Genomic DNA, 244,480 nt, shown 5'->3' with positions numbered 1-244,480 from the left:
CTCTGTGCCGACTCGCCACACGGTGAGGGTCGGCTGCCGTTGTCCACTGATGCCTCTGGTCTACTGTAGCAACTCGACCTCGGATGTCCCGCGTCGCACCGCGATTACTTCAATTTCCTGCGTCCCTCCGCAATTCCTTTTTCCGCGTCCCTCCGCAATTCCTTTTTACAGTCTATACCCTGCGTGCTCCGCTTTTCTAAAAAGCACTTGAGCAGATCATACGTCACTTGTCTCTCCATACCTTTGTTTACGTCAGCGCTGTTGCAGCCTTTGCAAGACCTCGGCGACGCGTGGCCGGCGGGACCCTCTATAGGTGCTCCCGGGTGCGAGGATTCAGCATTTTCGTCCCTTCCACCTCCTGAGCTGCATTGCATGACCTGTTTCCTTCCCTTATTCCGTCGATCCATGGCTCGCAGGTTCACCGCCAGCGGAGTCCCTGTTCGGGCGCCATTTGTTGTCGACGGAAGGAAGACAGCGACACTCAATGAGTGATCAGCAAGCTTCGATTTATTGGATAGCTCAGATGCCTTTTATTCCTTAACATATAATTAGCTCATACATATTACAAAAGTTAAGCTCATGATTGGTCCCCCTACATCCTTATCTTATCAGCTTCTTCCTCATCCTTTCGACCGAAATAACACAGTCAGTAGTTTCCCAAACCGCCAACAGATATTGTGTCCTTGTGTCTGATTGGCTCAGACAAGTTGTGTGCAATGATTGTCCAACTCGTGAAGATTCAGCTGTTTTATGTCTATGTGACCTATCTCAGTTAATCATCCCTCTACACCAGATCTAATACCCACCACCTGCACAACACTCGCTACTACTAACGCAACATACAGTTGTGCAATACCTCTCTGTTCCCAACTCCTTTATCTCACCTGCTCAGTAGCTCCACCTGAGAAATGTGCCCGGGCGGCGCCGCGCCGAAATGTGCCCGGGCGGCGCCGCGCCGAAATGTGCCCGGGCGGCGCCGCGCCGAAATGTGCCCGGGCGGCGCCGCGCCGAAATGTGCCCGGGCGGCGCCGCGCCGAAATGTGCCCGGGCGGCGCCGCGCCGAAATGTGCCCGGGCGGCGCCGCGCCGAAATGTGCCCGGGCGGCGCCGCGCCGAAATGTGCCCGGGCGGCGCCGCGCCGAAATGTGCCCGGGCGGCGCCGCGCCGAAATGTGCCCGGGCGGCGCCGCGCCGAAATGTGCCCGGGCGGCGCCGCGCCGAAATGTGCCCGGGCGGCGCCGCGCCGAAATGTGCCCGGGCGGCGCCGCGCCGAAATGTGCCCGGGCGGCGCCGCGCCGAAATGTGCCCGGGCGGCGCCGCGCCGAAATGTGCCCGGGCGGCGCCGCGCCGAAATGTGCCCGGGCGGCGCCGCGCCGAAATGTGCCCGAACAGACTTATTCTTCAGTGATGAAGAAGGTGACCCTGCTCAGTCTCTTGGCAGTACTGCACTTACGCGGTCAAGAAACCGTACCCCACGGTTTCCCAAAAACAACGTACCTGGCAACCCCTCATAAACATACCTCAAATATGTGAATTCCATGCACATAAAGCCTAGAAGGCTTTATGGTCTAACGACTCGACAGACAGCAAACACACAGGCAAAAGCTCCAGAAATATAACAAACCGCCCCTAAACCTGAAACAGAATACCCCTTACATGCCCACTGCTGCCATTTTCAGATACATGCTCACACAGGGAGCCTCCATCATACATTTCTCCTAAACCCTGCTCCATCACTTTGCCACCAAGGTTGTGACTTTGATAAGATCTGACATATAGGCAAAGACTCACAGAAAGCCCTGTAATTCTGCAAAAATCATAAGGGACCCAGAAACACAAAGCAAACACACAAAGTAACATCGCCATACTATCCTTAAAACTGATATAACAACTACTCACCTGAGGAAGAGCTGCATGCAATACAGGCACCTACTACTAGATTGCTTTACTATGACAGATCCTGCCAGTTACCACCTCAAAAACGATATGCGTACCGGTTTCTACTTGAAAACGCATCAGTCCATAGACTCTGACCCACCTAAAGAACCCTGCAACTGACTGAAGGAAAAACAAAGCACTTACCCCATAGAGCAGCCCAGGCAGAAGTAGCTCTCTCATGGCATACCTGCAACTCAATTACTATTAGGTCCAACCTGGAACCTGAAGCCAATCAACTGGGAAAGTGCAGGGGGAAAGCACAAAAACAGAAGAAAGAGGAGGAGCAGCAGCTGTGGTTTTATTAACTTACTTTTAAGGCTTAGCTCAACAGCATGCAGAGGGCACACAGGAGAACTGGGGTGTTTCTAGAAGCAACAATCCCCATGCTTTCGCTGCAGCTTTGAATGTTAGAAGGACATTACCACCAAGCAAGTAACTGAAGCTTTTCCTGCTGGAATTACCTCAAACTTTTATTTATGCAGAAAGAAAAATCTAGGAGCAAAACAGATTTCACGCCAAAAAAAAAGTCAATTCAATTCCACTCACAGGAAAAATCACTTACTTCAGCAGGCTATCTGAGAACTAAAAGGCTATGCTGATGGGTCAAAACACACTACAGGACACTGGGGCCTGGCACTCCGCTTCACCCACTTAAAACCCATCCCTACACTCACCAAGGTGCAACCCAAACCCAAACACAAACACAGCATTTCAGCTTCAACACAGTTTTGGGAACTGATAGAAAGGACACCTCATCCTCAGCAAGGTGTGCTCAAGCTACACAGGACAGGGCTTACGGGCAACTCTTTGCCTACCAAAGACAACCACCATCAGCACCTGCTTTGTTCCGATTCTAAAGACTAACATCACAGCCCACATTGCCTGGGACACCTGATAAACAGAAGAGAAAGCAGCCATACCCTTTTCAAGCCATCCCTGCACATGTCACTCCTCGATGATCTGCAACCTCTTCTCAAATCCTCAACTGCTTCTGTGGAGAGCCTGCCATGGCACCTGCAAAGCAAGATGGATACCCTTCGCAGTCACCTCGTGCTACTTGGCAGTTCTGCTCCAATCCAGCTCACAACCAGCCCGCCCTTCTCGTGCTGCTCTTCAGAGTGCAGCTTGGCCCCACTCAGCCTGTGCGACACACCTGTGAAACAAAAAGAAAAGCATAGGCTGAAGCAGCATCCAAAGACACAGCACAGCTAGGACAGTTACTCTCATCTGCTCCCTTACCTCTGCTCCCTCACCTGCCCTCGAAGCAGGTGCTTCCACCTGCTCTCTTAGGCCAGCTACAACACCCCTGAAATATAAACAGGATTTCTACTGTATTTTGTGCAGTTAAGTAACTGCAGTGACAACTGCACCCCTACAGTACCTTCTACATCTGCTCATCGCTCACCTTGCCAAAAGCAGCTCTGGTCAAGTCCTGTGTTGTACACTGTTTCACCTTAAACACATGAGAACAGTCACAAGATAACAATTCAGCTACCAGCATTAGCACCCATCCCTCAACAACACAAAGGGACCCCATTTACAATATTATCATTTCTAAACAGCAGCCCCCATACCTCGGCAACTCAGAAGTAGATCAAGCCAGTCACCGAGCTGCCTACCGAGTGCTGGACAGTTCCAGAAGGAGCTCTTTCCTATGACAGGTTCCTCGTAAATTTTACGCTGTACTGGGGGACAGGAAAGAAATAAAAATAAAAATTTCAAAACCCCATATCTGCAAGCTTTCACGATTCGACAGACCTCCTCATGCACACAATTCAAGCACTATGCGAGCAGCTGCTCGCAAGCAGCTCAACTCTCCCCCCCACACACACATCTGACAAACACCACAGAGATGACTGTGCCAGCTGCCCTTCAGTACGTGCCCAGAGGCAGACCGGATGTCTTTGCCAAAACAGTCCAGAAAATGTATTAGTACACCCATGCACTGCCACATTAGCTGTCATCACTAACTGCCAGGCAGGACAGCTCCAGACCAAACACATACACACACAGGCACACTACAAACATTACAAACAAAACACACAACACAAGGCGCAAGAAAAAGCGACCCCCAGAGGGAAGCCCTATGGCAACAGCAAGTCACAACAGGTGCTCTGCACCAGACCCAAGGAGAGACTCAAATGTCACGACACGCAACTGGAAGCAACTGCCAGAACTGGGATGATGGAGGCCTAAAAAGCCTGCCTTCAAGACAACAGACCAGAAGGATAGGGACTGAAAACCCCATAAGACGACGCTTAGGAAATCAATTCCCAAGCAAGAGCTCCTGATGCGGCCCCAATGTCTTCTGCAAGAGTGAGGATGGAAACAGACGCGATCTCAAACCGAATATGATGCACAAGACCTGAAACAGATCTGCACTTCAAGCAGCGACTGCAAGACAAGCGCTTGCATCAGCCCTACGATGATGAAATAAGCATTTAGGAACTTTGGTGTGGCTACCAAGTTGCCCATCTAATCTGTCCAGTGGAAGAAGGAAGTGTGGATATCAAGACCTGAGGAGCATGTAACATACGTTGATCATATCAAGAAACGTTTGATACAAACAAGTATTACACACACAGAAGGGATTCCTTTAAGCTCCCACTGCAAGACAAGCGTTGCACAGCTCCCAGTTGAACATCAGCAATATTCCAATGATGTCAAGTGTTCAGTACCCTCAGGATGACTTACCCAGGGCCTGCCGAGCACCAAGAGCAACAGCACAGTACAGCACAGACAACACAGAACACAGATGACAAGCTGGGACTGCCCTGCCTGCCATGTGTTCACACTGTATGTGACAGAACTCCCCACACATAATCTCTCTGCCTGACCTGATCAATCCTGAAAGGCCCGATCCGAAGCAATGACTTAAAAGCACAGACCCTCGCCCTATGGGTGCATTCACAACCCCAACTCAAACATAGCACTTGCCCCTCCCCCCAGCTTAGCTTGGAAATGCTGGGAGGCAGGTTCCACCCTCACCAAGGAACACAAAGGCTAGCCAGGACATTGCTTCAGGCACAAGGCTCCTCTTCACCTGCAGAAATGAAGTGCCATCACGCACCAGCACACCAGCCAAATTTCTTCCAGTGAAACACCCTGCTCAGAAACAAAGTAGTAGTCAACTGACCTGCTCCGCTACTGAAATCAGATAGACACCCTCTAGAAAACTCCCCATCTCCCCCTGCCAAACGCTCCCCAACACACAGTATTTGCCCCTGGACTTAATTCTCAGGGCTCAGAAACCATCCTCAGTGTGGACCACAGAGGCCAGCTAGGATGTTCCCAGGACCTTCTTCGTCCCTGAAAGAGAGGAGTCACCCAGAGGTGCATCAAGAGACTTCTACACCAATAACAATACCCGTTTTCCAACTTTTCTCCACTCACCTTCCCGATCCAGGCTTAGCACTTCCATTCAGTGTGCCGAACCAAGGTCATGGGGCTTAGACCAGGGAGAAAGAACAGACAAACATGACAATCCACAAAACAGTCTATACCCACTCCTTTCCTCCCCTGCTGCAACAGCCAAGAAGCCCCAGAGCCACGTGCTCCAACCCAGTACCACCGCTTCACTCACCTAACATCCCAAGGAGATGCATCATGCTCCCAGCTCCTCTTGTGCTCTGAGCATCTCCAGCATTTCAGGAACAGGAACCGCTGACGTCTGGCACGTGTCAGAAACGTGGCAGGAGACGTACTCTGCTGTCGCAAGGCACTTGCAAAGCCGGCCCGACAGCTGAAGCAGACTCACACAGTCCACTGACCAACTCGGGGCCCCCACTGCTGTCCACTCACCCTCATGCTTCGTTCAAGCTTCCGTGCCTACGCCCTGAGCTACAAGAAACAAAGAGAGAAGGTCACATCAACAGTGTATACGCAAACAGTGCAGCACATGCAGAGGACTCAAACACAGAGACCAGAGCTAGACAAATAAAAAAAAAAAAAAAACAAACTCAAGTCCACAAATGCCACAAGGCCATGAATGCATAGCAGCCCCAGCAGGGGTAATGACAGACATACCCTTTGCAGATGAAAAAGGTGACCCTGCTCAGTCTCTTGGTAATACTGCACCAACGCGGTCAAGCCTCTTCTAGCATGTCATCAAGCTGGTTTTAGTCCTCTGGAGAGTTACACAAGTGGGTTGATTCATCTAGAGATTAAAATACAGATCAAACACAGGAGCGTATCCCACCATCCCAAAAACAGTGAGCCAGCAGCCTCTACTAAATATCCCTCTGTTAAGTGAATTCCAAGCACTTAGAATTCCAGAAATCCATAGACTCCAGCCTGCCTAGAGAACCCTGCAACTGACTGAGGGAAAAACAAAGCATTTACCCCAAAGAGCAGCCCAGGCAGAATGAACTCTGATGGCATACCTGGGCTCATATACCTTTTGGTCCCACCCAGCACCCAAACCAAATCACCTGGAAAGGGGAGGGGCAAAGCACAAGAAAGCAGAAAGAAGAGGAGCAGCAGCTGTTGTTTATTTACTTATTTATAAGGCTTAGCTCAACAGCATGCAGAGTGCAAACAAGAGAACTGGGGTGTTTCTAGAAGCAAGAATCCCCATGCTTTTGCTGCAGCTTTGAATATTAAAAGGAAAATACGACCCAGCAAGTAACTGGAACTTTCTTACCTGGAATTAGCTCAAACTTTTCTTTACGCAGAAAGAAAAATCTAGGAGCAGAACAGATTATACACCAACAAAATTAATTCCGTTCCAAGCCAGTCACCGAGTTGCCTACGGAGTGCTGAACAGTTCCAGAAGGAGTTCTTTCCTGTGACAGGTTCCTCCTAGGTTTTACACTCTACTGGGGACAGGAAAGAAATAAGAATAAACATTTCAAAACCCCATATCTGTAAGCTTTCAAGATTCAACAGGCCTCCTCAAGAACACCATTCAAGCACTATGCGAACAGCTACTCACAAGCAGATATACTCTCCTCTCCCAAATCCACATCTGCCAACCACCACAGATGACTGTGACAGCTGCCCTTCAGTACATGCCCAGAGGCAGACCAGATGTCTTCGCCAAAACAGTCCAGATAATGTATTAGTACACCCATGCACTGCCACATTAATCACTAACTGCCAGGCAGGACAGCTCCAGACCAAACACATACACACACAGCCACGCCACAAACACTACAAGAAAAACACACAACACAAGGCGCAAGAAAAAGTGACCCCCGGAGGAAAGCCCTATGGCAACAGCAAGTCACAACAGGTGCTCTGCACCAGACCCAAGGAGAGACTCAAATGTCACAACATGCAACTGGAAGCAACTGCCAGAACTGGGATGATGGAGGCCTAAAAAGCCTGCCTTCAAGAGAAGAGACCAAAAGGATGGGGACTGAAAACCCCATAAGACGACGCTTAGGAATTCCATTCTCAAGCAAGAGCTCCTGATGCGGCCCAGATGTCTTCTGCAAGAGTGAGGATGGAAACAGACGCGATCTCAAACAGAATATGATGCACAAGACCTGAAACAGACCTGCTCTTTAAGCAGTGACTGCAACACAAGAAGTGCTCAGATCAGAGTCATGATGACAAAACAAGCATTGAGGCCCTTCTGCACCGCTACCAAGTCGCCTGTCTAGTCAGTCCAGTCTAAAAAGCTAGGAGGATATCAAGACCCGAGAAGCACAGAACAGACGCTGCAGAAGCAACACAAGACAGACGAACTGAAGAAAACTGTCCTGCCTGGCGCACGCACTCACGCTACAAAATAATCCCGCTTCTTCTATTAGCCTGGTGACCCAGCCACAAGCAGCCTGAACGTGACCCAGCCTGAACCACCCTCACAGTGGCACCAAGTCTATTCAGCCAGCTGGTTCCACGCTGCTCTGACTCCCAGCTCCCATTAGCCACCCCAGATATGCAAATACCAGGTGCCCCCCAACTTAGCTCTCAGGTTGCTGGATGGTAAATTCCCTCCGCCTCAAGAAATGCACAGGCACTGATTGTCATCTTAGGCAACTGCCAGGCTCATCATCAGCTGCAAAAACAGAGTACCAGCATTCACTAACACGCCAGCCATGATGCCCACCTGCTCCACAATGCTGACTAGTACTGATGCAACATACAATTGTGCTCACCTCTTCCTCTCCGAATCCAAGCTCCAACAGTGCAGCCAGTATCATCCACACCACCTGGGAAAACAAAGGGATTAAATGATCATCGCATTCACAACAAATCACCCAATGCTGGTTTTTTGTTGTTGTTGTTTGTGTGTGGTTTTGTTTGTTTTTGATATCTGCTTTAGCTCAAAAGCATGCAGAGTGCAAACAAGAGAACTGGGGTGTATCTAGAAGCAACAATCCCCATGCTTTTACTGCAGCTTTGAATATTAAAAGGACAATACGACCCAGCAAGTAACTGGAAATTGCTTAACTGGAAATAGCTCAAACTTTTTTTTTTTTTTTACGTAGAAAGAAAAATCCAGGTGCAGAACAGATTATACGCCAAAACAATCAAACACCAAACAATCTTCCCTTCACTTCGGATAAGGGATGACCAGGTTGACAACACAAACCTTCCCTCAGTGCTTCGTGACATGAGGATTTCCCTTCCCTGTCCATGACTGCACAAAGCACTTGCAAAGACAGGAGAAAAGCACACTCTGAGGCACCTCACAGCCACAGCTTACCTGTTTGTGGTGGTTTTACCATGCTGGGCAGCTAAACCCCACAACCGCTCTCTCGCTCCCCATCTTTTAGATGAGGAGGGGGAGAAGTAAAGCAAAGAACAACTCACGGGTTGAGATAAGGATAATTTAATTAAAGGGAAATAATAATAATAATTAAAGATTATTATGAACTAAATTTAACTAAAGGAAAATAAAAAGGGAAAGGGGAAAAGGGAGGAGGAAAGGAAAAAAAATAAAAAGAAGGGAGGAAAACAAACAAATAAAATAAAATGAAGGCTACATGGAAGTGCAGAGGAAAGAAATTACTCTCTACTTCCCACAAATGAGCGATGATTGACCACGTCCTTGAAGCAGGGCCTCAATGCACGTAGCCAGGGTTCGAGAGGAGGACCGATGTTTTCCCAACGAGAGCCCACCCCTCCCCTCCTCTTCCTGTCTCCACTTTTATTGCTGAGTATGACATTACAAGGTATGGAATATCCCTTTGATTGGTTTAGGTCAGCTGCCCTAGTGATGTTTCTCTCCTCACTTTTTGCCCACCCCCTAGGAGGGTTAGAGAAAGGCCCAATGCTGTGCCACTGCAGCTCAGCAGTAGACACAACACTGGTGTAATACCACTGCTGTTCCAGCTATAAGCGCAGAGTACGGCACTGTAAAGGCTGCTGCCGGGAAAGTTAACATTCCAGCCAGACCCAGTACACTGCTGCAATACCTCTCTCTTCCCAGCTCCTTTACTTCAGTTGCTCAACAGCTCTAACTGAGACTCTGCTCACAGCGCCACAGCAAACTCTGCCCGGGCCACACAACACACACTACACAAGCTACATTGCTTAGGACACACAAGCTAGAATGTTCCCGCCCAACAATCAGTCACATCGCACAGGAAGGCTGCCGCACACTCCGAGAAACCAAACCTACCAGTCCTGAGCAGCTCCCAACCTCCTCCTGCCTACCACGTTCAGCACACACACTATTTACAGCTCAGAAAACCAAGAAGTTAGAACATACGCACACAAAAAAAAACAACTGAGTTCCACAAATGCCAAAAAGACATGCACACACAGCAGCCCCGGCAGGAGTAATCACAGACTTACCCTTTGCAGAGGAAAAAGGGGACTCTGATACAACCCTGCTCAGTCTCTTGGTAATGCTGCATCTACGCTGCCAAGCCATACGTAGCATGTAATCAAGCTGGTGTAACTCTCCAGGGAACTAAAACAAGTGGTTTTATACCTCTAGAGATTAAATAATATCTCAAAAACAGGAGCGTATCCCACCATCCCAAAAACAGTGAGCCAGCAGCCTCTACTAAATATCCCTCTATTTGAAGCACTTAGAGATCTAGAATTCCAACCACTTAGAAATCCAGAAATTCATAGACACCAGCCTGCCTAAAGAACCCTGCAACTGACTGAAGGAAAAACAAAGCACTGACCCCAAAGAGCAGCCCAGGCAGAAGGAGCACCCTGATGCCATGCCTAGGGCTCATATACCTTTTGGCCCCGCCCAGCACCCAAACCAAATCACCTGGGAAAGGGGAGGGGCAAAGCACAACAAAGTAGGAAGAGAGCAAGAAAAGCAGCTTGTTTTTTTTCTTTTTTAAAATCAACTTTATCTCAAAAGCAGAGAGCAGACAAGATATCTCTGGTGAATCTAGAAGCAAAAATCCCCTTTGCTTTTTCTGCAGGTTTTAATATTGAATTGACAATATCACCAAGCTAATAACTGAAACTTTCTCAACTGGAATTAGTTTAAACAGGCTCATCCCCATCTGTAAACACAGAGAACCAGCATTCACTACCATGCCAGCCCTAATACCCACCTACTCCACAACGCTGACTACTACTGATGCAACATATAGTTATGCAATACCTCTCTGTTCCCAGCTCCTTTATCTCACCTGCTCAGTAGCTCCACCTGAGAAAATGTGCCCGGGCGGCGCCGCGCCGAAATGTGCCCGGGCGGCGCCGCGCCGAAATGTGCCCGGGCGGCGCCGCGCCGAAATGTGCCCGGGCGGCGCCGCGCCGAAATGTGCCCGGGCGGCGCCGCGCCGAAATGTGCCCGGGCGGCGCCGCGCCGAAATGTGCCCGGGCGGCGCCGCGCCGAAATGTGCCCGGGCGGCGCCGCGCCGAAATGTGCCCGGGCGGCGCCGCGCCGAAATGTGCCCGGGCGGCGCCGCGCCGAAATGTGCCCGGGCGGCGCCGCGCCGAAATGTGCCCGGGCGGCGCCGCGCCGAAATGTGCCCGGGCGGCGCCGCGCCGAAATGTGCCCGGGCGGCGCCGCGCCGAAATGTGCCCGGGCGGCGCCGCGCCGAAATGTGCCCGAACAGACTTATTCTTCAGTGATGAAGAAGGTGACCCTGCTCAGTCTCTTGGCAGTACTGCACTTACGCGGTCAAGAAACCGTACCCCACGGTTTCCCAAAAACAATGTACCTGGCAACCCCTCATAAAAAGACTTCTAATATGTGAATTCCAAGCACTTAAAGCTTAGAAGGCTGCAAGATACAAAGACTTAACAGACAGCAAACACACAGGCAAAAGCTCCAGAAATATAACAAACTGTCCCTAAACCTGAAACAGAATACCCCTTACATGCCCACTGCTGCCATTTTCAGATACATGCTCACACAGGAAGCCTCTATCATACATTTCTCCTAAACCCTGCTCCATCACTTTGCCACCAAGGTTGTGACTTTGATAAGATTTGACATATAGGCAAAGACTCACAGAAAGCCCTGTAATTCTGCAAAAATCATAAGGGACCCAAAAACACAAAGCAAACACACAAAATAACATCGCCATACTATCTGTAAAACTGCTGTAGTAACTACTCACCTGAGGAAGAGCTGCGTGCAATACAGGCACCTACTACTTAGATTGCTTTACTATGACAGATCCTACCAGTTACCACCTCAAAAAAGATATGCGTACCGGTTTCTACTTGAAAACGCATCAGTCCATAGACTCTGACCCACCTAAAGAACCCTGCAACTGACTGAAGGAAAAACAAAGCACCTACCCCAAAGAGCAGCCCAGGCAGAAGGAGCTCTCTGTTGGCACACCTGCAACTCAGTTACCATTAGGTCCCACCTGGAACCTGAAGCCAATCAACTGGGAAAGTGCAGGGGGAAAGCACAAAAACAGAAGAAAGAGGAGGAGCAGCAGCTGTGGTTTTATTAACTTACTTTTAAGGCTTAGCTCAACAGCATGCAGAGGGCACACAGGAGAACTGGGGTGTTTCTAGAAGCAACAATCCCCATGCTTTCGCTGCAGCTTTGAATGTTAGAAGGACATTACCACCAAGCAAGTAACTGAAGCTTTTCCTGCTGGAATTACCTCAAACTTTTATTTATGCAGAAAGAAAAATCTAGGAGCAGAATAGATTACATGCCAAAAAAAAAAGTCAATTCCATTCCACTCACAGGAAAAATAACTTACTTCAGCAGGCTATCTGGGAACTAAAAGGCTATGCTGATGGGTCAAAACACACTACAGGACACTGGGGCCAGGCCCTCCGCTGCACCCACTTAAAACCCATCCCTACACTCACCAAGGTGCAACCCCAACCCAATCACAGACACAGCATTTCAGCCGCAACACAGTTTCCAGAACTGCTGGAAAGCAGGCTTCATCCTCAGCAAGGTGTGCTCAGGCTACACAGGACAGGGCTTTGGGCACCTCTTTGCCTACCAAAGAAGACCGCCATCAGCACCTGCTTTGTTCAGATTCTAAAGACTAACATCACAGCCCACATTGCCTGGGACACCTGATAAACAGAAGAGAAAGCAGCCATACCCTTTTCAAGCCATCCCTGCATGTGATGCTCCTCGATGATCTGCAACCTCTTCTCAAATCCTCAACTGCTTCTGTGGAGAGCCTGCCATGGCACCTGCAAAGCAAGATGGATACCCTTCGCAGTCACCTCGTGCTACTTGGCAGTTCTGCTCCAATCCAGCTCACAACCAGCCCGCCCTTCTCGTGCTGCTCTTCAGAGTGCAGCTTGGCCCCACTCAGCCTGTGCGACACACCTGTGAAACGAAAAGAAAAGCATAGGCTAAAGAAGCATCCAAAGACACAGCACAGCTAGGACAGTTACTCTCATCTGCTCCCTTACCTCGGCCCCCTCACCTGCCCTCGAGGAAGATGCTTCCATCTGCTCTCTTAAGCCAGATACAACACACCCCTGAAATATAAACAGGATTTTTACTGTACTTTGTGCAGTTAAGTAACTGCAGTGACAACTGCACCGCTAAAGTACCTGCTAGATCTGCTCATCGCTCACCTTGCTAAAAGAAGCTGTGGTCAAGTCCTGTGTTGTACACTGTGTTTCAGCGTTACCAAATGAAAACGGTCACAAGATAATCATTCAGCTGCCAGCATTAGCACCCATCCCTCAACAACTGAAGGGACCCCATTTACAAATTATCATTTCAAAACAGCAGCCCCCTTGTGAGAAACACTCCGTAGCCAATAACTTAGGCTCAGGCGAGGATCACAGTGAAGTAGTAATTTATTCGCGATTGCAATGGCGGGCGCCCCACAAGCAGGACAGAGCGCATCTACTAGTTCCAAAACACAGTTTATATACCTTTTGATGGCAGGACCCTCCCCTGTTTCCCCACTGAGTGGGTAATCCAGATTCACAATCTATCTGATGCTTCACAAACAATGCATGGCCTTCAGTCACCGGCCTGTTAAATTTCAAATTTCTTTTGACATTTTTACTGCTTGAAGTGGTAATGTTTCTTCACTTATCTGACTTGACACCGTGATTTTCACCTAATTGTCCTAAGGAGTCTGATTGTCTGCATTTTACAAGGTCGCCTGCTAAACTTTCTTATCACTGTAAGCATATCTCAGTACCACATTCCCTCCTTCTAAACAATGTAACTCTGCAAAAACAACATTTCTATTCCCACACCCTTACCTCAGCACCTCAGAAGTAGATCAAGCCAGTCACCGAGCTGCCTACGGAGCGCTGAACAGTTCCAGAAGGAGCTCTTTCCTGTGAGCATTTCCTACTAAGGTACACACTCTACTGGGGACAGGAAAGATATAAAAATAAAAGTTTCAAAATCCCATATCTGTAAGCTTTCAAGATTCAACAGTGCACCGTTCAAGCATTATGGGAGCAGCTGCTCACAACCAGATCAACTCTGCCAAATCCACATCTCCCAACCTCCAGAGATGACTGTGCCAGCTGCCCTTCAGTATGCGCCCAGAGGCAGACCAGATGTCTTTGCCAAAACAGTCCGGACAATGTATTAGTACACCCATGCACTGCCACGTTAGCTGTCATCACTAACTGCCAGGCAGGACAGCTCCAGACCAAACACATACACACACAGCCACGCCACAAACACTACAAACAAAACACACAACATGGCGCAAGAAAAAGCGACCCCCAGAGGGAAGCCCTATGGCAACAGCAAGTCACAACAGGTGCTCTGCAGCAAACCCAAGGAGAGACTCAAATGTCACGACATGTGACTGGAAGCAACTACCAAACCTGGGATGATGGAGGCCTAAAAAGCCTGCCTTCAAGAGAAGAGACCAAAAGGATGGGGACTGAAAACCCCATAAGAAGATGCTTAGGAAATCAATTCCCAAGCAAGAGCTCCTGATGCGGCCCACATGACTTCCGCAAGAGTGAGGATGGAAACAGACGCGATCTCAAACCAAATATGATGCACGAGACCTGAAACAGAACTGCACTTCAGGCAGTGACTGCAAGACAAGAAGTGCTCAGATCAGAGTCAGGATGACAAAACAAGCATTGAGGCCCTTCAGCACTGCTACCAAGTCCCCTGTCTGGTCAGTCCAGTGTCAAAAGCTAGAAGGATATCAAGACCTAAGAAGCACAGAACAGACATTGCAGAAGCAACACTACAGGACAGATGAACAGAAGGAAACTGTCCTGCCTGGCGCACACACTCACGCTACAAAATAATCCCGCTGCTTCTATTAGCCTGGTGACCCAGCCACAAGCAGCCTGAACGTGACCCAGCCTGAACCACCCTCACAGTGGCACCAAGTCTAGTCAGCCAGCAGGCACCATGCTCCTCTGGCTCCCAGCTCCCATTAGCCACCCCAGATATGCAAATACCAGGTGCCCCCCAACTTAGCTCTCAGGTTGCTGCATGGTAAATTCCCTCCGCCTCAAGAAATGCACAGGCACTGATCGTCATCTTAGTCAATTGCCAGGCTCATCATCAGCTGCAAAAACAGAGTACCAGCATTCACTAGCATGCCGGTCATGATGCCCACTTTCTCCACAATGCTGACTACTGCTGATGCAACATACGGTTCTGCTCACCTCTTCCTCTCCAAATCCAAGCTCCAACAGTGCAACCAGTATCATCCACACCACCTGGGAAAACAAAGGGATTAAATGATCGTTGCGTTCACAACAAGTCAGCCAATTTTTTTGTTGTTGTTGTTTTTGTTATTGTTGTTTTTTGTGTGTCTGTTTCCTGTATTTATTTATTTTTTAGTCTGCTTTAGCTCAACAGCATGCAGAGTACAGACAAGAAAACTGGGGTGCTTCTAGAAACAACAATCCCCACGCTTTTGCTGCAGCTTTGAATATTAAAAGGACAATATGACCCAGCAAGTAACTGGAACTTTCTTAACTGGAATTAGCTCAAACTTTTATTTACATTGAAAGAAAAATCTAGGAGCAGAACACATTATACACCAACAAAATTAATTCCATTTCATCCCCAGAAAAAAATCACATACTCTCATCCCCTCCTGTACCTCAGCCGCTTGCCTGCCCCACGTGGCACATGCTTCCATCAGTTCCCTTTACCCACTTATAGCACCTCTAAAAGGGAAACTGGAATTTTACTCTATTGGATGTAGGAAAATAACTGCAGTGACAACCGCGCCCCAAAACCAACAGTTACCTCTGCTCATCACGCACCACAGTCGCTGCAGAGGCAGCTCGGGTCAAGACGTCCTGCACTGTGCACTGCGTTTCAGCCTGAACCAAAGGAAAAACACAGGCAGAAGATAAACATTCAGCTGACAGCAGTAGCACCCATCCCTCAACAACAAAAGGGACCCCATCTTTAGTTTTAACCTTTCAAAACAGCAGGCCACTTGCCTCTGTACCTGCAAATTAGGTCCAAGCTTGAAAGGAGCGGCCAGCATCACCCACGCCACCTGGGAACACAAAAGGACACACTGACCACTGTGCTTGCAAGCACACACCTGCCACACTGCTCCTCTATCCCAAACAGCCTCACCTCGGACCCTCACAGGGAAACACCTGAGCGTCTTCCCTTCGCTTCGGATAAGGGATGACCAGGCTGACAACACTCACCTTCCCTAAGTGCTTCGCGACATGAGAATTTCCCTTCCCTGTCCACAACTGCACAAAGCACCTGTAGAGACAAGAGAAAAGCACACTCTGAGGCACCTCACAGCCACAGCGTACTTGCTGCAATACCTCTCTCTTCCCAGCTCCTGTACTTCAGCTGCTCACCAGCTCTAACTCAGATTCTTCGCTCACAGCGCCACAGCAAACTCTGCCCGGGCCACACAAAACACGCTACACAAGCTACATTGCTTAGGACACACAAGCTGGAACATTCCCGCCCAACAATCAGTCGCATCGCACAGGAAGGATGCCGCATACTCCTAGAAACCAAACCTACCAGTCCTGAGCAGCTCCCAACCTCCTCCTGCCTACCACGTTCAGCACACTAACTGTTTACCCCTCAGAAAACCAGAAACTTAGAACATACACACACACAAACAAAAAAAAAAAAAAACAGAGCTCCACAAATGCCAAAAAGACATGCACACACAGCAGCCCCGGCAGGAGTAATCACAGACTTACCCTTTGCAGATGAAAAAGGTGACTCTGATACAACCCTGCTCAGTTTCTTGGTAATGCTGCATCTATGCTGCCAAGCCATATGTAGCATGTAATCAAGCTGGTGTAACTCTCCAGGGGACTAAAACAAGTGGTTTTAAACATGTAGAGATTAAAATATAGCTCAAAAACAGGAGAATATGCGGCCATCCCAAAAAAAAGTGAGCCAGCAGCCTCTACTAAATATCCCTCTATTTGAAGCACTTAGAGATCTAGAATTCCAACCACTTAGAAATCCAGAAATCCATAGACTCCAGCCTGCCTAGAGAACCCTGCAACTGAATGAAGGAAAACAAAACACTTACCCCAAAGAGCACCCCGGCAGAAGGAGCACTCTGATGCCATGCCGGGGGCTCATATACCTTTTGGCCCCGCCCAGCACCCAAACCAAATCACCTGGGAAATGGGAGGGGCAAAGCACAACAAAGTAGAAATAGAGCAAGAGAAGTAGCTGTTTTTCTTTTTCTTTCTTTTTTAAAATCAACTTTATCTCAAAAGCATGCAGAGAGCAGACCAAATATTTGCAGTGATTCTAGAAGCAAAAACCGCCTTTGGCTTTTTCTGCAGGTTTTAATATTGAATTGACAATATCACCAAGCTAATAACTGAAACTTTCTCAACTGGAATTAGTTTAAACAGGCTCATCCCCATCTGTAAACACAGAAAACCAGCAATCACTAGCATGCCAGCCCTGATACCCACCTCCTGCACAACGCTGACTACTACTGATGCAACATACAGTTGTGCAATACCTCTCTGTTCCCAGCTCCTTTATCTCACCTGCTCAGTAGTTCCACCTGAGAAAATGTGCCCGGGCGGCGCCGCGCCGAAATGTGCCCGGGCGGCGCCGCGCCGAAATGTGCCCGGGCGGCGCCGCGCCGAAATGTGCCCCAACAGACATTCTTTAGCCATGAAGCAGGTGACCCTGCTCACTCTCTAGGCAATACTGCACTTATGCGGTAAAGGAACCCTACCCCACTGTTTCCCAAAAGCAACTACAGATAGACAGCAAGCCCACAGGCAAAAGATCCAGAAATATAACAAACTGTCCCTAAACCTGAAACAGACTACCCCTTACATACCCATTGCTGCCATTTTCAGATACATGCTCACACAGGGAGCCTCCATCATACATTTCTCCTAAACCCTGCTCCATCACTTTGCCACCAAGGTTGTGACTTTGATAAGATTTGACATATATGCAAAGACTCACAAAAAGCCCTGTAATTCTGCAAAAATCATAAGGGACCCAGAAACACAAAGCAAACACACAAAGTAACATCACCATACTATCCGTAAAACTGCTATAATAACTACTCACCTGAGGAAGAGCTGCGTGCAATACAGACACCCACTACTAGATTGCTTTACTATGACAGATCCTACCAGTTGCCACCTCACAAAGATGTGCGTACCAGTTTCTACTTGAAAACATACCAGTCCATAGACTCTGACCCACCTAAAGAACCCTGCAACTGACTGAAGGAAAAACAAAGCACCTACCCCAAAGAGCAGCCCAGGCAGAAGGAGCTCTCTGATGGCATACCTGCAACTCAGTTACCATTAGGTCCCACCTGGAACCTGAAGCCAATCACCTGGGAAAGTGCAGGGGGAAAGCACAAAAAAAGCAGAAAGAGAAGGAGCAGTAGCTGTGGTGTTATTAACTTATTTGTATGGCTTAGCTCAACAGCATGAAGAGTGCAGACATGAGAACTGGGGTCTTTCTAGAAACAAAAATCCCCATGCTTTTGCTGCAGCTTTGAATATTGAAAGGACAATACAAACAAGCAAGTAACTCATTTTTTTTTTTTCCATTTGGAATTAGCTCAATCATTCGTAGACAAAGAAAAATCTAGGAGCAGAACAGATTATACACCAAAGAAGAATTCAATTCTATTCCACTCACAGGAAAAATCACTTACTTCAGTAGGCTGAGAACCAAAGGCTATGCTGATGGGTCAAAACACACTACAGGACACTGGGGCCAGGCCCTCCGCTGAACCCACTTAAAACCCATCCCTACACTCACCAAGGTGCAACCCCAACCCAATCACAGACACAGCATTTCAGCCGCAACACAGTTTCCAGAACTGCAGGAAAGCAGGCTTCATCCTCAGCAAGGTGTGCTCAGGCTACACAGGACAGGGCTTTAGGCAACTCTTTGCCTACCAAAGAAGACCGCCATCAGCACCTGCTTTGTTCAGATTCTAAAGACTAACATCACAGCCCACATTGCCTGGGACACCTGATTAACAGAAGAGAAAGCAGCCATACTGTTTTCAAGCCATCCCTGCACGTGTCGCTCCTCGATGATCTGCAACCTCTTCTCAAATCCTCAACCGCTTCTGTGGAGAGCCTGCCATGGCACCTGTGATTCAAAGATCGAAGCCGAAATTCCTTTAAGTGGTATATTCTTTATTGCAGCGCTGGATGCACGGGGGATCTCTCCACCTATCGTGCATACCTAAAGCGGAAAGCAGTCTTGAATTTATACAATCAATCTATCAATATTCTACAAGCACCTATACATATGCATTACCTATCCCCGCCTTCCCTCGCTTCTCATGCTAATTAGCCTTTTGGCACCTTGCGCCTGCGTAGAGCCTTCCAAGAATTGTGGGCAGGGGTCTTTGGGACGTGGGCAGGGGTCTCTGGGAGGAAGACCCCGAGTCTTCCTCACAGTGTACTTTTCACCTTTGGTCAGGAATCTGCTGAAATGGCATGTTTCTTAATTGCGAGAGCTGGTTGTTGCCAATTCTTCCGTTTGTTGTATCTTTATAATGAATTCCAATGTCCAGTTTTGAGATTTATAGTCCTTACGTTTGTTTCTCTGTCCGTCTGCCGCTTCCTTATCATGAGTTTCAGTGTCTTGTTTCGAGATATACAGTCCATGTCTGGGGATTGTCCTTGCCTCCCCAGTGCCTCCCCAATACCTCCTTAATCAATCCCCCCTTTTCTTTTCCCATGCAAATTCTTTTGCATCAGATACTTTCATTATTTACAGTAACACAACAAAGCAGGCATCTAAACAACATGCACACAAATATTCCTAATACTACTAATACGATTAGAGCAATGAATACTTGTTTCAACCATTGAAAATTGGGCAACCAGGAGGTTAACTTATTCCATATTTCACTAAAACTCCACGAAAGATCATCTTTACTGATATCATGTAGGACCCTTGTCTGCTTCCATATTTCTTCCAGGTCGGTAGAGATCCTTCCACTCTGATCTACATACACACAACAACTTGTGTTTATTACTGTACAGACTCCCCCTTGAGTGGCCAGTAACAAGTCTAGGGTCATCTGCTTTTGTAATACTACCTGTGATAAACTAGATATCTCTTCTTGTTGAGCCTTTATAGCATCCAGAATTTTGTTTTCTAACTTCTCTATAATTGCAGAAATATTAACTATTGCCTTTTCCAATTCACTCACTCCTAACCATGGGATAAACCATCAAACAAAACTATGAAAAGGGGTGTGTCTCTCTACCATTGTATTGTTAATTTTTCATCTGATTCTCCAGATATGATTTCTCAAGTAACCTCGAGGCACTACATCATGTACTGTCATATTGGGGACTACCGCTCCAAGAGTGCAAGTTCCCTTCCAATTCTCAGGCAAGACCTTACAGGCTGTATCATTGAATAGCCAATACCACCCTTTTCCTTCTGGAACCGTCCAGCTGGTTGAATTTGCCCAGCCGCTAGTCGTACTAATATCAATTGTTCGATTACAAGATGTCTGATTTCCCACATAAGTAGTATCCATACTTATACAATCCTATTTCCCCATACCCCTAGGTGGGTTACACCTTTGTACACATACATAGTAAGATTCCAACAGCACAAAGCTATTCACTTCTAGTTCCAAAACTTCTTCATATTTTCGACCCCAAGATGTGTTTTCCCACAAATTAGTCCAAGATAAGTTTGCAGGCAACGGAATCCCGATTAACGATACACCCTTATTCCCATGCTGTGGCAGATGGGTGCATACCCAACAGTTCGTCTTATTAGTTACTTGAGAAATTGTTTGTATTAAGGTCAGGTGTAAGTTCTCATCCCAAGTTGCCCACCCCGAATCCGAGAACCGCACCCCTGCAATCATTAGGATCTGGAAAACCGTAATTTTGTTGGTCCAATTGGAGTGGTGGTCTATATCCTCGCCGGGACCTTCTTCACCCTTGAATTGTGGATCCAAGCTGCTTGCTTCTTAATCTTAATGGCGGTGTGTGTTGTCAGTAATACTTGGTATGGTCCCATCCACTTTCCTTCCATTTTTCCTGTAGGGGTTGTCCTGAAAAAGTCTTTATATATATATATAATTCCCGAGCTTAAAGGGGTGGATTGGTTGATCCAACCCTCTAGCCCTGGTCCCTAAAACAAATTTATGTACTTTATTTAATTGTTTCTGAAGTTCAGTTATATAAGCATATAAATATTCTGATCCTAACTGCGTTAGGTCCTCTCCACTAAATAGAAATTGCTATGGCCTTCCATATAAGATTTTGAAGGGACTCAAATTCCCTTTTATTCTAGGTTTAACTCTAATTCCAAGTAATGCTAAAGGGAGTGATTGAGGCCATGACAAATTAGCTTCTTATCCAATTTTAGCTATTTATTGTTTAATTAAATGGTTAATTTTTTCTACCTGTCCACTTGCCTGTGGTCTATAAGGGGTATGCAGTTGCCAATCTATCTTTAGAATCTTACTTATCTGTTGTACCACTTGTGCACAAAAATGTGAACCTCTATCAGAAGACATTGCTACTAGAATCCCAAAGCATGGTATTATTTCATTTAACAAGACTTTAACCACTTCTCTTGCTTTGTTTGTTCGACAGGGAAAGGCTTCAGGCCTTCCTGAAAATGTGTCAGTCAGAACCAGTAATAATGATACCCCCTTTTCTAGGGAGTTCTGAAAAATCAATTTGCCACTGTTGCCCCGAATAATTTCCTTTACCGATTATTCCAAATTTTATTCTATTCTTGGTATTGGGGTTATTGTGTAAGCAAATGCTACATTGTTGAGTTACTTGTTTTATCATATCGTCCCACTAATGTCTGACTCAGGCTCTTATGCAGTGTGCCAGCTCCCCAATGCGTTTTATTGTGTTCTGTAAGAACTATGGGCCATGTCAAACTAGAGGGTATTACTATGTGGTTATCTTTTAAATATACTCATCCATCTGGTTTCATTTTACCTTTCAAATCTTCAATTAATTTTAAGTCTTCTTTTGTATAATTTGGATATAGTTTGGATTTTACCGTCTGGTATCAAAGACAATGCCTTCACCTCAGTTATTTCAGTTGCCTGCTTAGCCTCTGCCAATCGATTTTCCAATTTCAAAATCGGTGTTCCCCTTTTGGTGTCCCTGACAATGCATGATAGCTACCTTTTCTGGTTGTTTTACAGCCTCTAACAATTTTAAAATTTCTTCAGCATACTTTGTGTTTTCACTGAGCGGTCAGCAATCCATGTTCTTTCCAAATTGCTCCATGAGCATGTACCACGCCGAATGTATATTTAGAATCTGTCCAAATATTTACCCTTTTTCCCGCTGCCAGTTCCAATGCTCTTGTGAGAGCAACTATCTCCGCCTTTTGAGCTTATGTTCCAGGGGGTAAAGGCTTAGACTCGACTACCTGCTGAGTAGTTGTTATAGCATATCCAGCTTTACGTTGTCTTTGCGTAACAAAACTGCTCCCATCCGTGAACCAAGTTTCTTCCGCATCTTCCATGGGCTCCTCCTTAAGGTCTGGTCGGCTGGAATACACAGTCTCTATAGTTTCTAAACAATCATGAATCACAGGTTGTGCCGGAGCATCACTAAGAAAAGAGGCTAGATTCACAATATTAGTTATCACAATTTCCACGTTGTCCTGTTCTACCAATATTGCTTGATATTTCAAAATCATCAATTCTTGTTTAAGTTGTTTAAAGACTTTTTGTGCTTCTCCAGTCCAGACTAACTTTGACTGGTTAATCTTTATCAATTCACATAGAGGCTTTACCAATAGTCCATAATTATAAATCCAAAGGCGACACCAACCTGTCATTCCTAAAAAGGTTTGTAGCTCCTTTACCATTTGAGGTTCTGGAGTCTGGCAAATGACTTCCTTATGTTCAGTTCCTAGTTCTCGTTGTCCTTCTGAAATTTCAAATCCCAGATAGGTCACACTTTGTTGAGCCAGCTGGACTTTCTGTCAAGAGACTTGATATCCATTTAAACCCAGAAAATTAAGACGACTTATAGTCCATTGAATACAACTCCCTTTAGTCTCAGTAGCTATTAAGAGATCATCTACATATTGTAACAAAGCACCTTCAGTGTCCGGAGGCATCCATGTTTCGAGTTCCCTTGCTAATTGGTTTCCAAAAATAGTGGGGCTATTCTTGAATCCTTGAGGTAGTAATGTCCACGTAAGCTGCGTCTTTCTGCCTGAATCGGGATTTTCCCATTCAAAGGCAAATAGGTTTTGGCTTTCTGTGGCTAAGCCTAGGCAGAAGAAGGCATCGTTTAAATCCAGTACGGTAAACCAGACTTGACTATTCTTTAATTTAGTCAGCAAAGTATAAGGGTTTGCCACTACTGGATGTATATCCTCAGTGATTTTATTTATGGCCCTCAAATCCTGAACTAGCCTATAGCTTTTTCATCTGCCTTTTAATTGGCAATATGGGTGTATTGTATTCTGATTCGCATTCAATCGATAATCCATACTGTAAAAATTTATTAATTATCTCTTTAATTCCTTTCCTATCTTCTATCCTCAAAGGATATTACTTAACCTTAACGGGTTTCTGTCCTGGCTTTAATTTAATAATTATTAAGGTCACATTTTTAGCTCTTTCAGGGGTTTCAGTAGCCCAAACTCCTGGACATACTTGATCTGTGATCTCTAAAGGTATTTCACTTTTAGGGTCAGTTTGTATTAGTGCCAAGCTTAACACATTTGTTAGTTGTTCTTCTCCTATTCTTAATTCCATTTTCCCTTTTTCAAAGACAATTTCTGCTCCTACTTGCTCTAATAAATCTCTACCTAAGAGTGCCCATGAGGAGCTAGGCATATATAAAAATCTGTGTATGCCCCATTGTTTCCCTAACTTGTACTTCAAAGGTTCACAAAAATAAGTCTTTTCGGTTACACCTTGTCCTGGTTTCAGTTAGAACAGAGTTAATTTTCTTCCTAGTAGCTGGTAGAATGCTGTGTTTTGGCTTAGGATGAGAAGAGTGCTGATAACACCCTGATGTTTTAATTGTTGCAGAGCAGTGCTTATACCAAGCCAAAGACATCTCAGCTTCTTGCTCTGTCCTGCCAACAGGCAGGCTGGGGGTGCAGTAAGAGCTGGCAAGGGACAGACCCAGGACAGGTGACCCAAACTAGCCAAAGGGGTATTCCATAGCATCTGACGTCAGGCTAAACAACATATAGGGGTGGCTAGCCAGGGGGAGGGGGCCGGACTGCTCGGGGTTAGGCTGGGCATCGGTCAGCGGGTGGTGAGCAATTGCATTGTGCATCACTTGTTTGTACACATTATTAGTAGTAGTACTATTATCATCATTGTATTATTATTATTATTATTATTATTTTCCTGTCTTATTAAACTGTCTTTATCTCAACTCACAGGCTTCACTTTCCATTTCTCTCCCCCGTCCCAGAGAGGGAGGGGGAGGGTGAGCACACGGCTGTGTGGTGTTTAGCTGCCGGCCGGGTTAAACCACGACACACCTTTTACCCTAACATAATAATTCTGTGAAGGCATTAATGCTTGATTTAGAACTGAATACGTTGCCCCATAGCAATAAGAAATTTCACTTCCATTCCTCCCCTAGCTTCATTATAACCAGTGGAGGATCCGCTAGGGTAGATTCCCCAGGTCCCCATTATTCCTGTTGAAATCAGGGGTCAATTACCCTAGGAAAAGGCTAGTCAATTTGTCCTCCGAAGCCAGGTCCAAACCGTTTTGTTTTATTTATTTATTTATTTATTTTCATTACATTTCAGAGTTGGTCTAAAAATTCCATAGTGGTTTCTTTTAGACCTTGTTGGAAGCATATTCTCAATTCCCAATTCATCCAGGTTTTAGTATTTACTTAACCGTTCATAATTTTCGGGATGATTAGGGTCTTAGTGGGGGTCGGTCAGGGGAATGCAATTGTCCACAGTTCCCTGAGCGGTCCCATCGGCAATCTGAGCTCGCACATGAACTCAGGTTGTTTTAAGAATTAACTGCTTTTCTGTTTCTGTGACAACTCTCTCGGACCCATCATGGTCCCTTTGCCCTAAAGGGCTAACACCCGTGATTTTAAGATCTCTGCCTCGGGCAGAGGCAGAACTATTAACATTCCTACATCCTCTTTCCCTGCTCATTCAACTTCAAACACCTTTAACACTTTCAACAACCCTTTTAACACTTCCTTTATCTTTCTCCAGCCTGTACTTCTCTAATGCCATCATCAAAGGCTCAGTCAGGGGCCAACTTAATTCCGTACCTTTTCCCACCAAGATGCTGAAACATCAGTATACAACATTTCATCCTGTTCTGCTTCTCAAAAAACAACATTAACTGTAGCAAAATATTATAGTTTAAAGTTCCATTTAGGGGCCACTCTTCTCCACATTCCAGCTTATAAAGCAGCCACCACTGATTACGATATTTTATCAATGTTTTCCTGTTCACACTTCCACCGGCAGATCCTCCAATATCCTTCCAGTGACTTAAAACACATCCTAACACACTTTTCTTTAAAATTTCACTGCTTGTTTGCCCCCCCATTTTCCAGTTTACACTTTCAGAATACACATGTTACTTGCAAAAGCGTATCACAAAACGTATCACTCACAAAATACGGGCACGCATTATCTTTCAGTAGCGATGTCACAAAACTACTATTACCAGCAATATTGCCAAAATCACAATAACAATAGTCAGAGTCAAATTCCACATGCGATAAGTCAGAAAACCGAACTGTGTAACACCGTAACGATATCTTTCTTATAACAATGCCACGAACCTACTATTACCACCAGAAAAATAGCCAAAATCACAGTAACAATAACCAAAGTTAAATACCATACTCCATGAGTCAGAAAACCGAAATAGACAACACAATTCCAGATGGACCTTAAAGCGAGCTCTTTCCTTAAGGTCCCCAAATATACTTATGGTGCTTACCACAAAGTATATACCAAACACTGCCTCGCAGAAGATCACCTTCTGACTTACAGACAGTTCCAGATACAGATGGACCCCAAGGTCCCCAGATATACTTGTGGCACTAACCACAAAGTATATACCAAATACTGTCCTGCAGAAGTCACCTTCCGACTTACTGGACAGTCCCAGATGACCGGTCTACCAGAAAACCAAACCAGAATAAAGAATATACTCACTTACAATGATGGGGTCCTTGTCTGCCTCCGCAGTGATCCGGTGAGTCGAGGAGTCCCTCCGGGAAATCCCGGGGGTACCCTAGGGAGTCCTGTCCCCAGCGGGTCCTGCGGTCCGGCAGAGAGGTCGTCCCATCTGGGGTGCCAGATTGATTCAAAGATCGAAGCCGAAATTCCTTTAAGTGGTATATTCTTTATTGCAGCGCTGGATGCACGGGGGATCTCTCCACCTATCGTGCATACCTAAAGCGGAAAGCAGTCTTGAATTTATACAATCAATCTATCAATATTCTACAAGCACCTATACATATGCATTACCTATCCCCGCCTTCCCTCGCTTCTCATGCTAATTAGCCTTTTGGCACCTTGCGCCTGCGTAGAGCCTTCCAAGAATTGTGGGCAGGGGTCTTTGGGACGTGGGCAGGGGTCTCTGGGAGGAAGACCCCGAGTCTTCCTCACAGTGTACTTTTCACCTTTGGTCAGGAATCTGCTGAAATGGCATGTTTCTTAATTGCGAGAGCTGGTTGTTGCCAATTCTTCCGTTTGTTGTATCTTTATAATGAATTCCAATGTCCAGTTTTGAGATTTATAGTCCTTACGTTTGTTTCTCTGTCCGTCTGCCGCTTCCTTATCATGAGTTTCAGTGTCTTGTTTCGAGATATACAGTCCATGTCTGGGGATTGTCCTTGCCTCCCCAGTGCCTCCCCAATACCTCCTTAATCACCTGCAAAGTTAGACCCTTCACAGTCACCTCGTGCTACTTGACCGTTCTGCTCCAATCCAGCTCACAAACAGCCCGTCCTTCTCATGCTGCTCTTCAGAGTGCAGCTTGGCCCCACTCAGCCTGTGCGACACACCTGTGAAACAAAAAGAAAAGCATAGGCTGAAGCAACATCCAAAGACACAGCACAGCTAGGACAGTTACTCTCATCTGCTCCCTTACCTCAGCCCCCTCACCTGCCCTCAAGGAAGATGCTTCCATCTGTTGCGAGGACATTTGTTGTCGACGGAAGGAAGACACAGACGCTCAATATGAGTGATCAGTGAACTTTGATTTATTGGATAGCTCAGTCGTCTTTTATCTAATTCAATATAATTAGCTCATACATATTGCAAAAGCTAAGCTCATGATTGGTTAGTGCATTTCTCTATTCTATCAGCTAGTTTCCCACCAAAATAACACAGTTAGTACTTTCCCAGCATACCAACAGATATCATGTTCTTGTACCTGAAACCTCCCTGAACTTATATTCCTTCCCAGGCCGCATTTACGTATTTTCTCAGGCTTATTTATGTACTTTCTCAGGCTCATTTGAGCTGTGTTCGATACTTTGTTAGCTCGCGGCCTCCTAGCTGTGCAATGTTCACATGGCCTACTTCGCTTAACCATTCCTCCACAATTCCCCCGTTTTTATTTTGGGCTACAAACACCTTCTCTGTGAGTTGTTCTAGTTTCCTAGATAAGCAGCTAAAGACTACCCGTGCAGCAACTATAATCAATACAATTATAAGCAAAAGGCGAAGTTCCTCTTTGATTAAGTAAAAAACCCATCCCCCTACATTTCCAAAGACAGATTTAAGCCAATCATCAAACCAATTATTTTGTATCATAATTTTTTGTGTATGATCCCTTAACCATTTTAATTGATTGTGAATTGATTGCCCATGATCAGAGAGATTAAAGCAACACATTCCTTCTACATCTTCACACCCATGTCCTTGAGCTAATAATAAGAAATCAATAGCGGCCCTATTTTGTAATACAGCATGTCTTATGCTCTCCATATCTTGCGACATTTCAGAAAGAACTTGTGTTTTTACATTTGATTGTTTAACAACCCAACAAGCAAGCTTATTAATGTTAGTCAAAGCATGTGCAGTTCCCACACCAGGTACCAAAGAAGCAAAGAATCTTCCTGCTGGACCCCACAATTGTACGCCATCATTACAGTCAGAACCCAAAGTTTTTAGTTCTCGTTTAATTCTTCTGCTCCCTGTCGAGTTCTGCCACGAGTGCAAATCTGGAGCGAAAAGTGTAAGTCGTCCTAGGTAACACGGACCCCCAAAAGCACTAGCTGGTATTCCTTGCCATGCACGGTCCCCACAGATTAAAAACATGCCAGGTGGCAAAGCTTTGGCCTGACTTTGAAACCAGATCGAATTGGTGTCACCTATTCCATACGCCCCAAATGGTACACTAATGTTCCCGGTGTTGTTCCATCCACAGTAATGTCCATTGGCCTCAAATCCAAGGGTCTTCGATGTTATGTTGGTCCAGTGCGTTTTATTTTGTTTCCCTTCATGGAGTACAAAGCATGTTTGTGTCCAGTTACTACTGCTATTCCCTACTACCACAGACCCCAGGAGATCCAGTTCTTGAGGGTCCCATGGCAATGAGTTATTAAGAGCTTGCAGGGCAGCAACTACTCCATCCGAGACGTTAGCAAAAAGGGATCTACTAAGTAGAGTAACACTGACAGAATATGGTGCTAACATTTCACTCAGTTCCTTTGGATCCCCTATTGGGACCCCAAATAAGCATGTTCTAAAAGGATCAGATGCAGAAGCAAGAAACAGACAAAATGAACTCTATCTGGTTTCATTAGCCCAGGTGACCCACATATTCTGCTGAGGGTCAATCTTCCCTAAGATGGCATTACCATGTCCAGCCATTATTATAACTGATAGCATAATCAAAGTCCCTTGTTCTGTCACTTCAGCCATGATCGTTGTCATCCTCTTCTTTCTTCGATGGCTGGCTTTACACACCGACTAGGCACCCAGGTCGGACCTGTAGGGGAAGAGACACATACATAACCTCGTCCCACATAAATCACATCAGCAGGCCCTAACCATTGCCCTGTTTTCATATCTCTGTACAATACTCTCATAGCACATTTATTATCATTTTCAGATTTGGTATAATGACGTGCTACAGGTGGTTCGTCATGTTCCCCAAAAACACACAAATGATTCAGAACAAATAGAGTCTTGTCTACCCTTTCTCTAACATCAATAATGTCTTTAAACCTTTCTAAATATTGTTTAACTGTTCCATTAGCCCTTTCCACAATAGCCTGACCAGTTGGTGAATGTGGAATACCAGTAATATGTTTAATGTCCCATAGTTCCATGAATCGCTTGAATGGCCCACTAACATAGGCTGGACCATTATCAGTCTTTATAGTCTGTGGTACTCCCATTACTGCAAAACAACTGGCAAGATGACGTCATACATCCCGAACTTTTTCCCCAGGCTGCGGTGTAGCCCAGATCATGTGACTATAAGTGTCTATTGTTACATGCAGATATTTCAATCGTCCAAATGCTGGAACATGAGTGACATCCATTTGCCACACTTCATTGGCTTTAAGCCCTCTTGGGTTTGTCCCGAGTCCGAGTCCCACCCCTGAGTTATAATTACTACATATTGGGCAAGCTTTTACTATCGCTTGCGCATCAGCTCTAGACAGTTTGCAAGCCCGCGCAAGTCCCTTAGCATTCTGGTGAAAAATAGCATGAGCCTCCCGAGCTCTACAGAAGGGAGATAATGGCGCTTCAGTGGCTGGAGCGGCAACTAATTTATCCGCCCGAGCATTGCCTTCTCCCAGTCCTTCCACCCATTGGTGACTTCGTATATGTATCACCGCATAGGATTTGCTTCTCTGTGCTATAGCAAGCTGTAAGCTAGTTAATAGTTCTGCAAGGCGTTCATTTTTTACATCTCTTAAAGCAGAGTCCTCTATACGATTAGCTATACCTACTACATACAGAGAATCAGATACTACATTTAAAGGGGCATCTTTCCATTTTATAAATGTCCATACAACCGCATAGAGCTCTAATGTCTGTAATGAATCATTGTCCTGGCCCTTTAAAATTTGGTGTTGCCAGCCTTGTTCATCTTTCCATGTTATTGCAGCAGACTTGGAGCGCTTCCCAGCGTCCGTGAAAACAGTTACTGCATCTGCTAACGGAGAATCTGACCGCTTGGGCTGGGTTATCCATGCTTGGTTTTCCATCCATGACAATATAGTTGATTGTAATGTCTTTGCCACTATTGTGGCGCCATCCTGTAATAACGCAGCTTGTAGTTTTTCAGAATTCTGTATGTACCATTCCAAATCACCTGGCTTTATTGGTACCCAGATTGTACTTGGCGGAACTCCGTCTATTTGTAGTATCCGATTTCTTCCTTTCTTTATTAATTCTGACAGCGTGTCAATTTTTTCTTGAATTGTTCTTCGGGGTTGCAATGGGGGAGCTATCCACTCCAATACCACAGTTTCCATTTCCTTTTCCCCCGTTTTTATTTTTTGCTGTGTGATAGCACCCATCAAGTGTTGTGGACCACACAAAACAGTAAAATCCAGTGGCCTGTCAGGTATGCGTCGATGTGTGACACGCGTTGTGATCAATGATGCAATTTGTTGTAATATTTCCGACTGTTGTTCTGATAATGTCACCCTTGCGGCAGGATCAGTTCCTTTTAATAAAGGTCGAAGGGAATTCAACAGTTCATTTGGAATTCCGACCACTGGCCTAATCCACTGTAAATCTCCCAGCAGTTTTTGAGCATCATTGAGAGTTGTGATGTTCGATTGGATAGTAAGTTTCTGAGGCTGAATAGTAGAATCTGTGATTTTCCACCCTAAGTACTTCCAAGGGCTTGTCTCCTGAATTTTTTCTGGTGCAATTACCAGTCCCATTTGTTTAAGAGCAATTGCCAGGGCATTTTTCTGTTGTAAGGAAAATATCTCCTTCTGGGCTAGCAAAATATCGTCCATGTAATGGTAAATAATCGTTTTTGGCCATGCGCGGCGAATTGGTTGAAGTGCTGCATCAACATAGAGCTGACATAAGGTAGGTGAATTACGCATGCCCTGAGGTAACACAGTCCATTCAAATCTCTGATATGGTCCTTCACGATTTATAGCAGGAAGTGTAAAAGCAAACCTCTGTTTATCATTGTCATGTAATGCAATTGTAAAAAAGCAGTCTTTGAGATCCACAATTAGTAATTTCCACCCTTCTGGTATCATAGCAGGATTAGGTAATCCAGGTTGCAGTGCTCCCACTGGTGGCTGGTCGGAGAAAAAAGGATTCGTCGCAGTTGGTGCTGGTGCTGTTGCCGTCGCTGCCGTTGTCGTAAAAGCCACTTTTTGTGTCGTCGCGGGGCGGCTCCTCCCGCTGCTCCGGCCGTTTCCCGATGCATTTCGGCGGCATGCTGAAGTGCTGTGAGTATTTGTTTGACAATTCTGGCACCACACAGATTCTATTTTGCAGTTCCGTCTAATGTGTCCCGCAACACCACATCGAAAACAACGATATCGCGGCGTCGATACTCGGCTAATAGGACGTCCACCGGGGGTTTGCAAAGGAGCAAGGGCTGCAAACACTTTTGACTGTTCTTTCATATTATCACCTAATTGTTTTACTGCTTCTACTAACATAGTCTGTGGACCTACAGGTACCTGAGACATTCTTTCCAATCCTTCCTCTATTGTCCAAGTACTCGGTAACGTAGCTAATATACTACGAGTTGAAGGGTTACAATTTTGGAGTGCACATTGCTTTAGTATAGTGCCTTTAAGATAATCAGGAACTCCCGCTGCTTGTATCGCATTTGCTACCCGATCGATAAACAACCCGAATGGTTCCTCTCTGCCCTGTTTAATTCCCATGTAGGACGGCATTCCCCCTGGCTCTCTAATTTGTTCTAATGCCCTTCTGGCTAGATTCATTGATACCTTAGCTTTGTCTGGTCCCAAGAGTGCCTGCGCCTCTGTTCTAAAATATGGTCCCATGCCCAGTAATTCGTCTAATGTAACACCATACAAGGGATCCCCAGGCGCGTGTATTATCGCTACCTCTTCTTGACAGATACCGTGCCAATATGCATTAAACAAAAGTTGTTGATGCTGTGCCAAGATTAGTTTCATTATGCTACGAATATCTCCTGGGAGCAGAATATTTGTCCCCCAAATATAATCTAACATTTGACGAGTAGGTTCTCCCTTTAATCCAGACTCATTTACTGTAGATCGTAATTGTGTTAATAATTTCCAATCTAAATTAGTCAACTGAGCCTGTACATTTCCCTGTGCATCTGGAGGTGAATACACCACCGGATAGGCTGTTGTTATTTGTGCTGCTACTTCAAGATTCCCTTCCTTCATTGCTTCATGCGCTATTTTTTTCCATGTCTCCTCCCTGTCCTGTACATTGATTTTAAATGGACTTGTTGAAAATGAATTTGTACCTGATTCCTCACCCACCCTTTCTTTATTCTCTGATTGTACGGGTGGGGGTACAGGCGGGGCTGTCGGTGGCTGTGACTGTGAAGGTTCTTCTTCCCCTGATATGGGTACCGAAGTCCCTTGTGGAATTATAACTGTTCTATATGATGGTGGAGAGGGGTAAGCTTGTTCCTCAGCTCTTTGCTGAGTAGAGGAAGAAGCAGAAGCCCCCCCCTTCTGACTGGATGATCCTAATCGTTCTGTTGCAGCAGCAGCTATTTTTTGTTCAGCTTGATGTGTTGCTAATGCATTAGTTACCGCCCTCCATGGCTTCATCAATTTTTTCGCTATTTTATTATCACTAATTACTTCATCAAATAATTTGTCCCCTAACTTCCTCCACTCTGCTTGTTCAAACACAGTATCAGGATTTAAAAAACAACCCGTAACTACCCCATAAGCTAATAACTTTGGCAATTCTTTTTTACAACATATATCCTGTGTGCCCCGCTTTTCTAAAAAGCATTTGAGCAAATCATACGCCGCTTGTCTCTCCATACCTTTATATACGTCGGTACCGTTGCAGCCTTTGCAAAGACCTCGGCGACGCTTTCCGGCGGGACCCTCTATAGGCTCATCCCGGGTGCGAGGACTCCCTTTCCGAGCTGCGGGTGCGGGTGTGGGTATTCCAGGTTTCTTTTCCATTCACCTTTCAGGCCTCGGGTGCGGGGATTCAGCAATTTGTAATCCTTTTCACCTCCTGAGCTGCGTTGCAGGACCGGTCCTCGTATTCCGTCCAACCGTGGCTCGCAGGTACAATTCCAGCGCAGGTTCAACTCCAGCGAAGTCCCTGTTCCTGTATTGCAGGTCCCTGTTCGGGCGCCATTTGTTGCGAGGACATTTGTTGTCGACGGAAGGAAGACACAGACGCTCAATATGAGTGATCAGTGAACTTCGATTTATTGGATAGCTCAGTCGTCTTTTATCTAATTCAATATAATTAGCTCATACATATTGCAAAAGCTAAGCTCATGATTGGTTAGTGCATTTCTCTATTCTATCAGCTAGTTTCCCACCAAAATAACACAGTTAGTACTTTCCCAGCATACCAACAGATATCATGTTCTTGTACCTGAAACCTCCCTGAAACCTCCCTGAACTTATATTCCTTCCCAGGCCGCATTTACGTATTTTCTCAGGCTTATTTATGTACTTTCTCAGGCTCATTTGAGCTGTGTTCGATACTTTGTTAGCTCACGGCCTCCTAGCTGTGCAATGTTCACATGGCCTACTTCGCTTAACCATTCCTCCACATCCATCTGCTCTCTTAAGCCAGCTACAACACACCCCTGAAATATAAACAGGATTTTTACTGTATTTTGTGTAGTTAAGTAACTACAGTGACAACTGCACCACTAAAGTACCTGCTAGATCTGCTCATCGCTCACCTCGCTAAAAGAAGCTGTGCTCTAGTCCCGTGTTGTACACTGTGTTTCAGCTTTAACAAATGAAAATGGTCACAAGATAATCATTCAGCGGCCAGCATTAGCACCCATCCCTCAACAACACACAGAACCCCATTTACAATATTATCATTTCAAATCAGCAGCCCCCTTGCCTCAGCACCTCAGAAGTAGATCAAGCCAGTCACCGAGTTGCCTACCCAGTGCTGAACAGTTCCAGAAGGAGCTCTTTCCTGTGACACGTTCCTCTAAAGGTTTACACTCTACTGGGGACATGATAGAAATAAACATTTCAAAACCCCATATCTGTAAGCTTTCAAGATTCAACAGACCTCCTCAAGCACATCATTCAACCGCTATGCGAGCAGCTGCTCACAACCAGATCAACTCTCCCCCCCCCCCCCAACATCTGCCAAACACCACTGAGATGACTGTGCCAGCTGCCCTTCAGTATGTGCCCAGAGGCAGACCGGATGTCTTTGCCAAAACTCTCCAGACAATGTATTAGTACACCCATGCACTGCCACATCAGCTGTCCTCACTAACTGCCAGGCAGGACAGCTCCAGACCAAACACACACACAGGCACACTACAAACAAAACACACAACACAAGGCACAAGAAGAAGTGACCCCCAGAGGAAAGCCCTACGGCAACAGCAAGTCAGAACAAGTGCTCTGCAGCAGACCCAAGGAGTGACTCAAATGTCACGACACGCGACTGGAAGCAACTGCCAGAACTGGGATGATGGAGGCCTAAAAAGCCTGCCTTCAAGACAAGAAGACCAGAAGGATGGGGAGTGAAAACCCCATAAGAAGACACCTAGGAAATCAATTCCCAAGCAAGAGCTCCTGATGCAGCCCAGATGACTTCTGCAAGAGTGAGGATGGAAACAGACGCGATCTCAAACCGAATATGATGCACAAGACCTGAAACAGATCTGCACTTCAAGCAGCGACTGCAAGACAAGAAGTGCTCGCATCAGCCCTACGATGACGAAACAAGCATTTAGGGCCTTCGGTGTGGCTACAAAGTTGCACATCTTTTCTGTCCAGTGGAAGAAGGCAATGAGAATATCAAGACCTGAGGAGTGCGTAACATATGATGATCATATCAGGAAATGTTTGATACAAAAAACTATTAATAGCACAGTAGAAGTGATCCCCTTAAGCTCCCACTGCAACACAAGCGTTGCTCAGCTCCCAGTTCAACATCAGCATTATTCTGAGGAGATCAAGTGTTCAATACCATCAGGATGGCTTCCCCAGGGCCTGCCGAGCACCAAGAGGAACAGTACAGTACAGCACAGACAACACAGAACACAGATGACAAACTGGGACTGCCCTGCCTGGCACACGCTCACGCTGTACGTGACAGAACTCCCCACACATAATCTCTCTGCCTGACCTGATCAATCCTGAAAGGCCCCATCCAAAGCAATGACTTAAAAGCACAGACCCTCACCCTATGGGTCCATTCACAACCCCAACTCAAACATAGCACTTGCCCCCCTACTTAGCTTGGGAATGCTGGGAGGCAGGTTCCATCCTCACCAAGGAACACAAAGCCTAGCCAGGACATTGCTTCAGGCACAAGGCTCCTCTTCACCTGCAGAAATAAAGTGCCATCACGCACCAGCACACCAGCCAAATTTCTTCCAGTGAAACGACCTCCTCAGAAACAAAGTCATAGTCAACTGACATGCTCCTCTACTGAAATCAGACAGACACCCTCTAGACAAATCCCTGTCTCCCCCTGCCAACCACTCCCAAACACACAATATTTGCCCCGGACTTCATTCTCAGGGCTCAGAATCCACTATCAATGTGGACCACAGAGGCCAGCTAGGATGTTCCCAGTACCTTCTTCGTAACAGGAAAAGAGGAGTCACCCAGAGGTGCAACAAGAGACTACTACACCAAAAACAATACCCGTTTTCCAGCTTTTCTCCACTCACCTTCCCGATCCAGGCTGAGCACTTCCATTCACTGTGCTGAGCCAAAGTCACAGGGCTTAGTCCAAGCAGAAAGAACAGACAAACGTGACAATCCACAAAACAGTCTATACCCACTACTCTTCTTTCCTCCTGTAAAACAAGAGCCCAGAAGCCCCAGAGCCACGTGCTCCAACCCAGTACCACTGCTATGCTCACCTAACATCCCAAGGAGATGCATCGCACTTCCAGCTCCTCTTGCACTCCGAGCAGCTCCAGCATTTCAGGAGCCGCTGACGTCTGGCACGTCTCAGAAACATGGCAGGAGACGTACTCTGCTGTCGCAAGGTGCTTACAAAGCTGGCCCAACAGGTGAAGTAGTCCACCGAACAACTCAGGGCCCCCACTGCTGAACAGGTGAAGTAGTCCACAGAACAACTCAGGGCCCCCACTGCTGTCCACTCACCCTCATGCTTCATTCAAGTTTCCGTGCCTATGCCCTGGGCTACAAGAAACAAAGAGAGAAGGTCACATCCACAATGGACATGCAAACAGTGCAGCTCCTTGCAGAAAACTCAAACAGAGACCAGAGCCAGACAAATAAAAAAAACACCCTGAAGTCCACAAATGCTTAAAGTCCATGAATGCACAGCAGCCCCAACAGAGGTAGCCACAGACTTACCCTTTGCAGATGAAAAAGGTGAACCTGCTCAGTCTCTTGGTAATACTGCAACTACGTGGTTGAGCCTCTTGTAACATGTGATCAAGCTGGTTTTAGTCCTCTGGTAGTCCTCAGGAGAGTTACACAAGTGGGTTGATTCATCTAGAGATTAAAATAAAGCTCAAAAACAAGAGTGTATCCCACCATCCCAAAGAACAGTGAGCCAGCAACCTTCACTAAATATTCCTCTATTAAGTGAATTCCAAGCACTTAAAATCCTGAAATCCATAGACTTCAGCCTGCCTAAACAACCCTGCAACTGACTGACGGAAAAACAAAGCACTTACTCCAAGGAGCAGCCCAGGCAGAATAAGCTCTCTAATGCCATGCCTGAGGCTCATATACCTTTTGGCCCCACCCAGCACCCAAACCCAATCACATGGTAAAGAGGAGGGGCAAAGCTCAAGAAAGTAGGAAGAGAGCAGACACAGCAACAGCTGTGATTTTTTTTGCTGTTGTTTCTTTCTTTTTTAAAATCTGCTTTACCTGAACAACATGCAGAGAGCAGACAAGAGACCTGGGGTGTTTCTAGAAGCAAAAATCCCTGTGTTTTTGCTGCAGCTTTTAATATTGAACTGACAGTATCACCAAGCAAGTAACTGAAACTTTCTGAACTGGAATTAGTTTAAACACGCTCATTCCCATCTGTAAACACAGAACCAGCATTCACTAGCATGCTAGCCCATACATTTCTCCTAAACTCTGCTCCATCACTTTGCCACCAAGGTTGTGACTTTGATAAGATTTGACATATATGCAAAGACTCTCTAAAAGCCCCGTAATTCTGAAAAAATCATAAGGGACCCAGAACCACAAAGCAAACACACAAAGTAACATCACCATACTATCCGTAAAACTGCTATAATAACTACTCACCTGAGGAAGAGCTGCGTGCAATACAGACACCCACTACTAGATTGCTTTACTATGACAGATCCTACCAGTTACCACCTCACAAAGATGTGCGTACCAGTTTCTACTTGAAAACATACCAGTCCATAGACTCTGACCCACCTAAAGAACCGTGCAACTGACTGAAGGAAAAACAAAGCACCTACCCAAAAGTGCAACCCAGGTAGAAGGAGCTCTCTGATGGCATACCTGCAATTGAGTTACCATTTGGTCCCACCTGGAAACTGAAGACAATCACCTGGGAAAGTACAAAAAAAAAAAAAAGAAAGATGAGGAGCAGTAGCTGTGGTTTCTTTACTTATTTGTATGGCTTAGCTCAACAGCATGCAGAGTGCAGACAAGAGAACTGGGGTGTTTCTAGAAGCAGACTAACACAGTCCACCAAAAAACTCCGAGTCCCCACTGACATCCACTCTCCCTCGTGCCTCATTCAAGTTTCCGTGCCCAAGCCCTGAGCAACAAGAAACAAAGAGAGAAGGTCACATCCACAATGGACATGCAAACAGTGCAGCTCCTTGCAGAAAACTCAAACACAGAGACCAGAGCTAGAAAAAAAAAATAAACAAACACCCTGAAGTCAACAAAAGCCAAAAGGCCATGAATGCACAGGAGCCCCAACATAGGTAGTCACAGACTTACCCTTTGAAGATGAAAAAGGTGAACCTGCTCAGTCTCTTGGTAATACCGCACCTACGTGGTTGAGCCTCTTGTACCATGCAATCAAGCTGGTTTTAGTCCTCGGGAGAGTTACATATGTGATGGTTTTTTGTTTGTTTCTTTCTTTCTTTTTTGTTTGTGTTTTTTTTTTTTTTTTTAATCTGCTTTATCTCAAAAACATGCAGAGAGCAGACAAAGCAAAAATCCCTGTGCTTTTGCTGCAGCTTTTAATATTGAACTGACAGTATCACCAAGCAAGTCACTGAAACTTCTTCAACTGGAATTAGTTTAAGCACGCTCATTCCCATCTGTAAACACAGAACCAGCATTCACTAGCCCTCACCATAAACCCTAACCCTAGCCCCAGCCCTAGCCCCTAACCCCAACCCTAGTTTCTGAGAACTACATTTCCCGGCATGCTCTGGGCATTCAACATGGCCTCCCGGAGGTCCGGAGTCCCAGAACTACGTTTCCCGGTATGCTCTGGGCATTCAACATGGCCTCCCGGAAGTCCGGAGTCCAAGAACTACACCTCCCGGCATGCTCTGGGCATTCAACATGGCCTCCCGGAAGCCCAGAGTCCGAGAACTACATCTCCCGGCATGCTCTGGGCATTCAACATGGCCTCCCGGAAGTCCGGAGTCCGAGAACTACATCTCCCGGCATGCTCTGGGCATTCAACATGGCCTCCCGGAAGCCCAGAGTCCGAGAACTACATCTCCCGGCATGCTCTGGGCATTCAACATGGCCTCCCGGAAGCCCAGAGTCCGAGAACTACATCTCCCGGCATGCTCTGGGCATTCAACATGGCCTCCCGGAAGTCCGGAGTCCGAGAACTACATCTCCCGGCATGCTCTGGGCATTCAACATGGCCTCCCGGAAGTCCGGAGTCCGAGAACTACATCTCCCGGCATGCTCTGGGCACTCAACATGGCCTCCCGGAAGCCCAGAGTCCGAGAACTACATCTCCCGGCATACTCTGGACACTCAACATGGCCTCCCGGAAGTCCGGAGTCCGAGAACTACATCTCCCGGCATGCTCTGGGCACTCAACATGGCCTCCCGGAAGCCAAGAGTCCGAGAACTACATCTCCCGGCATGCTCTGGGCACTCAACATGGCCTCCCGGAAGTCTAGAGTCCGAGAACTACATCTCCCGGCATGCTCTGGGCACCAAGCATGGCCTCCCGGAAGTCCATTTTTCGTCATCGTTGTTATGGCGTTGCTAGGGGCCGCACTTCCGCCTCTCGCCGTCCAATCACCGCCCCTCCCGCGTCACGTGCCGCGTCGCTGGCATATTTAAGGCCCGCCCCCACTTCTGGCCTGCACAAAATAGCGACCGCCGCGGTGAGGCCGAGGCGCTTCAAGTGGGCGCTGGAGCTGGGTACGCCCCCGGGGGGGCGGTGAGGGCCTGGGCGTGCTTTTTGGGGGGGATTTTGAGGGAATTTCGGGGGAATTGGGTGGTTTGAGCAGGTATTCGGGGGTCCTGTGTTGTTCTGGGGGGGGTTGGGGCGTCCTGAGGGGTTTTGGGGCGTCCTGGGGGGTTTTGAGGGGATTGGGGGGGGCTGAGGGGGTCGTGAGGTGTTTTTGGGGGGGTTATGAGGGGTTTTAGGGGCGATTTGGGGGGCTTGGGGAGGTCCTGGGGGGTCGTGAGGGGGGCTGGGGGGGATTTGGGGTGGTCTTGTGGGGATTTGTGGGGGTCCTGAGGTGTTTTGGGGGGTTTGGAGGGTCTGAGGGGGCCTGGGGGGAATTGGGGGGGTCCTGAGGGGATTTAGGAGGGTTTTGGGGGGGTCCTGGGGGGTTTTGGGGGAGTCCTGGGGGGTTTTGAGGTGTTTTTGGGGCGATTTGGGGGGCTGAGGGAGGTCCTGGGGGGTCGTGAAGGGGGCTGGGGGGGAGTTGGGGGTGTCCTGATGTGGTTTGGGGGGGTTCTGAGGGGGTTTGCGGGGTCTTGAGGGGGTTTGGGGGGGTCCTGAGGTGTTTCAGGGGGGCTGGGGGGAACTGGGGACATCCTGAGGGGTCTTGGGGGTGAAGCCTGGTGCCGGAAAACTATACCTACCAGCATTCCTTGGACAGCCGCACAGCCAATCACAGGCCGAGTTTTCGAGAACTACATTTACAGCACACGCTGTAACCCTAGCCCTTACCGCCCTTACAAATAAGCCTCAAGCCCTAACCCTAAAAAACCTCGAAACCCCTACAGACATAACCCAAACTATTTACCACACTAAATCCCTGAAGACCTATGCCTAAAACTCCTAACCCAATAAATTAAGACGTTCAAATCCCAAACCCACAAAATTTAGGTGCTCAAATCCCAAACCCAAAAAATAGGACTCTCAAAACCTAAACCCAAAAATTGAAGACGCTCCAAACACTAACCCAAAAAAAATAAGACACTCAAAGCACTAACCCAAAAACGTAAGACGCTCAAAGCACTAGCCCAAAATATTAAGATGCTCAAAACCCAACCCAAAACATTAAGACGCTCCAAACCCTAACCCAAAAAATTAGGACACTCAAAACCCTAACCCTGGAGAACCTAACCTGAATAAATAAATAAATAAATAAATAAAATTTTAAAACCCTAACCCTAAATAACTGACCTAAAAGAAAATCCTAAGACCCTAACCCTAAAAAAAACTATCAACACTACAACCCAAAAACTCTAAAACCCTAACACGCTAACCCTGAAAACCTTAAAACCTTAACCCCCAAATCCCTAAAATCCTAACCGTTAAAAATCAAAAAAATCTAAAAAACTTAAAATCCTAAACATAAACCCTGAGAACTCTTACCCTGAAACCCAACCCTAGTGCCCTACCCCTGAAACCTTAAAACCATTAATCAATCTTTGGAAAATAACATAGGCTCAGGAGAGGATCTCAGTAAAGTAGCATTTTTATTTGAGATTACAATGGTGGGCGTCCACAAGCAGGAGGGTGCCTACTAATTCCATACACAGTTTATATACTTTTTTTTTTTTCCTCCCAAGGACCTTGACCCTCCCCTGTTTCCCCATTAACTGTGCAATCCAGGTTCATACTCTACCTCGTGCTTCACAGAAAATACACAGCTGCTGGCCTGTTACAAGTCACATTTCTTTTGAGGCTTTTACTCTTTGAGGTGGTAATGTTTCTTACACCGTGATTTCCACCTAATGGCAGTAAGGATTCTGGTTATCTGCATTTTACAAGGTTGTCTGTTGTAATAAATCCCTAAGTCCCAAATAGGATTACAATCAAAGTTTACAATTTATTAAATGAATAGAGGTAAGCAAACAGCACTGGGTGCACCAGGAGTCTTTGCTCCACCAAGACGCACACAAGTTACATCAGGCGGCTTGTTTTTATGCTCCTAGGCTAATACATATTCATTACTACTCCTAGAAAAGGCAGGGTTATTATAATTAGTTCCTGGAATCTGAGCCCTCCCACTGGCGCATGCGTATCAGTCTCCGGTGGTCCCTCTGGGGGTCTCTCGTACTGAAGGCTTCTAGTCTTCCTCCCAGGCTTTTCCCTTGTCCTTCTCCTTTGTTCATCTTGTCTGGATGTCAGAGACTTGCATAGTGCCCCATGAAATAGTCATAACAGTTAGCACTTATTCTGAAACCCCTTTGTTCTCTTATCCCCTATTGACACGAATTGCTGGACCATTCCTTTGCAAGATACAAGAACTATATACATTAACCGCTCTGTTTTTCTTAGACTTGTGGTTATACAAGAGTATGTAAGACAGAAGGTCACATTTCATCATATCATGCAGCCCTAGTCCAGTTCCATATTGACACGAATCAGATGAACACATTTCACAATCCCCCATCTCCTTTTTCATGGTATTGATTCGTGTTTTCCTTTCCAATCGAGTCAATACTTGTCGAATTGATACCAATTTTGGATCTTCATTTGTTTTTATTATCATCAGGGAATGGGTTTTCTCTTTCCCTGGTTCTGGGTCAACAGGTACCGCAGATATTTGCATTTTTTGTATAACCGAGTGTATTAGTCTGGTAATACAAGGTATTAAACATGGAATTATTAACAATCCTCCACATACCCCCAGTAAAACCATCCTTATTTTAGCAAACCAATCACCGCCCATAAAGTCCCCCCATAATCCTCCTAGATTGATTCCATTTCAAGTTTGAACTGGGACATATGCAATGTTCTTCATGTCTTTTACAAGTTCACTTACAGCTTTTCCTTCTGTTGTGGTTTAACCCGGCCAGCAGCTAAACACCACACAGCCATTCACTCACCCTCCCCCCTCCCTCTCTGGGATGGGGGAGAGAAATAGGAAAGTGAAGCCTGTGAGTTGAGATAAAGACAGGTAAATAATAATAACAGTAATAATAAAGACAATAATGATGATAATAGTACTACTACTGTTGTGTATGAAAACAAGTGATGCACAATGCAATTGCTCACCACCCGCTGCCCGATGCCCAGCCTAACCCCGAGCAGTCTGGCCCTCCTCCCCCTTTGGCCAGTTTGCTGCACTCCCAGCCTGCCCGCTGGCAGGACAGAGTGAGAAGCTGAAACAACCTTGGCTTGGTGTAAGCACTGCTCTGCAACAATTAAAACATCAGCATGTTATCAGCACTCTTCTCATCCTAAGCCAGAACATAGCATTCTACCAGCTACTAGGAAGAAACACCATCATCAATCTCTAAACAGCAATTACTAAGGTTAAATTTTCCACAGACAACTCCTTCCTGTGCTAGTAAATAATCCAAGGCTAAGTGATTTTGATACAAAGCAGTTCTCATCTTGGTATTTTGCTTTGCAATTAATCCAAGTGCATCTCCGGTTTTATTTACAACTACTTCTATTACAGCTTGTAACCTAATTATTCTATTAAGCATATATATTGGGGTCCTATAGCCCCAGGATCCATCTTCTGCCCACGTGGCTGGATCATAATAGGCAAACACCTTCAATCAAGGGGCTGGGCCTGCTTTCAGGGTCAATTCGGGCTTGTGTTACCGTTCAGCCTGTCGGGGTGATCCAGCTCCTGGAAAACGAATCACAATTTTCTATGGGTTTAAAAAAATAGGTTCTTTTGTTATTTTCTTGGGACAACCTGACCTTAGTGCGGGAGAAGTCCGGTCAAGGCCCTCTCACTCGGCAGTCAATATCCATAGGGGTTGCCTCCCTCGGTAGACCATACACACTGCAGTGGAGGGTCCTGCCCCGTGTCTTGCCTTCTCCCTTTCCTCCCTTCAGGCTTGTCCCCTTTATCTGGTGCCCTTAATTCATGCAGAGCCTCGTTGCCAGAATACTATTCCGTCTTTACCCTTAGTTTCAGTTCCCTAGGAGTGGACTCAACCCTCCAAGCTTCGGTAGTTATTGGTCCCTTTACTCTAGATGCGTGGGTCCAACCCCTTTCTGCTGTTCTCACAGCTGTTTCAGGAGTAAGTAAAACAAGGTACAGTGCCTCCCATCAGAGGTTCAATGATTCTTCCCTCCAGGTTTTTATTAAGACCTTGTCTCCTGGTTGTATCTTATGAATAGCAAATCCTAAAGGTGGTGTTTGAGCCATCATTCCAATTTCTCTTAGCTCTTGTAATCTCCTTCCAATAGTAATTACGTATTTCTGGATGATACAATCCTCAACTACATTGTTCCCTAGAGGCATCCCTTCAGAATAAGGCATACCATAAAACATTTCATATGGTGATAATCCAGTCCCACTGTGTGGTTTAGTTCTTATGCTTAAAAGTGCCAATGGTAAGTGCATTTTGTCCAGTGCATTTGTGTCTCCATCATTAACTTAGCCAATTGTTGTTTTATCATTTGATTCATTCTTTCTACTTTCCCTGAGCTTTGTGGGTGCCACAGAGTATGGTATTCCCACTGAATACCTAATGATTGACATAATAATTTTATTATTTTAGAAGTAAAGTGTGTGCCCTGACCAGAATCAATGTACTGGATAGTATACTACGTAGCATATGCCCTATAATTCTGCAAAAATCGTAAGGGACCTGGAACCACAAACACACAAAGTAACATCATCATCCTATCCATAAACATGCTATAACAATTACTCACCTGAAGAAGAGCTGCATGCAATACAGGCACCTACTACTAGATTGCTTTACTATCACAGATCCTACTCGTTACCACCTCAAAAAGATGGGCTTACGGGTCTCTACTTGGAAACACATCAGTCCATAGGCTCTGACCCACCTAAAGAACCTCTTTAGCAACCTGTGCTAAATATCCCTCTATTAAGTGAATTCCAAGCACTTAAAAAACTAGAAATCCATAGACTCCAGCCTGCCTAGAGAACCCTGCAACTGACTGAAGGAAAAACAAGGCACTTACCCCAAAGAGCAGCCCAGGCAGAATGAGCTCTCTGATGGCATGCCTGGGGCTCATAACCCTTTTGGTCCCACCCAGCACCCAAACCCAATCACCTGGGAAAGGAGAGGGGCAAAGCACAAGAAAGTAGGAAGAGAGCGGGAGAAGCACCTGTGTTTTTTACTGTTTGTTCTTTCGTTTATTTTTTTTCCCTAGGTTATGTGAACAACATGCAGAGTGCAGACAAAAGAACTGGGGTTTCTCTAGAAGCAACAATCACCATGCTTTTGCTGCAGCTTTTAATATTGAAAGGACAATATGACCAAGCAAGTAACTGAATTATTTTTAACTGGAATTAGCTCAAACACTTTCTTAACATAGGAAGAAAAATCTAGGAGCATAGGATATTACACATCAAAAAAAAAAAAAATGTAATAAGCAGGTGGAATCAGAGGGCTCCCGCGGACGCCACAGCGCATGTGCGGCGCCGCTCCGCCTGCAGTACGCACTTCCCACCAGCAGGCGGCGGCAGAGGGCGACCGCGGGCGTCACTGCGCATGCGTAGCGCCGCATCGCCTGCAGTACCCAATTCCCAGCAGCAGGTGGCGGCAGACGGCACCCGTGGCGCCACTGCGCATGCGCGGAACAGCGCCGCTTGCAGTATACAAATCCCAGCACTAGATGACGCCCGCGTGCACCACCGCGCATGCGCAGCACAGCCCCGCCTGCAGTACGCAATTCCAACCACGAGACGGCGGCAGAGTGCGCCCGCGTGCATTATTTCGCATGCGCGGAGCCACCTGCAGTACCCACTCTCCAGCTGCTGGTGGCGGCAGAGGGCGGGTGCCAAGGTGCATGAGCGGCGCTGCCTGTAGTACCCAATTTCCACCAGTAGGTGGCGTCCCGAGTATGGCAGGCATGGCTTCCCAGACCGTTTTCCCGGAGAAAGCACAAAGGAAAGCAGCAGAAATTTGCATCCCACGACGCGTCGGGGAAGAAGTATCTGCCCTGAGCAACATGCGGCTCAAAGCTGGGAAGCTGCACGACAGTAACCTGAAACAATACTTTTTCTACCAGGACAAAAAGGCAGGGAGATAATAGCAAACCCAATGTGACCAATGGGATGTTCAGAGCCCGCCGACCACAACTCCCAGCTTGCTCCGGGAGAAGCAAGCAGCGGCTTGAACACTGCAGAGCCAGCCTCAGGCTTCCCGTCCTGCAGCCCAGCGCCCACAGACCCGTGCCTGCCACCCCCTGCCATCCCCGCGTGGACTTTCCCTGGCTTGGCTGCCAATTCCGCAGCACCCGGCCTCCCCAACACCCTCCCCTGCCCTGGGGGTCCTGTCAGAAACCCCCAGCCTCCACACACACTTGCGCCTCCACAAGCAGTCCCCACCCCACAGAGCAGTCCCTGGGGAGCCTGGGGAGCAAAGACAGCAGGGGGCTGTGACCGACACGAGGCCAACCCCCCAGCCCCTGCCCCCTCCACACCCACCCCACTACCGAACCTGCACCCACACACACTGCGACAGCCACTTCCTGGAGCTGCCACCAGCAAAGGGGGCACGGGCCAGAAAGCAAACTTTATTAAACTGCTGTCAGGATTCCCAGGAGAGAGGGGGGGCTGCGGTGGAGCTCCCTGCCCAGTCATTCTCCCCTTCCCCTGGTGGGCAAGGCATCAAGCAGTGTCCATCCATCCTTGCATCCATCCCTGCGTTGGGAACGGCTGCTGGAAGTGGGCTTCTCACTATCACTGCTTTGGGCAGTTGTGGAGTAACTGCACATTAAACTAATATTCACCTTTTAAAGAAAACATACAGCATTGAAGAAGCTTTCTTCAATGGGAGTCATTACACAAAGCCACACTCTGTGAATTAACTACTACAGTTAAGATCGTTTTAATTAAAAATACCTTGGCAGCAACGCTATCACTGCAAACATAGCGCTGCAAAAAATAAATCAACTCAATATAAAAGAAAGGGCGAGCTAACAGCACAAATAACATGACCGAAGGTGTCTGCAACAACTACCTGGTAGATGGTTGTCCACAGCCCTCGGATTTCATGGTCGTCTTTCCTGACAGATGAATACTGGAAGAACAGAAAAGATACACAATGTGTCCACAAAAGCCTTTGGGGAGACTACTGAAAGGAAAATCAAACCAAAAAACTAGAAACAGCAAGTGGTGTGTATGTCAGTTTTGTTAACAGAGCACCACTGATGTACCAGGAATTTCCACATTCTTCGCCCTCCTCTACCTTGAAAATGTCACCCAATTCTGTCAGTGCTCTCCATCAGCATTTTTTTAATTTTTAATTTTCACGTGAACATCTGAGGAAAACATTTCAAGTCCCTGTCATCGAGGGAGAAGAGGAGAGAAAACAAAAAAAAAATTTAAAAAAAGAGGGATGAGAGGGGAAGAAGCACAGCCATTCCTTTCCTCAGTAACAAGAGCAAAAAGCTCAGTCGCTCAGCAACAACGTGCTTTGAAAGATAAAACAAAGAAGAAACTGCATGTTATTTTATCTCAGCTATAGAGTCATATGTATTTGTACCTGCTCATTTATTCATCTGCCAGTGTACTTTGCTACAGACGCTACAGAACATAGAAACTGCAAGGTTACTACTACCTTTTGTGACCGATGCAATCTTCGGCAGGAACAGCTATCTAAAAGAGCCAACAAAATCCCCTTCGTCAACAGCCATCTGAACTTTTATCGTCTAACAATAGTCCTACAAACATCCCCCGGGATGCTCGACTTCTCAAACTTTCCGTTCAACTTGAGTCAGAACAAGCCCTTACCCTGGACACCTTCACCTGGCTCTACACTGCTAGCAGAGTACCACTCTGATACTGTCCAGTACGCGCTGCAGCCTACTCACGTGTATTTACTGCAGCCTGATTAGAAACGCTCACAGAGAGACGAATGAAAATCCCCCCCTTTCTTTCAGAATAAAAAAAAATAAAATAAATAAATACGACATGGTAAGGAAGAAAAGCTGAACACATGGGATGTGTTCCTTTACCAAGGGGCAGATCCAACATCAGCACAAGGAGTCTTTGGGCACGTGAGCCATTATCCACAACAGCTATTGGGACAAGCCAAACGCATGCACACGAGCCTCAATTTAAAAGACACATTAAGTTCATTTACAGCTTATGGAAATAACAATCTACAGCTTAGATTCATTTAGATTGCATCAGATTAGAGACTGCCTTCTTCAAAATGCACAGGGGGGTGGGGAAACCAGCCTTTCAAACCTGTTGCCTAACAAGAGACGGCCCTTCTCCTCCACAGGTTAAGTTCTTCTAAGCATCGTACTGTTTCTGGATTTTCAGAATCGCAGAATCATCTAGGTTGGAAGAGACCTCCAAGATCACGTAGTCCAACCTCTGACCTAACACTAACAAGTCCTCCACGAAACCATATCACTAAGCTCTACATCTAGATGTCTTTTTAAGACCTCCAGGGACGGTGACTCAACCACTTCCCTGGGCAGCCCATTCCAATGCCTAACAACCCTTTTGGTAAAGAAGTTTTTCCTAATATCCAGCCTAAACCTCCCCTGGTGCAACTTTAGCCCATTCCTCCTCATCCTATCTCCCGTCACGTGGGAGAACAGACCAACCTCCACCTTGCTACAGCCTCCTTTAAGGTATCTATAGAGTGCGATAAAGTCACCCCTGAGCCTCTTCTTTTCCAGACTGAATCCCAGCTCTTTCAGCCCCTCCTTGTAAGACTTATTCTCCAGACCCCTCACCAGGTTCGTTGTCCTTCTCTGGACACGCTCGAGCACCTGGATCTTCTTGTAGGCCCAAAACTGAACATAGTACTCGAGGTGTGGCCTCACCAGAGCCAAGTACAGGGACAGCCACAACGGGATAGTCCTACCGGCATGAGTCGGGGATGCTTCAGTGGGGGTTTATTTGACGCTGAAGTAGGTTTCCTGCGGGCACAAGATGGAAGGTAAGTGAAGGTACTTTCTGAACCACAACACTCGTGCGATATTGGACCCAAGGGGACCACTCAAAGCCTGCAATCACTGAACAAGTATGTAGGGAACCCTACAGGAAACAGAGCTTTTGTTCTGTGAAGCTCTTCTCCTATTGAGAAGAGGACCTTTTCTATTCAGTGTCTTTACTGAAATTTAGTCTACTTCCTAGTTGTTTTGACATGTTAGCCTTCGTAGAAGCCAAGAGATTTTAAACTGACAAGCACCACGTAAAATTCTTGTTCTCAGACTACAGGAAATTTCAATCAGGATGCTAGTTACTAGAAATGTCTGTGTCTCTTTCATGCAAATCAAGTAGCTAAACCACGAACAGTAGTCTGCAGGAAGAATACTTTAAAAGGTGAATTTAAATAGAAGAATAATACTCGCTTTGTTTTAGCTTTGCTTCTGGTAAACTAGACCGAACCTAGTAAGACATGCTATCTAAATTTGAAATCGTGATGCTCTTGGAAAGCTCTGCTTTAGTAAAAGCAGTAACCATATCAGAGGTGGCACTTAACAGCTGCTTGTCTGTGTCCTCCTGCCCCATCTATGCTTGTAAAATTCACAAAAATTATTTTTCCACAGACCTGTACAACTTGTACTAGCAGATCCAGCTGCCAGAGCCTCACTGAGAAGTCTCCTTCTAGCAAGCCCACAGTAAAAAGGAAAAGATTCCAGAGTTGAGAATGGTAAACGACAAGAGAACATGTGTGCCCCACTGGTATCTATCAAGAAAACGAGTATTAGCCCATGTCCAAGTATTTATCTACATGTCATAGAAACACTCATCTACAGAAACTCCTTGGTTTTAAGTTACATACAGATATGTACAGCCGTTACACAGCCACGCATGCTTCAGTTCTTAGTCTACTGAGAATCAAGCCAGTTCTCATGGGAATTTTATTTACTCAGTATTTTCTTAAGAGTCATCTGTATTGTGTCTATGTAATGCAAGTAAAATGCATTTGCTGTGCATCCAGATGGGTGGGCTCTAAGTGCTGTAAGGACAGAAAAAATTTCTCGCATTAGAAAGGTGAAATGGAAACTGCTATTAACCATCACACATTTGTTACTTCATAAAATATATTTAATTAAAAATAAAGTATCAAACACTAGGTTGATGGAATATTATTAAACTACTTTGCTTTCAATTATTTATAGACTAAATGAAGCTTGTCTACTTCTCTAAAAGACCTTACATTTTTATCTCCAAAACCATAATACATGGGGGGGGGACAGGGAACAAAACACAAGAGTTGCCCTTTAGATCACTATCTCAGAAAAAAAAAAGAACACTTACATATCAGGCATTTCATGCTGTGGAAGTTTTGCTTCTGTCCTGGATGTACCACACACCTGTCTGCATGAGGTGAACACACTGCACTTCTGGAAACCAGTAAGATTATAATGCTCTCAAAACTCAAAATCTAAGCTCTCACCAGACATATCTAAACAATTTGGTACACAAGAAAGTGCAATCCATTTCCTTCAGGTTTATGAAGTCACAGTGGCAGATAACCAAATATACAGTCATTTGGATATAAAACCTTCTACTCATATGACCAACAGTTACTGCAGGAAGAAAGATAGATACAGTCTCAATGTATCACAGGGAGCTGTTCATAGAGGTAAGACTTCATGCATGGTTCCATTCAAGTTTCTTTATGCTGTTTCTTTACTGTTAATTCCATTTCAATGCATTCCAAACCCTTTATTTCTGAGGGTCTCATTCATTCTGATTGCTTCTTCTCTGGTATTTCATCCGTGTCTCTTGCATAAAATTTCTGAAGGCTGGTTCTTCATGACTCTCCTCAGTAACTGAGAGAAAACAAACAAACAAACAAACAACACAGTTCACTATTTCAGCATTCATTCTACTTCTGTTCCTAAAGAAAGCTACAATCAGGCTAGTCGGAGTGACACAAAGTCTACTTGGTCTCCAATTTCATTACAAGCGAGAGGAAAGAGGTGATCCTAAATATGAATGTAACAGGGTAAGTACGAAGATAGTCTGTGAGCTATCTAAACACAGTATCACACTCTGTTAAGAACTTAAAAGATTGTTTTAAGAACAGAGTGACAGGAATAGGGAAGAAAGACAGGGATGGGAACAGGAGGACCATAAAGAAGATGAAACGTGCATTGAACAGGTTCAGGGGGTCACTGCATGCATGGTCCAAACATAACAAGTTCTCTGGTAAAAACATATTGTTTTATGCATTGTTGTATTAAAAATAATTACTTGAATACACAATTTACAATTGAACTTTCACAAAGAATACAGTGTGGAATCACTGGACTGAGCAGTGCGGGTGGGCTACTGCTATAAATTCATACACTTATATTTAGGTGACCAAACGTTTGCTCGTCTCCTAGGCTCTTGTTACAGCTAATACAGCTATTGAAATACAGATAATATTTCATGCCTAGACAAGCAGCTTTTAGATCAGAACAGATCTCTCCTTCCCTTACCTTCATGGTCAATGTCATCAGTATCACTCTCCCTCTCTTCTTCTTCTTCATCAAGAGTTCCTCGTGTTAGGATCAGCTCAGAGGGACCCATTGCTGAAGCATCATCAGACCCTTGGAAGGAACAGAAATGGCTATACACAAAACAGCACACTAACAGTAAGTTAGCTCCCTCCCTGACAACTTCTATTTACATACAACAAAAACGAGTACCTACTCTAAAGGGACAGAAAGCTACTTATAGGTTCCAAAGATACAGGACAGGCTGTATCAACACCATACTGAACAACTCATATAAGGTAACAGCTCAGCCAAGAGCAGAGCTTTCTCATTGTCCATTTTGACTATTTCACCTTTTCTAAAATACTTGATTATTCACAGTATGCCCATTGTTTTACCTACACACTAGGGTTTCCTCTTCTCATGTGTGTGATTAACACATGGGAGAGCTAAGTCTGACCCATCCCCAGGAACTGACATCCCACTCCACTAAGATGAAGTTGCTATTATGCTTTTACAGTGAAGACAGAAAAGCACCATGCTACTTTTCAAGGCAGGCTCTTCAGAGAACTTCTGCAATAAACGTAATATTGCTAGTTAAAATACCTGCAAGTGTGTTGCCCTGCATATACACGGTGCCCATGTCCTTCCACAAGTGTTCCAGCTGATCTCTCTTTTGTTTATTTTGAACTTTCTCCTGTGGGTACAAAGTTACATTTGGCTTATGAACATTTTCAAAACTTATTTCTCCCAATACTTGCAGTCTGTCCTCTGGGGTGGGGTGGTGAAGTCAACAAGCATGTCTTATATTACAACTAAATCACAGAATCATTAAGGTTGGGAAAGACCTCCAAGATCATCTGGTCCAACCATCACCCTACCACCAATATCACCCACTAAACCATGTTCCTAGGCACCACGTCCAACCTTTCTTTAAACACCGCCAGGGATGGTGATGCCACCACCTCCCCAGCCAACCTGTTCCGATGCCTGACTGCACTTTCTGACAATAAATTTCTCCTAATTTCCAACCTAAGCCTTCCCTGGCACAACTTGAGGCCGCTCCTTCTTGTCCTATCACTAGTTATCTGTGAGAAGAGATGCTGACCCCCAGCTCCCCATACCTTCCTTTCAGGGAGTTGGAGAGAGCAATAAGGTCTCCCCAAGCTTCTACTTCTCCAGACTAAACAACCACAGTTCCCTCAGCCACTCCTCATAGGACTTGGGTTCCAGGCCCTTCACCAGCTTCATAGCCCTTCTCTGGACACACTCCAGGGCTTGGATGTCCTTCTTAAAGTGAGGGGCCCAAAACTGAACACAGTACTTGAGGTGCAGCCTCCCCAGAGCAGAGTATAGGGGGATGATCACCTCCCTTGTCCTGCTGGCTGCAGTATTCCTCATACAAGCCATCCTGTGACATAGAATGCTATTGGCCTTCTTGGCCACCTGGGTACACTGCAGGCTCATGTTCAGGCAAGCAATGACCAACACCCCCAGATCCTTTTCCTCCGCACAGCTTTCGAGCCACTCTGCCCCAAGCCTGTAGCGTTGCATGGGGTTGTTGTGGCCAAAGTGCAGGACCCAGCACTGAGCCATATTGAACCTCATCCCATTGGCCTCTACCCATCAACCCATCCTGTCCAGGTCCCTCTGCAGTGCCTTTCTACCCAGCAGCTTGACACTTTCCCCCACCTTGGTGTCATCTGCAAACTTACTGAGGGTGCTCTCAATTCCCTCATCCAAGTCATCAATAAAGATATTAAAGAGGATGAGCCCCAACACCGACCCCCAGGGAACACCACTGGTGACTGGTCACCAGATGGATTTCACTCCGTTCGCCGCTACTCTCTGGGCCTGGCCAGTTTTTAACCTACCAAAGAGTGCACCTGTCCAAGCCATGGGCTGCCAGCTTCTCCGGGAGAATACTGTGGGACAATGTGTCAAAAGCTTTGCCGAAATCTAGGCAGGCTATGTCAACAGCCTTTCTGTCATTCACCAGGTGGGTCACCCAGTCATAGAAGGAGATGAGGATGGTCAGGCAGCACTTGCCATTCATGAACCCATGCTGACTGGGCTTGATCCCCCAGTTGTCCCACATATGCTGTAGGATTGCATTCAAGATGACCCGTTCTGTCATCTTTCCTGGCACTATGGTCAGGCTGACAGGCCTGTAGTTCCCCAGGTCCTCCTTACGACCCTTCTTATAGATGGGTGTCACATTAGCAAGTCTCTGGTCATCCGGGACCTTTCCAGATGACCAGGACCGCTGACAGATGAAGAAAAGCAGCCCAGCAATCACATCTGCCAACTCCCTCAGCACACTCGGGTGGATCCCATCTGGCCCCATGGGCTTGTGACAGTCCAGGTGGAGCAGCAGGTCTCTAACTGTTTCCATCTGAACTGTGGGTGGTTTCTTCTTCTCCCCGTCCCAGACTTCCAGCTCAGGAGGCTGAGTACCCTGAGAATAAGTGGTCTGACTAGTAAAGACAGGTGTAAAGAAGACATTAAGAACCTCAGCCTTCTCATCCTCAGTAGTCATGTTCCCCCATGTCCAGTAAAGGATGGAGATTCTCCTTGGCCCTCTTTTTACTGCCAATATATTTTTAAAAACATTTTTTGTTATCCTTAACCATAGTGACCAGATTGAGCTTGAGTTGGGCTTTAGATTTCCTGTTTTTTTCTCTGCATAAACTGGCAACTTCCTTGTACTCTCCCCGAGTTGCCCGTCCCTTCTTCCACTGGACATAAACACTGAAAGTTACAAAGAACTTTTGTTTAAGCATGGAAAACAACCTCCAGCATGAACTTAATGAAAATTTTCAGCAGCATCTGGAAAACAAACTTGGTGAAGTTGTGCCTGCAGAGAACTACCCTTGCACAATCAGAACTCAAGATAAGCAAAGCTACTCATTTTGGTACTCCAGTCTTCATTATTAATTGTCTCAGTCAAAACAGCAAACTTGACTGGTGCAGAAAGATGCAGCGATATTCTTAACAAACCACCTTGGAAAGTTTTTTTTTTTTTGTTTTGTTTTTTTTTTAAAAATCACCACCACCACCACCACCAAAATATCCTTCTGAACAGAAAATACCACAATCATTTTCTCACAATCTGCCCTAATAAACTTGAATTATTTAGCACTAGAACATTGATCAACATCTATTTTACAAAACATCTGCATTTTTGCAAAGATATGCTCCACCAAGCCCGGGGAAAAAGACTGACTGTGAGCTTCCGGAACACTTTTTCCACACTATGTATGAATAGTAAATGAAATGTTAGATCCTCCAAATGCAGAGGCAATTGTACGTATAAAATTGATCCTCAAGATACACTGCCTCAGTATACAATAGTTAAAAATGCTTACCAATGTTTTCCTCAGACGCTCATATTCTGGGCGATATTCCCTGCAAAGATAAATACACAGAATGCATTCACTCTCAATTAATACATCATTCATATTAAGTATGGACCATTTTGGAGGTTTATTGCTATCCCAAACAATTTTTTTTTTAGGCTTTCATGCTTGAGAGAGGTTTTGAAAAGACAAATCATACTTTTACCTGCATTTGGATTTTGAAACTAGAGGATGCATAATAAGGAAAACCAAACAAACATACTTCATTAAAATGCCAAACCTTTCTCACACATTTTTGTTGGATAAAATAATAATAATAATAAAATAATAATTTAAAAAAACAGCCCAATAGAGGTAGCTGTTTCACTACCATACCTAAACAGCAGATCACTTACTCTCCTCTAACTACAGACATAGCTTTCTCTGCCAGCACCTGTGCATCCTGAGACAGTTCAGTGGGAACTCTTAGAGGAAGACAACACATATCCTGCTCACCTACTCCCGAGCACATCACAGGAGGGCCGTCAACCCCCATGGTCCAGGCATGAAATCCATTATCATTAGTCATAAGGAATAGCTATCTGGATCACCTTATGAGGATGGGGGTGGCTGCCTAAGTGTGTGGGACACATTATGGGGTTCCGGAAAAGAGCATCTGGGGATTGCATGGGATTTATTATGCAATGTTTAGAGAAGGAATCAAAGGCAGGAAAAGGGAGGGATTGAGACTGGGGGAGAAACAAGCATGAGATATAGAGGGATAAGGGAATAACAGGCTCTGTTCATAGGTAAGCAGTAATTAATCAGCATGCTTGTCTGGTCATGCCCTGCACCTGATAAAAACAGTCTGTCCTACCACCTTATTAAACTCCACCTTCCAATACTTTCTAATAAGAGAAGACTCTTGCTCTGTGTACATGTGTGTATAGGAGTCTGTGGTATCAGTGACTATGCAAGCGGAGGTTCATCAGTGAGTGTGTGATTGTTAGCGAAGATCAAACTTAACTAGCTGAAGAGCAGGACAGATCAAGCCAGAGCAGCTGGAAGGTAGGTGAAGTGGTCTGGGAGCCAGTGCAACAGGGAGTTGGACACCTATGGGTGTTAGAGTGCCTGTGTATCTCTAGGGGCAAGAGCACATGGGAGTCAGCTACTGGAACCAGGGGAATCCCAGAAAGTGCATGGGAGATAGTCTGTATCATCAACCAGAGATGGGCTAGGGTCTCAAAGACTCATATATCCAGGTGGCAGCAACTGCGAGAAAGGGATCCGGAGGAAGCTACTCAGAGCCTAGCTGCTGGAGGGATCCACGTTGTACATATGTACATAAATTCCCACTAACAGACATTCTTCCTGCTCAGAGATGGGGACAGAATAAGGCCACTGAAGCTATGCTCATGTGAGTGCTCTTTGTATCCATCCGATCTGCACGGCTTGATGTATACATTTATGTGGTGTATACATATGCCTTATGTGCATATACCTACTGGGAGTACACCTCCAGCCTCACTACTGGTTGGATCTGGGGACATGAAGTTGTAGCAGCCTTGCTCAGGCTGTCTGAACCAGCATGATATATTTTCCTCTGACAGTGATCTATGGTCTGTCTTAGCTATTTCCATGCAACCCAAGTTAATGGATTTGCTTTCTAATTTTATAGAGCAGTCTGGCAGTATTTCATGAGGAGGAATCCAGTAACAGCACATTCTCAAAGAATTCTTGAATTTCAACTAGCTTGCCTTCTTTATCTACTTCTTTCCAAGGGCAATACAAAGCTGATCATCATACGGAACCAGATCAAAAACCTAACTTCACAAGTTTGCTGGCATAGCTGGCTTTTAGTTTTTATCACTGAATAGCACAAAAATTCACCACTGCATAGGTTATTTTAATTGCTTCATTTCATGCTGACTCTTAGATTTAAGAGTATTATAAACATTATGTTACCTTGACTTGAAAAGTGAACATTCCTTCAAATCAAAGGAGCGTGTTCATGAATCAGTAACTTCAGCAAGTATTCAGAGGGTCAGGAACCAAAGCATCACCTTACCTCTCATATTCATCTACAGCTTTGGAAAGCTGAACAAAAAAGTCATCCAGTCCTGTGCCTAGCACAGCAGAAACACCAACCACCTGTAAAAGAAAGCCATATTCCAGAACTGAACAGTAACTGAACCAAATTTTTAGGTAACTGATGGATGATGAGAGCTGGGAAGACTAAACAGTGCCTTGGAAAAAAATACCTAAGGGAATCTAGTGATAACCATTAATCAGCAGCATGAGAGTAAGAAGTAATACTGTACTTCTGTCACTCCTCCTTTCAACCTCATTCTCCACTTAGTTGTTAATGTTTGCTACCCGCTGCTCCCCGCCCCCCCCCCCCTTTACCTAAGCTCTTATTTAACCAAGGAAGCTGGGCCTTATTGTCTCTTATAAAGTTTATTGCAGGAAAAGGGGAAACAAACAAAACACAACAATGCAACAGTTAAGAAAAAGAAAGCCTGGTTTTACAGACCACTCCTGTGCCTCCAGTCTCAATACCCCCACAAACAGAGTTAAGACAATACAGCACCTAAACATAATGAACAAGATGGGGAAACTGTGGTGGTTTCACACTGATAGACAGCTAAGCTTCACCAATCTCTCAAACCCCTCCCTCTTCAAGGGAACAGAGGGAGAAAATATGATTAAAAAAAAAGGGCTCAACTGATGAGAAGGACAGGGAGATTGCTCACCAGTTACTGTCACAGGCAAAACAGTCTCAGCATATGGAGATTAATGTAATTTATTGCCAACTACTAACAGAGTAGAATAGTGATACACTAAAAACACCTTTCCCCTAATCAATCCTTTTCTACTTACACACACACACACCACCAAGCAGCAGAGGGGAACAGGGGTTGTGGTCAGTCCACAATGGCTTCATCATCTACTGCTCCTTCATCTTCACCCTCTTCCCCTGCTCTAGCTTGGGCTCTCAGCATGGATATCTGCTCTGCCACGGTACACCACAAGCTGCATGGGACAGCCTGCTCCACCATTGTTCTCTCCACAGGCTGCAGGGAAACTTCTGTTCTGGCACCTTCTTCACTGATCTTGGTGTCTGTAGGGTTTTTTCCTACATTTTCTCACTTCTCTCTCCCAACTGCTGTTGTGCAACATGTTTTTCCTTTCGTAAATATATACCCTCAAAAGAGATGCTACCAGTGTCACTCATTGGCTCAGCTTTGGCCAGCAGTGGGGCCCTGTTGCAACCAGCTGGAACTGATTCTTCCCTAACATGTGGCAGCTTCTAGACCCTTCTCACAGCAACCAATCCTGAAGTTCTGCCACCCCATAAACAAAATCTTGCCACATAAACCCAATACAGGCAATAAACAACAATAATAACAATAATAATAATCAAGCCTGTCTTCTATTTACTTGGTTACTGTTAGCAACCCAAGTTGTCATTCAGAACATAGTATTTTAAGTTGTTAGTATAACTGCTGCAGTATCAGTGTACTAAAAATAAGCAACAAAACAGACCACAAGAACTGACCTTTTGTCTCTGAAATTCTGTCTCTGTATTTAGCTGAAGCACATTTAAAAATGTATGCAATCTAATTGCAAATAAGGATTGGGAAGTACTTTAGTCACGCATATGGCACCATTTCAGTCATTTTTGAAATACTGTATATTGTTCTCTACAGACATTTAAAATATTCTTGTTTTAGCTCTATTCTGTCTATTTAAATGTAATCATTTATTTCGTCTTTCTTGTAATATCCATAAAAAATACAATTGTTTGCTCTTTCTTAAGTAAAAGCTAATGCAAAGCACAACTGTCTGAACGCATCTGGCACAGGCTATGGAATTATTATCATATTCCAAATTACGGTGTTTTCAGAGAAACTTAATGGATTTGTCCTCTCAACACCTGATAAATGTAAAAAACTTTCACTTGTCTCAGCAAATATACAGTTTTTTGGCTTGCTTTTGAGATTATTTCCCTTCTTTCTACATAGAAAATTGCCCAATTGTACTTGAGACTTCCAGAACAAGGAACATTATCTAAGATGGGAGACTTTACAACACAGAACATTACCTTTTAGCAGCCCATCTTACCTTTTTTCCAATGATTAATCGCTATTTAAATGCTACTCAGCATGACAAGGAACTGCAGTTATTTTATGTTCAAATCAGCAAATCATCTCCCTAAAGAAAGGTTCGGGAACAAATTCCAATTCAAAAGGGTGGTACAAAGCTCTTTTACATGATAGAATGCTTGAGGCTGGAATATACCTCTGGAGATCACCTAGCCCAACCTCTTCTGCTCAAAAAAGCAGGATTAATTAGAACAGGCTGCTTAAGATCTTGTCCAAGCAAGCTTTGAGTATCTCCAAAGGCAGAGATTCCACAACATCTCTGGACAACTGTACTGGGTCTGGCTGGAACGTTAACTTTCCCGGCAGCAGCCCATACAGTGCTGTACTCTGTACTTGTAGCTGGAACAGCAGTGTTATCACACCAGTGTTGTGTCTACTGCTGAGCAGCAGTGGCACAGCATTGGGCCTTTCTCTAACCCTCCTAGGGGGTGGGCAAAAAGTGAGGAGAGAAACATCACTAGGGCAGCTGACCTAAACCAATCAAAGGGATATTCCATACCATGTGGTGTCACACTCAGCAATAAAAGGTGGAAACAGGAAGAAGAGGGGGGGGGTGGGCTCTCGTTGGGAAACGTCGGTCCTCCTCTCGAACACCGGCTGCGTGCGTTGAGGCCTTGCTTCAAGGACGTGGTCAATCATCGCTCATTTGTGGGAAGTAGAGAGTAATTTCTTTCCTCTGCACTTCCATATAGCCTTCATTTATTTTGTTTGTTTTCCTCCCTTCTTTTTATTTTTCCTTTTCCCCTCCCTTTTCCCCTTTCCCTTTTTATTTCCCCTTAGTTAAATTGTTTAGTTCATGGTAGTCTTTATTTAATTATTATAATTATTTCCCTTTAATTAAATTATCCTTATCTCAACCCGTGAGTTGTTCTTTGCTTTACTTCTCCCCCTCCTCATCTAAAGGAGGGGGAGTGAGAGAGCGGTTGTGGGGTTTAGCTGCCCAGCATGGTAAAACCACCACCACAACCTTCTTCCAGTGCTCAATCACAACTTATGTTTATACAACTTCCTGAATGTCTGTTGCTTCTTGTTCTTCACCACTGAAAAGAGTCTGCCTCTGTCACCTTTACTTCTTTGCATCATGTATTTATATACATAGGTGATGTCCTCCTTGAGCTCCTTCTCTTCTCCAAGCTTTTGTGAAAGTTAGTTAAAAAAAGGAGGAATCTTACCTTCAATGAACTGTAAAATTCATCCAACACTAAACTCATAGAACGAGTCAGGTTACTGACATAGGATGTCTCTTGATTCAGGGCATCTTGAAAAGTCTCAAAGTCCTGCATCCATTCTACCGCAAAGCTGTGATCAATAATGTCAGTCTGGAAGGAGAAGACACAGCTTTCAGAAGTAATAATGATTCATTCTTTGTTCCCAGCCTAAGGGTAATCAAAAAAGAAATAATTTGTTTTAAACTTCCTCTCATAATGCTGATCTTTTCAAAATATTCAGCCCTGGTCTGAAGTTTTCCAAGGTCTGTTTTTAGTCAAACCAACTACTTCAATACAGGAAGAGGAAAAAAAAAAAGAAAAAAAAAAAAAAAAAAAAAAAAAAAAGCACTATCTCAGTTTGAAGGAGTGTTTAATAAAAAAACTGAGTCTGTTTATAAAAGTTTCTATGGTTTAGTGGAATGGGGCATTCAAAAATTGCTGTACAAAACAGCTTAATTTGTAAATACTACATGTTATGATTAATGCCAGACAAGAACTGTCTTTGCTGAAGATGCCGTCCTTTCTTGATTGGCTGGGAGGCTGGGGGGCATTTCCTTGCTGGGTAACAGGCTACAGGACCTTTATAAATGGAACTGTGCTCTGACCTCAAGAAGCTATTATCTAAACTCAGAGCATGACCATGGTCACAAAACAGGTGAGATGGCTCCATAATTTTACACAGATTAGTAAGTGAACAGTCAGTCTATTAAAGAATTTCACAAACAAATCACAGTTCATGCAAATCCCCAGTTATTACAACATAAGCATCTAAAACAGATATATTTAATTTCTCAGCACCAGTAGGAAGGAGTATTTCCTACTATTATTTAAAAGATTTGTGATGGAACTGAATCCATCAAGGGTCCAAAGCCTAATTTGAGACAACTTGATTAAATTCTATAAAGAAAATTGAACCTATTCTATAATTTGGTGCCTTTTTTATTTTCATCTGCAAATCTAACATCCTGTAAATCTATGTCATAGAATCATACAATGGCTTGGGTTGGAAGGGACTTTAAAGATCATCATGTTCCAACCCCCCTGCCATGGGCAGGAACACCTTCTACTAGACCAAAGCCCCATCCATGTTGGCCTTGAACACTTCAGGGGACGGGGCATCCACAGCTTCTCTGGGCAACCTGTTCCAGTGCCTCACCACCCTCATAGTGAAGAATTTCTTCCTAATATCTAATTTAAACCTACCTTCTTTTAGCTTAAAAGCATTACCCTTGTTTTATCCCAGATAGAGTCTCTCCCCATCTTTCCTACAGGCCCTTAAAATACTGGAAGGCCACTATAAGGTCTCCCCAAAACCTTCTCTTCTTTAGGCTAAATAACCCAAGCTTTCTCAGCCTTTCTTCATAGGAGGTGCACCATGAAGTTATGAATCCTAAACCTTGGGCCTACCTGTCTTTTCACATATTAAAGAAGTCACATATTTTTTTAGTCTTTCCAGAAATCCATTTTGTTAGGATTGATTTTCCTACCTCATGCCTTTCTCTATAAAAAAATGCTTAACAGCTTATTCTACAATAACTGTCTAGAGTTAGAAAGAAAACAGCACACAAAAACTTGCTAAGTAAGCACACAGGTATTAAAGACATGCATGGTAGGGATCACTGGGAACATGAGCATAATTGGAGCACATCACTGAGTAAGAAGGGGTGAAGTAAAATTTCGCATTCAAAGCATTGGCCTTCTAGAGGAAGCATGCAAGATACACATGCACACACAAAAATTGCTATGTTAGGGAACATCTAATTGAATATGAAGGATGGAAGGATGCCTGTGGGAAGAAGAAAGAACGCTCACAACAGAAATCTAATGAGAGTCTTCTAACACTTGAAATTATGTTAAAGGAGCTGGCTAACTGTCAAGTTTAAAAGCATTCATTTTAGGCTCCAGAACAGTACTTTACACAGCAATGGAGGCATAGCCTCAGCCTAGTAAATACCTGCTTTCCATCAGATCCTGGTACATTTTAAATGTAAGCAATTACAACCATACACATTTTGTTGTTTTGCCTGCTAAAAAACATGGGACTCCTTCCTGAAAACAGGCAGGTGTTACACAATTTCTACTGTAAGTCATCAACTTAGTGCTGAGAACCCAGGAATAAGGTAATTGTTTTGAGAAAGCAGTGGAAAGTAAGGGCAGATTCAGTAATGAACTTGCATTACAAAATTAAGTTTCCTTATAGCATAGGGTTAAGCTTTTAGGAAGGGAGGCCCATCCATGGATAGCATACTTAAAACTGAGTGTAGACAAAACACATAAAACCATCAAAGGAATACTGAAGCAGTGGGGATTTCTCTTGGCCAGGGTCCCAACATTATACGTGCAAAGATTAAGAACAGGACTGGTATCAGTCACCCAGCCAGCTTCAAAGCAGGGAAAATCTACACCTATAATATGGACATTTAGTGTTTCATAAGCACTAGAAATAGATTTGAAACATGTATTTTACAAAATTCAAATACACACAAAAAGATTTAGGAATAATCCGAAAACCTCAAGAAATCAAACATGTAACAGATATTGCAAAACATTTTTCAAATTTTTAGTATCATGTCTGATTTCAATTTTTCAGTGTAACTGCTTGTCCCTGATTTTTCTTTTGCCTTTCTTTGCCAAGACCTCTTCTAGATTCAGTTTTCAGCCTGCAGCTCCTTCTCAGCCTTTTTCCTTTATTTTTCCAGGAAAAAAAAAACATAGTATTAGTAGTAAGTATTGTAGTAAGATGAACACACTATGTTAAAGCAAGATAAGCAGAACAACGTTCTACTGGAACACAGGAACCACAGCTTTAATTTACCTTGTTCATGACAACAATGAAAGGTAGTTTCGTCTTGTATAGGATACTAGAAGGAAAATTAAAAATAATAATAAAAAAAAGCCATTAAAAATTAATTTAATACTCATTAAAATAGAAAAAAATATTAAGCATAAGGCAGATAAGACTTGTGCAAAACTGCATACGTGAGGCTTTGTAAAGAAAATATTTTTCTCTGCATCAATTATAAATGATGGATGATAATTTTCAACCAGATCTTGCGTACTGAAGTTGAACAGTCTGTCTATAAAATATACATAAAATATACAATCTCCTTCTACATACCCAGCTGATTTTGATTACTGTTTTCTGATTCTCAGATCCCAGTTCTTATTATCCTTGCAGTTTCTAAGTATTTTGACTTAAGTTGAAATCAGTTTTGAGAAATTATTCCTGATCAATGAATTCAAATAACTCAAAATATCTGTAAAGCAAGACTACCTTGAAACATGACTTTACATTGTCATGTCACTGTATGTATTCTAATATCCTCTGCTCAACTCTAATTTCAGAAAATGCAATGTCACGTGACATATTTGCATACTCCTATCACAATGATACAGCAATTGACCTTGGTAGAAGGACTAATAGTTGTGTTTTTTTTTAAACCATTTACCAACATTTCATTTACCATAAATTAAGACAGCTCTAAATATGATTTTTACATAGGTATTCAGTCCCTGGTTTAACGTAATAGACAGCAGAGAAATCCATGTATGAGGAGGAAGTCAATAAATCAGGAGACAGTATGTGTTCACATGACCTCACACCATGCTGAGCTCAAGACAAATCTAGAAGAGTCACTGAAAACCTCAAGAATAACAAAAAAGGAGTGATGTCATATTATGGGTTTACAAGAAGGGGCTCAAACTAGCCTATATTTATACATCTTTAGATAAATGATTTTATAAGCAACAGGCAATTAGATGTAATCTACCTATCCATCATCAAGCTGAAGTCTCATGGATTATTTAATGTTTTCAGTGGCAGCTTTGACCAGATGACCTCCAGGCCTCCTTTGGTACCTAAATTATTTTGTTTACCCAAAGGGGAAACCACCAAGACAGGCAATAACCAAAACAGCAGATTAAATATCTCAATCTGAGGAACCTGCTTTGGCAGGGGGGTTGGATCTGATGATCTTTCAAGGTCCCTTCCGACCCCTACAGTTCAGTTCTGTGATTCTGTGAATAGGAGGTACCGTAACGCTAAAAAGGGAATGAGTACATTTTTTGTTTGTTTGGTTTGTTTGTTTTGTTTTAATTCCCAGTAACAGCTTAGTCTAATTAGGAAAAAGAAAAAAAAAAAAAAACTAGCATATAAGTACTATTGCAACAAAGTAGCTTTTAAGACAAAGATGCTAAACAAAGACAAATCCCAAACTTAAGCAAGATTTATCCACAATGGTGCCTAGAATCAACAACTAAATTCAGTCTTGACTGAGAAAGTTGAATGGTTTCAAATCTAGTATGCCTGAGGAGTCTAGTAACATTGCCAGAAAGAGCAAACAAAAGTCACAGATTTTAAGAAGCGAGAGCAAAGACAGAGCTTTCTCATCAACAAACTGCTATGTATTAAAAGAGACAAGCTACAGTAAGCTGTAAACTCAAACAACTGCTGCTAATGTGTGTTCAGGAGATGCTATACTGTTACACTATTGTCTGATTGGCTTAACAGTTGAGGGACAAAGGAAAAAAAAAAAACAACAAAGAGCTTATCAATAATCACATAATCTAAAAATGACACATTTTTCTTACTTCTGTTCTCTGTTTTCGTTTTTTTTGGGATGTGACCCCACCTGCATATTCTTCACTGGGGTGAACAGGACAACACAGCAAAACACAAGAGTGCTCACACAAGTACAAATCACAGTGTGAAAAGCATCAGAAGGATTTGTAGGTGTAGACAGCCCTTCACATTGTCATAGCTGTAACTGTAAAGATGTGTATCACCTTTAAATCTCTTTAGAGACTTTGCAAATTAAAAGATTACAGGCAGAAATTCTGTATGCTAAATCTCTACTTGTCAAAAATTTAAGTTTGAATCATCATTTCTCAAACTTAACTACAGTCAATACCTGAAAGAACTGTGGTAAAAAGAGTTAACATTGGAATTCACATATTAAATAATATATGCTCCATTTTTACTTTTACAAAAGAAATCTATTATTCAAGTCAGAAAACAAATTGGATATAGCCATTGTAACATTCTGACTATGCCTTTACCATGGCCAAAAAGACATGGTCCTTCTTCTCAGCCACGTTTCCAAGAAATTAAGTGGACATATTCTCCTTAACTGAAAAGCTACTCACATGAAGTCTAAACAAATGGTCGTGTGTCGTTCCTCCCCCCCCCCTCCCTCCCTGATAAATAGCAAGGAGACAAAGCAATCAAAAAAGATGCATTGCATTTTCAGCTTTTCTTACCTACAGGCATACAGCATGTTGGACATAAAGGTGATAGGATTAGTACTGCGAGAGGTGTCCATCACGTAAACAACAACAGAAGGAAAAGAGGAAGCCTGGAAATATGTGGAAAAATACAATTTAATTAGAAGTACACGCTGTTCAATAGGCACTTTTTCCACATAGCCTCAATGTCAAGTTACATAGAATACACTTACCAAAGCTTCAGTTATAATGGTTCCTGATGCTGACCATGTGAACACTTCAATTTGACCTGGTGTGTCAATAATGACATACCTGTTAAGAAGTCACCCGCAACAAACAAAAAGGGAAAAAATTAGTCAAGCACAAGGTCCTGTCATGACTAGACTAACACAGGCACAGAAGAGCAAATCACATGATTATTCTGCTCAGAACAGAAAAGCTTTTCCCAAACAGTGACAAGATTTAAGGACACACCTGAAAATCTCTGAGTGAATTTTGTGACTAAGAAGCATTTATTCTCCTAAGATTCTGTTAAAGACATCAATTTGGCTTTTTTTTTTTTTTTTTTTTTTACTGTTACAAACTTTTCAGAACAAAAATTAATTGTTGTCCATTGGAGCAGTACATATTAAAAAAAAAAAGAAGGTTAAAGGAAGACAAGAAAAGCAGATGTGGAATCAGACATTTCTTTGATGCAAACAAGGCTAGTACCCTGTAATAATTCTATGCCCTTTTACAGATAAAATTTATACCAAGGCTGAAAGACAACTACAAAACACATAGAGAACCTTTTATAGGATTAGGATAAAATTAGGATATTTAAAACATGCAGAGATTTTTTTTTTTAGGATTAGGATTAAATTAAGATATTTAAACCATTTCACATATTTTTTCCACATTGATTCCAGAATAGTAAAACTTGGTAGAATATACTTACTTGGATGCATTTTGTCTTTTTTCAATAAACTTCATCACCTGATTGAAAAAGAAGCAGTATGCATTGTATTTAGACTCAGAACAGGAAACACAAATAGTCATTTCATAACAGAAACATTAAATTGAATAGCCACACATGTACGTATCAAAAAAGCTGGAAGTCTAAGCCTTTCATTGTGTGAAAATAGATGGCTTGAAAATACTCAGACAATGCATATGCCAAAAATGACCCTAATTTTACCCATAATCTAGTACCTGGTGAAAGAAATGGCATAATAAATGCAGTTGTTCCCTAACTATTTCCTAAGAGATTGGGCATTGCTTTAATATTGTGAATAAGGATCACATCTCAGTGCCGATTTAGCATTAAGATTTATGAGAATAGTCAATTATCAAATAACCCTAGGAAAACTTAGCTGGTTTCCAGAAGTGAGCTTCCCTACTTCAAAATCTGAGCAATCATATAAAAGAAAATGTTATCCTGAACATCATGCAACAGAACAGTTATACACAAAGACTTAGAAATCGACATTCTGTACTTCCAAATACATAACTTCCAAATACATAACTTCCAAATTTTACATAAAAAAAAAAAGAGTTGGGAAAAAAAAATTATATATCTCCCTTAAATGAGACCTATTGAAATTTGGCTGCTTTTCAAAATAGGGAGAATACTATTAACTCTCAAAAAAATATTTAAAGGTTAAACAACAGTGATTTCTGAAGCTCCAGCTACGCAAAAAATCCAGTCCCCAGCACAGTATCCATAGCCCAGTATCACATAAGAACAACCTCATACCTGATCAAATCTTGTAGCAAAAAGATTGAGAGAGGTCACTATTCCACCATTTGGGCCCAGCCCATATCTAGACACTCCATTTAGGAAAGCTGATGACTATACAGACCTCAGAGGGCTTATTTTTAAATTCTGATAGTAGTTGGCCATTGACAATGTACCTTGGATGCCTTGCAGCAAAAGACAATTCTCCCCATATACAATTAAGCCTTTTAAGTGATGCAGTACCTGGGCAAGAGAAAGACTACTTGCTATTTGTTAAAACACATGTGATTGACAAAAGGAAAAGAAGCTACACCGTGGCTTCCTCTTACCATTATTCAAGCATTACCATCTCTGGCAAAGAAAAAAAGAAAAAAAAAAAGTGCACTTATATACTAAAGCCATCACTGTCTTTCCAAAAAAGATTAACACAGCCAGTAACTCAGAGTTTAACAATGTCCTGAATGCAGTTCATTTTTAAGATTATGTACTTCAAAAATACAATTAAAAGATTTCTCACACAAATCATTCACAGAAGAATTTAAATGGAAAGAATTAGACTTAACTTTGTAGAGACACTCAAAATGTCTTGAAGATTTCAAAATTATTTTTCACACATACGGGTCTATACTAATTATGTTCATGGAAACAAAGACTCTTTTAATTGCATCCTGTAATTTCCTTACTGCACAAGAACCAGCACTGATTCATTAGTACATACAGTCTTCTGGGGGTACTGCTCTAAATGTCCAAACATGCTAACAGACACACCCCTTAAGCGCTATTTGATGAGATACTTCAACTCCAATGATGGCTAACAGAGACAGCAAAGCAAGTAATGCATCTACATGCCAAATTCAAACTTATGTTTGAATGTTTTGCTAGCAACTCCTAATCAAATAACAGCCAAAATCATAATCCTAACCTCCATCATCCCTTCTTTTTCCCTAAGAGTAAATGTAAGAGCCATGCTAGTATGTCAAATCCAAACACTGTATATTAACTCCACCTGCAAAGGCTGTTACTTGAGAAACAAAGGACCTCCATACCTCTTTGGAACTGCAGTCCTTTTAGTGTAATGTTACTGAACTACAGTTACCAAATTACTGTACCGTGTAAGCCATCAGTCCAGTGTCTTAGAGATTCAGAGAGACAACAGTGCTTTGATTACCGTCAATGTGTAAATAGTTTTCTTCACTTACTACAAGCAAACAGTAATTTGAATATTTTTAATAATAAATAACATGAGATTTGTAAATACATGGGGAGAAAGCTGCTGGCTTCCCCCATGAAAAATAAAAGCTCATTGAAAAAAAAAAAAAAAAAAAAAAAAAAAAAAACAAGAGAAGTGGATGGAGTGCATGCTATTTATAAAAAGGCACTACTAGGCAGAAACACTTTTAGCGCACTTTTTACACCTAAGTATCAAATCTTATTTAACATGTATTTCTAATCTCTCATGTAAGAAGTACAGTGAAAAATCATGCACTAGTCTGCATTGTTGCAATCCCCAATGCCTCCTGTCCCCTTTATCTTGATGTGCAGAAGTGACAGGCAACTTTTACAAAATCCAAGATTTCAAAGATTGCTGTAAGACTAAAAAAAAAAGGATACTGTTTCATGACTTCTTTGTACTTCACAGTGTCCCGGATATCTAAAGTGGGAATACACATGAATAGTTTCAATACATTTCTTTTAAAACAGTCTTATTGATTTGCTGACTAGTGAAAGCCTTTCCCTTTCTAGCGAGTCTCCTTTTTCCTCACTAATAGATCTAGAACCAACAGAAAAAATCTCACAAGCAGAACAAGTAAGATTTAACAGATTGTCATCATATACATGAAATTCACTGTTACTCCTCTGAAACAGCACCAGGTTAAGTTTTTGAGCAGTAACTACTTCAACTGAATTTTATTCTCAGCTCATCAACAACAGTTAGTAAAGCATATATATTTAACCATCTTATGCGAGATCCAGCACTACAATGCATTATGGAATCCTTCATCTGACATCAATAAAAACACTTTGGTACCACCAGTTTTCTTATTTTCTACAGAGACAGACTGACAAACGTTAGAAAGTTTGAAAGAGAGAACCCTCACAAACCTAAGGATTGGTATGGTAAGCTTTTAGGAACAGCAAACCTTTTGGAATGGCCAGACATAAAGCCTGTTTGTTGTTATTTTCTCTACAATCAACATTTTCAAAAGAGCTTTAGAAAGTTATTTGGTTGCACTTACAGCTACCACAGCTCCGAAAATAGGAAACCTAATCGAATCTGCTAAAATGCTCATTGCAAATGAAAGGAAAAAAGGTGTACATTAAACCATACAAAATAGTACAAAGTATGTACAAATGCAATAGTAAAACGGTTTCGGTCCTAAAAATTCATAATCAAGGGGAAAAAAAAAAAAAGTTCTCCTCGCGGTAGGACTTCGTATCTCTTAAAGAGAAGATAAATAGCCTAATCAAATGCCTTACATAACACAGCCTCCCTCCCTTTCTGCGAAACATCAGAAAAACAGTATACCAAAAAAAGGGTTAACTTCCTTATGGCAAAAGATATTTTTCTGTTCTTGCGGACTCGACAAATACGCGCCAGCTCTGATCCCGGACCACCCCTACAACTTTCACCAACCTCAAGCTGCCGACCACCCGGCAAAGCACCAGCGAGCCGGGCTCGCGTCGGCGCGGCGGGACTCACCGATGTTGGCAGGGAAGGGCAGGCTGTGCACGGCGGGGTCCAGGTTGATCACGTACGGAGGGCAGCGCTGGCCGTGCAAGTGAGCCGCGAGTCGCTAAGGGGACACGAGAAGGCGTCAGGCCCCGCCCGGCGTGGAGACAGGGGCGGGCAAACCGACAGCTCCCCGCTGCCGTCTCTCACCTGCACAAAGGTGGTCTTCCCGGAGCCCGCCATGCCCAGCACCAGAACGCACACCGGCGCTGCCGCCGCCGCCGCCATCTTCCCAGCAGCCGCTTGTTCTTCCGGGGCGCGGTGGGGAGGCGGGGACCAGCCTCGCAGCTTCCCGCGCGTCGTTGCTCCGCCGCCGGCCGGTTACGTACCGCAGGCTCGCGCGGCCTCCCCGCACGGGACGGCCCGATCGCGGCCTGGAGGCAGCCGGCGGCGCGGCGCCGCGGCGTTCGGGGCCGGCGGCCGCCGTGAGGAGGCGACCGGAAGCGGACAGGAAGGAGCGACCTCGCGGTCGTGCGCGTGCGTGCGGGCCGCGTGCTGACGTGGCGGCGGCACCATGAGGGGTGGCGGCGGCTCGGTGAGTCCGCGGGGGCCTCGCCAGCAGCGCCGTCGGCCGCTGCCCGGGGGGCGTGCGGCCGGGCTGTGGGGAGCGCGCACGGCGCCCGGAGCCGCCGCGAGATGGAGCCCGGAGGTGGGAGCGAGCCGGCGGCGCCGGAACGGGGCGCGGGGGCGCCTCCTCTTCGCCCCGAGGGTCCTGCTGGGCCCCGGGCTGTAAAGAGAGGGGGCCCGGCGCGGTGCGCCCCGGCCCGGTGAGCGGGCACGGTCCCTCTATCGCCGCCCGCCGGTTGGGGCTGCGTCCTAGAGCGGGCGTTGGGGCGGGCAGCAGGCGGGACCCGCTCTGGGCCGCTGGGAGAGCCGCCCGCGACGCGCAGCCGCGAGCTTTCTGTTTGAAGGCCTGGAGCCCGGCAGCAGCGGGACGGCTGTGTGCAGCGCTGTCCGGCCGAGAGAGGGACCGGCAGCAGCGCGCTGCTGGCTCATCTGGCGCTGATCGTGCGTTTTGTCTGAAAGGCCTTTGTTGTAGGAGACCGTTACGTGTGAAGTACAGAGGAAAAGATGAAAATGGGGAACTGAAACAGGGAGTCCTTTAAAAGGTGCTAAGCTTGTATTACCTGTCCCAGGGGTTTTCCATTGGGGATAGGGACAGTCAGGGTAGCATGGGTCACTTCCTGCTTTTACTAATGCCTCCTTGATAACTCTGAAACTGGAAAGCTGGGGAAGGTTTCTTTGTCAGGGAGCGTAGGGATAGGACAAGAAGTCACGGCTTTAAACAAAAAAAGTGTAGGTTTAGTTTGGATATAAGGAAGAAATTCTTTACTCTGAGGGTAGTGAAGTACTGGAACAGGTTGCCCAGAGAACTTGTGGATGTCTCATTCCTGGAAGTATTTAAGGCCATGTTGGACGGGGCTTTGAGCAACCTAGTCTAGCAAGAGGTGTCCCAGCCCGTGGCAGGGGGTTTAGAATGAGATGATCTTAAGGTCCCTTCCACCCCAAACCATTCTATGAGCATAAGAAGTAGCAATGAGTAAATGACAAAATAAAAGTCTTTGTTAAATAAAAAAGGTTTCTGTGATGTGGATAAAGGAAGCAGCAACTGATGGAATATTCCAAAATGATTAAGATAAAACTGGAAAGAGAACTTAAAAGAGACTGGAGGCAACATCCTTGAATGGAAAATGCAAGAATAATTAAGGAAAAAAATGCTAGAAAAAACAGCAATTTACAATCTAAAGTATTTGTCATGATGTGATAAGTCATAGGCAGAAAGTAGGTACCACTGAATTAACTGGAGACCAAGAAGACTCCTTCATGCCCCAGTCCAAAGGGTATAATTGGATTTCGTATGGAAAGTAGAGAGAAGCTCATCCCTGTTTTGATTACAGTTCTAATTTATCTGGAAATGAAAGGGTTCCTTGCTACAGAACAAGTTTCTGGTTGCCAAAGACAACAGGTTGCAGAAGGATGGTATGCACATCCTTAAAATTCAGGTGATTGTGTTTTGTTGGAAAACAAGCACTCAGGAAGAAAAATTATATTGCTAATGTGAATTGTTCTACTTTGTTAGGATACCAGGCCTGTACATCACGGACAACAGAAAGCCAAGAGGTCTCTGGGAAATAGAAAGTATGTGAATATTTCATGTCAAATTTCACTGGGGGGGTTGGGGGAACTGAGAAGATTCCTGTTGAAAACCTATACCTGGTCTTTACATAGTTGTCTAAATTTAAGAGCTACAACATTTTTTGTTTTATTTGTTTGATGAGGATCTTGTGAGATCCACACTGGTTGCTTAAATGTTTATTTTTAAACTGTGATGAGCCTGTGCCTAATCCGTAAGTTGAAATGCTGAGGTAGGATGAATATTTTTTTTTCCTGTGCTCCCGGGTAGCTTTCTAATGTCAAACTCTAAAATATATGGTATTAAATAATACCGTGTGTTACATTTTGCCTTGCTAGTACTTTTCAGTGTACAAAACTCAAGAGATTTGGTGATGTAAGCTGAATTTTTAGAGTGCTTGGGAGGATGAAAGGAATGTTGTCTGTCAAGCTGTTATGGTTGTATATGTGTGTGTGTGTTTATATATATATACAAATAATTTCAAGTTGATCTTTTCCAGGTCTAAGCAATTTGAGGAGGTGGAAACTACTGTCCTAGGACTGAACAGTAATTATGATGAGGCAACCAGCAACGTTTCTTCTGGCTCACCAAAGACTCAAGTGAATGGAAGTGGAGAGTCCAGAAGCAAGCGGACCATTCGCAGGCCTGCTTACTGGTTGGAAATGAGAGGCATAAAAAACAGCATTAACAAATCTTCACCAAAAAAAGGTACTCATCACTCTTTGCTCAATGCGAAATTGGTTTTCTCTTCAGTTCTTTTGTGAGAGATTTGATGATTTCTGAAAGACATGCTGCAGTTCAACCACAAATTACAAGCTTGGTAATGATGCTTATGTGTTAGGAGAGACAAACTTCCTCTGTTGCAGAAACACAGGTAAAATTCTCTGCTGTTATGCAATTCCTTTTGAGTGACTTGTCTCTTAAAAGTAATGATTCTGTGACTGATCTCAGTTTTATCTGTAGAAGAGAGAATGTGTAGGGGTTCTGTCAATTGTTTCAGGAATATGCTGTGAGAACTTTAATAATAGAACAAAGCAACACTAAAATGTACAGAAGTGGACCATTCAGCAGTATTCTGAGTTAAACATGGCTTTTGTGGCTGTTAGATTTTTTTTTCTTATTTAGATGTTTTTCTTTGGTTTGTTTTCCCACTTTTGTTACTTAAGATTTTTCTGATGCGGATTGGATGGGATCTTATGTTGTTCTAGGGATATTCAGATTTCCTGGCTTCAGAACCGTATCTCAAACTTCCCATGTGGCTTTTCATTCTGTAATGCATCTTTTTCCTTTATCTAAATCAAAATCTGTATTCCATCCCATTGCAGAGAGGGCCAAATTTGGTAGCTTGATAGAGGTGGCGTCGCTGCAGCTCCATGCCCTCAGGCCCAACCAGTAACAAGACAGCATATAATCCCATAGGTACAAACACATATATGCAACATATGTATGTATGTACAGCCAGCCACACAGATCAATACAAACATACATGCTCAAACACTCTTGCAAACAGCAGCAATGGCATCCATCCTGTTTCCCTCTCTGGCTGATCAGGATGAAGATATGTTAATGAGGGGGGAAAAAACGTTTATATGTACATATATGTATAAAACATATTATCTCTGTGTATCCCTCCTGTAGCTGGACTTAGGCATTCTGTTTCATAGAATCATAGAACGGCTTGGATTGGAAGGGACCTTAAAGATCACCTTGTTCCAACCTCCCTGCCATGGACAGGGATGCTTTCCACTAGACCATGTTTCCCAAAGTTCCATCCACACTGGCCTTAAACACTTCTGGGTAGGGGGCATCCACAACTTCTCTGGGCAACCTGTTCCAGTGCCTCACCACCCTCAGAGTAAAGAATTCCTTCCTTATATCTGACCTAAATCTACCCTCTTTTAGTTTAAAGCCTTGATTCCTTGTCCTATCACTGCACTGCCTGATAAAGAGTCCCTCCCCAGCTTTCCTGTAGCCCCCCTTTAGGTACTGGAAGACTGCTGCTTCTGGTCTCCCTATTACCTTCTCTTCTCCAGGCTGAACAACCCCAACTCCCTCAGCCTGTCTTTTTAGGAGAGGTGCTCCATCCCCTTGATAAACTTTGTGGCCCTCCTCTGCACTTGTTCCAATAGCTGTATGTCATTCTACTGAGGGCTCCAGAGCTGAACACATTATTTCAGGTGTGGTCTCACAAGAGCAGAATAGAAGGGGAGAATCACGTCCCTTGCCCTGCTGGCCATACTTCTTTTTGGTGCAGCCCAGGATACGGTTGGCTTTCTGGGCTGCAAGTGCACATTGCTGCCTCATGTTGAGCTTCTTGTCAACCAACACCCCCTAAGTCCTACTCAGAGCTGCTCTCAATCCATTCTTCATCCAGACTTGTATTTCTGCTTGGGATTGCCTCAGTCCAGATGCTGGACCCTGCCCTTGACCTTGTTGAACCTCCTGAGGTTTGCATAGGCCCACCTCTCAAGCCTGTCCAGGTCCCACTGGATGGCATCCCTTCCCTCCAGCATGTTGACCGTGCCACACAGCTTGATGTTATCAGCGAACTTGGTGAGGGCCCACTCAACTTCACTGTCCATGTCACCGACAAAGATGTTAAAATAGTTTTGGTACCAATACTGACCACTGAGGAACACCACATGTTACTGATCTCCACTTGGACATTGAGCTGTAGGCCACAACTCTTTGAGTCAGACCTTCCAGCCAATTCCTTACCTACCGAGTGGGCCATCCGTCAAATCCATCTTTCCAATTTAGAGACAATGATGTTGTGTGGGACAGCGTCAAGTGGTTTACACAAATCCAGTTAAATGACATCAGTTTCTTTCTGTTTATCTACCAGTGCTGTGACCCCATCTTAGATTTGTCAAGTGAGATCTGCCCTTAGTGAAGCCATGTTGGCTGTCACCAACCACCTCCTTATTTCTGATGTGCTTTAACAGAGTTTCCAGGAGGATTTGCTCCATGACCTTGCCAGGCACAAAGGTGAGACTGGCCTGCAGTTCCCCAGGTCTTCCTTTTTTCCATTTTAAAAAATGGGGGTTATGTTTCCCTTCTTCCAGTCAGTGGAACTTCACTGGACTACCATGACTTCTCAAATATGATGGACAGTGGCTTAGCAACTACATCTGCCAGTTCCTTCAGGACCAATGGATATATCTCATCAGGTCCCATGGACTTCTTTGCCTTCAGGTTCATTAGTTGGTCTCAAACCTGACCTTCTCCTACATTGGGCATTATTCTTCCAGTCCCTGCTTTTGCCTTCTGGGGCATGGACTATGTGGCTGGAGCTCTTGCAGGTGAAGACTGAGGCCAAAAAAGTCATTGAGCACCTCAGCCTTCTTCACATTCCAGGTGACCGGGTCATCTGGGGGCGTTCAAGGAAAGGTTGGACCTGGTGCCTTTTCCATCCTTAATGGCTCTATGACCTGTTTCCTTTTGAAGAGGGCCCACAATTTCCATAGTCTTCCTTTTATCACCAATGTACCTATAGAACCCTTTCTTGTTGCCTTTGATGTCCCTGGACAAATATAAATCTAACAGGGCTTTGGCTTTCCTAACCTGATCTCTGTCTCCTTGGACAATGTCTCTGTATTCCTCCCAGGCTATCTTTCCTTGCTTCCACTCTCTGTAGTCCTTCCTTTTCTGTTTAAGTTTGGCCAGTTTATCCATGCAGACCTCCTGGCATTTTTCATGGAATCACAGAATGGCTTGGGTTGGAAGGGAGCTTAAAGATCGCCTAGTTCCAACCCCCCTGCCATGGGCAGTGAGGCCCATGACCTCACTGAGGAATGGGGCATCCACAACCTCTCTGGGCAAATTGTTCCAGTGCGTCATCACTCCGAGTGAAAAATTTCCTGCTAACGTCTAGTCTAAATCTCTTCTCTTGTATTTTAAACCATCCCCCGCCTTGTCCTGTCATTATCTGACTGAGCAAAATGTTGCTCCCCATCTTTTTTATAAGCCCCAATTAAGTATTGAAAAGTTGCAGCGAGGTCTCCCCAGAGTCTTCTCCGGGCTGAACATCTGCACTCTCTCAGCCTTTTCCTCATAGGAGAGGTGCTCCAGCCCCCTGATAATGTTGTGGCCCTCCTCCAGACCCACCTCCTTCTTGTGCTGGGTGTCCCAGACCTGGACGCAGTACTCCAAGTGAGGCCTCACAAGGGCAGACTAGATGGGGACAATCACTTCCTTTGACCTGCTGGCCATTCCTCTGTTGATGCAGCCCAAGATGCAGTTGGCCTTTTGGGCTGTAAGCGCATGATGCTGGCTCATGTCAGGCTTTTTGTCCTTCAGAACCCCCAGTTTTTGGCCCAACTAATTCTCTGTTGGAATGCATCACTCCTGAGCTTTGAGGGGGTGATCCTTGAATATTAACCAGCTTTCTTGGGCCCTTCTTCCCTCCAGGGCCTTGTCACATGGTACCCTACCAAGCAGATCCCTGGAGAGGCCAAAATCTGCTCTCCTGAAGTCCAGGGTAGTGAGCTTGCTGTGCTCCCTCCTTACTACCTCTGAATCCAAAACTGCACCATTTCATGGTCATTGCATCTAAAGCTGCCCTTGAGCTTCATATTCCCCACCACTTCCTCCTTGGTGAGAATGAGATCCAGCATAGCACCTCTGCCTATTGGCTCCTCTATCGCTTGGAGAAGGAAGTTATCACCAGTGCATTGCAGGAACCTGCTGGATTGCCTATGCCCTACTGTGTTGTCCCTCCAACAGATATCGAGGTGTTTAAAGACCCCCATGAGAACCAGGGCTTGTGAATGTGGGGCTGCTTCTATCTGTCTATAAAGGACCTCATCTGCTTGGTCTTCTTGATCATGTGATCTGTAGCACACTCCCACTACAATGTCTTCCATTCCTGCTTGCCCTGTAATCCTTACCCATAAACTGTCAGCTCCTCATTTGCCCCCAGGTGGAGCTCCATACACTCCAGCTGCTGATTGACATAGAGGGCTGCACCTCCTCCTCACCTCCCCTGCCTGTCCTTCCTAAACAGTCTGTATCTTTCTATTCCAGCATTCCAGTCACAGGAGCCATCTCACCACTTCTCCATAATGCCAGTGAGATTATAGCTCTGCAGGCATGTATACATCTCTATTTTGTCATGCTTATTCCCCATGCTGCGTGTGTTAATGTAGAGATACTTAAGTTTACTCAGTAGCTGGCCTCTGCATCTTGGTCTTCTCAGTACATGAACACACCATTTCCTGAAGCCCACAGAGCCACTCCAGTTGCTGGTGTAGACCTCCTTACAGACAGGATCAGATTCTACTGTCTGCCAGTTGTCTGGGATTTCCCTCGTCCCTTTGGTAGCCTATTTCCACTGTGATCTTGCACTTCTGCCCTGCCACACACGCTCACAAACTCTCACCAACTCTCTCTCCAGTTGGTGCCACCACAGACACACTGGCCCCTGTGACCTGTGGTGTCACTTTAGTTGCTGCCATGTAGACCTCTCTGCAGACACTTAGGAACACATGCATACAGAATACAGAGTCCCTCAGAGTCTAGCACCCAGAAACTGCTCGTTCACTGCAAGGCATGGACAGATTTATACGCTGACCAACCGCATGTTTACAAGCAGGTGCCCCTTTTTAACCTCTTATTCCTGTTTTCCCACATCATTCCCTCCCTTTCCCTGTCTTTGATAATGCCCCTAAACATCCTTCGATGTCATGTGTAATACTTATATGGTCTTCCTTTGCATTCCATGTGTCCCATAATCCTAGGCATTAAAACCACACTCACCACCATCCCAGTCTACCTCATCTTGGTAGTTTTCATACCTCAGCAGTGGGGCTGGTGGATCTCCTGGGATAAACCTGGGAGGAAGTTGTCTGTTTCTCTGAATCCCCAGTTTGGTTTCCCCTGCTTGCCATTGTGCTTTTGTACTTACCTGTGCTCAGGGAGAGATGTGGGACTCTGTATTCTGTGTGCATAGGGAGGTCTGAGTGACGCCAATGTTTCAGGTATTCGGTAGCCTAGGAAATAGTGAGGGTAGACAGGACATTATTCACATTTCCCCACTCACTATTGTCTCTCCGTTCACCTTTTTATATGTGTAGTTAAGCTTTTTATGATATAACCTAGCACCTTCTGTTTCTCTCTTCCTGAGGAGTACAATTTCCCCAAACCATGCTATGGCACCATTTCTTCCATGTCCTCTGTATTGGAGGATTGCAGGTCATGCAGTGCCTAACGTTCTTCAGTTGGAAGGCTATATCTAGCTCACTGATGTCCAAGTGCCTCACAAAAACTATTTTTTTCTTCAGAAGTATTGAATATGAGGAGAAACTAAGGCAACAGACAGACACAAAACTGTTATCCAGGCTGAGTCTTAATAAGACTGAAGCATTTCTATTCTTGCTTGTTAGCAGGAGAAGTACTTTTGAAAGGCAAGAGGAAATCTGAGCAAGGGGAAGGTGAAGATCTTAAAGACTCTCCTAAGAAGAAGCAGAAGATTTCTGGTAATATAAATAACTGTAATTCTTAGTAACAGACCTTCAGGTACTTCAGACTTCCTTTCTGCCCAAATGCTATCCTCTGATATCCTCCAACTCTATTTCTGATTCTGTGTATATTGTAGGATACTGATGAGTAGTGTCTGTTTTACGATGGTTGATGATTATTCTGATTTCAGTCTCTTAAAGTCCATCAGAGGGTGGAAAAAAGTAGGAAGTAGGGGAAGAACAGTCTAGGGATGTTAATCAGTGGTTAATTGCAAAAGGAAGTGTACAAGAGGTGGAAGTAGGAGTATGTAACACAAGATAAGTATAGGGTTACTGTCTAATCTTTCAGGGATGATATTGTGAAAGCCAAGGCCAACCTTGAATGTGGGAAAGGATGTGAAAGGAAAAAAAATAGTTTCTACAAGTAAAGTAGGTAAAACGTGGGTGCGCTGCTGAATATATCTGGTTATATGTACAGAATGGGGGTGAGAGTCTGGAGAGTAGCCCCATGGAAAGGGATCTGGGAGTTCTGATCAATGGCAAATTGTCAACAGTGTGCCCTGTAGCCAAAAGGGCCAACTGGATCCTGGGGTGCATCAAGCACAGCACTGCAAGCCAGTCAAGGGAAGTGATAGTCCCCCTCTAGTCTGTGCTGATGTAGTCTCACCTCGAGTACTGTCTGTAGTTTTTGGCACTATAATATAAAGATATCTAGCTATTAGAGCATGTCCAAATGAGGGCAACAGAGATGGTGAAAGGTCTAGAGAAGACACATGAGGAGCAGCTGAAATCACTTGATGTGTTCAGCCTACAGAAGAGACTGAGGAGAGAACTCAGCATGGTCTATAGCTTCCTCAAGGGTGGGGGGAGTAGTGGTGTAGGTGCTGGGCACCAGCAATAGGACCCAAAGGAACAACACAAAGCTGTGTCAGGGGAGGTTCAGGTTGGTTATCAGGAAAAGATTCTTCACTGAGAGGGTGGTTGGGCTCTGGAACAGGCTCCCCAGGGAAGTGGTTGTAGCATCAAGGCTGATGGAGTTCAAGAAGAATTTGAACAACACGCAAACATATGATTTGATTTTGAGGTGGTCCTTTCTGGAGCCGGAGTTGGACTTGATGGTCCTTCCAACTTGGGTATTATTTGAATAGAGCCATAGAACTGGTGGCAAATGACATGAAAGAGGCATAGGTACTCAGTGACTCCTCTGCTTCAGGCTTTATCTGTTAAACTATACTTCAGGAATCCCCGGCAACTGAGACCAGATGCAAAGTCTGGAGCTAGGAACCCTTGTCCTCATGGTGGAGGAAGATGAGGTTAGAACACTTAAACTGGATGTACCTAAGTCCCATGGGGCCTGATTGGTTGTGCTGAGAGATGGCTGATGTCATGCATAGAATTGTAAAGGTTGGAAAAGACCTCCAAGATCATCTGGTCCAACCATCACCCTACCACCAATGTTACCCACTAAACCATGTCCCTAAACACCACGTCCAACCTTTCCTTAAACACCCCCAGGATGGTGACTCCACCACCTCCTTGTGCAACCTGTTCCAATGCCTAACTAGTCTTTCTGAGAAGAAATGTCTCCTATTTTCCATCCTAAACCTCCCCTGGCGCAACTTGAGGCCATTCCCTCTAGTTCTATCACTAGTTATCTGTGAGAAGAGATGCTGACACCCAGTTCCCCACAGCTTCCTTTCAGGAAGTTGGAGAGAGCAATAAGGTCTTCCCTGAGCCTCCTCCAGACTAAACAACCCCAGTTTCCTCAGCCACTCCTCATAGGACTTGGGTTCCAGGCCCTTCTCTGGACATGCTTCAGGGCCTTGATGTCCTTCTTAAAGTGAGGGGCCCAAAACTGAACACAGTATTCGAGGTATGGCCTCCCCTGAGCTGAGTGTAGGGGGACCTCCCTGGTCCTGCTGGCTACACTATTCCCAATACAAGGCAAGGTGCTATAGGCCTTCTTGGCCACCTGGGCACACTGCAGGCTCATGTTCAGGCAAGCATTGACCAACGTCCCCAGATCCTTTTCCTCTATGCAGCTTTGTGAGGCCACTCTTGATTGTCTTTGTAAAGTCATGGTGACTGTAAAAGGTTCCTCAAGACTGGAAGAGAGCAAGTATCATTCCTGTCATCAAGGTCAGAAAGAAGGAAGATCTGGAGAATTGCAGGCCAGTCAGGCTCATCTCAGTTACTGGGAATGTTAAGGAGAGAATCCTTTGGGAAAGCATTGCTAATTGCTTGAAGGATGAGATTGTGATTGGGAGTTATCAGCATGGATTTACAAATTGGAAATCACGATTGATCAATTTGGTAGCCTTCTGTGATGAGAGCACTAAATTAGTGGATGAAGGGAGAGCAGAGGATCTTGTTTACCTTGACTTTAGTAAGACTTTTGTTGCTGTTTCCTACAGCATTCTCATAGGCAAACTAACAAAGCACAGGTTAGGTAAGTGAATAGTGAAGTGGACAGAAAAACAGCTCAAAATCTGGGCCCAAAGAATTGTGATCAGTTACTACTGTTGTACCACAGGATAAATACTGGGGCCAGTGCTGTTTAACACTTCAGTTAATTAACTGGACAATGGCACATTTTGCACCCTCTGTGAGTTTGCCACTGATACAAAACTGGGAGGAGTGGCTCATATGCCATCATTCACAGTGACCTGGACATACCGGAGAATTAAGTAGAGGGGAATCTCATGAGGTTCCACAAGAGGAAGTGCATAGTCCTGCACCGGGGGCGGGAATAAGGTTGTGTATGAGCACGTGCCAGGGGCTAAGTGGCTGGAAAGCAGCTCTTTTGAGAGGCACCTTGACATCTTGGTGGACAGTAAACTTGTCTGTGAGCCAGCATATGAGGAGACGCTTAGAGAGCTGGGATTCTGGAGAAGAGAAGGGTCGGTGGTATCTTATCAGTGTGTATAAATACCTGATGGGAGGGAATGAAGAAAAGGGAACCAGACTCTTTTCAGTAGTGCTCACTGAGAGGGCAAGAGTTAATGGACACAAATTAAAACAAAATTTTATTTGAACACAATGAATGTACTTTTTTTACTATGAGGCTGTTCAAATCCTTGTACAGGTTGCCCATAGAGGTTGTAAGGACTTCACCTGTGAAGATACTGAAAATCTGACTGAACATAGTTTTGGGCAACCTATTCTAGCTGAGCCTGCTTGAACATGGGGGTTGGACTGGATGGTCTCATGAGGTCCCTTTCAACTTGAACAATCCTGTATTCTGTAAAATAGAAGAATTGAATGATGGGACACAATGTGTTCTAGGTTCAATTCTATTGATTTTGTCACCAGTATAAAGAATGTGAAATATGTAGACAACAAAAAACGGAGAGAAGATTAAAATTGAAAGTGGTCGTGACATTACAGAAACGTTTTAAAAGTGAATCAAATGTAGTGTGTAAAAGATACTATAGTTAGAAATATTAGCACAGATGACAGGCAAAGAAAAATCTAGATATTGGTTCTTCAGAAAAGAATTCGGGATTTATAAGAGATCAAAAAATGAATAGGGACCAACAGTGTCATACTTTTGAAAAATACAAGTGTTATATTGCAGTGTTTGAGCAGGAATTTTGACTTTCAGAAAAATGAAGTAATTCTTTTGCTGTACTGCAGGGTCTCACTTGGGGTGTACTGTTTCCAGCACTGGGCACTTCAGTTCAGGAAATGTGTGGACCAAATGAAGAGAACATAGAAGAGAGCAAAAAAACATAACCTATGAAAAAATATAGAAACAATAAGTTATTTAGTTTAAAGAAAACAATGAATAGAGGAATGGGACTGTCTGTTTTGTTGCCAACAACTCAGTAGATTGGCTTAGCCGTACTCCAGACAGAGGGTATGCTTCAGTCTGAAGAGTTCCCATCCTGTAAACTTTGGATATCAACAGCCACAGATCCCAAATATCTGGATTAGACTAATGCCTGCAGATGTAAATAGCTATGGGTTTTGTGAGGGAGAAGAGTTTATAATATTTAAATTCCTTTATGGATTTTCAAAAAAAAAAAAAAAAAAAGCATTGAACATGTCTGAGTTGTCTGAACATGTAAGTTTGAGACAGCAGACTGAATAGCAAACTCCTAGTCAAGCTCTCCTTTTTTGAAACATGGCTCATAGAATTTAAGTCTCTTGGTCTTGTTTGTTATAGCAGGAAAAAAACAGCAAGCTGGAGCACAACAAAACTCCAAGACAAAAGGCCACTGTGTTCAGAAAGAACCAGAAGCCTATGGCACAGGTAAGAAGGAGTGGTTGCTCGGAATTGTTTATAAAGTGGGTAAGAGATAAGTGTAATTCTATCAGTTGAGTCTGTGTAACATCTGTGTTTCTGATGTTTCCATTTTGGTGTTCAATGTGCTGTTGATATGAAAGAAGTTGCTGCTATCTTGCTGAAATATTGCACAGTGGTATTGGAGGGACTGCCTGCGGCCTGATAAAATAGTTTTATATGGCTTAACCCTTAAAAACATGGGATAATGGGATAGTAATGGAGGAATCATTTTTGAACTAAGAATTTTGTTTAAATAATTTCAGTGCAAAACTCATAAAAAATATTTGCACTTTTTTATTCAGCAGAATGTGTTTGCAGGAAAAACTTCAGCTGTTGCTGCCATATCACTTCTTCTGGTAGCCAGAGACAGAAGAAGTCTGTCCTAGAAAAATAACACTAACATTTACTCATCAAGTGTATGTGTAGCTCACAGCACTCATTAACTACGCAGTTTTCTGTCAAGTACTGTTTGACTTGCAGACTTTTCTGCTAACCACTGAGGAGAGACAAACCCTTCCTGTTTATTCCTGGGCAAACAGAAAAGCTTTTAGATATTTTTATGGTAAGAATTCAAGTAAGTGTCTTATAGGGCACTTTTTTCCCAGAACACATTTCAGTAATTTGTAATCCCTTTGGCTGAAATGAGTGCTTGACATTTCAAAAAGAGAGCAGGAACTGAAAGCCATATCTCACAGGGTACTTTCCCCTGGCCATTGAGTGTGGTGGTGCAGCTCTGTTCACTTTTAGTGCCAAAACCATAATCTAATGCAAGTGAAGTTCTAAACATTTATTTAGTGGAATTGAACCATGGATTTTGTCCCAGAATGGTTCAGTCACATCTGTGCCTACTTTTGTCAAAAGCCTTTTGCCAAAGGATGAGTTTACCATGCATGTGAAAGTAATTGTGTAATAAAAATAAATGAAGGAAAAATCTCTGCTGAACAAACAAGTCTCTTCATAAGTGGGTGATAGCATTAGGAGTTTTTATCAATTGATATTCCAAAAAGAGAGATGTATGCCTTGTCACATGACACGTTTAAAGCTGTAAATGAGCTAAAACTATTGAAGTGTAGGACGCAAGTTTGGTAGCATGTGATTCATTTCGTTCTCGGATACATTGTGCATACTGACGAAAAAATGATTTTGCATTTGCTGTTTTATTGTAAATCCTTTGTTTTGACAGGTAGTATGGAAGAACAGTGGTCCTTGGAAATTCAGGACAAAGGTCGAGTTACCTGTCCAACATGCCGGGCTGTGGTTAGAAAGACTGTAGAAGGACTGAAGAAGCATATGTTAAATTGCAGGCAGGTGAGGACAAGAGAAATGTTTTCTGTATTCTCTTCATATTACTGGTAGAAATGCCTGTGCATTGTTTTGTGTTGCATTTAAAACCAGTTTAATCCTAAGCAAGAGCCTTTTATACATCTCTAAGAAGCTGCAGGTGGTGCTTCTTGCTCACCATGTTGGAGTTTTATGGTAGTGAATAGAGGCATACCTATTTCGTTGTTCCCCTAAATTTTAGTTTCTGTAAAATCTGTTCTATTCATAATGGGCAATTACCAGGCCCGAATAAAATGTTCCGCTCTTGTGCGCCTTTCTCTCAGAGACTTTCCCACTGCTTTGGTTAATTTGCAGTTACACGTACCATGTCCTTGTTTATTTGTAGGAAATGTTCACGTGTCATCACTGTGGGAAGCAGCTGAAGTCTTTAGGAGGGATGAAATACCATGTCATGGCAGACCATAATAATCAGGTAACGCAACTGCTGTGCATATGAAGGTCTTACAGGCAAGATAGTCTTTTATTCCTTCCCTGCTGCACACAGAAATAGAATATTTTGTGTTTTTGCAAATGTTGTGGGTGCTCAATTCTCATTTACCTGTTACCATTCTTTTAAGATTGGAGATCTGGAAAAACTGTAGTGTTACCAGAAAAGATAAGATAGTAATGCTGCATCTTAGAAAGAAGAGATTAATTTCCGTCTAGGCTGGTTATATGTCACACACAAAAGGTATTCTAAATCAGAAAAAGTTCATTGCTCATTATACTGCACTTTTCAGTCTTTTGCTAGAAAGTGACAGTTTTTCTGCATCCAGAGCAGACCAGACCAGATTTTAGTTCTTTTCCAAGTTCAAAGGTAAAAAAGCAGAAAAAGCTACTTAGTTCTTGCCTATTTGCTGTGAAGTTGCAAATGCTGCAGTCTGGTTTTCTTCTTTGCTCTTACTTTAAAGAAACATTATAACTTTTGGAAAAGTTATTCAGAAGTTTGGGTAAGATTTAGAAAATTCATTACAGTTATATTTACATAGTTACCAGTACTGTGGTTTCTGAAGCTACAGCTGTACTAGTAAATGAAAGACGCCAAGTATCGTGTTCTGGTCCTGAGGAATAGGTCTGTCACCAGTTTTAACTTTTTTAGTTTTTAACTTTTTTAGTCAATCTAGATGTAATATTTAGTATAAGGTAAAATAGGAACTAATATGTAATAACCACTGAAGAAAGAATAGAGAAGAACTTTAGCTGTAGTTTATCATAGATGAATTACTATTACAGCAGGTAGTCTGCTTAGCTATAACCTAAGTGGAAATGGTAGAATGAGTAAACATTAAAGATGCAGGCTAGAGATGAGTAAATATTTTCCACAGGCAGAAGGGGAGAAAAGTAATTATAGAAATACAAGACCGTGTCCTTACCAGCAACTCTAGTTTGAGACCATGTCTTTTCAAGGCTTTGTTCATACATAGCTATCTGCAAAGTGGTTTTCAGACAGTTTACTCCTCTTAAAGATAATTCACACTTTCTGGGTTATAGACAGGGATCATGGTATTAAATACACTTTTGTAAAATCACAAGTTGCAGGGATTTAAGTATTTTAAAAGCTTTCCTTCACTATAAATGCTGAGCATCCTGTATTTTTCGTTCATCCTTCTGCTGTGCTTTAGCCAGTTGTGAAGGAGGGAGGAGAACTGGATGAACAGCTTGAACGAGACCGTCTTCGGAAGGTTTTGAAGCGTATGGGAAAACTAAAGTGTACAAGGGAGGTAAGCTGCATTGTCAAAATATCTTAAGTTGGACAGCATCAGATGCGTGAACATACAATATTATGAAAGTTCTGCCGGATAAGATTTTGATGATGGTAAAAGATGTCTTTGTTTCAAGATCCTAGTTAATGTTTTTAAGACACAAGAGACTTTGGAGGGATGATGCATTACCAGGAAAGCAACAGGAAGGAATTTGCTCCATGTGTTTCTCCTTCTACGTTGACAGGGCTGCACAGGCAGCTTCACAAGCATAATGGGATACCTATATCATGTTAAAAAATGTGGGAAGGCTGCTTCTGAGCTGGAGAAAATGGCGATGAAGTGCCATCATTGTGGGAAAGCATACAAATCAAAGGCAGGTCTTGTCTACCATCTCCGATCTAAGCATGGGCCGGTAAGTACAAATTACCGTAGCTATGAGGATAGCATTGTGGTAATTCTGACCATTCATACTTCAGACTCATGTAGGCTTCTGTCTGCTTCTTGGGTGGATAATTAGAGATAGCAAATCTCCACATTTTCCTGCATCTCCGTAGTATTCTGTCCTTGTTCCCTTGTAACTGGGATGAAGTTTTTAATAGTAAGTCTCTATGTCAGCAGTAAACTTGGCAGCCTGACTTTTGCTCCATGGAAGAACGATGCTAACGTGTTGTTGTGGGTTAACCCATATAGCTGCTCACTCACCCACCCCTGCCGGGTTGGGGAAGAAAATCAGAACAGTAAAAGTGAGAAAACTCATGGATTGAGATAAAGACAATTTAATAGGTAATGTGCACATATGTGCGCATTATATGACATAACCTATATATATTATATATATATAATGTCATATAATGTGCACATAGGTTATGTCAATGCCATAGCTCTAAATGTTCCCCCCACCCACCCTTTCTTCCTTCTCTCCCCAGCTTTTTTTGCTGAGCATGACATCACATGGTACAGAATATCTCTTTGTTTAGTTGGGGTCAGCTGCCCTGGCTGTTTCCCCCCCATGCTGCTTGTGTGCCCCCAGCCTACTCACTGGTGGGGTAGTGTGAGAAACAAAATATCTTAATGCTGTGTAAGTACAGTTTAGCAATATCTAAAACATTAGTGTGTTATCAACACACTAATGCTTTAGTCACAAATCCAAAATAGAGTATCATATAAGCTACTCTGAATATAATTATATCTATCCCAACCAAAACCAATGCACATGTAACTTTTGATAGCTTCCTATTATGCTGTTCTTTGCTCTTAGAAGACCCATTACTGAAGCAGAACAGGCAATACCATGCTTATCCATACAAATTTTACAGTGAAAGATGTGTTACCCTTTCAAGACCACTGGCTGCATGAAACTTTCTACTTCAACCTTACTGCTGTGTCCCTGTGTAGATCTTGGGGTCTGTCTTGGCAGTGGGATGCACTCCTGTCAATGAACCACAGCTGCTTCAGCATAGTTTTTTTTGTTTTGTTTTTTTTGTTTTTTTTTTTGTTTGTTTGTTTGTTTGTTTGTTTTTTGTTGTTTTTTGTTTTTGTTGTTTTTTGTTTTTTTGAGGGATTTGGCAGAGTAATTCACAATACTTACTGAAGTTGAAATAGGAACTGGTGAATGAGGCTCACCTTTTTTGGCCCTCATTGCAGGTCACTTTCTTCCATGAGGAGAGAAGAACAGAAAGCCTGAAGGAAATAAAACGGGAGCCAAATAATACAGGGAGAGTTCAGAGGAGATCTGCAAAGGTGGCGATCTACTATCTCCACGAGCTAGCTGGAGAAGAGCTGGCCAAAGAGTGGCCCAAGAGAAAAGTGCTGCAGGACTTGATTCCAGATGATCGGAAGGTACAGGGCCTTAAAAACACTGCAGCGTTTGAGTCTTTCTGCCTATCAGATGAGTCTTGCACTGGTATCTACCCAGAGTTGCCAGTGTTTAATGGCCCATAGAAATTAACATTGAAGAAGTAATTTCTTGTGGAAGAGGTCAGGTTTTGCCCTCTCTGATCTTAGGTTATGGTATTGCTACTTTAGCAATTGTGGTGTAGGTATTTTATCCAGGTAGGTTATAATGACTTTAAAGTTCTATTGCTATAGGAGCTGTAATTTGCAATGGGCACAAGCAGTGAAAGCAGTTGTAGGCAGCATGTTGCTCACAAATCAGAGGCTGCAAATTGCTGCCACCATGCAGTGGCATTTCATAGCTTGTCAGGCTTCACGCAGTCTCCAGGAGCAACCCTTAGGCTGTAAGGGGAACCCAAGGGGAAAGGATGATTCATAATTTTAATGGGGTAAGTACATTTGGAGGAATTGTAGTCAAAGGTGTGGGAAGTTTTGCGTTCTGGTATCATAGGGGATTTCCAGATTCATTTATGCTTTTAGAAGCAGTAGGATGGGAAAAGATTGGTTATTGAGAACTTGTTAGAATAGGAAGAGAAATAGCACTCCTGTCGGAAAAACTGGGAGAAAAAGGAATGTGCTTGTCACAATGCGTAACAAGCATTGCTTCCAGCTTTTGATTCCATTTCTTCATCTCAGCTGAAATATACTCGTCCTGGACTGCCCACATTTAGTCAAGATGTGCTGTGCAAATGGAAAACAGAGATAAAGATGTACCGAAGAGTCCACTGTCCAAATCAGGTAATCCTTAAGTCTTTCTGAAGTCACATCTGCCCTCTTTGACAGGTCTGTATGAGCCAGCAGCTTTCCACAGCAGTTTGTCTCTCTGTGGGAGACAACTTCTGCTTCATCTCAGTATGGTCAGTTAGTGTTTATACTATTGCCCTAGGGATGAACCCTTTGGGGATGTTTGTCCCCTTCAGACCTGGTACCTTTGTGTCAGACTGATGCAGCTTGCACATCCAGCTAGGTGCTGGTCCATTTGAAGGTGTGACTAAGCAGTGGAAAAATGACAAGCTCCTGCTGTCGAGTAGATGTGCTAAATCTTAATTATAAAGGAATGGATGGAGAAGTAGAGAGAAAAATTTGAGAATAAAGGAACTTTGGCACAGCACTTTAGTTTTACTTTAAAAGCTTGAAATGGGCTATGAAGGACTCATGCATGGCATCCTGGTCTAGGGTTGCTTATGCATGTGCACATAGTTTCTTACAATCCTGTGCAGCAGTCACCAGTCAGATTCAGTGAGAAGAAATGGCCACATTGGTAGAAACTAGTAGTGCACATGATGCATACTGCTAGATAGTCAAGGGTCAGTAATGGCTTTCATCTGGGTTTGATATAGAGACAAGGACTTATCCCGTCCTTATCCCACTCTCAGATCTCCCTCCCCAGTTTTCAGGCTTGTGCCATTTCCAAGTATAAGAATTGCAGCATGATGTTTTATATGGAGCTGACCCCAGAAAGCAGCTGTTCTAGTTTACTGACCAGTAACCCAGAAGCATGTCTTGCACCTAACCTTCTGTTTCAGATTGTGTGCTGCTGGCTGCGCAAGTTCTAGTACCCTGAGACCGGTACCTAACCCACATGGGTTAGGCCCTTAAAGTTGCCCTTTAACTGGGACTATTGATGTTAGATACAGTACTTCTGTTTTATGCCACTAGATACAAGATCAGGGCAGGAGAGATTGTAGAGTCTTGCACTTGCCCCTGTACTTTGTTCAAATGAATCTTTGCTGCCTTTTAGGCAAAATGCAAACTCTATGATTTTACTCAGGCATTAGATAGAGAGTGATTGTAACTGGTACAGAAGTCAGTTTATTATGTCTGAACGTGCTCAAACTGGAAACATTTAACTTACTGAAATCTCAAGTCCCTTTTGAAGATCTTATTTACGAGAAGCTTTCTTCTCTTTACGACTTGTCTTCCTTCCTCTACTTCTCTCAGCTCTTTGGGAATTTTGTTCCAGAGAGTCTTTTTTTTTTTTTTTTTTTTTTTTTTTTAAACAGGAAAAAGTGATTTCTAAATAGATTTTTGCTGATGCTGATACAGGCATCTAATTTTTTTTTTTTTTCCATTTCAGGGTTGTGAATCTGTATATGGCAGTGTCTCAGGACTCAAATCTCATCTTGGCACATGTACCTTGGTTGGTAGCATTCCTGTACTTGTCTTTTTTTAACATCCTGACTGTCTCTGTCCATCAGATAATCTCCTTGTTCGAGCTGTTGTCCTGCCATCTAATCTGAATTCCTTACAATTTCAGTGCTTCCATATGTGCTAATAGGGTTGCCATTGCAAACACTGTTTGAAGGAAGGAGGGAGCATCTTAATGGCATGCATTTTAGTGAAGTTGCAGCCCTACCTGTGCTTTCATAGCTATAAGAGCATTTTTCCAAATACAGTGCTCGAGACCTTATAATATCTCACAGGGCAGTTCTATGTTTTGTGAGTATAACTGGTCAATAATGTCAGTACTCCTGTAGATAAAACATAGTCTAGTACGAATAAGAGACTTTACTTCTTACTGCTGAGCAAAACTGAAGCACAATATATAGGTGTATCAGCCTCCTAAGCAGCAATTGGTGATGTATTCTTTTTTTTTTTGTTGTTGTTTTGTTGCCAGGGAGATTTTGTGGCTGGCAAATACAAGTGTCTCCTGTGTGAGAAAGAATTCGTTTCAGAGAGTGGGGTCAAGTATCACATCAACTCTGTGCATGCTGAGGTAAGGCAGGCAGAATTGAAGTCCTCAAACCTGTTTGTTGAAGGTGAAGAGGGTGTCTTGGGAAGGAAATGCTAGGTGCCTGCTCTATTACATTCTTTCCTTGTTTACTGTTGGAAACAGGGTCTTGGGTTCAAGTGTCATTTAATATGCTTAAACATAGCTGTTATGCACTGGTCTGGGGAGCAAATGCGGTGTCATATCACAGGTCTCGTCCCAAGCTGCTGCTTTCAATTCAGCCTTTCAGCATTTTCCCTGCCTTTAGTCAGCCAATTGCTAAATCAAATCTGACACCTCAGGAAGAACTTAAAAGAACAGAGACTTGTCTTAGTTGTTTGCTTTTCCAGATCTCACATTTCAACAAACCCTTGTCCCACAGAGGCACCTTTATTACAAACTCTGATAGTCTTGGTATGTTGTTTCCACCATCAGTACCAACTTGTTGCCTTCTAACCCTCCAGGATTGGTTTGATGTGAACACAAGTACCACCAAAAGCTTTGAGAAGCTAATGAAAATCCGCCAAAGAGAAGAGCAGAGGAAGCAACGGAAAAAACATCCTTTGACCCGGGGCAAAAAGAAGAGAACTGGGTCCCTGGCTGCCAAGAAGCTCTCCAGCGCTGGAGCTGAGAAAACGAGGAGAAGTAAGAGAGGTCGTCCACAGCGGGTAGACAACGAGAGCGAGAGTAGCGAGGAGGGGGAGCCCCAAGTTGCACAGAGATCCAAATTTCCAAAATCCAGCCACAAGCGAGGCCGGAAATAAATCCCTGGAAGAAGGGAAGGAGTAATCCTAAAGCTTTTCAGTTACAAGCCCCACTTCTGTCAGTCTCATAACCCACAGCACTAATATAAGCAACTGAATGCCTTTGGAACTGTGATTTCATTCCACTCTGTGACCTAGATTTTGAAACTGTTGAATCTGGTCAGTTGTGAGAAACTATGAACCAAAGCTGTGGTACAGAGGCAACCTCTCCTGGTGTAGTTCCCGTAAACAGTGGGACTAGCAGTGTACCCAGTGTGGATTTTGCTCTGGTTGCAGTCTCAGTTTGGGTCACATTAGTTAATTGTTTAATGGTTTCCAGCACAGCAGCTCTGTTTTTTCTTCTTCCTGATTGGTGAGACCAGGGTTCTTTCTAAGCAATTCTCCCTATAAGAGTCTGACTAGCACAGTGTTTAGGTCCCTTTAAGGGAGGAACCTTTCTTGCACAGTATGCACAAAAAACTAAGCAGCACCATGCAGAACACAAAGGCTTCAGTTTGCCCTTTAGCTGTCCTATCTGTTGTCAGCAAGGATACCACAGAAGAGCAAATACCTTACTGCTCCAGTCTGTCGCGCACAGCACTGTCTGTAATTCATACACTGATGTCTAGGCTTGGCACCAAACAGTAGCATATGAGCTTTGATCTGCTTGGAAGTGATGGGACATCATTATCTCCCTTGTCAGGAACCTGATATTCCCCTGGTATCTGTCTTCTTTAGTACTGTACATTGAATGTATAAGGAAGGTCTTCCCACCCAGTGCAGAATAAATACTCTCCAGCCTTTTGGAGATACACTGGCCTTCTGGAGACCACCTGACAGTGTAAAATGATGGCCTATGTGGGTCTTCTGAAGACAGCTTGTTTCAGGCTCAACTGGGAAACAAACTTGCTGCAAGATGGTGCATATCTACAGTTGCAGTGTCGGTAATGCTGCAGCCTGGAATCCACTTGAACTGCCTTGCCCCAGTGTGTTGTTCTTTGTCATGCCCACACTCCCATAGCATCCTTTTCTCTGCAAGTGAGCACTGTAGATGTCTTCTTTATCTTACATCACCTGTTTCTTTTCAATACTGCTTCCTTTATATGGATAAGGTATATTAGCAGTGTCTTTCCAGTGCGGAAAAGGTCAAAAGAGGGTTCATTTTTTGTAAAGTCACATGATGGTATGATCTCTGAGTCATAGGGAATATCTTCCTGTGCTCCAGAGATGAAACAGGTGTTACAGAAATAGTAAGAAGCAGCACAAGCAATGCTACTCCATCTTTTGACAGAATATGTTCTCCAGAATCTGTTATCCAAAGATCCACTATCCCAGAAAGCTGTAAAACCTTTTCCTTGTAGTTTTGCAGGCAAGAAAATAGGCTACATGTTGTCTCCCTTTGAATTTTTCCTGTTTACCAAAATCTGACACTGAAATTCACAGGGAAGCTGTTGCAGTGCCTGGTGAACAGGCAGGTTTATATGTATGTGTTATTACCAGAATCATATCAGCCCTGATGATGGGAAACACTGTAATGCCAGGGTGTTTTCAAGAGCTGCCTCTTCCATGTAATAAGCAAAGCGGTCAGGAAGTAGTAAGACAGCATGCAGTGCTCTACTGTGATTTACATACAGTAGTTACACACTGCCTTTTGGAAACAGTTATCAGTCACCATGTGTGCAGTGCTGCACTCAAAAGTATAAATATGTGGACTTCTGTACAGGGTGTACAAGGCTTGGAGCAAGAGGGGCAAGATCAGAAGATGACGAAATAAAACATTACCAGTGTGAGAAAGTGTTTTCTTGTTTGGTTTGTGGTGTTCTTGGCACCATCCCTACTTACACAACACACCCCAGCCTGCCCACTTGGTTGTCATGCATGCTCACTGGTGCTGTTCAGTTCTGTACCCCATTTCTCCTCTGTACTCCATTCTATAGAACTGTACTTTGGCCACAGGTTTACTACATTACTGCCCAATAAATGGGCAACAAGATATACCCATGAATTAAAGGAGGTTTTTCTTAGTGGCTGTCAGTCTAGAGTCCTGTTTACTGTCACGGATGAGTTACTAACCAGCCCTACTTTCTAGATGTGTATACTTCTTCACAAGCTTATGGATTTTGTAGAGTTGCCTCAACAATGCATTCCCTCACATAACATAGCATGTGGGGAAAAAAATAATTCTCCAACAGCCCATACATGATCTATCCATACTCAGCTCCATCAGTGCTACAGCCCTTCATTTGCTGGATTGGCTCAAGCTGGTAATAGTTGGTGGCTCTCTGCACCAGCATAATTCCCTATTTCTGAGGAGTGTGATCTGTGTAGGAGCACTTGCTTCCTACTGCATGTGGACTAAAGCAGGCTACCCTATATGAGTACAACAGTGCCCTACAGCCTACTATGCTAACATTTACTTCTTAAGCACTCATGAATCTACTGTTCACTCCTTTGTTAACAGTTCAGTTAGCCTAGCTTTCTGCAAATCCAGGTCAAAAATTCAACACTAGCAAACTTGGCTTTCCTTTTACAAATTCTATTTGAGCAAGTACGTGTTTAGAAAGAGATCTAGTTTTAAAGGTACAAAAAAAGTGATAAAAGAGACCAGCTAGTCATTAGATAGTTGTTGCTGTGATTCATTACTCTAAAAATTGTGTGCCTTACTTTATTTGGAATTATTTTTAATTTCAGCCTCTGCATCTCACATTGCTTAATCATTGTAACTCAAATAGCCTTGCAGTATTGGAATTAACTCCACAAAATTTTCTATATGAGCTGAAGAGATTTCTAGTTTCATTTAAAATAGTTTTTTTTCTCTTTTTTGTTGGTCTTGTCTGTTCTTTGCTGACATTTTATGTATTGAACAGTGTATTTTGGGCTTTTGAAGTTCACAAACAGGAAAGAGAAACCAAGAGATGTAAGTAGTCTGTTTTAAATAGAATACAATAACATTGCTCTGTTCTTAGCTACTTCCTTCCCCCCCCAACTTCTTCATTACACTGTTTACATTCAGTTGCAATCTGCTCTGCTAAGCATATTTTCAGTTCTAAAATTGGGATTGATTGTTTGTAGAAATATAGGTTAGCAGGGTTTGTGTTCAAGCAGCACATGATGAACTCATCTGTCTTCTGTAAAACACTGATGTGTCTCACTGAATTACTCTAACAGAGACTGTCTTTTTGGTTGAGCCACTCTTGCAGAAAACTTTGTTTTATAATTTATCTTTTCATTGCTTTCATTTGCGATCAGCTTTTTTAACCCACATATTTTATTTGTAATTGTTTTATATTTTCACTAGCATTGTCAATAAAGCTACAACCCCATGCAGCACTACAGGCTTGGGGCAGAGTGGCTCGAAAGCTGTGCGGAGGAAAAGGATCTGGGGGTGTTGGTCATTGCTTGCCTGAACATAAGCCAGCGGTGCGCCCAGGTGGCCAAGAAGGCCAATAGCATTCTATGTCACAGGATGGCTTGTATGAGGAATACTGCAGCCAGCAGGACAAGGGAGGTGATCATCCCCCTATACTCTGCTCTGGGGAGGCTGCACCTCAAGTACTGTGTTCAGTTTTGGGCCCCTCACTTTAAGAAGGACATCCAAGCCCTGGAGTGTGTCCAGAGAAGGGCTATGAAGCTGGTGAAGGGCCTGGAACCCAAATCCTATGAGGAGTGGCTGAGGGAACTGTGGTTGTTTAGTCTGGAAAAGAGGAGGCTCAGGGGAGACCTTATTGCTCTCTCCAACTCCCTGAACAGAAGGTATGGGGAGCTGGGGGTCAGATTCTTCTCACAGGTAACTAGTGATAGGACAAGAAGGAGTGGCCTCAAGTTGTGCCAGGGAAGCTTTAGGTTGAAAATTAGTAGTCAGGCATTGGAATGGGTTGCCTGGGGGCTGGGGGGGGGGCGGGGGTCACCGTCGCTGGGGATGTTTAAGGAAAGGTTGGAGGTGGTGCTTAGGGACATGGTTTACTGGGTGATATTGGTGGTAGGGTGATGGTTGGACCAGATGATCTTGGAGGTCTTGTCCAGCCTTTATGATGCTATGAAATAGCTGCAGACTCTGGCAATCAGTAGAACAAATCTATATTTACAATTATTTAGTAACTAACATTTAATATGCTCATCTGATACTTGTGGGGAATACGGGGCCAAAACAATGCCTTGCAGAAATTTAACATGTCAGTAGCTACTTTTACCAACCCAGACTTGTAATTTAATTTAAAAATAATGTTTACAGTAAGCTATCCTATGTGAAACTTTTATCAGTTGGTTTTACTTATGATCTCCTTTAATGTCAACTATTCTGTTGGTTTGCCTCAGAGATTTCAAACTGATAAGCTGTACTGACACCGACCCCTTGGCTTGCCATTTTTTAAATATTGGCATAATACTGGAATTCTGTTTCATTCCTTTTCCAGAAAAGGGAGAGAATATCTTGTCGTGTGTTTTTGTGTGTTTTTTGTTTGTTTGTTTTGTGTGTTTTTTTGTGTGTGTGTGTGTGATTTTTTGTTGTTGTTGTTTGATTGGTTTGGTTGTTGTTCTATTTCATTTGTTTTCCTTAATCCTAAAGTATTTCTTCAGTCTTCCCAGGATTATTAACAGCTATTAATAACAAATCAAAGAACTTTTCAGGAGATTTTTTTTATCATTCTCCTTCATCAGTTTTCTAATGCCATCTATTTAGACGTTTTTTAAGCTGTTTTAATGATGCCAGAATGTCCAAAAAACAAGGATGCACCATTCACAGAGATGACAGGAGCAATTTGTCATTCTTGTCTGCTTGGAACAGCCCAGCTTTGGTGTGTGGCAAATGAGAGTGAAATCACTGTAGCACATATTATACACTCAATTATATGGAACATCTTTAAGGAATAACTACAACTTGTGTGCTTTATTTTTACTCTCCAGTGGTGAGGACCAGTTGACCAGGTCAGCTCTTACACTGCTTCACATTCCTTGCAGTAGCATTGTGTCATAGAATCCTAGAATGGCTTGGATTGGAAGGAACCTTAAAGATCATCTAGTTCCAAGGCCCCTACCATGGTCAGGGATGGCACCCACCTGATCAGGTTGCTCAGGGCCTCATCCAATCTGATCTTGAACACCTCCAGGGATGTGGCATCCACAGCTTTCCTGGGCAACCTGTCAGTGCCTCACCATCCTCCAAGTAAAAATTTCCTCCTAACCTCTAATCTAAATCTCCCCTCTTGTATTTTACACCATTCCCCCTTGTACCTGTCATCTGACTGAGCAAAAGCTTGCTCTCCATCTTTTTTATAAGCCCCCATTAAATATTAAAAGTTGCAGTGAGGTCTCCCCAGAATCTTCTCCAGACTGAACATCCCCAACTCTCTCAGCCTTTCTTCATAGGACAGGTGCTCCAGCTCTCTGATAACTTTGTGGCCCTCCTTCAGACCCACTCTAACAGACCCACCTCCTTCTTGTGCCGGGTGTCCCAGACCTGGACGCAGTACTCCAAGTGAGGCCTCACAAGGGCAGACTAGAGGGGGACAATCACTTCCCTTGACCTGCTGGCCATTCCTCTGTTGATGCAGCCCAAGATGCAGTTGGCCTTTTGGGCTGTAAGCGCATGATGCTGGCTCATGTCAAGCTTTTTGTCAACCAGAACCCCCAAGTCCCTCTCAACAGGGCTGCTCTCACTTAGTTCCCCTCAGTCTGTACTCACGTCTGGGATTGACCCAAACCCAGGTGCAGAACCTTCCACTTAGACTTGTTGAAGCTTAAGCTTCAGCCTACTTTTGCATACAGCCACTTAAGCCCACTTTTTTTAGCCTGTCCAGGTCCCTTTGGATGTCTAACCATACAGCTGCATTGTTGCTGGGAACAGAATCAGGGCCTGGGATCAGATCCTGAAGCAATTTGGACCGCAGTGATTGCAGTGACCTGCATAGTAATTATATGTCTCTAAGGCTGATGTCAGCCTAGGATAGTGCTTGGTTGTGATCATAGGAATGAAACTGGCACTAAGCGTGATACTGTCTATTTCTCAGTGTTGCTTGATCCTGAAGGCCAGCTTTCTTCAAAATTAAGTAGGTCAATTTCATAATTCAAATACAGCAGGATTAAGGGAGATTCGGGGTGGAGAGTATACTCAGCAGCTCTGCTTAGACATTAATTAGTACAGTGTCTCTTTTTTTTGCATGTTGTATTAGTTCCAAGAACCCATCTGAATTATGCTCAAAAGTTTCCTTAGTCAGAGGCTTTTATTTTTAAAAAGTCATCACACCTCAGAAGCGAGCCCCTTTGCCTTTCTTCAGATGCAGATAAAAACCAGTTAGTTGTTCAGATAAAGGCTTTATTTAACAATGGACTAACCATAAACAGAAAGCCAAGCCTCCTGATTGAGGTGAGACAGGAACAAAAGATTGCAAAATTATGGGCAATGCTGTCAAGTGTCTTTCCAGCCCCTGCTTGTCATAACCAGGCAGGGCTTTTGGCCCCCTTACACCCCTTTTGGTTCCCCTAAGTACCAACATGTGATGGATTTTTAAGAGAGAGTTAAATTGTCTTTTTGTGACATTTTTCTGGACTGCAGGGGCTTCTGGCATGAAGTGACTGGGGGGGGGCGGGGGGGGTAGATATGAACAACCACTTTGCCAACATCCTGCACTGGCACTGTCTGGAGACATACAGCACTGGGAGGTGTCTAAGTGCCTAGGCATGGCCCTGCCTGCAGATCAGAGCAGGAGCAGATGTTGGGCAGTTCAGGGCAGAGACGACAGATGGTGCACCATGTCATGCAGCCAGCCCAATTCCTACAATTCCTGCATGCACTCCTCCAGTTTGTGTTTGGGCAACCTGCAGCACGTGTCCAGGAGCTGCCCCAATTCCTGCTGCAGTGCTGCATTCACCCCATGCACAAGGCCAAGGTGCTCCTGTGTGCACTGTAGCTGCCACAGGGGCTTCTTCCATCAGGCATGCCTGATGCTCCCACACCTGCTGCATCAGGGCTGTGGCCTCCTGCCACATGTACCCCAACTGCTGGGCATGCTGTCCCTGGGTGGCCACCAGTGCCTGATGCAGTGTTCCAAAGCAGGCAGCCTATTCCTTCCACAGCACCAGCACCCCCACAGCCTCTATACTGCAGTGGTTGAGCTTGTCCTACCTGAGTGGGAGCTGTTCCCACAGGATGGCCTTTCCTGCATAAACCATACAAGTAGTTCCTGACACTATGCCTGCAGCCATGACAGTACCTCCTAGTTTGGTTACTGAGTCAGCCCAAGGTGGTTTTGGAAACAGCAGGATGAAGTAGCCCATGAAGGTTGGTCTGGCTCTTGGCCTGGAGGTGAAAGACCTCCTTAAAAAGGCAAGTGTTTTCCTCCTGCATTCAAGCCTGTGTGTCCTGCTTGCCTTTCAGCTCCAGGAAACAGTAGCCAAGCCCTCTAGGTAGTAATGCTTCTCTGCAACCTGCACAACACCTGCTGCCGTGCTGCCCTGTGACTGTTGTCTCATGGCATCTTCTGCCTGCCTTGTCCTACTCATTGGTCATGAGGGCCTCAGTTGCCCAGGTACAGGGGGAAGAGTCACCTTAGGGCTAGGCAGGGTTGCACCCACCTGCTGTGCTGTATTCCTAGCAGTGCAACACTAGGACTGCTGTGGCAAGTGGCAAATATCATTTCTGTGTCAGTCAGGCTGTGTCACCACAGAGCTGTCACACAGACTCCCTGCAGTGACCTGTGCTTAACACATTGCTAAGGTGCTAGGTCTGCCCTAGAGGCACTGTCTACTTCCCACAGCCACCACCTGTTGAACTTCTTCATCCTTTCTCTCCCCTTGCTGCCGTGTTGCTCACAATTTTTCTGTCTCTACTTGTCCTTCCTGTCCAGCTGGCCTTGGTGCACAACGCTTCCTGGGCCTGCCACAATCCCCCTCCTGACCTGAGGGCATCAGGGGGCATCTGAGAGCAGGGAACACACCCTGCAGCCGATGGACTCCAAGGCTGGCTACCACTGTGGGAGAGGCTCAAACCACCCCATGGCTGTATCACAGCAGTGGTGGGCCTTTTGATAGGGTCTGCAGCCCATGCAGGTCACTGGCCAGGCCCTGGGCTCTCTCTCAAATGCACAGGAAAGGAATGGTGCTTGGGCACAAGGTGCCCAGTTGTTATAGCAGCACCCAAGGCCAACATTAATGACTATCCCTTTCTGTGATTTCTGGGCTATCTCCCCACAAAACTGCTCCAGAGCTTCCTGCCACTGACTGAGCTGGCTCTGTTTAGATGGCACATGAATTGTTACAAAGATGGTGAAGGATCTAAAGGGGAAGATGTATAAGGAGCAGCTGAAGTAATTTGGCTTGTTCAGCCTAGAGAAGGGGAAAATGAGTGGGATAGATACACTGAGGAAGACAAGCTGAGTGGGATTGTAGGAACAGGACATCATGTGCTCCACCACAGCACAAATGTGAATGACATACTAATATCGTGCAGGGGGCAGAGAACATACCATCATTAAGCCACTTTTGTCCTCCATGAGAACCCAAGCCAAAATGGGCAGAGCAGCCACAAAGATATGGTACCTGGGACCAGAATCTCTTTCTGCCTCTCACTTCAAGGCAATGTCGATATAAAAGCATCTATCCAGACATGGTACTTGGGCAACATCCTCCAGCTGACCCTCCCTAAGCAGGGGATCTGGATTAGATGATCTCAAGAGGTCCCTTCCAACTTCAATGATTCTGTGATCTTGCACAACCCTCGCTCCAGCATAAGCTTTAGACAGCTCCCACCAAGGGGAAAAAAAAAAAAAAAAAAAAAAAAAAGACAGGTAGTTGCCATAGGACACTCCCTTCTGAAGGGAACATAAGGCCCAATATGCAGACTGAACCCACTTCATAGGGAAGTCTGCTGCCTCCCTGGGGCCCAGGTTAGAGGTGTGAAGAGACAGCTTCCTTCCCTGGTGCAGCCCTCAGATTATCACCCATTATTGATTTTCAGGTAAGCAGCAAAGAAGTTTCAACAGGAAGTCTGAGGGCAATGAAGAGAGTCTTCGGGGTCTTTTGTGATTCCTTGTGTTGCTCTGGAGTACAAGGGATCATTCCTGATGATAGTGGGCCTGACTTCCTTGTGCATTAGCATTCCCACACAACATTTCCTTCCAAGTCTCTGCTTAGAGAGCCCACCACCCTTGTTAAAGCTAGTTGAGTCCAACCATGAAACACATTTACTGTGGCTACAATTTACCATTGGGATCACTGGTGGGGCATAGGGATGTTCTGTCTCTGGCTTTTTTTTTTTTTAATGGCAAGATTAAACAGACATTTTCTCTGACCTACAAGACTGTTCTTATGTTCTTAAGAACTCAGGGCAATGACCTCAGCTAATAGTCACAACTGCTGGACATGATAATGTCTTTGGGGCTGTGCCCTACGCATTGCTCAGACACTGAGACACAGGGAAGGCACATCCTGGCAATACCTGCAGCTGCTCAGAAGTGTCTGTCCTCCTGCAGCTCATTTTTCCCATTTGCCTCAGGTAGAAATGGAGCTTGAGGGTGGCAATGCCAGAAGAAGAGTAGCTGGCAAGTTCAGCTTGGTATGGAGCTGCAATAAATGGCAAAATTCACCTGGATGGTCCTGGCACCAGCTCCTGGCATTGCACATTCTGAGTACTGCTCCTGAGTACACCGGTAGGAAGGTGATATTTTGTACAAAGAAGGTGCGTGCTGTGGAGAAATGCCTTTGGCAAGGCCTATCACAGGGTTGGGCTGGAAAATGCAAATGAGAGCTGGTGGTTGGGGTACACCCCAAAGCTAGAGGTGCATCTTGTGTCATCGCACCCAGACTAGAACTCTGGAGTTCAGACTAGAACTCCGGAGTTCTCCTAGCCTCTCTGTTACCCATCTCAGTGCCAGAAATCCTCAGTGAAGACAAACATAACAAATGGAAGAAATATGGCTACCTGCAGTTTTGCTTTGAGCGGTTTGGTATGATGCCGCAGTTCTCCTTGCATGGGCACAAGCCTTCCATGCGGGAATGAAAGTTCAGGGAGGGCTGCAACCATAAAAGAAAAGCATAAAGAAATAAAAGACAAACTCAAAATATATCCAAGCTTGAGCTCTTTGAGCTGCCATTAGATTTTTCCAGAGGATTGTCATTCATGCCAGGAAAGGCCTAGGCACCAAGAGCTCTACTGCCAAAACTGTTCTGAAAACACAAAAGTGTTGAGAAAATTCATTCTAAGATACAGGGAGATCTAATGTTTTCATAAAAGCTTCCCCAGGCATGCACCCACACTGCATTTACTAATTTGGTATACATTATTCTTCATGCAGATAATTTGTATCCTTAACAGTTTTTGTCAGATTCATTTTTCCAGTGATATATATGATCTCTTATCAAGTGAATATTTTTTCTTCAGATCAGTTGCCTGAATCTGGATTTTTTTCTCTGCTTTGCCATTGTACTTTCAAATAAATATTGCAATAAAAGAGATTTTTATTTATTCTCTGTTGCGGTTTTGCTTTTGATGAAGGCATTACATCATACATTTTGGTACATATGTGATTTTCTTTTTTTAAATTTTAAAATGCAATTATAAAAAAATTGCATATCTTAAAAGGGACTTGGTAGCCATTAAAAGCGTTTGGACATCTCCGTCTTTGTAGTTTTCAAGCACTTAAAAGTGCAGTGGAATAATCCTCCTATTTTATAAAATTACTTTCTAGTATCAGGGAAACACTTTAAAATGCATTTGACTGAAGATATAATTTGCATGTAAGCACTTACATTTGCATTTGCAGGAGATGTCTTCTATAATTCTGAAACTTAGTAGATGTCAGAGATGAAGTTATGCACTTCACTCAGAGAAGCAGTACTATTTTACTGTTAAAATGTAGAGATGTAACAAAGCTTAATCATAAATAAGATAGTGACTTTACAAAAATTGATATGGCAAGGTACACTTAATTATTTACTGCATAGATGACAGGGTAAATCAGATGCATGAGGGAGATCCTCCCATTGAGTCACAAGGTTCAGAATGGACCCCCCTGCTTTCAAAACTCTTTGAACCAAAGAGGTAATGAGCCTAGTTGCAGCTAAATCCATTCCTAGTCCCAGACTCTGTGAATGGTTTACGTCTAAGGATTATATATGCACAATCAATCTAAGATATAACCTTAGTAAAATGTACAAAGTTTAGCAAGATATTAATCACTTACCAAGAATCTTCATGGCACAGAAGCTCACCTCACAAATATTAAGGGATCTCTGTAGCAGGCATGACCTTGAAATGGAGGGAAAGGGAGATTTTATCATACAGTCAGAGAAAACTCCAAAGGCTTTTGCCCTGATCTCTATTTATAGAAGATGGACCAATAGAATTTTTATTTATTTATTTATTTATTTATTTGGTGCATGCTCAAGTGGCCCTCAGCCACTGAGCAAGACATCTGTCTGTCAGTTTCTCCAGCACCCAATTTGAACCAATATAGTGGTCACTATCTGCATGAGCAAGGCCTTGGGTGTAACCAGCACACTGATCACTACCTGCCCAAGTAGGGCCTCAGGTGTAGCCAATAATGTAGTCACTATGCACCTGAGCAAGGCCTTAGGTGCAACAGCCAGTGTTTGAGCAAGGCAACTGGCCAGACTGAAGATGAGGAGAGAGGCCAGTACCAGGGGTTCCCAGCCTTCAGGCCCAGTCTTCTTGTACATGACACAATTGTGGTTTTTTTTTAGTAAAAACATGGTGGTTTTTTGTTTTGTTTTGTTTTGTTTTGTTTTGTTTTGTTTTGTTTTCCCAAGGTTAATTTGAGTTAAAAATCTGACAAGAAGTAACAAGTAACATTCAATGACTTGACAGGAGGGGCTCTGGTACATGTCACCTGCAGGACATTATTCTGCATCCATGCCCAGGAGTAGGCACAAACCACATTCCTTGTGCAGTGCCACAATCCCAGCCTTGCTGCAACATCCATCCACAGTTTGGGGTGGGGATGCAGGTGTGTAGATGGTCTCAGCTGTGGCTTGAATCTGGCAATGTGCATCTCTGAGCACACCATGTCCCATGATGACCCCAGCCAGCACATCTCACACTGCTCTGAATGACTGTGGAGCAATGGGGAGAAGAGATACTAGCATGACCCTGCATTTGGCACTGTTTCCCAGGTCTTACTCTGGCTTGATGCAGGCTGGCTCTGATAGCTGCCCTGCAGTGGAGCAGTGTCTGGCCTTGCAAAAGCATTGCAAAGGGCAGACAGGGATGGTGGCTGAGATTGATGATCCTTATGGGTCCCTTCCAACTTGGGATATTCTATGATTCTGTGAGTAGGGAAAGGTGTGGCAGCCAGCCATGGTGCTCAATTCAAGCTAGCAAAGTCTGAGATGGGATGGAACACACCAGGAGGAGAAAGAGAATGACCCAGGCATGAAAATAGGTATTTCCTGCCCACCAAAACTGTGCCTGAGCATCACTGCCTCTAACATAGAGACTCACATAGAGACTGGGGGCTGAGAAGTAATGGTTGTCAAAGGCAATCAGATGATGCATTTTGTGGATGGAAAAGGTGGATGTGCAGGAATCCCCACGCCTTTGTTTCGGCTGACAAGGATGTTCACACCGTGTGTCTGGGTCTAATGCAATGCAACAGCTCTCTGCTGCTCCAAGGCATAGAATCATAGAATCATTAAGGTTGGAAAAGACCTCCAAGATCATCTGGTCCAACCATCACCCTACTATCAGTATTACCCACTAAACTATGTCCCTAAGCACCACATCCAACCTTTCCTTGAACACCTCCAGGGATGGTGATTCCACCACCTCCCTGGGCAACCCGTTCCAATGCCTGACTGCTCTTTCTGAGAAGAAATGTGTTCTCATTTCCAACATGAACCTCCCCTGGCAGAACTTGAGGCTACTCCCTCTAGTCCTATCACAGTTACCCACGAGAAGAGGCTGACCCCCAGCTCCCCATGCCTTCCTTTCAGGGAGTTGGAGAGAGCAATAAGGTCTCCCCTGAGCCTCCTCTTCTCCAGACTAAACAACCACAGTTCCTTCAGCTGCTCTTCATAGGACTTGGGTTCCAGACCCTTCACCAGCTTCGTAGCCCTTCTCTGGACACACTCCAGGGCCTCGATGTCCTTGAAGTGAAGGGCCCAAAACTGAACACAGTATTGGGGTGCAACCTCCCCAGAGCAGCATATAGGGGGATGATCACCTTCCTGGTCCTGCTGGCTACACTACTCCTGATACAAGGCAGGATACTGACCAGGATCCCCAGTCTCTGCTGTCACTGGCCACCCCGGTCCCAAGCCACTTCAGTGCAAGGGGTCATCCCAGGACAATCCCTGTGCAAGGAAGGGAGGTCCCACGCCACCATGTGACTGCCATTCCTGGTGCATGTAACTGGCCCAGTCACATGAAGCTCTCCTTTGCATGGGCTGTCCACTCAGTACTCTGTCTCTTTGTCCCATGTCCCTTACAGCTGCATGCCCCCATGCTAATGATGTGAAGACTTCGTGCAGGTTTGTCCTCCTTCACATGCCACCCTGCCTCTTCACCTGGCCTTGCAGAGCGCTGCTTATCTAGTGCAGGTTGATATACCACCTCAAAATGGAGGCATGTGGAGAAGCCAGGCTGGCTGGCAAGCACATTGTCTCTTCTTCATCTGTGCAATTTCAGCTTTGCTCCCAAATAATGAGAACAATTGCACAGTCAGCACAAGCAAACACAGTGAGCAGATGCTAGTCAGTTTTGCAGATGACAAATTACTGTGGCCCTGCCAGAAGCAACATCACAGAGGAGGTACCAGAGGAAAGGCAGCAAGACAGCAGTCTTGTTGGGAGGGCTGGAACCAGATTGGCATCCCTCAGTCTCATGCTGAGAGAAGCAACTGGCACAAGTTCCTGTGCAGGCCAGGCCATCATGGTTGAGTCCTACCTATACATAACAGGCCATTCCTATCTCTGTAGCAGTCTTGTATATACTTGGAAGCTACCAAGCTAAAGAGAAGCTGTTAGAACATCCCTCTCATTTTCATACCTTCTAGGCTAAACAACCCAGGCTAACTCAGGCTTTCACCATAAGCTGATTTGCCTAAACCTCGCTCTCAGCACTCTCCTGAAGATCAAATTCCTGACTGGACACCAAACCCCAGAAGAGGAACCAGCACTACCCAGCAGCAGATCAGGCATCTGAACTAGATCAGGCATCTTGAAGACTTTGTGCCCATTTACACATCAGTGCATGACACTTGCTTTTATATGGCAGCTGGTCACTGCAGAGCAGTGTTCTGTTTTGGATGCAGCATTTGCCCAGTGCTCCTCATACTGTTCTCACTAGGATTAGCTTTCCTGCCCCAGGTTCCACGCTTTGTACATTTTTCTTAAACAAAGAGGGTCAATAACTTCCAGCATTCATGGGCTTGATGCCCATTGTACTACTGGATTCTTTTGCTATCAATACACTTGTCAAATCCTTTTTTCACTTTACCAGGCTCTTAGCTTCAATGCCTTCACATGTTATACATGATCTAAAAAACAAAATAAAACCACAAAACCTATACACAGAAAGGTGTGAGCAGTAACTTTATTAATCAGGGATTGTCATACTGTATCAATACACAGGACACCCACATCTCAAACACCATATACTGGTTATTCCATCTTAAAGTAGTATAAAAAAACTGAGCAGCTGCAAAAGATAATAAGGATTTACAGTGACACAAACGATGCAGTGCATATGCATAGCAGCAAACAATTATTAACTGTCTCTTACAATAGAAAGTGGGAAGGACCAAAAGAAATAATTGGGCAGCTGGTCTAAAACCAACAGAATAAATTACTTTTCACATTGCACATAATTATATAACTAAACTCTTAACTTCACAATACCCTGTGATAATCAGAAGTATTAATGTCTTTTCTTGGACATCAGTGAACTACCCCCAGACCAATTATGGTAAAAAATACCATCACCAAATGAACAAAAAAGAAAAAGGAGGATCAGGAGTTATTAGTGACTAGCTTAGGAACTTTCCATATTTCATAAAGATTATAGTCTCAAAGAGTTAGCACCTACAACCTGGTGAAGAATCTAGGCCAATTCCTTGGCTGAAGACAAGGGGGGACATAGAGGGCTACACCTCTTCCTCGCCTCCCCTGCCTGTCCTTCCTAAACAGTCTGTATCCTTCCATTCCAACATTCCAGTCACAGGAGCCATCCCACCACTTCTCCATAATGCCAGTGAGGCCATAGCCCTGCAGGCATGCATATATCTCTAACTCTTGTTTGTTCTCCATGCTATGTGCATTAGCATTGAGACATGTTGGGCCCCTGATGAGGCTGACTTACTGGCTGGGCTGGTTTCAATTCCTTTGTGCTGATCTTCAGGTGCTCTCCTGCTGGCCCATGACCCTTCTTCAGGCTCTGGGCATCTGTGACTGACACTGGGATCAAACTGGTAGAAGTGGGATGGATTGAGGTTCCCCGCCTGCCCCAGCAACTTTAGTTTAAAGCCCTCTTCACCAGCTTGTCAAGTCTATGATCAAAGATGCTCTTCCCCTTCCTTCTCTAACAGGTGGACCCCATCAGACCCTCATCAGATAGGTCAGTGATTCAGAGTACGCAAGGAAGGACCTGACTTAAGTTTTTTGGGTTAGAGCTGCAGTATGACCTGAAGCAGTTTGATACCAATACATTGATTTGTGCTTGCTGCCTACTGGGCTGCCTGAACAGACTAACCTGTACCAAAGTACAGTCAGTGGTAAAGAGCCTAAATCCTTGGCTGGTGGCAAAGACAAGAAGTGGAGCAGTTAATATTAATGCCAACCATCAGGTTAACAGTCAGCTTTGCAATAACCAAGTGTGGATCAGACCTCAGTTACAGTGACCAAGAAGGAACATGTCTTGCAAGATAAGAGACAACTAGGAATCTGTTTGTTCCTCTAAATCCTCTTGCATTCACATTCTGCAGTTGCCAGCTTTATCCTTTACTTTCCTTGTCAGTTCCCTCTCTAGCATGCAGATAGAGGGAGGGGTAGCTTTCCAGCATGACTCTTCTGGGAAAGCAAGATCAGACTCTCCATCCTTCTAACCACTGCTGATTGCAGCTACAAGAAAGCTCAGCATAGGAAGGACATATTCCACGAATCCACCAAGAGCGTCTAAAAAGTAGCACTGAACAGCCTAGACAGGACCGAAAGACCATCATACCTGCCTTACACCTGCAAAGTTTTTTTTATCCTTCTCCTTTATCCTTTACTTCTCTGGGCAACCTGCTCCAGTGTCTCACCACCCTTTACTCAGAGAGTGGTGAGGCACTGGAACAGGTTTCCCAGAGAAGTTGTGGATGCCCCACCCCCAGAGGTGTTCAAGGCCAGGCTGGATGGGGTCCTGGCAAACCTGATCTAGTAGGTGGCATCCCTGCCTATGGCAGGAGGGTTGGAACTAGATGATCTTTAAGGTTCTGTAATAAATGGCTAAGTCCCAAATAAGATTACAATCAAAGTTTACAATTTATTAAACAAATAGAGGTAAGCAAACAGCGCTGGGTGCGCCGGGAGTCTCCGCTCCACGAAGACGCACACAAGTTACATCAGGTGGCTGGTTTTTATGCTCCTAGGCTAATACATATTTATCACCACTTTTGGAAAAGGCAGGGTTATTATAATTAGTTTCCCAGGACCCGAACCATCCCATGGACACATGTGTATCACTCTCCGGTGGTCCCTCTGGGGGTCGCTTGTACTGAAGGCTCGTAGTCTTCCTCCCAAGCTTTGTCCTTCGGTCATTCTTCAGCTTCCCCCCTCTCCTTATTTAGTAGTCTCTGGGCCACATGTCAGAAAGTTGTGTCTCGTGCAATAGTCAGCAGTTATCTCAAAAAACTCCCCCCTATTCTCTTATCTCCCAGACCTCTGTCGACATGAACTGCTAGACCATTCTTTTGCAAGATACAAGAACTATATACACTAACCACTCTGTATCTCTTGGACTTGTGGTTATTTATACATCATATTTCACAGTTCTTTTCAACCCAAGCCATTCGGTGATTCTATGATTCTAAAATTCACCTAGGTTCTGTGAGACTTCCTTTTTCACCTGGCTGGAACTTGTCCCTTGTGCAGACACTGCAGATTACATCCCTCCCGTAGCAACAGCACTACCCTGGTCTTCCACAGCTCTCCTCCAAAGCACAAACCAGTTCTCCTGTAACTCAAAAAGGCCTCCTGAAGTGACCATAGGAGAATTTGAGGAGCCCTAGTGCACTGAACTATGCATGCATGTGTCCACACTTGCATGTGTGCACACACTAATGTATTGTTGCTGCAGCTCGACCACAACCAGGGCATGGTCTAGCCGCTATTTAGCTCTTGATGTGCTACATGGTCAGGACAACACAGGATGCAGAAAAGGACATCATCTAGACAGCCAGGAGCCCCAGGAGCCCCTGAGTCTGCCCTAAGTTGTAGGTAAGCTGAACCACTTCAGCAGTCCCTTAGAGCCAAAGGAACTCACAGGTTTCTGCTTGGTTTCACTCCTGCTTCCAGTTTCCCTGGCTCCACTCAGGTCTTTACAAAAATTCAGACTGAGAGTATAGTCCAAATGTTTCTTAAACTCCAATAGGCTTGGTGCCGTGACTATGTTGCTGGGGAGTCCGTTCCAGCATGTGACAACCCTCTCGGTGTAGAACCTTTTCTTGATATCCAGCCTGAACCTCCCCTGTCTCAGCTTGACACCATTCCCTGGGGTCCTATCACTGGTCACCAGAAAGAATAGATCAGCACCTACCCTTCCACTCCCCCTCATGAGGAAGCTGTAGGCTGTGATGAGGTCTCCCCTCTGCTTCCTCTTTTCCAGGCTGAACAGGCCAAGTAACCTCAGCCGCTCATATATGCACCTGAGGCCCTCTAGGCCCTTCACCATCTTTATAGCCCTTCTCTGGACACTTCAACAGTTTCATGTCCTTTTTGCACTGAGGTACCCAAAACTGCACACAGTACTCAAGGTGAAGCCGCACCAGCGCAGAGTAGAGCGGGACAATCACTTTCCTCGACTGACTAGCAATCCCGTGCTTGATGCACCCCAGGATATGGTTGGCCCTCCTGGCTACCAGGGCACACTGCTGGCTCATATTCAACTCGCTATGAACCAAAACCCCCAGATCCCTCTCTGCAGGGCTGTTCTCCAGCATCTCACCCCCAAGTCTGTACATAAGACATATTAGACTGGTGCTGCCTCCCCTGGGGGTAGGACACAATCCATGGCCATTGCCATGCCCTCAAGCTCATGTGGAACAGCACCTCAGAGGGGCAAGAGCATTCCCAGCTCCAGAGGAGCCAGTGAGACTGTGCTGGGGGCACCAGCCTGGATGCCTGCAATCTGCCAGTGACCTAACAACTGTGACCCTAATGGGTGATGCTATGATGGTATTCACAAGTGTAGTGGCTCTGCAGCTGGGCGTAGCCATGGCCTCACTACCCAGTATGCATGCCTATATGTGGAGCCTCCCTACACTGACCTCCACACACACACACACACACCTTGGATGCAGGCCCCTCACAGCATCCGTATGCTCATGGATGAACCCTCCAGACCAGCTACAGCCAGTGCTCAGTAGCCGTAGAGGCTGTACCATTGTGGTACACAGGGCTGTGCCACTGGGGAATGGAAGCAATGGTAGTCACAGGGAAGAGGAGGACACAGCACCATGGGCCACAGCACATGGTAAGAGGGCAGCACGTATACCAGGAGATAGGCCTAGGCTGGGAGGCAGCCTGGAAAAGGGGATGCTAGCAATGGGTCCATGTGACAACACTTGAAAACAGTGGTGTGTAATAGGGGCAGCCAGAGAGCACCCCTGCAAGAAAGGCATGTGTGTACCAGAGTGCCCATGCATTATGGGCACGTTAGAGGGTGGTGCAGACTGGTAACACATATGAATTTAGTATGGGCACATGTGTGAGAGCACCAGTGCAGTGCAACACACATGCAAGACAGCCCAGGCCACACAGACATGCATGTGCTCACGGAAGAGGTGCCTGGTCTCTGGGGCACTGCCAGCAGTGCCAGGAGGGCAGGGTGAAGATGCTATGGAGAGGGTGCACCAGTGCCAGTTACCGGTGGGTGTCGTACTGGGGAGGGTTGGCACTGGGTATTACTGGGGGGACAGCACAGGGAGGGCTGGAAGTGGTGATTACTAGGGGTATGGCATGAGGGGCCGGCACTGGTGGCTGCTGGGGAACGACGCAGGCGGCGCCGCCGGTGGTTATGAGGGAGGCGGCACTGGCGGGCATGGGGACACAGCGCAGGGGCGCGCGGCCGTTTCGGGGGCGGCGCCGGCGGTTTCGGGGTACGGCTCGGGGCGGCGCCGGCGGTCGCTGCGGTGCCGCGCGGGGGCGGGGGCGCTGGGCGGAGCCGGGCCGGGGGAGGACCGGGCGGCCGTCCCGCCCCCCCGCGCTGCGGCCGGGGCTCGGCCCCGCTCGGTCCCCCGGCGCAGGGAGCCGGGCCGGTGCCAGGGCTGGTGCCCGGGCCAGGGCCGCAGACCCGGGCGCTCCTGCGTCGGCCCCGCCGCCATGGCCCATTTCTCGGCGTACCTGAACCCCGTCCTCGTGCTCTTTAGCTGCGACCTCTGCTTGGTGCGAGCCAGTAAGTGCCGCCGGGGCGCACGGACGGGCGGCGGGGGACGGGTCGGGCCGGGCCGCGCAGAACAGCGCTCGCTGCCGCGGTGCCCGGGCGGCGGGCGGGGGCTGGCGCTCGCCAGTGCCGGGCGCCGTCCCGTGTGTCCGCCCTGCCCCTCTCCCGGCCCCGGCCCGGGACGCCGGGCGCCAGCCCCCTCCCGCCGGCCTCCCCCCCCTCGGGACTGGCGTTCCCTGTCCAGCCCGGCACGGGGCGCGCGTGGCGGGGCGGCCCCGCATGGCCTTGGCCGCGGCCCGAGGGGCCTGGCCCGGGCAGCCCGTGCTCCCCGGGACAGCCCCGCAGCGGCTGCGCCCTGCCCCGGGGTGTCGTGGTCTCTAAGCCATCCGTGCCTTCAGTCGTGTTGCATCCCCGTGGGACCGGGATGAGCTTGTGTGGCGGTGCTGCCCTCCCTTAACGTGACACTAGGCTCTGCCGTACCCCAGGCGCCTGGAGTTGCCGGCTGTGGCTTCGGCTTGTGAAGCCTGCCACTTCTGGGCTGGGCTGTCGGGGAACGCAGCCCCTCCTTGTTCCCCAGTAGAGGAGAGCGTCCATGTTTCCCATCTGTGCTGCTCACCAATGAGCTCTGGGTCCTGAGAGAATGAACGCGCAAGGGCAGAGATGCTCCAGTACTGTAAAATGGTCCACAAGCTGGCCTCTGATTGATAGACATCCCGGTGTTTCACATTGCAGCATGCCTTCATGCCTTGCTGACTTGCTTTCTCTAGGCTGGTGTTTGCTCAGAGGCCGAGGTATGTCTGTACCCCAGGTACCTCTGTCCTTTCTTCCCTTGACTCATCTGAATAACCTGTGCCAGTGGCAGCCTTCTGATATCTATTCACCTCTTGTCACATTAGTGATGCAGTAAATTGCCAGTATCAGGCATGTTCTGATAACCTGCCATGGCAGAACTGGACTGCTTTATTATGTGCTTGGCCTTGTGTCCCTTGGCAGTCTCCTTGCACAATATGAACTACGTGGCCTGCTGGATTCAGGTAGAAATGCAGTCAGGGTTGTTTAGAAGGGAGCACTTATTTTTAGTTGTGCAGTCTGATGCTTACTTCCCTGCTGCACAGATAAGTTGGACAAACATCTGTGTGCCCTTGAGCAGCAGTCCCAAGGGCAGTGGCCCAGGTGCATGTGAGTTCCTCCTCTCTGGAGTCAGAGCAAGATGGGAAAATGCCAGTGGGCCTGTGCCCCATCCCTGTGCAGAGCCACATCTGTTAATGCCACTCTTACAGGGCATCTGTCCAACCCTTTCTCTGACCTACAGAGGCAAGCTGTGTGGGAGAGCTAGTCAAGTGCCCAGCTGTCTACAGGTCATCCCTCACTGCTTCCCAACCTCAGTCTTCAGTGCTGCCAACTCCAGTGCACAGGAGCAATTCTTCCCACCTCTTCAGCAGGCCTGAAAGGAATGCACTGCTGTACTGTCAGTAGAAAAGAGTGCACCAGGCCATAAGGTAGTGATTATTCTTTCTGTGGTGGTGCCCGATTCTGAATATGACTTTAATCAAAAGTGAAGCTGAATAACTTATAAATGATGCAGAATCATTAGCAATTAATGTATTGTTCAGGGCTTAACTGTGGCATGCTTGTTCCTAAAGAACCCAGCAGAGAGCTGGAGGATCATGGCTTTACAGAAATGTTTTTAATAGTTGGTATCAGAATATATATATTTTTAGAGCCCTTGTACTCGCAGATCTTTATGGCAGCAGCTCTGGTATGAGACTGCTCTAACCTCAGCTGTAGAGCAGACAGGAAAACATAGGCTTCATGTGGGGATCGCATGCAAACTTCTTGTGGTGCAGGCTGTCCTTTGGAGGTCTTGTCCTAATGACTGTCATTGAGTTATCTTGTATCTCCTTGGGGTTAATCATTGTCCTCTATTTCCAGGGTGACTTTCTGTAGTTTCAGCTTCTGAAACTTCTTGTCCTCTCTCTTTCTGCTAGATGTACAAATCCCACATGCTTATAATGTCTTCTCTGCAGTTTGCTGAACTGTGAAATGACTAAGTGACGTGGATTTTTCCAATGAAGAACTGCAGCCTGGATGCCTTCAGATCTCATTGTCACACAGGTTCTCAGGTCCACTTGCCTGGAGCCTGCACTAACTGTGTTTGCAATGCACGAGGTCTGAAGCACTGACTAGCCATGTGCACTGTGGCTCTTCCATGCCTGTATGTCCTCTTGCTATCCCCTCTCTCCCTTTTGGCCATATGGGGACTGGTTCTGGGAATTACAGCAGGACGTTCTGGCTTCGGGTGTACTCCCTTTGTAGTTTGACACAAGGGTGGTATCCCCCTGGGACACTCTGCTGCTACCAGTAAGAGTCCCAACAAAGGGCCTGTTTAAGCTCTGTCTAGGTAGAACTTCATAGAATCATAGAATGTCCTGAGCTGGAAGGTACCCAGAAGGATCATTGAGTCCAACTCCTGGATCTACATAAGTCTGAGTAATAATTAAACCATATGTCTGAGAGCTTCCAAATGCTTCTTGAACTTCAACAGGTTTGACTCCATGGCCACTTCCCTGGGGGATCTGTTCCAGTGCCCAATCACCCTGTCATTGAAGAACCATTTCCTGATCTGTACCTCCCTTGACACAGCTTCATGCTGTTCTGTCAGTGGTCACTAGAAAGAAGAGATTGGCACCTGTCCCTCCACTCCCCCTCATGAGCCTTGCTGGCTGACAGGGTGCTATCTACAAACAGCATTGTAATTTAAAATTGTAATTTTGCTTTTTGTTGTATGACACTTGCACAGTGGTCATGGCTGGACCAGAAAACAGAGCCCATCTGTGGTGAGCTCAGCCCTTGTGTGCACAGGATACACATTCCTCAGTCAGTGGGCTATGTATGTCTCAGGACTGCAGCTCTATTCAGCCTGTTTTGCTTTTGGCTTCTGGGAGATCAGAGTGTGCAGACAAAGACATGGCTCAGTGATTCCCTCTCACAGGGTGGAGTGATGAACAGGATCCCCACTGACAAAACTCTAAGGAGACACACTTTCATGGGATAAAGGATATTCAAGGGAGTCTTTAAAGCCTTTCCTGTTTGTCAGCCTTCTGTTCTGATGAGATGACACGGAATACTATGATGTCCTCATTTGCATTGTCTCCTGTGATTATACCTCCTGGTATAATGCAGCAGGCTTTTGCTAGGGAGGCACTTGCTCCCAGTGTCTCTCTGGGAAATTGTTTTCTGGGATCTGTGTGTGACTGTCCTGGCTGTCTTAGTTGTCCTTGACAGACCATAATCCTGCATGTTTCAGAGTGGTAATCGCAATTTTCCTGGTTTGATCTGCCCAGGAGCCAGATATATTCAAATGTGAATGAATGCATTTCAGTGGTTGAACTATAAAAAATGACCTTTCCTAGTCACTCCTACGTTTTTTTGTTGGTGTTGTTATGGTGGTCTTTTTCTCCTGTTTCCAAATCCCCCCTGCGGCTCTTTGTTTACCTGTGTAAGTCACAGCATTGAACCTGTACTACACAAGCAGCTTGTAGAAGGACACTGTCGTGTTTACAGGGAGAGAAGACACAGGAACAGCAACTTCACTGTCTTCCTTACACACTCATGTATTTAATTTCTAGACAGAATTTGTCTATGTGTGCAAGTCTGCCGACCTTTGAAGAATTCTGCCATGTTCTTCTTAGTGCTATGAAATCTCAAATTAGCAATGGTGCAGGCCATGGGTCAATCAGACCACCTTTCTGAAGAACAGCAATAGTTAAGTGTTGTTATCGGCTTTACAGCTGATGGCATTGCATTGCTGGGAAAGTTAGCTCTGCCCTCTATGCTGGGCTCTCCTCCCCAGCTTAGAGCAGGGGGTAATACCAGGCAGACGAGATGGCCAGATTGAGTTCCATAGTGTGTTTATTCCAAGCTGTCCCATTTTTCTGTCACAGTTGATATATAAATACTGTGTCTGTGCTGCTTCCTACGCAGTTCTGGATGGTGTGCCAGGCATTGGCGATGTGCACATCCACAGAGCAGCCCCAGAGCTTGGAGAAACCTCATTTCACTATTACAGTCTTGGTTCAGGAATTGCATTAATGTAAGATTTGTTTGAACTCTGAACCCTACAAAAACATGAGACTTAACTGCCAAGAAACTACTCTGTCTGGGCTGAGCAGCAGCATGTTGTGTCAGGCAGCCCTGCTGTTTGCTGCTGCTGAAGCTGAATGCAGTAAGCTTTCTAACAGATGAAAAATTGAGCAGCAGTGTCCTGCTCAGCCCTGAAGGTACCTCAGATCTGCAAGCAGCTGCCCTCATGAAAAGCTGATGTGAATGCCATTGTTCCCTCTGATGGCAGGATGTCTGCAGTGCTCTGCGACAGCCTACAGAGGCTTTTCCTTTCATTTAATTTTGAGCTGCGGGATCTGGTTAAATTGCAATAAGAGTCTCCTAACCTATTCTGTAATAATTTTTTGCTCAGGACAGGCCTTCATGCATTTCCCATCATGATGTCTGCAAGGTGGAAGGAGCCTACCAGAGTCCCTTCATGTCCTGTGCTGAGTCTGGCAGCACAAGCATGTGGTCAGCACTGCTAATTTCTTTTACATGGAACATGTAATACAAGCAATGGGCTGTGTCTGCCACTGCAAGAAAGCCCTTTATAGAAGAGCCAGTCAAATGCCTCATGAGCTTGTCCTCTTTTCCCACTGTAGTGCAGTGCAGAGGGTGGGGTGAGCACATTTCTCACCAACAGCCAGGTAGAGAGGAGACCTGGACAGTGAGCAATGACTAACAAAGCCAGTAGGTGCCATACAGGGGTAGCTGCACAGGAGTGGCTCTGTGCTGCACCCGCTGCACAGCGGGCAGCTGCCCACTAACCCAGGGAGCACTGTGCAGTGTGTGTGTTGTGGGACTCAGTCTTGTTGACCTGACATGACCCTCCTGTCCTGGGGAAAGATTCAAGGGAGGAACTGCTCCCTGTAGCCCTGGTCAGCATGCTGCAATGGGCAGCTGTTGAATAAGACCCCCATGATGGTGTGCGGGGGTAGGTGCCTTTTCTGAGAGATCTTCTTTTGCCTCTTTCATGTGCTTTGCCTCGGTCCCTCCCTGGCTCACCCAGACAGGCCACCGTCCCCTGTCAACGTGACTGTGACGCAGCTGAAGGCAAACTCTGCCACAGTCTCCTGGGATGTTCCAGAAGGAGATGTGGTCATCGGCTACGCCATCTTACAGCAGGTATCCAGGCTTTGTTCCCAGTAGTCTGGGGACTACTCTCAGTGATTTACCAACATGCTCCTGTCAGCCCTTTTGCTGCAGCTTGGAGCTCCTTTGGCACATGCCTGAGGACACCTCCACTGTTGAGCAACCTTTGCTGGGGTTCCCTGTCTAAGCCATCTATGCTGAGGGTGGTGGGGAGGGGCACAGCAGACTGTGGGCTGTATTGTGGAGTGGCTATCCCTCCAGTGGCTTCTCTGCGATTTCTTTGGATGAGGACAGTGCTCCAGCCACAAGATAACCCTTCCTTGCTTGCCTTGCTCCACCTCCACATCCCCAGGTAGTGGTGAGTTCTCCAGGGAGGCACTTGGCTCTTTGGCCATGCAGGGATGCTGTGTAGCAAGGTGCTAGCCAGTCTGGCCCATCCCAGGGGTGTATGATTGGAAGGAAGGAGCAAGAGCACTGTGCCCAGCACAGCCTTGCAGATGGGGGCCTGTGTGTGGTGCAGCTGGGAACAGCCTCCTGGGGATGACAGCTCTTCACTCTGGCAGCGGCAAGATGGACAGATGCAGCGCTTCATCCGGGAGGTGAACACCACCAACCGGGCCTGCGTGCTGTGGGACTTGGCAGAAGATGCTGATTACATCATCCAAGTGCAGAGTATCGGCCTGTATGGGGAAAGTCAGGCCAGTAAGCGTGTCCACTTCCGGACCCTGAAGGAGACCGACCGCCTCCCCTCCAACAGCTCCAACCAAGGTGAGGCAGCTCCTTCCAGTTTGCCCAAGTGCCACTGGTGGGGGCAGACCTGGAGGACTCCACAGCACACAGGCAGGGATTCAGCAACCAGTGAGCAAAGTTCTGACCTCGGTAGCCAGCTGCCTGGGATGCACAGGGTCATACGGGCTGCTGTTGTGTTTACCATGACCATGGTGAAAGCCCAAACAGTGCTTTATAGCCCTCCTGTCCTAGATCTTGGCAACCTGTTCAGCTGAGCAAGCTAGTACATCCAAACTGCTGCCCATAGGAAGTAAATATTGAATTGTCTCTCAGATCTACCAGCCTGCAAGCTACCAAAGGACAAATATGAGAACCCCATAGTCTTCTTTCCTCTTCATACCCATGTTGTGCCTTTTGCCTTGGGATTGCCTAAATGTTGGCCATTAATCCGAGAGAGATGACGCACAGGGTGGGTCCATCAGGCCTGGACTCTCTCCAGCGCTAGCAATGAGTGGATAACAGGGCAAGCAGATGAGATGCTTTCCTCAGGACTTTTTTTCAGCTCAGGGCCTTCCTAAGCAGCCCTGGTCCCTACATAGAGAGTAACCTTAGTGGGCTTCTCTCACATGCATTTTGTAGTCCCTGTTTGAACCCACACAAGCTTTTAGACTCCCTGACCGTATTTGGCAGCAAGAATGGTTTGTCTGACACAGGAAAACCACAGGTTGCATGTCTTCTCCCCAGTCAAGATATCATCCCATGCCTGTTTGTGAGAGGGATGTGGGCCTCTCTTTGTTGCTCCTTCTCAGATCCTTAACTGTTGATGGTCCTGAGATAGGGTCTGGTAGGAGGGTGACTGCTGCATGCTGCCTGGGTGCTCTTCTCCACAGGTGACATCACCATGGAAGGGCTGGACAAAGACAGGCAACTGCAGACAGGCGAAATTATCATCATCGTGGCTGTGCTTCTCATGTGGGCAGGTAAGTGCTGCAAGCAATGTTCTGGCAGGCTGTAACAGAGGCATAGTCTAGGGTGTACAGAGAGGATGGGGATTGGAGAGTGCAGAGGAATAATGGCAATGTTTCAGGCATCCTCCTTCCTAACAAGTCCATTGAACCTCTGTAGGAGCTTGAGCCAATGAGGTGAAAGAAGGAACAACAGCCACTGCTGACCAGTGATGGCCTGAAGCATGTGTGCAGGCTAGCCTGCCTGCTGTCCTGCAAGAGCAGGAGACGATGTGGGATCCAAGCAATACATAATTATGGTGTAGGAGCATCACAGTTGACATTAACTATTGTGTAACTTGGGTCTTATCTATCTTGTTTGATATCGTGATAATATTGCTCCATTGGCTGGTAGTAGCTGTGCCTCAGTCTACTAAAACTGTAACATTTGTGAGCTATTTCTGTACAGCAACCAATTAAAGCCAGTGCCCCAGGAAAGAGCAGGCTGCCCTGGGAGCAAGGAAGCCTCAGATGAAACAGGAGGCTTCTGACACACTACATGGAGCTGTTGTGAATGGGAAATCATTTGTCCCCTACCTTCTTCCCAGTAAGTGAGGATTTTCAAGTGGCATCTTGCAGAAATCTCTCCTCATCCTGGCCTTGAACACTCTTCTAGTGCACTGGAAGAAAATACAAGATGGCTGCTGCTAACTGCACACCTCATGCAGATTGTTGTATCAGAGCACCAACAGTGAGAAATCAGATCCAGGTGGCTGTGATAACACCCTGTAGTTTGAATGGGTCCAACACATTTAATGATTACAGTTTAAAGCATTGCTCCAAAGTCCTGTGCTGATGGTCATAAGATGTGAGGCATGCAGTGCACAAGGTGCTGTAGAATCCTGACAGAGTGATCCACAGTTTGCAGGACAAGAAAAAAACAAGGGTTGGCTTTTGTGAGGACTGCAAGCATCAGGCCAGTAACATCAGTGCCTTGCTGGAGGCACTCAGCACACTCAGCTGCTCACTGACCTAAGGGGCTGTCCCTCTCAGAGTGCCTCAACATCTGCTTTTGGCCACAGAGCACTGAGCCATGCTTATGGTTGAGCACTGAACACCTCACATACCTCATGTGTGCCCTGATAGCTTCAGCTGCATCTTTGCCTTGTCTGCCCAAGGAGATTGGCCTGGCCACACTTGCTGAGTTTTCTGGAATAGCAGTCCAAGCTGGAACAGGTGGCGGTTGTGGGTGACCAGCACCCTGGGTGCCTTGGTCCTGACTGCTCTCTAGCTGTAATGTCATGGGGAGGGGAGGCAGAGGGCAGCCAATGTGAGGGAGTCTTTCATCCCTCCTCTTTCTGCAGCGGTGATCGCCCTCTTCTGCAGACAGTATGACATCATCAAGGACAATGATTCCAACAACAACAAGGAGAAGACAAAGCCATCCTCAGAGCATAGCACGCCAGAGAGACCAACTGGAGGGCTGCTGCGGAGCAAGGTGAGTGGGGAGGGCTGGCATTTGACATCTGCTGTGTCTTAGTGCCTGGACAGGTTCTCACTCTCTCCAGGAATAGAAAGACCCCAACTTATGCTCTCACCCTAAAAACTGAGGACTGCATTGAGCCCTGGCCTCTCTGGGACAGTCTGTATGCCCCCTGGGTGACTGCAGGAGAAACACCAGTAGAGATGGCAGGATATATCCGTTGGGATGGCTCCCATATGGCAGAATGTTATCTGTCCTCTTGCTGTAACAGCCAATGCCTTGGCCCATCACCATGCCTCTCTGAAGCTACACCTCTTCTGCATCCCATAGAGAGGTCCAGGTCCTGCCTATTCAAGCAAAAGGCAGCTGAATTGATCAGCGTTCTTAATATTCCGACATTAGTCTCTCTCTGCTAGCTTTCAGCCTTCTCCAGGGCCTGCTCCAGGCCATCACCACACAGGTCATTCATGAGAAAGACTCCAGAGCTCTTTCCTCACCCTGATGGAGGTACTGTGCCAGGCTGTGGATGGGGATGGACCAGTACTTTCATGTGGCTGTTCCCTTAGCACCTGACACTTCTTTGTTACTCAACAAAGACTGATTTATAACCCTGATACTTGTGTTCTAATGGGACCTTGCATTAGGTTTTTCCTATGGGTCTCATTTGCATTCTCTGTCCATGGTGTGAACTCCATTCAACATGGTGCCTACCGGCCCCTCTGCTTTTATATATCATTGGTTTCCAGGTGATGCCAGGGCAGAAACTTCCTGTTTGGATTTCAAGGGCCCAGTTTTCTCTCCTCCTTCAGGTTTACCAGCTTCCTGATTACTCCTTGCCAAAAATACCCTTCCTCTTGGATTCTCCTGCTCCAGACTCACCCTACTTCAAAAGTGGGTGCACAAGCCCATTCTTGTTTGCTAATTTCATCACCTATACAGGGCTGAAGCACCTCATGGTGTCTTTTTGAATTCACTAGATTCTTGGGATGCTTGCAAGTGATAACACTGCAAGTTTATCCTCACAATCCTTAATTACAAAGCTGGGAACAATACACAGGAAAGAAAAAGCAGTGACATCATTATGCTCTGCATTTGCTTCCACTCCTGGCTTCATGGTCAAGCTGCCGTAAAGTAGCAGACAGTCACAGAATTGTAGGGGTTAAAAGGGACCTCAAGAGATCATTGGGTCCAACCCCCCTGCCAAAGCAGGTTCCCTAGAGCGGGTTGCCCAGGTAGGTATCCAGACAGACCTTGAATATCTCCAGAGAAGGAGACTCCACAACCTCCCTGGGCAGCCTGTCCCAGTGCTCCATCACGCTCACCGTGAAGAAGTTCCTTCGCATGTTGGTGTGGAACTGCCTGGGCTTCATTTTGTGGCCATTACCCCTTGTCCCGTCCCCGCAAACCACTGAAAAGAGGCCGGCCACATCCCCCTGTCTCCCACACCTCACGTATTTATACACATTGATGAGATCCCCTCTCGGTCTTCTCTTCTCCAGGCTGAACAGACCCAGGTCTCTCAGCCTTTCCTCACAGGGAAGATGCTCCAGGCCCTGTATCATCTTTGTGGCCCTCTGCTGGACTCTTTCCAGGAGATCCCTGTCTTTTTCGTACTGGGGAGCCCAGAACTGGACACAGTACTCCAGGTGAGGCCTGACCAGGGCAGAATAGAGGGGGAGGATCACCTCCCTTGACCTGCTGGCCACACTCCTTTTTATGCATGCCAGGATCCCCTTGGCCTTCTTGGCCACCAGGACACACTGCTGGCTCATGGTCAACTTGTCATCCACCAGGACCCCCAGGTCTTTCCCACAGAGCTCCTCTCCAGCAGGTCATCCCCCAGCCTGTACTGATACATGTGGTTGTTCCTTCCCAGGTGCAGGACTCTACACTTGCTCTTGTTAAACCTCATTTGGTTTCTTCCTGCCCAGGTCTCCAGCTTGTCCAGGTCTCGCTGAATGGCAGCACAGCCTTCTGGTGTGTCGGCCACTCCTTCCAGCTTTGTGTCATCGGCATACTTGCTGAGGGTTAACATTATTCCCTCATCAAGGTTGTCGATGAAGATGTTGAACAGGACTGGACCCAGCATCGACCCCTGGGGAACACTGCTAGTCACAGGTCTGCACAACAATGCAGTTCTTGATGTCCCTGTTACAAAGTATAGTGATGGGGACATTCACCTTCTTCCCCTTAATTCGGTGGGTAAGGGCTGCCCTACAAATCACATACAAGTATGACTCCATCCCTTCCCAGTGGTTTCTCTCAATGCATATATCTGCTGTGCTATTCAGTGAGCACGGTCCTTTCAGTGTAAAGGACTGTTCATGCTTGCAACAGTTTTTGAAAAAAATCCACCTCACTACAGGTAGCCTTTAGTTCCTTTGTCACTCTCCAGAGCTGTTGCAGGGCATAACAGTGAGACAGCTTGACATAAGCTGGCCGTATCTGTTCCTCCATTCATCATGCCATGCTTTGTGGATTCTCTGCCCATGGCAGGTGTCCTCCCACACCCTCATGTACCTTTTCTCCTCTGAGCCCTGTATCTACCTTCTCTCCAAGGGCCACAGTTGTAGCATGGGGTGGTGGTTCAACAGTGACCTGCTAAGAACCTCTACACCATATTGGATTGGATGTACTGAAATTTACATGGCAAGGTTTTGGTAGTGGGGGTGGCTTCTTGTGAGAAGTGTCCAGAGGCTGCCTCATGTTAGGTAAGAGCCGGTTCTAGTCAGCTCAAAATGGGACCTGCTGCTGGCCAAAGGTGAGACCAGGTAAATCTAATACACATGACTAGGAACCAGACAGAAGTCACCAAATATCTGCAAGCCCTGGAGGCTGAGGAGTGTGAGGCTGGGTCCCTGGTTCTCCTAGGGGTACTAGGGCACAGCAGTGATCAGAAAGGCTTCCTGGGGAGGCAAGTGTGGTGTGGCTGATGAGACTGACTTGGAGTGAGGCAGCAGCTAATGCAGCTGAGCTACCTGATCCTTCTGTCAGGAGAGATTAATGCAAATAGGTGGGGCTTAAGGGTTAGTTCCATTGGTCTCCTTAGGGAGACACTGAAAGCAGGTCTTTGCTGCAGCACACCCACACCTCAGCCCACATCAGACAGCTCAGCTGCAGCTGGCACCCCTTTTGCAGAAGAGGTGTGCCTGCCGTGGGAGGGTGGGGGCTCTGCCATAGGGTCTGCATCTCAGGTTCTTAGCAAAGCATTTTTTTCTCCCATAGAAGTCTCCCTCTGTCAATATAATCGAGGTATAAGTGCAACACCAGCTCTGCGTCGGGGGTCCTGGGCATCCTGCCAGAGCCGATACAGGCCTTGGAAGAAGAGGCAGCACCAGGCACCCAGCCTGGAACTCTGCATGCGAAGATCTGCGTATCCGAACTTACGCTTTCCCGAGGGCACCTGTCCAGGGACATGCATGGAGCTGGCTCCCAGCTGTGCATGCAGCACACGGCCCTGCCCGTCCCGCATGCCAGGCCCCACTTCCCTGCCACTGTGGAGTGCGGAGCTGAGCAATGGAGTGGGGGGGCACACCCTTACCCCAGGGGGGGCAAGCCTGGGAGAGTAGAGGGGCTGGTGTCCCCTCCTGCTTACAGCCCTGAGGAGAGGCAGCACCCCTGTACTTTGGCGTGGCCAATGGCCTGGGTGCAGCCAGGTGGCACCAGACTCCTGCTCAGGAGATATCCTGGGGCAGACCTTGCTCTCAGCCACTGTGTCAGCCTGGGGGTGGGGTGGGGGGGGTGCAGGAGCTACTCCCCCTTTGGCCCCAAGACAGGGGATGGGGCAGTGCAGGTGGCCCCAGTGCTGCCAGGGAAGTCATAGAGAGGTGGAAGCAGGGTTTGGGAAATCATGGAGAGGTGGCGGGAGGGTCTGTCTGTGGGGCTGGGCACACCTAGTACAGCTGACGAGGGGATCCCTGATGGAAGACAGGCTTCACTGCACCCCATCACTGCAGTGCAGGGGCTTCCTATGCCTCTCCCTGCTGCAGTGCATGAAAACTCAATTGAGAGCATGAGGAGCTAGTGCTGCCACAGTGTCCGATTGGGCTGCAGAATGTGCAGCCAGGGCAGTGCCAGTTGGAGCAATCCTGTGGGGTGCAGTGAGCCTCACAAACCTATGGGAGCAGGCAGGGCCAGTGCACGGCTGTGGCTTTGCCATTTCCCTAGTAGGGCTCACTGTGAGCAATGCCGTGTGCACTCCATGGATAACGTGGAGAGCCCTAGCCTGGTCGCAGCTGTTTTGGCAGGCTGTGTGCTGCAGAGCTCATCACCACTCTGGGGACAACCTTAGCTTCAACAGTGTCATGTCCCGCTCCTGGCTTCTGTCCTGCAAGTGTGTGGTCACTGCTGATACTCCCTCTTCTGGAGCTAGCCCCATGGCCTGCACCAGACTGGCTGATGCCACACAGACCTGTTGGGAAGGTTTGGCCATGAATACCCACAGCTGTTAGATCTCTCATTCAACTGAAGATGGTGTGAGTTGTTAACCATCTTAGGGCTGGTTAACAGTATCTGGATTATTTGTTTCCTGGTGCCTGCAAGCAGAAGTCTATTACTGGGTATCTATATTACTTTGTGTCCGAGGGTGAGGCCTGGCCCAGCTATGCCCTCTTGCCAGAAGCAGGGGAAACAGAGTGACACGATGAGCCACACTGCTACATGGGTAGCTGGTGCCCTGGCTGCTGCACTTCCCTCCATGCTCTGTTCTGTGGCTGGTCACTGAGCTGGGGTGCTGGCTCTGCAGCCCTGGACTCAAGCATCACAGGATCCAGCGTCTTCCAGGAATAAACCTTCCAACAAAGCACTTTCAGGACTCTTCCTTCCAGGTGCTGCTCAGCTCCTGCTGCAGGACTAGACTGGGAAGGGACAGGGTAAGCAACTTCCTGTGGCAGGGTCTTTTCAATAAAAGCATCCTGGCTCAAACGTTGCAGCATTGTCCCTGCAGCATTTCAGGTCTATGCATGTGTGTATGTGCATACATGTACCATTACTTGCACTTATGCATGTGGCCTTTAGGAGACCTGTTCTTGCCAGCTGCATAGAGGGGTTATCATATGTTCTGCAGCAGGTCCTCATCTTGCACTTCTCTCTGGCCTTTGAGGGAGTGCCAATGTTGTAGGCTGGCTCTTGTCATGCTTCTGGACAAGTTGCAGGTAGGTGCAGGGCAGTTACGCATTTTCTGACTGAGGATGGCACCACAGCTACTTCCTCTTCACAAAATGGGCTGCAGAATGCAGGCATCCTGGAAGAAGGGCCAGGAAAAGGAAGATGATGCCAGATCCCAGCAGGCTACTGGCAGGAGAGGACTGTGCTGTTCCCCAGGCAGGTGAGGAGAGGGATACCTGAAGAGCAAAAGCACCATAGTCGTGAGGGCCAAGTGCTGCTGTGCTGGACAAGCCATACTGCTTTGCCAACTACCTTTTCGTTAGAGAAATACATTTAAAAAAAAAAAAAAAAAAAGTACATTAGGAAAACTCAAATGTTTTTTAAATCTCTGATGCACTGGAAAATGTTTATGCAATTCTGGAGGCTCAGAACGGACACACACCTACTAACTTGAGTTCTTTAAACAGATGAGGTGCACAGAAAGAAACAAAGCAGCATGACTGCAGCAGAGTCAAGGAGGTGGGGGGATCCTCTTCCCACTCCCCCCCAAAAAAAAAAAAAAATTACCTGACAGCAGGGTAGAGCCTGCTACCCCCCCCCAGGTGGCAGGAGATGGTGAAGAAAAATTATTCACAGGGTGAGCAGAGGGTCACTGAAACAATCAGCATGTTCTAGCATTAGCTGTGGCACTCCACTACAGGATTGTGTAGATGCCAAGCAAAGGTTCAGTACAGGGCAGGAAGCCACTTCAAGGGCTGTTAAATCCACAATACCCACAGGTCAGCCATCCCTCGGTGCAGAAAGATAAGGACCTGACAACAACTCACTCACCCTAATGACCCCAATAATAGCTACAAATTGCCCCGTAGTCTCAGCTGTGGGAAGAAAGGCATGAGACTAGGACTCAAACATGCAAGACTAGAAGTGGGGAAAAAAAATGTGCATGGACTCAATCTTCCCCAGTGCACCACTATAAACATTCCCCACAGCACCTGCTTAAAGCACATGCTGGGAAAACAGCTCTGCCACCTCAGGCTGCAGGCAGTAAGTCCCTGCTCAGTCTGCCAGTGTCACCAGCCTTAGAAGGGGACATGCACTGTGATGTGACAGTAGTCCAGCAGCAAAGTCCTCAGCTGGGAAGCAGCTGCAAACCTGGTGCTTGCCAGAGAAACCAGGCATCCTGCTGGCTGCAGCCTCCCCTACTCTATCTGGGGAAGGAAACAAGAGTGTGTGACTTGCCCATTTCTCCAGACCATAGACAAGTGTGCAGCAGGGCAAGAGCACCCCGAAACAGAGCAAGCACAGAGGTGGGAGAGGTTGAGACCTGCTAGCACACATGGAGCTTGTATCCTCCTTGGCCTCAGGCAGGATCAGCTGTGAACTCCTGTTGTGCAGATGACATTCACTGGTGTCCAAGATTCTCCAATCCAGCGCAGCCTGGACCAGATTCTTCCCAGATAGCAAGGTTAAGGCCGCCCCAGGCCCTTGAAGCCCTTGGCACAGGGGAGATAGCTCCCTCAGGGCAAGCAGCTAAGAAAACAGGAAACCCAGTGCAGCTGCAGGCTCCCAGACAGATAGCACAGGCCCTTGCCACCAGACAGGAAGCTTCGCTGTAGGTAGCATAGGGGACATGGTACTTCACGTGCTTGCACAAAGCCTCCATCCAGCACTCAAACCCAAATGACAACAGTTTAAAAAAAAAAAAAAAAACAAAAAACAAAAAACACCACACCTCAGTTTATTTCCCTACAAATGCAGAGCTTTCCTTTAAAAGCCAGCCAATTTCACTTATGGGATGGTGTAGGGCTGAACTGCAGGGAAGAGCTCTTCTGGCCAAGAGCTATAGCTTCCTGAGGTTCATATACAAGTTCAATTTGCTGAGTAAGAACCCCCCCCTCCACAGACAGAGCAGGCTGCTCAGCCTCAACTGGTCCCCAGTTGTTACTATGAGGAGCAGTTGGATACACAGCTCTGGGTGCATTGGCTACATTCTACAGGCCCAGGGCAGGTGGGGAGTGGGCAGAGTGGGGAACACTGGTCCAACAGCCTTAAAGGGGAACAAGGAGCAACTGCAGTTCAAGGTGGTTTATGCAGGTGGACAGCACAACAAGGAGCGGGTGTTGCAGTCTGCGCACCACATGGCAGTTGTGTCAGTAGCCCCTGTGCCTGGGGACAGTGCAGGGAGCAGGGGCAGGCACTGGCTTGCCTGGGTGCAGGCACAGGGTGAATCCTGAGTGGCTGGTCCATTGCTGCAGAGACTTGGCTTAGCCCAGGGTAGCCTTGGGGCCATCAGTCCCAAGGCCAGCTGTGGGTGGGACTCCAACCCCTCCCAGCCCCTTCCAGCAGCCTGGGGGTTGCCCCAAACAGGGCCAGCTCAGCGGTAGCTGCACAGTAGGCAAGTTCGGTCTGGGCACAAGAGGTGTCAACTCTGAAAAGCAAGAAGGAGGAAGACCTGGTCCATGAGGTTTGCAGTTGGGAACCCAGCCAGGGAGGGGAAGCAGACTTACCCAGGTGAATTGTTATCCCCCTCCCTCTGCAGAGGACGTGGTGGGGAATGTGGCAAAGCAACACAGAGGGAAGGAGCTTACCTGCTGGGCTGTGGACTCCCCTCCCCAGCTCCTCCATGCAGCTTTGGAAGAGAACAGAACACCCATCACCGCCAAGCACCTGCTGAGAGACCCATGCTCATGACCTTCAGCAGAATAGGCATGGCATGGAACAGCAGTTACCAGGTACTCAGACTGCAGAAGGCCCTAGGTTCCTTGCTACCAAACCCTTTCTGCAGGCTAGCCCATCCTGAGACTGCACAGCTGTATCTCCTTCCTATCAAGAATCCCCCCCAGACAACAGGTGGCAATATCACAGGAACACATAAAGAGGTTCAGCCTGTGCACGTGCTGTTTCCAAGATGACACCTGCTCAGCACAGTTCCAGCCTGACAGTACTGCCAGACCCATCAGGCACTGGTTTGACAGCTGCGTGAGAACAGCCGTAACAGGAAAGGCTGATCAAATCCACCACCACAAGCACCTCTGCAAAAGACCACTGGGTTAATCCTATGTTTATGTACCATCAGCTATTCTCAAGCTCAGTCACAGGCCCTAGTCCACGGAGTCCACATAACCAGGCCTCCATCTTGGTCCAAGCCCCAGGGAAATCAGTGGAAGGAGAGAGACAACTCTGAGTCCCACCTGAGAAGTATATCTGAATAGGATGGCCTTAGCAGAGTGGCAGAAACAGAACAGAAGACATGTCTGGGTACATCCTGAGGGTATGCATCTAACTCCCACTACAAGAGCTGTACTGCCAGATCTGTCCCTTCACAGCTCAGCCCCCTGTACATTCAACATCTCAGCTGATAGAGGCAGAGAAAGCAGCAGATAACTCCCCCTTGCTCCCATGCAGATCTCCTCCAAGCTCCCACAGTGCTCATGGCTTCAGCAGCTCCCCTTGCATGGGACACAGAGAAGGAAATAAGACAGGGTTCATCAGTGTGCTCCCTGTGCAGTAGCAGCAGCTCACCACCTACCCAGATAAAGTTTCATCAAGGTTTTCATCTTCCTCCTCCTCTTCCTCCTCCTTGCAAACAAATAAACAAACAGGTAGGTCTCTACCAGGAGCCAGGCTGGGCTGCCCACAGCCTGTTCCAGAGCAGCAGGACTTTCCCCATTACCTTCTTCATAAGACACAGTCACCCACCAGGCATGACATGGATAAGATGTGTCTATAAGCAGTAGGGGGGGGGAATGGTGCCTGCAGTGCTGGGCTGCTGCAATCTTTGGGGCTCATACACACAGCCACACAAAGGGGAGAGACAGACCAAGGTTCTTCTCATGCTCCCCCAGCCAACAGGGCACCAAACACAGGCTGTGAGTTGGGAATGAACCACCAAACTGAGACAGCTGCATCACACAGCTCGCCTTTACCCAGAGACAAGAGCAGGGTTAGCACATCTCCCAGCCGGAGGGCCAGGAGCAAGCCGCAAGCAAGGATGACCCCAACCACTACCAGGCTGTGCCAATGCTGGAAGCATGAGGTAAAGGAGCAAGCATCCAGAGGCTCCTGGACAAGGCCACAATGAGAGAGACTTACAACACTGGGAATGCTTTGGCTGGCTCTGGACATGTAGTGGGTGCTTTGCAGATGAGCAGGGCTGAGCCTTATCCCAGACTGGCAAGATAATGACCAGAAAAAGGCTCCTCATCTCCTTGAGAGAGGTTGTGTCACCTCAAGCTATAGCACCAAGAGTACAGAGCAGGTTACAGCTCCCTGTTTGACAGGGCCAGCAGAGAAGGGCTGAGGGTTGCTGCAAAGCTGGACCTGATAGGGGAGTTCCTGGAGCAAAGACCAGCTGAGGTTCCTGCCTTGTGAGCCAGACAGAGTACAGAGTGCCCCTTGTCATGTCAGGCCCCCATGTGCAAGGGAGGCTGTGCAAATAACAACAGGGTCCTGAAAGCCCAGGAGGAGTGAGTTGTGTAAGGGTTACTCTTTTTCTTGCCCTAATGCAAGACAGGCCTGGGCACAGGCCAGACTTGCACATACTGTACCCCGAATTGGTGTCTGAAGGGAGGGCTCCCCGGGGGGGCTGGCTCACTTGCTCTGCCGGGTTCACTGTGCTCCAAGACACATGGAAGGTGAAGGGGCTGTTCCTGCCTAGAGCCTGGGACAGGGCAAAAGCAGCAGTTAGTGCCTGGAACCTGAAGAGGGTCTAGCAGGGAATGCAAAGACAGGACTGTGGACAAGGGACAGATAACCCTGCTGTGCTTATGGGACGATGCAGAGAAAAGTGGGGGAACACCACTCAAGGCAATTCCCACAGGGCCCTAAGATGTGCTATAGCTCAGCAATGCAGAGTTCAGCATGGACAGCAAGGATATCCCCAGCCAGAGATAGGGCAGGCTCCCCACACAAGACAGTGGCAGAGAGCACAACAGCACGGATAATGATCTTCCTGGCTGGTGCATTTCACCAGCCAGGCAGCAAGCCATCTCTCCCCCACACAGCACAAGACAGGGTCCCACACTAAAGACCCCAATCCCAAGGCTAGGCCGAGGGAAGTGTCTGAGAAATTCCTTCCTACCTGCATTTGCTGCTTCCCAGAGATCCAGTGCCATCTGGAAGGCCTGGGCCACCGTCAGAGTCACAGCCTGGGCCTGTGTACAAGAAAGAAGGAAAACATCTACTTCCATCTCTGCCGTCAAACAAAGACAACACTGCTGCCCAAGATCTGAGAGCCTCAAGCTCTTCCTTGCTGCTTTTCCCTATGGAGCACGTATTTGGAAGGCCAGAGTTCAATGCTTTGTGGGCCAGCCATTCCCAAGAGGAGATCCCAGAGGAACTGGGACTGAAGAACTTTCTATTGCTCACCACCCACTTCTGCAGAATGTGAGGAAACATGCATTCCCTGTCTATTTCCAGCTAAGATGCACAGAGATAAGGGTCTCCTCCCTCTGAAGGGGAAGAAGAAAGGGCCTTTTACCTCAAAGAACCAAGGGCAGAGGAGAAGTGCTTACAATCTTCTTCTTGGGTGAGAGGAAGGCATGGCACTCCAGTGCCCCACTCTCCTGGCTCTGTGCAACGTAAGCAAAGATTTTGTTCTGCAGCTTGTCTGTTGTGCAGTAGGAGATCCTGTGGACAGAGAGTAGCTGCTCAGAGTAACAGGGGAACACGGCACAAGTCTTCTGCTCTTCTCCCAGAACACAAACAAGCATTGCTGACAGCCTGAGACTTCCACCTGTCCTGGATAACAGGCAGCCCAGCACCCCAGCAAGGATCAAAGGCTGCCTGGCACCTAGAACTCATAAGAGATCACTGCATCCACAGGTATTCCTCTCTCGTGTTGCCCCAGTGTGCTCTTTGGTCCTCTGATGCCCAATTCAAGTTGAGGTGCAAACTCAAACACTAAGACAAAAAGAAAAACAGGTGATCACCTCCAAAAACACAACTGAAGGCCAGGCAGCATCTGCCTTAGCACATCAGCTCCTGTGCCGAGACCCAAATTTTGCACCAAGAATTTGTCCTGACCCTGCTTCACTTCTTGCCACCAGCCTTCAGACATCCTCTCCTCACACACAGCACCCACCAACATCCAGTCCAGCTAAAGCACAATAGGCAGCAGTTAAAAATAATAATAATAATAATAATAATAATAATAATAATAATAATAATAATAATAATAATAATAATAATAATAATAATAATAAAAACAACCAGCTCTCCCAGAAACTGCCTTTAGCCAACCCACGTGAGCTGCAGGCCAAGGCACCCTCATTCCACTGCAGCCAGAAGGGCAGTCCTCTGGTCCTGTGTCAACAAAAAAAGGTAGACATGCAGTCCTGCCCTTGTGGTGGTGGCTTCCCAGCCACCAGCCCTGATCTGACATCCTGTTGAATGCAGGATGCAGAAGAGACAAGCAGGGCCTGCAGAAAAGGCCAGACAGACTGACCCAGAACACAAAGCAATCCAGGCCCCTGCCTGCATTTAGACCCAAGCAGTGCTGTGGGGTGCAGCAGGGAGAGGGAGCTGGTCTCAGAGAGCCAAAAGAAGACCTAAGGCACACAGTATTACTAACAGAAGGCCCATCCCACCCTAGCTCCTCAGGATCCCATCAGTCTCCTTCTGGCTGCTAGGGAACATCCAGGCCCTCCTACACACTATGCCCACCTGTAGATGGAGATGTTTTCAACAATCTCCTTTGTGTCTGCGTCTTGCAGCGAGATGCCCCTCGGAGACACTGTCAGAATCACCTTCTGGAACTTGCGAGCTCCCACCTGTGCCTGGCAGTGGGGAAACACCAGACACCTCTGCAAACCCAGTGAGGGCCTTCACCCCACCTTGTTGAGTCCCCCAGACTCTGTACAGAAAGCCACCCACTTGGACCCTCACTATAAAAGCAGGATCCTGCCTTTGGGGTAAGAAAGGAAAAAAATGGAGAGCAGGCACAATCTTGTGTAGAACACCCCTGGAGTCCCTTCATGCTATTGCCATGCACATGGGATAGGACAGATCCCACCTCCCCCAGCCCTCATCCTCCTCTCCATGAAGAGAGGGGCACAGCCCTGCTCCCAGCTGTATTCCCAGTGTGGAAGCAGGTAACAGCAGCTGTCCTGCAGGAAGACAGCTTCCTTCGCAGCACAGAGATGCGGGACAGACAGCCTTGCACACCACCCTCCCTTGGGAACAGTGCAGTCCCTAGCCGGAGTTCAGTGCTGAGACATGGATGCTTTTTTTTTTTTTTTTTGGGGGGGTGGGGGGGAGGGAAGGGCTGGGGGCTCCAAATGGGCTCTTCTCTACCCCAGCACAGCAGGGCCCAGGGCTGGCTCTCACCATGGCAATGATCCGGCGGATGGCAGCAGCTGCCATGTCTTCTCCTTTGGGTTTCTCTACCAGTGTCATGCCCAGATACTTCAGTGTGAAGCACATCCCCTCCAGCAGTGGCTCCTGCATATCAGCCCAGCTCTCAGGAAGCTCTGTAAAGAAAAAAATGACTCAGCAGTAGAAGCCATGTACCATCAGCCACATGGCTAGTCCCAGCAGAGCCACCCCACCTCACTGCAGCTTCAGTGCTCTGGGCAGCAGTGCTTCTATCTGCACTCACCAGGGTACTCTCCTCCTGGCTCTGTGACATTCTTGCAATAAGAACAGAATGAAAGGAGAGTTCACCCCTGAAGCTTTTAGTCCCCATTCCTGGAGGTACAAGCTCTGCCAGCAAAATAGTAAGCTCCTGCATATCTACATAGAGCCTCAGATGCTGCAGTGTTAAATGCTATCTGCCAAAACCTATCATTCACAGGTCTCTCTCGCTACAAGCAGCATGTGCTCTGTACTGTATTCATCTCATCATCTAGGCTTCACGCACACCTCAGAAACAGCAACATTTGCTGCCCTACTTAATCAGATCAAAATCCCCAAATAGTCCTAGTGTAACCAAAGCCAAACTTCTGGTAGCTATTATCTACAGCAGCAGGCTGTCAGGAGAGGAGTAGTTTGTCCAGCACTCACAGTTGAAGCAGAGCTGGTTGGGAAACAATCACCCTATAAAGGCTCTGTGATAAGGAAGAACTTAGACTGGCATTTCAAGGGTGCAAACTAGCTTCCCAAAAACATGTTTTATGGATGAAGTCCAAGACACTGAGGGAAGAGATCTCCCACGTGCATTTCTGTGGAGGTCACAGAATGGAAGGGGCACTCGTCTCTGTTTTCTGTGCTCTTTGTTTTGAAATCTTATTGCTGCAGTCAGAAATAAATAAAATAAAAAATAATAATTTAAAAATACTCTGACAGGTCCATGTCTTTCTTATGCTAGGGGCCTCAGAGATGAACACAACATTCCAGGTGGGATCTCACGAGAGTGGAGTAGAGGGGGAGAATCGCCTCCCTCAACTTCCCTAGATTCCCTCTAGACAATCCTCAGCATGTCCAGTTTCCTTCAGAAACCAGTCTATTTCACAAGACAGGTAGTAGAAAGAGCCCTGACCCTACAGTCAGTCCTGATAACACTATTACTGGTAGAAGACACACAAAATAAGTGCTGTTTTCAAGCTCTGAACCCATAAGACAAAGCCATTGTCTTCAACAGAAAGTTCACTCTCAAAGAGTCAAAGGCAAAAGCTGTATTTATCATGCTAGTACCATACACAAAGGAATGCTTCTCTCATACCGAGTACTTCCTTGTGATGCTTTCAAAGACAGCTGAAGCAGAAATCAGTTCATATTTACCTCCTCAAATCCTAAACAGCAAAAGTATGGTAAGAGAAGAGACAAGAAGGACTAAGATGCAGGGAGCCATAGACTCCATCTTGTTCTCAGGGATTCATCCCACGAGGAGCAGGCAGCGAGCCTGGAACAGGACCAGAGAAGTTATGTGCGCGTTAGAAAAACTGGATTTGAATGCTGCCCTGGGAATTGCCTAGGTATCTACTGTTCACGCTAAGATAATACTTTTCAGGTTATTTTTCACCTCTTTCTTGGGATTAGCTCCCAGAAGATTACTGACATGCTTGAAAAAGCTCTGACTCATAATTGGAATAACCTGAGCCCACAGGGAAATCACGAGACCTTATTTTTGCAGCACTCCTAAAATTACCAGGGAACCCACCTCGATACCATACAAGTGTCAGGGACCTCTCTCTCCCCTGGGTAAAAATCACTCTGTCTCACTGCAAGCTTTGAGAACAGCTCAAACATGCTGCCAGAGCAAGCACTGCTGCCCCACTAAAGTGGCTGGGTAGCCGTGAAGGAGGAAGCCCATGCACTGCCCTCCTGCTGGGCCTGTGGGGTCAGCCTACCCAGCGGGCAGTCACCCCATGGCGAGCTACGTACAGACCTGTCCCTCACTGGGCATTTCCACACCTGCACAGGACCAGATGCAGCGGTTCAGGAAGACCAAACCTCACCCAGGCAGGAAACGGTGCCTGCAGATGGGGCACACCATGCCCCGGCAGCACCGGTGCCACTGTCCGGGACAGCCACCCGGGGCCTTCCAACCCACCGGCACGCACGATCTCAATGACACCGCGGGGCAAGAGCCTGCCCGACGGGGACAGCGCTGCCAGGTCACGCGAACAGCCCGGCCCGGCCCGGCTGCAGCCCCACAGCCCCCGCGAACCCCACAGCCTGGCTCCCGGCTCCCCGGCCTCCGCCCCGCCCGGCGGCCGCGTCCCGGGCCCGGCCGGACCGAGAACAGCGCTCAGCGCTCCCCGCCCGCGCACCGGCACCGAGGAGGGCCCGGACCCAGGCGCCGCAGCCCAGCCCGATGCCCGGACCCCGCCCGGACCCCGCCCGCTCCCGGCACCCGTGGCCCGCACTCACTGCGCCGCCGGCAGAGCCCCAGGCCGTGTCGGGCGAGGCGCGGACTCCGCAGCACGGCGCGCCCCGCCGCCCGCAGCGCCTCCATGGCGGTGCCGAGGCCGAGCCCTGCCGGTACCGAGACGGCGGGGGCCGGGCCGGGCGGGGCGGGGCGGGCCGGTAGCGGGGGGGCGCCGTCCGCCGCCGGGCTCGGCGCGTTGACGTCAGCAGCGGCGGAGGCCCTGGGGTTGCCGGGGCAACGGGGGCGAGTTCGGGGGGGCCCGGCGGCGGCGCGGTCCCGGCCCGGCCCGTCCCGGTCCCGCTCTCGGCGCGATGCAGCTGCGGCACGTGCGGACGCTGCTAGCCCCGCAGGTCGGGCCGGGCCGGGTTGGGCCGGGGGAGGCCGGGGGGGTCGGGGTGCGGCGGCGCCTGAGGCTGTGTGTGTCCCGCAGGACGGCTCTGCGCGGGTGACCTGCATGGCCTGGTCGGCCAACAGCGGCCGCTTCGCCGTGTGCACCGCAGACCGGGTGGTGCTGCTGTACGACGAGCACGGCGAGCGGCGTGACAAGTTCTCCACCAAGCCCGCCGACGCCAAGGTGAGCGCCCCGGGTCCGGGCTGCTGCCAGCAGGGCCTGCCGTAGCTGGGCTGCGGTCGTGGGCTGGGGGCTGGTTGGTGCACGTGCAGCCGGGGCGTGCCAGCCTTCCCCCGTGTCTCAAGCTGCCTTCCTCCACAGTATGGGAGGAAGAGCTACGTGGTCAAAGGCATGGCATTCTCCCCGGACTCCACCAAAATCGCCATTGGCCAAACGGACAACATTGTCTATGTCTACAGGATCGGAGAGGAGTGGTGAGTCTGGTGGCAGAGTGACCATTGCTGCGCCTGTGAGAAGGGAGCGGTGCTCTCCCTCCTTTCCATGTAGTACGCTTTCTGGGTGCTGGTGCGGGTGTGCATCCAGGCCTGGTCCTCAGTGTAGTATGTGCTATGGTGCATATCATCTAACCTGCAATTAATCGCTCAGATAGCAACAGATAGGGTTTCCTTGAACAGTCTTTGTGGACCGAGGTGGGAGCATGTGCCAGCTTCTGTGGGGCTATGGCTGCAAAATGAAAGTGCTGTTTCACAGATGTGGATATGAGGCACATGGCTGCGTCACTTCAGCGTCATTTGCTTGTATATGTTGTTCTTAAGCTGCTCAGAAAGGTATGTCACCAAAATTTTGTAAGCTCAGATAATTCCCATATTTTCCAATATCGTTAGTCTTGGAAAATGTAGAACTTTTTTTTTTTTTTTTTTTTTTTAATATTCTGCCTAAAGTTGGCTTGTGGTAGACCACCAGCATATAAAACTTAACTCACTTGTGTTTGACAATATTAAAATGAACTGAATACAAACAGTAGGGTATCTAGAATGGGCAGTTTTACCAGGTTCACCAATAGTCATTTTTGTCTGCTTTTGTCTGCCTTTTTCTGCAGGGGTGACAAGAAGGTGATATGCAACAAGTTCATCCAAATGGTGAGACTTAGACTCCTGTTTAACTCCATTTTCTAAAGTAGCTGTAGGATAAAAATAATTGTATGTCACTTTGCGCATACTCAGAGACATGCTCATAGGAGGGCCATCCACCATCTCTGGTGGATGGCCATCCACCATCTCAGTGCTGGCTGCAGAAGGGGAATGAATATAATTCTATTGCACTGACAGTAAGGGAAGAAAGCTGTTGGTCAGCCTTTGTTTCTCTGTGGTTGACCTGCTGCACTGAGTGATCATGACACTGGAAGAGTGTTAAGAATGAGGAAAACAGAGCAAGAAGGGCTTGGTATCCACTTGTCCCTTTCTTGAACATTACAGTTATACCAGATATTAGTAGTCTCACTGGAGAGTCCTTTCATTGTTCATTACTTGCTGCTTCAGTATGCTGGCAATGACTAGCGCTGCTTCCTGTCCCTCTGACTCTCCTTTGCTGCAGCACCTAGCTAGCAGCCTGATGGGAGGCTGCTTGTCTCTTGCAAGGCTTAGATGTTGCACACAGCATATGTACATTTTTTGTATTTTAATTTAGTTGTTCATTTCTATTTTCTCTCTCTCTCTCATTTATCCTATGCCTTTTTTTACCATTTCTATCATAATGAATCTTTTATTTTTCTAGTGCTATCTGTGTGGTTTCTTATAATTCTTTCCTTGATGGGGGTAGATTTTCCACTGTAGATGAATTCTCCACTGTAGATTCTCCACTGTAGCTGAATATTTCTATTTACATTTTTTTGGTACATTCAGTCAATATGGGAGATCATCTATTTGGCCCTTTCCCTCACCTGCAATTTGCAAAACCTACTGGGCATTCTTGTGCATATTGTGAATACAGTGACACTGTTCTGCTCTGCTGACAAGCAAGGCATCCTGCTAGAGGGTCAGGATCTCAAGAGTACCTGCAAGTTTGACTTCCTTACACTAGTAGCTGAGCTTGTTACCACTTTGTAAGGCTTGTTTCTAAGTTTCAGCTAGGCTGCTTGTGACTGTGTTAGACTGAAAATAATGGTTGGGAAATGATGAGGGAAATAAGTGGATGTCTGGGAAACAGGAAGAGTAAAAGATGCATCTTGTTGATTGGTTGGACATGTAAGCTATGAGCAGCTTGGGCATCCAGGGACATTTAGGTATCTGATAGTTGTTGTGTTTGCTGACATGAATGGTAAGAGTGGGGAAGAGTAAGTGAGATGAATAAGTGAGAGTGTATATATATATCTAAAGCAGGCTCGGATTCTTAAAATGGAACAGATACGCCTATGAAGCTGGTGCTAGTGGCACAATGCCAAACTTTGACTGAAATTTTTCAATTTAAATGTAAAATGGCTTCATTAACTCTTTTGGCTCTCTCTTACAGGTAGGTTTCACGCTGACCCCCATACCTCCGATTTTAAAATTCCCTTTGATATAGATTTAATGAATCTTTCTGCCTGACCTATGTGGTAGCATTGGATAGTCATCTTGCTTGTAAATGAAAAGATATACGTAAGCACTACTTGTGATTCAGCAAATGAAGGTCCAAAGTACAGATATTCTCATATCTGTTATGAAATTAGCAGAGTAAAATTATTTTTCTGATTTATATTTGTTGTTGCAAAAAAGTATTTTAAAATAGCTGTGATTTTATACATTCGAACATAACATCTGGAAAACCACACATAATCAAAGAGCAGTCCCCTCAGAAGAGCACTGATACTGAACAACATCAGGTATAAATTTGATGCCCTGTTTAAGCTCTTCTCAGCCTCTTACTCTACCCTAGCTCACTGTTACCTAGTTCAAGTTTCAGTATAGAGGGCCTTAATCCCACTTTAAAGTCCATCACAGTGCTCCCATCTCTTCTCTTTCTTGGACTTGAGAGGTCTCATTCCTGAGCTGTCTTATGTAGCAAGCAATGGGGCAAGAAGCTTTGTAAGTATAGTGGAGCTCTTATCTCTCTTTTTAATTTCTCCTTGGCAGAGTGCTGTGACCTGCTTATTGTGGCCAGCGGAGAATATCATTGTCTTCGGTCTTGCTGAAGGAAAGGTAGAGAAACTTATTTTCCTGATACTCTTTTCCATGTAGGGGCTATGAGAGCCTGCCTGCACCTAGGGTGCAGGGGAAGAAACATTATTCTGTGGTCTTAGGGCACCCCTAAGCAACAGGGGGATTACTCCAGAGGCTCAAATTTTCTGGTTTTGGTTCCCAGTTCTTGGAGGTTCTATTGGATCCTTTGGTCCTTTTCCTGAGCCTTCCTAAAAATGTGGAAGTCTGACACCTTCCACTCCCTTCTAGTTGAAGGTGTTCCTGCCAATGTCAGGGTGGTTGGAATTAGATGATCTTTAAGGTCCCTTTCAACCCAAACCATTCTATGATTCTATGACTGCAGCTCCAAGTTTCCCATTTGCTCTCCAACCTACCAGAAAGCAATGAGCTTTCTATTTCTGTTGCTGGTTATAGACTGGAAAACATACGGGGACATTACACTGCAGGATATCCGCAATTCTGTTTGGGAACAGAAGCAATATTGATCAGATTCTCTTTCTCAGGTTCGTTTAGCAAATACAAAGAACAACAAGTCTTCCACCATTTATGGGACAGATTCCTATGTGGTCTCTCTAACTTCCAAGTGAGTATGGCATTGCTTTAGGCTACACTGCTTTACCTCAGCCTCCTACCTAGCCATTGGCCCTGGCAGAACTTGTGGCAGTATGGGAGGTTGTTAGAATGTCTTTCTGCTGTCAGTTCTTGTCAAGATGATAACATTCAGTGCTTTCCAAAAGTAATTTCTTCCTAAAATCTGACACCTGGCCACTCCACACTAGCCCATCCAGTTTGACTGTCCCCAAACACATTTCAGGATGTAAGTTCCTGTAAGATACGTATGTTGATTTATTTGAATTCATGACTTGATAAAGATTAAAGTTGTCAACTTCATTAGCTAATTACTAATAGCAGTCAGGTTTAAGAACTAAAAAATAGAAAATGTTCTGTCAGATTAAATTGTGACAAGTCTATAATTAGAAAAATAATCATAAAGTACCGTTCTGAATTATTTTGATTAATTTTCATTTTAAGTACTGTAGTATCATTTACCTAAAATATTTAAGATATGTCATCATCCTAGCAGTAGGATTTTTGATAAATGGTGTTATTCTGTTTTCTGAGTGCTGAACAATAAAGCTCGTCTCTGACTTCCCACTGCTGACAGATCCTTCCAGAACCTGTCTTGCATCCATTTCAAAGGCTTTCTGTTTTTTTGTTCTCTCTCCTTTGCTCTCGTTTCTCCTCCCTTTCTTTCTTTACCCCTCTCCCCTTCCTTCACATCTCTTCCCCCTCTTTCCTCCTCCCCTTTTCTCGCTCTCCTCAGTCTCCCTCCACTATCTCTCTTTTCCTGTTATTTCTAAACACAGCACATGCTATTATTGATATGATGTTAATGACGAATCTGGGATTGCAATAGACAGAAGGCAGCATCATAGAAAATGTATTCTTTATATGAATTATCATTAAAAGTGTTCATTCTGTGTGCCTTACATTAAGCCTGCTTCTTCTTCCTTTCTCTCTTCTCCCTGCTTGTGTAGAGAAGTACACAAGATATTAATGCTACAGATAATGGACTTAGTCCCGGAGTGTTTGTCTAGATGTCTTATGTTTTTTTCTTCAACTTTTGTTGCTTTTATTGATTACTGGTGTCACAATATTCAGCCTCACTTCTGGAGGAGTTCGAAATGAAAGGATTGTTTGAAACACCTTGCTATAAGAAATTGTGTACATAGTCTTTATTCCAGTTCCTTACCCTCTCTGTGTTTTAGTAGTATAGTAAGTTGTTTATTGTGATTTTACATGATGAAAATATTTAAGTGGCCGCTCTTGTCTCTCCATACGTTTGTCTGCTGTAGCTTTTATGGACACTTATACAGGTACTCGATCCTCTTCTGTTCACCATCCAACTGATCTTTGGTGAAGGTTCCTTTGATGAGCAACATCAACAATGTCCCTGGAACTGGCTCTTCTGGTCAGGGATAGAAAAATAAAGGTACAAATCTTATTGCAACTTTGCTCTGTTTATTTGCAGTGTGTCGGGGAAAGGAATCCTGTCTGGCCATGCGGATGGAACCATAGTACGCTTCTTCTTTGATGATGAGGGCTCAGGTGAATCACAGGTATCAAAGATCTTTCTTCAGTGAGCGAAATTCCTGTTTGCACGGTGAACTTACTGGCTCAAGAGCTCTGTAAAGTGATGAGGTTGTGAAGAGAGTGCAGATCTGGAGAGGATCTGCAGTCTGTTCTTGCTAGCAGAGGTTTTATGAAATGTTGAAGACAATGGAGCAGTGACTGGATGCTTTGAATTACACTGAGTGTGGTAATAAGAAAGGACGTTACCGTTTTGTGTATGAGACATGAGGCTTTTCAGATGTCTGGAAAGATCTGATGTTAGAATGTCCAGGAGAATGATACTCGAATGGGTAGGGTTCCAGAGAACAAGTATTATCTTCTTCTCATTAAGCGAGGTATAGTTACTCCAGTTAACCCTGAATCCCAAGTTCACATTGTGTCTGTGGATAGGGCACCCAACATTTCTCTTGAGCCTCCTGCTGCTCCCCAAAAGGAGTAATCTCTGTGCTTTAAAATGTGATGAAGAAATGTTATTCCCACTCAGATCTGTTCTCTCTCACTGAAGCAATTTGAGCGTGTCTGCCATCTAGCATAAGCTGAAGGCTGCATCTATACTTTGCTAGTTTAAGAATGCATTCTGGTCTAGTTAATGGTACTGGTACTGACATTCTCTCTTAGCTAAATGAATGGAATAATTCTTACATCTTTCAGTTCTGGTTTCTGTCTGCCTTCCTACAGCCTAAGGCATGCAGACAAAGCAACACCCATGAAAAGGACTTTACAGAAAGGGCATCATACTGGTCTCATTGTGGTAGAATACAGAGGCCAGTTGAGGGCTAAAGCCAATGATGTTTTCAAGATGTTCTCTCATGTCTAATGTAGGGTAAGTTGGTGACGCATCCCTGTCCTCCTTATGCCCTTGCCTGGGCTTTGAACAGCATTGTGGCTGCAGGATGTGATAAGAAGATTGTAGCTTATAGCAAGGAGGGAAATGTGATTCAAACCTTTGACTATAGTCGGGACTCCTCAGAGAAGGAATTCACCACAGCAGCTGCCAGTCCCGGTGGCCAGGCTGTTGTCATTGGAAGCTATGATAGGTATGGTGCCTGTTGGAAGTCTCCCTTTTATAGAGCTTTCTTTTTCAACCATGCACATTTCTTCATGTTTTTCATCTGTTCTCACAGGCTAAGGGTTTTGAACTGGACCCCACGCCGTGGTGTCTGGGAAGAAGCCAAACCCAAAGAAATAGCTCACCTCTACACCATCACAGCTCTAGCATGGAAGAGGGATGGTTCAAGGATCTGTGTGGTTTGTATAATCAGTTAGCAGCCCATGAGTCACACACCAGGCATAGTCTCATGCATTCTCCTGAGAATAAAATGATGTGGTACAGAGAGGGCACATGAGAGAAGGCATACTGTCACCTAGGAATGTGATGCAAGATGCCTAGGCTGAGACGTTGTGCAAGGGACACTGCTGAATTCAGATGTGCAGTGTACCCAGTGCCAGGACAAGAGTCAGTGGGCACAAAACAAAACACAAAGAGTTTTCATCTGAACATCAGGAAACACTGAGCAATGGAATAGGTTGCCCAGAGGGGCTGTGGAATCTTCCTCCTTGGAGATCTTCAACAGCCATCTGGACATGGTCCTAGGAAACCTGCTCTAGAAGTTCCTTGCTTGAGCAGGGGGGTTGGACCAGATGACCTCAGAGGTTCCTTCCAGCCTTAACCATTCTGTGATTCTGATACGTACAGTACACCTGGAAAACATCATCAATGTTTGTGTAATGGCTCATTGGCTGCAACAGTCCCCGTTTTTTGACAGAAGCATAATAAGGTCAGCATAGCTTCTCTAGAGCAGTCTCATGAGCATCCTTTCCATCCAGAAAAACTGAACTGTTTCTTATACTTTATGTGCTACATTTTCTGTTTAGAGTTGTCTTTTTTTCTACTTCCAGCCTATGGACCTTGGTCTGTCTTTCTCTATTAAGTTAATTAAATCTTTAAAGCTCTTTAAATTAATCTTTCTTTAAATGTTTCTGTATTAAGCGAAATAGCTCCCTACATAATTTAAAGAGTTTTAAAGAGATTGCTATTTACAACTTTTTTTTGATAGTTTTTGCATCTTTTTATGTTCAACAAAATCAAGAATTCTTAAAATATTTTCAGAGAATTAATTGAACAGGAACAAATACTTGCAGAGAAGGGGAAGAGGGTAAGGGATAGATGAGTAGTGAAAGGAGTGTGGATGTTTTAAAGTGAGAAATTGAGAGGGATAATGGGGAAGATGAGGACAGAGGTGATTTTTAACCCCTCCTCTTCCTCTACCATGTATTTGCCAGGATTTGTTAAGCTCACTTTCTCTAAGAACTTTTAAGTTTTCCTAGTCTCTCAAGAAAGTCAAGATAGGGCTGGTCCTTATGTACCTGGGGACTTGAACCACATTCTTCAGAGGGTCCAGGACCTGTGGGTTTCTGTCACACCTCTGATCCTGTTCATGTGAGTAGGGTCTGGAATACCTCTCCTTAAAAGAATTCACTGACTGTGTACAGTGTGTTTGTTTCCCCAGGGTACTCTGTGTGGAGGAGTTGAACAATTTGACTGCTGTCTTCGCAGAAGCATTTACAAAAATAAATTTGAAATGACGTATGTGGGACCAAGCCAGGTAAGAGGATATACAATAAGGTAATGTCTTTTGGTGAAAATGAGATGTTCACTAAAACTAGACGTGTTTGGGGTTCTTGGTTCTATCATCTTCTTTCCTGTTCATAATCTGTGTCCAGTCCTTGTTCCAGCCATTCAGATTTTCTCAGCCAATCAGCTAAGAATATACACTGTGTATTCTGTAGTAGTTAGCTTCAGCCTCGATACAACTTGATGTATTGTACTTGAGAGAGTTAAGAGCGATGGTGAATTTCTCTAAGTCTGTTTACCTCATTGCCTCCCTCCCTCAAAACAGTTATACACCTCCTTGAAAAATATGTACCAAAATCAGCACAGCAAGTTACAAAAGTATTTTATGTACACATTTGCACCTATGGTTTGTCTGTAGGAATTTGTTGGGAGGGTCTTAGGGACAGGGTCAAGGTCCAGGGACAGGGTCAAGTCTGGATGGTAATTTGATAGAATGAAAGACAATTGAGTTTATTTCCTAGTTTGTGAATTTGTGTGGGGTACAGTGTGAAATACAGACTCCCTAAGTGGTTTAATTTCAGTCAGCTTTACCTGGTTCAAGTCAGGTAGTAAGGGTGCAGTAGTGGTCTGGGTGCCCCTCTGTAGTCAGTGGCAAGAGAGCAGAACTCCTAAATGATGAGTCATCCTTGGGAGCCTGAGGAGACCTACAAGTAGGCTAGAAACTTCTAAATGGTAGAAGTGAGTCCCACACTTCTACTACAGTGGTTGTCCACTACAAAAGTAACGGTAAGGTTTCTTTAAAAAACAGAGTGAAATGATGTGAAGGAATATCTAAATACCCAAATATCATCTGTTACATAATCTTTCGTAGGACAATAAGTCTGTGTTCTTCCTCTGTGCGTGGAAAGAGGGCCTCATATTTTTCTCACATTCTGCAGGTCATTGTGAAGAACCTCTCAACAGGAACTCGTGTTGTGTTAAAATCCCACTATGGTTATGAGATTGATGAGGTGAAGATCTTAGGGAAAGACAGATATCTGGTGGCCCATACCTCAGACACATTACTGCTGGGTGATATCAGCTCCAACAAGCTCAGTGAGGTAATGGAAAATCTATGACATGTCATGAGTATCAAATGCTTAGCTTTGCAACTCACAGAATATGTTTTCTGCATAGGAACAATACATTTTTTTTCAAAGAATCATAGAATAATTCAGATTGGAAGGGATCTTGGGATGTCTTTTATCAAAACCTCTTACCCAAAAGAGGGTCAACATTAAATTCAGGTGTGATGTCTCAGGCTTTATCCAGGCAGGTATTGAAAACCTTCAAGGATGGAGATACCACAGTTCCTCTGGTCAATGCTTTACTGTCCTTGGGGGGGGAAAGCTTTTTTTCCTTTTTATTTTTATTTTTTATTTATTCTATGTTATGCTGGAATCTCATCTGTTGTAATTTATGACCATTCTTCACCTTTCCATTGTGTATCTGCAAAAACAAACAAACAAACAAACAAAAATGTCTCCTAAGGTCTGCCTTCTCTAAGCTGAGGAAGCACAATTCCTTCAGCCTCAGAGTGCAAGTGCTCCAGCCCCCAACACCTCGATGGGCCTCCACTGAGTTTCCTCCAGTTTATCAACATCTTCAGTGTTTTGTACTGAGGATGGGGTGAGAGGAGGGTAGAGGGGTGGAGGACAAAACTGTATGATGTACACCTGCACATTTGCAAATTCCAGATGTGAATGTGTGGATTCACACAAGGATTCAAAAGAGAACGATTTCAGCCACGTGGTGTGGAGATTCTATCCCCACAAATGGTAGCACTGATTCTGTGCAGAAGATTTACTGAGGCAAAGTTGTTTTGGGGATACTTTTTATATTAAAGTTAGTCTGGAGGAAGGTGAAGAGATGCTGTGAAAAAATAGGCTAGAGGTTCATGTACGTTGGTCATACATATAGCTTTTGTTTAGAGGCCAAACAAATGCTACACAAAGAGAAGAGCACTCTGAAGTAGAGGTAGTCAAAAAAAGGAGAGATAAGTTGGGAACTTGCAGGCTGGTAATGATAGTGTTGATAGCTGGGCTGCTGGTATATGATCCCCTGTGCAGTGTAGTTCTTGCTATCTGTCCTGGGAGTTGAGAGCTGAACCACAGACCACAATGCCTACAACCTAGTCCCCTGCAAAAGCTGTCAACCTTGACTGCTCACTCCATGCTATTGCATCTTAGGTAGCCTGGCAAGGGTCTGGAGGGAATGAGAAGTTCTTCTTCGACAATGAAAATGTAAGTTGGATGGGATAGGATGCTACTCATGAATGGTGAGTAAAGCAGTGTGTGCACTGGCAGAAAAAGTATTAACCACATTTCTGGAAAGTCCTGTTTTTCATTTGTTTCCTGCACTTAACTTCTCAATATACATCCTGATTTGCTTCCTCCCCATACTTGCCTTTTCCATATGCCAAGGTAAAAAGCAAATCCAATGTGAGCACTGTGTAAGTCAAAACCATGCAGGGGAGAGGAGCAATAAAAGAGCAACAGCCAGAGAAGATGTTGGAGGTACAGAAAACAGGATGTGTTAACTACCTGGAATACTTCACTTTCTGGCAAGGCAGGGAGATTTGGAGAAGCCTATGTGTCGGCTATGAGAACTATATATGTCGGCAATGAGAACTATATAGCTTTCCAGGTGACAGCTTGGCTCTTCCTGCAAGACTGATACAGCCAGGACTAAAATTCCCAGTCATCAGGAAAAGCTGGCAGTCAAAACAGGAAGACAAGAACAGATCCTTGCTCATCCCATTAGGTTTAAATTTAGACTTGTGTGCAGTAGAGTCCTTTCTGCTCACCTCAGTGGTAGATATTCATGCTTTCCTGGCTTTTCTGTAAGAGTGCGTTCCCCTTTCTCCTACAGGTCTGCATGATCTTTAATGCAGGGGAGTTGACACTGGTGGAATATGGAAATAATGACATCTTGGGGTCTGTCCGCACAGAGTTCATGAGCCCTCATCTTGTCAGGTGAGTGTCACACCCACATGGGTGGCCAGTACAGGCATTTTGTGGAACTGATCTCAGATACATATACTTGGAAGCATACCACTCTGTAAAACACGGCTCCCAGACTCTTGGACCTGATGGCACATTGCTGAATGTTTCCTGAGTTATCTTATTCTGGCAGTAACCAATGATGGGGTTTAATTGATCAGTTATAATTGATGGTTCTAAAATTTTAGAAGCACAAGAGCCCATTTTCCTCTGATATGTGCTTATTGAAGCCTGACTTGACTATTGCCTGAAGAAGAACCTATTTATCTGCTCAGGCATCTCTGTATCCAGCTGATCCTATTCCAGCATTACTGGCAACTCCAGATGTGAGTGGGACCTCCTCTGTCTTTCTGAAAAACCATACTCCCTTTTCTAATTGAAGAGGAGAGAAGGGAAGATAATGGGCTGCTCAAGGGTGGAATTATCGTAACTAATTTGTTATTGGAAACCCTGATTCCAAAGGGGCAGCTTCTGGAATGAAGCCGTGAATCAGAAGCTTTGTTCCCATCTGAAGCAGCCATAGGTATTGTGCAAGGGTCACAGGCCAGAAAACTACAAGAGGCTCCATGTGCTTAGGGAAATTGCACGTAAGTCTGGCAAGGGGAAGATGTTATTCAGTCCTGTGAATTTAGAGAGCATTAAAGGTAACAGTAATCATTCCTTTCAAATTACAGCGTCCGTATCAATGAGAGGCGGCAGAGGGGCGTGGAGGAGAACAAGAGACTGGCTTATTTGATAGACATCAAGACCATAGCAACAGGTGAATGTAAACACCCCTCCCCTGTATTTCGTAGCTTGACTGATCCCTTTGCACTTACTGTGCCAAGCACATCCATGAAGGCCTTCTTTGTATTCACTCTACTAGGTAGCAGATTGCTGGAGGCCCCCTTCACATTCATTCTGTCTGTCAGCAGGTTACTAGACACCAGGCTGCCCTGCTTTTGGCAGGTTAGCTGCCTTGTGTGGGCACAGCTGTGGGGCAGCTTTGACTGCATCCCAAATCCAATGTTCTGTGCAGTTCAGCATGATGATATTGCTGCTTGCATTGTCTGTCATCTGTACATACTCACAGGAGGGTGGAGAGAGTTACTGCTGTTGATAAGGCACCAAGATAAAATTTCACTGCAGTCTGCTTTTCATGTCACAGTGTGTTTGCCTGTGGGTCCTGCTCTATTTAGGTCCCAAGTACCTGATCCCCATGGGAGAGCATTGAATGTTCAGCACCTTTAAGTACTGTTTCTTCTTTTTCCTTCCCAAGTGGACCTTGTAGGTAGCTACAATGCAGGCACTGTTAGCCATGACAGCAAGATTGATTGGCTGGAGCTGAATGAAACAGGCCACAAACTACTCTTCAGGGACAAGAAGATGAGGGTAAGGCCAGGCACATCTTGGGGGGGAGGGTGGCAATGTGGGAGAAGTAAAGACAAATATTTATGAGTGCAGGGATGGAGATGAGAAACACATGTGAATTACTCGTGATATTTTGACTATTCCTTTAAGAAAGACAGACCATGTACAAATTGCATGAGTTGGCAGCATTTCCTGCTTGGTTTTCAGTCATAGCTAACTCTGAAGTTACTTGACATCTTCCTCCTTGTCATCAATCCTTAAAATACAGGTCATAGTGTGCAAAAACACTTTCTATTGCAAAAACATAACTTTGTTTTTCACAATAGACTGTTAGACTATAAACTGTTATAGAATAGCATGTCAATTTAAAAAAGGTGTTCTCTGCAACAGCTTGGCTTATGTCTGTAAGATGAACTCTAATTCTCTAAAACAGTCTGGTCACAACCAAATGGCATGTCCAGTGTGGCCCTTGGCTTGTGATTGAATGTTGTCTGGGAGAGTATTAGTAAACCCAGGACAAAACTATGCCCAAAATCATAACAGTTTCACACTACAGATTCTAATGTGCAGATACTCACATAATGTTCTAGGTGTGTTTAGTTTAGTTGTACAGATACAGATGAAAAAGCTCACCACAGCAGGCAAGAAGATGTATTTATCAATTGTGTTACAGTTCTACCCAGCTCACAGTGAAGCCTTCTTCATTGTTACAAATGTAAGGCTTTCTGACTGCTTCACGTCATTTGTTCGTCTTGTAACAAGTGTCCTGAGAAGAACACATGACCTTATTGACAATTATGTAATTCATGTCTAGAATTTCTATGCAGATATCCCAGATGCTGTGGCAGGCCCCAGCCAGAGCACTGCAGCTCATCCCAAGATGATTTTGATTTCTTCAGAGTTCATGTTCACATCCCTGGAGACTGTCAGTCTGCAGTAGAATATTTCCAGGTTGGCCGTACCTCTCTCCTTAGTCCAAGGATGGATGAGGTACTATGTTCATACATGAATAGGTGTTGTAATCCTTCATCTCAGATGAAACTCTTGAATTCACCCCTCGTTTCAGACAGGAGCCCCTGGCTTCTTCACTGAGCTGCTCCTGCTTTGTTATTTTTGGCACCCTAAGACTGCATCATAGATTTTAGGGGGTGCAAATATACTTTCTTGCCTGGGAACCACAGATCTCCACTTAATTACCTGTCTGCTTGTTATCGCTCACATACAGTCTGATTCATTGCTGCCAAGCTTATCAGACCAGAGTGCTCAACTTTGTAGCCAAAGTTTCCAGTGCATACATCTGGCACTTCACAATCCGAAAGATCATCTAGTTTCAACCCCCCTGCTCTGGGCAGGGTTGCCAACCACTAGAGCAGGCTGCCCAGAGCCACATCCAGCCTTGCCTTGAACACCTCCAGGGATGGGGCCTCCCACAACCTCTCTGGGCCCTCTCAACAGGCTACATACTGCCACCAGCCTAAATCAGACAGTACCATGATTCTCCTAAACTATATCCCTGTATATCTCTCCAATCAGTTTAGTACAGACTGAAAAAGCTTCTTTCTTGTTCTCTTCTACTGGTATGTCATAAGGCTCAACACAATTCTCTTTTCTTTTTTGCATCTTTACCATGTGAAGCCAATTATGAGAAAGAGCAAACACAGCCCAAGACTTCTAAGTTACAAGGGCATTATACACCTTTGTTATGCCATGTGTCAGGTTATACCTTCCAAATTGCCAAGTTTGTTTCAGGGCAATATTTCAGCTTATTGGCAACAGTTCTTAGAATAAGACTTCACCTAGGATGGACAGTTCAGCTCAGAGCTGCAGAGGAAGGCCCTTCTTGGTCCTTCGGTCTGATTGCATGAAGGACTTAAGAGACCATTCTCCTATTGCAACTGTACAACCAAGAGGGTGCTGAAGTAGCACAGAATATATTCTGTTTTATATATCTATGAACTTAGCAATAAGGAGGTCAGGATCTGAGCATGCTGCCTAAAATATAGCAAGAGTTAAAAAAGATCTTAAGTCTTTGATAGTAACATATGTAAATAATAACAGTGTGGAAGTTTGAGCTACATATCTTGGAAAATGTTTGATTCGAGGTTGGTAATACCTGTTTACAAGATGCTTGCTCAGATGTTCCTACCATGCTCATATGAGCTAGTAGCCCAGACATGAGCCATGCTGAGCCTTTTTCTCCTCTTTCTTCATGTAGTTGCAGCTCTATGATGTTGAAAGCAGCACCAAGACTACCATTTTGAACTATTGCTCCTATGTGCAGTGGGTTCCAGGCAGTGATGTGGTGGTGGCACAGAGCAGAAACAATCTCTGCATTTGGTATAACATTGATGCTCCAGAGCGAGTCACCATGTTTCCTCTGAAGGTAAAACTCTGAAGACTTTGATTTCCTCCATGAATTTCTATACTAATTGTTCACATATGTGGGAATATGCAGAATGGCAGATTTCAGAAGAGAAAACAGAAGGGAACTGCCAGTTTCTCCTGGACAAAATATGAGCTCACCTGTTTCATATTGCACTGCTGGAAATGCTCTGTGGCAGGCATTTCTGGCAGAATCTGGAGATAGGAGGAGCTGCTCAGTGGCTTTTCCATTCTCTCTAGTGTGATAGTGACAGTGTCTGCTACGTGTGAGCTCATCCACCAGAACTTTAGTCATGCAGAGTTGCCACAGTGCTGTCTTCACATCTGTACTACCCCTACATACTGTAGAAGAACATGGGAGTATTGATAACTGGTACTCTTTTTAGGGAGATATTGTAGACTTGGAACGGAACGATGGAAAGACTGAAGTGATCGTATCCGAAGGGGTGAACACTGTGTCCTACACCCTAGATGAAGGTCTCATAGAGTTTGGAACTGCCATTGATGATGGGGATTATCACAGGTAAGTGCTAGGTAAGCTATATGGTTATGGCAGGTGCCCCAGTTGACTTTGCATGCACCTGAGGGTCAGCAGTCTATGACTTAACACCAGCGTGACTTTCTGTGCTGAGCTGAAGCTTAAGCACTGAGCATCAATGTTGGTGCCAGGTATTCAGGAATTAGTACTCCCCTTTGTCATCCTCACAGCTCTGCAGTTTCAGACTGCGTGGCAGAAAATGCTGGCCAGTCTGGTGCCATTGACACCCATGAATTCAGTGAATGGAGTTTGCATTTAACTGCAGTAAATGTCTTCCATAGGAGCCAGATGTGAAGTAGTAATTCAGAGCTCTTGCTGCTGCCCCTCCAGTGACAGTGACACTGTTTCATGGAAACTTTCAGGAGCTATGCGGAGTAAAAACTGACTGTCCAAAGCAGTCATGATGGCCACCTGGGCAGGGCTGATATTGTTACCTGTATTTAAAATTGACAAGGGAAGAAAATTTCACAAACTGATCCCACTTGAGAATTTTTCTCTGATATGTCAGGCCTTGTTTTTATACAGTCTTCAAAACTTGTCACAACTATGTGTTTTCAGTGCAACCCTTGGGAACTCTTAGGAAACTCTGGTCTCAGACTAGGATTTTCATCAGAGAGCTCTTCTGTTCTGTTACTGAAAGTCTGCATATCTCTTTGCCTCAAGGGCCACTGCATTTTTGGAGACACTAGAAATGTCAACAGAGACGGAAGCCATGTGGAAGACCCTAAGCAGACTGGCTTTGGAAGCCAGACAGCTGCACATTGCAGAGAGGTACAGAAAAAAGCTATAATGTCTTTCTGGCCTAAACACTCTCTTTGCTGGATCCCTCACAGAAACCAGAATTTAACTGAAGATGTGACTTTTTGTGTGGCCTGGAAAATTCACTGCATTGGAGAATGAAGTGTTCTTTATTCCAGGCAATGACTTTAGGGTAATAATAATCTTTAATGTTCCTTCCAAACTGAGCCATTCTATGGTTCTGTGTCTATCAGATCATAGAATCGCAGAATGGCTCAGTTTGGAAGGGACCTTAAAGATCATCTAGTTCCAACCCTCCTACCATGGTCAGGGATGGCGCCCACCAGATCAGGTTACTCAGGGCTTCATCCATCCTAGCCTTGAACACCTCCAGGGATGTGGCATCCACAGCCTCTCTGAGCAACCTGTTCCAGTGCCTCACCACAATCTGAGTGAAGAATTTCCTCCTAACATCTAATCTAAATCTCCCTTACTGTAGTTTAAAACCATTCCCCCTTGGCCTGCCATTCTCTGATTGAGCAAAAAGTTGCTCTCTTTTTTTATAAGCCCCCTTTAAGTACTGAAAAGCTGCAATGAGGTCAGCCCGGAGCCTTCCCTTTAGGCTGAACATCCCCAGCTCTCTCAGGCTTTCTTCATAGGAGAGGTGCTTAAGCCCTCTGATAATCTTTGTGGCCCTCCTCTGGACCTGTTCTAAGAGATCAACATCCATCTTGTGCTGGGAGCCCCAGACCTGGATGCAGTACTCCAAGTGGGGGCTCAGAAATGCAGAGTAGAGGGGGACAATCAGTTTCCTAGTCCTGCTGCCCACTTCTCTGTTGATGCAGCCCCGGATGCAGTTGGGCTTCTGGGCTGCCAGCACACACTGCTGGCTTTTCATCCACCAGAACCCTGAAGACCTTCTCAACAAGGCTGATCTCAATGAACTCTTCCCCCGTGGACTCATGTCCAGGATTGCTCTGACCCAGGTGGAGCACCTTGCACTTAGACTTATTGAACCTCATTAGGTTCACATGGGCCCACTTTTCTAGCCTGTCCAGGTCCCTTTGGATGGCATCCCTTCCTTCTATTGTATCAACTGCTCCACTCACCTTGGTGTTGTCTGCAAACTTGCTGAGGGTGCACTCAATCCCACTGTCTATGTCATTGATAAAGATATTAAACTTTACTGACAAACTCAGAGGATCTGTGAAGTGTAGGGAAGTGAAGCGTGGACTATGGTCATGCCTATGGCTTTTTCCATGGAGCTGGACTAGAGGGCACATCTGAACATGGGTCTTAACAAAATCCTTCTCTTGAAGCAGGGCTACCCACCTTTCCAGTTTGCACTGCGTGGTCTGCTGCCCAGGTTCTGATTTTATTGTCTTGAACCAAAGGTGCCAACAAACCCGTTAGTGACTAATTGCTTTGTTCTTCCCATCTTCCCAGGTGCTTTGCAGCTCTGGGCAATATGGCAAAGGCTCGATTTCTGCATGAAACCAATGCTATTGCTGACCAGGCAGCTCAAGAGCATGTGAGTTAAACCTTTTCTGCTGTTCAGGGCAGTCACTTCCCTGTAAACACTTGCATACACATTATCTTCTGTGTCCATGCCCCCCATTATGCTGCTACAGACTAGGACATGATCATGTAGAATCTGCTGACCTAACCCTTCATCCAGGCCTGTCAGATCCCTCTTCTGGCTAAACATTGTATACTGTACTACTCCCTTCTTCTCACTTCTGTCTTCTTAGTTTCTGTAATGACAAAGACCCCCACCTGCAATCACCTCCCTTATACCATATCCAGAGCCTGTTCTTTCACCCAAGAAACCAACTGAGCTAACTATGACTGTCTGCAGGGTGGGGATGGTACAGACCATTACCTGGTGCGTGCCCGCTTGGCCATGCTAGACAAGAACTACAAGCTGGCAGAGATGATCTTCCTGGAACAGGTGAGTACAGGAACCAGGAGCAGAAAAGGTTTCACTTATTTCTGAGCAGGGAGATTTGTGCCCTGGTATGAAAGAGAGAAAGAAGATATTTTTTTTCCTGGGAGAAAAGTTTTTACCCTGGAATAGAGGGAGATACTCCTCATTCCAAAGTGTAGGATTTATCAGGAAATATAGTGATAGGACAGGGAGTAATGCCTTTAAACAAAAAGAGGGTAGATTTAGATTAGATATAAGGACGAAATTCTTAATTCTGAGGGTGGTGAGGCACTGGAACAGGTAGCCCAGAAAAGCTGTGTATGCCTGTTGTGGTTTAACCCGGTCGGCAGCTAAACACCACACAGCTGTTCGCTCACCCTCCCCCCTCCCTCTCTGGAATGGGAGAGAGAAATGGGAAAGTGAACCCTGTGAGTTGAGATAAAGACAGTTTATTAAGACAGGAAAATAATAATAACAATAATAATAATAATAATGATAATAGTACTACTAATAATAATGTGTACAAACAAGTGATGCACAATGCTGTTGCTCACCACCCGCTGACCAATGCCCAGCCTATCCCCGAGCAGCTGGCCCCCCACCTCGGCTAGCCACCCCTATGTATTGTTCAGCGTGACGTCAGATGGGATGGAATACCCCTTTGGCCACTTTGGGTCAGCTGTCCTGGGTCTGTTCCCTTCCAGCTCCTGCTGCACCCCCAGCCTGCCCGCTGGCAGGACAGAGCAAGAAGCTGAAAAGTCCTTGGCTTGGTGTAAGCGCTGCTCTGCAACAATTAAAACATCAGCACGTTATCAGCACTCTTCTCATCCTAATCCAAAACATAGCACCCTACCACCTACTAGGAGGAAAATTAACTCTGTCCTAACTGAAACCAGGACAATGCCCCATCCCTGGAAGTGTACAAGGTCAGGTTAGATGGGGCTGTGAGCAACCTGGTCTAGTGGAATGCGTTCCTGCCCATGGCAAGGGGGTTGGAATTAGATGATTTTTAAGGTCCCTTCCAACCCAAACCATTCTATGATTCTGTGATTGCCCTGAGGTGCAGAAAGAGGATGAGGGAAGTTCAGTGTTCCTGTAAAAGGGATGGTTCACTTGTGCACGTGGTTTCTGCACATCTAACCTGCATCTGTTGTGAGACCTCAATGGCAATGTGTCTGCTAATAGACCCTTCAGGTTCACACTTTGCTCTTTAACACAGAATGCTACAGAGGAGGCCATGGACATGTACCAGGAGCTGCACATGTGGGATGAGTGCATTGTAGTCGCGGAGGCCAAGGTATAGAACATAGCTTCACCAAACTGTGGTTTGGGCTTGCTTGGTAAGTCTCCTGGTTTGGAATCCAATGATGATCTAGGTGCTCTTCACCTGGCTAATCAGGACTTAATATCTTCTTGGAGAGGCTCCCAAAGAGACTCTGAGCCTGCCCTGAAGGTCCACCATCTGATTCGTTTCACTAAAAAGGGGAAGGTGCCATGCCATCAGAGAGTCTAGAGCACATCATAGAATCAGGAGGACAAGGCACAAGAATGGAGTTTTGGGTGTGGAGAGACTTAATTGCAGTGCTAAATAAGAAGGAATGCCCCTAAGAAATAGCAAGTTCAGAGATCAGCAAGGCAGTTGTTAAAAATGGCAGAAAACATAGTTTGGGGGTAAGTAGATCTTTGGTCCAACACCAAATAGGTGCTTTTATTTTCTAGAGTGCAGCGTAATACGGCTAGAGGGCCAGTGTGCATCAGAGATGCAGTTCAGGAAGGATTATGGTAGCCCGACTTGCCCACAAGACAAGGCACAGGAATAAAACTAGTGTGTTCTTCATGATCATGCAACTGACAGTCAAGGAATAAAATAGCAGGGAATGTCTTAAGATGATAAAAGAGAAATGTAAAGGGAGGTTGCAGTGATGGAATTACAGACCTCAGTGAATAGTAAGGGAGAAAAGCTACTTTGGTTTAGGAACAGCCAGGGCTTCAGAAAAGAATGGTTGATGCAGAGGTATACAGGACTCACATTGTGGTTCCTGCTAACTGCAGTTGCGTAGTATAACTGAGCAGGGAGAAGTCTGGTGTCATAAGCTGTTCAGAACCTACAGGAGGAATAGAACAATATTTTGCCTTTGCCCAGGTCAACCAGTGATCTCAATCAGTGATCAATTTCTCAACAGGGACACCCAATGCTGGATAAGCTACGTCGGGGTTACTATCAATGGCTGCTGGACACCCAGCAAGAAGAGAAGGCTGGGGAGGTCCAAGAGGGACAGGGAGACTACCTGGCAGCCATCAGCTTATACCTGCGGGCAGGGCTGCCAGCTAAGGCAGCACGGCTGGCCATGAGCAGGGATGAGCTCATGACCAATGGGGATGTCATCAATAGGATCTCAACAGCACTGATCAGAGGAGAACTGTATGAACAGGTGAGTGGTCCACCCCATCAGGCCTTCTTCCTTAGTAGCGTCAAAGCTCTTATCCTCTCCTTTGCTTCTCTGAGATACACGAGCATTGAGCAGGAATGTAGCAGGTATAATTCTTTGTCTCTATATCTAGTAACACAAGAAATTGGTAACTACTTACCATTAGGTGACTCTTTTAGAACAGTTTTCCATATAATACATAACTATGCTAATACAAGAAGGCAATGCTGACTCTGAGACCAGTATACAGTATGGTATCATGGCCAACAGTCGCCCCTGCAGATGCTTGAGAAAGACGTATAAAGAACAAAGAAGGCAAATATATGCTGATACTTCCCACAGTGTACTTTCATGGCTTCTAGCAGTTTGCAGACTATACTTTACCTGAACTCAGATTTTTATTTTTATGTTTAATCTTGGTGGATTTTGCTTCCATGAGCTTGTCAAATTATAATTTAAAACATCTGTACTTTTGGATCTACAGTGTCGACTATGAGTTATCCAGTTCCACCTATGTGTTGTGTGAAAAAAGCACTTATTTTGATTGCCTATTTTATGTGCTTTGCTTCAATTACATTTCTTCAGTCTTATTTAACCTTGGGCGTTTTCTGACCATTTCATTTTTACCCTAGAGAAATTTGTGCTTTTCCAAACCTGTTACCTTTTCTTAAGCCTTCAGGTGAAAACGTAACTGTGAAACTCAGCTGCAAGGTGTTTTTTGTTATTTTTTGTTTGTTTGTTTTACCAGAAGTATGAATGGTCCAAAAGTGATTAGACAATTCATGAAGGTAGAATCTGTAAAAAGCCATTAAATATGATGATATGGTGGCGTCATGACCTGAACTCAGGAAGCCTCTGCAATGCAGATTGGAGATTTCTTCAAGACTTGCTCCAATATGGGTCATAGAAAAAGCTGTTGCTGCATCAGCTGCCTTGCAGAGAGGAGAAGCTGTCTCAAAAATAGATCTTGTTAGTAGGTGGTACCCCAGATAAACCCTTAGGGTGTGGGGTTCAGCAGTGAGAACAATGATCTCAGCACATGCACTCTCCTGGATGTCCCCTTTATTCCCATGGTCTTGGTTAGTGGGGAGGGCATAGCTGATGTAGAAATCTGTGTGGCAAGGTCTGTTCTGGCAAGACTGACAGCTCTGTACATGGGAGTGGTAGAGAGGATGCTGTGGGGAGACAGTGGCTCTGGAAACTGGCAGCTTGTGTTTGTCGTTAGGCTGGAGACCTGTTCGAGAAGGTTGGGAACCCACGGAAGGCTCTGGACTGCTACTGCAAGGGCAGTGCCTTTCTGAAAGGTACTGTGCTAAATATGTTTCCAACACACACACCTTTTTCCCAGCAAAAGCCTCGGTATTCTGGCCTGGTGGCAGAACAAGCTATTGCCCTGGAGCTCAGAGTTGCACATACCACCTCATTCAATGTATGTATTGTCACATAGTTGCATCTGCACACACAGCCCCACAACAGGATCCTCTTCCCCAAGGCATTGATCATGCATGGGTTCCCCAAGGCATTGTACCAGCATGGGTTTGATCCATATTGCTGGGTAGCCCATTGAAGCTGAAGCAGATTAGATGGGTCGCCACCCCCCTCCTCCACACATTCCCCCATCCAAGGCCCATGTTGAACACAGTTCTGCTTTCTTGATGGATGCAGCATAACAGCTATCATGTCCCCTTACAGCAGTGGAGTTGGCTCGCCTGGCATTTCCCGCAGAAGTTGTGAAGCTGGAGGAGGCATGGGGAGACCATCTGGTGCAGCAGAAACAGCTGGATGCTGCCATTAACCATTATATCGAAGCCAGGTGGGGGCATGTGGTGGCTGTATAACCAGCAGCAGTATAACCTAGCGGGCTATGAAGTTAATACTGTTTGCTTAAGTCATCAGGGTAAAAAGCCTGATTAAGCCCCTTTGACCCCATTTTGCCATTTTACCATTATTGGTGCTTATATGCAGTCTCTGCTGGCTCAGCCATGGATTTCTCACCATATTTCTCCCAGGGTCTGTCAGCCCTGATTACTCTTCCCCACTGTCCTAGTTCTTCACTCTTTCCCCTAGCTTTGCTGGTGTTCCAGACCTTTGCTCTCATGCATCCTGTGGGCTGCTTTTCTCTCTGCTGTGAAGCTATTCAGGTCCTTCTTGCTCTACCCTGGCAAGAAGAATCAAGCAGCAGACCACTTTGGTCTCCTTGGCTTAGCTCAGCTGGAGGAGATGACTGATGGCTGTCTGTAACGAGTTATATTTCTGATGCTAGGTGCTCCATTAAGGCCATTGAGGCAGCCTTGGGAGCCCGTCAGTGGAAGAAGGCCATTTACATTTTGGACTTGCAGGACAAACAAACAGCAGCCAAATATTATCCCAAGATTGCCCAGCACTATGCAGCGCTACAGGAGTATCAGGTGAGGCCACATCGTGCAGTCATTGCTGCTCTATATCCCTTGGGACTGCTGATCATGGTCATCACTCCCACAGGTTGCAGAGGAATTGTACATCAAAGGAGACCAAACCAAGGATGCCATTGACATGTACACACAGGCTGGGCTCTGGGAACAAGCTCATAAGGTAAAGTCAGAAGCCAAAGCTTCTGGGGACCTCACCCTACTTTGTGAATTGTAATTTGTCAGGAAGTGGCCTTGTGTGCCAACACTTGATCAACAAGCACTCATCCTAAATGATCAGTGTAGGGGCACCTGGCAGCTATTAGGAAATGAGTCCCTGGTATTCACAACCTATGTGTGTGCCCCACTTTACATCAGCAGTCCTATATGATTCCATCTGTGACACAAATAGTACTCTCCAAGAGGCTTGGTCCTGTGTACTTTGATCACAGTGACAAATGACAAACAATTCTCTACAGAGTATATAGCATATACACCTGTTCACAGTGAGAATAAGGTTCATTTTCTCCTTATCTACTCTGTGTCAAGAAATTACTATGCAGTGTGCTGTAGTTCATCCAATGTGTGTTTCTTTTGGCAGCTGGCAATCAAGTGTATGAGCCAGGAAGATGTATCTGTTCTCTACATAACCCAGGCCCAAGAGATGGAGAAGCAGGGCAAGTTCAAAGAAGCAGAGAGGTGAGCATCAGCTCCCAGATCCCTTTCTATAGAGCTGCTCTCCAGCCTTTAGTTTCCCGTTTTGTACATATATCCAGGGTTGTCCTGTCCCAGGTGCAGAATCCAGCACTTGCTCTTGTTAAACTTCATGCAGTTGGTGATTGCTCAGCCCTCTAATTTGTCAAGATCTCTCTGCAAGGCCTCTCAACCCTCATAGGAGAAAACAGCTCCTCCCAATGTAGGGAAATATGCAAACATACTTAGTATACATTTGAGTCCTGCATCCAAGTCATTAAAAAGAACTGGCCTAAAACGGAGCTAGTGACAGGCTGCCAGCCTGATGTAACATTTGAGCCTGACCAGTCAGCCAATTGTTCACTCATCATATTATGTATTTGTCTTGCTGTATGCTGGACATTTTGTCCAGAAGGAAACTGTGAGAGACAGTATCAAAATCTATGCTGAAATCCAGAAAGTTTACATCAGCTGGCTTCCCTTGGTCAACTAGGCAAATAACATTGTCATAAAAGGAAATTAAAGTTTTGTTGAATAGTACTTTCCACTCCTGAACCCATGTTGGCCATGACCAGTTACTGCATTTCATTTCAAGTGTTTTCAGTAACTCCCAGAATAATCTTCTCCAGAATTTCACAATTGAGACTGACAGACTTGTGATTACCAAGTTCTTCTTTCTTGCCCTTCTTGAAAACTGGGACATTTGCCATCTTTCAAACAACTAGGACCTCTCAGATTCCCAAGACCATTGAAAAATAATTATCTTGTGATGACATCAGCCAGCTCTTTGAGTAGCCTGGGCTGAATTCCATCAGGCCCCCCGTAGTGCACAAGTTTAGAGTTGTCTGGGAGTTTATCATTCCCGCATTCACAGTCCTCCAATCATACCTTCTGATATTGTGCCTAGGATGTAGTCCTAACTGGGAAAGATGCAAAGAGAATGTAGACAGTGGTCATGCCATCAGCTGAGTCATTTGAATGTGCTTGCATTTCCAGGCTGTATATCACTGTGGATGAACCTGATTTGGCCATCACTATGTACAAGAAGTGTAAGATGTATGATGAGATGGTTTGCTTGGTAGCCAAGTACCACAAGGACTTACTCAGTGATACACACCTACATCTGGGCAAGGTGAGTGTATCTCATGGCAGAGGATCAGCTAGGCCAAGTAGAAACAAGAGCGTCACTAATTTATTTCCTCAATTTGCAGGAGCTGGAGGCAGAGGGACGTTTACAGGAGGCTGAGTACCATTACCTAGAAGCTAAGGACTGGAAGGCCACAGTAAACATGTACAGAGTGAATGACATGTGGGAGGAAGCCTACAGGGTAATAAACACTTCACAGCTATCCCACCACAAAGAGATCAGACTTTGCCCGCAGGGTCCCCGTAGGAACTGCCCTGTCTATATTCATCACAAAATGTGAAGTATTGGCATACACTATCTAGCTTCATAATGTAGCGCAATGCTGGATGCCCTTGTGCCACTGCTCTGCCTTTAACTGCTCTGCAGCATTGTACCCCAAAAGCAGGCCTTGACCAGAAGCCTCTTCTTCCTTTCTTACCACGTAAGCTTTTGTCTCACTCTCTCCAGTCCAGTGGGGCTACAAAAGGGAGGGAGCAATTGGTTTTGGTGCTCCCTCAAGAGAACAGGCTTCATGTAAAAGGGGAGTCCTGGCTCAGCCTGCTGAAACAGAAATGGATGCATTGGGTTTTTCCACTTTCTTTGCTTTTGATAGGTGGCCAAGGCACATGGTGGGACAAACTCCTATAAGCATGTGGCCTATATGTGGGCAAAGAGCCTGGGTGGAGAGGCAGCTGTGAAACTCCTCAGTAAATTTGGACTTCTGGAGATGGCCATTGACCATGCAGCGGACAGCGGGTAAGCAGGTCTATCAACCCAGTGTTTCTCTCCCACCTGCTTAAGCCAAGAAAGATGGAATGGCCCAAAATAAATAATGTTATGCATGTGATAGCTGCAGGTCCAGGATATGGCATGTCTTCCCCCTGCTCTCCTCCTTGCCCCTGCCCTGCAAGTCCTCACACTCTGTCCTTGGCACAGAAGAGTTAACAGAGAAGTCTTGTCCACCTGTTAGTCTCATGAATGTCAGGTCTGAGCAGGACAGGCAAAAGCAGTTTTCCTTTTAACTTGAGCAGAGATTTCTTGTTAGAGCTTCTGAACGCAGGTGGAGATATTCTTCATGTCACCGTAACTAACTGCTTGTCAGAATTGATTTGGACCCACTCTGCATCTGCCCAGCCATCTGTCTGCACTGCCATTCATGCTGCTGCTCTCCCCCAGCTCTCCCACTTTACTGGGCTACTGGGAACCTCGCGACCACCCTTTAGAGTTGAACCAAAGGGCTCTGGCACTAGTAGCAAGTGTGAAGGAGCTGAATTTCCGTAATGGGGGATGTAAAAGCTCCTAGTCTCTGGTCAGGAACAGGAATAATGGGTAGTGCCTATTCACTTGGGACCCTCCATCTTCACCTTTCTGCTCTCCCGATGTCTTGTGCTCTACTTGTTATCTTGCTCTTGATGAAGGCATGCCCTCATAGCACACAGTCCTGCTATCACTCCATTTTCTCTTTCATTTTAGCGTCTTTGATTTTGCTTTTGAACTGGCCCGTCTCTCCATGAAGCAGAAGATGCCAGAGATACACTTAAAGTATGCCATGTTCCTAGAAGATGAGGTAATTTTACCCCTTGGAATAGGTGGAAATTCCTTGGTCACTCAGATAATTGAACGGTTCTCCTTAAGGACTGCTGCAAAAGACACTTGTGGCTGCAGTCACTGCCTGCCTCCACAATTACAGCCCCAAGCTTCCACACATCTCTCTGTTTCATAAATTCACTCTGCCTCATGGTAAGTAGAGGAGCTCATGCGCTGGTATCAGGGGAGGCTAGCATGCAAGCAAACTCCTTTCTCTCTCCTAGGGCAAATTTGAGGAGGCTGAAGCAGAATTCATTAAAGCTGGAAAACCCAAAGAGGCAGTGCTGATGTATGTAGCCTTCTCCATTCTGGACTGCTGCATTTGCGCTCCCTATATGGTGCTAGTAAGGTTGCTTCTCTAGCACTAGTCTGCTCCTTGCTGTCTCTTATTACATCTCATGTTGATTCACCTAGGTTTGTGCATAACCAGAACTGGGATGCTGCACAACGTGTGGCTGAAGCTCATGACCCAGACAGTGTGGCTGATGTGCTTGTGGGACAGGCACGATTTGCCTTTGAGCAGAGAGAATTCCAGAAAGCAGAGGCCTTCCTCCTGCGAGCACAGAAACCTGAGCTGGCAATAAAGTACTACAAGGTGAGTGTTGACTGTGGTAATATCCCTGTCTTCCTCACTGGTTGAGAGCCCAATTTGTATGGAGGAGGAGTAAAATCCAGCTCCCAGTTCTCACTATCAGCTTAGTAGCCAAAGAGGAACATTTACTCAAGTAGTTACTAGTAAAAAATAAATCTGACCTGCTCTTATAAGACTAAACTGGTAAGAATTTCACAGCATAACTTAACTCTCAGAGGAAGTATCCTGCCAGAAGGCCATGAGCAGGCTTCAAGGATCATAGAATCATAGAATGGCTTGGGTTGGAAGGGATATTAAAGATCATCCAGTTCCAACCTTCCTTCCATAGGGAGTAATGCCACCCACCATATCAGGTTACTCAGGGCTTCATCCATCCTAGCCTTGAACACTTCCAGGAGTGGGACATCTGCAGTCACTACATCACATAAGGCCACCAGATTGGTTGGGCATAAATAATATAGCATGAGAGAGCGTTTTTGGGAACTGTAAGTGTCCATTCCATAGAGGTAGCTAGAATGAATGCAAACTTTCCCCTGAGGTTGCCTGGGTGCATGAAAAGACATAGGTACCATTTTGGCTGAGAATTTGGCTGAGATGGTTCTGCTGTAGTTGTTTCCCCTAGTGGATCCTCTGGCAAGATGATGTGAGAGGCCAGATGTGTGGTGACGCTAGAAGTGTGATGTGAACTGGTGAAAGTTTCTTCTCTATGGCGTGCTTCTGCAGGAGGCTGACATGTGGAGTGAAGCCCTGCGGATCTGCAAGGAATATGTGCCTAGTCGACTAGAGGAGTTACAAGAAGAGTGTGGCAGGGAGGCTGCCAAGAAGGGCTCCGGGTAAGTAATGTTGTGCTCAGGCTGCACATAACAGATGGGTTGCTCTTTCGCTAAGCCATTGATTTGATGCCTTACAGAGATAGCCTGACTGCATCCCTGTCATACAGCTTTTACCTTCTTGAGGACCTTAGGCTTCTTCCTCCATTGGTTTGCTAACATCTTTCTTCCCTGTTCTGAGAGACTTCAGGGTTATTCTTATCATGCAAGGTCTCTTGGGTGTCTTCTTGCCATTTACAGATCTCACAGGTGTTCTGTGCTGCCAGTTCATCTCCCCATGATCCTTACTCAACTCTCTCCTCAGCATTAAGCTGTGTGCATTCCTTGGCACAGCCCCCTCTCCTCTCTGAGGTCTCTGACTTAGCTCTGCTCTGCAGCTTCCTGCCCATGCATTACACACTCTTTACAGGATGTGCATGGCAGTATCACAGTCTTGCTCACAGCCTGCATTCCTCCTTACAGAGGAACAGAAGGACTGCTGGAGCAAGCACGGGAGTGGGAGCAGGCTGGGGAATATGCCAGGGCAGTGGACTGCTACCTGAAAGTGCGGATTTCCAACAACAGCATCCTGATGGAGAAGTGTTTGCTGAAGGTATGGTTTCCTTCATCAGATCTACTATCTGGGAGGACTCCCACAACCTGCAGGGCTCAAGAGACGATCTGCATGCCCCAGTGACTGTAGGGACTGAAAGCATTTAATGACCATTCTCTTAAGCCTGTAATGGACTGTCCACTTTTCCTGTGCTGTGCTGACATCCTTGCTCTGGCACCACTTCCAGCAGCATGCCAATATCTTTATGCCCATATCTCCCTGCACTGAAAAACTAGACTTTATGACTTAGGGCACTTGTCTAGCCAATATCTATCTTCTCATGGACCATGTCCATCAACCTTTGAGTTGTGTTCTTGCTCATACTTTTCATTATTAACTTGTCCTTTTACCAACCTCAGTAATGATTATGTTCTTGTCTAATCATCTCCCATGTGTAAAAGTAGCTGGACTTTGCTTCTCCGAGTTGCTGAAGCAGACTGTCTTTTTTCCTTCTCTTCTCCACATAGTTCAAGTGTTCCTGACAGTCAGTCTTTTAGCTGGAAATGAGCTCTTTCCAGATCCATCCCTCTCTCAAATTGCTCTTATCATTCATGTTCTTGACAATTTCTCTTCACAGGCTGCTGAGTTGGCCATTAAGTTCTTGAGTCAGTCACAGAGCATGGAGGTCACACGGACTGTGGCTCCTCAGCTGGTGGCCATGAAGAAATACAGTTCGGTGAGAGCTGGCACTTGCTCCTAAGGAAGAAATAGGAAGGGAGAGCTGTATCCAAGGGGAGGAGGCCTAGTCACATCCTGGGGTGATGGGTGGGTGGCCTGATCCATCATTAGGCAGTGCTGAGTCCTCAGAGAATAGGAAGCAGGGGAAGGGATCAAGTCCTGGAATGGTGTGAGAGACCTGGGCCTTGGAAGGAGGCAGGAAAAAGAAGGGGAGTATCTTTTCACAGAATCACAGAATTGTGGGGTTGGAAGGGACCTCAGGAGATCATCGGGTCCAACCCCTCTGCCAAAGCAGGTTCCCTAGAGCAGGTTGCCTAGGTAGGCGTCCAGACAGACCTTGAATATCTCCAGAGAAGGAGACCCCACAATCTCCCTGGGCAGTCTGTTCAAAAAGGCTTTTGGGAAGAGACTTTCAGTTGCTGCTATGTGCTGAGAATTTCCAACAGCTACAGCTCCAGCCTGGGCTACAAGGTGCCTTTGGGGTTTTGTTCCACATGGGACTGTCTCTGGCCTTGCAGGCAGCCGAGCTCTACCTCAACTTGGACCTCATCCGAGAGGCTATTGATGCCTTCATTGAAGGAGAAGAATGGAGTAAAGCCAAGCGCGTGGCCAAGGAGTTGGACCCCAGGTATGCGCTGAACTCCTCGAATGAGACTCTTCCATCTCCCTCTCTCATCCCAAGATAATCCCTTGTCCTGTCTTGTCCTGCTTTCCCCAGGTTTTCTGGATTTTCCCCACAGTGATCTTCCCAGACTTGATAGGGGACATTCACCACAGCTGCCCTTCCCAATATCCCCCATCTGGTGTACCCATGACACTCTTCTATTGCCCCATTGCCATTCATCCCATGTATATCTTAATCCCCTTTTGTCGTACCCCTATCTCTCATTTCCTTGTTACATTCCTTTGCATACGCTTCTTCATGAAAAGGCCTGTGATACCTTTCTCTCCTCACACGTATTTCTGCCCAGACTCTTTCTTCACCCTTCTACCTAAGCACCCAGCAGTAAGACATGAAAAATGTGGCACAGCTGTAAGTCCTCTTTAGCCCAAAGAAGACAAAGTTGAATCTGCACTTCTGCACTGATGCAGGGAACTATTAATCTGCTGTGTATTAAGATTATTTCTGCCCAGTAGGTCAGAGGAGTATGTGGACCAGCGTTACAAGGAGTATTTAAAGAACCAAGGAAAGGTAGATTCGGTATGTATTTGGGATGTTCCACAGGTTATGGAGTCATGTCAGGATGCTGGGACATAGGTCCTTGGGGCCTTCCTCATGGGGCTTTTACCTGAAAATGTCTATAGGTGAGGATTCTATATATGCCTGAGTCGAGGTTTCTGCATACCAGATGGGTCACATTGGATCTTTGAGAGTGGTGAGGCACTGGAACAGGTTGCCCACAGAAGCTGTGGATGCCCCATCCCTGGAAGTGTCTAAGACTGGGTTGGGTGGGGCTTTGAGCAACCTGGTCAAGATGAAGGTGTCCCTGCCTGGGGGGGGGGGGGGGGGGGGGCGTTGAGGGGTTGGAATTAGATTATCTGTAAGATCCCTTCCAATCCAAACCATTCTATGATTTTATGATTCTGTGATTCTATGATCTTTGCTTCCAAAGAGAGGGAGGGACTGTGGGTATTTGAAGAAAAGATGTAGGTGGTTAGGAAGCCTTGCCTGCACAGTGAGTTTATAGTTGTTTCCATCCTCAGCTGGTGGGAATAGATGTCATGGCTGCTTTGGATATGTATGCAGAGCAGGAGCAATGGGAGAAGTGTCTGGAGGTTGCAGCTAAGCAGGTGAGTACCTGTGCAAGCCCTCAGTAGATGGATTTGGGGCCCTGGTTCTCTGAAGCAGGGTCATCAGGAATGGGTGAGCAGGGGCAAAGCAGCCTGTTTTGTGAGGACCATGGGGAGACACCGCAGCAGCTGAAAGAACACCTCTCTGCTGTCTCCATCATAGCCAAGCACACCTATTAATGAAGCATTAGAAATCAGAAGCACATTGTGTTTCAATTTTGTGATTGATAGAACATTGAAAAAAAGCTAAGCAAGTTGTTCAGGCTCAAAGTAATAGGTATTAAGGAAACAGAGATATGTAAAAGATAGCCTTTTTTCTACATATTCTTTAGAGGCCTAGCGTCAGTTGAAATTAAATTTATTGATCATGAAAGCAAATTTGACATTTTTGCATTTTTACTGACAGAAAGCCAAAAAATGACCCCAGCAGATTGATAAAAACAGAAAACCAAAATGAAGCTGTTCTACATTGCTATTCCAATACAGTACCAGGATCTAATTTGTCTGGCAAACATTGATAACTTGGGCAAGCACTGATAATGCATTGTGCTGTATTTTTATGTTCCTAATGCAATGAGCAGTAAGCTGAGTTTAGGTCCTTGATGAAATCAAGTTCATTCAACAATGAACTTGATTTATTTTTGACTCAGACTTCTCTGATGATGTGAATGTTTTTTGTTGTAGTTATTATCTACGATGTTCTAATTATTTGGGAGATACCAGTGTTGACCTTCAAACTCAGTTTTATAGTATAAGGCTTAATCAGCTTTATTGTCAACAAAGCACAACGAATACTAGTATACTTACTCCAGGAACATGTTAGCCTGTATGTGTCTTTAAAGAAGTGTTAGCACAACCTTGTTCCACAGCAAGTGCAAAACTTAATGACTTTTGACTCAGCTGTTATACAACAATTATATGCGGGGGGGAAAGTTAGGTTTATCAAAACAGGTTACATACCAGACTTAATATGCATCCCTAACACCTAGCGTTTCATGAGCATCCAGATCTGGGTGTTCAAGTTGTAGACATGTCATAGTGGCACTGTCCTCTCTTGTGTTTAATAAACTTGTTTCCATTGCTCATTTTTTTTACAAGATTGCACATCTTGTGCCATCTTCCTCATTAGTATATTTTAAGCCTGTGCAAAACAGGTACTATCTCACTTAAAGTTTCTGTAGGCCTACTACAGTCAGTCCTTAGCAAAGTAGGATCAGCATATGTATGAACAGTTCTCCAAGAAGGCCTATAGCCTCAGCAATCTGAGTAATTTGAGTAATGGACTAGAGCAGCCTTGCATATTACGAACGTCTTCAGTCCACAAAAGTGCTTGGATTCATTCTTTCATTAGACTAAGGACCAGTTTACAACTAGTATCTGTGGTGCCGCATTGTAGAGATACCGCTTCTGTTAGATATTTGGGAGAATTCATTTGGCAAGTGGTGGACAGCAGAAAGACAACTTTATTTTTCAGGTATGAAGGATCAGCACAGCATCAGCTAGCCAGGATTAGAGGCGTCACATGGGGCCCAAGTCAAAGACATGCAGTCTGTATCTGTCATTAGCTGCCCTTACCCTTTGGGACTCAGGTGCACGGATGTGTGCACACAAATCTGAAACTGTCACTACCAACTGACAAACATTCATCTCATGACTCTCATGCTACCGTTTTCTGTGTGCCTTCTCCAGAACTATAAGGTCTTGCACAAGTATGTAGCTCTCTTTGCAACCCACCTCATCCGGGAGGGCAGCTGGGACAAAGCCCTGAGCCTATATGTACACCATGGAGCACCTGCCAACCCACAGGTAATGAAGACAGCATTACATCCCAGAGTGAGCTTCCAGAGAGTGCTATGATCTGCTAAATGAGTCAGGCTTCCAGTCCAGAGCTGGGGCTGCCAGGTGTTGTCCAAGCCACTTCAACACCGTTGTAGATTCTTTAATAGGTTCCTAAGGTAGAGGACTAAATGCAGCCCCCTAGCATATCACACATAGGGACAGAGGAGAGGGGTGTTGAGTATTTATGTTGATTTTGAACACCTTAGCTACCAAGTCCAGAATAAAAGCAACCATGTTTGCCTCTTTGAGAGAGATGGCTGGAGGAAACATTCTTTCCCATTTCCCTGTCTTGTCCTGTTGCATTCCTTGCAACCAGCATTCTGCAGTAGCACTGCTTTGTGAGCCTGTGAGCAGAGCTGCCATTCCCTTAAGCCTGTGCTAAACAGTAGAAGGACTCAAAACTTCTGACTCACCAGCTGTGTCCCTCAAGATTTCTCTCATTTTTGTTGCAGAACTTCAACATTTACAAGCGTCTCTTTGTGGAAATGGTGAATGCATCTGGCATGAACTGTGCTGAGGCCTACTCCAGCTGGGCTGACCTACGTGATGTTCTCTTCAGTCTGGTGAGTATGGGCCATGGCCACCATTGCCTGTTAAAGTCCAACATTCTGGTGGCTCCTAGCAGGGAAAAAGAACTAGGCTCTGGACAGATGACACAGGAAATAGAACACAAACCAAGGGGAGAGAGGTGACAGTGGAGACAGTAGAACAACAGGATCCTGTGAGGTGGACATGGCTGGGCAAGAGAAGTCAGGGAAAAAGATGACCCTGCACTTAAGACCAAATTCTAGAAGCACATCTGAATGTTGGCTCTTGCAGAGTTCCCCGTGTCACTGCTACATGGGAGCCTATCACAACAGTCCCACTTTACATCTTATATTTGGCAACATAAGTGGGGCAAGAACCTGGGAAAAGCAAAGGACTACTGAGACTGCAAAATAATAGGCCTCCCCATCTCCCCAGAGATTCTTACAGCCCTGTGCTCCTTTTTACCTGCCCCCAAATTCCTCAGCCCATGATTGCCTTTGCTCTGTTTCTGTTCCACAAATACCCACCTCTGACACAAACTATATCCAGAAACCCCCTTGTTGATCCAATCTCCACTGCTCCCAGTGTTGTCAGTTGCTGCAGTATTACTGGCTCTCCCCTTCTCTCACAAACTCCTCACTTCAGCACTTTGCAGGACCCAGAGCACTCAAGATACAGCCCTTTTCCAATCCCTCAAGGTGCCTGGGTATTTTAGATATTCGTCTTTCTCCCAGCTTCTTCCCAGACTCAAGTGGGTGAAGAGTGCCCCTCTGCTCACATGCTCCTTTATTATTTATTATTCTCTCTTTATCTTTTTTAGTGTGAAAATTTAGTAAAGTCAAGTGAGGCAAACACTCCAGCACATGAAGAGTTTGAGACTATGCTGCTGATATCTCACTACTATGCAACCCGCTCCGCTGCTCAGGGTGTGAAGCAACTGGTAAGGTTCTTGAAGTTCCTTTGTCAAATCAACACCATGAGTGCAGAGCCCTGCGGGATCATGCAGGTTTAGGGCTCTTCATAGTTCACTCTTCCACTTCATGGATCACTTTCACATCATGGATGGATGAGAATTAGACTATAGTGATCTGTAAGCCCACCACTAGTACGTGGAACTAGAGGCAGTCTTCTCTGACTGACTCCTTATATTGGGAGCTGTCCCCAGCCACTGAGGCTGAGATATAAACCAGGGGAAAGGGGATCCATATGGTCAGAGTGACCTGTGAGAGCAGAGGCACCTATAGAAATACAGGGATCATACAAAAACCTGTTCTTCCCAGGAGAGACATTGCTTCCTCTTCAGTTGTCCTAGGCCATGACAGCCACTGGGTTTCACACATAGTCTTGAGAACAGATTGGCCTTGCACAAAGTTTTAGAAGCTCATGGGCCTGTGTACTGGGCCTCACAAGGTGCTGTATTGTTGAGTCTTTTGTGCACTGGGATTTGTTTTGGACCATGATATAAAGCAGAGTTCCTGCTGAAGTCTGGATCCACGTGGATTATGGATGGAACTGTGATAGAGACCTATATGAATGTGGGACTGGAGCTGTGACAGTACAGGCTGAACAAGAGAAAAGTTCCCAGAGTTAGGATTCTAGTGAAAATCATAGAGCAGACTGGTGGTTTCCCATAGCTGAGTGTGTTGGGGATCCAGACAGAGGTCTATCAGATAGAAAGAGATAAGCCTGACATCTTGAAGACCTATACAGACACACAGTTGTGGAATGTTGAGGTGTTGGGTAGTCTAATTGGAACCATGAAGGAGGGGTGGCCTTCCCAGTTCTAGCAAGATGAGAACCTATCTAGCAAGCAGAAAAGTGAAATTCATCTTGTATTCCTTCTTACCCCTCACTGTCCCAAAAGTCTTATGTTATGAAGAAAAAGAATATTTACTGTGAGTGTAGCTGAGCACTGGAACCAGTTGCTTAGAGAGGCTGGAGAGTTTCCATTCCTTGCACTATTCAAAACCTGACTAGACATGGACTTGAACAACCTACTGTAGCTGAACCTGCTTTAAGCAGGATAGGGCGCTGTGCTGGTCTAGATGATCACCAGAGAGACCTTCCAACCTCAGCTATTCCATGATTCTGTGACTTAGATGATGGGAGGGGAGTTTGGGCATGGCTTCTAGTAAAAATAAAAAGATTTATAAGGCAGAACATAAGACTGAAGGAAGAGATGGTAACAGAAAATAACTACTGAAACAGGAAAGAAATAATCTGTTTTCAAGCTCTTTGTATGTCTTGGATAAGTAAGGAATCTAGTTACCACAAGGGAGATGAATGTTAAAAGAAAAAACTTTCTAGCAGGAGACCTCCAACCTGGAATGGCCATGAACAAAGTTTCTAAAAGCTCTTTCAGTGAAGTCTCTTAAGTTAGATAAACACATCAGGAATATGTGGCTGCAGGGTCTCTGCTCTAAGGTAGTGGTTTTATGATCTCGTGAGATCCCTTCCAACCTATTTTTTTCTGAGATGACTGTTATGGCTTTACTGTCCCCTTTGTCTGCAGGACACTGTGGCTGCTAAGCTGTCCATTTCCCTGCTGCGCCACACTGAACTCATCCCTGCAGACAAGGCTTTCTATGAAGCTGGTATAGCTGCCAAGGTGAGAACTATCTGCCACCAGAGCAGCTCAGGAGGTGGAGGACCTTGGGCTCAGGGCTTCTCAACTTTATCTTCCACAGTCTTCCCCGAGCTGCATTGGTACAACAGCAGCCAGACACTGTCTTATGGAGTTCTTTCCTCAAACATCTTGACAGCCTCTGTATTTTGTCACGGATTGGCAGTAGGTAGTGGGAGGGCAAATCTCAACTAGCAAGAGTACATGAACTGTGGACCTATGTGGTAGACCAGAGGCCACATTATATTGTATGGCTCTGTAGATGCAGGACTTCAACTGGTTCACCTTGCTCTGGGTCATCTGTTATCTACTGACAATCCTGATGCTACAGACTGACCACCTACCCAGACATAATGACATATGGCAAGCATAGCAGCTTGTTCTTACTGTCTGATGCTGGCTTTCTAGCCCATCACTAAAGTGGGAGAGTTGTGGCTGTGGAGATAAGCTATCAGCTGTGTGATCTCACTTGGGGTTTCTCTCTACACTAGGCAGTCAACTGGGAGAACATGGCATTCATCTTCCTGAACCGTTTCCTGGACCTCTCAGATGTGCGTATGGTCTGCTGGGGGAGAAGACTATCACACTTAAAAATGATAGTGGTCTGTAGGGCCCACACAGACCCTTAGCCTGGCCATGAGACTCCTGAGGTTTCAATGTGGCAGCACATTTGTGAGCTGGTATTGATGGAGAATGCAGAGGCCCTGCACTTTGCTCTCTCTGCATGTGTGCACCAAGTGCTGGGTACCCCAGCATTAGCTGTGGAAGGACTTGCCATGCAGAGCACCTGAACAACCCTGACCATGTCACCATGCATGTGCCAGAGTCACCATGCATGTGTGTTGCAGCAAAGAGCAAGTTGGCCTAACAGTTTAGGCCTGTAGTCTTCATGGCTGCAGGTGCTCTTGCAGCCTTCAGGATGATCTCACCTGAGCTGTTCAAACAGAAGGAAAATTATTGGGGGGGAGGGGGAGAGAAGGGGAGTGGCAGTTGGCAGTGGAAGAAGACATGGCTTGATGCTGTAGCAACGGTGATGCAAGAATCAGGCACTGAGTCCCCATGCTCAATTCCTTCCTTGAATAGCCGGTTGGTTACCATAAAACACCAAAAATCCTTGGAAGCTGACAGACCCTACTATACCAGTCTTCCACATGCAGTCAGCAGCTGCTGGAAAAAAATGCTCCCTATTTCATCTTTCCTTCCTTTGAGGCTAACTGGCAAGCTTGAGTAGTACAGCGTTTAAGGAGCATACATCCTCTGGCACTGCTGAGGATGGCTATAAATTGCCACCTCCCAGGAGGGCCAAGTCATCACACTGATAGATAGGGGCATAGGTAATACCACCATTAGAATACAGATTGTAATGCGAATGCCAAGGATAGTATTGCCTATTGTTCCATCACTTCTCCTTTCACAGGCCATTGAAGAAGGGAACCTGGATTCTCTGGACCACTCAGATTTCCAGAACACAGACATTCCCTTTGAAGTGCCTCTTCCAGCCCATCAACATGTGCCTGTGAGTATCATCTACCTTCTTCAGCTCCCTTGAACAGTGATTATACCTTAGGTCCCTTCTGAACAGGGACTGGAGCAAGGGTGACAGTACAGAAGATGGAAATGCAGTTAGCTCTCTCCCCCATCCTCCCCACCACAAACACACGTGCAGCACCAGTATACACACACACATGCTTTCTCATGCTCCCTCTGCAATATACAATTACTTCTGCACACATCCATGCACTCATTCCCCACCATCAACCCCCATACACACAAGAGTGTGTATGTGCATACACACATCCTGCATGCATGCTCATGTCCTGCTCTCCCCAGTGTGCTCCCTAGTGTTGAGGAGCAGCAGCTAGGCAGTGGCACAGCATGCAGTATCAGGAGTTGCCCAGGCCTCTGTCCTGCAGGAAGAGAACCGGGAGGAAGCCAGGGACTGGGTGCTTACCATGTCCATGGACCAGCGTCTGGAGCAGGCGCTGCCACAGGATGACCGTGACACATATGAAGCTTCATTGGTGGCAGCAAATACAGGGGTGCGCTCCCTGCCCTGTGTGCTTACAGGTATGTATGCTCCAGGCCACCTCACACATATGTAGGGAGTGGGGACCATCGTGCAGGTAGGTCTGAGAGAGAGTCAGGCAATGCTGTAAAAGGAGTAGGGAGGTTGTGTGGCTATAGGGAACGGTTCAGCTGGATGAGATAGATTGGCCCGTTTTTTAACTGTGAGGATAACTGAGCACTGGAACAGGTTGCTCAGAAGTTGTGGCATTTCCATGCCTGGAGATTTTCAAAAGCCATTTGGATATCATACTGGGCAACCAGCTCTATGTGGCCCTGCTTGAGCAGGGAGGTTGGACCAGATGACTCTTTCAAACATAACTATTATTTTTCTATGACTGCTCAGCCTTGCACAGCACTGCCTAGGACATGCTGCCCAGGCTGGCCAGAGCGGGCACACACATGCACATGTAGCACCTGTCCCCACTTTGCTGCCTTCTACAAAAGCTATCTGCACTGGCAAGGACTGTCCCCCACACAGTGCACACCTCACAGTGGGGACAGTGTTGGAGGAGTGGGTTGGAGAAGGAGGTGGCACAGGGATGGGCCTTCAGGAACAGGGTTCTGGCTCCAAAGCTCAGGAGGGAAGGAGGGAGGTGCTGTCATTTTATATTCACTGGATTGCCTTGCTGAGAGCAGATCAGCCTTCATCTTCCTTTGATGCCACCATTGTGGGCACTTCGTTCCTTGTTCTAATCTGCCAGAGGCAGCATTATTCCTCTACAGTGCCTATTGGGAGTTGCCCTAGCCAGGTGGCCATAGCAAGGAAGGATGGAGTGCACAGGGGAGGGGTCCATTGTGGGTCTCACCTTGTTTGTGAGGTTGTTACTGTATGGCCAGGGTATCCTGTGCTAAGGAACAAGATAGAGTTCAAGCGTCCAGGCCGAGAAGCCAGCAAAGACACATGGAACAAGTTCCTGATGGCTGTCAAGGTGAGCCAGGCATTCCGTGGGGCAGGGAGACAAGCTGCAGGGTGTTTAATGCTGTCATTCTTGCTGATTATAAAACATTGTCCCACTTGGTGGAGCTACACCAAACCAGGGCCATTTTAGTGCACCACCCTCTCTGCATGCTGCTGGGCTGGAATGGTGCTGGGGCATACCTGTGCAGCTGTCAGTTCCCTGGGGTGCCCTTGGGCAGAGGGTGTCTGCAGTGCCACACTGCCAATACCAAGGACATCTCTTTTATTTTGCAGACATCTCACAGCCCTGCATGCCAAGATGTGCTCAAGTTCCTCAGCCAGTGGTGTGGGGGACTCCCGAGCACCGGCTTCTCTTTCCAGTGAGTGGGACAGGGAGGAACAATTGCAGCTTTCTATCCTGTTTTTCAGCTCCCTCCACTTCTGTCCCCAATAAACATGTGTCTCAGCACTGCTGTGCTTCTCTTTGTCAGGGGCTGCAGAGTCCTGGAGCGCACACAGCTCCCAGGCTGTGCTTCCTTGGCCTCAACCTGATTACTAAACATGCAGACTCCACCATGATGGATGACTGTCACAATGAAGCCTTGTGTCAAGAGGGGAGTGCATACCAGGCAGGAAGATAGGCTAACACACCAGCTGCACTGTCCTTCGATCAGTGGACCCAGCTCCCAGCCACCCTGGGGAAACACTGCAGCCAATGTGAAAATTAAAACTTTATTTACTCAGAGAAACAACAGTTGTTCACAACAAAGAGGTTCTTCACCTGCTGCTTGGCCTGCTTCTGAGCACAAGCACAGCAAGCTGGCCTTGCCTGCTCTGCAGATGGACCAGGCCAACCTTTACTGTTGCCAGGCCATAGCCCCCCCCCAACCCCTCTACTCTGGTTGAGCATGTGAGAGACTGACGGAGCTTTTAGTGCACCAGGAAGGGGCTCATGGCCTGGGGGGGCATGGAGAGCATGTTCAGGGAACATGGCACCTGCGAGGCAAAGGGTGCCTGATGGCTATGGGCACCTTGTGTTTGGGACCTTCAGGGTTTGTCCCAGTTGGAGGGGAGGGAGGGGGGCAGAAGGGACACAGGTGAGCATATCTCTCCACCCCCCCCCCCGCAGCCCACCCTGTCCATGCCTACACCTGTGGCAGGTGCAGGGTACAGCTTCACCCCCACTGTATGAGAGCACTCATGCAGCACCACCTGCAGGGAAAGAGTGGGTATCAGTCCAGAGCTGTGCTGCAGGGCCAGGGACTATGCAGACACCTCTGGCCAATATTTGTAGTAGTGCTTGGAAAGAGAAGTCTTAGGAAGCTGATGAGAGAAGGCTCTTTTGACGGCACAGCCCTCCCCCGTGCCCCCCCCCGACCTCCCCAGCCCCTTTACAGCCCACACTGCAACACTGCACTCACCTCCCACTAGGCACAAGTCTCAGCCACCCCAAACAGGTGTTGCCCCTCCTTCAGCGTACCTGGCTTGACCAGCTATAAAAAAAGAGAGGTAGAGGTTTGCAGGGCCCTACAAAAGATGTGAGAAGGGTTGGGGCAGGAGAGTCCTCAGGCCAGCCAGGACAGAACAGGCTTGGCTATCAGCAGGACTGGTTCCACCTGCAGCAACCCAAGATGAAAGGGTAGCAGTCCATCACCAGTGTTGGCTAGTAGTCCAAATTTATTTCACACACTGTACTTATTGCCTGTTTGGATGAAAACAAAACCCAGCACTTTCAAAATGCAGGGACAGGCACAGAAACCTGTCTGTACTGATGGGGGGGGCATACCTGGTCTTTACGATAGGTGTGTCCACAGGGGCCAATGCCCTGTAGGATCAGGGCCACCAAACAGCACCTGCCAGATAGCACAGCTTCTGCAGCCACCAGCACCATGGAGGGGAACCAGAGCGCCAGAGCTGTGTCCTGCAGAAGGTCAGAAGTCTCTCAGGGACTGTGGATGCACTGCACCCAGCGTACTTGCATACAGCTGAGAGGAGAGCCCATGCAGGCAAAGGGGTTGGGGAGGGGAGGAGCAGGAAAGGGCTGGGAAAAAAAGGAAGCAGGAAAGAGAACCAGGAAAGAGAAATGAAACAAAAGGAAACCGCGGGGGGGGGGTTGGGGGGGGGGAGGAGGGAACACAACAGACAGGTACAAGGGGCACTGGCCCCACATACTCACATAGATGCGCGTGGTGTTGAAGGGACAGTCGTTGGTCGCTATGGCTGCACGGGCATCAGCTGGCAGTGCAGAGCTGTTGCAGCCGGTGACAAGGCGCATGCCACGGCTGTGAACTGTGAGGGCAATGGCTAGCGCCAGGCCCACGCTGCATGCTGTGGACAGCAGGCAGTTCAACAGGGACACACTCAGTAAGGTCCAATGCTGCTGGCAGCAAGGAAAGCATGTGAGAGTGGTGCTGGCCAGAGCCAGGGGAAACACCAGGGCTAGACACTGCCACTGCACGGGCCAAGCACACACCTCTGTGTGGTCCCTGTGCAGGGTAATGAAGGCACTGGTAACCCTGCAGAAGTTTGTGCCAAATACATACAATCCCTTGCTTCTTCTCATGTGGCTCAGTCCTCTACTTTGACAAAACTTTTGTACTGCTCACATCCTTCATCTTGCTCATGAACCAAGAGCCTGCTCCCACAGTCTCCTGCAGCCCGAAGCCCATTTTGCCCCATCTCCACAAACAGCTGAGGCTATCAGCAGCAGCCCTGCCTCATGCAGACCCACACTGTGTGAGCCCACAGTGAGATGCCTGACTCCAGCTGCAGCTTTTATGCTTTAGCTGAAACTTTTCTACCCCAAGATGATGCCTGGTGCCCAGCCTGCTGCCCATCCTCCCAGTGCTGCCAAGGAGGTGGAGGCAGCAGCACAGCAGGCAACACCTGCAACTCTGCAAGCTATCAAGGCACCCGCAGCAGAAGCGGAAGGAACTGCTGAGGACAAGGTCCAGAGGAGTGGCTGGTGGTAGGGCCCAGGCTGCATGGAGGCCCCCAACCTGCCCTTTCCCTGGGTGGCTTAGCTCTCGGTCTCGCAGCCCCACACTCACCAGGACTGCCCGGGACAGGTTGTGTGACACCAGGATGGCAACGATGCCCGCAGTGATGCTCTGCAGGGAGAGATCCTCATTCAGCAGGCGCCTCGGATGGGGCCAGGTTCCCCCCCCCCCCCCCCGCCCCCGAGGCCCAACCTTCGTCCCCGTCCCAGCCCCACCGCTCTCACCAGCAACCCGGAGACCACGGACACGACGTTGGCCACCGCGTACTCAGGGGTGACAGCGCGGCTGGCGCGGGCCACGTGCCGCAGGACGGAGCCGTGCACGATGGCACCGAGCACCAGGCTGCCGTGGCCAAGCACGATGAGCCCCAGCCCCGCGCGCATCAGCCGCCGCGGCTCCGCCAGCGCCGCCAGCCCCCGCCGCGCCGCGCGCCCGCCCGCCATGGCCGCCGCTGCCCCGAGAGGCCGCCCCCAGGCGGAGCCGCCCCCGGGCCCAGCCCCGCCCCGCCCCGCCCCAGCCCGGAAAGAGGCAGCACTCAGGTATTTACAAAACAGTTTATTAAAAATAGGAAATGATAGAAATGAGATGCGGGGGCAGCGCTGCGCCCAGCCCTGGAGAGGCATGTGGGACTATAGGTTCAGCCCCTTCAAGCACCCCGAGGCAGAAGGGGGGGCCCTACGGGAGCCTAGGCAGAATTGCTGCCCCAGCAGCCCCCATGCCAGCACCACTGGGCTCCACGCTGCCTGCGGAGGTCCAAAGTGCACACAGGACCCGTGGCAGCATAGAGCAGGGCAGGTAGGGCTAAGCTAGGCTCCAGGATGCTGCTGTAGGGGACACAGCCCAGGTCAGCATACACCACAGCCTTGCACCTACGGTGCACGCTGAAGTGCAGGACAGAGGCTGTGCAAAACAAGTAAACAAAGTGCAGCCAAAGGGGAGCAGAAGAGGCAGGCAAAGCGCCAGGCTGGTGCTATGGGAACCTGGCCACCCCTGGCTCCCTCTGCCCAGGAAGGAGGGTAGTGACTATTGCCAGAGGCAGTTGCAGAGGGGTACAAAGTGGGAGCAGGACTTAAGGGCTCGCCCCTGCTTACCTTTAAATTAAAAAAAAAAAAAAAGGAAAGAAAGAAAGAAGAAAAAACCGTTTCTGTGCTGTGCAAAAGACACTTTGTACAATTCAAACAGAACAAACTCCATGCACATGAATGGGGCTATAGAACACCCCAAGCCAGGACCCGGCTCCCCGGCACCACCTGGCAAAATCCCAACAAAATCAGGGCTGGAAATAATACTGATGCACAAAGTCCCCTTTAATAGGCGGGCAGGGAGGATTGTCACTGGGCCCAGCCACGGCACATGCAGGACGAGCTTCCAAGCACTGCAGCTGGGGTCTTGCTGATGCCCTACGGTGATGGACAGACACAGAAGGGGTCGGTCACAGGCAACAAAGCCGCACTGGCCGCCTGGGAGTCAAGGGGTGCTAAGATGACACAGTCACTGCCGTCAGGGCTCCGTTCCGGGTGTAGTAGAACTTGCTAAATGCCTCTTCAAGTAAACAGGTAAGTCTGCTCTGGTCAGCCTGGGAAGAACAAGCTACAGTGAAGCATGGGCCCAGGGGTGGACACAAACACAAAAGCTTGGCCAAAGACTGCCACAGAATGTGGGCAGGGACATATTCTTTTTCTCCTACCTCCCCAGGAAGACAAGGACATTTAAGTCTGAGAAAGGCAATGCAGAGCTACATCCCTGCCTGAAAGTCAAGCCTGCTCACCTCACTGATGAATCCAAGCTGGACCAGTTCGGCTGCCAGTTCCTGGATATTGTCATCTGCAAGACAGGGAAGGGCTTACATCCCAGGTCTAGACTACACTGTTGATCCCAGTGCACAGGAGTACAGGAAGAAAGGTACTTACTGGGCTGCAGGTCACAGCTCAAGTGTCGATTCAACTTGTCTTCCAGTTTCAGCAGCAGTGTTAACTGCATGGTAGAGAAGTTCTTATGAGGAGCTGCAGTTTTACAGGCTGTCACTGGCAGTAGTCACCAGAGCCAGGAATATCCCCCCAAAAAAACATTGAGATAGGAATCACCCCCCTGCAGAACCCCACAGGAGTCTAACAGAAAAAACACATCCAGTGCCATTCCCAAAACACTGATAGCAGCACCATCCTCTGGGGGAAGTGCCTCAAGGCTGCACCAGAAGGGTAACCTCTAAGTGTTAGCTGACTGGAATGTTGTCTACAAGCATATCTGATCTGACTTTGGGCTCCACAAACTGCAACTCTGGTAGCAGAAGGTCACACTAGGCACCAGCAGCAAATCAGCATACTTAGTACCAGATACTCTGCACAGTTGCCTTACTATACCCCCACACAGCATGGTCAGTGAGAAGATGGGAACGTACATGGTGTTTCACTCCCTCCTCTACTGATTCAATGTTGCACTGCATCAGCACCACCTGAAACAGAAGCAGAGATACACCATGACTTACTGCTTCTGCAGAGCACACCTGCCTGGGGAAGAACAGAGTTCCCATTTCTCACCTTGCGGGTTTCTACCTCAGCTGGCTCTGGAGTTGGAGTTTTCACTGATGGTGGAGCAATGGGAGACTTCACCACCACCTGCTGGGGCTGCTGGGGTCGTGGCATCCCAAAAGCTGTAAGTGGGTAGATACCATTCCTGCAAGAAAGGATCAGGGCCTGAGGTTATGGCTCTCCTAAATGACTCCAGTCTCTCACACAATTAAAGATGCACTTTAAAAAAAAAAAACATAGAAAAAAAAAAAAAACACCTCTTACCTTACATCCTCCAGGAATTTGTCCAGCTCCAATGCTGGAGATTGTGAAAAGCTGGAGGGAAAGAAGTACTGAAGTGAGAAGTCATCTAACACTCAAGTCTCTTTAGATGCAGTTTCAAATCCCCATATCCTAGACTACACCTGTGTAAGGAGGCAGAATGAGTACAGCCAGTCAAAGGCAAGATGTACTCACCTCTGCCAGTACATCTTTCTGTGCCAGAAGCAACTGTTCACAGAAGCTAAGGATGAGGCAATATTAATGACAGAAAACAGTTATCACCTCCTTGTAGAGAGCTGTCCAAGCTAGAGCTGTGGAAGCTAGCCCAGTAACACTGTTCCCAGCATGGTTTTTTGTTTGTTTGTTTGTTTGTTTTGTAGATATCTGTTCTGCAAGACCCATAAAGTCTGGGTCCCATCTCCAAACAAACAAAGGCACTAAGCTGCTAAGGCAAGAACCGCTGCAGGAGGTGATGGCACAGTATGACTTGCCATATCACTCCAGACCAGCAGCTAGAAACTACACCTCAGGATTTAAGGCCCTACCCAAATATTCCTCACTACAGTTCTAGAGACTTTTGTTCTCTGTGTATCTTTTCAACGATATTCATCATTCATCCTTGGTATCTTTTTAATGTAGTGTTCCAAAGGAAGTCTTCCTATCAATTTGTTTTGAACTCCCCAGCCCTTATTTCCACTGAACATCTCACCTGCTGTCAGCTTAGAGATCATAAACACTGACAACCCCTTTCCTTTGTGCATGTCTATTTTTCCCTCTCTCATCCTCAACAATCTACAAAACCTATCAGTCCTTAACCCTGCTCCACACACAAGCCTCTAGCCCAGGACTGACCCAGCAACTTTCTGCCGTCCCTTTCTGGAGAGGTGTTGACAATTATTCCTACCTAGTCACTTGGTAAAGTCAGCTATCTGATCTGCTCCAGCACAAAGGCTGTCACATTGTGCATGCATGATGTACACAATATCTTCAGACGTTTCATCCAGTTAGTGTAACCTTCTCTCCTGTTATTTAGCATCCTGGTATCATATTAGCTCTCAGCTAGTTATGCAGCAGCGTGTTTTCATCAAGCTGTCAATGATCTTTTCCTGTGGCTTTAACTCACAGCCTACTCAGACAGAAACATTTTTTTTTCCTCTCTGAAGCACATTATTGTTCTTTTGCACAGTACAGGGAATTAGTAACACCAGAAGAGTCCACCCTTCTGGTTCTGGTAAGTTATGAGACACAGGTTCTCCTATTTCACTATTTCCCCAGTAAAATATTTTCCTCATCACTACTGTCAATTCAGCTTTTTAGCATACACTTGACCACAACTTTTTAGATTGGTTTAGATTTAGAATTGCAGCAGCCAGTGTTCCCCTTTACTACAGTAAAGTAAGACTATGAAACCGCTTTTGATGAATTTGAGAGATCAGTAAGAAACTGCAAGCTGCTTAAATTCTGCCATGATCATCCAAGTGCTTTGCTGCTCCTACAGTGCTGGTCTGGACTTCACATCTGCCTTGGTTCCTCAAACCACTCTGCAACCCTTTCCAATACACCTGTTATTTTCCCATCTCATCTTCTAGTACAGTAGAAAAATAATACTTTTTTTTTTCCTAGCAGCACAGCTTATGTGGCATTCTGATAAATCATCTGGAAAAGATACTCTCCAACATTTCAAATCATTATTCTGCTTTATTTTACTTTTTCCCAGCACCTGTGATATACTGTGCAACAAAAAAGCACATCCCAGCTAAGTGTATGCCAAATAACCAATTCTCTGCAGAATGAAGTCCAATATACAGAATTCCTCTTGCACAGCCTTGGCTATTAGTTCTTTGTCCTCTATTCTGACACTTAAAATAAAAATAAAAAGATTCTAAATATAATAAATAAGTACCAGTCCCAGGACAGACCCCTGAGGGACACCACTCATCACCGGCCTCCACCTGGACATGGAGCCGTTGGCCACCACTCTCTGGGTGCAGCCTTCAAGCCAATTCCTTATCCACTAAGTGGTCCACCCATCAAACCCATCTCTCTCCAATTTGGAGATCAGGATGTCATGAGGGACCATGTCAGAGCCCTTACAGAAGTCCATGTAGGTGACATCCATCAGTCTGCCCTTGTCAGTTGATGCAGTTGCTCCATCACAGAAAGCCACCAGTCAGGCACAATGTGCCCTCGGTGACGCTGTGGTGGCTTCAGATCACTTCTTGTCTTGCATGTGCATTAACATTGCTTCCAGGAGGATCTGTTCCATGATCTTCCCAGGCACAGAATCACAGAATTGTAGGGGTTGGAAGGGACCTCAAGAGATCATCGGGTCCAACCCCCCTGCCAAAGCAGTTCCCTAGAGCAGGCTGCCCAGGTAGGTATCCAGATGGGCCTTGAATATCTCCAGAGAAGGAGACTCCACAACCTCCCTGGGCAGCCTGTCCCAGTGCTCCGTCACCCTCACCGTGAAGAAGTTCTTCCGTGTGTTGGTGTGGAACTGCCTGGGCTCCATTTTGTGGCCACTGCCCCTGGTCCTGAACCACTGAAAAGAGGTTGGCCAAATCCCCGTCTCCCGCACTTAAGATATTTGTAAACATTAAGATCCCCTCTTGGTCTTCTCAAGGCTGAACAGACCCAGGTCTCTGGGACTACTTGCTGAGAGCAGACACTATTTCCTCGTCAAGGTGATCAACGAAGATATTCAACAAGACCAGACCCAGCACCGACCCCTGGGGAACACCGCTAGTCACAGGTCTTCAGTCGGACTCTGTGCCGCCAAGCACCACCCTCTGAGCTCAGCCAGTTCTCAGCCCAGCTTACTGCCCACTCATCCACCCCACACTTTCTCAGCTTTGCCAGCAGGATATCATGGGAGACAGCATCAAAAGCCTTGCTAAAGTCAAGGTAGATGATATCCACCGCTCTCCCACCCCCCATCTCCCCAGCTGGTGATGCCATCATAGAAGGCAATGAGTTTGGTCGAGCACGACTTCCCCTTGGTGAATCCACGCTGACTACTCCCCATAACCTTCTTCTCTTCCAAATGCTTGGAGATGGCCTCCAGAACAAGCTGTTCCAACACCTTTCCAGGGACTGGCTATCCTCCAGTCCTCAGGCACCTCTCCTCTTCTCCAGGACCTTTCAAAGATGATAGAGAGTGGTTTGGCGATCACCTCTGCCAGCTCCCTCAGCACACGTGGATGCATCCCATCAGAACCCATGGACTTGTGTGCATTGAGCCCACTGAGACGCTCCCGAACCACCCCCTCATCAATGAGGGGGGAGATCTACACTTCCCAGACCCCTTCTCCTCCGTCCAGGGTCCAGGGGTCCCGGGGGGGAGTCTTTGAAGCAAAGACCATAGCAAAGAAGGCATTCAGCATCGCCTGTTACCAGGACACCCCCCTCATTCAGCAAACAGAGGTGAGGCTCACCGGTCTCTAGTTCCCCAGGTCTTCCTTTCAACCCTTTTTAAAAGTGGGAGTGATGTTTCCTTTTTTCCAGTCACCAGGAACTTCACCTGACTGCCAGGACTTTTCAAACGGGCTAGAGAGAGGCTCGGCAACTCTATCAGCCAGTTCCTTCAGGACCCTGGGACCCATGGCATCAGGCCCCATAGACTTGTACTCGTTCAGCTTCATCAGGTGGTCTCCAACCTGCTCTTTGCTTACAGTGGGAGGGACTCGGCTCCTCAAGCCCTCATCTTCAGGTTCAGGGAAACAGAGACGTGTGAGGCCTGACTGGTGGTGAAGGGGGAGGCAAAGAAGTTGAGTACCTCAGCCTTCTCCATGTCCCTCATTACCAGTTCTCTCCTCTGCCGTTTATCAGCAGGGGGTACATTCTCCTTGGCCTTTCTTTGCTGGCCAATGTACCTAGAGAATCCCTTATTTATGTGAGTTTGTTTGTTTGTTTTGTTTGTTTTGTTTTGTTTGTTTGTTTTTGTGTGTCCCTTGCCACACTCAGTTCCATCCATGTTTTGACTTTCCTGATTCCATCCCTGCACATCTGGACAGCTTCCCTGTACTCATCCCTGGCCACATGTCCCTGCTTCCACTGCCTGTGCATTTCCTTCTCACATCTCAGTTTGACCAGCAGGTCCCAGTATTCCCTAGAGCAGGCTCCCTGTGCTCCCTAGAGCACAATGTGCCCCTCATTGTGCTCCCTAGAGCACAGCCATCCCAGTTTTCTGCCCTCCCTGCCCTCCTTCTTACTCAGGGGGATGTAAAGTTCCTGTGCTCTAAGGAAAACATCATTAAAGAGTTGCCAGCTGTGTTCAGCTCCTTTTTCCCTGAGGAGAGTGTTCCAGGGGATCCCATCCACCTTATCTTTAAATAGCTTAAGTTCACTCTTTGGAAGCTCAGGGTCCTGACTTTGCTCTTTTCCAGGCCCATACTCCTCAAGATGACAAACTCAACCAGGGTGTGGTCACTGCAGTCTAGACTGCCTCCAATCTTAACCTCTTTAATGAGTTCATTTGCATTGGTAAGCACCAAATCCTGTAATGCTTCTTCTCTGGTTGGTTTGTCTAACACCTGGACCAGGAAGTTATCCTCAACACACGCTGGGAGTCTCCTGGATTGCTTACAGCCTGCTGTGAAGGTTTTTTTCAGCTAACATCTGGGTGTTGAAGTCCCCCATCAAGATGAGAGCATGCAAGTGTGACATTTCTTGTAGTTGAAGCAAGAAGCCCTCATCAACAGGCTCCCCTTGATTAGGCGACCTGTAGTAGACCCAACCACAAGGTGACCTTTATTGGCCCCATCCTTAATTTTTACTCACAAGCTCTCAACTTGTCCATTGCTGTTCCTCAGCAGCATCTCTTCGCAATCAAAATGAGCTGCTCCGTTATGCAAACACTGAGGAACCATTTCTCCAACACATTGGACTCCATTCAACAAGTCTGTGAGGAGTCTGAGTCACTTCCCCAAACTATTCTGCCAGGTTTAGCTAAAGATTGCTTCAACTACAGTGTGCTAATTTCCTTCTCCTCAGTCTGGGGCACAAGTCACATCTCACACCAGTGTTGCATGAACATATTCCACACAGCTAAATTCTTCCACTCAGCAGCTACCCTCCACCACATGTTCATGTTTAGATAAAGTGCACACTTCATCAACAGCTCCCTTTTGTTTACCAGTTATTGATGAAATGACAATGCTAACTTGAAGGCAAGAGTCCCAGGCAGTTCATTCATTGCCCAGCCTAGTGCCATGGAGCATGTTCCACGTACACCTGAGCAGAACCCCTCCAAACACAGCAATGGGTACTCACATCATCTTGACTCCTTCCCTATCTGCATGATTAATTTCTGCCAACACTGCACTCATGTCAAGGTTTTTGGTCATTTCTTCTAAAGCATTTTCAGGAATCATATCTATTAAAAGAGAACAAAGTTAGACCTGAACAAGTGCAATTCCCTTCCACCCTAAGAACAACAATAAAAACAGGCTTTGTGATGAAAAACTCCTGTGCCACTCTGAGCAGGCAGAGCACCATATTTCTTCAGGCTCTGCAGCAACTACAGTTCTGTTTCACAAGGCCCTGGTCCCTGCCTGTTAAGATCAGCACAAAGGTCTTGCTTTCCAGAATATCAGCTGCAGTGACAACTTAGTAAAGCTTTTCATACACAAGATGCAGCAGCCTGGGACTCCATACTCACGTTGATGCCCAACGATACAGTGAGCAGCTAGTAGCTTTAGTGATGGCACCTCAAACAATGCCTGATGAAAAAGGAGCTCCCGAGCAGTAGGACGCTTGCTAGGGTCCTGTTCTAGACACTTCTGAATGAACTCCTGAAAGATAAAAATTGCATGAGGTGATGATGTGCAATGCCAAGAGGTCTACATGGGTGCTGAACCTCCTTCACTCACCCTCTGCAAGGGGTCCTCCAGCAGCTGGATGGCACTGTTAATGGCCTCCTGGGGCACATACGATGACTCTCCATTACCCTGTATTTCCAGTACTGCCATCTGCAAACACAAAGTAGCATATTAGACTTCACCAAGAAATGCTTACTATACATTGAACAGACCTCATGACCACCACTGCCAAGTGTGAGATCTTAACAGCCAAGGGTTTTTTTTTGTGCTATTTAAGGTCACAGTTTGTAGAGGCAGAGAGAGAATAACTGCTTCATTATGATAGCTTGTTTCTAGCACCTCAACAGATTGCCAGAGAGGCCTGAAAACTATGCCAGCATCACCTTAGACAACCAGTATTCTATTTTGAATCTCACGATCCATTGGCCTACACTTCTTTGATAATTACCAACCTCTAATGAAGCAGTAGCTGGATCACTGACAGAATCTGACAGTGTCCCTCTTAGCTGTATGAATTGCTCTATATTACAGGCAGAAAAGCAAGCACATGATGCCACCCAGAACCAGCTGCAACCAACACATACACAAGTTCCCAGCCAGGAAAGGCTGGCATAAGATCCCAGAGGATGTCTGAAGATTCAGCTCCAGTTTACTTTCCTAAAAGTTGTGTGTTTTCACAGGTCTTTTCTTGCTTCACTTATGGGATGTACAGCATAGGTTCAGAATTGTGTGTGCTGGCTCTTGCTGACAATTGTCCCCAGATAACTTATAGTAACTTGTATTTGCTAGTCTTGGGCCTACTGATTGCAGGGACAGAAAGTTCTACAATTCTGTGAACCAATAAGCTGCTACGACCAGGTAAGTCAGACTCACACTTGACAATAACTAAAATCTGTATCAGGTGTGGCCACAAAGTAATGTCCTCTCCTCCAGATACTACAAGAGAACAAATACTCCAAAGAAGGGGAGTTTTCTTCCCCCCTCTGTACATATTAAGTACATTTTGTAGTAGTGACTGTTCCCACAGCAGGTGGGTCGGTCTCCAGAACTGTCCAGTTATTCACTACCCAGAGTAATAAATTACATGCCAGAAATTCCAGAAAGAACCACACATTACCAAGTTCTTTACTGCTTAGTAAAGCATTTGGGAGAACTTTGATAGCATCCCTACAAGGCAAACTGCGTTTGGCTCAGAGAACGAAATGCACCTGCTACGAAAACCACCCGTGCCCACAGCAACTCCATAGAGTCATCTCCTTCCCTTGCTTTTATTCTCTGTCCCATAACCACAGTGTTCCACACTCACCTCCAGGGCACACATCCCAAAGGAATAAATGTCCACAGCAGTGGTAACATTGGCAACTTCTGTAACACAGAAACAATGCTCTGTTATCAGTCTCTCCCTGCACTCAGCAACAGGACCACCTCTGTATCAGGCTATGATAATCCTACAGCCTTCTCTCCCTCCTCTGTTATCAAAAGACAAAGGAGTTGAAGCAATAAAACAGGCAAATAAACAAAGCTGATAATGTGACATCTCTCATGAGACTATAGCTGAAAACAATATGCACAATAGCGTGGAAGTGTTAGTGAGACAGGCCAACAAAACTCAGGCTTGAAGCTGTTGCCACAACATACCTCCATATTCTGGGGCAAAGAAGTGCAGGTTCTTCTGCTCCTCCCGACATGTCTTCACATGGTTATTAATTGTGTCTGGCGCCACTAGAAGAAAGTCATGAATGCTTAGTATACAGGAAACCTTAGCCCATCCCCAACTAGATCCTACAGAATACATGCAACTCCAGGGCCAATTGGCTGCCCAAATGGGCACCACAGTGCAGTTCAGTTGGCCCGTCATCACTCCCTTCATCTCAGGTCACTTGCCCTAGAACATTTCGCCATTGCTTCCTTGGCTGCATATTGACTGAGGCAACTTAGCATTAGCTCTCTAAGAAAACCCTGGAGTCCACACCTCACAGCTTCTGCTGAATGACAAGATGAATTGGAAAGAATTTCCCTGTTAAAGTGCAAGTCCTAAAAACACCACACTTAGATCAGATTTATAGCATTTGTCACAAGCAACCCGAATATAACAGAATCCCTAGGAACAGCTAGAAATGCCAAGATCACTGCAGTTACAGTCACCACCTTAGGGCTCCAGGAGAAGAACAAGTCTACCAGGTAATTTTCCCTAACAAGATTCTTCCACATGTCAACAGGACATTGGTGCCAAACTGACTCAACACAAAAGTCAAGCAAAGCTGCCAAATGAGACCTGACAGCACAGGCTTTCCAGCAGCCAGCACCTGCATGGTCCCAACTACAAACCAGTCAGAGCTGCTGGAAGAGAATGACTCCCAGCCACAAGCACAATGAGCAGGATACACAAGAATGGGTAAGTCCTAAAAGATAAGCCCCTCAAGACAACCACCTTTGAAAAGACTGCAAAAAGTATGACAGGGAGAAACACTGAGGTAGGCATGGAACACAGTCATCATCCCATCTGCAGTTCTACATCTACTTTAGAACATGCCTAGTCCCACAGACTCAGGACCATCTCCCACTTAGTCAACCTCCTTGACAATTGCAATTAGTTCTGGTCTGCACTGCTACAATGTGGACTTGCCCAGCACACGCCAAACAACAAAGAAGACCCCATGCTGAATGAGACTGAACTTGCGCCCAGCCTCAGAGACGAACTGAGACAAGAAGGATCTCCCTTAACTCCATCCAACCTTTGCTGTGTAGCACATACTGAATCATATCTCTTTCAAGCACTGGAAACAGAGCTTGCTCCAATGGCCAATTTCCCCAACAAACCCTTCATGGAGAGTTCATTGCTTTTTGTTCTTGTGCTATCTCTGTCTTGGAAGTCCAAGAAGACTACTTCATTCCTAGTGCTTATCTATTTACAGATACTACCAGGTCCTCTCAGCCTCACATCATTAAGGGGAGTAAGCTAAATTCTCTGTCTTCCTCTTAAAACCCCACTCAGCATTTTCCCAATGGCACTGACTGCTAAGAGGTCCTCTGCCCAGGACCATGCAAAATCATACAAATTCTCTCTCTACTGGGGAATCTTCTCCAACATATTTTAACATTACTTGTCAGTGACATGACTGTAAGAAAAGGTAAGGGGGTCAAATTTCCCCCTTGAACAGCCAGGGGAGGCCAGATACTCTTCAATTCCCAAATGATGAGCTCTGGGCTTTTGTGAAGCTTTGTATTTTATACTACCAAATTACCTGCCACTGCAATTAGTCCAGTCATCCAATGTATTCTTGTGTTTCTGGAAGATGTCCTGACCTACCTCAACATCACACGTTCCCCTTATTTCTTTTAACAGCCTCAACATTAATGAGATCAGTGACTGTGGAACACCAGCACCCCCCACACACACACCTCAGTGGGACACTCCTTTTTCAACTTCTACCCTGTCATCATGCCTCTCGAGCCTGTACCTTATGCTGCATATAGTGCACATCATCCAAGTTTTGTCTAGCATAAGAGGTTATTCTATCAGGCCTTCTAAACAGGTTCTCAAACATCCAAAATGGAAAAGACTTGTTAACTTGCTTTTGTCGATTCAGTTAAGGGCAGTATCTGTCTTAAGTAACCAATTGCTATACAGTAAGAGAAGTCTAGCAACCAACACTAAGATCTTGCATGTTGCTGAGCTGCTGCCAGGGCAGCACTGGTGTCTGGTCGAAGCCAGACCACCTAAGAAAGGACAGACATCAAGGCCTACCCTAAGAGCGACACGCTATGTCAACAGTGGCAATGTTGCCGGAATTCAGCACAGAGAATCACAGGATCATTTAGGTGTTCTTGAGAGTCTTGCCAACCAAGTCCAACCACCAACCTGATCTACTGAGTCCCCTCACTAAGCCACACCCCGCAGTGCCACATCCACATCTCTTACGTACCTCCAGGGATGAGGACTCCATCACTACCCTGAGCAGCCTGTGCCAATGCTTGACCACCCTTTCTGTGAAGAAATTCTTCCTGATAACCAATCTAAACCTCTCCTGGCACAAGCTGAGACTGTTTCCTCACATCTTACCACTTGTTGCCTGAGAAAAGGAGACCAACACCACCCTCACCGTCACCTCCTTCAGGTAGCTGTAGAGAATGGTGAGGTGTCCCCTCAGCCCCCTCTTCTCCAAACTAAACCACCTCAGGTCCCTCAGCTGCTCCTCCTAAGTCCTGTTTTCCAGTCCCTTCACCAGCTTTATTGCTCTTCTCTGTGCTCAGCCAAGCACCTCAATGTGCTCAACTACCTTCTTTAGTGAGGGGCCCAAAACTAAACACAGTATTTGAGGTGCAGTCTCACCAGTGCCAAGTACAGGGGACTTTCACTTCCTTAGTCCTGCTGGCCACACTATTTCTGATACAAGCAAGGATACCACTGGCCTTCTTGGCCACCTGCACATACTGCTGGCTCTTGTTTAGCCAGCAGTCAACCACCACCCCAGATCCTTTTCTGCTGGGAAAACTTTCCAGCCACTCTTCCTCAAGCTTATACCACTGCATGGGGTTGTTATAGCACAAGTGCAGGACCCGGCATTTATCTTTGTTAAATGTCACGCAATTGGATATGGCCCGTTGAGCTAGCCTATAGAGGTCCCTTTGCAAAGCCTTCCCACCCTCAAGCAGATAAGCCATCAAGCGTTGGACCAAAGTTCTCAGAAAGGAAATCTGGGGCAATACGACCCCAGACAACAGTTTTCTGCCAAAAACAGAGCAGTATAAAGCCATTTATTGCAAAACATTGCAAACAATGTTTTGATTAAGTTCATTTTCCAATATGTCTTGCCTAGATGGAAAGAGCCAGTTCACTATCCAGCCATTCTGTCCTTTGCTCCTGGACCCTATTTAAGAACAAGGAAGAGGCAGGAATCAGTCACAAAAAGGCATTAACAGAAACCTTAGCCAGTGATGTAACATAGGCACTCCCATACTACAAAAGCAAGTTTCAACAAAATCCTAGTACAACCTGTATTGATAATCATAGAATCACTTAGATTGGAAGAGACCTTCAAGATCATCAAGTCCAACCACCCACCTAACACTACAAGTCCACTGCTAAGCCATGTCCCTAAGCACCACAATAGAAGAGGCATTCCTGGGAACCCGGTTCCACAGCCCAATATAGTAATGTTTGGAAATTAAGAAAAATAAAATAAAAAATAATTGCTGTCTACACCTCATTTGATGACTGTCTGCATCAGGGACATATGGACATTCTGCAATGGCACCAGCATTTCTGGAAAAAGCTGTGTCTACACTGTATGTGAGAACTTTTAACTTAGACACACAGAAAAGTAGCTCTAAATTTGCTGTTGGAGGTTATCCAGGTACCTTTCCCCTCTGATGTTTTATCCACTGTGCCTCCAAACTTGCAGAGCTGCACCAGAAGTCCTCAATATGTTTTTCTATCACTGTTGGAGAGACTTGCTCTGGAGCAGGGTTTGATTAGCCACACTGCCTTTTTCCTGTCGTAGCAGTTTATATCACAACTCTTGTGTGACTTGGCTGAAAGGCACATGCACCACCTTGCACTCTTATTGCAAAGCTGAAACAATGCAGTAGCAGAACAATGGCATAAGACTACCAGATTCTTCACAGCATGCCTTAAAATAAGCAGAGATGGGATTGTCACAATTGCATCTGTTTCATTCATCACTGTGACAGCAACAACCCACCAGGAAGTCAACCCGGAACAACTCACACAATCACGTTAAAGGACCAGCTGTTCTTTAAGTGCTGCTATGCACTGTGATTTTGGAAGCTGGACCAACAAACTTTGATTTGATCTAGTCTAGTTGTAATTGTATGTCTATCAGCTTGGTACATAAATCACTTAGCAAAGGTGCAGGCTTGAGAGGAGCTCCAGCTGAGCAGACAGTTTAAAACAAGATTCATAATTATAAAAAGTAAGAATATACACGTTAGGGTACCTTTGATACAAGCTCTCCTGACTGATTTCCACATTGTTTCTACCTGCCAGACATTACTATATACAGCAATGACTCTTTAATTCTGTGAAGAATCAGATACACGAAGGCTAGGGACAATTATGTTAAGGAAGACAAACAATAAAGTTCAAAAAGGAAAGTCAGATCATAACATTAACAACAAGCATGCCTTTCTCGGCCACAGAGAAGGGGAAGACAGCAAAGGGCAGAATACAAGTACCACACAAGTGATCAGTCTGGTAGGGAATTAGTGAAGCAAAAATGGATTTTAAGAGAAGGATTCAGCCAAATATGGTGTCTGTGCAGGGCAGATGATTAGAAGAGACATGAAGTGCAGTAGAAAGTAGGACAAGCAACTTGCCTTTGGCAAGCTGAGCTCAATCCAACAAGAATAAGCATAAAGAAGAAGAAACATTGCTATAGGAACACAGAGCTTGCTCGACTTCTCAAACCCTCAAGGACATGCTAATGCAAAGAGGTCACCAGGGTAAATAGACAACTCATCAGAAAGAGAGTCATTAGGAGTGTCAGCCAAGAACTCACTCGGTGCTATTATTTCCCAGCTGTCACCAACAGCAAGTTTTAGCAGAGATGCTCAATCTTACAGTGACTTGCCTTTGCAAACACTTCATACTGCAGAAGACATTTTCTTCTTGTCATGCATGCAATTCACTCACCTTTGTTTTGCATTCACCACTTCCTCCTTGCAAATAGGAAAGAATCTGCTCACTAGACTTTCCTTTCCTCTCAAAAAATTCAAGGGTTGAAGTAGCCACTGACCCACTCAACTGTCTCTTGGAAATGCCTAAGCATTCCTTGAAGCAGGAATATATTATTCCACTCTTACAGTAAAGTGCTCAACTACACTATATACTCCAGATTTTTCACAGGCTTAGACAGCAGAGGAAAACAAGTTGACGTCCAGAAGGGTCAACAACTAACCTTTAAGATTAGTCAGAGAAGCTTGCTATGCAATCCAACAACAGGGGATGATTAGCCACCTTACTTTTACTGCACTGCACCAGCATCACAGGGACCCAAAATGTTCAACTGAATGCAAGACCATCTGTTTGCAACTATATAGCAATAGCCAGAGGGCCAGGATAGGTATTACGAGACTGCACAATAACAGGATACTTCACAGTTCACTTCAGTGGAACAGCAAGATGACAAATGCACTTATTAGGGAGGGCACAACCTAGAAAATAAGCAACTGGGAAGATATTGAAAATAAAAAGCAGCATACAGCTATTGAATCTAATAAGAAAAGCAGTGACAAATTTAAGTTGATCACAGAATACAAGCATCTTATAGCCCTTGCAGATCTACATCAGGGATTGTAAGGAGTGTTTACAAACTTTTTTGCTACACTAAATCACCAGAAGCAGGAGGGGTTTGTTTTTTAGAACAGCTGAATATCTACTGAGATGAAGGGGCGAAGATATTTAGTACATGAAAAGTTCACTACATATAGTTACCAGTACCACAGAACAGCCCCACAACTGCCCACATCTACATTCATTCTTATCATATCTATGGTTCTGAATAGAGTAACCATCTCTGCCTGAAAGATGTCCCGTACTATTACTTCAGAGAAATTACTGCTGAAGTAAAAACAGTGGTACACACAAGAAAGAGTCCCCACCATACACAAGTTCACGTATTTTGAGAGAGGTATCCTTCTTCACAGAAATTAATATAAAATCATAGAATCATGGATTGTTTGAGGTTGGGAGGGACCTCTGAAGATCATTTGATCCAATCCCCTGCTCAAGCAGGGCCACACAGAGCAGGGTGTCCAGGACCTTGCCCAGGCAGAATACCTCCAAGAAGACTCCGCAACTTCTCTGGGCAGTCTGTGCCAGTGGCTCTGCCACCTGCACATCAAAGAAGTGCTTCCTGATGTTCAGAGGGAACATGCTGTGTTCTCTTTTGTGCCCAGTGCCTCTTCTGCCACTGAGTTCCACTCATGCTTTCTGCATCCTCCCTCCAGGTATTATACACATTGATGAGATCAATGTAAGACAAAGCCTTTAAAAAAATAATAATGTAAACCGCATACCACTCTGAACCTTCTGGGTAATAAAAAAATTAATTCAAAACTATTTATATCCCAGATCTCATCCCCAGAAGTACATGTAATCAGAGACAAACCTTTTCCCCTACTTATGAAAGTCCAGCTTAGTTTAGCTAAGTTTCTACGTAATTGGAAATGTTTGGCTTGGTAGAGGATGAGCTTGACCCTACACATAAAGCTGCATGGCTAGAAGCTAGCACTACATAAAGTCAAGTTAAATCTTCCTAAGAGGATGCAGTCATTGGTGAAAAAATTCCTGCTGATTCTTATTATAGATTTTCCTGTGTCTACTCTTCTTTAAATCATGCCTGTTTTAGTTCAAAAAAAAAAAAAAGTCAGATCCAAGATATCCAACTAAACTCTATTTGATTTCTGCATAGCCTCCTAAGTACCTCAGGTATCTGTTAAGGATGTGAATAACAAGTCTTTAAACATCAGGTAACAAAATCCAAAAGATTAAAGTAATGGCTAAAATTATCTTATTTATGAAAACATATCACACTCAACCTCATTAATTCAATGCTCAAGAGAAACAGCAACCCTATACCCTATATTTAGGAGTGTTTTCAAACCCAAATCACTGTTCAAAATCCAAGGATTAAGCAATCTCCAGCTTTCATATGAACAGTACATAATGATAGTATAATACAGTTAAAACTAAATCTTGAGAAACCAGACAAGAAAGCTCTGTAAGTTATCTGATGCTGTTTCAGCACAAATGAGATACCACACCATTTCCTTACACCTGAAGATCACTGAATGAGGGTCTTTCCTTACCTTGCTAGCATGAGGGTATTTTGCCCTGCTCATGGTGGTGACTTGTTTTAGAGAAACTGCTTGGCAGTTTTATGCCACGTTGCCATCTGCATGGTTGAACCCATGCTGAAGTTCTGGCTCAACCACATTCTCACTCTTTGGGTGTGTTCCAGAATCAGTCTACTGCTTGTGTGCCACCTCACCTCACCAAGGTGGCCTGCTGCATAGCATAAAACTGCCACAGACCGATTTGCCTAGCTGACAACGCTGGTAAGCAATTGATCCTCAAAGAAGTCTGCTCTCTGAAGGCTCCAGGCCCAGGTTACATTAACTTCCCCCTCAACTGTTTAAAATTGCAAATTTCATTTTCTGAGAGCATCTACTCTTCTGATAATGCAGAGCAACGCACCACATCTTCCTCCTGCAAACACTAAGAAGGCAGAAAGGCCATTTTTGACAGGTCCTTCCCCCTTTCAGCACTGCCAACTGACAGTTGGTAGGCACCCAAACCTTCAGTAGAAAAAAGCTCTAACTATTGAGAACAACCATAACGCCTTTTTTTTTTTAATTAAATGCAGAGTTGTATTTAACAGAATTAAAAATTGCAGTACTCAAATCCTTCTCTAGCCTCCACAGCCCAACAAAGATAAGCCCAACACCCTCCTCATATGCCCAAGTTTCCCCCCAAAAAAGAGTTTTGTTTGGGGAGCCATAAGTAGTCAATCTCACATTGCAATCAGGGGCTCATTTGGGTGGGAGATCTCTCTGGCCATCAGAAGCCAGATGTATTTCACTGAAACATTCATCTTAAAAACAAATCATCTAAGAAGTTAAAACTACAAGCAAGCAATTAAATGTCCAAGCACAAAGCAAAGTCTAGTCCAGGTTTGGTGCTCAGCCAAGCCTAGCAAAGTTGTAGCAGGAAAGAGCCTAATGTTCATGACAAGTTCAACTGGGAAGAGATCAGAAGAAAGCATCTGATTGGCTTGACATGCAGTAGCCAGCATGCACTAGGGTCCATTGACTAGCACACTCTAAGAACAAGGAGAGGAAGAGAACTAACAACCAGGGGGCTTCACAAAGGGCAGTGCTCCCTCTCTGTAAGGCTTTGGATGAGAAGAATGGCTTTCATTCCAGCACAGAACAAAAGGTCTCAAAGCAGGATACACCTAGGCTGAACAGTTTTACATACCAGCCTTATAGCAAGGGAACACTGTAAAAATAAATTGTGTGTGTGTGTGTATGCACGCATGTGTATTACAAATATATATATATACATATATATACACACATACATATAAATATGTATATATATATATATATATATACACACACACAAAAAAAATAATGTACATTACATATATAGTGGTAGTCACATCACAGGAGCGGAGAAGTTTGCTCACCATTAGCAAATATCCTATGAAAGACTGTTGGTAACAGAGCAGCCCGTAAGCGGGAAGTAAAACAAGATAGAAGTCAATGAGTTGATGAAACAGCAAGCACGTAACATTCATACAGACAGCTAGGTCAGAATCATTGCAAAACACAGACAAGACTGAGAATCTGGCCCAGCCACCAGCCATCTTTTAAAATAAATTTAACTAAGGAATGTTAGCGTTTCAAATTGAGACCCAGACCAGGCAAGGGAGAAGACACCTCTGATCAAGTAGAAAATTAGAGTTGAGTAAGGCAAAGAAATTGGAAGTTCTACTGTTTCTTTGAGTGATTCACAGTCCCTCAGAACCTCTTTCAGCAGACATCTACCTCTCTCTAACACTATCAGCTTCTCCTCTGCACAGATCTTTGCAGCTGAACCTATACTTACATACCTGACCACATAATTTAATAGCAGAGTTAATACCAAGTAAAACCCAGTCTCCTGGCACCTTGGACTGGAACTGAAGGGAGGCTGTGGAGTGACTGCAATTAAATATGTACATGTAGTGAATCCTAGGTCAGGTAGGCTGAAGACAGGAAAGTATTTGCACCAGCCAAATACCTGGGGGCACTATTTGGAAATACACTAGCATAACACAAAACCACAAAACTTCCCCGTGTTCTACTGGAAATCTCATTCTGCACATGCTAACATGGCATGCACGTGCCTCATGTCCACGTCTCAGGGAAACAAGAAGCCATTACAAAACTCTCCAGTTTGCAGTCTCAGTTCTGTTGAAGTACTCCAAGAATTGCTTAAAAGGACTTTTAATTAAAACCCATCACACCTCTTTCCACCTGTTACTGATTCTTAAACTCCCAACAATAATTATAAGAAACATTGCCCAACATTGGCTAAACATAGCAAATAGCAGCAAACATCCCACCTAAACACATTGTTGTTCCTTTGCACTCAGAATGCCTTTGACCTGCCACAACAAATCATCTTGCAACATGCTCCTTTCACAAGTCTAACTGCTAGACAATGCGGATATGCACAGATGCAATATGGTCTTGCATGTAGATCTTGTGGAAGGGTACATAGAAAACAACACATCTCTCACATGGAATATTTTCATCTGATTGCAACTCCAGAAAGCATTCCTATCTCCAAGAACACCAGTGCAAGTCTAAGAGTTTTAAGTCTTCCCTATCCTCACCAGAAGTTCTCCAAGGCACCCTGCTCATTTGACACTTTCTCCTCAAATCTACTAGCCCTGCACTTCAGGCCACTAATAAATAAATAAATAATAATAATTAAAAAAAAAAAAAGTTAACAAACAAATGGATGGGCTTTTGTATTGTTAAGCAGTATGAGACATCCCTCCTCTTTCCCACTCCCTTTTTCTTCCACAGATGACCCCCACCATATAAAGATTTCAGTCCTGTCCCCAAAACTCAATGGAATAGCAACACCTTACTACTAAATTAATCGTTTTGCAACACACAAATGGCCCTAGAAAAATGGCTAATACAGAATTGCATGCAGAACAAGAAACACATAGTGGTCAGTCCTGCTAGTACATGTGCTTCTGCAACCTAAAGTACCAGCAAGAAGTGGCAAGCAAAAGGGCTGCTCTAGCACCTAAAGAGGTGCTACAGGAACAAATAAGTACAAGCCATTTCTAATGCAACACAACTAACAGACACTACTCTTCTAGTACCTCTTCACCTAGCAGAAGGAAGAATATTTTGTGGGATACGCTAGCAGCTTCCTTTCACCAGATTTCTGACCCAAATTCAGCAAGTATACTGTCTTGCTTAAAGCAGAGGGAAGGAAAGTTTTCGAAGAACACAGTGCTGAACAGTGCTAAGAAGGGAGACGATATTAAAGTGAAGATCATGATGTACTGAATCATTGTTACCCTTAAATCCATGAGAATGATTCCCCCACTTTTTAAATACACACAGGAAATTGTTCGAGTATCAGCCAGCTCTGAGAAGTAATTACATGAAGCAATAAATATGGGCCTAACGTTGTTACTGATCTCAAAGCAACTCTCTAAGACCTGAGCATGAAAACAGCCTGTCTGGCTACTGCACAGTCAGCAGTGCTAGAGAATTGCAAGAATCTGATGACACAGTTGAACAGTTTTGACTTGCCTAGCTGGGTGGGTAATACAGGAATAAGAATGCATTCTGCAATATTGGCAACTATAATTACAGCCTGTGCTGGAATCACAGATGTTATGTTTTGAGGATTCTTTTTCTGATCAAAAGTCCACTTGTGCTCGCTTCTTTTTTTAAAAAAAAAAAAAAAAATCAGAAAGGATAAGAATCTCCTAGATAAATCACTTCACTCCTGAACACAAGTAGTGCAAGTCAGTCCACAACTGTGGAGTTGTACCAGTTTGGGCTGGGACAGAGTTAATTTTCATCATAAAAATTTCTGCAGTGCTATGGTTTTGATTTGTGACCAAACCAGAGTTGATAACACACCAGTGTTCTAGCTATTGCTGAACAGCACTAACATAGTGCTGTTTAGGCACATGGTCTGAACTTTTGGGTAGACCCGTGCGGTGTCGAGAGTTGGACTTGATGATCCTTAAGGGTCCCTTCCAACTCAGGATATTCTATGATTCTATGATTCTATGATTCTATAGTAAAAAGGCATTTTCTGTTCCTCACACTACCCCACCAGTGAGTAGACTGGGGGTACATAAGAAGTTGGGGTGGGCACAGCTGGGACAGCTGACCCAGCTGACAAAAGGGATATTCCATATCCTATGACACCATTCTGAGCAATAAAAGCTAGGGGGAGAAAGAGGAGTAGCGGGATGTCCAGATCTACAGCATTTGTCTTCCCAAGCAACTGTTACGTGTGATGAAGCCTTGCTTTCCTGCAAACAGCTAAACATCTGCCTGCCAACAGATAGTAAGTAAATTCCTTATTTTGCTTTGCTGATGTGTGCAGCTTTTGCTTTATTTAAACTGTTTATCTCAACCAATGAGTTTTCTCAATTTCACCCTTCCAATTCTCTTCTGCATCCCACTTAGGGTGAGCAAGTGAACGGCTGCATGGGGCTCAGCTGCCCACAGGGTTTAACTCACAACAGGAGTAAAAGAGCAACTGGAATTGAGCACTGCTCCTGCACAGTCACACACCTAGAATTTCCCTTCCTCAGGGCTACCAAATAGTCTCGCTGAGGATACAGCTGTTAAAATGTACAGACACCTACTACTCCTTGAAAGAGGCACATCAGTCCAATTGCCTCTGTTCCTTCCACCATGCCTACTAGAAGCAAAGATCTATGAGATCAGAGGGAGTAGGCAAACATGTAACTGCTGAGGCAACTATCTGTGATCCGTGCTCAATGAACCACCTTTCTAGACAGTCTCTTAACGGCACCACTGAGAGTCTAAATGCTCATGAGAATGCCATGTTTGCTGATCTGCAGAACTACTCTCTGGTAAAAAGCCACAGCCCTAGATACCAGCTTGAAGTGGTTTACTTTTATAAAGCGTTGGCTATCAGTCAGAAAGATTCCAGCTGTATAATACTTTTAAACTCAACTAGAAAGGGAAGAATCTCTTACGTACTTCTTGAGTAAAGCCTACAACAGACTTGCCATAAACGACCTGAATTGGATGCCAGGGAGCCAGCTATGTTTACCAGCGGACAGGTATCAGATATGTGCAACTCCTGAACCCCCCCCCCCCACCTGGACAACTTCAGAAAAAAACTGATCAAGTGAACCCTGTGATATCATCAGCCTGCATGAAGAACAAGATGTCATCAAGTTTACAGGCGGATGATTAATCCTTCTGCCACGACCCACACTCCCCGGATACAAGCATATATCAGAAGGTTGTTATAGAGAACAAAGACCCCAAATCCGGAACAAGACAGAGTAAGCGTCCTTTGATTGAAAGAAAAACTACAGAGTTGTGCAGTTTATGAAGAGAAACTACTTTTAAATGACAGGTGAAGCAGAGCATTCTTTCCTGTACACTATCTACATTAAAACCAAGAATTCACACAGATGGAATCCTACAGGATGGCCAGTGCACAGTCCTCAGCTTTGAGGATACTTGCAGTAGAGCTGGACAACTGGCAGCTGTCATTTGAAAGGGTACATCAAGGTACCAGAGAATGCATCCAGAACTGCAAACATTCCTAAAGATATAAGAGCAACAGATGAGGAAAAAGAAATAAAAACAGACTAAGCAAGGAGGCACTGCATCTCTAGAGAAAAATACTTCCTACTTCTGAAATAAAGCATTTCAGCACGAGCAGCTGCCCGACAGGGCATGTCTTTGCTAAACAGGCACAACACAAGCTAGCATCCTGAAGTCCAAGCTAAAGTGAATGATGCTAGATGAAATGCCAAGACTAGAGTCTATAACCTTCATACACTTTTTGGTAAAAGAAACATTCATGTGACCTCAGTGGACGCAGCTCTCCAGACAGCTCTCAAAGCTTCACAACACTGACAGGCAAACTCCATGTGTATTAACACTGGGGGGAGGGAGGGGAGGTAACAAAATAAAAAAAGGGCAGAGCATATATGAATCCAAGGATAAGAAGGATAACGTGCATGCAAAACTTGGAAGTTCCTTTGAGATCAAAAAGGTATGGGTTGACATGGAAAACAGCATTCAGTAACAGTCTTTCCTGTGCCTAAAGGCAGTCCAGGAGTGTATTCTATTGCCAATCTCTGGCCCAAATGACGCAGAGGTGGAGGAGCATATACATACATGCCTATTATGCCAGATAGCCTCAAATGGATTAGATGTCCTGTTCTAGTTTAGCAGTTTGCCTCAAAGAGGAAGGGACACCTCCAGTAAGCCTTACCTGACCCAATTTTGATCAATCCGTTGTGCTGAATAAAGATGGTATCGCAGGTCAGATTGCCATGGATGATTGGGGGATCACAGGAGTGGAGGTAGCTAGAGATTCAGAACAGAGCACTGGTCAGGGGACTACCCCAGGCTGAAGCAGGAATCCCTCCCTTCATCCCTTCCCTGAGATACATCAGAACATCATCATGAGAAGAGAACAAGAGGGCAAAGGGTGCATGCCAGGGATTTACAATAGCAGGGAGGTACAAAGTCAGTGACTGTACATCAACCTCTAGCCTAGTATAGAATAATTAAAATTAAGCAATTGTCTCTTACTAACAACCTCCAGAATTGGCAGAAGGAAAGTAAAGAAAGCTTCTTCTGACCATTCTGACCAGTTCTTACAAAACCCGGGGTACCAGATCTGCATCATACACCTCAATACTGCTAGATGGGAGTTAAACAGGTTATTTTTTATTATTAAATTTATTTATTATTATAACAGGTATTAAAATACCAAAAGAACAGAACCTTATTCTGTCCCTAATCATAGGATATCAAAAACGGTGTTCAGTGGTGCACAAACACGATCGGTCATGTTTTCTAGCATGCACAATTAAAACTTCTCAGTGCTGGGGCCCCAGGTACAGTTTGAGGTTAGTTTTGCATTTCACTCTGCCTTGTTTTATTTTAGCAGCCAGCACAGATAAAGACCGTCAGCTCTCAAAAGCTTGTTAGAACACCAGATATCCCTCAGCAGCTATACTTGGCTAAATGGCAACAGAATTTTCTCTATGGAGTGCAAGCCTTGCTCTGACATCCGGGTTATTGTTTTTCCAAGGCTGTTATTAGCCACACCATCTCTGGCTCAGGTAGGGAAGTGTCTTTAAGACAAAAACAAAAGAACTCCAGATTCTGTTCAACCAGATTGTGCTAGGAAGGCTGCAGATGATATGCATCATCAAGAAATGTACAGATTCATATATACTCCTATTAATATCACACCACAATGATTATGAATACATCACATGCTACACAGCTGCAGCCTACCAAGATTAAGAAACTTTTCCGTGCTCCAGTCATATGGAATTGATTTCTTTGAGACTTCTTTGCAACATTCTCTTGGCCGTGGTTAGAGCCAGGTTATAAAGCTGCATCTGCATACATGGGAAGGCTCCCTGATGCTTATCTTGTACAGTCACTATCATACTGGTCACAACCATTGGGATCCAAACCCTACTGCACCAGTTTCTTCATTGTAGAAGCTTCAGTATTATCTAACTGAAGAGTCTGGAATTGTTGTATAAAGTGCAGCTGACACTCTACAGACTACAACTGGGATAAGATTCAGGCTGGATGATTGAAAGTGCTCTCCAAGCTCTATTCCATGAAGTTTGCTAACATTTAGCAGCATGTATATAGACTACTTTTACTATTCTAGCACAAGAAATGCTATGCTTAAACAAATGGCTAGATCTCAAGATCAGTAACTTACGTACCTGAGAGCAGAGAGGATCTGGGTACACCATCGCTTCCAGGCCTATAAACACAGGCACAAAAAGGATAAAAATCATTCAAGGAAGGGGAACTAATCCATACTTATGTGATTCAAAGCTCATTCAAATGAAGGAATATACCCTCCAATCAGTGGTATCTTAGCTTATATCCAGTAAAGGTGTGCAAGAAGTAAAAACTTTATGAATCAGTATTCTTGTGCTCTGTTTAGCTTTTACATTTTTGACAGGAGTTACAAATCATGCCTCCTCCCTTCTAACTCCTCTCATGCATAGAACCCTTCCCTCTTTCCTGCATGCATACGCAGAACAGGAGAAGCTATCACAATATACATATGAAGCTGCAGAACTACAGGAAACAAAGAAAGCAATACAGATCAGGTATCTTAGAAAACCTGCAACTAAACTGGCTTACAGTAACAAGAAAAAATTTCAGACATTATCACCAGCTTTTCTTCTCATTAGGATCCTCTGCTGAGAGACCTTCCTAGAGGCCGAAGACACCAAGTGAAAATAGGCACATAGGAAAAAAGAGTTACCTTTTCATTCATAGTTTTGTGGTTTTTCTTTGTCTTCTTCAGGAACTGTTTCAAGCTCCCTGAGGACATATATTCAGTGATGAAGATCACCTGTGGGACAATAGGAAATATTACCTTCTGCCTCACTAATTACCCACAGGATATACAGCAAGAAAACCCAACAGACTGCTTGCTTTACTTACCCTGGCCTTATTCTCCTTCACATCAGCCCAGTATTTGTGAAACTTTACAATGTTCAGATGTTCCAGTTGAATTAAGTTGTCAAACACTGCTTTAACTTTCTCCTACAACATCAGAAAATCAAAGTCATGTTACATCAAAGACCACATCAGCCCACACCTTACTTGCTTCTCAGGTCTGGGTCCCCTTAAACAACACAATACGCAAAACAACACATCAAGCTCCTATGCCAACAAGAATCAGCATCTGATTTCATCTTATACTGCATTGTTTGATCACCAAGACTCAACCAACACAAAAGCCTCTAGATGTAGTGCAGCAACAGTTTCAGTCATGTTTTCTTCAGAAATCAGGCTTCATTTTTGCTATGTTTAAGGAAGTAGAGAAGAGTTACAGACACAGCCAATAACCCACATGAATCAGTATCTATAATTACACCCTAATGCAAGGCCTGTCACCCTGGTGCAATGTGTTTTTACTGTAGAGGTGACAGAGCACTGCAATAGGTTGACAAGAAAGGTAGTTGAGTTTCCCTCCTTGGAAATCTTCAAAAGCCATATGGACATGGCCCTGGGCATCCTGCTCTAAGCACCCCTGTTTGAACAGGGGAGATTATACCAGATGAACTCCAGAGGTTGCTTCCAACCTTAACGATTCTGTGGTGTTTCCCACATTTTGTTGGGAAACATGTCAACATACCTCCTGAAGCTTAAAGTTCTTCCGCTCAGAAAACTGAACCTCATTCCAAACCACTTCCACACCTTCCTCTGTATCCATGGCCAGGTAGGCACTATCAATCCCTGGGACATTGCGTTGATTCACCTGTATGGAAAGGATGGAAACAGGTATGAGATCTAAGCTAGCAAGACTAGATCATTACTATGCACCCTTCATTTCAGTATTACAAACGTTGTTCATCAGCTTTTAACTAAATGAGCATTCCAGGACAGGATTGTCCACAGGCACTTCAGGAACGGGACATACCCAAAGATAAGCACGATCTAGGCCTCATACGCAGCTGGTCTAGTGAAAGCCTCCTTTTGGCTATAATGCGTTAATTTATGTTTTATATCTGTATTTTATTTTACCACACACACAAAAAATCTTCAGTTCACCATCAGCTGGCCACATACCTAGAATAGCTTCACTTCCAACTGATCCAATTCTCCCGTTGAAGTAAAAGTCAATACAGAGATTTGCCTAGCATTCCAGACTCACCTTCTACATATATTACCTCCTTGAAGCTTTGGCCATCTCACAGCTTTTCCTATTAATATTGTCTCACCTTTTCTTCCTTCACCCCATCAGCATCCCACATTCGCTGGGAAATTCTCAACATACACAAGGGCTTCCTCAAAAATTCTTTCCCTCTTGGCAGCTGCTTTTACGCAACCAAAGGTACTCAGTCTCAGCTACAGTATTACATTAATGATGAATTGATGCAAGTGTTCTGCCACCCACAAAACTTACATGAATAAAGCACTATACTATAGGAAATGACTACTGATAACACAATACTAATATAAAAAGGAAACAAATTTCCAATGAACAGTACTTTCAACTTCAGTAGACTGGGTACAGACTCAGTGCACCCAGCTGATCACACTGATACACAAAAATCTAAGGCTTTTTTTTTTTTAATGAAGAAATTTTGATGGAGGACGGGGGTACCAAAGAACTTGTTGGTCATGCTAATAATAACCGAAACTTGAGCTCCGAAGACAAGTGTGATCAGAAGGACTAACACACCAACAAAACATGTACACTTAAGAATTGTGCATGAAAAAAAAAAAAAAAAGAGTCCATTAAGGTATTAATTTCACTAGTGTACAACACCAACTTTAAAAGTTTGCATTACACACATCTGCTCACTGGATACTTCATCAGTAGCTTGATAATTTAGACAGACCAACAATCAATTTAGGTTGGGTTTTTTGGAGATCTTCCAAAAGAATCATAACAGGCCTAATGATATTCAATTTTCTCAAACTGCAGATGACTTACTGTTGTGATAAATGACTACAATAACGGTGTAGTTGGAGTGACACAGATTGCTCAGTAAACTGAGCTGTAAATTATTGTGATAAAGACCAGATGCACTTGCATGACACAGATAGGAATAAAGAACACAGACCATAATTACATAAAGACAACCTGAGCTGCAGAAAGTAACTGTTAAAAACAATCACAGGAGACAAGCAGCTTATGACCCTATTCCCCTCCTACCCTTTGCCTCCTGTATAACTGAGGGGTGAAAGTTCTAACATTTTATTCAAGGAGATACTCATGATATTTATCATAAGAAAGTGATTTTCCCTATATACACACTGATACTGACATCAGAATAGTAGGTCAGGCCTGTTATGTTCCATTGTTAAAGGCTGAAAGACTATTTAACGACAACATTCATTCCTTCAATTTTCAGTATGAGAAATCTCTCAGGCATGACATAGTACAAGAACTCCCAGTACAATTAATAAAGTTGAGTGATGAAAGGCTTTAACTTCAGAAAAGTTTAAATAAGACCCCAGCCAACAGAAAGCATTTAAGTGTTAGTACTGTAGGGACAAGATACAGCCATGACTACCCACACTCAATGCCCATGCATTCCTCTATATTCTCTTCTTTCATCATACTTGCTGTCTATTCAAAGAGCTTCTCACTTTACTGGGTTACTGAAGCCCTCAAGTATTGACAAGTACTTGAAATCTGCCTTGATAGTACAGCCAGCAGATACAGATTTATTATTTATCATAACTTCTTCTATTTCTGGGCAAGCTTACCAAATATGAATAATTTCCATGACTCATAGGCATATTCTAGAGTATCAAACATGACTCAAGACACCAAATCCATAGCACAACACTGAGCGTAATTCTCAATTCAAGAGGAGATTCAACGGTAGAGTAAGGAGGACAGAAGAGTAAGAGGGGAAAAAATGCAGACAGACAACTGGAAAGGCTAAAGCAAATTCATCCTTCACTCTGGTTGCCAAATCACTGCTACACATCCCTCTCCATGCTCAGCAAAATAGAATCTTAAGTCCTCACAAAGCATGTTCTGGCATTTGTCCTGTACTTTCCTGACAGTTACGGACAGCTATTGCCTCCAAGCAGCTATCAGTGATTGATGGAAAGCTACAAGCTTAACATGTCACAATTAGAAGCAATGTTACAGTTAGTCCTTGCTTTACAAAAACTTCCTGGATGACTTTTGAGTAACTTGGGACTATTTTAACTTGTTTAATTTTCAGTGATCTTCTGATCTACTATCTTTGAAGGGTCCTGGAGAACAGGAGAGGTGCCTGAGGACTGGAGGATAGCCAGTGTCACTCCGGTCTTCAAGAAGGATCTGGGCAACTACAGGCCAGTCAGTCTCACCTCCGTCCCTGGAAAGGTGTTGGAACAGCTTGTTCTGGAGGCCATCTCCAAGCATTTGGAAGAGAAGAAGGTTATGGGGAGTAGTCAGCATGGATTCACCAAGGGGAAGTCGTGCTCGACCAAACTCATTGCCTTCTATGATGGCATCACCAGCTGGGGAGATGGGGGGGGGGGGGAGAGCGGTGGATATCATCTACCTTGACTTTAGCAAGGCTTTTGATGCTGTCTCCCATGATATCCTGCTGGCAAAGCTGAGAAAGTGTGGGGTGGATGAGTGGGCAGTAAGCTGGGTTGAGAATTGGCTGACTGTCTGAGCTCAGAGGGTGGTGCTTGGCGCAGAGTCCGGCTGGAGGCCTGTGACTAGCTGTTTTCCCCAGGGGTCAGTGCTGTGTCTAATCTTGTTGAACATCTTCATCGACAACCTTGATGAGGGAATAGTGTCTGCCCTCAGCAAGTATGCCGATGACACAAAGCTGGAAGGAGTGGCCGACACACCAGAAGGCTGTGCTGCCATTCAGCGAGACCTGGACAAGCTGGAGACCTGGGCAGGAAGAAACCAAATGAGGTTTAACAAGAGCAAGTGTAGAGTCCTGCACCTGGGAAGGAACAACCACAGGTATCAGTACAGGCTGGGGGATGACCTGCTGGAGAGGAGCTCTGTGGGAAAGACCTGGGGGTCCTGGTGGATGACAAGTTGACCATGAGCCAGCTGGTGGCACACAGACAATACTACACCATGAGGTGCTGTTGACTCACAAGGGAAGAGAGGCCTTGCAGGGGGATCTAGGTAAATTGGAGCAACAGCATGAAATTAACAAGAACAAACACTGAATTCTGCACTTGGGATGGAATAACACTGGAGGTAAGTACGGACTGGGAGATGAGCAGCTGGAAAGCAGTGCTGGTTGATAGCAGGCTCAATATGAGCCAGGAGTGCACCCTGGCAGCCAAAAGGGGACACCGTATTCTGGGGTGCACTAAGCACACAGCAGCCAGATGGTCCAAAGAGGTGATTCTCCCAGTGTATTCAGCATTAGTGAGGTCTCACCTTGAATACTGTGTGCAGCTCTGGGCACACAATGTAAAAAGGATATTAAGATACTTTAATGTGTCCAGAGGAGGGCTACAAAGCTGGTAAAAGGGCTGAAACGCGTGTCCTATAAGGAGAGCCTGAGAACACTCGGTTTGTTAGGCTTAGAGAAAGGGAGGTTGGTCTCTCATTGCTCTCTACAACTTCCTGAGGAGCAGGAGGTGCTCATCTTTTCTCCCTGGTATCTAATGACAGGACACATGGGAATGGCTCAAGGCTGCATCAGGGGAGATTCAGAGCATTACAAACACTTCTTTACCAAGGGAGCAGTTAGACACCGGAACAAGCTTCCCAGAAAGGTGGTTGCGCCCCATGCCTGTCCATGTTTAAGGGGCATTTGGATATTCCTCTTAATGGTATGTTTTAACTTTGGGTCAGCCCTGAAGTAATCTGACAGTTGAACTTGATGATCTTTGTAAGCCCCTTCCAACTGAAACTATTTTAATTCTTACTTGCATAGTCCACTCTTCTGCAGCAGAACATCCAGTCTAAAAAGAAGGGACTGCTGCCTCACAGTTCACTGCTGTTTACGCAGCCCTACAACACCCAGTCAGCCCACACGACTGTACTCTAACCAAGGAAGGAGGGAAGGAAGGAAAGAAGGCATTCATGCTAATGATACAGGTACCAACACATATCTGGTCGCTCTAAGCCCTGAGCAGAATTCAGAACTACAACCACAGAGAACAGCGTTGTCAGACAAACTGTGTGATTTCACCCTAAGATTGTGCAACAGAGACGTAATTACAAGCTACAATTATCATTTTAAAAGCATAACAGAAGGGCTTATAGCAACTCCCTGGAGAACACAACTTGGCAACTACAAATTCAAAATTTGGGAGGTATAAACTCCAAGTTTCAGCAAACTGCTTGGGAAAAGTATCTGGGTAAGGGCTATTCAAAGGAGAAGTAAGAACCACATCAATAATCTGAAGACCCACAACAAAGTGGGGAAATCAGGTAGCCTAATCAATGATGGATTGAACACTGGACCCAAGGACTCCCAAAGCCACAAAGGTGAGTGATTAAGTCGTCATCCCACTAAGGAAAATCCATCTAAGCAATTCAACAGGAGAAGCAGCTTCAGCAATATTATGTAAACCAAGTGGAGATGCTGTGTAGAGGAACGCAGTACTTGGAATGTCAGGGATGGGCAATTTGGGATCTAACAGGAGGAATTTGGTACAGTACTCAGGATACCATAGAATATCCGAGTTGGAGAGGACCCACAGGGATCATCAAGTCCAACTCCTGGGACCCCACAAAAATAAATAAATAAATAAATCAGGTCATGTGTCAGAGTGTTGTCCAAAGGTTTCTTTAACTCTGGCAGGCTCTGTGCTGTGACCACATCGCTGGGGAGCCTGTTCCAGTGCCTGATCACCCTCTTGGTGAAAAACCTTTTTCTGATATCCAGCTTGAACCTGAGATGTTGAGGGAAGGGCCAAAAATGTGGAGAGAGAGGGTTCAAGATTAATCACTAGCCAAGTCCTGTGCCTGATCACCACCACTTGTGTTCTTTTTATTAATCTTTTAATACTACTTTCTGTGCAAGCGTGCTCCTTTTTCTCTATGTGCCAGCACAAAGAATTGTTAACAGGAAAGCTTTGGTGCTGCCAGTAAACTACATGGAACACTTTTTTTTTTTCCTCTAAAGAACTGCTCCCTAAGAATGCAAAGCAAACCCTATACCTTAGTCACAGACTGCTGGACTGTAAATTGCACTTCTAACCACCCAGGAAAGTTAGAAAAGCAGACAGCTGCTGTAGCTGTGCCTGCTCTCCACTGAGGCAGCATAAAGACTGAGAAGTGATGCTGGCTGATGAGGCACTAAGAAAGCTACCAGCCGTCTGTTGCAGTTAGTAAGCAAGAACACAATGGGTCTGTAGACAACAGGCCCAAGACAAAGGCTCAATTCCCTCCACACTCTGCAGTGCCCCTCATCTCATTCAAGCACATATCAAGTGTTTGTTCCTTCCATGAAGTCCCAAATGAGCCAACAAAAAAGTTAAAAGGGTGCACATACTCCTTCTGAGTATGTTCCCAACAGTGAAGTAAAATCCTAAGAACTATATCCTGGCATTAGTCTCCATCAGCTAAAAATACAGGAACATTGCCAAAGCCTGTCAAGAAGTTGGCAGCCCTCCTCGTACTAGTTTAGTTTGCTTTAAGTCTCTGCTACGCTTCCACTCTCCAGCAGCAGAGCCCAAAGCTCAGAGCATCTAAAATGCTACCTTTCCAGAGAATGGCACTTCATTTTCCCACATAAAGAAACACAGAGGTATGATAGAAAAAGACAGACTGATGCTTATATTTTACTACCTCAGTGAGCTTCTTTTCTGTCACAACAGCAGCTGAGAAATCAGACTCAAGCATCACAGAATACAAACACCCAGTCTGTCGGCATTTCCTCTCCAAGAATCCCACATTCTGGCTCCTTAAAGAAATGTAAATCCAAATGGAAAAGTCACCAACTGGCTCCATATTAAATATAGAAAAGTAGACTCCCACTAGGACTGACAAGACAAAGGAGATAAAATAAAGATGTAGTAGACTCAGCATCTCATTTCGTGTCTTGCTGGGTTCAACTCCTCATAGATCACCACTTCATTGTTCCATAGAGCTAGCACGGACCAGGAGAGCATGCTTGCCGAAGCATTACAATCCAGCTGTAACACTCAGCCACCAAACTGGGAACTCTCTGTCCAAACGCCAACAAGGACTGTAATTAGGAGAAGCACAGTAACAGCAGTGTAGTGAAGACACTGGTGCTACCTGTATTAACTCTGAGCTTTCAGCAACAGGATATAATGAACAGCAAGAACGAAGCACTAAACTCATATATACCCACGGGAACAACGTACGCTGCCTCAAATACTGGCACACAAGTTTTGCACATGACCTGATATCCAGGTCCACATTGAACTTCTTCATCCTACCTTAGCCTGCACACCACAGTAAAAGAAGTTATGAAGGACTGCACAGTTCATCTAGCTTACCTGACGTAGGAAATACTAGAGACAGGAAAACAAGAACCAATCAACATAGCAACCAGTGCATGCACAGACACTTATATACAGGAGATTTTCCTCAGGGATGAGGCAAAAAAGAATCTATGGATCTCGGAAGTCACTGAAATGGTGGCATAATACAAAACGTGGTCCAGCAGCTGAGTTTGCAGAAAAGTCAGTAATACATCAAGCACAGGACAACAATTAGACAAGCACAAGGCCATTTCTTTCTCAATTGAGGTCACTGATGGTTAGCAGAGCTCAAACATCACCTTTCAGACACCCCAGAAATTATCACTGGATTTTAGAATCTGCAGGAAAGAAGTACAATCTTTGAGGAAAAGGGCACATGCAATATCCAAGCAGAGACCAGCCCCCTTTCTTCTGTTTTCTCTTTCTTCCTTTCAATACCAGGCATCACTCAAAGTCTTCTGTATGAAGAAATGAAGCAACATTCAGCAAAAGCTGTACCACAATTAAATATACCTCACAAGGGGCCTGCAGAAGTGGAAGACTGAGCAGATGTGGATACGCTAGACACCTTCTCTCATAACTATTACAGACACACTCATATACATACCTTAAAAGGGAACCTGCTTGCTCCCACATTCAAAATATGATACAGATCCATTCAACAGCATTAAATAGGTTACTTACTGTTACAAGGAATTGCCTCATTACTATATGCATTTCTCATCACCTTGAAGCTGTACAGCAACAAGCACCCTTGTAAAATATCACATGGCTTTTAAATGCAACCATTTAAATGCTGAAGGGGAAATTAATGCAACTTGATTAATCCCTCTCAGTTTCACAATAACAGCCACAAGTTCTTAGCCTTAGCAGACAAGTCTGACAAAAGTGTCTTTTTCAGGGAAAAAAAAAAAAAAAAACTGACCTTTGATGTCAACAAAGTATTAAAATGTCTTGGCTTGTACCAAGACACAGTCAATCACATAGTGATTTCCTACCCAGAAAACAGATAGAAAGAAGTCTATCAATAGATCTGTCAAAATCTAAATCTTAAATCTATTTAAATCTATCAATCAATCTGTCAGTATATAACTATTAAGTGACAAACTGTAGAATCATTCACAGACTTGGATGGTCAAGTCCCTCCCCATAAGATGGGCTTGCCAAGTTCCACACCAATACCAAGCTGAAAATTCTGAAAAGTAAGATTCTGCTGCAGCAGAGCACAAGTCTTCCTGCAGGTATACCTGGGGAACTTTTCTGTTTAATCTGGGTAATTCTCAGGGATGGTCAGCACCAAGTCTAAGCTCCTACCAACGTCTCAAGTTTAATACCTACCAGTATCAGAAGTCTAAAAATGTACTTCAAGTACATTGCTACAATCCATCTCTATAATACTATTCCCAAGAGGCATAGTCTAAATGCAGCAGATAATTCTGAAAACACTTGGACAACCTAAGAGAAATAAATTATTTATGCATGCTGACTGAAAGAGAAAAATGTAGTGTCACACAGGGACAGCAGAAAAAGAGGGCTTTGTCAGGCTGAAAAGGCAAAAGGAACCAAGGCAAGCACAAGCTTGGAGACCCAGGGCCTGAAGAATCTATCGGTCTCGGTCTCCCCTCCTGTGATTCCACTAACTCCAAGTTGTGGGTACTTTATGTCTCTCTTCCAGGAGACAGTAATCGCCTGTTAAAAGCTCATCTTCAATCACTTGCAAAGGCTAAAGCTTCACCTTTGGATGTGTTTGGAGAGCAACCACAAGCATGGTTACAATTGCAGAAAGGGATTCAACTCAGATAGGAGAGCAATTAAATTTGCAACACACCTGAAGACCAATGTGTGCAATGTATACACACAGCAGCAGCATGAGAAAGCAGATTGTCATTTGTCCCTGCAGCACTTAAGGACAGTAGAAATACCTAAAAATGCTGAGATTGGTCATAGCTCTTCTCTTGTATCTTCCTGTATTTCCAACAGAAGAATAAGTACCCTATGGGAGGAGCCACATCACCACACACTCCCTCCCCACCAACCATCTCTAACAGCAATTTCACCCTTCAGGTATGGGTGATGAACTGACTCAACAGTAGAGCTCAAAGGGCCGTAGCGAGCAGGGCTATGTCTGACTGGCAGCAGATGCTCACCAGCAGCACTCCCCCAGGCTCAGTTCCAGGGTTGGTTCTGTTCAACGTTTTTATCAATGGTCTGGATGCGGGAGTGGAGCGCATCCTCAGCACGTTTGCTGATGACACTACACTGGGAGGTGCAGCTGACTCCCTGGAGGGACAAGAGGCCTTGCAAAGGGATCTAGACAAACTAGAGCATTGGGCAATCAGCAACCACATGAAGTTCAACATGGTAAATGCCAGGTGCTGCAGCTGGGACGGAGTAATGCTGGACATAGGTACAGACTGCGGGACAAGTAGCTGGAGAGCAGCTCAGCAGAAAGGGATTTGGGGATGCTGGTGACAGCAGGCTAAACATGAGCTAGCAGTGCACCCTGGCAGCCAAGAGGATAAACACATTCTGGGGTGCATTAAACAAACCATAGCTAGCCAGTCCAAAGAGGTGATTCTCCCGCTGTATTTAGTATTGGCACAGCCTCACCTCAAGTATTGTATGCAATTCTGGGCTCCACAATATAAAAAGTATGTTAAAGTACTGAGGGCAACAAAGCTGGTTTTACCAGCCAGGCTGGAAGGCATGTTCTAAAAGGAGAGGCTGAGGACACTTGGGTTGTCTGGTCTGAAGGAGAGAATGCTGAGAGGCAACCTCACTGCTCTGCAACTGCCTGAGGAGGGGAAGCACAGAGGGATGTGCCAGTCTCTGCTCCCTGAGAAGTGATGACAGGACAAGAGGGAATGGCACAAAGCTGGGCCATGTGAAGTTCAGAGTGGACATTAGGAAAGAATTCTTTACCACGAGGATGGTCAAACACTGGAACAGGCTTACAAGTGAGGAGGTCGATGCCCCACGCCTGTCAGCATTCAAGAGGCATTTGGATAATGTCCTTATTAATATGGTTTAACTTTTGGTTAGCCTTGAAGTGGTCAGGAAGTTGGACTGGATGACCTTTGAAGATCCCTTCCAATTGAACTAGTCTTTCTATTTTAAGGAATGACGAAGCTTAACCACATCACTATTCATTACATTTTCCTGAAGAAAGAGAACTTAGGGGAAGATAAGCATTCTCTATCTAGTTAAAATAGCATCTTAGATAATACACAGTGATGTTTAATTTTAAAAGACTACTCCAAACTTTCACATCTATTACACATTTCATGCTACAGAAGTTCCCTGTCTCTAGGAAAAATTACAATCAATTAACAGAACCACTTTCTACAATTGACATTTAAGCAGATTTGAAGTTATACTAGTTGACACAGTTCAGACTAGGTTATTGTACCTAAAATATGAGTGAACAACCACACGATCCTGCTAACCTGACTGCACCACCAACAAACACTTTCCTGCACCACCGACTTGCTGATTTGCTCAGGACACGCAGTAAGCTTGGTGTGCCAGCTAAGACACAGAGTACTCGGAAACCTGGGCACGGGGTAAGGCTGCTGCCTCCCATGGGATTAGATCATTGTAGTGACACAAAGACACAATGAATAACGAGAGGCCTGGGAAGACGTCCAGTGCAGAAGAGGGAGTGCTCTGGTAACTTATGTTCCACTGCTCTGTCAGAGGGACGCTCCTGCCGGGACCGCGCTCACCCAACCCTAACCCTGACCCTGACCCTAACCCTGGCCCTGACCCCTGACCCCGACCCCTGCCCGCCGCAGGGCGGCGCAGCCCCGAGGCAAACCCCCGGGAAGCCGCCAGGCAGCGGCGCTGCAGCCGGGGCCGGGAGCAGCCAATGGGAGCACGCGGCGGTGATGTAATGCCCTCTCTCCGCGCGCCATTGGCTGCGGGAGGTGTCAGTCCGGGCAGGGCCGCGCGGCTCCGGCAGGGCCCGGCCCGCCCGCTGCGCTCCCCTCAGGCCGCCGGGGCCGCCCGCGCCGCGGGAGCTGGTCCCGAAAGCCCCGGCTGGTGGAGGGACGGGGCTGCATGAGGAGAGCTCCCTCCGAGCGGAGAAGCCTTCCTAAGGCAGTTTAGGAGCGTAACAGAAGTGAAACGAGAACAGAAATACTCGGCCACGAAGACCTGTTCTGTTGGCCTGCGACTAGATGGCGTTTGGAAGCCTCTCCGGGAGCACACACAAGGTGCAAAAGCGATCACGAAAAAATTGATTCTGCCGGAATCTGCTAACGTGAAATGAATAGCCTGAGCACTCACACCCTTATGTTCACACCAGACTCCAGTGACAGTCGGCTCCCTCAGACTCGCAGTGCTCCCGCCCATACAGCCCCCATACTCCGTGTCATCTGTGCTCCGGGAAGATGATCACAGAGCGTGTGTTTATTAAAACAAAATAAACAAACAAGGTTAACATTTCCAAATACGCAACTCAAACTGAGGAGGAAAGAACTTAAAATCTGGAAAATACCAGACCACACGTTGTGCACAAAATCTGTCTCTGCAGTCACGTGCTGTTTTCTCTCCCTATTACATTACGTTGCTTCAAAAGTGGCTGCTTAATTCAGCATCTAAAGAAGACACTGGCGATATACTGAATCAGGATTGCATCACTGGTGGGAGGGGAGGTGACAACATTCCTTTTTCATGGAGTAACTCCTCCTCGCTGCCAAAGAGACGGTGAGTAAGAGCTTGTCTGCATGGGTACACTGACCGGAATAACCAGTGCTGACTGAGCGATCACGTTATCAGAGCTTTACAAGGACGCTACTTTGGTACACGAGATGTTTTACTCTGGTATACCAGGATGCTCAGAAAGCAAAGGTATTATTCCAGAATAAGTTTCATGCTGGAACATCTGCAGTCGAAGTTTACTCCAGGGCACAGCTCAGTCCAAAAGCTGAAGACAGCAGGGGGGATGTCATGCATTTAAAGTAAACAAATCACACTGTACAAGCTCAGATCTAATCAAGCCACAAATTTACATGTAAAATTAAGAGACAAAACATAACTTAATTGCATGATCACTAGCAGAATATGTTTTTCATGCACACATTTGAGACATAAGGCCCACCTGAAGGCAACCACAGAGTGCAACAAACACACTCATAAATGTTTAGCATTTCCTGCAGGAAGACAGTACACCCTGACAGATAAAAAGCTGAGAAGAGACCCTGAGTTTACCCCAGATCTGTCATCAATTCATTTTGTGGCCTTCAACAGTTAATCTGTTGCCCTTTCTTTATCCGTGAGGTGGAGCAAAGCTCATACATCTAACACGAGAATGGTCTGCATTCAAACCAACCAGTCACCTTCATTCCCAAGACAGAAGTCAGTAATTTACTCATGGCAAAATTTTAAGGAACTTCTTGAGTGTGAGCTTTTATTTGTCTGTAGATGGGAAAACTGAAATCCAAAGAAAATACTAAACCTACCAAAACTTTCTTTTTATGTAGGACAGTATGGAAAATACTAGAAGGAAACTAATCTTTCTACATCAATCTGTTTTAAAATATACTGAAAAGACCACATGAACTGAACATTAGCTTTATAAGAGCTAGGGTACCTCTCCTGTGAAGAGAAGCTGAGGGTGTAGGGGTTGTTCAGGCTACAGAAGAGAAGGCTCAAGAGAGACCCTATAATGACTTTCCAATACCTAAAGGGGACCTACAGGAAAAATGGGCAGGAACTCTTTGTCATGGAGTATAGCGATAAGAAAAGGGGTAATGGTTTTAAACTAAAACAGGGAAGATTTAGAGCAGAAAACAGAAAGAGGTTTTTTACTACAGAGGTGGTGAGACACTGGAATAGGCTGCCCAGAGAAGCTGTGGATGCCCAATTCCTGGAAGCGTTCAAGTCCAGTGTGGACAGGGCTTTGGGCAACCTGCTATACTGAAAGTTGTCCCTGGCCATGTCGGGTGGGATTGGAACTGGATGATCTTTAAGGTCCCTTCCAACCTAAACTATAATAGGATTCTGCAATTCATTCCCCAAGCCTTCCCTGTGCATTGATTCAGCACAGATTGTTTTAAAAAAAAAAAAAATCTAGCCGTAGTTTCAGGTTATTGTAAGGAATATATTCCAGAGAACAGAATTAAAGCCTTACACGAACATCCCTCCCCCCATCCAAGTTTCACAGCTTCACCAAAAAACAGCGCATTGTTATTACACCTTGCTAGCAATTAGCTTATGTTAACAAGACCAGAACAGCTTTTGAGCAAAAAAAAAAAAAAAAAAAAAGTAAAGAAATTGATGGAATACTTGACCTTATTTTGACCTCCAAATTTACATCAAAACAAATGACTCTTTCACCACCGCCAAAGTTCGTACTGCCCTGCATTTTTATCTGTTAACGTCGACACTTCTATACTCATCCTGACTTGTTTAAGACTACGTCAGCACTTGAATTAAGACTTTCTCAGCTACAGAGCTTGCTTCACTGAAGCAACACAAAGCAGAAACCAACTTCTGAAGACAGCCTTCAAGAAGACAAACAGAACACAGCAAGGAATGGGAAAAAAAAGAGCTCCAGACCAGGAAGATCCAATCTACTCATGTCATTGTACAGGACAATTCCAATACATGCACCAAGAAGTAAACGCAAATTGGACAAGCCAAGATACAAGTCTGCATGAACTGGTTGTGCTTTATCTTAACTGAAGACTCTAAAGCAAACCAAAGCTAACATGTAACTCAAAAGCAGACGAGATCGCACAGCTAGAAGCACGTACCACTCACTTCATACTCCCTACCGAACGCCAAGTACTGTCCAGGCACTGGTCCTCATTATCCCCAGAACAAAAGATCTGGGAAACAAGACACATGTATAAACGCTAGAAATAACCCTCTCTCGACGCAGCAGCAACAGCTGGCCCCGACACCACCTGTTCAGAAGAGCTTTCAACGCTACAAACACACGGGGAGAAAAGCAGGCAGCGCTCAACGAGGGCCGTGACAGACCGTCGTCGCCCGGGCTCGGGCTGGCCCGGGAGCAGCCGGCAGGGCGGGCCCGGGCCCCGCGCTGATGCCGTGCCCGCAGCTCCCAGGCCTCTCCCCGCACACCCCGAGGCCCAGCCCCGAGAACCGGCCTCCGGCACTGACCTCCTCGCGTCGCTTCTGCCAGCGGCCGCACGGGGACTCCTCGAGGATCTCGGACTCGTCCTCGCTTTCCTCCTCCTCCTCCTCCTCCGGGGGCGCCGCGGAAGCCACCGGCGCAGACACCGAGGTCATTCCCGGGCCGGACGACGCGGGCTCCGGCTTTGAGTCGGAGCCGCCGCTCGGCACCTGCTTGGACTCGCCCTCCGACATGCCGCAGCCGCACACCCTGCGGGCAGGACGCGCCGTCAGCCGGGCCGGGTCGCGCTAGGCCGGGCCGGGCCGGGCGAGTCGGACCGAGCCGCGCCCGCCGGCCCTGTCAGCCGGGGCCGCGCCCCGAGCCTGCCGGAAGCGCCGGGCCCGAGACGGCTGCGGCCCGAGGGGGGCGCGGCGCGGGCGGGCGGGCGCGGGGCGCTCACTTACCGGGCTCGCCCGGCGCCTCCCGGTCCCCAGGCGTCACTCCGCCGCCGACGGGCCGCCGCCAACCGCCGCGCTGCGTAACGCGCCGTCGGGGGCGGGGCCGCTTTCCCGCCGGCCAATGAGAACCCGGACGTGCGCCCCCCGCCTCCGCGGATTGGTCGGTGGGCGGGGCTCGGAGTACCACAGCGCGATAGGGGGCGCCCGCGCGCGCACCGCAGGAGAAGCCGGGAGCGAGCTGCGGCGCGGGGGGAGGGGGCGGTTCGGCCCGCCCCGCGGCCAATGAGAGCCCGGGAGCTGGCTGCCAGCCCGCGCGGATTGGCCGGTGGGCGGGGCTCCGGGCTATATAAGGGACGGGAGGGGCGGCCGAGCTCAGTGTATGGGGGTTGCTCCTGTCACGGTCCCCGTGGGCTCGCTCGGAGCCTGCCCGCGTCTCGGGCGGTGCCGGTGCCGTCCTGCCTCGGTGCCGTCGGTTCCCAGCGCCCTGCCCCTCGTTCCCTCACCGTGAAGAGCGCGCACGAGGCGTGGCGGGCAGGGGAGCGCTTCCCCTGTGACCACTCCCCGCGGCGCAGGGGGGATGGAGCTGCGGGGCGACCCGCGGCTGGGCCCGGGTCCCGGCGGGAGGTCCCGGGGACGGCTCCGCACGCCGGTGTCGAGCAGCGGCCGCGCGCCGGGGGGCGGGTCCTAAGGCCGCCGAGGCTCGACTCTATGGTGTGCGCTTCCGGCCGCCGTGGCTCGGCCGCGCGGGCTGAGCGCCGCTCCCCCCCCCCGCGGCGACTCTATCGCCCGCGCTTCCGGCCGCGCTACTTCCGCCTGGCGGCCCGTTGGGGGGAGGTTCTGCCGCCCGCGCTGCCTCGCCGCCCGCGCTGGGCCGCCCCCGCCGCCGCCCGGCCCGGCCCGCACCGCCCCGGCCGCCTCCGCGCCCCTCGCCGCAGCCCCTCCGCGCTCGGCCGCCGCGCCGGGGGCCGGGTCCGCTGGCGGAGGCCGCCGCGGCGCCATGGGCGCCTACCTGTCGCAGCCCAACACGGTGAAGAGCTCCGGGGACGGGGCCGGGCTCGGGCCGCGCCCGCTGCACTTCGGGTTCAGCGCCATGCAAGGCTGGCGCGTCTCCATGGAGGTGAGCGCGGGGGCCCGGGGCCGGGGCTGCTGCGGTGGGGCCGTGGCCGCCGCCTGCCCGAGTCCCCGCGGTTCGCTTGTGCCGCCTCGCGTGGGGATCGCTGCGGAAACCGCCCCGCTTTGTGGGAGCGTCTGCGAGTTGTTGCGGGGGCCTCCCCGCGCTGGGAGGTGGGACGTGGAGCCAGCCAAACCCCGGCAGGGAATAAGGAACTGGGGCTGGAAAGTGGAGGGAAAGGATGGCGGGATGCTTGGGATGAGTCAGGAAATGAAAGCAAACATCCTCAGGCAAAGATGTCTGCTCTTCTTCCCAAGCAGAAACAAAGTTTCATTCTCTCTGTTGTTTTTTTTTTATTATTTTTATTTTTTTATTATTGTTTTATAGGCAAAGCGATTGAAGGAGTTCTCGTTGCTGCTGTAATTTAGCAGTAGCTGCTCCTGGCTTTGCCAGCCTATCACTGGTACTTGTTATAGGACAAATGAATTATCACAAGACAAACATCTGGCTGTAGGAGCCAGGTGCTTGTCCATAGTCCTTCCAACGATGAAGTCTATTGGAATTACTTAGTAAAGCTGCTTGTACAAGAGTAATGCAGATCTGTTGGGATTACTTCTCTGCCTCGTCTGCAGTGACTAGTTCTTTGAATTTGACACCCTCTGAATACCATTAACGTGCTGGTTTATTTTCCCTTCCAGGTAGCTAGCAAACAAGGGAAATAAGACAAGGGCCAATACTGGTTCCTGCAGCCCTAAGGGTATATCTCCTCTAAATACAGTAAAGCAACCTTCTTGTTGAATACGTTTTAATGAGTCTTGCTTTCAGATAATTCACTGCTTGTGAAACGTTACAACAGTCTTACTTGTGCAAAATAATGACCAGTTTTTTTCTTCTTTTTGTGTGCAGCAGAGCTTTAAGAAACTGAGCTATAGTTTCTAGGGTAGAAGAGGCAGGAAAACTGTTGTTCATGCTTTTAAGATAAACTCAGAGGATATTTGTGCTCCATTAAATGTGACTAATAGTGTCGCAGTTGCTCCACTCTGGTGACCTCTGCATGGGTGACATGGTGGCACAGAGACATTATTGGAACACTGAGATGTGTGCAGTGTAATCTCCACAAGGCAATTAGTTCATGGGTAAGAAGCTGAATGCAGGCAGCGTTCTGGCATGCCTGGTGCACAGAGGTTTGGATGAGGGGAACTCAGAGCTAATTACAGCGCTGGTGGTAGGCTGCAGTAGTCCTTCCACAGGAGGGAAGTGGGCTCATAATCTCACTTATTTGAGGCCTGTTCTTGCTGTCACTGACCTTTATGGAAATTGGATGAGGCCCAGAGCTTGCAGCTGTGTGTTTTTTTTTTTTTTTTTTGCACTAACCAACATCTTTGGCATATCTCCATGCTGACAAAAGCAATGCTGAGGATATTGGTGTAGACATGGTTTAGCTGCGTTTAAACAAGGGATGAGGAGATGATAGGAGTGCTTGTGTTACAAGCTGAACCTGCTGCAAACTGCTTCTGAGTCTGTGGTGGGATGAAAAACTCATTGTGTTTACATACAGCTGAGCAGAATTGGACAGTTCTTTTGTGTTTTCTTGTATTCCAGTACTGTGAGTTTTTTGTCTCTTGTCTTGGTTTGTGTTTTCTATTACTTTTTTTCCATGTTTAATTTTACTTTTACTCTTACAAAGCTCTGAGCAAATGTGTATTTTGTTGATTAAAATTTAAGATTTTAGGTATAATTTTTGTTAGTGAAGCTAGATAGAGCATGCAGAAGTGGTAGGAGGAACCAGACATAGTGAAAAATGATGTAAACGTTGTCTGTTGCCTTTAACTTACATTTTAGGAGCCTCTAAGTGAGACAGGTATACAGGGCTCTGACGATTTGTAGTAAGAATCCATTCTTAGCCCAGAGAGTTTGCTTTGTGAATAAGGAAATGGTTTTGGCTGGTGAGAAACACAAAGGATACTTTTTACACTTTTTAGGCAGATGGACTGGGTTCCTCTAAGCTCTTTGGTGTTCTAACTCTTAAAGTTGGATAGCAGAAGGCTGATATTGAAGGGGTTGCTTGCACCTAGGCTTTGTGAGCTCTCTTGCTCATTCTGAAGAGTACGAGATCATGGTTACTTGGAGGACAGTCAGCTGCAGATAGCTTAACAGGCCTTGAAAGGGAGGTGGAGACTCAGCTGACAGCTGCTTCTTGTGCTGGCGGCACACAATGGTCTTTGTGGTCAATTGGATGCTCTCTGAACTGGTCTTAGTGTTGAAAATGCCAGAAACTTGTGTGCAGTCAGGCGTTCAGAGCCGTTAGCAGCTCATGGCGGTGTTCAACGTAGTGTAGAGACAGTTCTGTGTGCAGTATGGGAACTGAACTGTCTCCTGCTGACATGTGCTGGCCTTGTCTGCCTCCTTGCCAGTAGTGCCCTGGTTCAGGGTTGGGACATGTCTCAGTGAGTGTCATACAGATGGAGCAGGAAGACCATCTTTGCCAGTATTGGGTTTCCTCCCCAGCAGCACTTGTGCTTCTCGCTTTAATTAAGCTGTTTAGTCACTAGGGACTTATCCCAGTTAATTTGTTGTGGTTTTGCTATCTCTCTAGCTTCTGTAAATGCTGTGAAAAGTGAGCATAAAAATGCTGGGGTTTTATTATTTTCATTCACTGTGTCCAGTGAACTCTGGTTAAATTTCCTACATTATAATTCAGAGTCTTTTTGTTGTTGTTGTTTTGAACTGAGATTATAACTTGCCTGTTTCATCAGAGTGTCATGAGTTTCATTGCACCAAGTGCTGCATAAACTCTTTTTACATTTTTATTGCCACTTAGTAGAAACTGCAATGGAATGGAGTTCTCTTTCAAGACTGTGGGATCCTAGAGGCCAAAGACTTCATAGAACACATTTATCTAAGAAGTCTATGATAAAGTAGATAAGTTCATCGGCTGCTTGACTGTGCAGCAATCATGTGGCTGTGTGTGCATGTATAGAACTACTTGGTTATGGCTGACGGTGTGGACACACCCAAGCCTTAGAGCCAGCTGACTCAAAGTACAGTGTTTTGTTTTGGGGCAGCCTGCAGCACACTGAACTTTAAGGTGATGAACCACAGCAAGGAGACTAAATGGCATTGTTTAAACAATTGCATGATTGTTCTTGAACAAAAGCACTTGGTGTGCAGTCAGGCTGTAAGTTGATAGATTAGGGCTTGAACCTTAGAAAAATAGAAAGCATTAGGAAATCAGTTAGGAGGGCAAGTTTGAGAGAGGTTCAGTCCGTTCATCAGTTCTAGGCTTTGCACTGGAATTACCAATTTTGTTTTGCTTACTCGGGATGAAAGAGGCCAGGTGCCTAGCTGTAAAATCTGGGGCAGCACCTCCTTCGAAGTCCACTGTTCCTGGTGAGAGTTTGTGGGGAGAGAGGCCAGTCTGTGCATATACCTTGTGCACTGTTGTGCATCTTTGTAGTTTGGGAGCATGTACAGAGAAAGGCTGGTTGGAGTTCGGTATTTGTGCCTCCAGAACTCCTGGGACACACCTTTCTTTCAGTTTTCCCACAGACAGTCTCATGGTTTCTGGACAGCTGGCAGAACAGAGATGGCTGCATTACTTTAGGGAGTGATACCTGGTTTGGTACTTTGGTTTGAGTGCTGTTGGTTGATCAGGTGTGCGTCGTTTGCTGCACTACTTGAAAGATGCTTGACAGAGTTCTGGCTCTTCATCTCACTCCTCAGGTAACTGTGCCTGAGGCCAGCAGTACCTTTCTGGAGCATCCCACATGACAAGAGCAATAGAAAGGATCCTTTGTCCCCAAGAGGAGGTTTTCTAGTCCAGTTGTTTGTTCTCGCTGGATGCAGTAATCCTATGCACAGCAAGGCTGCCTTTCGTTGCCCTGCTGGGATAGACAACTGTTACCAGTCGTGGCTGTATTCACCAGGACAAGCAAAGGCAAAGCTGATGGTTGTGTTGAAGACATGAGGTCAGGAGGTTCTGTATGTGACATTCTGGCTTCACCAATGTATCAGAGTGCCTTTTTAGTTTGCAAGGAACTTGTTTGGCAAAAGCAGGAGAAGACAAAATGTGGGAATGTTAGATGCTGTAGGTGACACAGAGTCAACATTTGCCTGCATGGGGGAAGTTGTCAAACTATAGGTACTAATGTTAGTTATGCTATTAGACAGCCCTTGGTCTAGATACCAATTTATATAATGGAGCATATGTTCTTTAAGGACTGTGAGCTACTACATTAATGCAGGCCTTCCAGGTACCATAAGCAGAGGGATTTGATTCTGGCTTGAGCCTGGAAATATCTAGAGTTGTATCAAGGAACTAAAGCAGTTTATGGTACGATCTCATGGTGAAAAGGCTGGGCTACTGCTTTAGCACAGAGAGCAACGTGATATTAAAAATCTGTGCTCCTTTGAAGATAAGTGCTCACCAGGTAAGTCTTTGAGAATATGAGAGGAGGCTTTCTTACTGTTCTTGTTCTCCCTCCAGTGCTCATAGCCTTCGTGCTCCTTTCTCCCACTTCTGTATGAGGGTCTATTGCAATCCTTGTCATTCCTGACTTTTGCTCTCTCTTTCAGGATGCACACAACTGCATACCTGAGCTGGACAGTGAAACAGCCATGTTCTCAGTCTACGATGGACACGGAGGTAACTGTTCCCTGTTCTCCCCAGAGTTCTTTGCCGTGCCTCTTCTAGGCTGTTCAGTAAAAGTGGCTGTCAGGGCAGCTGGAGCAAGCATCTATTTATCATTAGAAATCCAGCTCCTTCTTGGAAAGCATTTTCTTTGGTAGATAGGTATCGTTGACTAACGGTCTGAAAGTTTCTTAGGATTTTCTAGACAGAAGGTCATGGGTTGGTACGAAATTGCAATGAGATTTGCATTCCATCTTCTAAAACTCTAGAATGCCTATTTATTTTCTTGATAGGTAAATTAGGATAATCACTGAAGAGTGGCCTTAAGAAAGACTATTTCAGAGTGGAGCAGAGGTCTGACAATAGTCAGTATGCTCTGATGGCTGTCATTACTGGCTGCTCAAGGAAAGAGAAAAAAACGGTAGGCAGATCCATTCCCTAGTATACACAGTTTCTATTCCCCACTTAGGGGTTCCCTGAGCTGGGGATTGTAGCCATTATTACAAGTATTACAATTTTACAATGTATTATTACAGGTATTACAATTTCTGCTGTTTGCAGGGCTTGGATACCAGATGTGCTGGTCTGTAGTCTTGCAAACCCAGTTTTTTCCACTCGCCGAAGCTTTTTAATTTATTTTTTTGGTATCATATGTATGCCTTTCATTTCTCTGATAGTGGAGTAAAATTAAGCAAAAGGTTACCTACCCCAGTTCTTGACTTCTTACTTTCATATCCAATTTCCTTTAGAAACAAGTTATCTAATTATGCCAATTTGTAAATAAGAATTTAAGACTTATTTGTAGTACTAATCCTTATTAGAAAGATTGGTCTGAGTAGATAGCTGACAAAACTAATAGTTCTTCAAAAGGTACAGTCTCACTCTGACGTATTTAGATTGAATGTTTTGAAATTATTTTCTTCTTGAACTTCATCTTAGAGTATGCAGAGAACTGTGTGGAGTACCTGCTAATGTCCCCAGGATTATCCTCCAGAGCATGTGAATGATGGATTGGTTCTGAAAGGCAGAGAAGGATGAAGGAGAGAGAATATAGGGATTTAGCAACTATTAAACATGTTATTTCTTACAGAAATTCAGAAATTGTTTGTAAGCATCTAACAGATAAGTAACAGCTAGCAAAAACTGGTGAAGAACAAATAATACCAAGCAATGTATTTTTGCGTAAGATCAGTGTGTTAGACCTTCCTGTTATCTTAGAAAATCTATTTCAGTTGTTGGGTATTAAAAAGACTTTTGATGCTCTTGTGACATTCCTGTTAGTGTACAATATGAAGTAATGTGTTCTCGTTTTTCTTAATACAATAGAAAATATTTGAGGTAGATGTTAGGGAAAGCCATTAATCAGGATGGCAAAGCACTGACATAGATTTCTAACTTGTTTTAGATTTCTGGTGATTGAATTTCTACATCTCTACATTTTTCCTAGGAAAAATGTGTCAGGAGGGATGCAGATATAGTATCCTATACTAAACTTGACTTCGAAGATCAATATTTGCCTGTTCCTACTTTTGTATGATTTGATTGATGCATTCTTTAGTTTGAAACCATTCCTCAGGTTTGCCCCACATAAAAGAAGGTTTTAGGGTGGAATAAATTTAATTTTGCTTTTATACCTTGTTTTCCTGTTATGGACAAGACTTAACACTGTTTGAAAGTTGAAAGGCTTTCACATTGTAATAGGCTGTTTCACTTTCCTTTTTAGTTACCTTGGCCTCTTCCCTCCCAAACCCTGGAAAATGATATATAGGTACTCTGCACCACAAGCATGGTGTTTATGATCAGTCTCTCTTTCTACCTACACATGCTTTATCCTTTTAGCTGTTTAATTTCCTTTTAATAAGCATTTTCATTTACATGTAGCTCCCTACTTTGGAGCTCAACACTATCATAGTGAGATTTCCTTATTTATTGCCCCAACAGGGTGTTTAAATAGAATACAGCAAGCCCCATTGTAAATGTCTTCAAGTTAGTATGCAGTGTGATGGAAGTCTCTTACAGAATCACGGAATTGTAGGGATTGGAAGGGACCTTGTGAGATCATTGGGTCCAACCCTACTGCCAAAGCAGGTTTCCTAGAGCAAGTTGCACAAGTAGGCATCCAGATGGGTCTTGAATATCTCCAGAGAAGGAGACTCCACAGCCTCCTTACCAATTTGTTCTTTTGTTTTGTTTTGTTTTTTTGTCGTCTTGCCTTCTGATCTAAGACAGAAGCATTCTCTATGCACTGTCATTGTCTCAGGATGGGAGTTAATACTCTGGTCTTACATTTTTCTTTTCCTGTTGTTGTGGTTTAACCCGGCTGGCAGCTAAACACCTCAGCCATTTGCTCACCCTCCCCCCTCCCTCTCTGGGATGGGGGAGAGAAACAGGAAAGTGAGGCCTGGGAGTTGAGATAAAGACAGTTTATTAAGACAGGAAAATAATAGTAATGATAATAGTACTACTACTAATAATGTGTACAAACAAGTGATGCACAATGCTGTTGCTCACCACCTGCTGACCGATGCCCAGCCTATCCTCGAGCAGCTGGCCCCCCACCCCAGCTAGCCACCCCTATATATTGTTTAGCATGACATCAGATGGGATGGAATACCCCTTTGGCCAGTTTGGGTCACCTGTCCTGGGTCTGTCCCCTTCCAGCTCCTGCTGCACCCCCAGCCTGCCCGCTGGCAAGACAGAGTGAGGAGCTGAAAAGTCCTTGGCTTGGTGTAAGCGCTGCTCTGCAACAATTAAAACATCAGCACGTTATCAGCACTCTTCTCATCCTAATCCAAAACATAGCACCCTACCACCTACTAGGAGGAAAATTAACTCTGTCCTAACTGAAACCAGGACACCTGTTTTGGCAGGGTATTCCAATTCATAGGGATTCCGTGGTATTTGTTGGTAGCTAGTTTACTTGTTATTTGACTCTAAGCTTTATTTTATATTCAAATTGATTGTATGCGCCTAAATACAGATCAGATCTTAGATGGAGATCTACTTTAAGCCTTGTGAGGGTGAGATAAGATGGGTTTATTCATGTACATGCACTGAGAAAGATTTCATCTAGGAACCTTTATCTCTGGAGGCCTCTGTCTTGCCTAGGTTTCTAGGTGTTGGCCTCAAGGTTGCTGCCTGTTTTTGTCTTTACGTGTCCTATTCAAGCCTGTGTTTCCAGGGGTGGAGAAATTATACTGCAGAAAGATTCCAGCTGGGTCTTAGGTACTCTGGAACCACCTTTTCCTGAAATGCCAAGATAAATGGATTTTGTTCCATACTTCATCTGAATGAGACTCCTGCTTTTTAAACTGCATCAGAAGTAGTTTTTGGCAGTGGCATCTATCTGTGCAGAAATATACTCTGAGACCTGAACTCTCTAATGTATGTGTTCACCTTTCTGCTTGATCTTTCAGACAGCCTGAAAACTCCATATGCTCTCTGCCAATCAAAAGCACTCTCTAATTCTTTACAAACATAAAAGTATGCTCTCTGGAGAGCCCTCTAAATATTTAGTTTTTGATTAATTTCAGTTCTACAGATTCTGTAGTTTACTTGATACTCCTGAAGACTTGCCTGCTGCATCTGTATCACATTAAGCAGGAAACGCAGCTGATGCTTTGGCATTACTTAGCTGGATGCTTCTCTGCTAGAAAACATTAATAACATGATTCATGGAGGCTTTAAGATTTTTACAGTGGGTTTAATACTGGAGACATGGAAGATGCGATCCTGAAATCATTGGTGGTTTATACATGAATAATATTCTCTAAGGATTCAGCCCCTGAAGGCTTTTGAAGTCCATGCCAGGTGAATGCACTCCACATGAGCGAACATCAAGCTGTGCTTTTGTACCTCTGCTTCTCCTCTGTTCTGTTTCTTGAAAATTATATTTGGTGAGATTTTCTTTTCCCTGCTATCTGAAAACCATTAGTGCCAGGACTCCTATGCAGTTTAAAATGCACCTTGGAGTATGTAGAACTTTTTCTGCAAGTTGCAAGCAATAGGTTCCATTCCCTCCTCTGGGCTGATAGCCCTGTGGTCTTGCCTAACATGGCAACCCAACACACCAACACTACCAATGAACTGAAAGGAGCCGTTATTATCCAGCAGGGTAATCATACTGACTGCACCTCAGCAAAACTGTAGAAAGGTTCCCCTTTTGCCACTGCTGGCCCTGGTACTTAGTGCCCACTCAGTGTGCCAGTTGGAATCAGGCTTCTCCTTTGTACTCTCACAAAGCCTTTTTCAGTGAGAAAAACCTGGTGGGTTTCTTGCTGAGACAGAATATTTTAGTACATCCATCTGCATGTAGAAGATGAATTCCTTGAGCCAGTTCTGTTTCTCTGGCAATGCTGGCATCACTGTGTGTTGAGGTAGTTACTGATGCATCTTAAAAAACCCATCAGACCCCACTGGGACTGCTGTGCAAGCAAGTAGATCTCTGGTGTGTGTGCTTGGCTGGTAGCTGCCTCCTGTGCACCAGAGGGACACAGAGCTACTAGATTTGAGGACTCATTGTGATGAATCATCTTCTGTAGCCAGAGGACTCCAAAGGAGAATCTTGTTTTTTTTTAGAAACTTTGCTTAAAACAGTGTGAGCACTTTTGTGTCATTTGTATAAGGGAGATGGGTACCACCACGACCAGCTCTGCTCACAGCAGGTGGCCTGGTTTGTAGGCAAACTGCAATCAATGAAGAGAGAAGACATACTTGCAAAGGTTCCTGTGCAAAGCCTTATTAGTTTGCAGGAAAATGTTGTGACATCCTGTGCTGGAGCTAGAGGGGAAGCACCAAAAGTTGATCATTTTCAGTGGCATCTACAAGTTCTCCCAACGGTAACCTGTTTTTTGGTGGGCAGACATATTAGAGACTTTCAGATCACTGCTTAGTCTGTGTCCCTATTTCAAATAAATGGCTTGCTTATATGTCAAAGCTTTTTTGTATTGGGACTGGATTCCTGCTTCTGTGGTGACAGAGCAAGATATTTCTCTATTATATTATTTTTATAGTGCTGCCAAGCTTGTGAAGACCATTTTCCTATAGGCTGTCCACCAGTCCATGCCTTACTTGCTTACAGAGACAGTGTGAAAGTACTAAATCCAAGACTGTAAAACTGTTGATGTCTTTCTCAGATCAAGCTACCTGTTGCTGTGAAGAACATCCCTTGCCCCTTCCTTTGACATGAAGATTACAGTGCTCAGTCATCTTTTCCATCTGATGAGTGATCAGGTGTCTGTGCTTGTATTATTAGATCTATCAGCTGCTTCCAGTAGCACAGACTGCAGGGTGCAGTAGCCTCATCTGCAGACCCTACTGGGCAGAGACGGAGCTGCTTTTCAGTCACTCTCTTCTCTATTTCTCATCTAAGCAGGTGGCTTTGGCAATGCTTTTCTGTCAGAACAGTTGTCTGGTACAAGTAATGCAGGCTTTTACCCACACCATTCCTGTTTAGCATTTGCATAATGCTATCAGGAAAACCTCTGAAGACCTTCAGAGAGTGGCATGATGACTACATCAGCCAGTTCCCTCAGGACCCTGGGATGCATGTCATCAGGGCACGTAGACACATTAAGTTATATCAGGAGGTCCTGGACCTGCTCTTTGCTTACAACAGGGGGGACTCTGTTCCCTCAGCCCCCACCTAGAGGTTTGGGGACTCAAGATATGTGGGAAGCTTGACCACTAGCAAAGACCGAGGCAAAGAAGTTAAGTACCTTTGCCTTCTCCTCATCTGTTGTTACCAGTTCTGTGTTCATTTTAAGGAGGGCATATTGCCTCTGACAACTTTCTTCTGTGGTCAATGTACTTGTAGAATCCCTTGTTATTCTTTGCATCCATGGCCAAGTTTAGCTCTGTCAGTGCCTTGGCTTTCCTGATCCCATCCCTGCACATCCAGACAGCATTCCTGTACTCTTCCCAGGGCACATGGCCCTGTTCCCACTGTCTGTGTGTTTTCTTCTTTTGCCTAGGTTTGACTTTTTGACTTTGACTTTTGCCTAGGTCCTTGTTCACCCATGATGGTTTCCTACCTTTCCTGCTTGATTTATTATGTATGGGAATAGAGAGCTCTTGCATTACAAGGAAAATTTCCTTAAAGAGCTGCCAGCTCTGATCAGATCCTGTGTCCCTAAGGACCTTGTCCCATAGGATCTCATTCACTAATTCTTCGAATGGCTGGAAGTTGGCTCTTAGCCAGGCACGTATCCCTTGATATCACAAACTCAACCAGGGCATGGTTGCTGCAACCTGGGCTTCCTCTAATCTTAACTTTAATGAGTTCTTCCACATTGCTGATTAACAAGTCCAATAACACTTCTCCTCTGGTTGGTTTGTCTTATACCTGGACCAGGAAGTTGTCCTCAGTGAACTCCAGAAGTGTCCTGGATTGCTTACTGCTTGCCACGTGGCTTTCCCAGCAAACATACAGGTTGAAATCCCCCTGGAGGATGAGAGCCTATGAGTGTGATGCTTCTTGTAGTTGGCCATCATGCAGATCAAGTTGGAAGTGAAACAAATCTTACAAGGAGTGGTTGAAGGAACTGGGGTTATTTAGCATAGAGAGGAGGCTCAGGGGAGGCCTTATTGCTCTCTACAACTACCTTAAAGGAGTTTGTAGCAGGATGGGGGTCTCTCCTCCCAAGCAGCAAGTGATAGGACAAGAGGAAATGGCCTGAAGTTGCTGCAGGGGACGTTTAGGTTGGATATTAAGGGGGGGGAAAAAAAATGAAATTCATTGAAAGGTTTGTGAGGTGTTGGAGCAGACTGCCCAAGGAAATAGTTGAGTCACCATCCCTGGAGGTATTCAAAAGGTATGTAGATGGGGTGCTTAGGTTCTTAGGTTTAGTGGTAGACTTGGCAGTGCTAGGGGGACTTGATGATACTAGAAGTCTTTTCCAACCTAAATTGTTCTAAGATTCTATGGAGGAAATTGTAGCTGCCCCTTGTGATGACTGGCAATCGTGTCAGTAGCCCACTTGGCTGGAGCTTCTAATTTTTGACAAGTTATTCATGTAGTTTTCATGGGTTTTCTTCTCAGTCCGCTGAGGTATGCACAATGCCTCACCGTGCTTACTGGTCAAACCTCTTCACAGGATTGCGTATGTATAATTTCTAGGTCTAGGCCAAGGTGCCAGCCAAGTCCTGGAACTCACTTGCCCATGGCACGAGCCCTGCATTCTCACAGCTGTCTTCAGGCCAGGCTTTTCAGCTCACTCCCTATAGTATGATGGAGAAGCTGTTGGTGTTCTCTGCAAGTGCTTTACAGAATGGTTGAGGCTGGAAGGGAGCTCTGGAGGTCATCTGGTTCAGTCCCCCCCGATCAGGCTGGGCCCGTGGCCTCTGGGCCTGGCCCTGGGCAGCGCTGAGCAGAGCCCGGCTCCGGCCTCTCCGCACCTCCCTGCGGGTACTGACGGCCATGGGGGAGCTCCCCCGGAGCCTCCTCTGCTCCAGGCCCAGCAGCCCCAGCTCTCGCAGCCTCTCCTCACAGCACGGGGGCTCTGGGCCTGGCAGCACACCATGGCCTGGGCCTGGGCTCTCCCTTCTGGGCCCATGTCTCTCTGTGCTAAGGGGGCTCAGGACTGGGCGCAGTACTCAAAGTGCAGCCTCACCAATGCTGAGTAGAGGGGAAGGATCCCCTCTCTTGACCTACAGGCGATATTTTGCATAATGCAACCAAGAATGATGTTAGCCTTCTTAGCTGTGAGAACACGTTGTCTCACGGTCAATTTAGGTATCCACCAGAACTCCTACCAAAGTCCTTTTCTGCAGAGTTGCTTTCCATCTGGGTGGCCCCCAGCATGTTCTGGTGCCTGAGGTTGATCCTTCCCAGGTGCAGGACTTTGCACTTCTCCATGTTGAACTTCATGATGTTTTTGTCAGCCTAACTCTCCAGCCTGCCAGGGTCCCTCTGGATGGCAGCACAGCTCTCTGGTGATCCATCCATTCCCTTCACTTTTGTGTCATCTACAAATTTACTAAAGGTGCACTCTGCCCTGTGGTCCAGGTCGTTAATGAAGATGTTAAGCAGGACTGGACCCAGTGCTGACCTCTGGGATAGTCTGCTCATTACTGTCCTCCAAATTTGGGCCTACAGTTTTATGATCTGCTAGATGAGCTGGTTTACACTCTAAATAAAAGCAGCCTTAATATAAGGATGCATGGAGCATGTCCCTGACCTGTTGTTTCTGGACCATCTCATAGAGCATTCAGATCAGCTGGGTGGCTGTCTGCCATTGTCCAACACTATGCAAATGTTTTCCTCAATGGCCATATTACCTCTCTGGGAAGCCTCTGCTCAATCCCTGCAGCTTATCACATAATATGGAAGACTGTCACTGCAATTACTCATTACTGCCTCCATCACTCTCTCACAGAAACGGTTTCATTTTGTCTCTTAAATAAAAATGCTGTAGTATCATCTGTAGCAGTCATTCATGATTACATGTAAACATGGTACAGTGTGATTCTTTGTTCACTTTGTCTCATGGCCAGTAGTTTTCAGTTTACCTATTGAGCATGTGGTGCATTGAAAGTTTAACTTTTTAAGCGAAGGGCTGTCTTATATACCTATACACAAGTTATGTACCTTACCTAAGTCATGCTTAGTTCTATCAACCAAAATCATAGTATCTTTATGAGCAGATGTTGAGTTGGATTGATGACATCTGCTTTCAATAAGTCTGTGTCAGTGGACATTGGTTGGCAATGGACTGACAATCTTTATTTCTCTGCCAGATCTGTTGTCAGGTCACCTTGTTTTTTCCTTTTAAGTTCTTATTAAAAAGGTCTTATTAAAAGTGCTAGGGTCACTTGTATTTCTCTTACATCATTTATTTATCTGTGATCATCCAGGATTTTTTGTCAAAAAAAAAAAAAAAAAAAAACCTCTTCCACGGCATTTTGGAGAGTATGGTCGGAATAGAGCTCTGTTTCTTTGTTGTGTAGATCCATAGCATTGAACTTTCTGCAGCGCTATTTAACCAGTAACAGTTTTACAAGGCTTCTGTTTGTTGTCAATAGCCACTTAATCCCTTCTCTGTGGGCACGTTTGAGAAGTCTGTCTGCTGTTCCTTTTTATTTTTCCTCAAACTCACCATTTCTTTACTTCCAACTATGTTCCCTTTCTGTCTCCCTTCATTTCTTGTCTCTATCCTTTGCTGAGCTGATGGCTAGCTACTTCTCACTCCCTCAATTCCACGACTGCCCTTTGCTTCACAGAGCTTTCCTCTTCATGGCCAGCTGTCTGAACAGATGGTATTTGTCTGGAAGGAGGAGAGGACAGGGAAGGAAAAAGCAAAGAGTTTACTGGCTCTTAAAGTTATGTCACAAAAACCTTCCTTCTGTAGCCAGGAGGGAAAGAGCATGTGTGTCCTTTACCTATAGCTATAGGAAGGCCTGCAGTATACTTCCTCAGGCTGGACAGTCCCAGCTCTCTGTCTTTGTGGGAGACGCGCTCCAGCCCTCTGATCAACTTCACATCCCTCCTCCAGACCCACCTCCTCCTTGTGCCGAGGGCCCTAGACCTGGATTCAGCCCTGCAGGTAGGGCCTCGTAAGGGCAGAGCAGAGATGGGACAGTCACCTCCCTTGCCCTCTGGCTGCTCCTCTGGTGGTGCAGCCCAGGATGCAGTCAGCCTTCTGGGATGCAAGTGTGCTGCTGGCCCATGCCAGGTTTTTCATCCACCAGAATCCCCAAGTCCTTCTCTGCAGGGCTGCTATTAAGGAGTTTTTCTCCAAGTCTGTACTCATGTCTGGGATTTCACCAAACCCAGCTGCAGCATCTTGCACCTAAGAACTTGTTGAACCTCATTAGGTTCACAGGGCCCACTTTTTTCTCCTGTCCAGGTCCCTTTCGATGGCAACCCTTCTGTTCTATCAACTGCACTATTAAACTGTTGTATTAAACTTGCTGAGGGTGCATTCAATTGCATTGTCTATGTCATTAATAAAGATATTAGACAGTACCAATCCCAGGACAGAACCCTGAGGAACACTGCTTGTCACCAGTTTCCACCTGGACATGGAGCCGTTGGCCACCACTCTCTGGGTGCAGCCTTCAAGCCAATTCTTTATCCACTGAATGGGCCACCCTTCAAATCCATCTCTTCTATTTAGAGATCAGGATGTTGTATGGCACTGTGTCAAAGGCCTTACAGAAGTCCAGTTAGATGGCATCCATTGGTCTGCCCTTGTCAGTTGATGCAGTTGCTCCATCATAGCCCACTGAGACACTCCCGAACCACCCCCTCATCAATGAGGGGGGAGATCTACACTTCCCAGACCCTTTCTCCTCCTTCCAGGGTCCAGGGGTCCCGGGGCGGAGTCTTTGAAGCAAAGACCATAGCAAAGAAGGCATTCAGCATCGCCTGTTACCAGGACACCCCCCTCATTCAGCAAACAGAGGTGAGGCTCACCGGTCTCTAGTTCCCCAGGTCTTCCTTTCAACCCTTTTTAAAAGTGGGAGTGATGTTTCCTTTTTTCCAGTCACCAGGAACTTCACCTGACTGCCAGGACTTTTCAAACAGGCTAGAAAGAGGCTTGGCAACTCTAATCAGCCAGTTCCTTCAGGACCCTGGGACCCATGGCATCAGGCCCCATAGACTTGTACTCGTTCAGCTTCATCAGGTGGTCTCCAACCTGCTCTTTGCTTACAGTGGGAGAGACTCAGCTCCCCAAGCCCTCATCTTCAGGTTCAGGGAAACAGAGACGTGTGAGGCCTGACTGGTGGTGAAGGGGGAGGCAAAGAAGTTGAGTACCTCAGCCTTCTTCATGTCCCTCGTTACCAGTTCTCTCCTCTGCCGTTTATCAGCAGGGGGTACGTTCTCCTTGGCCTTTCTTTGCTGGCCAATGTACCTAGAGGATCCCTTTTTTTTTTTTTTTTGTGTGTGTGTGTCCCTTGCCACACTCATTTCCATCCATGCCTTGACTTTCCTGATTCCATTCCTGCACATCTGGACAGCTTCCCTGTACTCATCCCTGGCCACATGTCCCTGCTTCCACTGCCTGTGCATTTCCTTCTCACATCTCAGTTTGACCAGCAGGTCCTTGCACAGCCATCCCAGTTTTCTGCCTTCGCCATGTAAGAAAGCGAGCAGGGTGATGGAGATTTCTTGTGCTCTAAGAAAAGCATTGTTAAAAGAATTGCCAGCTGTGCTCAGCTCCTTTTTCCCTAAGGTCAGTGTTCCAGGGGATCCTGTCTGCTAGGTCTTAAATAGCCGGAAATTTGGTCTTCAAAATTTCAGGTTCTTTGCATCTTACACGTATATTCAAGCCTAAATTACTAGGTTGTTCATTCACAACTTGCAGTATTCTTTTTGGTCCCTATTGCTGATCCAAACCACAGAAATTCAGGATCCCTCATGCCATTTAATGTTCTTCCTTATTAGCACCTTCGTGATCACAAAAAATGTCTACTGTGCTCTGTTGCATACTTGGTAGTAAATGGCTTGAAGCTGCAACAGGGGTGGTTCAGGCTGCATATCAGGAAAAGGTTCTTCACCGAGAGCAGTCGGTTACTGGAAAAGGCTCCCCAGGAAAGTGGTCGTGGCACCAAACCTGCTGGAATTCGTGAAGCTTTTGGACAATACTCTCAGACACGTGGTCTGATTTTTTTGGTGGTCCTTTGGAGAACCCAGGAGTTGGACTCAATGATCCTTGTGGGCCCCTTCCAACCTGGGATATTTTATGACAGTATTAATTACTAAGCTGCTGGAGTGTTTTCAGCTTCCAAATTTTTTTCAGCTGCTCTGGGAGTGAATGCTTGATTTATGTTGTTGACTTTTGATCTGAGTTATCCTCTGTGCTCTCAGCAACCTGGTGTTCTGGCCACCTTTTATTCAAGTCATGCATGCGCACGCCTTCCTGTACTAAGGTGACTGTTCTGCTGATCAGGACCCCCGTCTTTCTGAAAGGCTCATCTCAAGGCTGTGACATTGTTTTTTTGTTGGTCTAGAACATACACTAGAATACATAATGCTCACTTTTTGTGTGGCTCATCGTGTGTCAGTAATTCTCTGAGAGCTTGTTTATACTTGCGTTTTCATGCGAAAATTGAGCTTTCTAAGCAGAATGGGTCTAAATAGTTGGCCTAATGGCCAAAATTGGCCTTTCAGGAAGTTTATAGCATTGGCTAAACCTGATGGGTGAGAACTCATTGAGGTTTCCCAGGGGTCATCAGCAAATCCTGCTGTTCTGGAGGTGCAGCCTTCTGGGAAGCATGTGTGAGATCCACAGCAGTCTGCTGCTGCATGATTTCTCCATGTCTGGATTAGTCCTGGTTTGTGTCCCAAGATTTGCCTCAGGAATTCAGTTGCTTAAGAATACATGTTGCTTCTGGGAGGACCACCCTCTTTAAATGATTTGTGCTCTCTTTCAGGAGAAGAAGTTGCCCTGTACTGTGCCAAGTATCTCCCTGAGATAATCAAAGACCAGAAAGCCTATAAGGAAGGCAAACTGCAAAAGGTAAGAATACAGCGCTGCCCTGGAACCAATTGTAAGCACCAGTGCAGAAAAGAGCCCTTGTTAGGTACCTAGTACTTAAATACTTCCCTGTTCTTCCAAGATCTGTCTGTCCCACCTTCCAAGGGTACCTTCATTTATCTTTCCCTTCCTTGTTTCTAGTTTATACCAGCCGTGGATTGTATTTTCAAAGATAAACCTTCTGTTTTCCATCTTTCTCTTTTTTTTTTTTTCTAATTTGCAGATTCTTTCCAGTCAAGGTTGTGAATTGTTTTTTTGAGTGTAGTTTTCTGCATGGTGGTGGTTGTTTAGGGACAGGGGTAGTTTTTGGCAGAGGTGGAAGGTTAGAACAAATTAGGGTGTTTGTGTCTTGCTTCTGCCAAATGATCTCTCTCTATATTGTTATTCTCCCTCATAGCAGTAACACCTAGTCTTACATCAGGTATCCCCAGAGTTGGTGCTGGATTGTCAGCAGTGTGGGTGAGGGGAAGGCAGTTGCTCTAGAACTTTCTTCTAAATCTAGTCTGAGGATAGCCTACAAAGCAAACTCAAATCAATTTGTGGCTTTTACTCTATGGCCAAGACACCTAAGCATCATGCTTTGCTGATTCCACGCTGGATGTGTTCACTGACTGCAGTAAGCCTGTCTGCTAAGCAGGGGAGCCTGCTTGCTGAACCATTCCTTACAGTGGCATTGAAAGCTGTCCTGTCCTCAGGACTCCTGTAGACTTCAAGAAGGCCTTTAACACTGTCTCCCATATGATCCTTATAGACAAGCTGTTGATCTGTGGGCTGCATGTGCAGACATTAAGGAGGACTGAAAATTGGCTGAACAGCAAGAGCTGTGGTCCCTGGGCACTGGTTCTGAATTGGCCCTGATTGACTTGGGGGCGGGAGCGGGGGTTGGGGGGGAACGACACCAGATGGACTCCAGAGGTGCCACCAGCCTTGACAAATTTGGCCTCCAATTCTGTATGGTGAGTTTTAGAAGAGTCTTGATCACAGCAGGTGTAGAATCATAGAATATTCCAAGTTGAAAGGATCCAACAAGAATCATCAAGTCTAACTACTGGTTCCATGCAGGACCACCCAAAAATCAAACCATGTTTCTGAGAGGATTTTCCAAAAGCTTTCTGAACTCCAGTAGGTAGAAGATGAAATTATGCACGCTCTTATGTCTGTGTTTGTATCTAGGCCCTGGAAGATGCTTTCTTAGCCATAGATGCCAAGCTCACCACTGAGGAGGTGATTAAAGAGCTCTCCCAGATGGCTGGGCGACCCCAAGATGATGAAGATGAGAAGGAGAAAGTTGCTGATGAAGATGATGGTAAGTCAGATGCTACTGAATAGGTAAGACTGCAGCTCTAGGCCAGGGACTGAGAGAAATTGGACCAGGTCTTTATTAACAGAAGGTTCGATTCTCCAAATTAGCCAGTTCAATTTCAGCTGGAGCTGCCACCTGTCAGTACTGTCTCGTGCTTTGAACCGTTGTTAGGGGTATTTTGATTCATTTAGTAGCTTAATCGTATGGATAGCAAAGCAGCCTGTCAGAGCTTTCCATAGGATGTCCTCTGTGGTGTGCAAGCTTCTAGGATGTGCCAGAAATCCTTGAGCTGAGAAGTGGGCTAAGTTATAAAAATTAAATGGTATGTGTCTGATGCTAAGCTCTGTCAGGCTGGTAGCAGACAAACTACAGACAGGATTGAATTAGATTATTGTCTCTTTTCAGTACTTCTTTCTCGCAAAGAAGCAAATATGCTTTTTCCATGAGCAAGTAGTTGCCAGATCATGAAGCCAGATAGAAAGTGAATCCCAGGGTAGGATCCTGTGCTGCTCTTGGCTGAATAGCTTGTGACTAACCTTGAAGGAGATATAAAGTTGTAAATCACTGTGAACAGTGTGTTGATCTGAAAATGCTGAGTTTGTTGGTTCTTGTTTCCCATCTGACAGGGGCAAAGGGTTTTTTTTGTCTGGTTGTGTTTTTTTCCCTTTTTGTCCTATACTTTAAGGACTGTCTGGGATATTTCTGTTTATTTTCCTTTTGACATTAATCAGCAAAGAAGAGGATAACCAGGGGGATGTCAACAACTAAATGATGGAAGTTACCTGATACCAGTGCAGTTTCTGGTCTTTGGCTCATAGTTTAGGGAGTCATCCGATTTTCTGTCTAGTGTACTGCATACCTAAAGCTATTTTATTATCTGATTGCAAGTGTCTAGATTGCAAAGGGATCGCAGGCAATGCATGTGGCCTCTGGAGCAAATGCTTTAATGAAAATTTCTTGTTCATGTTGCAGTGTTAATGAACAAATCTGCACATGAAAGTGGTCTGTCTGCTTCCCCAACAGCTTCACTTGAGCCTGCCTGGTGAAATAGGACTCTTTACCGTCCAACTTCACATCTAATTTAAATGCTTCTGTGCTGCCTACAAGTCAGCAAGATAGCATCAGTGGCCTGAGGCACTGGGGTAACTTGCAGGCTGCTTGCCTTGGCAGTGGATGGAAGACCTTCCTCTGCCATTTGCATATTGTTCATCTGCAGCGCCTGGGAGCTGTGGGACAGTGCAGGCCTGTCTGTGTTTGTCCATGCCTGGTACTGAACAGCAGGTTGAGCATTGCTGAAACATGTCTGCAAATAGCAACCTCCAGTCAGGGCGACTCACCACTGAACCCAGTGTGTGTTGCACAGCAGCTGCTATGGTGATGTGTCTTGCTTTCTGATCCTCTTTGTCCTCACCCCACTCCCCCTTTCCATTTTTAGTGGATAATGAGGAAGCTGCTCTTCTGCATGAAGAAGCCACAATGACCATTGAAGAGCTTCTCACACGTTATGGACAAAACTGCACCAAGAACCTCAAACAAAAGTCCTTAGCTCCAGCTGGGGAGAACGCTACAGAGGGGACAGGCAAGCAGCATGATGGGGAGTCAAATATGAATGGAGAGGCTGACCCAGGGGAGCTTATCGACCACAAGGAGAGGAAGAATGGAAAGCCAGATGAAGAAATCACGGGTATTTCCTCCACCTCAGACAAAGCCAACACTGGAGGCAACAGCCCTGCTCTGCAGAAGCCTGAAGTAGGCAAAGGTGACGAGGCCGTCACCTCTTCTACTGGGGAGGCCGGGCCCTCCTGCTCCTCTACGGGAAAGCCCCAGCGCACAACCAAATCCAAATTTTTTGAGGACAGTGAGGATGAGTCAGATGAGGTTGAGGAAGAGGAGGAAGACAGTGAGGTAGGAAACAGCACTGGGACAGAGTGGCCTTCTGGCTGGGCAGAATGCATTGCTTGCTGTGGTACTTAAGCTACAAGTCTCTGGCTCATCCTAGGTGTGTCCTAGGAGTAGGTTTTTCAGATTGATACTTTGAGACCATCTCATGGGAATATTGGGGATTGTTTAGACTCTTTTAAACTCTGAGGGAAACATACACTCATCTGTGCAGCAGCCACAGTGGATACCCATTGGTCTTTCTGCATGCACCATCCCTCCATTCACTGTGGTAGTTGGAAACTAGCTGCTCTGTTCATAGACATCAGGACTGGGGAAAACTTACCAGGTCATTTCAGTCCTCTGGGGCAAACCAGTCTCATGTCATTACACTGGAGGGACCAGCTGGCTGGGGAGGGCTCTAAGAGTGTCCTGTGTGACTCCTGGTGGTATCTCTTGTTTCTTGTAGGAATGCAGTGAAGATGAGGATGGTTACAGTAGTGAAGAGGCAGAGAATGAAGATGATGAAGATGACACTGAAGAAGCAGAGGAGGATGAGGATGAAGAGGAGGAAATGTTGTTACCAGGCATGGAGGGGAAAGAGGAGGTGCACACCTTGTTCCTGTGTTCTGCAGCATAGTGTGGAGCCAAGGGCACATGGGGAGGGGGGAGGAGGGAGTGTGTAGCAGGGGGTTATTTCCATTCAGCTGGGGATAAACATCCTTTCTGTTTTCCTGAGGCCAAACACAGCTGCTGACAGACTGACTTTGTGAGAGACTGAGGGATAGGGCATGGATCTGGGCCGCAGGTTGAGATTAGAAGAGGCTGACTCCACTGCAGGGTTTGCTGTGCTTAGAAACTGCTGGGGGTGGTTTAGCATGGAAGGGAGTGTATGACAGCAGGACTGCTACAGCTTCTAAGGTGCCAGCCTTCTCTATTTGAAGAGATGTCCTGGCTTGCAGTGAGGTGTCTACTTGAGCTGGTGTTGTGGTTTAACCTAGCCGGCAGCTAAGCACCACACAGCTGTTTGCTCACCCTCCTCCCCACCCCCACCCCTCCCAGTGCGACAAGGCAGAAAATAGGAAAAAAAAATAAATAAATGAATGCTTGTGGATTGAGCTAAATACAGTTTATTGGGATAGAAAATAAATGGAAGTAATAACAATAATAGTACTATTAATAATAATGTGCACAAAACAAGTGATGCACAATGCAATTGCTCACCACCCGCTGACCAATGCCCAGCCTGTCCGTGAGCAGCAGTACCCTCCCTGGCCAGCCACCCCATATTAATTGTTCAGCATGACATCAGGTGGTATGGAATACCCCTTTGGCCAGCTGGGGTCTGCTGTCCTGGGTCTGTCCCCTCCCAGCTCCAGGACAACGTGAGAAAACGAGAAGTCCTTGGCTTAGTGTAAGCACTGCTCTGCAACAATTAAAACATCAGCATGTTATCAACATTATTTTCATCCTAAATTCAAAACACAGCGTCCTACCAGCTACTAGGAGGAAAATTAACTCTATCCTAGTTGAAACAAGGACAGTTGGGCTGGGGCTGGAACTGCTGCATTAGAGCTGAGGATATAGCAAGGTGTGTTGAACACTGGTGTATCCTGAGCCCTTTGATGCTTTGTGAGGCTCGAACAAAGGTATGGCTTGACCCTGCCTCTCAGTGAACATGCTACTGCTATGTTTCATGCTTCCCTCAGGCTTTTCTCCATTGTTTTGTGTGTGCTTATGGAAAGAAGGGTTGAAATGCAACACCTCAGGGTTTGGGTCACTGCTGGGCATGTGGTGGGTAGTACTAATTCCTTTATGACCTCTGATAGAGCAATAGGAAGGAGTCTAAGCAAAAATGTTTTTCTTGCAGCCTGGCTCTGACAGTGGGACAACTGCTGTCGTGGCCCTTATCCGGGGCAAGCAGCTGATTGTGGCTAATGCGGGAGATTCTCGCTGCGTGGTGTCAGAAGGTGGCAAAGCTGTCGACATGTCCTATGACCACAAACCAGAGGATGAGATAGAATTGGCCAGGATAAAGAACGCTGGCGGCAAGGTCACCATGGATGGGAGAGTGAATGGTGGTCTCAACCTTTCCAGGGCAATTGGTGAGCAAGTCCAAGTGTGAATGCTGGCATGCCTGGCCTCAGGGTGCTGTGCTCAGGACATATGTGCTTCCAGCACTTGCCAGCCACTGAGTGTCATAGAGTCATAGAATGGGTTGGGTTGGAAGGGACCTTAAAGATCATCTAAATCCAACCCCCCTGCCATGGGCAGGGACACCTCCCACTAGATCAGGTTGCTCAAAGTCCCATCCAACCAGGCCTTGAAGACTTCTCAGGGCAACCTGTTCCAGTGCCTCACCACCCCCAGAGTAAAGAATGTCTTCCTTATATCTGCACTAATCTATCTTGTTTTAGTTTAAAGCCATTACTCTTTGTCCTATCATTTACACTCCCTGAAAAAGTTTAAGGAACAGTTTTCAATTGGTTGATGTCTAGAACGTATTCAGTATTTCACATGGTGACATTTCAGTCTAATTAGAGAAAATAGCCATGGAAATGGCAGATATCAGTAGAGAGAGACACCCAACACCTGCCAGGCTTCAGTACAGGATGTGGTGTGTGAGGCCTCCAAGGCTGTTGTGCTCACAACTGGATTGTCAGAAGTCATGCCACATAAACTGTCCCCAGAAAAACAACTTGACTTTCAAATAGAGAGAATGTTTTCCTCTCTCTACTTATATTGTTAGGAGCCTGTTGAAGGACCTTGGTGTGTTGCTTACCGAGTACCTAACTTCATACCAGTTTGAGCCCACTTGTTCTGGAGTCAGACTTGTCTTTTAATTGCACAAGTTCTATTCCCCTTGCTACAATGCTTCAGGCAGCACCTAAGCACTGTTTGTACCCTGACATATCTGGCCCTGGACAGCCCAAGCTTCTTAAAAATGAGCATCTATCATTATTGTAGCAGAGCCAAGCATTCAGGTGAGCTGCAAATCCTGCTCTAGGTCATGGGTTAGCTCATCTGAGTGCTGCTGCCAGTTTTCAGCTGGTTTTGTTAGACATCACGTGCTGTTGGTCTGATCTTGCCCCAGGAAGTGGGGAAGTGTCAACTGGTTTGGGGTGAGGAGATGCTGAACTGAGGAAGGATCCTGTTTGCCTTTGTATGGGAACAGTGTGGTGGGCTCACCTAAACTGATGCCTTGGATGTGCAGCAGATTTCTCTCAAGCAGGTCTCAATCACAGCCAGGTCTGCACTGTGCGAGCTCTGGTGCAAATTCTATTAGGGCTGCTTTTCAGCAGGGTACTGTTTCTCACTGTTTGGAGTAGGCAGCATTGCCTAAGCCCAGTAACAGCACAAAGTGATCCTCCTCTCCACTACAGGTGATCACTTCTACAAGAGGAACAGGAATCTGCCTCCAGAAGAACAGATGATCTCTGCCTTGCCCGATATCAAAGTGCTGACAATAAATGATGACCATGACTTCATGGTCATTGCCTGTGATGGAATCTGGTATGTAATGAGGGAGCGGTTGTGCCTCTTAGGCCATCACTACCCTGGTTGTTCTCTTGAGCTGGGTCTCAGGAAGTTCCAAGGGGCATGGCTTCAGCCCTTATTTTCTCAAAGAGTTAATTCTTTCTCTGAGGAGCTGTTCTCAGATGGAGGAACATCACAGTGTGCTGAGCTTTGAAACCTCCTGTTCCTCAATATGCAGTCTTGTTACCATCAGCTCCTTGCTACAGTAAAGCTCTCTCAGGACAGTGTGGTATGACTGCTCCCTTTTCTAGCACTTCTGACTTTTCTGCTCTACAGGAATGTGATGAGCAGCCAGGAAGTGGTGGATTTCATCCAGTCCAAGATCACCCAAAAGGATGAGAATGGAGTCCTGAGGCCGCTCTCCTCCATTGTGGAAGAGGTAAGGTCCATAACACCCCTTCAGATGCTTCACCATCCCTTTCAGCATGCAGTGTTTCTGCATCCCAGCTTGGTGCCTGACTTCATTCCTGCTCCATCAGACTGGTTTGTTCAGTGCTTGGGGTATCTGGCAGCACTTGGGCCACAATACTGGCTGGTACAGGATCAGAGAACCACCTCTGAGTTAGAATTTGGTTCCTTTGTCACCCTGGCTAGTGTCTCTGACCTCTAGGTTATTGTCAAGCTGAAGGAGTTTGTCTGCTTTGAGAAAGCAGAGTTGCTGAGGCTGGTTCTCTGTAAACGATGTAAACATCGTTTGAGCCCAGCCCTTGCCATTCTGTCCTGGCAGCCCCTAACTAAGCTGTTGTCAGTTGATAGAATGGATCCAATGGCATAGGTGTGTCTGTGCACTCTGCTAACCTGTCCTGTCCCTCCTCAGCTGCTGGATCAGTGTTTGGCTCCAGACACCTCAGGGGATGGCACTGGCTGCGATAACATGACCTGCATCATTATCAGTTTTAAACCCCGTAACACGCACCCACCGGCCGAAAGTGGGAAACGGAAACTGGAGGACATGGCAGCACCGGCAACACCAGCAGAGGAGAATGGCAGTGATAACAAGAAGAAGGCCAAGCTGGAATAGCAAGCCTCGCACAAGGACTTTGTTGTGCGCTCACCAGACTCTTGTTTCTTAAACATGCTGAACTCAAGACTCCAAAGTCTTGTCCTTTTTTTAGCCTTAGCAGAGGCCTTGTTTGTCAGTGTCCCGGTTGGGGGGTGGGGGGCGGGTCTGGTTAGCAAGGGCATGTCACACTGTTCATCTGTAACCATTCCAAAGAATGAGCCAAGGGCAGAACTGCACACAGGAGCAGCCACCAACCACGGCGCAGGAGCCCGCCATAGGTGGCAGCCGCTTAGCACAGAGCCCTGTGGTTAGAAGAAGGATGTTCCCTCCCCCCATCGTCTCCATGTGGTTGTTGCCATTTCTGTGCCTGTGACTTTCTGTTCAGAGGGAAGAACTTTTTCACTGTTGAGGTTTTTTAATCTGCACCCGATTATTTAAGGCCCTTTCTGTTTTTATTTGTGAAACAATCTGGCTGTGGTGCTGCTGCCACACCTCATTCTGTTGTACACTTTCAATCAATACTTTTTTCAAACTAAAAGCCCAGAAAACATAGTTGTACTTCTGGTCCTTGGTTCTTTCCTGGATGTGGGGAGGGGGTAAGGAAGATGCAGTGAGGAGGAGGACGTTTCTATTCCCTCGTGTTGCAGGGCACTGGGGGGGGTCATGTTTACAGCTCACAAGAAGAAGCTGGCTTCTACTGTGCGGTTGCAGAGCCCAAGCGCCTGCTGCCTATCCACTTAGCCTGAGATGGCTCAACTGAGGACAGTCTGTTGCGCACAGGGCAGGAGACAAGTTTCTGGAGATGGTTTCTGTCTGCTGAATAGTGCCTACCAGTCACCTTCCTGAACTAACTAACCTACATGCAGAGTGCTGCACCCCATCTAGCTACATGTTCTCTTCAAGGTATGACAAGGCAACTCCTGCCTGCTGGTGTGCTGGGTGATACAAAGTTCGTATGGCTTGTGTCAGTACCACAACTGCTCCTGCAGAGGTGAAGTCCCTTGGCTGTAAACCACTGATGGAAAGGTCAGCTGCTGTTCCCTGCTGCTGTACCCTTCACCTTCCACCTGATATGGTGGGAGCACAGATGGAGTTTACAGGCTAGGTCACCTGCCATAACATCATCCAGATGCACCAGGGTTCCAGTGTCATAGGGACGTGCCCTTTGCAATGCCTTTCACTGTAAGCCTTCCCTCTTGAAGGTGAACTTTACCCTCCTGGTCCTGGCCTGTTGTCTCAGACTTGTGTTCTACAATTCAGTCAGCCTATGCCTCACCAGCCCATACAGGTATATCTTACACCATCTTTAGTGACAATGTGAGCCCCTTCCCAGGTGGTCCTGAGCTTAAGACCCTCTGTTAAGTATCTCTCCAGTCATTATGTGCCCAGAGCTGAACAGTTTTGGTCCCTATATCATCAAAGCTGGGCTCCTGCAGCCCTTCTCGGGATTGTGAATTCAGTGCCACAAGTGCACAGGCTCTGCAGTTAGACTTGCTGCTTAACCTCACTGTGCGCTCAGAAATAAACTTTCTGGATGAAGTGGTTTGGTCCCCAAGAATGTTGCTGTGCAAGCAAAGCACCAAAGGAGAGGATATTCTTCCTTTGCAATGGTGGCTTCTTTTCAGGGCATCTTTCATTTGCTGCTAGATAGGATTTCTGTGGTTAAGGGGCAACCAGTACTTGGTGCTTCCTCTGTGCTATGAATGTGCAGCTTGCCAAGCTACCTCCAAATTTTGAATTGTCACAGGTTGAATAGTAACAGAAACAATTTCTACAGTCCCAACAGCATTTGTTGTTTTCTGATGTCCCTCTAGTTTCCACACATTCTTTTTAGGATGGTGACAGTAGTGATGCTGTAGAGCCTCATGCGGAAGGGTAAATACCTGCTGGGAGGCTGAGCCCAGAGGCGCAGGTTTGCTCAGTGGAGTAAAAGCCACTTTGACTGGTTGGTGGTAGACTGTCTTGTTCTTGCTGAGAGGAATCTCTCTGGAGGGCTTGGTATTCAGTGTTCTCCCAGGTCATTAAAGAGTTTTTAATATAAGACATAGGGGACCCACAGAGACTGGTTCTAAAATGACTCTGATTAGCAATGATCTCACATTAGTAATTTGTACTGAGATGTAACTAGTTTTAGACCATTTGCTGTGTGCTCTGTTTATGTTTTGTCTTGCAAACTTTTAATCAAAATGCTTTGTGGTATGTCGTGCCATGTCAAAGGCCTTTGTATACACAGTTATTTTTATTAACCTGGTGACTCCGTTAAAAGGGTAAAATCAGGAGTTTTGCTAAGACTGACCATTATGTTATGTGGTAATAGCTCATCTCCATGAATGCAAACAAGACAAGAAGCAGTGCTGAGGGGTCCTGGTCACCTCAGCAGAGTCAAGGTCCACAGGGGTTGAGAGGCAGCTCTCCCCAGCATCAACAGGAGGGTTGCTGCCTACAGGGCATGGGATGCTGGGGATGGGGGTATGTGGGGCAGGCAGGACTGCTACAGCATGTTTGGGAGACGGAAGAGGGTTAGGGTGTAACAAGTGTGGGAAAAGGGCATAAAAGGGGACAGTTGTTGTTTACACACACAACACAAAGTGATCTTTTCTAGCTATTTTACTGAGTGGTCTCTTTCTTGTGGGTGGATCTGAGTGCCAGCAAAAAGGGAGAGGTCAGAGCGCATGAATACTGAGCAGGGATGCGTGTGGCAATGCGTGATGGCTCAGGAACATCAAGCTGTGTTTGCTGGTGGGCAGG

The 244,480-nt window shown here is 45.9% G+C and overlaps 8 protein-coding genes and 3 long non-coding RNA genes across 31 annotated transcripts; 5 read left to right on the top strand and 6 right to left on the bottom strand.

Moving 5' to 3' along the window:
* Positions 1-4,942: 4,942 nt before the first annotated feature.
* Positions 4,943-12,161, bottom strand: LOC116487319. Of its 3 annotated transcripts, none has more exons than XR_004253070.1 (5): positions 12,143-12,161; positions 5,963-6,092; positions 5,520-5,776; positions 5,330-5,384; positions 4,943-5,041 (listed from the first exon to the last, which is right to left on the bottom strand). It is a non-coding gene; the product is annotated as an uncharacterized LOC116487319 (long non-coding RNA). The 3 variants fall into 3 exon arrangements; XR_004253069.1 differs by lacking the exon at positions 12,143-12,161 and adding an exon at positions 6,676-7,083; XR_004253068.1 differs by lacking the exon at positions 12,143-12,161 and having other exon boundaries at positions 5,963-6,242.
* On the bottom strand, positions 7,405-11,639 carry LOC116487320. Its single transcript, XR_004253071.1, has 3 exons — positions 11,612-11,639; positions 8,041-8,094; positions 7,405-7,940 (listed from the first exon to the last, which is right to left on the bottom strand). It is a non-coding gene; the product is annotated as an uncharacterized LOC116487320 (long non-coding RNA).
* Positions 12,162-47,844: 35,683 nt separating the features above from the next.
* On the top strand, positions 47,845-49,216 carry LOC116487318. Its single transcript, XR_004253067.1, has 2 exons — positions 47,845-48,073; positions 48,687-49,216. It is a non-coding gene; the product is annotated as an uncharacterized LOC116487318 (long non-coding RNA).
* Positions 48,792-69,248, bottom strand: GPN1 (GPN-loop GTPase 1). Of its 3 annotated transcripts, XR_004253066.1 has the most exons (15): positions 69,104-69,248; positions 68,924-69,017; positions 67,834-67,873; positions 66,241-66,307; positions 65,443-65,480; positions 64,739-64,817; positions 64,542-64,636; positions 62,098-62,143; positions 59,247-59,393; positions 55,977-56,059; positions 53,939-53,978; positions 51,177-51,267; positions 50,574-50,684; positions 49,402-49,919; positions 48,792-49,099 (listed from the first exon to the last, which is right to left on the bottom strand). XR_004253066.1 is itself a non-coding variant. In XM_032184109.1 (14 exons), the coding sequence occupies exons 1-14, from the start codon at positions 69,179-69,181 to the stop codon at positions 49,828-49,830; spliced, it is 1,101 nt and encodes a 366-aa protein (XP_032040000.1). In that variant the 5' UTR covers positions 69,182-69,248; the 3' UTR covers positions 48,792-49,827. The 3 variants fall into 3 exon arrangements, 2 of the variants coding, with proteins under 2 accessions (XP_032040000.1, XP_032040001.1); XM_032184109.1 differs by having other exon boundaries at positions 48,792-49,919; XM_032184110.1 differs by lacking the exons at positions 66,241-66,307; positions 67,834-67,873; positions 69,104-69,248 and having other exon boundaries at positions 48,792-49,919; positions 68,924-68,946.
* Positions 69,249-69,396: 148 nt separating this feature from the next.
* Positions 69,397-93,021, top strand: ZNF512 (zinc finger protein 512). Of its 5 annotated transcripts, none has more exons than XM_032184106.1 (14): positions 69,397-69,488; positions 71,034-71,092; positions 71,587-71,795; positions 77,474-77,563; positions 81,717-81,800; positions 83,017-83,141; positions 83,500-83,586; positions 84,776-84,874; positions 85,101-85,268; positions 86,501-86,695; positions 87,386-87,487; positions 88,827-88,889; positions 89,367-89,465; positions 89,924-93,021. In XM_032184106.1, the coding sequence occupies exons 1-14, from the start codon at positions 69,468-69,470 to the stop codon at positions 90,221-90,223; spliced, it is 1,701 nt and encodes a 566-aa protein (XP_032039997.1). In that variant the 5' UTR covers positions 69,397-69,467; the 3' UTR covers positions 90,224-93,021. The 5 variants fall into 5 exon arrangements, with proteins under 5 accessions (XP_032039997.1, XP_032039996.1, XP_032039995.1 ...); XM_032184105.1 differs by having other exon boundaries at positions 69,398-69,488; positions 81,714-81,800; XM_032184104.1 differs by having other exon boundaries at positions 69,398-69,488; positions 77,471-77,563.
* Positions 93,022-109,626: 16,605 nt separating this feature from the next.
* On the top strand, positions 109,627-123,065 carry FNDC4 (fibronectin type III domain containing 4). The gene is made up of 6 exons (XM_032184658.1): positions 109,627-109,802; positions 114,904-115,019; positions 115,550-115,754; positions 116,606-116,695; positions 118,024-118,157; positions 121,368-123,065. Exons 1-6 carry the CDS (start codon positions 109,730-109,732, stop codon positions 121,398-121,400), a joined length of 651 nt encoding a protein of 216 aa, XP_032040549.1. The 5' UTR covers positions 109,627-109,729; the 3' UTR covers positions 121,401-123,065.
* A 1,902-nt stretch (positions 123,066-124,967) lies between these two features.
* Positions 124,968-133,178, bottom strand: LOC116487607 (low density lipoprotein receptor adapter protein 1-like). Of its 10 annotated transcripts, XM_032184649.1 has the most exons (10): positions 133,059-133,092; positions 131,967-132,087; positions 130,575-130,717; positions 129,912-130,024; positions 128,762-128,876; positions 128,329-128,401; positions 127,796-127,908; positions 126,778-126,827; positions 125,837-125,877; positions 124,968-125,676 (listed from the first exon to the last, which is right to left on the bottom strand). In XM_032184649.1, exons 3-10 carry the CDS (start codon positions 130,692-130,694, stop codon positions 125,513-125,515), a joined length of 789 nt encoding a protein of 262 aa, XP_032040540.1. In that variant the 5' UTR covers positions 130,695-130,717; positions 131,967-132,087; positions 133,059-133,092; the 3' UTR covers positions 124,968-125,512. The 10 variants fall into 10 exon arrangements, with proteins under 10 accessions (XP_032040540.1, XP_032040538.1, XP_032040541.1 ...); XM_032184647.1 differs by lacking the exon at positions 131,967-132,087 and having other exon boundaries at positions 133,059-133,178; XM_032184650.1 differs by lacking the exon at positions 131,967-132,087 and having other exon boundaries at positions 125,614-125,676; positions 125,837-125,918; positions 133,059-133,178.
* Positions 133,179-133,364: 186 nt separating this feature from the next.
* Positions 133,365-172,620, top strand: IFT172 (intraflagellar transport 172). 3 transcript variants are annotated; one of them, XM_032184672.1, is made up of 49 exons: positions 133,365-133,406; positions 133,487-133,630; positions 133,769-133,881; positions 134,508-134,547; positions 136,519-136,584; positions 137,088-137,167; positions 138,617-138,704; positions 139,540-139,754; positions 139,842-139,965; positions 141,228-141,323; positions 142,231-142,392; positions 143,521-143,574; positions 144,203-144,306; positions 145,008-145,093; positions 145,592-145,704; positions 147,899-148,066; positions 148,452-148,588; positions 149,267-149,374; positions 150,788-150,872; positions 151,200-151,292; positions 152,488-152,565; positions 153,452-153,700; positions 154,923-155,001; positions 155,390-155,510; positions 155,961-156,105; positions 156,179-156,268; positions 156,686-156,783; positions 157,774-157,909; positions 157,989-158,105; positions 158,517-158,659; positions 159,377-159,470; positions 159,715-159,779; positions 159,905-160,085; positions 160,806-160,915; positions 161,375-161,504; positions 162,082-162,180; positions 162,701-162,810; positions 163,320-163,383; positions 163,887-163,973; positions 165,663-165,779; positions 166,265-166,375; positions 167,161-167,280; positions 168,853-168,948; positions 169,455-169,514; positions 170,381-170,479; positions 170,877-171,030; positions 171,868-171,959; positions 172,223-172,308; positions 172,420-172,620. In XM_032184672.1, exons 1-49 carry the CDS (start codon positions 133,368-133,370, stop codon positions 172,478-172,480), a joined length of 5,307 nt encoding a protein of 1,768 aa, XP_032040563.1. In that variant the 5' UTR covers positions 133,365-133,367; the 3' UTR covers positions 172,481-172,620. The 3 variants fall into 3 exon arrangements, with proteins under 3 accessions (XP_032040563.1, XP_032040562.1, XP_032040564.1); XM_032184671.1 differs by having other exon boundaries at positions 163,317-163,383; XM_032184673.1 differs by lacking the exon at positions 172,420-172,620 and having other exon boundaries at positions 172,223-172,390.
* A 185-nt stretch (positions 172,621-172,805) lies between these two features.
* KRTCAP3 (keratinocyte associated protein 3) lies at positions 172,806-175,370 on the bottom strand. Its single transcript, XM_032184670.1, has 6 exons — positions 175,152-175,370; positions 174,979-175,038; positions 174,105-174,305; positions 173,715-173,849; positions 173,350-173,421; positions 172,806-173,140 (listed from the first exon to the last, which is right to left on the bottom strand). The coding sequence occupies exons 1-5, from the start codon at positions 175,368-175,370 to the stop codon at positions 173,356-173,358; spliced, it is 681 nt and encodes a 226-aa protein (XP_032040561.1). The 3' UTR covers positions 172,806-173,140; positions 173,350-173,355.
* Positions 175,371-176,044: 674 nt separating this feature from the next.
* NRBP1 (nuclear receptor binding protein 1) lies at positions 176,045-215,854 on the bottom strand. Of its 2 annotated transcripts, XM_032184860.1 has the most exons (19): positions 215,798-215,854; positions 215,381-215,603; positions 201,498-201,620; positions 200,801-200,902; positions 200,619-200,708; positions 200,065-200,105; positions 198,579-198,673; positions 193,750-193,773; positions 185,174-185,257; positions 184,842-184,900; positions 183,587-183,685; positions 183,376-183,508; positions 182,988-183,090; positions 177,720-177,770; positions 177,465-177,600; positions 177,326-177,379; positions 176,838-176,901; positions 176,696-176,751; positions 176,045-176,503 (listed from the first exon to the last, which is right to left on the bottom strand). In XM_032184860.1, exons 2-19 carry the CDS (start codon positions 215,585-215,587, stop codon positions 176,405-176,407), a joined length of 1,620 nt encoding a protein of 539 aa, XP_032040751.1. In that variant the 5' UTR covers positions 215,588-215,603; positions 215,798-215,854; the 3' UTR covers positions 176,045-176,404. The 2 variants fall into 2 exon arrangements, with proteins under 2 accessions (XP_032040751.1, XP_032040752.1); XM_032184861.1 differs by lacking the exon at positions 193,750-193,773.
* A 906-nt stretch (positions 215,855-216,760) lies between these two features.
* Positions 216,761-242,284, top strand: PPM1G (protein phosphatase, Mg2+/Mn2+ dependent 1G). Its single transcript, XM_032185087.1, has 10 exons — positions 216,761-216,908; positions 221,478-221,547; positions 233,908-233,993; positions 235,185-235,317; positions 236,750-237,219; positions 237,662-237,799; positions 239,063-239,297; positions 240,576-240,705; positions 241,006-241,108; positions 241,547-242,284. Exons 1-10 carry the CDS (start codon positions 216,789-216,791, stop codon positions 241,748-241,750), a joined length of 1,689 nt encoding a protein of 562 aa, XP_032040978.1. The 5' UTR covers positions 216,761-216,788; the 3' UTR covers positions 241,751-242,284.
* Positions 242,285-244,480: the final 2,196 nt, after the last annotated feature.

The sequence above is a fragment of the Aythya fuligula genome, chromosome 3, assembly GCF_009819795.1.
Source record: "Aythya fuligula isolate bAytFul2 chromosome 3, bAytFul2.pri, whole genome shotgun sequence".
Classification (NCBI taxonomy): Eukaryota; Metazoa; Chordata; class Aves; order Anseriformes; family Anatidae; genus Aythya; species Aythya fuligula.
The sequence above is the reverse complement of the archived record's forward strand: the minus strand, read 5'-3'. Positions and strand labels throughout refer to the sequence as shown.

Coding starts and splice junctions, on each gene's coding strand:
- KRTCAP3 (XM_032184670.1), bottom strand. CDS start 175,370: ATGGCGGGCGGGCGCGCGGCGCGGCGGGGGCTGGCGGCGCTGGCGGAG. Junction 174,306..174,978: donor ACCTGTCCCGGGCAGTCCTG/GTGAGTGTGGGG, acceptor TGCTGCCAGCAG/CATTGGACCTTACTGAGTGT. Junction 173,850..174,104: donor TCAACACCACGCGCATCTAT/GTGAGTATGTGG, acceptor GACCTTCTGCAG/GACACAGCTCTGGCGCTCTG.
- IFT172 (XM_032184671.1), top strand. CDS start 133,368: ATGCAGCTGCGGCACGTGCGGACGCTGCTAGCCCCGCAG. Junction 141,324..142,230: donor CGTATGTGGGACCAAGCCAG/GTAAGAGGATAT, acceptor CACATTCTGCAG/GTCATTGTGAAGAACCTCTC. Junction 152,566..153,451: donor TTGTAGTCGCGGAGGCCAAG/GTATAGAACATA, acceptor ATTTCTCAACAG/GGACACCCAATGCTGGATAA.
- FNDC4 (XM_032184658.1), top strand. CDS start 109,730: ATGGCCCATTTCTCGGCGTACCTGAACCCCGTCCTCGTGCTCTTTAGC. Junction 115,755..116,605: donor CTCCAACAGCTCCAACCAAG/GTGAGGCAGCTC, acceptor TCTTCTCCACAG/GTGACATCACCATGGAAGGG. Junction 116,696..118,023: donor TGTGCTTCTCATGTGGGCAG/GTAAGTGCTGCA, acceptor CTCTTTCTGCAG/CGGTGATCGCCCTCTTCTGC.
- PPM1G (XM_032185087.1), top strand. CDS start 216,789: ATGGGCGCCTACCTGTCGCAGCCCAACACGGTGAAGAGCTCCGGGGAC. Junction 216,909..221,477: donor GCTGGCGCGTCTCCATGGAG/GTGAGCGCGGGG, acceptor TCTCTCTTTCAG/GATGCACACAACTGCATACC. Junction 240,706..241,005: donor ATTGCCTGTGATGGAATCTG/GTATGTAATGAG, acceptor TCTGCTCTACAG/GAATGTGATGAGCAGCCAGG.
- LOC116487607 (XM_032184647.1), bottom strand. CDS start 133,143: ATGGAGGCGCTGCGGGCGGCGGGGCGCGCCGTGCTGCGGAGTCCGCGC. Junction 130,025..130,574: donor TCCGCCGGATCATTGCCATG/GTGAGAGCCAGC, acceptor CCCCACTGCCAG/GCACAGGTGGGAGCTCGCAA. Junction 125,677..125,836: donor GGGAGTCCACAGCCCAGCAG/GTAAGCTCCTTC, acceptor CTTGCTTTTCAG/AGTTGACACCTCTTGTGCCC.
- ZNF512 (XM_032184103.1), top strand. CDS start 69,468: ATGAGGGGTGGCGGCGGCTCG. Junction 85,269..86,500: donor TCCGATCTAAGCATGGGCCG/GTAAGTACAAAT, acceptor CCCTCATTGCAG/GTCACTTTCTTCCATGAGGA. Junction 87,488..88,826: donor GAGTCCACTGTCCAAATCAG/GTAATCCTTAAG, acceptor TTTCCATTTCAG/GGTTGTGAATCTGTATATGG.
- NRBP1 (XM_032184860.1), bottom strand. CDS start 215,587: ATGTCGGAGGGCGAGTCCAAGCAGGTGCCGAGCGGCGGCTCCGACTCA. Junction 200,709..200,800: donor TGAAGGAGAATAAGGCCAGG/GTAAGTAAAGCA, acceptor ATTGTCCCACAG/GTGATCTTCATCACTGAATA. Junction 193,774..198,578: donor ATTGATCAAAATTGGGTCAG/GTAAGGCTTACT, acceptor TGTTACCAACAG/TCTTTCATAGGATATTTGCT.
- GPN1 (XM_032184109.1), bottom strand. CDS start 69,181: ATGGCGGCGGCGGCGGCAGCGCCGGTGTGCGTTCTGGTGCTGGGCATG. Junction 67,874..68,923: donor GCCCTTCCCTGCCAACATCG/GTGAGTCCCGCC, acceptor TTCCCACTTTAG/ATATCCGGGACACTGTGAAG. Junction 49,920..50,573: donor TGATGACATTGACCATGAAG/GTAAGGGAAGGA, acceptor GTTTTCTCTCAG/TTACTGAGGAGAGTCATGAA.